This window comes from Sinohyriopsis cumingii, chromosome 9, assembly GCF_028554795.1.
Source record: "Sinohyriopsis cumingii isolate HCF-2022 chromosome 9, ASM2855479v2, whole genome shotgun sequence".
NCBI classification, from domain to species: domain Eukaryota; kingdom Metazoa; phylum Mollusca; class Bivalvia; order Unionida; family Unionidae; genus Sinohyriopsis; species Sinohyriopsis cumingii.
This window is the reverse complement of record NC_142969.1, coordinates 92251508-92539865: the sequence shown is the minus strand read 5'-3', so window position 1 is coordinate 92539865 and position 288358 is coordinate 92251508. Positions and strand designations below refer to the sequence as shown.

Here is a 288358-nt window from a genome sequence, read left to right as displayed (position 1 = left end):
TGGTGAAAAAGTAGCTTTTACATATAGAGTACTTCTGTAATTTATTTTTTTAGCGATAGTGTTTTACTATACAATTTGTTGCCTATAAATTGCGTAGGTACTCCACGTGTTCATTCATTGGTAATACTTGCGTTAGATGTCAAGAAACCAGACTTGGAATTTTAAATATTAAGGAAAATATCTTTCATTGAGTGGTCAGACATGCTTTTGACTATTTAGAGAGTCATTGTAAGATATGCCAAAGATTTTGTTTTCTCAAAAAATAACTTTTGACAATAAAAAACGAGCTCTTTGTGGAAAAATGTTCTTTCAGTTAAACCTTTTCTTTTTTACATGGACACTGTTTTTTACATGGACACTGTTCTTGCATTCACATCTTGCAAATATATATATATATATATATATATATATATATATATATATATATATATATATATATATATATATATATATATATATACTCCAGAGCTACATCTTTCTTTTCCCATTTACATCTGCGTTATTATTTTCCATATTTAATTAACTTATTAATTCGTTCAAACCTTCGTCTCTTTATATAGAAAGACAGACAGATAGACAGAGTTTAGAAAACCCAAGCAGTAATTTTATTAACACCAACATATTCAATGTGTGATGCTTACTGGACACTGTACATAGCAAATTAATCCACTAGCGATTCCTTTATCTTGTATAGTGAACTAAATAACACAGTTTTAGTCATATGAAGTAAGAGATATTTAGTAAGTAACATTAAAGTGTCCTTCACGAATAACAGACAATGTCAGAAATTAGTACGCGTTTTGTTAAGCGTTAAAAGTTCATGGTAACATGCCCTTTTCCAATAAACACGTCCATATCAATTTCCTGCGACCATTAAATCAAAGAAATGTAAATATTCGGCAAGCCTGGCAACTTTTTCTTTAACACGCAAACAAAATTACTTTTTGTACATGTTCGTTTAAATAGATGATTGATCAAAACATGTCCGTTAATTTTAATAATCTATTAACTCCTGATTATGCCAACGAGTGAAGGAGTGATTGATTAAAAATAGGAAATAAATTTTGAGATGCAGTACAAGTCTTCCAAGTTGAGACCGTTCTTGCAAATATAGTCATTAATGAATTTCCATGAAAATATAGCCATTAACGAAATTCCATAACTTGGTAGACAGACGTCCGGCCGGCCGGCCATATATGGCGTAAATAGGGGTTTCAGAGAGAGAGAGAGAGAGAGAGAGAGAGAGAGAGAGAGAGAAAGAGAGAGAGAGGCCTCGAATCGTTGTGAAAGATTCTGAAAAATGGACTGTTTAAAAAGCACTTGTCGCTACAGTGATACATTGAGAAAGAACCCCGGTGGCATTGAAAAGTCCATCCTTTATTGCACATTAACTTCGAAACAGTTTCACAGTGTAAAATATATACTTTATGCAAATGTGTTAATCGTACAATAGTACATATTTACATCTTAACACGTATCCATATATACATTAATTCCAAATAATATTGTTTTAAAATATGATGGAAAAAAAACAATAATTGAATTGCATTCGTAAGGAAAAATAGAATACAACAAGAATAATAAACTGTTAGAGAAACACAATTTGTACAGGTAAAGTGTACTTATTTCGATATGTATTTTGTAATACGTAATAAATAACTCGTTGCTACCTATGACTAAATCTTGATTAAATTGCATAATTAAACATTATCAAACAACACAAGTCCTGTCGGTTAATTATTCAGTTCTGAGTTCGCAAAAATATATTTTCAACATGTAAAATTAGTATTTGAACTTTAACTTGGAGCTGATGATTGTCCAGTTTTTTTACGTGACTTTTATTTCTTCCTTTGCTTGCATCTCCATTCACTTAATTCACATTCTTGTCCATTAGTCTTTTAAATGTAGTTCTGCTTGTAAATTACATTCTTATCAAACAGAATTGAGATATGTTGCTAGTTGCGAAAAATTTGAAAGGCATATTATATACCTACAACAGACTATTGCACTTGGCATCTGAGACGGATTTTAGTTAGTTGGCTTTATCAGTGAGTCTTCCATTCAGTCTGAGACTGATTTTTAAAGAGGGATTCATCACAGAGCCTTCTGGTCGATCTGATTTCAAATGAAGGGATTCATCACAGAACCTTTTAATCAATCAGAACCACCATTCCCGAATAGAGGTGCGTACATATGACAAATGACGAAAATGCAAGAAATGTTTAGACTGGTTATCCATTTATAGCACCAGTGTTAGGTCTCAGGATGACTGATCGTTCGAATAACACCTTGCCGCACAGAAGGATTTCAAATGTCGAGATCAGAGACACGCATTCATATTTTATGGTCTCTCATTACAATTCTCACAGCCTCCCGGTCCAGTTGAGCCAAGAACCTTCTGTGCCGGTTCCTGAGTCTCTCGTCATCAGCTCGGAAAGTGTATGACCCCTTTCTTTCCGTGCTACACAAATGGTCGGCATTATTTGTTACCCCTGAATCTTCACTTTCTCTGGACCCAACCCTTGAAAATTGTGCAGAGGTAGTCAGTAACAATAGGCTCTGCCTTCTTTCTTTTGTTGCCACAATTTTCTCCAAGTTTAGTTTTGAAAGTTCGTCTTTCAGTTCCATTATCTCCGTGTTTATTTTGACTGCGGATTTATGCTGTTTTCTATCGATGTCCGCCTTCCTCGTTGCCAGCTTAGTCTCTGCCCACATATTCTTGATCTCAGCAGACAAATTAACTTGGGAAGGCATCACTGCTGTGGCGGCCATTTCTTTGCCTTAATTGATGTTACTCGAAGTCTTGTACGTGTTCCCAGTAGCAAAAAACAATACACTCTTCAAGAACTGTTTCTTTCACTAAACACCGTGTCCTTTTCAGTAATAGTGGCACGAGCAGAGGCAGCCAATCCTATATATATATATAAATAGAAAGCAACTTACCTGTGGGAGGCACTGCCTCCTTAACGAAATTTCAGCTTGTGTTTGCTCATTTGGAAAGACGATATGAAAATTAGAATAGGTGAACCCACCTCCTACCGAAAAACGTGCGATAAGGCCTCTGATAACAGTTCGTGACGCATACAGAACAAATGTATTATAGTTACGCAGTACTCACCATTCTTTCTTTCCACCCACGAGTCAGGTAATTATATGTACTGATACCGTTAATATAGAGCAGTTTTATTTTCTCCCCGAATCACATAACCACAGCACCCACCCTACATCCACCCCGGAAAGTTCTCTCTAATATACTTTTCCCTGGTGATTGGGCTCTAAATCAGCGCCCCCCGCCCCCAAATGTGCAAAAGAAGCAATTGCTGAAGAACGACCGACCGACGGACGCACTCACGCACTAGAGACGCTGGTTCAAGCCACAAGTTGACTTAGCTTTTGGTCCGATGGCTTAAACCACACTCCCGCATGATGAAGAATTTTATCTATCTAGATTATATCATGGGAGAGGGGATCTGTAAAAATTGTTATTAGAAAGAGATGGGTATAATTGGAGAGAGACGACTTTAATTAAAAAGAATATCACCATAACAGGATTTTATATATATATATATATATATATATATATATATATATATATATATATATATATATATATATATATATGCCAAATAGAATATTGTGAAAGTTGTGTTGCTTGTATTCCTTGTATTCAATGTCACAGTCACAAATCTTCCCAGTACAGTGCTCATGTTCTGTAGTTGGATCGATATGCCCATTTCTCATTTCTAGAGTGTTTAAATTCTTAACAGACTGTTGCACATAGTCAAAACAACCTACTATTATTTAACTACATTGTGCATTTTTGCAAAAGGTTGATATTTATCTGTTCGACTAATTATATTGGTGTAATACAAATTAAAACACCGTACAAACAGTAACAATAACCGAGATGATGAGTGCAACGTTCTAATACAATGACAATTCATTGAATCGATATAATGATCATCACTTTTATGATAAAAGATAAAATTATTTGGTTAGAAGCAACCTTTTTCTCAAATGGCATCATCGAAAAGTTTAAAATAAAAACAATTTCCTCCTAAAACTGAATAAGCTCTGTTGTTGTAATGACCTTGTCGTAATTTAATAATAAGTGTTATTATCAATCAAAATAATGTTGCAGCTAAATGACTCTTGTAAAAGTTATTATACCTTAACAAAAAGCATGTTTATCAATGTGTTAATTGTTGGCATATTGTTTATATAGGCGGAGAGCCATTTGGCAGACCATAGGGCCTGAGTTCCAAGGGTAGCGACTGTCTAACCTCGCCCAGACCAGACTGGATTGCCTGCATGGGTGTGTCCTTACTAAACGTACCTGTCTCATATTTCCTCGGTATGGTGTAGCCATTTATGAAGTAAACTGATGTAACCAGGAACATCAAAACTCGTGTACATATGCAATTTCACGGTAAACCTTACACGGTATGAAGTCTCTTTGCTGACCCTTGGATTATTGACGCTATTTATACGAAGTATATGCACTAGCGAAATAAAACCTAAATAATCAATTTGCCAAATACAATCTTAGTAGAAACGATAGTAGAATTATACATGTATGTATGAAGTAGCATTTGATGTTGCTTCAGCCCAGTAGTGTCTATATTCAGCCCAGTAGTGTCTATATTCAGCCCAGTAGTGTCTATATTCAGCCCAAGTGTCTATATTCAGCCCAGTAGTGTCTATATTCAGCCCAGTAGTGTCTATATTCAGCCCAAGTGTCTATATTCAGCCCAGTAGTGTCTATATTCAGCCCAGTAGTGTCTATATTCAGCCCAAGTGTCTATATTCAGCCCAGTAGTGTCTATATTCAGCCCAGTAGTGTCTATATGGTGCCAACTAAAAATAAAGCTATACAATTGTCTATATAAAGAACTGCATATAAACTTTAGAAAGACAAACCCTTCCAAAGAAATGTAATCATTATGTCTAAAAGATAAAAGAGTAAAGTTAAATGTTAAATGAAAGTAAAATGTATAAGTAATAAAGGTAACACATGTAAAATCCTTGAAACTTATGCTTAGATTATTTTCTGTAATCGCATTCTCTCAAAAACTCCAGGATATTCTCGAGTGGGGCATAGTTATGTAGATTCCGATGAAATTGTTTCCGTCTCACAAAGTGGAAATTGACACACTCTGCAATGATTATTTACACCGTCAGTTATGGATGGTATGCATTCTCGTCGAGGGTCATCCAGTAGGTATTCATTAGTCAGGTATTTTTTTGGCAGATGCGCGATCATCGCAATACCACCTCATCTGTTCCATTTTTTCCGTACTAGGTGTATCGTTTTCCAATAGTGGGTTTGATGTTTGCTCAGTTTTCACTGCACATAATTCTCTAAGCAAAACGAACATGCTGATTTATACAATATTTGAAGTCTGAGTAAGGAATCTCCCATTCACAAAAGGGTGACAACGTAACCGACTATGTTACTATAATATGCAGCAAACAGTATATACTACCATTTCCAGATTATATAAGAAAATTATGCTTCTTTAATATATGGGGCCTTGTCGGCCTTAAGGTTCTCCGAGGCTTTCAGAGTGGAATGGAAACACAGCAAGATGATGAAATTTGGTTGTACCACCACATGGTGCGATAGCAGCTCCAGCCTTGTCACTGTCTTTCCAACGGTGTGTATACAAGACGCCGGGCTATGATTACTGACTCTGATTTTTCTGAATTTACTTTTAGAAATGAAATGATTAATTGAGGAATTTTCGAATTGGCAAAGATGAAATATAATTTTGGGAGGTATTGATAACCATGGTGCTGAATTAGGAACATCGAATTTTGCAGTATTTCCAACGGTTATGTTTGCTGTCTCTGGCTGATGACGAAGTCGTACAACAAAATATGGAATGAACTTTGGTTTGTGGGCGTATATTGTTTGGTTTTGGGCTTAAAGACTACATCAAATGCGGGATTTGATGGATTAAAAGATAATTTGGTAGTATATTAAGTAGCGCATTTATTCGTAGGATATAAATGGTGGTTCGTTGCCTTGAAAAAAGACTTTCTGAAATGGGAGATCTAAATACATCGAGAATAGTCCAAAGTCCTTCATTGTGTATCGGATGAAGCATCTTGATGCACGCGTTACAGTCTGATCCGTATACTATCGATTGGATGTACAATTTTCAGTCTAATCCTTAACTATCTACTAGATGTACAATTTACAGTCTGATCCGTACATTATTGATTGGATGTACAATTTACAGTCTGATCCTTAACTATCTACTAGATGTACAATTTACAGTCTGATCCGTACATTATTGATTGGATGTACAATTTACAGTCTGATCCTTAACTCTCTACTGGATGTACTCGTTACAGTCTGATCAGTATACTATCGATTGAATGTACAATTTACAGTCTGATTCGTACACTATCGATTGGATGTACAATTCACAGTCTGATTCGTACACTATCGATTGGATGTACAATTCACAGTCTTATTCTTAACTATCTACTGGATGTACGCGTTACAGTCTGATCCGTACACTATCGATTGGATGTACAATTTACAGTCTGATCCGTACACTATCGATTGGATGTACAATTTACAGTCTGATTCGTACACTATCGATTGGATGTACAATTCACAGTCTTATTCTTAACTATCTACTGGATGTACGCGTTACAGTCTGATCCGTACACTATCGATTGGATGTACAATTTACAGTCTGATCCGTACACTATCGATTGGATGTACAACTTACAGTCTTATCCTTAACTATCTACTGAATGTACACTAGAAAACCATAGTCAGCAAGATCTTACTCCGACCATATAAACGGAGCAAGTCTTACTGATCTGCTCCCCAATCTGTGTTTGCCACGATTTTTAATAAAATCCAGGGCTTCTTGACATTTGTCCCTGACGTGTATAATATGTGGAAGGAAACGTTCCACTATGCTGTTAATTTTGTGGCTGAATCCAGTAAATGACAATATGTGTCCTTGAGGTACACCCATTTATTGAGGGCAGCTTGCAGAAATGGTGCTACTACCTTATCTCTGAAATGTTTGTCTCTAAAAATAGGCACTTAACCTTAGATAGATGGCCCCTTAAAATAGACTGAATAGGTCAGCTATTATGCGGTAGTTCCGTATGGTATAGTACACTTTCTCCAAGTTAAAAAATGATGGAAACCATATATTCTTTCTTTATGAAAGCTCCAATAAATTCTTCAAATCTGACAAGATGTGTTATTGTGCTTCTCTGGCTTATGAATCCACACCAGAACGTCTGGTAGTAGTTTGTTGGATTCGGTCTACAATTGATCACCTGTTCCAAAAATTTGCAAATATAGCGTGTTAATAGGGTTATATTTTGAAAGGGTCAAATATTGAATGTGCTGATGTGCTTGTAGTCTCAAATGTGCTAATGTGCTAATGGCTTGGAATGTGGCAATATGTTAGCAGTCTTGATGTAATGCAAAAAAAGTATCCCAAAATCCTTGAGTTAATTAATGATATTTCCAAATTATTGATTTAGTCCAAGAAGTATTAATGAGCACTTCATAATATCAGTGAATAATTGAAAGAAATAAATATATCCGAATTAAAATCTGAATACAATAACAAGACCGATTGCACTTCTGATGTTAAGTTAGGAATTTAATAAATTTTTAAAAAAATTCAAGTAAACAACCTTGATATAAAAAGCTAGGACACTATAACAGATCTAAAGTATACATCAGTTTCTTTTCTGAAACATGAACGTTGCCAACGAATTTAGGAATTTCCATGTGAAAAACTGATGTCCTAGACTCAGATTTAAATAAACATGTTAACCTCCAATAATAATTATCTGAATATTTAATCTATAATCGTATTAAAATATTAGATATGTATTATGTTGTTTACAAAATAATTGTCACTATTTAAGTAGATCATTAACTTGATTTTGGACTAAGGTCATTTACAAAATACAGATACAAATAACATATAATCATGGAGGAAAGCCAACGAACAATACAACTTAAATATATATATAACACTATCCTTATTCTTCTGAAAAATATCCCTAAAAAGCAGATAACTATTGGCTCGTGTTCTTTCAGTAGAAACATAGTTGCATCAAATGCTTGCCTTCAAGCCTCAATAATTCCATAGTGTTATGGTGTCTGACATATTAATGAAGTGTTGGATGAACATGACTTCCGTGAGTTCTCCTTTATATCAAGGGTTTTCCATTGTTCATACTTTCTATACTCCAAACTTAATAAAAAGCTATATGCATCAGGTTCGCTCGGAATTCTATTATATTTTTGGATTAAAACATTGATTTCCACTGGTACAAGCAGTCTGTTGCTTTTTTGCTGGTCTAGACCTAACCTGTATCTTATTAGTAGTCAGGAATATCACGTGTCACTGATTATACGACCACTGGTGTCTTGTAGTTTGACGCCCGTCTCATTGGCACAATTTATTTCGTTTTTATCATTACGTTTTTCATTAGCTACATTCTAACATTGCCTTGTCGCGTTATATGATTTAGTCACAGTCAAGGTGGCAGCTAGGATGGGTTTTAGGCTCATCATAGCTGCGAACGTAGTTTTTCATTCTGGCGATGTAATGCCTGTCTCTGTACAGTATTAAATTTGTGGACGTTTCTTCTCCAATTAGCTGTGCTTGCAAAGGTTTTGTTGGCTGTGTTAAGTGGAGCTGTGGCTTCCACAATATTATCTAGCCTTAGGAAATCTCATGCCTCTTTCCTATTGTACGTGTTTGATCTCCTTCTCGAGTTTCCACTTAGGATAGTCTCTAGAATACGAGAGATTTTTCCCCTTCCAATTCGAACAAGGGAATCTTTTTGTGTAGGACGGTCCATACTAGTTCGCATCTTTATGCGTCTGGAACAGGTTCTTTGTGTACTTCCCACCTAACCGTAATGTTTATGACAGGAACTGAATAGTACAAAGAGATTTACTCTTTCTGCGTATCATATTAAAGTATTACCTTATCAGTACGTTTATAATTCATGTACGTTTCTCGGTGAATTTGTGTGATGTCAATGCTGGTACATGCACCTATTTACTTAATGCTACAGGAGTATCTGCTGAAATTACGTGAAACAAATGTAAAAACACTTTCACGTTTATCAGTGCAACACCTGCTTTAATGATGATCTCATTTATGTGCTATACACATTCTTCCTTGCTTGCAGCATTTCCTTTGATACTATACACATTCTTCCTTGCTTGCAGCATTTCCTATGATACTATACACATTCTTCCTTGCTTGCAGCATTTCCTATGATACTATACACATTCTTCCTTGCTTGCAGCATTTCCTATGATACTATACACATTTCACGATAACGAAAAATCCTCCCCGCCTCGGAATCATACAAAAATGTCTGTTTTAAGTTCGGCAAAGTTAGACAGAATTTGTTGCATCGGTTACCCAAGTAATGCATCGCCCCATGTTACCAAAGTAATTTTCAGCTGAGTCATGTTAAATCTTATTTGTGTTCAAAGCCTTCAATCTGAGGATTTATTCTAGTGGGTGCTTTGCATGTCATAACATTTATTATCTGGAGAACACATATTGGTCAGTGTATGGGTCATGACACTGTTATTATCTGGAAAACAAAATAGCGGTCAGTGTATATGTCATGACACTGTTATTATCTGGAGAACACATAGTGGTCAGTGTATGGGTCATGACACTGTTATTATCTGGAAAACACATAGTAGTTAGTGTATGTGTCATACATAACACGGTTATCTAAAGAACACATGGCAGTCAGTGTATAGGTCACATCACTGTTATTATTTGGAGAACACATAGCGGTCAGTGTATGGGTCATGACACGGCTATTATCTGGAGAACACAGCGTTCAGTGAATGGGTGATGACACGGTTATTATCTAGAGAACACATAGTGGTCAGTGTATGGTACGAATTGTATGGATTATATAATGTATGTCTTACATCTCACGTTACTTTTAATTTCACTTTGATTAAGGGAAACGTGTTTTGCTCTATTGCTAGTAAAAACTCTCTAGCCATCAGTTTTCAGAGGACAATAATACATTTGTGGACGCTAGCTAGCACACACACACACACACACACATATATATATATATATATATATATATATATATATATATATATATATATATATATATATATATATATATATATATATATGTATATATATATATATATATATATATATATATATATATATATATATATATATATATATATATATATATATATATGCTTTCGTGGGATAAATAAAGCTATATGTGTTCACGTTTAAGAGTTCTTGGGATGAACTGGATGAATGGAGAATACAAAGGGAGATAAGCTAAATCGTTAACATGGTGTATCAGTGTTAACGTTAGGTTCACTACCCTTACGATTATCAAGCTGGCCATCAGGACTGAAATAACTTTCCTTTTCAACTAATGTTGAAAGTCCGAGTTTTATTTTAATCACGCATCATTAATTAAATTATATTTTTCTTCATTATCTTGAATGATCAAAAACGACATATAGTTCCGCCCAAAGTGACACTGCTTTGACTGGTTTGTCAAGGCTGCAATATTTCGTATTTTAACAGCAGGAAACAAGTCAATTCCAAGAAATCGGCATCTTCTCAAGACAACCCATTCAAAAGTAAAGAGGACAAACACTTCAGAGTAACTCCAATCTCTTACAAGTTGATCAACAAATAAGCCTAAGTAAACTGTAGCAGAATGACAGTTTCTTGATGCAACAGGGGTTTTACCTCGAATATCTTCCCAACAACCAATAAATGGTCAAATACGAAGGCACCTCCTACTACTACAACAACAACAAAGGTATTCCCCTGCTCGAAACAAACCCCGTATGTGGTTTTGTATCTATCACGTATCTCATCTTTATTCACGCATTATTTAAATGTCTAATGTACAATTTAAAAAGGGGCCCCGAGTGGCCGAGTGGTCTAAAGGGCTCTCCGTTACGGATCACTGTCATCTCACCTCTGTCTGCATAGGTTCGAGTCAAGGATTCGGCCAATGTGGGTATGTGAGAAAGCTTGCCAGTAGCTTCTCGTGGGTCGGTGGTTCTTCCCGGGGTTTTCCCGGATTCTTCCTCCACCATTAATACTGGCCGCCATGCATAGCCTATCGTGTGCTGAAAAATGGCGTTAAACCACACAACAACAACAACAATTTAAAAAAAAACACGAATAAAGCATTTGGCGTTTTATGAAAGATATTGAACACCCATCTCCATGTGCGTATATGGTCCATCTACTATGATGTTATGTCATCTGTCAGTCTATACTTTAGATATGGTGATTAGTTTTGAATTATTACAAATGTTGAATGGTATATATGAATGGATTTAATCTTATTCACAGGGAAGTTATTTTTTCCTTACTTCGAAAATAGAACATAGGTTTTGAACCAGTAAGGGATCTAGGTTTTAGGGCACTCTCCCTTTATCCCCCGCTGAAAAAATGGCCATTTTCTCCCAATATGGCTGCATTTCTTAAAATTACAAACGTGTGTTGTCACTTTTTAAATTTTTTAAATACATATTCAGGATATTTTGTGAGTGCACTAATATTTAATATTTCAATTTGTAAAAGTAGTTCCAAGTTGAGTGTGCCATACGGAACTTGTCGGTGTGCGTTACTGAATCACAGATTGAACAACTGTATCGAACGCCAGATCCGCCACGTAAGATTAAATATGTAATAAAATGAGTGTTCCTATCAACCTTTCATAAATGCATGATGATTTTGTTATGCACACTCGAGGGTTCAATATCTAGGCAACAATGTCCATTTTGTGTTTCTGGTTACAAGTAAAAAGGCTGTTAAACAAAAGTTTCTCACAGGGTTAAATTGCAATTTTGTTTATTTTATTACCGAGTGTGTCAAGGGCAATGACGCACACACGTAAAGTCCAGACAAAAGCAAGTTACACGTTTTTCATCTCTTCATGAAATGAAGTATTTGTTTCAGTTCAATTCACGTATGTGTAGTTAACAGGAAGTTTATAATTTGTATTATCAACCGAATGATATTTCATTTACTATCGATTCTGGACTCGTTCAAAGTTGCCTCAATATTTAAAGGTATTGATACATATAATAAGTGGCGTTTCAAGCTTAAAAAACAATACAACTAGTTTCGCATTTAATGTATACTTCTTCAGGCACAAAATGTTTTGAAATAAACAGATGACGTCTTTTAATTTTAAAATAACAAATACGTCACTATGTAAAGCCATAAATTATATGCATCGTCAAAACGAAAAGTTTAATCCATCTGTTTGGTTCAGATTTTTAGATGACATATTTATGATTTGGAACCATTCACCAGAAGAACTGAAAAAATGCATTGATCTCCTAAATCATTTTTACCGAACGATTAAATTTACTTATACTGCATATAGTACGCACGTTTCATGTTTAGATGTAACTGTAATAAAAAATATAGATAAAACTATGTCTACAAATATTTATTTCAAGGAAACTAATATCCACCAATGTGCGGAATATTCTTCATGTCATCCAATGTCGTGTGAAAACGGTATACCATTTAGCCAGGCCAAAAGATACCGACGCATTATTACAGATGATTGTCGATTAAAAAATTCGTTGAATGAATTACAAACATATTTCCAAAATAGAAATTATCCTACACATATAATTGATTCTGTACTGAACAAAGCCCCTAATCGTGCTCAACATGAGACCTCAAATACAACAAAATATAAAATAGAGAAATAAATATAATTTTTTTCACAACACAATATAATCCTTCATTACCTAATATAGGCCTTATAATTAATAAATATTGGAGTCTCCTAAATTTATCAAATAAAACCAGCGTAAAATCACTTTACAAAAATAAACCAATTCTTGCTTATAGAAGACCCAATAATTTGCAAGATTTTCTAATTAGAACTTAACAGACATGCTATCAAAAAGCCAATTTTCATCATCTAAATCTAACAGACACCGGTGCTCTCAATGTGCAAACATAAGAGAAAGTAATTCTTTCAGTAGCGCTAATACAAAAGAGGTATTTTTTTACTTTATAAAACTAACTTCATATCAACAGATGTGATCTTTTGATAACCTTTAAAAACTGTAGCATGCAATATGTTGGACAAACACTTCAACACGTTTCTAAGAGACTGAATAATCACCGCTTTTATATAAAAAATTCTAGAGATCCTCAGTTTTCCTCTAATATTTCAACAGACTTTAACACCAAAATTCACGCTCTACTCGATATTTCTTTCATGTCATTAGATATTGTGGATAGTGACATGAATAAACTCATAAAAGAAACTTATTGGATTCATAAGTTAGATACTTTGTATCCTAATGGCCTTAATATCAATGCACTATATACTATTGTATTCTTTTCAAAATGATAAATTGTATATCCTTTATAACAATAAAATTATATGTATGACTGTTTGTCTGTATTTTATTTTATTATTATCTTGAGGATTCATAAGGAGTATTATCTCTTCGTGGGGATTTATTTTCTCTTCATGAGGAGGTATTTACTCTTCACGAGGAGGTATCATCTCTTCGTAAAGAGTTGCCGTCTTTTCGTGTGGAGTATCATCTCTTCGTAAAGAGTTGCCATCTCTTCGTGTGGAGTATTATCTCTTCGTGAGGAGTTATTATCTCTTCGTAAAGAGTTGCCATCTCTTCGTGTGGGGTATTATCTCTTCGTAAATAGTTGCCATCTCTTCGTGTGGAATATCATCTCTTCGTTAAGAGTTGCCATATCTTCGTGTGGAGTATTATCTCTTCGTGAGGAGTTATTATCTCTTCTTGAGGAGGTATTATATTTTAGAAGGTATCATATTTTTTCTGGAGTTAAAGGGTATTCCTTAAAATATTCGCCGGTTTCTATAAATCTACATGAAATATAACCCTTTTGCACTGTTATCAGCCCATGTTATAATATTTGTTATTATACAAGACCCACAGCTTATTTCGTTTGTTGTCCAATTGATGGAGACGTGAAACAACAACGGATTCAAAAGAAGGAAGGATGAGAGTATTTGGGACCTTTGGCAATCCCTAATTCAGATTAAGTATGCTGCTTGATTCAGGATGCGTGGATGAAAGTGGTTGGAACTTGTTAAACAGATTGGTAAGAACACATATACAAGAGAATCTTATGGAACATAGCTCTAATAGAAATTGGTAGATAAAGCAACGAAGCATCATAAATCGTAATGACATCTTTGGAAGATCTAGGTTGGACAAAATGCATGGTGTTTGTCCGATACAAATGACAATACATTGGTTTGAGGTCTACCCCATATAAAGAACATTTAGAAACCACAAAAGTTCTGCAATAAACTAAAATGGACACACAAAAAACCCATAGAAGTGTACTTGCATGAGGATAACAGATGAATATTTTTAGAACAGATATTAAAACTAAACTAAAGAGAACAGGATGATCTACGTTCAGTTGTATCATACACAACAGTCAGTAGTCACAAAAAAAGAATAAGACCTTAACATTAGGTGACATTCCACATGACGACTCATCTCAGTCCTTCTCTTTCTCTGCTTGTCAGAGGTCTGCCTCCTGCCCCAATGAAATTAGTGTGGAGTCAACACTCTATCCCAACACGAAATTAACACACATTCACATACGCACACACATACGTGTATCTGCCTTAACTATCCTGCAGTGAAAACTATTAAAAATAGCAATAAGTATAATGCGGAACCTATACAATGACTGCAATGTCCTTTTATAATGCGGCACCTATACAATGATTGCAATGTCCTTTTATAATGCGGCACCTATACAATGACTGCAATGTCCTTTTATAATGCGGCACCTATACAATGACGGCAATGTCCTTTTATAATGCGGCACCTATACAATGACTGCAATGTCCTTTTATAATGCGGCACCTATACAATGATTGCAGTGTCCTCTATTGTTTAAGTATTCATCATTCTTAATTGTAAATGACGCCATTATTCATTGTATACGATATTTATCATACTTATTATTATTCTGTGGGGAGTGGGGTAGTCAAAAAAATTATGCTCAGTGTGCTTGATGTAAGATAAATCCAGTTCACATTTCCTGCGTGGCTTTATTATATAACATACCACTGTAAAAGCTTAGGTACTATGAAGTACACTCTTCATTTGACGGTCAAAATGTGTGCTAATTATGATATATTATATTACAGACTTGCTTTCTATCTCGTCTCAGATCAGTTACTCTCAAAGGTCTCAACTATTTTTAAACAAAAGAACTCCTGGGAACAAAGACTGACGGTGGCTTTGCGGGAGTTGAGTGAAACCGAAGGCGCTCGATGGAAAGCATTATACGGACCTCCCAGTGGACCAACCGGGTGTATATAAATCTTGTGACTCGTACTTCGATTTCATTTAAGAATTCAAGACAATTTTACAACGAGGAATCAGTTTGTCCCATTTGGAATAAATATATATGTTACAGACTGCACATTCATTAACAGAAACGATGCAGACAACAGTGATTATTAAGACTGCCACCATCCTTGCAGACCGTCGTAATTCGAAAGCGGAACTGATGTTGCATGGAACAAAGTCTAAACTTGACGAAACACAGCAAAAGTTGCATGGCAAGTTTGAAAAAGAGATGCATCAGCTAAAGGGCGAACTCATACACATAAAAAAGCAAAATAGACAATACACATCCAGTAACAATTCTTCCGAGAGGAGCTCGACACAGGACAAGGTAGCAAATCTCCCAGACATCGAATCTTCCAGCCAATGTGACGCCAAACATATCATAAGAAAGACCATAGACAAGGCCTCATATGCTGAAAGAGCAGAGGAGAAACGGTTATCCAATCTGAAAAGGCGATTTGCAGCTAAAATGAATTCTGGAAACAGTCACAACCTGGCCAATCGTCTTCCATCTCGGAAAGAAGGCTGAAATTACGTAGCTGAACAAGTAGAATCTGTGTGACCTTTCCATCTTTGGAGCAGTACAAAAGTGTAACACTATGCTCAGCATTCTCTTTTTGTACGATAGCCTACCAGACATTCAAGGAAGATGCAACATTGCTCAACAGAGCTCAGTCGGAAAGTAGAACACTCCATTTCCGTGAGCATATTATCCTCTCCATTCCTTTCAAAGACTCTACAATATGCCGGATATATATGTTTTCAAGATTCTTAACTGTTAAACTATAGCAATGCTATTTGACTGAGACTATTCCCTAAGATGGAAGAGGAATACAAGCCCGGTCTTACTGGATTAGCGATGCGTAAATGTATGTAATGCAGTATGCATGGCCCAAAAAAGTTGAATTAACGGTTTCTTAGATCTATAAAGTTACAACACAGAAACCTGCATGCTAACTTGGTTATTCCCGTGTTAGGAAAATGTGATTTTTTCAGATTTATCACAGGACAAGCGCCCTTGTAACTGTAACTGGTGCATCTAATATTTTTGCTTGATATATTCTACAGTATTTTATATCATGCTTGTAGGTTTTTGTCTTTCAGTCTTAATTTATTTGTATTTTACCATTGTCACTGTATTGATGCTGCATAGATAAAAAATTGCTTTTGCTCTTAACGTTTTTAGACAGAAATATACACATTATAATAACATTGTAGTAGATAGTGCTGATGTTAGAAATCAAATAAATAATTTAAAAAATTTACTTGTGATTTTCGTTTGGTCCCTAATTCTCTCGTGTTTTCAATGTCTGTTCAAAATGATGGAGACTGTCTTGCGAACACACACACACACACACACACACACACACACACACACACAGATGCAAATGAAATATACTAACACACTTATAGGTAGATCCAATGGTTCATTTCCGCTTCGCTGTCCGATGGACAGGTTTGCAAGAACTTAGTAATGCCTTCTGCTGAAACTTGCTGTATACTTCATTAACTCGCCTCCAATGGAAGCTCAGTTCCTGGAATAGTGTCATTTCTACACACGTGAACGTTGTGATACCCAGAAAGTTAATAATCACTTCAAATTCCCCGGATGGCATAGCTCCTAATTTGAGTCGAATAAAGCTAGTTCTAATCGAGTAGACCACGTAAGAAGGTTCCAATTTCATATAATGTTACATTCTATTGAAATCTTTACCAGCTTCTGAAACCGATACAATGAACTAAAGTTAGACTGCATCTAATAGACGATGAAAAGGGTTAGTGCATTCTAAAGTGCAGAAGTGCATAAGTACAAACAATTTGTAATGTTGCTGTCCCAAAATCCCAACTATAATAATTTTCGATTGCATGGCTCTAATAGTGTTTTTTTTTTCTCCTTTTTTTCTTCATTTTAATCGTGCACTTTGTTGAACGTTATCTTTTACATCTTCAATAAATTATCTGAGAGATTCGTTTTGTGGGATAGATTTTAACAACGAATGTACAAGTAATTGGAGAACGATTTTAATAACGAATATACATTTAATTTCTCCGATACCTGTTATTGTTATATCCATTGTTAAGAGTGATTATTTTTTGAAAATATTTTTGAATATCGATTTGAAGGAACGTTTGAATGATGACCGGAGCTCAAACTCAGTGTTGGTGCAAGCAAATGTTTGAGTCAGGAAATTGAAACTGGTATGCACACGTTACAAATGTATTAATCCGCAAAATTTCACTTTTGCTTGTTAAAATATTTATATAGAATCAATGCAATGAACTACGAATCAAGCCGTATTTCAATAGTTAAATGTGGAACCCGTTTAAGAAATATAATATGAAGTACACACAGTGAAACAGATGATATTAGGAACTTTATATTCTCTCGTCAGTGGATGCTGGATGTCACGGGTTCAAGCCCGGCCGAGTCACACGAAAGACACAATAACTGTACCAGCAGCAGCCTCGCTAGACGCTCATCATTAAGAGGTTAGTGTTAGGACTGGTTTGGCCTGGGGTCAGGATGATGTGACTGTGTGGGACATCATGCTATATGTCTACGGCATGATGCCCAGAGCTAGACATCTTTATAAACTGCCACACTGAAGACATCGTAGCGATATGACTGGAAAATGGTTAAAGCAAGGTTAAAACTCCAAATCACACACACACACACACACACACACACACGCTCTCTCTCTCTCTCTCTCGTCAAAAATAGCTTTCAAAACATGAACTGCAATATTCACAAATTTGAGGATTTTCTTTTTACTTTTATACTTGAGTATATATAAAGGTTTATAAAGATTTATATATTGGTTATAAATTTCATAAATTTAGATATTGTTTATTTTTAACCATGTTCAAGAATTATCCTAATATTACTCTAATACAGACCTATAATACAGCGCTACAAAATGACTGGTAATGCAATATTTAAGAATAGTGTGGTTTTTCGGGATCAAATACCAGTATGTACCTGCAGCTGTGAGATGCTGTATGTCTTGTTGCTTGAGATATTTTGCTCTTTGTTGTATTGCATTTTTTCTCTCTTTCTTTTGTTTAAATGCCACTGAAGCATATAACCTATTTTAATGTCACAAATACTGTTTTTGTCGTTAAAAACATATAACCGGGACTGATAAAAATATGGTCTTGTGAAACATTCTTGTCTAGACTGAACAATAAGGAACTCAAATAACGTTGTACAGAGGTCTGTCTAATTTGTACAGAGGTCTGTCTAATGGTCAGGACCTGTTCAAAGTGATTTTGCATAAAGCATTTTCAGCGTATCACGATATCGAAAAACATTACTTAGAGTATATGAGACCTCGGCCGAAAACTGTTTTTTTTTTCTTCTTTCAATCTGACCGATGCTCTTCCTGTTTCTTCAGCACATCATGGAAAATGTGTTTTGCTAAATTGGGACAGAAAATTAATAATTCTAAAATAATTATTTTAATTAGTATTACAAATTTAACCTCTGCCTTAATTATCTCCGATTCTGCATGTCTCAGAACATAGAACAACTTAGTAATATATTACAAGTGCCATCGTTGTACGAGAGAGAGAGAGAGACAGAGAGAGACAGAGACAGAGAGAGAGAGTTATTGCTGTAGGGTTTAACGCCATTTTTCAGCACACGATAGGCTATACATGGCGGCCAGTATTAATGGTGGAGGAAGAACCCGGGAAAACCCGGGGAAGAACCACCGACCCACGAGAAGCTACTGGCAAGCTTTCTCACATACCCACATTGGCCGAATCCTTGACTCGAACCCACGCAGACAGAGGTGAGATGACAGTGATCCGTAACGGAGAGCCCTTTAGACCACTCGGCCACTCGGGGCCCAGAGAGAGAGAGAGAGAGAGAGAGAGAGAGAGAGAGAGAGGGAGAGAGAGTTTAAATTAATATCTGCAATCTTGTAAAGTTACCTTGGATGATTAACATAAAATGATGTATACCTTGAAATCTGCAGCAAACTTGGCTGGTAGCCCACTATGTTAGTGGGGTGTCGAAATTGTTAACAGGGCCGAAAAACTGGCTATTCATTCACTTTGCGAGCGTGAAACAGCGTATTAAATGGCGACAAGATATTTCTCTGGCTCATCGAGTGAATGGCAGGTGAAAATTATATCACAAAATCTACATTACACGAGTGTGCTACAGTGATAAAAATCAATCCATTCTGCTTTCTGAGCTTTGTGTGTGGGATATTTGCGACATTGTTAATTATTTTTTTTGAATATGCAAGATATCTTTTTTTTTTGGCCCGCTTTTACTAGTTTTAAGTTACCCAGGTCTTAGCTGTGTGTAGAGAGGTATACTATTTGTATTTTTTAGTACAAGTCTTAGCAGTGTGTAGAGAGGTATACTATTTGTATTTTTTAGTACAAGTCTTAGCAGTGTGTAGAGAGGTATACTATTTGTATTTTTTAGTACAAGTCTTAGCAGTGTGTAGAGAGGTATACTATTTGTATTTTTTAGTACAAGTCTTAGCAGTGTGTAGAGAGGTATACTATTTGTATTTTTTAGTACAAGTCTTAGCAGTGTGTAGAGAGGTATACTATTTGTATTTTTTAGTACAAGTCTTAGCTGTGTGTAGAGAGGTATACTATTTGTATTTACAAAGAACAAGACTTAGCTGCATGTAGACAGGTACACTGTTTGTATTTCTAAATACAACAAGTCTTAGCTGTGTGTAGACAGGTATACTGTCTTTCTAAATACAACAAATTTTACCTGTGTGTAGACAGGTACACTGTCTTTCTAAATACAAGTCTTAGCTGTGTGTAGACATGTATTCTATTTGTATTTCTAAGTACAAGTCGGAGTAGCGCATACATATCTTTCTTTTATTTTTGTTCTTGGGCCATGATGTATTTTTGTTTTAGAAAAAGCTAATTTTCCGTTCGTTATATTTTGGAAGAAAGAAAGAAAAAGTCATTACTGGCCAGACAAAAGCAGCTCCTGACAAAATAAGGCTATAGTTAAAAAAATGTAGTCGGCTATAAAGGTCGCAAAGCTTAGATTCTGTCAAAGCATAGAAACAGTTTTTAAAATTGAACTTGAACTTGAAAATTGTTTTCAAAATTCCAAATTTTAAATACCTTGGTCTATGCATCCTAAGTTGCATAAATAATAATTTATTTAGATAATGGCTGTCTGAACCAATCTTTTTTGTGTGCATGTTTTCCAAAAATTGTTGTATATCAATGAAATTACTGGAATTTGATGTGCAAAAGTGACCTTTCCTTAACCAGTCATAAATAACATTTGTTCTCTTTCTCAAACAATACAAAATGAACGAAGCTGAAATCAATAAACAATTTACTTTATTTTTAGGCTATTTCGTTCCTTTGTTTTGAATTCAAGTAACATTTTTCACTGGTTAAATAAATCTCTGGGAAAAATCAGTCAAAAATATATATGATTTTCTTTAAGAATACATTCATCACCACTGACTGACTCGTATATATGGAGGTCTCGTCTCTAAGTGGCTAGACCTCACTGAAACGGGCTGATACATGCTGAATAGAGAGCACGTGGGGTTTCATTTCACACTTGATCTTTATTTCGACATTTTGAACAACCTCATTCACATGAAAAGTTTGACAAATGTAGGATCGTCGATCAAGTTTAAAGGAAGCGATGGAAGACTTTACCTGCTTGAATACCTATATTAGGACCTTTTAAATCACAACTTTGACAGTTTTACACTTCGTAAAATGATTCTGCACCTGTCCTTTCGCTAGATTTATAAGATCTGAAGAGCTCACCTGGGAACTCACGCGGTATTATAAAAAACAAATTAAAATAATTCGCGCCAAGAACTGATATATGCGACAACTGATGACTTGATAATGAGAAAGGAGACGTGGGATTGTTTCGTTGAGAGCCCAAATCTTCAAATTAATTTGCATTAATGTCAAGCAAATCTAGATGCATGCTTATCAATGACGTAGAAACGGAGACGCCAGTGCGAGCGACTTCGACAGAAGATATCTTATAATCTATTATAAGAGCAAAAAATTACTGACCATGCACGGGCGTTCTGCAGCTTTTTTAAAAAAAAAATTATGTTACCTGATATAAATAATAAATTTGAGACAGCAAATGCTTTTTGCAAATTTTGGACGATACCATATTAGCTGATCTATATTTCTCTCCAACAAAATATCACAAAGATCAAGTATTCTTGGAATTTGAATTTTGAGAAAATGCTAACTTAGTGGTATTGGGAAAACGTTAATGACGTTAATGGAAAATGTCGGTCTGTGACTGTTTCCGGCACACACAAAATGGTGGTGGTAGTCAACATATCATTGACTGACTCTGTTATGCACCTACAAAATATTGGTATCAGATCATGTCCTAGAACACACATGAATGTTGGTGTCTAACTTTGTGAAGCACACATTCAATGGTAGTATCTGATTCTGTCAAACACACACAAAATATCGAAATCTGGGCGTTAAGCACAAACAAAATGGCGGTGTATGTGCGGCACACACAAAATTGTCGGTTTCCGATTATGTCCTCCAACAAACAGATTGTCGATGACTGACTATCAAGAACACATGGGGATGTATGAATCTGTGGAACACACAAAATGTCATTGTCTGACTGTCAGGTACACATTAAACGTATGTGTCCGTCTAATTATGTTAATTACGTACAAAATAGTGGCATCTGACCTTATCAAACAAACACAAAATGTCGGTATCTGACTGTTCAAGAACACAAATGTCGGCGTGACTCTGTGAAGCTCACACAGCATGTCCGTTGCTGACTGTGTCAAGCACACACATACAATGTTGGTGTTTATCTGACTGTCCGGCGCACACAAAATTGCGGTTTCTGACGGTCACTGACTAAGTGAAGTGCACACAAACTTCAGGTGAAGCACATACAAATAGTTTCGTGAATCTCATAAGCAAACATTAAATGTCGGTGTCCAACTCAGTCAAGTACACACAAAATGTCGGTGTCAGTCTGACTTTGTCAATCACGCACACAGTGACAGTGTCTGAAGCTGTCAAATCACATGCAATACGGTGGAGCTAATTATATGAGGCATACAGAAAATGCTTGTCTGACTGAATCATACAGAAAATGTTTGTCCCCGACTGCGAAGCTCTCGGAAAATGATTGTGTCTGATTGAAGCACACAGAAAACATTTGTGTCTGACTGAAGCACACTGAAAATATTTGTGTCTGACTGACTCACACAGAAAATGTTTGTGTTTGACTGCGAATCACTAAGAAATTGTTTGTGTCTGATTGAAGTACGCATAAAATATTTGTGTTTGACTGAAGCACACAGAAAATGTTAGTGTCTGACAGAAGCACACAGAAAATGTTTGTGTCTGGCTCACACAAAAGATATTTGTGTTTGACTGACTCACACAAGAAATATTTGTCTACTGCGAAGCAAACAGACAATGTTAGTGTCTTTGAAGCACACAGAAAATGATTGTGTCTGACTGAAGCACACATAAAATGTTAGTGTCTGTGAAGCACACAGTAAATGTTTGTGTCTGACTGAAGCACACAGAAAATGTTTGTGTGACTGAAGCACACAAAAAATATTTGTGTCTGACTCTCATGAAAAACGTTCTATTTTCCTAAATTGCTTTAACATGGTTATGAGTGCTTTGATTACATATTTGACATGGTTGTGGGTGTTTTGGTTACATATTTGACATGATTTTGGTTGTTTTGGTTACATATTTGCAGTAATCGAACGGATGAGTTAAAACATTATCGCAGTATTTGTCTACACTATTCATGACTCTGCGTTTGAAACATTTGCCAAAATATATTAGATGGAATCGATAGCTGCAACAATGGAGGGAGGCCTTAATTCGTCCCATCAACATTAGCACTCGTACAGAATTTGAAAATAAATAAATACATGAAAGAAATAAATTAGAACGGTTAAGGTAAATCTCTTTCATCTCCTAATAATTAGAATGTTTTGAATACTTTGTTGTTACTAAGAAGGTATTAATTGAGACGAGGCAATAAAAGCTGTTTTCCGTATTATAACATTCGCATCTGAAAAGAAATGCGACCAAAATAGTTCTCTTTCAGACACATTTTTCGTACAAAGATGAAACTTGTTGGCGACCTTTATCTTTTGAAGATCGTGATAACAAAATATTGGGCTTTCAAGGCATTATTCAAACATTTAAATTAAAAAATTAATAATGTTTAGATTTATTACGAGTTCAGGAATACGTTGACTGTTGATTACCAGTTTAATATACGATGCATTCAGTAGCGTATTAATGGAGGGGGGAGGTCTTTAGGGGCCAAAAATCCCTTGAGCCTTCATCGTCGCCCCGGGAGCCATTGACGCCACTGGATGCATCTGACTACTTTTTAAGCCGAGTGCTATTATTGATTCAGTTTTCGCATTAGAGCCATGAGACTAATTTTGGACATCGGATCCGTGCACATTTCTTGTCTATCGTGCTAGTTTCAATGTTTCTGAAAGGAAATGGTCTCGAACAAGAGGTAGTCCTACAATGTAAGACATAGCACATGTTTTTGTTTTAGTGCTGTCTTACTATCTAAATAACGGCCTTGTATAGCGTGTTCCGATGTCGTTGACATCGGAATGAGTAATCAAAGTATCAGGAACATCTCACACACTTGGCAGCCTATATCGACACTCTTCCACTAATTTATGTGTAATTTATATACTTACTGTGCTGTTTTTATCAATGCGCAATGAAAATATGATACTAGCAAACGGACGCATTTTCACGTTACGTTTACATACTTTTGAATTTGTCGCAATGCGACGGTAGTCGAGGTATGCCGAAGTAAGTTCAAGTAAGTACATGTTGGGGATATGTTTCTTGAACGAAACGAACTGTTGCTTATAGTTACAATTGGCATAATATATTTTTCTTCCTTTCGTTAAAGAATAATATTTCAACTTAACCCAATTTCGGCATTCCCGGCTTTCATCGCTTTCCAGCCAACTGAAATGTAGGCCAACGAAACTTGAAAACAGGTCCATATCTTTTGTGAGAATGTGAATTTATTAGAGAAATAACATCAAAGTCTGACTAAAACATTATGACTTTACTTTGTAGAAAAGCGTCGTTATTTTAGTTGTCAGTTGTGTGAAATATTCCTGAAAATTTGACTTTCGTAACAATGTTAGTCGACATCAAGACACGCTACACAGCGCCTTTACTTAGGCTGTAAGACCTTGACGTCCACAACATAAATATCATGCAGGACTAGGTTGCTGTTTAATAGCGGTTTGTTTCGAAAACAATTTGTATAGAAAGGACCTAATAAGAGTGGCTGTGTCAGACAAGTTACTTCTTAACAGATATGACTTTAAGGGCAGGTTGGGCTGTAATTCAATTTTCTACACTAATTTGCTTCATCCAGATGTTTACCATGTTCGATCGGTCGTCAAGGACTGTAACTCGTGCAGTCTTCTCTCGTGTGTCTCCCAACTTTCTCGTTAACTCAAGGAAATTCGAGTGGCAAAGTGCAATTAGACAGGCGCAGTGTGCAACCAATGCAGATTTTACGTATCAATTTATAATTGATTTCATTTTGAGATATATTCAAAAACGTAACACAAACGGAAGTTTTTTGCAGCGTATATACGAGTAAGTAATCAATTCTTTTGGTTATATTATTAATATATCAAGGAAAAGTAAAACCAAATTTATTTTAAAATTCGCAAAGATATAACTGTAATGGAAATATAAAATATAATCCCTTTAATATAAATTGAGGAAGCTGCTAACGTATTATGAAGCTGGCTGTTCTCAAATTGGTTAAATCTAATTCAAATATGTATTATTTTTTTTCGAAGTATCTTTACAACATTTTTTGTTTGACGTCCATGCCAAACCTATGAAATTATAAATGTGACATAAATGTGATAGAAATATGATATAACACATATCAGAAGAAATATTTTTTATTTATTGATTAACTAACCTTGAAAGAAAATTTTACTCTTTGTTTAGCTAGCGATTTAGAAACACGTTTTGTCATGACAATGCAAAAAAGTGGGTGATCGCCTGGTACAATTGTATTTTAAAACCGATTGGAATATCTACTGGGTATGACAATATAATTGTATTTTCGCAAACGTTTGTCTCTTTTAACCCACCTAGAGTTTACAATTTAATGCGAACAAACTGCAATGTAACAAACTCAACTGCACAATGACAAGAGTCCAATGTTCACATGGAAATTGTTAAAGCGCAGCTTAGAACTGTTAACATCAAATGCTTTTATTTTGTATTCTCAAAATTTTTCATTTTGAACCGCTAGAGGAAACAATACATCATTTTGTCAGCGCGAAATAAAAAATGCTTTCATATAGGTTACTACTGTGTAAAAATTGATGGCAAAATGAAGAAAATATATCACCGTGGAAAATGTTTTTGTCACTCATTTAGGCTGTTTTTCCAGTTTAGTTTTCAGTGATACTGATTTACTTGCCATTTCTTTAGCGAATCTTCTCTGTACATTCTCTAATCTGGCAGCTTGGCTCCTCTCGTCTGCAGAAGACACAGCGCGGCGTATCAGAGACGGAGATGGTCCGGGACTTCTTTTGTTAGGTGATAATCCAAAAGAGTTCTTTTGGGGACTTTCATCGTCACTGGAATTAGAATACTCACGGGACAGTCGAATCACAATTCCTGCACACTCTGTCTCCATCTTGCCTTCTAGACCATCGTATTGTTCTGATGACCTACGAGATGTGTCGTGTGTATCTGACCGTTTCAGTGTCTCTCCATGCATTATTTTGTAATGATACTCATGCGGATTCCGGCGATACTCAGTCGCTGTAGACAAAGATTCCCTTCGATCTTTCTCGTAAACTGTCCCCATTTCACCTAGACTACCCGTCGAGCAACTTTTCCTCATTTTAGCCAGATCATTGATGACATCGAGCCTTTCAACATTCAGCTTCATTACCTTATGGCTTAACTGCTTGTCCAAAGTTGACATTTGCTGCTGAAGCTTGTTTTCCCGCCATTTGATGCTGTGCTCGGCGTCCATGGCTGCCTTGCTCTTTCCACTGTCTGTAGGGAACGGCAGTAACAGAACACTTGTGCTCGCCACTTTCTTTTCTTTTTCACCCGAATCACTCGAAGTTTTCATATCTATCATGGCGACAAAAAAAGATGCACGCACAAAATAAAATCGATTACTTCTCACTTCTTAGGTAAGATAATACAGGGTATATTTTCAGGACTGAAAAAATCCTTTCGGCGTATAAAGAAATAAAGAATAAAGTTCATACCCTGTGGCTGACCTAACTCCTGAAAATTCAAAGGTAGGGTTGATATTTAAACCTGGTAACGGTGGAGAAGCAAAATCTGTTAACGGATCTAAAATACAGCAGGTAACTTGAATCATTGTGCTTGCAAAGCCCTCCTATTTATAGAAAATGTCTCTCATCTTTGTTTACTTATCAGTCATCATGAGGTCAGAGGCCAGCAACAATCGACGAGCGTCAGCAAACTGCATACCTAGATTTGCTCAATTTACAAGGGGTGTGTGCCATGTAAATGAGTTTCAACCCATTGTGTTTCATTTCAACATCTTCCTTGCTTGCTTAACCACTCTCAATGCCAGAGTTCCTAATTTAGCCTCAGCTGGTTCCAGCATGAAACTAGGCATTGAATTCATGGCATTCCAAGCAGACCAATAATAGCCGCTAGAAGTATATTAACTAATATCCATTAGTGTGATTCTAAGATTAACTCTCCATTGCTTGAGATAGATACTATAGTAAAACCGTACTCAACTGAACTCTCCTTTCCTTAAGATAGATAATACAGTAAACCCGCACGAAGCGCAACACGGATACGCCCAATAAGATCGTATGCCATGTCTACCAAGAATTTCCATCTGTTGGTCTCTTCCTTTCATCTTCATCAACACCTTGTATCACACGTAGCTCTATTATAGTTTATGTTGTTGTTGTTGTCTTACTAAAACCAATCCTCAGTTAGACACTGACAGTCTAGGTTCCAGGACTTTTTCGACTAGATAGATAAATAGATAGATAGATAGATAGATAGATAGATAGATAGATAGATAGAGCCAATGAACTTGAAACATATCAAAGAAGATTATACTAGTCCATGAGAGCGTCATCTTATGTTTTAGGTATGACACAATTACATTAACTCAGAGGCAATATATGTATATTTCTAGTAGATGGGTAGCGGGACCTTGCAGTTTTCAAAACGATCATAGTTTCACGCAATCGGACATGATTTTATATGTACCGACCACTCATTTTTGTCCCTTTCTTCTTCGTCAGTATTAATAAGCGATAATGATTGTTGACAGCCAATGTGCTTCAGCGCTCTTCAGAGTGGAAGACAAATTATGAAAACGTATATCCAAGTAATTTAGTCATTTGTGTACATAGTTATGTGACTGCATACCGAATGACTTTTTTTAAAATAAGCACTTTACAATTGTGATCACAAAAAGTTTTTTAAAATGTTTATTTGGATCTGCAGCTCGGACATAAATGCGAATATTTTGTGTAACAAAACACTCTCGATTGTACAATATGTTGGTCAGTAGCTGAGATCTGACAGTCACCTCTGATTTGTAGACGAGTTCTGACAGCGACCTCTATTGACGTTGGTCACATGATCTTGCACCTCTGCACACTGAGGGTTATTGCTCAAGCTCGGTTACAATAGAGACCTATATAACGATGCGACACTTGAACACGTCCAATTTTACCTATTAACATGATTTACCGTCTGAATCGTGATAAATGAGCAGAGGAGAGATAACAAAATTACACTTTATGGATTTGTTGTTGTGAAGAAGAATTAAATTTCAGTAACAAGCACTTGACAGATATAAAGTGCCTACGTTACAAAAGTAGAACTCATTTGAGAATGGAATACATAATTACGAGTTGCGGAAAATATGTGTTAGGGCCTGCGAGCTCATTCTTTTAAAAAGGTGAACTCTCATGAGTGTTTTTGAACTATGACAAATTTCACCGCCCATTAGACGTAATATCTCATCAAAAACAGTTATTTACAACTGACAATATGAAAAGTGTTTTCAAATGAGTTTTAGCAATTAAATAATATTACACATATTTGTGTAATTAATCAAATATTATGTAATGATATGACAAACAATATTACACAATTCCGTATCAAGAACCAAATAGTATTTAATATGACAAGCAATATTACACATATCTGAATTATTAACCTAACAGTATTTAATGATATGACAATCAATATTACACGTATCTGTATTATTAACCAAATAGTATTTAAAGGTAAGACAAACAGCATTACATACATTTTATCATTAATCAAACAGTATTTATAGATGTTACACAATATTACACATATCTGTATAATTAACCAAATGTTATTTATTGATATGACAAACAATATTACACATATTTTACTATTAACCAATTACTATTTAATGATATGACAAACACAGCTCATTTGAACAATGGTATATCAGTAGTTGTTATTTCTTTGGTAAACACTACATTGCCAACTTAACTGTATACGTTATAGTCAAAAAGAAAGAAAATTTAGTTCGTTGCAAATATTTCAAAATTATATCCAGTTGTATATGTTCATGGTGGTAACACGAGCGTCTATTCCTCTCCATTCCTAAAGATTGTGCGTTCTTAACCATGGCAACCGAAACTAGTTCCAAATTGACATCTTTAACAAACAGTATAGGTACAACAACATTATATAATCAAAAGTTTCTTTCTAACAGACATTGATAAAAATCTTTTATCAACAACCAAAGTGCGTATTTCTCGTTCTTATGCCCATCTCCACAAAATCATTCATCGACAATCTTCGTCTTTATAAAACAAATTTGGCTTAAATATAGTGTTCTCACGCATATATTGTTAAGTATCAAAATTGCTTAAAAGAAATTTGTAAATAATGAATTTGGAGATGATATCTATTAATACAGCAAGCGTTACAAGACAAGATGTTCCTTAGTTTCATTTGCCCAGTTTGTTGTTTCAACTCAATTTAGGATAGATGCTCGGACCAACTTGACCGGGTGTTATCTTGATATATTGCATGTATGATCTTTGTAACTGTTTGGTTCCTTTGATCACTTGTACTGTTGATTTCAACCTGGTAAATAAGAGAAGAATCTTCAATCGATATGTTATGAATAGACTCTTAGTCTGACACATTTAATTTATAACAGGATGCCGACACTTCTTATTCCGAGTAGCTATAACGGGTGTTGCAGAAGGACCAATAGATCAAACGTATTGACATACTTGACTTTTTTCTGACGAATGATAAACAGTAAAAATATAAATTACATTCAGATGGCACTGAGGGTGGAGATTTAATGAGAGTCTTTGCACAAGACAATATTAATTTTTCCAATTTTCTCATATCGAAACTCATTGAATTGCTTCTTCCCTCGAATAGTTGCAAAATAGATTTTCAAGGTGGATAAACCTATTTCTGGGCATTACAGCAATAAAATACGAGTGGGTCTAAACAGCATGTACTCTCTCTGTAACCTAGTTCAAATTGATGCCAGAAATTGATAGAGATTTATTGACTAATATTATTCAGTCTGAAGAAGCAGTAAATGACATAATTTCTTATTTGTTTAATACAAAATCTTACTCCTCAAGTTATAGTCTTAAATTGCGGCACTTTTGGTTCACTTTACAACAGGAGGTTCCTTCCAAAAAACGTTAATGAGCAGTAGATGCGACGAACCTGATATTTCTGTCACAACTTCTGTAACGACGATAGATTAAAACGACGTGTATTTAAAACTTATGTGTTTTAGTTCGCTGTACAACAAAGTTCTTTTTTAGTTTACGGAAGGTCAGTTACAATTAGTCAGTTACGCCTCTCAAAGTACTACCTGTGCACATGTACACACTATCATATTTTGATTATCCAATTATTAAATGACATTTTCAATTCTCTTTTTGGTGTGTTAGTAGTTGCATGTGGCTTTTGGGGGTCATAGGAGAATTAACATTCGATTTATGTAAAAAGTGTCCATAGCTTTAACATGATGTTACTATTACAGTGTCAAATGTTTTATAGGGCCAAAATTTGTGTAGGGTCACAATGGGAATTAAACATTTTTATTAGACTCGAACATATGCCTCTTCTATCCAGAAACTACTTTTTGATTATAATCTAACACACACCCTACAATCTAAACACCGCTTTTTGATTACAATCCAGTTTTTTCTCCTAAACTATAACACAAATGTTAGAGGTGTTTGTGCACACACGCAATACTTACATAAACATAGCATTACACAAGAAAATGTGTATGATGAAAAAAAGGGGTATAAAATGGACATAGACTCTGTCACAAAAATGCTATACTATGATACAATGATAGGAAGTGTTTACAGACACACTACTATCCCATCCCACACATACGAAGAGAAGGGGTAAGGAGTTTTAAGTTTTAGTTGTCAACACAGATATCCACACAACATACACAAACACATGTTTCTGGCCAATAATTAGTATCTATCTTTTCCAGAGATCACGGTGGCCCTATCAAAGACCGCTCGTTTCTTTGTTATCGCTATCTTTTAAGCCAAGACCACGAGCATAGTACTGGGATCGTTAGAATCCTCATCACACCACCACCACCCCCATTTTCCTACTTCTCATCCGGGATCGAATCTGTATATATCTTTTCTTAGGCCCTCATAAAATTGTGTGACGCTTTCAAATGCCTTCTTCCTCCTCTTCAGCTAACTCTTGTGGGGATAAACCTCTTACTCTTCCACCCCGATCCAGGAGGTGCTGCATTCCCCCTAACATTTCCAGGGCTGTGCTTAGTTTGTTCACTTTACAGTGTTCTGCCAATCATCTTTTACGCAAGATGAATGGCATGACTATCTGACTGATATTCAGTTCAAGTCACGTTCCACCGATTGGCCTATTGACTTCTTAATTGATCACGAAGGGTTGGATTGGTTCGCTCTATCGCGAACCAAGTTCCCTAATAGAAATTGTCTACCAATCCTCCCCTTCGGGGTGGACCCCGTCCTCGCCCAGAATAGACATGTGGGATTTTCCCATTTATTTATTTTAATTTAATTATTTTATCCTGTATTCTGTATCTTTTCCTCTTTTTATGGCAAAATCTGCATCGGTAGTTCTTTTGACGTTAACACTGGTTTTGAAACAAACGAGTCGTATCAATCTCCAAAGGAAAACAGACAATCGCAGCAAGATTTTCAAAAGAAATTTGAAAAAAGAGACGTGTTCACCGATAAAATCCTGAAAGAAGAGCTAGAGCCGTATACCGATTTTAAAGAACTTTGGAAGAATGTTATGTTGATATAATTTACATAACAACACACTCTCAAACACACGGACGTGTTAACACGTCTGGTCAAAGCTTACAATCAATCGTACTATCGTAGCATCTGATGTAGAATCCATGAAAGGAGAACCATTAGAACAAAAACGTTTTACTTGCTTGAATTACAAAGAGTGACCAAATATGAAGTCGACGTGTACGATATCAACAGCATTCTCAATCGATAAAGGTAATATGGATAAGCATAATTTTTGAGGAAGTTAAAGTGCATTGGAACGGATATCCACCTAGTTTTTGTAATATTTTCAAGTCATTTTTTATAAAAAGAAGAAGAATGAGAAGTATCCATTATACTGTTAAATACAGCGTCTGTCTCTTCTTCTCTCTCTAAGAAATACCAAAAAGAAAGCCAAAAAAAAAAAAAAAAAAAAAAAAAAAACAACCACTGTGTGTTTGATGTTGAGAAAGTGTTCCTAAGATCAAATTGTCCTTCTCTGCGAAATCTTTGTGGTGTTTTGTGTCACTGAATCAGCAATTGTTGATTCTGCAAAACGGAGACAAACAGTTGTGGTAAAGCGGTTGTATTGTTTATCTCCGTCCCTTTCATTCCTTGAAATATGCCCTCGACAGTAACAACAACACAACTGTACGGATCAAATGTCATAAAATTGCTCATTGTCTTAAGATGCATTTTTCGAACCGCGGAAAAATGTCCTTACTTTTTGTCTATGCTTCTTTTCTTTTCCGGGTTGACACCACGCTTTATCAAATGTTTACAACAAGTGAATTCTGCCTTGTTTGTGTCGCATTTTTCGGACATGGGACATGGTCCAGTTAAACATGCAGAAGTTTAGATCAAGGCTATGTCTGAATTATCAGTGTCTGTCAGTAAAAAGTGCCTGACGTGATTTTTTGGTACGGCTGGTTATTATCGGAAATTTTGTTTAAATTTCTTCATATTTGCTGAATCTCTGATATTTCGCTTAATAAGAAATCCAAGTTTCATTGGATTAGCAAGTGTTATAATCTTTACGCAAATTAAAGGCAATAATTAAAGTGCGTCAGTTTTTTCAGGTCAAAATGTCTGTCAATTATTTAAAATGTATGTTGGTGCAAGTGTATGGCATGGTGGAGTATTGATTCAAGGCGATGTAATGGTGCTAGACTTCCAGGGGGATATTTTTGTAAAATATTAAACAAACACCAGAGTAATTATTTTACAATAGATGAGGAATGTTTGGCTTTGATATTGGCCCGGGAACATTTTGAAGTGCATATTAATTCAGCTCCTTCTCCGAATATTGTATTCAGAGACCATAACCCCGTTACTGTCATTAACAAATTGAAAAGGAAAAATCAAAGATTGTTGAGTTGGAATTTGATGCTGCTCGAATACAAGATTGACATTATGCTCATCAGAGGAAAATATACTGTGATTGCATATGCACTCTCGCATATACACAAGTACTACATTGCTTTATTTTATGTATAATTTTTGCTGTTCATAAGACATCTTCCTGTGCAGTTTTAATTATTATAGTATCCCGTGTATATTCGATTAAGGTATAAATGGAATCTTTATCGTATAAATCTTTCCTTGTTTTTAAGGAGGGGTGTTATGTAATGTTAATTTATATCGAGTGTTTATCTTTTGTCCGTAACTGAGGGTTGAGATTTTTGCATATCTGACTTCTGTCATTGTGGTTGAGGGTTGAGAATGGAATTTATGCCTACCTGACTTTTGTCATGCTTTTAACAAAATATGAAATTCAAGAGATAGTAGAATTTTCTATTTCTTTACCTGGAAAATAATTTTGCGTCTCAGGTCAATTTGGGATGTAAGTGAAGGGGATTTGATCAACAGTTATTCATTCCTGTTTTTTTTATCAGTCCTTGGAATCATTTTTCGTTGTATTCAGAAATAATTTGAGAATAATTATTTTATCGTAGATATTTCAGTTTCGTATTCCATATCATATATCATATATATGATATTAGTTTGGATAAATGAAAAATGATGCTCACTGTCAGTGCTCATGAACGTGATAGCCATCAAACCATTATCTATAATAATAAATAACTATAAAGTCATACAAAGCATACATATACCAAACTTTAAAAAAAAATAAAGATGCTGCAACATCCATATGATTGAACAAACTTTATCATCATCGACTCTACATTTAGATATATACGGATTTCGATAAATCGCCAGGATCAAATGTCAATCATCAAGAAACAGAAAAACTATTAATTGTAATTTGGAGGGAAATTACCCGAGACTGCATCAACATTAACAAAAGATACCGTAACAGTTTTAGGAATACACATTGGAAGACTGAGCTGTTATGCATATTTACTTTATATTGTGTGTTTGACATTTGACCATGGCTGTAAGTTGTAAACAGAATGTTTACATAGCTAACTTTTGTCAATGATTGTAATTTTGTAAACAGGATATATATATAGCTAACTTTTACCCATTACAGTTTGTTGTAAGCAGATTGTTTAGGAAGCATTTCAGTTCATGTACAGTCTTGTTTATAGTTATAGTTGGAAATCCTCACATTGTATTACCCTTTCGGTCAAGTGAAATTTGTACAAATAGGGATTTAATAAACAAATAATTCAATCTTGTTTTATGTCAGTTTGTAGGTATACGAGTTTGCAGTTGTGTTGTTGACATCAGATATAATTTGAGAGGACTTATTTATCTACAATATTCTTTGGAATTATTTAAGTGATTATTGACTTTTGGATGAATACATTACTTCCTATCATTGACTCATTCAAGACATTATTTGTGGTATAGGACATGCAAGACTACTGGAGTTCAAAAGAACATTTTTTGTTTATTTTTTGGACTTGTGATAAGATATTTAGGATTATTTCTAATTTAATTCATCAAACTGTGTCTCTTTAAATTTTACATGTATTGAAGACCATTAAAATGCTTGTTATTTTGACTTACATTGTTGGTTTCATTTCTTTCTGTTACATATTTTAAGGTCTTGAGTCCAAACACCACTGCAACACAATTTCGAAATTTTAATGGATAAGAAAGTATCAATATTGATAAATCTATGTCTTTGAAAATAAACATAATTGCTAAAATACAACTATTGAAAACTTTTTTCTATGCATTAACTTATGGTATGCAATGGACACTTAGGACTTACTTATGCACAACTGAATGCATTTGACAGAGTACTGGTAGATTTTAATTTGTATGTGTATTGGGGGGGGGGGATAGAATATAACACGAAAAATACTTTGTACAGGAATTTAAAAAAAGGGGAGTAAATCTTCCAAAATTACACCCATAAAGAAGAAACAAATTAAACTGACTAAGGAATGGGGAGGGGGGGGGGATGAAGAGAAAGCATACGTGTGTAACCGTCTATATTTATTGGTCTGAGTACACTTTAAAGAATAAACCAGAAATGAATAAAAAAACCCATAAAAAATACATAACAAACTCTTTACAATCATGCACTTTTTAAAAAAAACAAGACAAATAAATACTTCGACACAAATTGGAGACTGATTTCAGTTCATCTTTACGTCATTGGAAAGTCTTTTTCCGATCCATTGACATCGGTTAAGATATCTTAAAAGTTTTTTTTCTTCTGAAGCTTATTTTATGATAGAATCAATGATGAAATTTGCAAGCTACAGTCTGGGTCTAGAATTAGTATACAATCAAATCAATTAACTATTAGTAATGAATCAGAATGTCGATACTATTACCATTATTTATTTTGTGTTTGTCTGTCTGAATGCCTGAAAATTATTAACAAGCAGAGACTTTCTATCCTGATGCGTGGAGGTATCTGGTTACAATGCTGAGGGAGGAAAACTGCTCTATAAGCATAAAGGTGTAATCAGTTTGACAAGGTGATGATAAAAGAACCCCAAGCCGCCGTCACAGATTGAGTCAACATAACCACCTTTGTCATAGTATTGTTTAGAAATGAAGCTATATTGAGATAAACTGTAATTAAATGTCTGTTTCGCTTAATTTTGACGACAAATTAAAATGGGGAGCACACTAAATGGAGGAGAACAACTTGTCTGTTTACACTGGCTGGGACTCGCAAGACAACCGGTGTTATATACAACAAACAGTTAAAGAGAACTACATTTTCCTCATATTCTTTTAGAGTATAAATTCAGGATTAAAGTTACTGGCCGTACATGTTAGACCGATCTACAACGCCTATAAAACGCTACATGAGTGTGGTCGACGCAATCCCGTGACGTTACTTTCATCACAAATACGGGCATACTCGCGTACATACGTACACATACACACATATGAGAGAGAGAGAGAGAGAGAGAGAGAAAGAGAGAGTAATAAATACAGTTGTTCGACAGTCTTCGTCACATTATTTTTAATCGGTGTACAAAATGTATAAAACTTCAAGGTGTATCATTAGGTGAATCTGACTGCTTTGTTGAACTCTGCTGGCAAAGCATCAAAAGCGTGGCTGTATACCAAGTTAATAAATCGCTGATATTAATTTTTTTTAAAACAACCAGCCAACGACATTTTATTGATCATGTACAAAAATGGTTAGCATTATTCATAATTAGATCATAAGCAGCTAAACATAGAATTTCTTACATGACTTACCAAAAAGCATTTAGTTAGTTGTATCTTGCCTTAAAGCTGGCTCTTTTTGTACAGTGCAAAGACGTCAGATTAATTTATTGCCAACCTTAAACTGTGTCTGTGCGCGTATAAGTAATTTTAACCTCGCGTGCCCTTGGGACATTTTCCGGGTTTTCTGGGGTTTTTTTTCTCGCAGATCAGACCTATACTGTGCCAAACTTGCTTACTGTAATAAATCTGTTCCTGCATTCGTAAGGAAGTTAAAATAGCTGAGAGGTTTCGAATGATTATATTAAAGAAGGAACAATTTGGGACTAAAGAAGAGTTCGGACTTAGTGGATTCGGGTAAATCTGTAAGGAGTTGCATATAAATAAATAAATAAAATCTCTCTCTCTCTCTCTCTCTCTCTCTCTCTCTCTCTCTCTCTCTCTCTCTCTCTATATATATATATATATATATATATATATATATATATATATATATATATATATATATATATATATATATATATTTGATAAAAGCATATACACCAGGCAGAACAAATGCCTTGGTGATTATCTAATATACTTAGTTTTCATTTTTCTTTATACAGAAAAGAGTGAACCTACTGAATACAATATTTAAAGTGTTCAAATAAAGGAGCCGAATAATGGCAACTGAAACAAATATGAGGACAAGAAATTAACCTGTTTGATATCTTCCAAGCAGTTCATGCACTTACAAAGAAATTAATGATACGCGTGTGTGATTTAGGTTTTTAACGTGGCTTTAACAAGTTTCCTGTCATATCGCTGCGATATCTGCAGTATGGCAGTTCATAGTGATGTCGAGCACTGGGGAATCATACCGCAGACATGTCGCATCGTGTCCCACCCAGGCCGACAAGTCCAAACACAAACCTCTTAATGCCGAGCGCCAAGCAAGGCACCTGTTAGTACCATTTTTATAAGTCTTGAGTATGACTTGGACGGGGTTCAAACCCGCGACCTCCCGCATCCAAGGAGGACACTTTAACTACTTTGGCCGCCGGAGCGGTCGGAAGAAATGGTAGACTTGGCATTGTCAAATATGAACACCATACACATCATACACATATATGCAAACACATAATCATTACAATTGGCACTAAATAAAAACATACATAAAGTGTCTTTTTGTAAAATCCATTGGATGGCAAAATATATACTTAATTAGATGTAGTCTTTGCTGCACTCACTAGAGATTAGGTCTTATTGTTGCCCAAACTTGCCCGGATACTCTGAGAAAATCCTGGTCACAACTGAGTTGTTCTTGACGACCATTACGTTGGCATTGTTAGAACTGTATCTGATGCTGTTCAACCACGAGATATGCTTGGTTCTTTAGAATAATGTTTCTTAACACAAGGGGCCGCATTGCTGTCTTGATAGAGTCTCTACAATCAACTTTAATAATTTGAAATTTAATACTCAAGTATGTTTTAGCATTTGATGGGGGTGGGGGTTGGTGCGGAAGGCAATTCTAACATCACGAACCTAATGTAGGATCAAAGTTTAGTCCAGTTTTGCTAGTGGTTAATTATTTTCCCAATAGTGTGTAAGCCACCTGTGCAATTTTCCAATTTCAATGAGTTGCATAATTTCCTTTATTATTTAAACGATATATTGGAATTTTGTGTATGTAGTGTACTTTTACATTTCTAAATGGTACCAATCAGCTGGGTGTCAGGCACACAGTATACTGTTTTTTTTTTTCGTTTTTTTTTTTCTTCTTTCTTTTTGGTTTTGAACTTTAATGGTGGTAATCAAACGATCAGATCAGGATTTTGTGGATAGATTTTTATCAAAAGAGGACATCATAAGTCAAAGGAAGAACCTCGTGTGAGAAGGCAATTTTTGAAAGTCGATGTCGGTCTTCTTTTACTTCTTCTTTGCTTTCTTTTTCTCCTCTGTCTTCTTTCTGTCATTCTGATGGTATTTTGGTTCCGACTCGACTTTCAATGTTGTAGTCAGGCATGATGTTTGCGACTGGTCTGTCTGGTTCATGGGCTTTTATTTCTTTTTACTGAATGGAATTTTGAAATTACATTGTGCCTCTAAATTTTTTTATTTATAATGTGTTGGTCTTGAGGGTAATGTTGGGATTTAAACGTTGTGTTTTAATAGTTTGAGATCTGTATATCTGTTATGTGTTTTATTTCCGCTTTGTGCGATGGGCCTGATGACTGGGCTTTTGTCACCTCATATTCTTAATTCTTGTGGGGACCTAAGGCTTAGTGGTGTTTGTTTACACATTGCCAATCTTTGTCGCCTTGTGCAACCGGATGATATGGACTTGCTTTTTGACTAGCGGTCTTACCCTACCGCTTTAGTATTGTCTGGTGGTTGATGTTTTGATTTGATTGTGGGTATATTTATTCTTGTTGTGTTATTTTCAGGCTAGATCTATTTTTGTTTTGGTTTGGTTATTTTAGTTTTTGATTGAGTTATTTAGGTTATTTCTAGTTTTTAATTGAGTTATTTGTATAATGTTATTTTTCCAGGCTAAATCTATTTTGATAAGACAAACGTCTTTGCCGAATACTCGGTTCCTTAGGACTTTTCAAGGACATCTAGTCTTTTTTATTCCCTAAATTTAAGTTTGTTAGCCTGTTTCCTGGTTATGATAGGTCTGAGCTTGTTTATCTTGTTTATTTACATGTGATTGATGTTTTTTTCGATGTTATGTTTTTATTTTCTTATATTTGTTATATTTTGTCGATTTGTTAATTTGTGTAAGGTACCATATTATATTTTTGTATTTTGTTTCGATGTTTTTGTTATATGCCTTATTTAATATGTTTGGGTATGTTGTAGGGGATCCGAGTTTCTGCTGGGTTTTGTTTAAGTTAGTTCGTTGATTATGATATTTGGGGCAAGTATTGAAAACATGGTCCAATGTTTCCATTGCTAGATAATGGGAAAAGTGCGTGTTTTGGTTTGTTTCTTTGTTGAGATGGTTTCCAAAACTGCTTTTTAGTAGTTTTTCCTGTTTTCATCCTATTAATAGCGCGAAGGTCGGTGTTTTTTTTTTTTTTTTTTGTCTTTAGTTGTTGTGATTGTTCTGTTGACCTCTTTTTGTAGCTGGAATAGGTGTCTGTCCTTGTTGGTATTTTCCAGAGTTGTTGCCATTTTTTCATTTATTTTAATTCTTATTTGACGATATACCTCTTCTACACTGTAATCAAGATGTGTTAGTGAGATGCCCACCAGGTTTAGTTTTGCTTGTTGGTCAGCTTTTTCGTTTCCTGTTAGATTAGTATGCGAGGGCATCCGTTGCAATTCAACACTTTGTTGTTTTCCTTCAATCTCTCTGATGTATATCATTGTTTCTTCTAGCATGTTACCTCTACCTTTTGTTGTGTCAGTCTCTAAGGATTTGAGTACACATAAAGAGTCTGTTATAATAGCGTACTGGTTGTATGTTTTGGTTTTTATCCATTTTAGTGCCTCATTTATTGCCCAGATTTCTGCTGTATAGATGGAACAATCATCCGGGAGTCTGTCTCTGAGTGTAATCCGGTGTTCGGGTATTATTATTGCGACTGCTGTTCTTTTTAGTTCTTGGGATTTGGATCCATCTGTATAGATTTTAAGATGTTTAGAGTATGTTTCCTCGATGGTCTTGTGTACTTCTGATAGTGTTCCTTCGGGGTTTTGTAGTTTAGATCCGAATGTTTGGGCAGTAAGGCTGATTTTGGGGTGTTATTTTTCCATGGTGTTGGATCTCATATTTTGCATTCTTCTGCTTGAATGCCTGGGAGTTCCATTTCTCTGCAGAGGGTATTTACTTTTCGGGTGCAGGTGGGCGTGGAACAAGTTTTTTGCTGTATGGGGTGTTACATCTTTTGATCCTAGGTTTAGTTGGATTGGAACTTTTGTGAATTGAGTTTCTGCTGGCGTATCTTAATATTTGTTCTTCTCGTCTCAGATGTAAGGGTATATTCCCTGTTAATATTTGGAGTTCCTCGATTGAGATATTGGGTAAAGCTCCAGTACAAAGTCTAAGCGCTTTGTATTGTATGTTGTTTAGTTTTTGGAGCAGGGTGTTGTTGGCTGATGCATACACTTGGCAGCCATAGTCAAGTTTGGCCCTAATTAATAATCTATAGAGCATGAGCATTGTTGTTTGGTCTGCGCCCCATTTTATCCCCTTAATATTTTTTAGGAGGTTGAGGTCATGTAGGCATCTTTTGATTAGTGTTGTTATGTGTTTTTCCCAGCTGAGGGTCTCATCAATTAGCATTCCCAAGAAATAAGTTTCTTTGACAAATTGTATTGGTGTATTTTATAGATAGAGTTTGGGATATGTTGTATGTCTAGTTTTTGTAGGTGAGAAAATCATTCCAACAGTTTTGGTGTCGGATATTTAAATCCCCAGTTGTCAGCCCATTTGCCGATTTCATCTAGGCTCTGTTGTATTTGGTTGATGTTGGTTTGGTTGTTTGGGTTTTCTATCTTCCAGATTCCACTGTCATCAGCAAATTGTGATAGTTCGATTAGTTGGTCAGTAATATTGTCTTGGAGATTGTTGACCATTAGGTTAAAGAGCGTGGGGTTTAATACACTTCCTTGTGGAGTACCGTTGTCCAGAGTGTATGTGTCAGAGAGAGCATCATTTACTCTGGTTTTGATTTGTCTACCTTTAAGGAATTTTGCGATCCTTTGGTGCATTTCCCCCATTATGCCATATTGGTTTAAGTTGGAGATGAAGCCTTTGGTCGAGACCAAATCGAATATGAATATTGCAATTAAGTGCCTATCTCTTTTCCGTTTGGTATTGAAAGCAAGTTTGATGTTTGCTTCTAATCTAATTAGTTGGTCAGTGGTGGAACGTCTGTTTCTAAATCCACTTTGATTTTCTGTTAGCTGATGGTTTCTTTCCAGGTGGTATTTTAGACGGTTGTTAACCATGATTTTACAGATGGGATTCGTCAAGGAGATGGGTCTGTATGATGTTGGGACATTGGGGTCTTTGTCTGGTTTCGGTATGGCTATGACTATTGCTTGCTTCCACAATGTGGATATATTTCCTGTTTTCCAGATTAGGTTGATCAAATCTAGAGTAACGATTTGCATATTTACTGGTAGGTGCTTATAAATGTCATAGCCGAGTTTGTCTTCTCCTGGGATTGTTGTCTTTTTATTAGCTAATGCTTTTTTCTATATTTCAATATTGAAAATGTCGTTGAGTGGTGACTCTTTGTTGTTTTGATCATAAATAAGTGTGGGAATTTTTTCCAGTGTTAGTCTTTGTGTCATAAATTATTGTGTGTGAGTTTTGTTACTGCTAGAGTTGGCAAAGTGTTGTGCGAGTAGTTTTGCCTTTGCTTGGTTGGTGTCAGCTCCTGCTAGCTTTTGTGTTGTTTTTGGCACTTTTCCTCTCATGGCTTTAATTTTTGTCCAGACCACTTTAGCGTTTGTGTGACGGTTGAGTGTGGAGCAGTATGCTTGCCATGAGTTAGTTTTTGTTTCTTTTATTACATATTTGGTGTTGATTTCTTTTTGTTTGTAGATCAGAAAATCCGTAGCGCTTTTTGTGTGCTTGAAGCGGTTAAGGGCTTTCTTTTTTTCATTAATAGCTATTCGACAGTTCTCGGTCCACCATAGTATACTGGTTTTGATGGGTTTCCCGCTTGTTTTGGGTATGTTGTTTTGTGCTGCTCTATATACTGTATGGATTATATTGTTGTAATATTGGTTGGTGTCGTCATTATAAAGGTCGCCTGGTTGTATTTACCTCAAGTGTTGTTGGAACCTTTCCCAGTCAGCTTTTTCTGTCTTCCATCTTGGTACATTTTGTTGTTGTTCTTTGAGATTTTGTTGGTACATTGTTATACATATTGGGAAGTGATCACATCACAATGTGCTTTGTTGGAGGACTTCCCAGGCTGTAATCGATGCAATATTTGATGTTGAAAGTGTAAGGTCTGTTGGAGCTAGTTTTACATCGTTAGGGTCAATTCTGGTAGGTGTACCTGTAAGTAGTGAAGGGGGGCACTTTACCGTCAATGGGAATTAGCATTAAAAACACCCCTGGGCAAGATTACCGTCAAGGGAAATTTAACATGGAGAAAAATCGTGGGTCAGATTACCGTCAAGGGAAATTAACATGGAGAAAAAAAAAATCGTGGGGCAGTTTAGCGTCAAAGGAAATTAAACAGGGTGGGCCTTTATAGCGTCCAAGGAAATTGAACATGGGATTTTTTTTTGTTTTTTAAAAAAAATAAAATATAAAAAAGGGGTAGGCAATGGAAAGGCTATCTCTTTTCGAGAAATATGGCTGGCCCTGAAAAGGGCCTTTGGTTTTTCTTCTTCTTCTTCTTCTTCTGCTTCTAATTTCTTCTTTTTCTCAACCAACTTCTTATTTTCTCTCCTACACTCTTTTTCTTCTTTTTTTCTCCTCCTCTTCTTTCTTCTCTTCCTCCTCTTCTTTCTTCTCTTCCTCCTCCTCTTCTTTCTTCCTCTTCTCATTTTCTTCTTCTTTTTCAATTTTTTCGTTCCATTTTGTGACGATCGTGGATAAATACCTATGTATCTATAATCAGCTGAAATTCCTATGAAATCCCACTATCTATTTATAGCTCCAACTTGTGGGTTTTTCCTTTGGAAAATCCCACTATCTTTTTATAGCCTCAGCTTGAGTGACGTTCCTGTTTATGAATTCTAGTATATATGTATAGCTACAAAATGTGGAAATCCCCAAGTCGATATTTATAGTCTCGAAATTTCCAGCGTCAGTGACGTCACTGTACTGAACACTAGGGGATAAATGGCAACAGTGTTGCAAGTGGCTGACCTGAATACGCGCTACTGTAGGTAGGTAGGTAGAGTGTATCTGATAGGGATAAAGTGAGTTTTATACGGACAAACAGAGACCAATAGACACACACACAACGTACGCGCGCAGACACACACACATACACACACACACACAAACACACAAACACACACACACACACAACGTACGCGCGCCGACATACTCACACACACACACATATACTCACACACACACACACACACACACAGAAACACACAACGTACGCGCGCAGACATACTCACACACACACATAAACACACACACTATAAAATAGATAAAATTAGTAACTACTTACAATATCAACTTCTGTGACGATCGTGGATAAATACCTATGTATCTATAATCAGCTGAAATTCCTATGAAATCCCACTATCTATTTATAGCTCCAACTTGTGGGTTTTTCCTTTGGAAAATCCCACTATCTTTTTATAGCCTCAGCTTGAGTGACGTTCCTGTTTATGAATTCTAGTATATATGTATAGCTACAAAATGTGGAAATCCCCAAGTCGATATTTATAGTCTCGAAATTTCCAGCGTCAGTGACGTCACTGTACTGAACACCAGGGATAAATATCAACAGTGTTGCAAGTGGCTGACCTGAATGCACGCTACTGCAGGTAAGTAGGTAGAGTGTATCTGATAGGGATAAAGTGAGTTTTATACGGACAAACAGAGACCAATACACACACCCACACAACGTACGGGCGCAGACATACGCACACACACACACACATACACACACACACATACAGAGGGAAGAGGAAAAAACAAACCCCAAATATACTATCAACACAGAAGGGAGATGATATAAACCCCAAATAAACTATCCACACAAACGTACGCGAACGCATACAAACCCCAAATATACTATCAACACAGAAGGGAGATGATACAAATCCCAAATAAACTATCCACACAAACGTACGCGAACGCATACAAACCCCAAATATACTATCAACACAGAGTGAAGAAGTAAAAGTTTTTTGAAAGCACCTAAGCCCTCACCTGCAATGACCAACTCTGCCAAACACCTACACCCCACCCCACCCCACCCCCACTCCCAACACTACAAAACCCATTTAACCCGTTATTTTATGGCATCAGTGTGTGATTTAGGAAACATCAAGACACAAAATAATGGAGGAATAGACTGACTATTGTTTACCGACTTGCATGCCTAAAGAGCGTGCGTGAAGGAAAACATCCTTCCATTTCAATTCTAACTAAAACATGATCCAGAGGGATAGAGATAGGTGAAAGAGCACAATTTCATAAAGTGTGAGTAGAAAACAAAACACGCCATCCTTATTATACAATGTCAAGACCAAGAGACACTTACGTGTTCTTTCTGGTCTATTCTCTTTTAGAAGGTTGTATGAAATTTCACATCAGGGCCAACGCATCGGCTCACATTGTCAATTTTTCCATTTCCATGTCTTTACTGGCACAAGTTCTTCATCATCTTCAATTTCTTCTTCTTCTGAATCCCTCTTCTCTGTTTCGTCTTGTTTTTGTTTATTCTCTTTTCTCGTAGGGCACTCTGAATTCCAGTGTCCTTTCTCCTGACAACGATATTAGGTATCTTGACTTTTGTCTCTCTTTCTTAGACGAAGCAGGTATTCTGGAGACAAATACCCATTTACCTTTGCAGATATAGCAAACTTCATTAGCACTTACACACTTTCGTATGACTCTCATCAAATCAACGACCAAAAGAGTAAGTTTTGTTGCCACTTTCGCATGTGAATTATGCTTTCGTATGACTTTTAGCAAATATTTGACCAGCAGGTCGATCTGTGCTGACTCTTCCATCTTTGATCGTTTGAGAGTGGAATGAATACTCTGACGCTAAGACACTCTCCTTATATACAGAGACCTGCTGCGTATGAAACCTAGTCAAATGTAATTTTGCAATAAGATGAAACGATTTCATTGAGAAAGTAAAAGGCAATGATGTACCGTATCGCCTCACACAAAACCTGAAGTGTTAGTTCAAATCCGTGTCAGCGATTTCGAAGACGACATAACTGGGCTTTAATCAATGCTCTCCATTTCTGCCACAAAACCACGAGTCCTGATTCACGTCAAAAGAAATTTCGTTCGGTCCATAAAAAATAGTATCACATCTGAGAAACGCAAAAACGAACTTCCAGAAAACTGAGAACGACGGCTTACACCTACAATGTAAATGTATGAGTTCAAGTAGTGCGTAAAACTTAGTCAAATTAAATTTTTATAGTCAAGACGAAACGATCTCTTTTCGAAGAAGAAAGCAGACACCAAACGACAATGGCGATCCGTGTCACACAACACTTTTCAAAATGTGTATGATCAGAGGTTTATTTAGCGATCTGCACGGTTAAATTAAATGTTGATGCATTTTGCAATAAGACGGACACAATTTCCATGGGATCGCCCATGGTACGATTGTTCGTGCATTAGTTTAATTTTTAAAAATATTTTTTTATATAAATCGCCTATAGGATAGACTCAGTAAAGCATGGCCATTCTCGTCACTGTCTGAATAGCTACTCAAGTCAATTCGAAGCGAACGCGGTAAGAAAATAAGTAGAGCCAATGAAATGGCTTACAACGGGTGATGCATTGTTTTGTTCTAGGACTGTGTGGCATAATAATCCCTATGTTCTTGCGTTGTTACCATTACAGTGCAGACACTGAAATGTGAACTTACAAGCCCTCTTTGTGTGTGTGTGTTGTACCATTTCCTCTTACCACATCAAAATACTGAGCGTCACAGTATTGGTTCGCGTTTTCAAGCTGACCATTTTTTTATATCTCACTTAAACATTTCGACATAAACACTCACACTCACATCGGTAGAATCAGAACAGACGTGTTACAGTATTGAGGGGCATGTTATCTTTTTTTTTCAAACTAATAAATTTGGGGTTTGTATGAAGTAAAGAACCGAAAGTACAGTGAAACTCAAGGATGATGACCCAATCAGTCTGTCTATTGATGCATGTATTTACTTAAGAAGAAATATGACCTCTAAAACACAAAGAGATACGGCAAGCATGATTAGATTAAACACAACGATGTTTTTCCTTCACGCCTGTGTAATTTAGAGTTTCAATCGTCTTTGAACACAAACTTGGTCTCCTTTTGTAGGGCTCGAAATAATAAAAAAAGCTGAAAAATCTTAAGCACTTTGCTATAGATAATTTCATCAACAGACTAAACAACATAAATACCGTTACAACAATAGAAAGCCTTAAATCTTCTATCAAAAAGAAATGCATGAAAAAAATTAAAGATTAACGATAACTAACCAATGAAACCGAATTTAACAAAGGCAATGACATGTGAAGAAATGCCTCTCACTTTGGAAAGGTAGGCGAATGTACTCTGTCATGCACCATCAACTTGAAAAAAATTATAAACAGAGAGAAACCTGAATTCAAAATTCAGTTTTTTTTTTTTTTCTTCAAAATTATTTCGTTTCTTTTTTCTTTTTTTTGGAACAAATCTAAGCACTAATATAGAGTGGAAAAGGGAAAATGCACATACAAGCTTTGATATTTCTGAAAAAATGAGGGGATATTCCTAACGTTCATAACCACCTATATATGCTTGGACTTGTCTGTGACTTATCCACAAAACAAGATGTACATATTTCTGGTCAAGCTGCAAGTGTGTGCTTGTTTTTGAAAATGGTCAAAACTTGGATATACAATTTTCTCGTGACACTTATAAAGTGAAGAGTCTGTGCAAGTGTCAAAAGCCAAAGTCATATAAGTTTTGTATTTTGTACGGCTTGTAAAGATTTCCACTTTAGGAAATGTGAAGTATCACAAGTTATTATCACAAACAGAAGTGGAACATAGGGGCTTGCAAGAAAGAAAATAACCCAGACAGTTGGTGTCATCAAGAGTGCTAGAGACGGTACCCGAACTTGCTTGCTTGCTTACTTGAATTAAAGTGATTTTCGCTCTAATGGAGCATGTATCACTGGTTTAATAACGCACCGCGTGATTTTTAATTACTCCTGGGGAAGGAAAGAGAGCCTCATCCCCCAGGCTTTCATGTACTCACAGACTATTTTTAAATTTAGCCACTCAGGTGTAGGACTAACTAGTCCTTAACAACCTGACTGAAAGGCTTTACACATGAGTGGGAATTGTCTCACCACACACTCATTTTTCTGTCCGAGCGTGGTAAAGGAGGAAAAAGGTGCTCAGCAAGACAGCCATGGATGTTAAGTACTCACCAAAACGCTAGCCCGTACTTATTTCAAATCAAGTCGTGTCACCAAAAAAGACGACGTGTACGACATCAAAGGCATTGTCAAACGCAGAATGCCTCATTGCTAACTGGCTAGGTCTGCATTTCTTGCTCCCGCTGCTGTTGCGTATATTTCTTCCCTCCACACCGAGTTCTGGGCCTAATTCTTTTAATTTCGTTGTACCCGAACTTACATTATCCATATTATCACCAACAAAAAAACCAAAAAAAAAAAACCCGCACAGACCTGAAAGAAACATTCACTGACTTTTTTACAGAATATTACTATTTTTAAAATTGTGATAATCGACGGAAACGAACAACTTAGAGTCACACTTTCTAACCAAGATAAAGAAATCATGTACTGATAGACTCACTTCTGTATTTTTTCTTCTAACTGACCAACATATCATAGGCAATGGAATGTTATTTCTTTTCGAGAGTATGGGGTAGCCCTGAAATTTTTTGGGAACTTGAAGCTATGGCGATCGCTTAGGTTATAAGATGGCGGCCTCCTCTGACGACAGGCTTTCTCACAGGATAAGGTCTGCTTCTTCGGAAAAGAGAAGAAGAACTCTTTGGTGTCGATACGACAATCGACAAAGCCTCTGTCAGGTTCATGCTGCTGCTGTTGCTGCTCTCTCTGCCGTTTATGAAGTCTTTACTTCTACATCCATTCTTCTTTCTCCTTCTTGAATTCCTCCTTGAAGAGCTCTTCTTTCAGGTCTTCAGTGACTTTCAACATTATGATATTGTCTATCTCTTCAGGTCTCGGTATCAGACTTGTCATGACCCTATGCAAATTCACATAGGCTTCGTTCAACTTGGCTAATCTTGAGCACATCTTCGTAGGAAGATAAGTTAACAATGGATGGGCAGACTGGAGATTTCCCCGTTTGTATTGTCAAAGCGCGGACGTGAAGGAAAACATTGCTACACGGTTTTCGAGCCGGAACGTTCAAATAGTGTTATGGGAGGGATAGAAAGAAGTCAAAGAGCATCAATTCAACATTTCTATAGCCAAACAAACCACAAAGGCATTTTTTTTCTTCAAAACACAACATTTTTTTATTCATACTAACAAACAACTCTAACATTTTTTTAACAATAATCTAACACTATAACATCAAACATTTTTTTCAAATACCAAACGTTTTTTTTAATTCACACTCTACTTTAAACAGGGCTGACAACGTTGTGAATGAAATTGTGATTTCCACTGTTGGAAGTCATCAGGCCATTGATGGACACTACGTTTCCTAGCTTGAGACAAAAGATAAGCATACTGGTCACAAAACCATCAATCTACTTTCACATCGTTTCTTGAAGAAGAACGAGGATCAAAATGAGTCACTAAATGTTCTAAGGAATAGCCCAGGCTGCGATGATGCAGAAAATACACACAGTACTGTCCGCACACCAAGGAAACTATGCCTTGTAATTTCACATTATTGAATCGGGTGGTCTGAGCATTTCTTCTCATAAAGTCGATGATATCGTCTTCCAAAGGGGGCAATCCGTACGAATCGAAAGATTTCACACATCCTTCTTGAGGAAAGTAGACGGCTACCCAGTGGGTTCCTGGGAGATGACTGTCGTCCGTGTTGATCACTTAAGCTTGATGGTCTTTAGGTTTGCGATGAGGGAGTTCATCTTTAGCACAGACGACAGGATTCCAAGAAGCAGTGTACGAACTGTGGTTCAAAAGGTAATAAAGTTCTCAGGTATCCATTTTTTGTTTTTTTTTCTTAAGTCATCAATTCGATCCTGACTTTCTGCTTGAAAATGTCTGACAAGTAACCGTTTTCTCTGCCTTGTCTCCCAACTCTGATCCAACAGAGCTTCGATGGGATGGATCTCTTGAGTTGTTAATGGAGGACAATAATGTTCACGCAGGCCTTTATACCACTGTTGTAACACGTCTTCTTCAGAGATGAGACTCCAAGCTTCGTCCAGATATTCGTCCAATTTTTCTTCTTGACTCAGCATTAGCATTTATCGTGTTGAATTTGACTGGGATGATCGTTATGACATCCATAGCAATCTTTCTTGATCAATTCCTTAATTTTTTTTCTGTCAAGACTATAGCATAACAGGAAACTATATGTGGTTCTTGTTCTGGCCATCTAGACTTCATCATGATGACTTCTTCGTCTTTGTCTTGGGGTTCTCCTTCCTCAGGATCTTCACATTCCATGTCCAAAGAATCCCTACTATATAAACATTGATAAAAGTCTTCCATGACTTCTAATAGTCTGGAATGACTTCTCTCAAACTGCTGGCTTATATCGTATTGTCCAATTCAGCATACAGGAGGACGTTCACCGTATTATCTGCGCGTAGATTTTCTGCAAACTGAAATTCCACACGCATCTGGCCGGATTTTATAGGGTGAAAATGTCACTCGTCGCTGTCTTGACTTACAATTCGTTAGAGAACCGTTTTCGAAAATGGAGTTTCACTGTAACTTTCCCTTTGGAGAAGGGAATATTTTGTCCCAGATCTCCTTTTATAGCAATGTTGACAGTGTCTAAATGCGACTTACTGACGGGTAAATAGTGAGGATGTACAAATTCACGGTGTACGTGATAGGTGTTTGCACCTTCCTGGTCATTGTTTGTGGTACTATCCACTTTGAAAGGAATGACACGCAGTAACGGCACTGAGGTGTGTCCCACCACGTTGTACTCCACCACATCGGAATACACAAAGATCAAATTAAGTCCTTGGTTCAGTTCTACCGGGTTTCCAAAAGCTCTGTAAAAATCCATATTACTTTTGATCTTGGGGCTCATATTGTTTGCGACCATTTCTGCATGTCCACCCAAAATTTCAAACAAACTACCATTGAACCTGAGGGACAATGTGTCCGTATCTTGAAATTTGATCACGAGACGATGAGCCACTTTATGGTACTCAATCTTCACACTTTTTTTGGCTCTGTTCAGTGCTTTGCCAAAGGCTAAGTTGAACCTGTCCGCAATAGTGTCCACCAAATGTTCACCACTAAAATAATAACCTGAAGGAATTTTCAAGGTGTAGATAATGAAGGCTGGATTGCTGGCTGCTCTTGTGTCCCCTAAAACCCCGATTTTGTTGATTTCTTCCTCCAATTTGGCATTCAGGATTTCCACCTCGAAAGTGTTTTGCTTTTCGGTGATGTTTTTGATTTGTGTTGGGTGAATGATTTCCACTAAAGCCACTTCCCAATGGGCTTCGTGATCTAACTGGATGGTCTGAGGTAATTTGACCGTGTAACAGCACAACGTGTTGTTGGGAAACACCTCCATGGAACTGTCACTGGGTTAGGTTAAGTAAAATTGGCTGTTATTGCTCATAATTCCAGAGTTTTGTGGCTCTCCGAGGCGATACTGGAAGTCAGAGGAGTGTCTCCGCCCAAAATGGAGTTGTTGTTGGAGTGGTGGCTGGCACTGACACTGGACACAAGGTTCCCGTGGTTCCCGTTCGAGGAGAATTTCAGGGAGGGATTGGGAAGCAGGTAATCGATGTAACTGCTCAATACAATGGTCCACAATTGTTTGTCTCCTTGTTGCAAACTCAAATTGGCGATGGCTGCCCCGATGACACAATACACCACGAAGATTTGGCAGAAAAAGACGATTTGCGTTTTAGGCACACGTTCTCCACACTACACCCACAAGGGTTGTTTTTGTAAATCTTGCAGAGAAGAATTGGGTGAAGGAGTGATCGCAGTAGCTGAATCTGTGTGAAAGGGAATGATGGTCACTTCTTTTTATAGTCGATGACGTGCGAAGCGTCGATCCAAGAATGATAACTGGTCGGATATCCTTTCCAACGTACTTTGACTTCTTTGACGTCGTTTGCCCACTTTACGGTTTCTGCCAGTTAGCACTCCACCCACCTCGAGAACACAAATAACATCTAGTCAACAGCCGACTATACCTAACAAACAACCCGTCCCGGAAAGAGTGGTGGCAAAACAAAGGTCCAATTATCTTAGACAAACGGTATGGCAAACTCAAATGTAATTATCGGAGGCACTACGTTCTTTTCTCACTCCGATACTACAGGCAATCTCAGCTGAAATAACAACCACAACAACAATAACAGCGACAGACACCATAGCGGCGGATTTGAAACTATCTGAAGAATTAGTATCAGAACCAGAAAAAGAAATTGAGGCGGTTGAGGAGGAGGAGGGGGACGCTGACCCTCGTTGAAAAGTACACCGAAATGGGGCTAGATCAAGCATTGTATGACGTCAACATAGCAGGGTAGTTTATTAGAGCCATACAATACGTTGCCTACAGATCTCTAGACACCTTTAAACTAAGACCTTCTCAATGGGAATTAGGGGTCTGAGTTCTTCCCCAATTCTGCAGACAAACCTACACTGGATACACCCTCAATCAACTGGTAGAAGCCGCTGCTTACATTACCGCCCATCATGGCTACGCATTTCCTGATATCAAGAATCATGTGACTAGGAGTGCGGGAAAGAACATGAAAGCAAAAGAGAGACGTGTTACCTTCTAACAGAAAAAACAGACTTTTTTTAGGGCTCCAAAAGATTGCTTTTTATTAAATAGGGAACCATATTTGGCTTGGTATCCCTCCTTGACTAAACTATTCTCCAAACAAACTTGACCCATTGGAACACTGCAACAAACTTAACTTTTTAAACCTAACAGTGACCAAACTGGTATATGTCGCTTAGACATAATAATTTAAATAAGATCAGTATGGCTATTTTTATGTACACTAAGTACTAATATTAGACAGATATGTTAGGAAATTTAACAGACTCGTTAGATTTGAACTAATTGCACAGGTGGTTAACACATTAATGGTACTTATTATTGTCGATTAGCAAAAAACGGGACTTGATTTGAAATAAGTACGGGCTAGCGTTTTGGTGAGTACTTAACATCCATGGCTGTCTTGCTGAGCACCTTTTTCCTCCTTTACCACGCTCGGACAGAAAAATGAGTGTGTGGTGAGACAATTCCCACTCATGTGTAAAGCCTTTCAGTCAGGTTGTTAAGGACTAGTTAGTCCTACACCTGAGTGGCTAAATTTAAAAATAGTCTGTGAGTACATGAAAGCCTGGGGGATGAGGCTCTCTTTCCTTCCCCAGGAGTAATTAAAAATCACGCGGTGCGTTATTAAACCAGTGATACATGCTCCATTAGAGCGAAAATCACTTTAATTCAAGTAAGCAAGCAAGCAAGTTCGCGTACCGTCTCTAGCACTCTTGATGACACCAACTGTCTGGGTTATTTTCTTTCTTGCAAGCCCCTATGTTCCACTTCTGTTTGTGATAATAACTTGTGATACTTCACATTTCCTAAAGTGGAAATCTTTACAAGCCGTACAAAATACAAAACTTATATGACTTTGGCTTTTGACACTTGCACAGACTCTTCACTTTATAAGTGTCACGAGAAAATTGTATATCCAAGTTTTTACCATTTTCAAAAACACGCACACACTTGCAGCTTGACCAGAAATATGTACATCTTGTTTTGTGGATAAGTCACAGACAAGTCCAAGCATATATAGGTGGTTATGAACGTTAGGAATATCCCCTCATTTTTTCAGAAATATCAAAGCTTGTATGTGCATTTTCCCTTTTCCACTCTATATTAGTGCTTAGATTTGTTCCAAAAAAAAAGAAAAAAGAAACGAAATAATTTTGAAGAAAAAAAAAAAAACAACTGAATTTTGAATTCAGGTTTCTCTCTGTTTATAATTTTTTTCAAGTTGATGGTGCATGACAGAGTACATTCGCCTACCTTTCCAAAGTGAGAGGCATTTCTTCACATGTCATTGCCTTTGTTAAATTCGGTTTCATTGGTTAGTTATCGTTAATCTTTAATTTTTTTCATGCATTTCTTTTTGATAGAAGATTTAAGGCTTTCTATTGTTGTAACGGTATTTATGTTGTTTAGTCTGTTGATGAAATTATCTATAGCAAAGTGCTTAAGATTTTTCAGCTTTTTTTATTATTTCGAGCCCTACAAAAGGAGACCAAGTTTGTGTTCAAAGACGATTGAAACTCTAAATTACACAGGCGTGAAGGAAAAACATCGTTGTGTTTAATCTAATCATGCTTGCCGTATCTCTTTGTGTTTTAGAGGTAATATTTCTTCTTAAGTAAATACATGCATCAATAGACAGACTGACTGGGTCATCATCCTTGAGTTTCACTGTACTTTCGGTTCTTTACTTCATACAAACCCCAAATTTATTAGTTTGAAAAAAAAGATAACATGCCCCTCAATACTGTAACACGTCTGTTCTGATTCTACCGATGTGAGTGTGAGTGTTTATGTCGAAATGTTTAAGTGAGATATAAAAAAAATGGTCAGCTTGAAAACGCGAACCAATACTGTGACGCTCAGTATTTTGATGTGGTAAGAGGAAATGGTACAACACACACACACAAAGAGGGCTTGTAAGTTCACATTTCAGTGTCTGCACTGTAATGGTAACAACGCAAGAACATAGGGATTATTATGCCACACAGTCCTAGAACAAAACAATGCATCACCCGTTGTAAGCCATTTCATTGGCTCTACTTATTTTCTTACCGCGTTCGCTTCGAATTGACTTGAGTAGCTATTCAGACAGTGACGAGAATGGCCATGCTTTACTGGGTCTATCCTATAGGCGATTTATATAAAAAAATATTTTTAAAAATTAAACTAATGCACGAACAATTGTACCATGGGCGATCCCATGGAAATTGTGTCCGTCTTATTGCAAAATACATCAACATTTAATTTAACCGTGCAGATCGCTAAATAAACCTCTGATCATACACATTTTGAAAAGTGTTGTGTGACACGGATCGCCATTGTCGTTTGGTGTCTGCTTTCTTCTTCGAAAAGAGATCGTTTCGTCTTGACTATAAAAATTTAATTTGACTAAGTTTTACGCACTACTTGAACTCATACATTTACATTGTAGGTGTAAGCCGTCGTTCTCAGTTTTCTGGAAGTTCGTTTTTGCGTTTCTCAGATGTGATACTATTTTTTATGGACCGAACGAAATTACTTTTGGCGTGAATCAGGACTCGTGGTTTTGTGGCAGAAATGGAGAGCATTGATTAAAGCCCAGTTATGTCGTTTTCGAAATCGCTGACACGGATTTGAACTAACACTTCAGGTTTTGTGTGAGGCGATACGGTACATCATTGCCTTTTACTTCCTCAATGAAATCGTTTCATCTTATTGCAAAATTACATTTGACTAGGTTTCATACGCAGCAGGTCTCTGTATATAAGGAGAGTGTCTTAGCGTCAGAGTATTCATTCCGCTCTCAAACGATCAAAGATGGAAGAGTCAGCACAGATCGACCTGCTGGTCAAATATTTGCTAAAAGTCATACGAAAGCATAATTCACATGCGAAAGTGGCAACAAAACTTACTCTTTTGGTCGTTGATTTGATGAGAGTCATACGAAAGTGTGTAAGTGCTAATGAAGTTTGCTATATCTGCAAAGGTAAATGGGTATTTGTCTCCAGAATACCTGCTTCGTCTAAGAAAGAGAGACAAAAGTCAAGATACCTAATATCGTTGTCAGGAGAAAGGACACTGGAATTCAGAGTGCCCTACGAGAAAAGAGAATAAACAAAAACAAGACGAAACAGAGAAGAGGGATTCAGAAGAAGAAGAAATTGAAGATGATGAAGAACTTGTGCCAGTAAAGACATGGAAATGGAAAAATTGACAATGTGAGCCGATGCGTTGGCCCTGATGTGAAATTTCATACAACCTTCTAAAAGAGAATAGACCAGAAAGAACACGTAAGTGTCTCTTGGTCTTGACATTGTATAATAAGGATGGCGTGTTTTGTTTTCTACTCACACTTTATGAAATTGTGCTCTTTCACCTATCTCTATCCCTCTGGATCATGTTTTAGTTAGAATTGAAATGGAAGGATGTTTTCCTTCACGCACGCTCTTTAGGCATGCAAGTCGGTAAACAATAGTCAGTCTATTCCTCCATTATTTTGTGTCTTGATGTTTCCTAAATCACACACTGATGCCATAAAATAACGGGTTAAATGGGTTTTGTAGTGTTGGGAGTGGGGGTGGGGTGGGGTGGGGTGTAGGTGTTTGGCAGAGTTGGTCATTGCAGGTGAGGGCTTAGGTGCTTTCAAAAAACTTTTACTTCTTCACTCTGTGTTGATAGTATATTTGGGGTTTGTATGCGTTCGCGTACGTTTGTGTGGATAGTTTATTTGGGATTTGTATCATCTCCCTTCTGTGTTGATAGTATATTTGGGGTTTGTATGCGTTCGCGTACGTTTGTGCGGATAGTTTATTTGGGGTTTATATCATCTCCCTTCTGTGTTGATAGTATATTTGGGGTTTGTTTTTTCCTCTTCCCTCTGTATGTGTGTGTGTGTGTATGTGTGTATGTGTGTGTGTGTGTGTGCGTATGTCTGCGCGCGTACGTTGTGTGGGTGTGTGTATTGGTCTCTGTTTGTCCGTATAAAACTCACTTTATCCCTATCAGATACACTCTACCTACCTACCTGCAGTAGCGTGCATTCAGGTCAGCCACTTGCAACACTGTTGATATTTATCCCTGGTGTTCAGTACAGTGACGTCACTGACGCTGGAAATTTCGAGACTATAAATATCGACTTGGGGATTTCCACATTTTGTAGCTATACATATATACTAGAATTCATAAACAGGAACGTCACTCAAGCTGAGGCTATAAAAAGATAGTGGGATTTTCCAAAGGAAAAACCCACAAGTTGGAGCTATAAATAGATAGTGGGATTTCATAGGAATTTCAGCTGATTATAGATACATAGGTATTTATCCACGATCGTCACAGAAGTTGATATTGTAAGTAGTTACTAATTTTATCTATTTTATAGTGTGTGTGTTTATGTGTGTGTGTGAGTATGTCTGCGCGCGTACGTTGTGTGTTTCTGTGTGTGTGTGTGTGTGTGTGTGAGTATATGTGTGTGTGTGTGAGTATGTCGGCGCGCGTACGTTGTGTGTGTGTGTGTGTGTTTGTGTGTTTGTGTGTGTGTGTGTATGTGTGTGTGTCTGCGCGCGTACGTTGTGTGTGTGTCTATTGGTCTCTGTTTGTCCGTATAAAACTCACTTTATCCCTATCAGATACACTCTACCTACCTACCTACAGTAGCGCGTATTCAGGTCAGCCACTTGCAACACTGTTGCCATTTATCCCCTAGTGTTCAGTACAGTGACGTCACTGACGCTGGAAATTTCGAGACTATAAATATCGACTTGGGGATTTCCACATTTTGTAGCTATACATATATACTAGAATTCATAAACAGGAACGTCACTCAAGCTGAGGCTATAAAAAGATAGTGGGATTTTCCAAAGGAAAAACCCACAAGTTGGAGCTATAAATAGATAGTGGGATTTCATAGGAATTTCAGCTGATTATAGATACATAGGTATTTATCCACGATCGTCACAAAATGGAACGAAAAAATTGAAAAAGAAGAAGAAAATGAGAAGAGGAAGAAAGAAGAGGAGGAGGAAGAGAAGAAAGAAGAGGAGGAAGAGAAGAAAGAAGAGGAGGAGAAAAAAAAGAAGAAAAAGAGTGTAGGAGAGAAAATAAGAAGTTGGTTGAGAAAAAGAAGAAATTAGAAGCAGAAGAAGAAGAAGAAGAAGAAGAAGAAAAACCAAAGGCCCTTTTCAGGGCCAGCCATATTTCTCGAAAAGAGATAGCCTTTCCATTGCCTACCCCTTTTTTATATTTTATTTTTTTTTTTAAAAAAAAAAATCCCATGTTCAATTTCCCTTGACGCTATAAAGGCCCACCCTGTTTAATTTCCTTTGACGCTAAACTGCCCCACGATTTTTTTTTCTCCATGTTAATTTCCCTTGACGGTAATCTGACCCACGATTTTTCTCCATGTTAAATTTCCCTTGACGGTAATCTTGCCCAGGGGTGTTTTTAATGCTAATTCCCATTGACGGTAAAGTGCCCCCCTTCACTACTCCTGTATTTAGAATTATAGGTTGATGTTAGCTGGCATATTTATCGATGTTGCTCCTCTTTTATCTACATGGTCCCCACCCCATTCTGTGCTATTTGTGCCTTTATCTTTAAATATATCTATATAGGTTTGAGAGGGATTAACATTGTTTACCACTGGATCATATATATTGTAGATAGATATTTTTGTTCTGACAGTGATTATTTGATATTCTTTATGGTTACCTTTTAGGCCAATGTTTGGATTTAGTTCTATCACCTCTGTTATGGTATTGTGGATGTAGATATCAAACCCTCCCCCTTTTTTCCCATTGCTCCTATGTTTAAGGAATGTTGTGCCATAATTGGTTATTTTAGTATGGTTTTACTGACATCAGTTAAGTGTGTTTCTTGCAAACAAAGGATATGTGGCTTGTTGGTGGCGGTATTTGTGGCCGCTATAAATTCACCATGATTTGGTATTAGTCCTCTGCAATTTCATTGCCATATGTTGAATTGATTTGTATAAGTTTGTTCATTATTGTTATTAGTTATATTTTTTGTTGTTAGGTATTATGTGTTGGATTTGGTAGGTGCTAATTACCCTTTAGAAATTTTGTTTCTAGCATTCTAAATAGTAGTAAGAAGAAATCCTGCTTATTAATCTGGTTTTGTTGTGTGTTTTGTTGGATTCCTTCTCGTAATTCATTGACGTATTGTGTTATTTGGGTAGGGTCAAGGTATTCCTCATTTGTAAGTTTGTCCCCTTTTCATATACTTTGTGTGTTTGCAACCCTGTTCATGGTTTGATTATTCCCTGATTGATTAGGTTTGTTTTGTAGTGTGTTGTCCTTATTTTGTTTACTGTATACCTTATTCACAATTTGTTGTTTTTGGTATTCAGTAGGAGTGTTTTTGGTGTCTTGTCATTTCTATTGCTTGTTCGGTGAATGATGGTTAAGGCTTGATTTCCTTTGGTAGGAGTTGCTCCTGATTATGCAGGTGACTGTAGGGTTTTTTGAGTTGTTTTTGTGTTGTATTGGTACGTTTGATTAGTTTTTTGGGGCATGACTGTAGGAAATTTGTTGGTCTTCCATTATTTGGACGGTTTTTATCTCTGTTATGGTGTATTGACACGCTTTAGAGTAAGAAATGGGCTTTCCTTTGCAATTGGCACATTTGAAGGTGTTAGCAGTGCATTGTTCTTTATGTTTGCCGCCACATTTGGAACATCGTGCGTGATATCGGCAGCTGGAAGTGAAGTTTCCCCATCGTTGGCAGTTATTAAAAAAACGAGGCTTGTTTATGTATTTTATTAATTTGAGCATTTTTCCAGTGGGACCCAATTTGATTGCTTTTGGTGGTGGTTCTGCGAATTCTAGCAGCACAGTTGAATTCCGAGATGATTTCGGAGTTTGTTGTCGTGGTATGTTTGATCGTATGCTATCTCTCTAGTTGTTTTCCATTGGAATGTTTCCGTTAGTTTGAGGATAGCTTTGAACGCACAGTTTGGGTTGTTCTCTTCTTTGTTTCGTGTAGTAGACGGTGGAGCGATGATGTCCTTCCTTGTGGTGTTCATTGTGATTTTTTTGTAAAGGGGTTGCATCAGCTGCTTTGTGCCTTTTGACAGAGATCGCCGTACCTGCTATGTTTGTGATTTCGAGGTATTTCTCGAGTTGTCTTGCACTATTGCACCAGATGATAATGTAGTTAGCATCAGGTCTAATGTTTTTAAATGTTTCTCCTTGTTGCTGTACAAGTGTGGATGCTAAACCTTTGCTGCTAATTTTAATGAATCTTTGGTTGGTGCTGCTGATGTACAGTGTTGGTGATGGTGGGTGGTATTGTTATTTCGCATGTCTGGTTCTTTTCTGATGTTGGTGATCCCTAGCAGATGTGTGTGTGTGTTTTGGTTTTGGATTGGGGGGTTTGTCTGTGCTTGACTTACTTGTATTATGTATGTGTCCTTTGTTGTTTTGTTTGTTAAACGATTGTGTTTTTGGAGTTTGCTGGTTGTTTTCAGATATTGTTGTTCTTTTGATGTTTTGTTTACTTTTGATTTGTTTTTACCTTTACTTTGCCAGCCTTCTTTTACATATTCTGGTTTGTTGTGATCATTAATTATTGTTGCTTCTTGTTCTTTTCGTTCTGCTTTTTGAATGTCTTTTTCTATCTCTTCCATTTCTCTTTGTCTTATGTGTTCAGATGGTCTTGCTTGTTGACTATTGTATATAGTGTATTTAGTATTTTCAGTTGTTGTTAGATTTTGTGTACTTGTGTGTGTTGTTATTGTTGAAGCTGTGGTTGTTGTGGTTTTCTTGTTCATTGTTAGGTGTGATGGTGCTGTTGTCATTCTGTTGTCTATCATCTGAGGGATGGTGACTGTCACCACCTGGTTGGTGTTTTTTTTTGGTAGGCTCCTCATTGTTGTTGTTTTCGGGTATATCTTTTCAATCTATTCAATTCTGGGTGTAGGTGGTGTTGTTAACTTGCATACTTTCTCTGGTGGTGTTATTAAGTTGCGTACTTTTTCTGTTGCAGTTTGCAACTCTTCTTCTTCTCCTTTTTTCTGTATTGGTAACTAAGGGTACTGGTGGTAGTGGTGGACTTTTCATCAGGGTCTTCAAATCTTTCATAGTTTATAGAGCTCTTTCGTCTAAAGCATTCTGGTGAAAGAATTGCAGTCGTTGCAACGGTTGACCGTACAGATGGGATTTGTCCGTTTCTGACAAATCGTTGCGATCTATCAACGATTGCAGTTCGTGTTGTACCTGGGGCATCTTGGTCACCCGAGTATTGGGAGGCAAATGAGGGGTCCATTGTTATTGCCTGCGATGGAATTCCATCCATCATGTAAGGCACTAAAGTCAGTTTTCGTCCTTCCATCAGATTCACTTTTGAGACCTTTTAAATCCAGATGTCCATTTGTATCTTCTTGGTCCTTTTTTAACTTGCCCCCCTCCCCCCCATGAGTACTCCCAGCATTGTTCCCAGTACTCATTTCAGCAAAGGTCCTAACGACATGGGCTAAATTCCTCCATGTTGTACCAACATCTTCTTCTTTTGACGGATGTGTAGTGTCTTCTTGATCATTTGGCGAAGAACGTGTCGATGCTTAGCTAGGCATTCTTTCTGATGTGGAGAGAACGTTATCGTGCCTTTCTAGACATTCAGGCAAACATGAACACACCACAACTGAAACACTTGACATCATCCCCTTTGCCCAAAATAATAAATCCGGCTCTGGATATTTCTTCGGAACGTTTGGAATCGAATTTCAAATTTGCTGTATTCAGGTAAACGCACAGGGAACGAATATTCGTCTTTCACAGACTCATTTCGATGAGAGTACATTGAAAGCGACAGGAGTTTGCTCAGGGTTGGATGACATCCGTAGGGTAGTAGACGCATGATTTCCCGTGGAGGATGACATTCACCATGAAAACCAGTAAAGAGTCCACGATAATGAGAGGTATCGCTTTTGTCAGGTTTGACACGCACATCATCACTTTCCATATCGGTGTAGTGGTAGTAGTAGTCATAAAGTTCACTTGATGTCATAGTGAATCGCTGGAGTTGTAGCGTACGGCATCCATGCAGTTACAAGGAACTGCATCGCACTCCACTTGAGAATCACCAAACTTGAATGACGTCCGTTTACAAGTATTTATCTTTCTCGCTTGGTTTTTGTATTTACAATGAACGATATGTCTTGGATGTTGTCCCTTTTATATACTGACATTATCAACGCATTCGTAAAGCAAAGTGAAGTGGTTGGGAAGTCAAACTTGTTTCTGGAATACGATTTGATACACTTTTTCCAAAGGTCGACTGACGATTTGGTGCGTCGTTAAACGTACAGTCTTGTGCGGTTCGTAGGTGCTCACTTTAAAGTTTCCATCTTGTCGAGACTGAAAAGCTTATTTCAAGACCCCAAAGTTCACCACTCAACTGGTGCGATAACTGAGAGTCAATCCTTTCACTTTACACTCGGTGTGCACTTCGCCTTGTTTGTACTGGCATTCGTAGTCGTAATTTTTGGGACCGCCACAAGGAAAACTTAGAATCTTATGGTCAGGGTGCACGTCTGTCCAGACTCCTAAACGGTCTCCTTCGATGTCATGGTAACATTGACCCAGGCGATCTATGAAGATGCAACCGTCCGTGTCAAAATAGAGGACGCGATCTCCTAAGATTTCTAAAACATCGTACAATTTTAAGCGAGCATTAGCTGTCACGTAAGCCGCAATGATATTTCCAAATTCCTTTGCTTCTACAAAGTCCAGTACTTCCTCGTACTTGACTAAGATCAAGTCCTCACAAACGACGTCCACGTGTTTCAAGTATTCAGTATCGTCGTGAATCATCTTGAAGTAGCGGAAAGGTTCTGTCAAATACTCCGTCCTGGAGAAACACGGTCGTTTTGCCATTTTACCCCACAAGCAATTTAACATCACTTCGTGAACGATCGCCTTCCTTCCTTTTTCTCCACGTGGTCTAAAGTGATGCCGTCTTGCTCCCAGTATTTCTCTTTGAATTTCTTTTGGTGTTCGGGAGTGTAGCATCAGGAAGAATAGCCGCTGACTTCTTGCTTCAGTTTCAAAAAGGCATCGACGCCGTCTGCGAAAATGTCTTCCTGGGTCTCGTCGCCCTTGCGGTATGTTTGTGTTTTGGGAAAGTGGTAAATTTCGGACACTACTAACAGTTAGTATAACAGGACCAGAGCTTTAAACAATACCACGTTGACCAACGTTCCACTCAAGGGTCTTCTTCCTGGGTGTGCTGACAAGGTAGGTCATGGTTGCACGTTTCGACACAAGTACGACGCAAGCAAACATCAGTTTTCCTTGGCAATGAGGACTTTGGATTTGATCAATCCTTCGTATTGCCGAGTATTGTAACGGTGTCGATGTGTTTCGTCAGCAATTGCGGGTGCCCTGCGAGAAAGTGACAATATTTGCACACGTAAGCATACAGTTAACTCACGTCTAAGTATTTGATTTCTTCTCCATTCTCATCGTCGACGTGGTACAGCAAACAGGTGATATTCGTCCTTCCTCATTACAAACTGTTCCTCAGGTTCAGTGGGTACACCAGCTTGTAACTTTCAACGATGCGTTTAAACTCGGGATCCGTTTCGAAACGCTGATCTTACTCGTGTTCCCACATTTCTAGCATTTGCTGTTCTAACTTCATCGGTGATGTGAAACTTGTCGTTGGATTATTGGACGGGTTGAATCTCGTCGATGAATTTGAAAAGTGACAGTTCTGCTGGGCTGCTAAACTCGATCCATGCGGGGGACTTCAGACTGCCGTGATGAATGAAACGTCTCAAGCGATCGTCTTCTTTGGCTTCACATTGTCGTTTCGGTGTGGTTAACAAAGAATTCCACATCTCGGTGATGAACCCCTCTGCTTTCTTTAGCGGTACGTCGGACTTGAAATCTTTAAACTTCACCGTATACGTATAGGCTGTGTTTCTAAATTTTCTAGAGGAACGCTTTTCCGTCTCAAGAATGTTGTAGTACTTTTCGGGGTTTACTGGTGGACTTTTTAGACTACATGGGTTTAGATTCTGGCTCACTCGTGTCATCTTCAAAATCGCTGGCATGAATTTGAGCCAAGACTTCAGCTAATATGTGAGGCGATAAATCACGTTTCTGCCACTTACTTTCTTCTTCTTCTGCACGAAATGATGTGATCGTTTCATCTTAGCTGCAAAATGTAAAATGACTACATTTCTAACGCTGTGGGTCCCTATATCCATGTCAAACCAATAACTTCCCTATATATAGGATCAGTGTCTTCCCTCCCAGTATTCATTTCACTCTCAACCAGAATGATGGAAGAGCCCACACAGATCGAACTTCTGATCAGAGCCTTACGAGGTGTCATACGAAAGTTTTCTTCAGACAAGCCGACGGACTAGTCCCCCTCCTTTCCAGATAAAAGATCTACTATATCAATACGAAGAAAGGGCATTGGGCTATATAGTGTCCAGACCGTCAGAAAAGAAAGACAGGTGTCAGAAGAGACGAAAGTCAACATACATGTTATCATTGTCAGTAGAAAGGACCTTGGTATTCAGAATGCTCTAACACAAAAAAAAAAAAAAAAAAACAGCAGCAAAAATAAGAGAGGGGATCAGAACATGAAGACGAGGTACCCTCCCAAAGGAAGAACCGAGACTTGTACAGAAAGAGAAAAATGAGAAGAAAAGAGGACGAGACGAAGGTGAAGAAGAAGAAGAGGAAAAACCTGTGAAAGTGAAGACTTATATAAAAATGGGATTGAAATAGATATAGAAGATGTCTATGACTTTGGTAAAGTGTTGTGCTTTGAATTGGATTGTAAAATGTGTACCAGAATAGATCAGACATTAAAAGTAAGTATCCCTTGCTTTTGATTTTTTAGAATATGGGTCTACATTCACGCACTCACTCACATACGTACAGCATGGTCAAAATATGGATTTGAGTTTTAATCGATTTTGGCAAAATGAATGCTATTTCTTTTCGAGAGAGGTGAGGTGCACTGAAAAGGACCGTTGAGTGTTTCTTTTTTATATAAAAAAAACTCAGGAACTGGAAGCAATTAGCTTTAACTGCCTTAAGTCTTTGCCACAGCAAAGGCCTAGTTCTGGACTTGCTCCTTTCATTGATGATTTGGTGGAAATCACTAGGGCTGGTATCTCAGGTGTAGCAACAGGGTTGAACTGTTTGGCTCGGGGAGGTCTTTTTCTCTCGGGTTGTAATACAGGAGTCAGATACATTTCTTTCAGACTCCTTAACTCTGCCAAAATGTCTAAGAGTACCGTTACCGTTTGACTTTCACTGTTCTCCTTCTCTCATAGATCTTGTTTTTTTCTCTGCTGCTGATTCTTCTTCCTGTCGTTTCCTTCTCCTTGCCTCTTCTTCTTCTTGCTGTTGCTGTTGAAGAAGAAAAGCTTGTTCTGCTAATTTCTGCTGCTGCAAATATGTCTCCAATTCTTAATTATGTCCTTGTTTAAAATCCTCGACGTGTGGTAAAGAAGGAGAAGGTGGCTAAGGTGCTGGTACCGGAACAAAGTCCTGCGAAGAAGAGAGAAAATCCACTAAATGCCAATTAAAATCGGTCTCTTCTGGAAGTAGGTGTTTGTTGACTTTGGTAACTGCTGATCTGCCATCGCTTCTCGTCTCCACGGCCAGTGCACCCCGATTCATGTCTTCTTAGTTTCCGTCATGTTTGAAAACTTTGTCGCATTGATTCATTGCGCACAGACACTACCGCATCTATATAGGGAACGTAACGTCACAGGCACCTCTCTTCGGATTGGAAGACAGACTCTGACTGAACTTTGTAGCACTTTTTGGGACTGGTGAAAAGACTCAGTCCGTTTAGATCCGCTCTTCCACTTTAACAACAGCGGTTCAGTTTATTCCCTTCACCTGTTCTCGTCACAAGATGTGGACTAACGTTGAATCATCTACCCTCGTATCGTCGATGTTGTTCCGTACGGACTTGCCCATGTATGTCAGATCATCATGGAAAAATCATCAGGATCACCGATACAAGTGTTTGGAAAAGAAGAATCTATGTGGAGAGACAAGGCTGTCTGAAGAGAGTCATCATCTACGGACCAGATGTCAGAAGAAGTTTGAGGAAGAGAAGAGGACCCATGTGATGTCCTCTATTTTAATGAATGATGCTAACATCAAACATCAAAATGCCCTTTTCAGGGCCACTCTTATACATGGAAATGATAAGTATTCTCTTTGTCACATATGTGTTGTATGCGTTATCTATGTATATGTCTATATATCTGCTGTATTTGTCTCTTCCTAGAGTAGAGCCTATTCAGGCAGCCCCTTCCTACATTGTTACCAATGTCTAGTACCGTGACGTTTCCTCACCTGTTCCATTCCTTTTTGTCCCCATACAGCAACTCCACTTTCCCTTGTCTGCATACAGTCACATTATATCCCATGTTCAATTCCCATTGTCCGTATATCGTCCCATGGTGTTTTTGACTGTGATTTTCATTGTCCGTATAAATATTGTCCGTATATCGTCAAAGAAGACTGTCCGTTTCATGTGGGGGTGTAATATTTAAAGTTTAATGGGGGCTATACATGAGCACATAAGTAATAAATGCCTCTGTCCAGTTTTGATTCTAATGCGTTATGAACATAAATCAATTATAAAAACACGAGCGAGTGCTTATTATTGTCTTGCAATCTATCTCTTTCATGGCTAAAATCATCCTGAAATCATGGGTTAATATTCGATATTTTAAAAGCATTAAGATAACTAATAAATAAAGAGAACGAATCTGAATGTTCAGTTCAGCGTGATGAATATGTTACATACCGGTGATGCACCTATTTCGCTACGCACGTGAGAGCCTTACTGTATTATATTCATCGCTTTGTTTACACCTTAATTAAAAACGGCAATAGCAAGGCCACTAACGTCAAAATAATATGTGATCAAGTAAATCATTTCTTTACTGCACATTGTTTAATAAAGTGGATATAAGATTGCAGTGCATAACTCTAGCAACTGAAAGTTCATGGCTTCCAAGATCTAATGTAAAGGATTTGAAAGACGGGAAAAGCGTTGAATTCAGATATTTTTTATTATGTTACAGACTCACAATACCACAAGGAATACTGGATTATCGAAGATTCAACCATTACGTCCTGCTGGTTAGGGCTGTTGACATGCTTTTAAATTTCTGTAAAAATTCTGAAACGGTCTGTGATGTTATCAGCCCCTACACATAGCAGACTGCATCATATCGTTAGGACCACTTTACATACACAGTTTTTTTTTAAAGATTAAAATCTCAAAGGATATTTTGATCTTAGGTGCGGTCAGTCTCATCTTCATGAAAGCCGAAGAGTACACAAGATTAACTATATATATAAGCATTTCAAACCAACCCATCAAACTTCACCTATTTCATGGGCTAGATATTCGTACCTATCAAACTTCACTCGTTTCTAGGGCTAGATGCTCGTTACCACCTATTGTATACGTTGGAATATTCAAGAATGATCCAATGAAACAATTCCCACATGAACTATATTTTTTCACGCGAAGAGGATGGATGGTTTTAGAAAATGCTTCTTCTGTGAACTGTCTAGTAGAAATTCAAAGAAAACTGATATTATTGTGGAGACAATGGAGTTAAAATGTATTAATTGTACCGAAAATAGTCCTATTGTAGAACTTTTTAAGACAAGCAAAATAATTATTATTCCTATTCAGAATAATTGGTCAGGTTGCATCCAAGCAGAATTGTCTTGTACTGATTTGTCTTGTTCTGATTTGCTTTGTACTGAATTATCTTATATTGTACTAAATTGTTTAGAACTGATCTGTCTTGTGCTGGTCTGTCTTGTACTGAATTATCTTGTAATGAATTTTTTTGTACTGAATTGTCATGTCTTGTACTAAATTGTCTTGTACTGATTTGTCTTATATTGAATTGTTTTGTAATGAATAGTCCTGTCTTGTACTAAATTGTCTTGTACTGAATTGTCTTGTACTGAATTATCTTGTAATGAATTGTTTTGCACTGAATTGTCATGTCTTGTACTAAATTGTTGTCTTATATTGAATTATTTTGTACTAAATTTTCTCGTACCGAGTTGTCTCGTACTTAATTGTCTTGTGTTGGTTTCTCTTGTACTGAATTGTCTTGTGCTGAATTATCTTATCTTGTACTGAATTGTCCTGTCTTGTACTAAATTGTCTCGTACTGATTTGTCTTATACAGAATTGATTTGTACTGTATTGCACTGTTTTGTTTTGTACTGATTTATACTGAATTGTTTCGTACAGGATTTTCTTGTACTGATTTGTCATGTACTGATTTATCTTGTGCTGGACCTTTCTTGTACTGATATTTCATACATTCGTTTGTATCCAAAACAATTGTATTGAATTAATTCTGATGGAAATTTAAACGTTTTACGTAATAGGCAACAGTCAAACTTATTACAAGTCCGACACTCATAAAGAATTTTAGTCTGTTTCTATACCCATGTTCTGCATAACTGAAATGTTCTATTCATTATTGTATTAACACTGCCTAAACAAAGCGCATGAGATCTGTGATTTTGTATTAAGATTCTAATGACAGATTTTACTGACTCCTTATTTTCGTGTTCTTGACAGCTTCGAAACATATGTGAAAATAAATTAAAACAAACTTACATGCACGGATTTTCCTTCACTACGTATTCATCCTTTCACATCAACGATGCTGATAGATACTTGTACACTAATTCACACCAAAATTTATACTTGGACAATATGCATTAATAAAACGTCTGACAATGTCTTCCATGATAATTAGGAGCCTGCTTCCATGTTATAAATACTGCTAATCGAAATGTCTAGAAATTGCATTGATGTATGCAATAGATGTGGAATAAAGTGTCTGATTCCATACAAATGTCGGTTCAAATTGTCTCATATAGATTCATTAAATATTCCTTATGGAATCCATAAGAAGTATTTATACAAATAACATCGACCAAATCGTTCTGGCTGTTGACATTTTATAGGTATATTCGAAGACAATGTATTGGTTGCCTGAATGAAATGCATCCTTAAGCATTCGAGCAATGCCACATCTCCTTGGAGTAAATGCAAACGTGGAATTTGAAAGAGAGGTTAATAACTAAAGTGTTAAATTATTTAGACAATTTTACAAGCATAAAACCACGATTAACAATAATTACAGGATCTTAACACTAGGTTAAGACCTCTGAATTTATTCTCTAGTAGGATTACAAATGCATGTCAAGCAACTATGGTTCTTTGAAAGAGACTTATAGGTAATCTTTGTGATTCTTCCTAAACTGGTTTTTAAAGAAAATATCAACCTAAATTGTCAAGTTAAATCCTTTAATAAGAATAATCATTGAAAATAACATTTAATGATATCTCAAGAATCTATTAGCGCCTACGCTGTTAATATTTAATTTTATTCCTGCAATTTTGGAACAATGAACAATTTGTTTTACATACAAATACCCGTCTCCACACCATTCATTTTAACCATCAATGGAAATGAGTCTATACAGAGCATTTTACTGATGCAAATACATCCCTGTCTCCATTCCATTCCACCATTAAAAAAATCAAAATCACTTTTTTCAAATATATAGGCCTTAGGAACATCATACGAAATTATATTTATGATATACAGAATTGGAATTCCGCATTGTCTTTAATTTAGGCGAGGTATAAATTCTTCATATACTGATACACTTATTTCCAAAGATTAACATTTTCACATGATTTTATTCGAATAGAGATATCAAAAAAGTGTTTTCAAGCAAACGATCTGTACAAGTAGTGTGACACATTACACAAGCGTTACAACATTACTGCTAGACATAAGCTTGACAGGTGTTTCAACACTTGGTTGTACATAATGTACAATTTGTAGATACTGTCTTCTAATAATTATCTATTATAAAAATATTTATTCTCCTGCCCAGCTTAAAAAACCCGAATGCTCTGTCAATTTGTTTCCTCTTCCTGTTTCAATCATTAGTTTGTGGCTTGAACACCTTATTTGTATTAAATGTTGTTGTTTTTTACATTAAAAGGTATATTGCATGAGAGGTTTTCTCGCATTGTAGTAGGGATTTATGTTGACTATAGCAGTAACATTTTAATCCAATATTTTATACATCTTCACTATATATGAGGCAAAGAGAGGGAACCTACCGTATTCCCCTAAATACGCCCATTTGCGGTATTTCAAACAGAGAGATATCTCTTCCAAAATTCAAACGGCACTTCCTTAATATATGCTGAGTGTTAAAATCCGCATATTGCAGCTCCATACCATACTATTGGTTTAATCACCGAGTCAAATATTTGTAACACATCTCTGGCATGAATTTGCCCGAACTGCTTTTGAAAATAAAATACTCGTGTCGCAGATTTCTTTCGCCTGTACAGCTAAAATTTGTTTAGCCATGGGCCATTTAAAACTGGGTGTAAAAGTAATCTCATATATTTATAATAAAGCACTACTTCTTTTCCTTTGTCATTAAAATACTATTTTTCCGTTCTCTTCACAGACCCCCCATTTCCTATAGACCACGTTGTTTGTTTTGGTGAGGGTTACCTCCATACCAATTATATCACAAAAGATTCCTTATACACACACACACACACACACACACAGACACACACATATTTGCTTCTTAACTGTGCAATCAGATCATTTATATACAAAATAAATTGGACTTAACATGCAAACCTGTCTTGTCCCAAGAATACAGTTAAAATATTCTGTCAAAGCAGTAGCAGTTTTAACATTTACTTTTTAACGATGGATACATTTTTCTTAGTAAATATATAATTTTATCTTGATGACCTATACGTATAATTGATGCTCACATTTTTCCATGATCAACTTTTTCGAGCATCTTTTTAAAATCAACAAAAAGGCAATACTATCTTCCTTTACTTTTGGTGGGTACTTTTGGACTGAGGCTTGTAAATTGAAACTTGATATCAATAGTGTATATTTCTTTCTAAAGCATGCTCGTGCTTCATCGATGAGATAATTTTCCTCTGCCCAACAGAAAATTTTTGCGCTTAAAGCATTTGTGAGAACCGTACATAGTGCATTATGTATCTACCGATCGAGGTAAATCCATAAACAGGAATTTTCTTATTTAAATAATTTCCTACCTCTACATCTAGTCACCATTAATCGGTGACGTAGATGAGTCTATAGTGAGCAACGTGCTCATGTATTACCCCATTTCCACCCCTACCCACCATTACCTAGTTTAAGAAATGAGTTTTATAGTGCACAATTTGGTTATGTAAATATACCCTCAATTCTACCTCCACTCTCCTACGAGTTTATAGTGTGCAATTTGCTTATCTAATTATACCCGTCTCCACCCCATCTCATTATTGCCCAATGACGGAAACAAGCCTATAGTAATTTGCTCATCTCCATCCTATCCCACCATTACGCAGTGATATAGATGAGCTTATAATGAGCAATTTGCTCATGTAAATATACCCCATATATCCCATCCCACTATTACCCAATGAAAGAGATGACTCTATTATATAGAATGATACACAACACATTTGAAAACAACATGATTGGTCACAATGGATATCTGATGATGATGAAATAATATGTACTAAATTTAACAGCAATCTACTAAAAACTGCAAGAGCAGCTATATTCACAAAATTCAGTCAAACACTGTATCTAGCTGTAAATCAAAAATGGCATTAACTATTTTAAAAATCACAGGAGGACAAAGATTCTTCAATATGTCCATCTTTACTTGATTGTGATATAGCAAAGTTTCAAAACTATCGATAAAATATTGCAAAACAATTTTGCAATAACAATATTCTGTTGTACTGCATTCAGCTGCACTTCAGTAACTCTAACAACACAAACAAAAATAATTGTCGATATTATTATGAATATTTAATTTACTTTTTAGTTATTAATATTTTTTTACATTAATTTTTATTATATGCTATGGGTAATGAAATATTGCATCTATATGCTTACCTTGTTCCAAAATCAGTGACTGTTTTGCTAAGCAACGTTTTGGTTAAAAATGTTTTTATATCTTTCTCAGAGTAAGAATCATTAAGTTTAATAAAGGTCATACCTGGACTACATGATATTTATCATGTGCCTATTGGTAACAAACTTCTTTTTTCTCAAGAAGAATGAACTTTTGACCCTCATCCGGGAATCTGTTTTGTGTCTTAATTACTCGTATAACTGATATTTTGATAGAGGTTTGTCAGTTGGGCTTAAATCGCTGGACACGTTAAGTTGTATTATGTTGTGTCCAGTTTGGGCTGAGTTTTATATTCTTCAAAGTATTGAATTCAAGCGATTATTTTCCCTGGAAAAGAGCTCCGACTAAATTCTTGGATAAAGACATTCGTTGGATTTTATACTGAATTCAAACCTGGAATAATATTTATCTGGTTCAACAAGAGATTCTTGACACATCATCATTTCGCTGACCATAACATACACTTCATCGCCATCAATTTTGGGTCTCTTCGGGATTTGAACTGAGTTTTATTCAGGAATTTTTATTACTATGACTTGTGTCTTTAATTATTTTATTACTTTTGGATTTAATTCGCAATAATGTAAGTTCTTTCTTCTCATTTTTCACTTTTTTCTAGGGAAATAATTATGTGTTAAATTTTACAAAGCTTATTGTCTTCACTCGTTTGTGTTACTTAATTTAAGAGCATATACTCGTAACAATATGTGCATCTTCAAAGAAAAGCATGGAAAAGCATAACGTACCATTTTACAATAAATTCGACAAAAAGTGCAACTGAACGGTTTGGTAGGAAACCAAGAGCATCAGAGGCAATAAGCCAAGATGACGAAGTAGTATTATTGTCATTCAACAGCTGCATTGCAATTTTCCACGTTTAACTATTTCGATATAATGTAACGAAAGCGAATAAAAACCATGTAGGCCATAGCTGGGGCATCTCTAGCAGGGATCAAGCAAGTTACAGAGCATAAATATGTTGTAACCGCCCCACCCCCACTTTGTAAAGGGTGTGGGTTGATATACACATATACTTGGATACATCAGTGCGTAGGTAAACCTGAGGATGCATCTGGGAATATGTCTGAAGAGCTATTTTCCCCTTTAAAAATAAACAGAGAACAACCCAAGTTTTCTGTCGGTTATCCTACTGGGGATAGATCATTACTCCCCTCTCGTTACCCGATCTTAATATTGGTATTGAAAATATACCAAAGGCTATTTAATTGGGCCAAGCATAGCAGACCAAAACAATCCTAGTTTCATAAGATTAATACACTTCCTAATGGTTAATTCATCACTTGCATTAACAGCACACAATATATAACAGTTCCGCTCTCGTCTTAATTACACATATGAATGAATAAAATTCACTACATGGCTTTACGTCATGTTCAGCGAATACATTCATTCAAGTCTTTATCATACATGAAATCACACTGCATGGCTTAACAACGTTAATTTCAGTCAATATATATTCAAGTCTTTATCAGACGTGAAACCATCTAAGATCGGTGAATTCACACGGATTCTTGTACCTCATATCAACTAAAGTAATACATGAAATCTTAGAATACCCAATTCCTATACCCAAGACGACAAATTCAAACAATTCGACAACCTTATATAAAGAAGATTATTGTACGAATTCATATGTATATAAACTAAACAGTTATACTCATATCAAAAGAATTGATTTAGGAATTTAAACAACCAAATTCATGCACATATTATCAAATAATTCAAGCAAAACATTATATTGGTATCAACGAATCTCATGAAATTGATGCAGATACCTGTTGTGCTTTCAAGCGTTCCTTGCTTCTACTGCCAAAATTGACAAATGTTTTACGAGAATTTCTTTCAAATTGACTCTCAGAGTCCCCTGTACCTTTACTCTTGCAGGAAAGCTTCGACTAATTAGATTTCCGATGAGGCGATATTTAAAACTAGGAAATTTAGTGTGATAAACACGCCTCTTATTTAGCGTAACCAGTCAGGATTAAATGTATTTACCACCTTTTAAAACTAGGTGCCAAATCTGGGGTCAATTTGACCTTCTACGTTCTCGACTAACGGTTTCTGGAATTTTTCTAGCCTGACAGTTCCACTATAAAGTCGAAGTTAGCCGTGTCCCTAAATGTCCATCTCGCGGTTAAGTAAATGAATGCTTAATTTAAAAATCTCTACCTCTACCGACCAGGCATTAGAAATCATTGCAGTATAGCTATTTAACAAGCGCCTGTCCCCATGAATCTAATTAATTGTTATCTGGCCCAAACTAATGCTCTTTTCGTAGATCAACATAAATTTGCCCCTAACACATGTCTTCGTTAGCTATCAATAAGAATGGTATTAAATATATTTACATTTATGCATTTTGAATTTCCTCAAAATGTACTTTATTAGTTCTGTAAATCCAAAAGAAATGACCCATATCATGGACAACCTGATACACACCAAAACTGTACAGTAATTTCTATTACATTCTGAACTGAAATCGCATTCGCCTTGCTGCACTGAACTGATCCAAGAAATCCAGTCCATCATAAGCAGAAAAGCAGCATTGAGTTGGATAAACAGAAAAACAAAATCCACACATCCCAGTCCAATGGAAAAAGTTTCTTCAATGCGAATTTTTTCAAAATATGACTCTAATTTTCAATCTTAAGCTGACAAAAACGAGAATTGTTTGACAAGGTTCAAAGGTCGCTGACGGTGATATGAGCATAATTATACTGTTATTGTGTATTGATGAATCTACATTAGTGTATTTATTTCAAAATGCAACATAAATTCAATTACTTTCTCATAGTGTATTCCTTTATTATTAAGTTTAGGAACGCAAATGAAATGAGTTTATAATGAAAAGGTTACTGCATTTTTATGGGAAAATATGAACTCGTTTTGTTTTTGAACTTGTTTTGTTTTCAGACTAAAACTTCACTCCCAAGGTCGTGCAGTATTACACAGAAAAAAAACCTCCATATTTTCCCATACAATGGCAGCAACCTATAATTGTTGAACTTTTGTGAGTTCTTTACCCAATAATCCTACATTCCAAACTTTATTATCAAAATCTGATAAGAGATATAGCTTCCAGAATGATTCAGAGTTCAGCCAATCAGATTCAAGATACCCACTCTATTATGCAAGCATCTGGTGCAATATCAGCCTTGTTAAAATAGTTTGATATTGCAAAAATACACCAACATTTGGCATATCAAGGGAAGAGACAACCTTATTGCAGATGCATGTTCATGTGTGTATAAGTTCTGTATTGCTTTAATTTGTATATATTTTTAGTGTTATTCATCAGACGTCTTTTGGGGTAATATTTTGTAGGTTTTATCATGTGTTTGGGTCCACTTTCAAATGGAATTTGACTTGGTCAATGTCAGTGCTCACTTTCAACATGAATTAGGCTTTTTCTGTGTCAGTTTCCATTTTTAACTGGAATTAGACTTTGCCAGCATCAGCTTTAAACTGGACTTATAATTTGTCAGTGTACACTTTCATTTGGAATAAGACTTTGTAAGTGTCATTGTCCACGTTCAATTGAAATTAGACAGTGTCAGTTTCAACTTTCAATTGGACGTAGACATTGTCAGTGTCAACTTTCAATTGTAATTAGACAGTGTCAGTGTCAACTTTCAATTGGAATTAAACATTGTTAATGAAAGCCTTATTACCATGATTATGGAATAAACAATTAAAAAAAGACAGTAAGGACCATGTATGTAGTTCATAAGTTGATTTTTAATTAGATTTTCATGAAAATAACCCAACTGAAAGTTAGTTACATATATATGAAAAAATAAATCTGTTCATTTTTTGGATAATACATAGAAAAATTAGTTTAAGTAACAAAGATCAGAAAAATATCCATGCTTTATTCATTCTTGCACTTTTGCATCATCTCTATGGATGCTCTTAAAATGAATACATCATTCCTTTACAATATTTTTGTGCATATATATATATATATATATATATATATATATATATATATATATATATATATATATATATATATATATATATATATATATATATATATATATATAGTACTTTTAGGATTCTAATGCTTTCAAGCAAGTATGATGAATCTGAAGTTTGGTAAGCATGTTTATTTCAAATTCAACTTCAACCAATCTCAACAGCCACCAGACTCTCATAAATGTCCCAAAGGCATGTGGATAAAACAGGTTATGCATGTAATGTATTAAGAATGAAAATGACACACTGAGTTGTCCAATTAACATTGGACATTTCTCATTTTAGATATTATGTTAAACAGAATTTCCTCAAAGGGAGGAATACTCAAGTGGGCAAGAAGAATTGTCATAAAGTAAAGATAAAACTGTTCTTTCTTTTAATACTGAGTATTGAAACAATCGCTGATAGTATTCAGTGATAAAAACATTTTCAAATAAGCTGCTGTAATGGGTATACTGCATGTCATATTGGCACCATTTTTAGTTAGGACTGATTAGAATTATATCATTGAAAACCTCATGTTGATATTATCGTCAATTCAGGGGGAGTAGTGACAATAAGATTTCATGAAGATTTTGTGACAGTGATATTGGACTAATGATTGACACCATTTTCATTCAGACCAACTAGGTATCATAAGAATTCTACTCGTGAAAACTCCATGTCGATTTAGCAATCCATTTGGAAGAAGCAGAGATCACTTTGCATTGTTTTCATTTAGAAGCAATGAGACAATTTGAGAATTCTTCTGATGATAACCTCATGTCAAAATGACTTTCTATTTAAGAGTAGCAATAACAAGATTGTCAAGATGGCTACCATCTTGCACTGCAGAGCTAAAAAATCTGTAAAAGACACTGGTAAGTTATTAATACTCAGATTCCTGCTCGGCCTCCATCTGTAAATCCCACTACATTACGAAGATTGTGTGCCTGAAAATATCAAAAGCTACAAATTGAATGTGAACAAAGCAAAACATGTGACCTATGAATGGGGAACAGTACTATTTCTGTTCCTGGTTTTTTATTGGTTACCTATAAATAGCACACAATGTACAGCTTAAATAGTAATAAGCTGTCCCTTGCCCATGTTGACTTGGTAACGCACTGAGCAGTACCTTATAAAATCCACCAATACAGTGCTTTTTCACCTAAGGGAAATGAGATCATTACATTCAAATAGTAGCCACTGATTTTACTGACACACATTATCAGTATTATAATTTTTACATGTCTATCATGGGACCTACCAAATGAACTAATTATGAACCGGAAGCTACTGTTTTCACAATCATATAAAAAAGGTCAAAACCTTTCTAACTTCATTTATATGTTCAACTTTATTTGAAAAACTTGGAAATTTTGTTGTGTTCAGAAAATGAAATTTCTCCATGGCCCCCGAATACTTAAACCTCTATACAGATCATGATGAAATGACACTGACCTGAAGGCAAAGTTAAAAATTGCAAGGGCAGAGTTGTGTGCCACAGTAAGCCAACTGGGCATGCAGAAACTGTGACAATGTTGGAAACCTCACTGGTTGTGTGTCCCTCATCAGCAGAATGTGAACAAAGGTTGAGTGACCAATATCAAAAGTATAAGGGACTGAACATATAATTTTTCTGATCATGGTGGGTGTGTGAAAATAAAAGTACAAAATATGTCCTTGTTGGTCAAGTGGATTTTAAGGTGGGATAAGTGATTGTGTTAAAGAGGCTTGCTCTGGGCCTGTGTCTGAAAAATTCTTTGAGCACTGGAACAGCTGGACAATGGCTGAAATTAGGACCAGGAGAAAACATTACTTTTTGAGAAATATTTTGAGAGGCAAAAAAACTCATTAGCAAATTTAATAAGAGTTTTGTTTATTTTTTGTCATTTGTAAAGTACAGCAATTTCAGTGTTGTGTCACAATAACAGTAAACAAATAAGGGCCCTTTTGGGAACATAAAAGTGGAGTCAGGGCTAGTTGAAATGTGCAATGTACAGAAGTGCAAAATGAAATTGTGCTATAATGAAATAAGATTCATTATCCTTAGAAATATCTTACTAGTATGCATGAAGTATTACAAACATGTCAGTATCATAAAGTATCACAATCATGACAGAATGCATAAATTATCACAATTATGACAGTACACATAAAGAATTTCAAACATGACAGTATGTATAAAGTGCCACAAACATGACAGTATACATAAAAAACCACAATCATGACAGTATACATAAAAAACCAAAATCATGACAGTATACATAAAGTACACAAACATAACAGTATGCATAAAGTATTACAAACATAACAATATGTCTATAGTATGACAAATATTACTGCATACATATAGTATCACAAATAACAGAGATCTTGCTAGGATTTTAAAACAAGGAGTACAGGACTCCCAGTTTGGTAAAAACAGGAGTCCCACCATCAAAAGTTGCAGTCCCTTCTTTCCTACAGAATCAACATAGACGTGAGTGCATCTATTTATTAGATGGAGAGGTTTCCATAATGTAATCACTCACTTTAATATAACTTCATTACAAAATTCCACTGACAGGATTTCAAATTTATGGTTTATTTACTTGTCTACATCCTTGTAGTAATTTTAGGCAATGGTTAAATAGTATCTGATTTGCTGTTTTGTTCCCGTATTTTCGCAAATACGTGTCAAGTCAGAAAACAGCTTAGACCATAAAGTGCATCTTGCCAATTCCACAACATAGCATTGTCCTCTACGTTTCTGACATACATAATTTGCATTTTAAAGTTTAATCTTTAATAAAATAATATCTTGGCTTTGCTTTCAATGATTTGTATATTATTCTGAAAATATCTGCCCGATGATGTATGAAAACAGACAATCTAATTAACTGGATACATCCCAGACTTAGCGAAGTCCGCTATTATTTCCCAATAGGCCTACTGGTTCACTTACAGTTTCAAACTAATTTTATGATGAAATAGTGTATAAGAGGCAGTTAATATATATCCAGATCACCGATTCTGATCTTAAAAAACATGTTTGTATGTTTTATCATCAAAGGATATCATGCAAGAAATTGATGGTCGCTACCTTACTCGAAAAAGAGTTAATGGTCAATCAGCTATCAAAACATATGCTTGTGAATGGGCAGGAGTTTGTTTCTCAACTTAATTGATATCAAAGCTAGGCCTAGCTACTGATCTATTGATGAATACATTTCGCCACAAACACTAGAACTAACTGTGATAAGGCGAGGGGCGTTTTAAAAAAAGTATGGTCAGTCAATGTACCTCTTAAATAGCTCTTGTTTGTCCATCAGAGTGATACTGAATTTTGTCAATCCAAGTAAGGATTTATTCCAAACACTAAGCTAGGCATCACACACTTTCTTACACTTAGCTACTGTCCTATCCGAACTATCAATTCTAGCAGCTTTAGCACTCTTCTGAATCTCTTACAATCTTTGTAAGTTTGCCATTTAACCCCAAAATACTTATCCAAATTTACGAATGGCATTTTGTCTAAGTCTCAATATATCTTGATTCTCGTGCACTACTTATTACGATACATTCGGAAATGAACACAATAGCGAAAGCTGAAGTTGTTTATTTGATGTACTTTTACAAATGACCACATGTACATCTCTGGGTCTTTCTGACTCTGAATTCAATTACTGTAAATATCAGTACATTTTCCCAACTGGCTGCCAGTCAAAGCCTTTGAACTGGCCGCCCAGCTATTGCATAATTGTTCTTTTTGATGTACTCTTATAATGGCAACCTGTATGTACATCAAGAGGTCTTTCAGTCACTGAATTCTGTCATTGTAAATATCAGCACAGCTAACTGATCAATATATTTTCCCACAAAGTAGGTGGCTGAAGCAGGACAGGCAAGTCTTTGAATTTTGCCGCACACCTATTACATGCATATGGAGGACTCCCGCCTGTAATTTTCTGCGTCCCAGATCAAAAACTGGCATCCAAATACACGTAATTAAGCGTTTCCGAGATCTCTGAATAATATATGTCTATCACATACAACCAAAATGACTGTATGTATAAAGTATTATAATCATGACAGTATGCAACAAGTATTAAAAATATTACAATTTAAAGATTTTTGACAGTAATAAAAGTATTCTGTATAAGATACAACAATATACTGTTGACTCATCTACCTACAGAGGTATGAACTTCTGTAGATGTTCGGTATGCCAATATGTTAATGTATTATAGCTCCAACACTCTCATTATCTAGATGGCTGCTGCTGAAAATGAAACACCTTAAATAGCTTGTCTGAAAGCATTAATGTGTTACTCTTAACAATATGTAACATCTCAGACAAAATACGTTGCTGTTACCAACATTTCATGCAAGGATCACTGCATGCTATCGACATGATTATTTAGTTCTGTTGTTGCTTACAGTATTTGCGTGAAACTATGCTAAGATGCCATCTCCAAAGTGAAGAGTCATATGATCTAGAGAAAATCAAAAATATGATAACTATTTTTCATACAAACATTATGGACTCAAATATGTTTCATGATTTGGACAACATATGCTGAGTGTTAATGATAAGTATCAATACCTGAGACCAGTATTCATACTCACATAATAAGCAGGGAGCCTTGGTAGCTCCAGACTTGTGATTCAAGAATTGCTGGTTTGACACCTGCCCAGGTCAGCCTGGGTTGGCTGTGGTGTGTCTTTAGGAGAAACTTAGCTCCAATTTCCTTGGCATGATAAGCCAATGATGTGTTAAAAGTGTCGTTATATCCAACAAAACAAAACAAAACAAACATAATAAGCATGAACTTCTGCACATAAGAATGAAATACTGCATAAAACGTATTTGTAATCTATTATTATAATAGTGCCCCAGCACTTTCAAGTTCCTCTTCTCTTTTTCATCTCATCCTCTTCTATTATATATTCAAACAAGTCTCTTATACTTTTAAATTCTGATCGACCCTGAGGTTCTTTCTTCTGCACTTTTGGTACAACTGAATGTATCTTTTCATTAAATTCCCTGAGCTGTAAAAGAAAAATTACTTTTAATATGTTATTTGAAAATAAATTACTCTTATTACATTTGCATTCTTATAAAAGTGATTGCCAGAACCTATAAATTAAAATGTTTATGTGCCTTTGCAAATTGTGCTTTTAAGATTAAAGAATGTGAAAAGGGAGATAATCTAACTGCAAAAAGTAAATAAACTAGTATCAAACATAGAACATCACTACATAGTAAATGTATAAAAAATTAAAATTATACATTAAACTTGAGGAGACATTACAACATACAAGTAAGATCTTAAAATGTTTTGAACAAAAACTTACAAAATATATTTTCTGCACTAATAAACTGGGACTTTGAAATAAATAATAATAATAATAATAATAATAATAATAATAAAAATCATAATCATCATCACCATAATAATAATAACAACAGCAATATTTTAGTACCCATGAAAGATCTCAAGGACTCAATGCATAATGTCCAATAACTCTGAAATTTCTGGAGGACACAGTTCTTTGTGACTGTGCATCCTTGTGACATGCCCTCAGTTTCCCTCCAATGTACCCTGTTTGGACTCTATTTGCAAAGGAAGTGTAGTACTAAACTAATATTAAATGAACATGAAGCCAGTGTGACTTAACTACCAAAATAATCTGGCTAATACTTTTCCAGAATGGTCATTTGGTCATCCTGTGGGCAGTATGACCTGATTGTAATTGGTGATAACATGTGGATGCAAGACTGGTGATCATTTGCATAACTGCATGAATACTGAGGATACATATTAATAAAACAGGAAAAGTTACTTACAATAAACACAATATACTGCTGCATTTTTATATGCTCATGTGTGCAGCATATTTTTCTATGAAACTAATTACAAACATCACTTTGAGAGCTCTAATTGTGGAAATGATCAACTGTAAAAGTACTTCTCTGAGATCATGACTGTAATAATATATTGTAATACTTCTCTACATCATGACTTAAATAATGTATTGTAACAGTACTTCTCTGAGATCATGACTGTAATAATATATTGTAATACTTCTCTACATCATGACTTAAATAATGTATTGTAACAGTACTTCTCTGAGATCATGACTGCAATAATATATTGTAATACTTCTCAACATCATGACTTAAATAATGTATTGTAACAGTACTTCTCTGAGATCATGACTGTAATAATATATTGTAATACTTCCCTACATCATGACTTAAATAATGTATTGTAACAGTACTTCTCTGAGATCATGACTGTAATAATATATTGTAATACTTCTCTACATCATAACTTAAATAATGTATTGTAACAGTACTTCTCTGAGATCATGACTGTAATAATATATTGTAATACTTCTCTACATCATGACTTAAATAATGTATTGTAACAGTACTTCTCTGAGATCATGACTGTAATAATATATTGTAATATTTCTCTACATCATGACTTAAATAATGTATTGTAACAGTACTTCTCTGAGATCATGACTGTAATAATATATTGTAATACTTCTCTACATCATGACTTAAATAATGTATTGTAACAGTACTTCTCTGAGATCATGACTGCAATAATATATTGTAATACTTCTCAACATCATGACTTAAATAATGTATTGTAACAGTACTTCTCTGAGATCATGACTGTAATAATATATTGTAATACTTCCCTACATCATGACTTAAATAATGTATTGTAACAGTACTTCTCTGAGATCATGACTGTAATAATATATTGTAATACTTCTCTACATCATAACTTAAATAATGTATTGTAACAGTACTTCTCTGAGATCATGACTGTAATAATATATTGTAATACTTCTCTACATCATGACTTAAATAATGTATTGTAACAGTACTTCTCTGAGATCATGACTGTAATAATATATTGTAATACTTCTCTACATCATGACTTAAATAATGTATTGTAACAGTACTTCTCTGAGATCATGACTGTAATAATATATTGTAATACTTCCCTACATCATGACTTAAATAATGTATTGTAACAGTACTTCTCTGAGATCATGACTGTTATGATGTATTGTAACAGTATTTCTTTTACATCATGACTGAAATGATATAATGTTAACAGTACTTCTCTGAGATTGTAACCGCAATATTTTATTGTAACAGTACCGGTCTTAGATGATGACTGTAATGATATATCTTAATGATACTTCTCTGAGATCATGACTGTAATATTTTATTGTGACATTACTTCACATAGCAGGTGACTGTAATGATATATTTTAACTGCACGTCTCTGAGATCATTACTGTAATATTTTATTGTTGTACAACATTATCACATTATAATATAAAGCTAGCAGCGTAGATTTCCTCAAAATCTTGAGCTGCTTATGTGCAAATTTTGAAGGAAATACATGCAACAGCAGTACTAGTGTAGTCCATTTTCTGTAAACTATAAATATATCTGTCTCACTGAGGAAAATAACTCTTTGTAAATAAAATTATTATCTTGCAAGGGGAAATAACTACATACCTCTCACCTCTTTTAAGGCTTTTTCAAATATCATGGGTATGTATGTAGATTGAGTGTGTAAGATTGAAACTACACTAAGGAATCCAATTGCTCTGACTAAAAGGTTGCATATTTATTTAACTTTAAACCTGGAATTATTAAATCCAAATTTTATATATATATATATATATATATATATATATATATATATATATATATATATATATATATATATATATATATATATATAATGAAAATGAGTTTACAAGCCATGAGAAAAGTTTGTGGTTCTCAAGAATGAGGTTGCTGACTCTCATAAAAATGGCAGGGGATTATCAAGTTCTGGGCACCAAGAGTCATGGAATTCTAATTTGTATTAGTATGGTGCTACAGCATTGCTGCATCACACAGCATCAATCTTTACAAATCCATTTGAGAAAAAATATGTCCATACTAATTTTAAAAATGTATCCATTTGGTTTTATAAAGATTCAGCAGTTGTGATTAATATTTGTGTTGATGGACTCCAATCTTTGAGCATTCTTGAAAAAAATAAAAATAAGTGTGTAACTATGAATTCATATTTTATCATGTTGATATCTATTGATTAAGTAGCTACTTGTTCTCAAATTGTTTCAATTTCATCCTGTAAAACATCTGCATATTCTAAATAGTTCTAAGCAAAGCTAAATATTTCCCATGAAACCCTAGAAAGCTGCATTTTCTAAACTGGTCAAATTAAACCCCTGACAGCAACATATTCTAAATCGGTACAGATAAACTCCCGACAGCTAATTCATTGGCATTTTGAGGGCAAGATAACAAGTTACATCTTTATAGACCTAAAGCACGATTTGCATTACTTTTGTATCTGAAGGTTCTATTTCAGACTGCTAGTAATTGTCACCCCTAAATATTTTATTTCATTCAGATTTTCTAAGCAAGTATTTTTCAATGAATATGATATATTGGTATTATGGATCAAATCCAGAGTCTGTTCACAACCTTGAGAATAATAATAATAATAATAATAATAATAATAATAATAATAATAATAAAGTTTATTGGTAACTGAGTTCTATATCTGTATTAAAGCGGTAAAACATTTAGAACCCAAATGAATCCATCACTTGACCTTGGTATATGCCAAAGCTGAGAACAGATTCACCATATTATACTTACTTGTAAATGCTTCATGAAAGGCAACAATGGTACAAGATCCAGATTCTTATCACCTTTATTAGCTGCTTAAAATGTTACTTATAACTGCCTTATTTACTACTATTAGACATTCCGCAAAAGAAGCTGTGATTAAAAATGGGTCTTTTGCTCCAGTGTAACAAAATGTGACCAAGCACTAATTTATATTTGTGCTGTGGTAAAAATCAAAATATTCCATCACAAAATCAATAATCTGCTCATAAAATGTATGATTATAATAAAGTATTTTTTATTTTTATTTTATATTTTTGTATTATATTTGGGTAGATTGCCTTATAAAATTTGCAAGATGGCCTGAGGTGGAGTTAAACTACACTTTTGTGCCTACCTTGGATCCCTTTTTTTCAGTACTTGCCGGCACAGATACTCTACCAGTGTGGTGATGTGCATAAAAACAGCTGCTACTAAAATCATAATACTATATCATATGCATAGCACATCAAGGAACATTCCTACCAAGCTGAGTCACACATGTAGAAGTGATTTTGACATCTGATATAGTATTGTATCAACACTCTTGAGCCTTTGGTGAAGTGTCTAAAGTGGATAGAATTGTGCAATGATGTCTCTTATACAAATTTCAGAACATTAACATTGCTGACATAACCGCTGTCAACAATGACAAAGCCAAGTCATTAACATCATGGTCAAAGCAACTGACATAATTGACAGAGCCAAGCCAATAACATCATTTACAAAGCCACTGACATCAGTGACAAAGCCATTGCTGCTGCAGCTACAAATAGATGATATCTATATTGCCATACATAGTAATACAGGAATGAGAGAAAGACAAAACCTACATTGTGAACCCCCATCAGCTTCCAGACAGCATAACAAAACAGACTGAATCCTGTCACAGAGTACAATGTTCCCCATGCCAAAGCTCTCACTGCTAGAGATCCCCCACTCTCTGGCAAATCTTTGGTACTCAATGGTCTCTAAAAATAATAAATAAGTCAACACACATATAACAGGATATCAGTACAAGTACCATGAGAAATACACCATACATGTAATAGCAGTTCAGAACCATGAGAAATACCCCATAAATCTAATAGTATATCAGTACCATGAGAAATACCCCATGCATGTAACAGTATATCAGTACCATGAGACATACCCCATGCATGTAAAAGTATATCAGTACCATGAGAAATACCCCATGCATGTAACAGTATATCAGTACCATGAGAAATACCCCATGCATGTAAAAGTATATCAGTACCATGAGAAATACCCCATAAATCTAATAGTATATCAGTACCATGAGAAATACCCCATAAATCTAATAGTATATCAGTACCATGAGAAATACCCCATAAATCTAATAGTATATTAGTACCATGAGAAATACCCCATGCATGTAACAGTATATCAGTACCATGAGACATACCCCATGCATGTAAAAGTATATCAGTACCATGAGAAACAAGAAACATGAAATAGCATGTTATCACCATGAGAAGCATACCATACATGTAACAGCATATTAGTACCATGAGAAATACACCATACATGTAACAGTATTTCAGTACCATGAGACATACACCGTATATGTAATAGCACTTCAGTATCATAAGAAATACACCATAAATCTAATAGTATATCAGTACCATGAGAAACACCAAACATGAAATAGTATCTTAACACTATGAGAAACACACAATACATGTAATAGTATTTCAGTACCATTTGAAATACACCATACATGTAATAGCATATCGGTACCATGAGCATCACCCCTACATTTAAAAGTGTTTCAGTACTATGAGAAACATATGTTTCTCTTTTTATAAGCATATAGTAATACATATTCATAAAGAAGTAACAAAAATCTATTTGAAAATACTAGTAAGTGATGTAATACTAGAACAATACAACAAAACACTTCTTACAGGAAATGATGTCTAGAAACCGATATTAGTGATAGTTAAATATTCACTTGATCTTTGTTTCTTAGCAATGAAATTAAACATATAAAGCCAGGGAAGCATTTACCAATAAAAACTTAACATTTATGAAATATCTGTAAGGGCTATACACAACTTACAAAAAGAGATTGGAAACCTTCATTGTCATTGGTTTATCCTTGTGAACTAGTGTACCCCAAAATTATGATCCCTTTCCTCATACAAGCACATCTAGATGCCCCTAATTCATTTGCATTGCAAGCATCTCATAACATATCTAATTTTATCTGATGTATGCATTTTTGGATGCCAACATTGTATACATTTTTGGATGCCAACATTGTATACATGCCAACATTGTATACATTTTTGGATGCCAACATTGTATGCATTTTTGGATGCCAACATTGTATACATTTTTGGATGCCAACATTGTATGCATTTTTGGATGCCAACATTGTATACATTTCTGTACAAGTGCCTCTAATGCCTGATGAAAACAACCACCCTTTGCATCATCAATTCAGGGTGCCTACTGAAGGGAATATCCCTATAGGAAAACAGGCTTTCTGGAAGCTTCCATGAAACCTAGTACCTGGTGGTAATATTACATGAACCCTAGATGCCTACTCTGAGATAATAAAAAAAACAATTCAATTTAATTTCCTCAACACAACACGAATATGACTGCCATTATCTTCACACATAATCTAGTCTGATATTGAAGGATATCATCTCAGATTCTCAAACAAAAATCACAAAAATCCTTGCACTTAGTGACAATGATGGCTGATCCTGATGCTATATACTGAGTGAAATTGACATTTATTAACTGCATGAAATCAACATGTGTTAACTGTGTGAAATTGAAATATATTAACTTTGTAAAATTAACTGAGTGAAATGGCCCCAAAAATGCGTATTTCTAGTTGTCAATCTGTCCTTGTTTTTCGTTACTGATCATAGCATTTGTTTCCCACCAGGGTATAAAAAAAAAAACAAAGAAAATTTTCCAAAATTGATTTGTGCATGTAGTTGAGCCAGTTTAGCTCAGTACTTGAAGCACTTAGCACATTATATACATGGTTTTCATAGCTGTATCAAGCTACCTATGGCAAATGGGTGGGCTATGAGCTTAGTTTGGTGTTTTAGTAGTTTTACCTAAGTCACCATGTCCAGTGTAAAGGCTATCAGCTATGTCTGGTGTTAGTAACTGTATGAAGCTGCATTTAGCCAACAGATGGGCTATGAGTTTATGTAAGGTGTTTATTGTTGTATCAGTTTATTTATGGCCAACTGAAGGGCTATAAGCTTAGGTCTGGTGTTAGTAGTTGTAACAAATTACATATGGCCAATGACTCGCTACGAGTTTAGATCTGGTGTTAGTAGTTGTATCTGGCTGCATATGGCCAATTAAAGGGCTATGAACTCAGGTCTGGTGTTAGTAGTTGTAAACAAGTTACACATGGCCAATGACTGGTTATGAGTTTAGGTCTGGTGTTAGCAACTGTATCATGTTACATTTTGCCAATAGAAGAGCTATGGGTTTAAGTCTGGTGTTAGTAGTTGTATCTGGCTACATATGGCCAATTAAAGGGCCATGAACTCAGGTCTAGTGTTAGTAGTTGTAACAAGTTACAAATGGCCAACAAAAGTACAGTGAGTTTAGGTCTGGTGCTCTTAGTCATAATCAAGTTACATATAACCAATGGAAGGGCTATCAACTTAGATCTGGTTTTAAGAGTTGTATCAAGTTACCCTATGACCAATGGAAGGGCATTGAGCTTAGATCTGGTGTTAATAGTTGCATCAAGTTACAAATGGACAACTGAAGGGCATTGAGTTTGGCTCTGGTATTAATAGCTGTACCAAGTTACATTTGGCCAATATAAGGGCTATAAGCTTAGGTCTGGTGTTAGTAACTGTATCCATTTACATATGGCCAATTGAAGGGTTAGGAGCTTAAAACTGGTTTTAATTGTTGCATCAAGTTACATATGACCAATGGAATGGCTATCAGCTTAGATATGATTTTAATAGTTGTATCAAACTGCATGTGGCCAATTGAGAGGTTGTGAGTGTAGGTCTGGTATTAGTAGTTGTATCAAGTTACATATGGCCAATTGAAGGGCTATCAGCTTAGATCTGGTGTTCATAGCTGTATCATGTTATGTATGACCACTATGAGCTTAGATCTGGTTCTAATATTTGTATCAAGTTACATACGGCTAAATGAAGGGTTTTAAGCTTAGTTTCATGTTAGTAGTTGTATCCAGTTACCTGTGACCAGTGGAATAGCTATGACCTTAGGTTTGGTGTTAGTGGTTGTATCCAGTTACCTGTGACCAGTGGAATAGTTCTGAGCTTAGATCTGATTTTAGTTGTACCAAATGACCGGTGGCCAGGTGGAATAGCTATGACCTTAGGTCTGATGTTAGTTGTACCAAGTGACCTGTGACCAGTGGAATAGGTATGACCTTAGGTTTGGTGTTAGTGGTTGTATCAAGTTAACTTTGGCGAGTGGAATAGCTATGAGCTTAGGTCTGATGTTAGTTGTACCAAATGACATGTGGCCAGTGGAATAGCTATGACCTTAGATCTGATGTTAGTTGTACCAAGTGACCTGTGGCCAGTGGAATAGCTATGACCTTAGGTTTGGTGTTAGTGGTTGTGTCAAGTTAACTAGCAAGTGGAATAGCTATGAGCTTAGTCTGGTGTTAGTAGTGCCATCGTCTTATATAATCTTGATCAACATGTGGGACATAAATGTTCTGGACAAAAATATACATTAAACTTTGAGCCCAAATATATCAGAAACTACTCATTTGATTATGTTCAAAATTTTGAACTTTACATTCTTTCAGTTCATACAATAAGTAATACTTCAAGTTTATTTTAATTAAAAAGTTTTTAAATTCTTCAGTGCAAATGAGCCTGGGTGGGGCTTAGAACCAATTACAGTCAATGGTGCAAAGATACTGTTGAATGTTGGTACAATACTTTTATGTGTAGTATATTGTATATTGTAGCAATGTACACATCTACTGAGCCGTACTAAAATTATCAAATTTTAGAATAGTCAACTGTACAAAGATTCTGTCAAATGGTGCCATGCTGTTTTCTTTGTAGTGCATGATACATTGTTGGAAGAGACATATCTACTAGCTGTACTGTAGTTGTCAGTGACATGAGGTCAAATGTTGAAGTAAAAGATGCTTCTGTAAAGCTTTCTTTAATACACTACGTCAAACAACATAGTGTTGTATTCCAAGCTGGTAACATAAATTGGTAGTGATTCCTGTCTCAACAAAGGTCATCCTTAAACAGAAACCACACTGCCTAACAACAAAATAGCTTATTTTTCCTATCTTTGTCATCCTCAACTGTATTTATAAAGTATTTTTCACTGCTGAGAGGGTACTGTTCTAAATGGGAAACCATAACTTCTTTGTTTACAATATACAAATGAAGTGAACACAAATATACTTTACCTTCACAAATAAACTTGGTTCTTTCTTCTTTACTAAGGCCAGTGTCATTCCAAAACCAGATAAAATGGCAATCCCAGTGATGCTTGCCATGAAAATTCCTCCTTAAAAAATAAAATTATTACTGCATTACATCTTTAAATATATGATGACCTCTATAAACTTTATACATGTATATTATACAGAGCTAAAATAAATTTTTTAGACACAGGACCAGGCCTGGTGACTTCACAAATATTACAAGCCCTGACTCAAACTCAACAAGCCCAACTCCAATTTCCATGTGCCCAAAATTAAAAACAAAATCATATTAAACTGACTTGTGTGATTATTTGGATCACAAAAAATTTCATGCAATGTTTTTCTCCAGGTCCCGAGGTCAGCAGTTGTCTAATTCCTCTAACAGTGTCCGTCATACTTAGCAGATCAATAGTGTTTATGGCATGGACCTCTATAACACGAAATCGACTGAATTGGTGCTGACCGTCAATAAGCCAAAGGGTTATAATATCAAATCTCTAACTGAACAATTTAATCTGATTTTACATTGAGATTTGCTAACAATTGACAATGTTACTTGAACTCGATAAAAAGCATCACTGATGCCTACTCAGGAAATGCGGTGGCTACTGAGTTCAATATCATGGCTATTGAGCAGAATTTGGATGGTTTCTGAAAGCTCACTTGTACTACGCCCATCATTTAGTTTATTTCTTTTTTTTGTCAGTGTTGGTAATTTTATTATTTCTCAATAAAACAAACTATTTAAAGTTGAACAAGAAGTTTAAAAAATATCTCACTACTAAATTGCCAACGCAAAATAAACAGAATTATGTTATTTTATTATAGATAGCAACACCATGATCACGCGTACTAACATGATTTTGTTACCTTAAATGCATATTTAAACTGCTTGACATACTTAGGACATAATGAGAAGATCATCTTCAAAAACAAGTTTAAATGTCACATTTAAGTCCTGGACTAAACTGAATAATATTTCACATGGTCCGAATCAGCTTAGAAGTTGGGCTAAATCAGCCAGAAATCTGGACCTAATTAGTCAGTAATTTGTAACAAATCAGCCTGACCCTAGTTTGAGAGTAATTACCACATTAATGAATAATGTTAGTATAATAGATATATCAATCAAGAAAGTTAACAGTAACATTTGTTTAAAAATAATTCTCGTGGTGTTCTGGTATCTGTTGGTATAAGAAATCTAACGAGTTTATATGAACACACAGACTTTCAACTATAAGTGATTTATTTTTCTATTATTGACATTATATAAACAAATAAATGCAGAATGGGAATGAAGGGTTTATTATACGAGTGGAAAACAGTCTTGAACGTAAGTGTGGAAAGAAAAAATGCATATTTATCAGATAGTTACATATAAAATCAAAGGTGCATAATAAATTGATATTGGAAACATTGAATGACAAAGCACAACATGTCTTTGATGTTATTTCATTTGGTAGATAATTTTTTACTTTTAAAAGATGGAGAAAAAAAGAGTAAAAAAACTGAGGATTGTTCCAGTACCCATGTTAACATAATTTTACAATATAAATATCAGAGTTCAACAACGATCTAAAGTAAGGATTTCAAAACAATTACTTTTTGCTACCAATATTGAAACAGTTTTGCCATATAACTATCAGAGATGAGAAGTAATGGAAAACAACGGCAATAGTTCTCATATTATTCAATACCAAGCATTGGATCGTTTAAGAGAATGAAACAAAAATGTATTCATATATGCACTGAACATATTCAGTCAAGGAAAAGGTATTCAACTATTTGACAATCTGAACCCTCTACTTACTCAAAAAGTACTTAATAGCACATTTCATAAAATTAATTACATTTATTTGAACAATGATTAATTTAAATAAGTTGCACAAGGGACTTATATAGATTTTGTCTAAAAAATGTTTGTATTAGAGTTACAAACAATGATGACTCATCCTTTTTTATGCAATCGAATCACTTCTAAATACTTCGTAAATGAACCCTTGATACCAACAATATTAATTTTTAAACAAGTGTTCCTGTTGTTTTAGTAGCTGTCAGAAGAAACAAATGATCTCAGCAAATTTGACAATGATTTTGATATCACTGCATATATCTTTTGAACTTACCAAAATTTACCAAATGATCAAAAATGAATATAAGCTTTGCTATAATGAAATTTGTACCATTACAATGCAATGACAAACATAATAAAACAGAAATAGGATACAGGTGTAGCATATAACCTAGAACCGACGGAGTGAAGCCATCAGATAATCAAGATGTATTTCAGTTATTCTAACAGATGGTTTGTAGCTATTAAAAAGGGTACTCGCTGATATAATTTCGATATTACCAGAGGTCTCGCCAGGATTTTAAAACTAGGAGTCCAGGACTCCCATTTTGGTAAAAATAGGAGTCTCACCATCAAAAGTTGCAGTCCCTTCTTTCCTACAGAATCAATACAAATGTGAGTGCATCTATTTTTAGATGGAGAGGTTTTTGTAATGTAATCACTCACTATAATATAGCTTCATTACAACAGTCCACTGACAGGATCACAAATTTATGGTTTATTTATTTGTATACATACTTGTAGTAATTTTAGGCAAATAGTATCTGATTTGCTGTTTTTCTCCCGTATTTTCGCAAATACGTGTCAGTCAGACAACAGCTTAGACCTTAAAGCACATCTCGTGAATTCCACAACATAGCATTGTCCCATATGTTTCTGACCTACATAATTTGCATTTTAAAGTTAAATCTTTAATAAAATAATAACTAGGCTTTGGTTTCAATGATTTGTATATTTTTTCTGAATATATCTGCTCGATGATTTTAGAAAACAGACAATCTAATAAACTGGTACATCCCAGACTTAGCGAAGTCCGCCATTATTTCCTGTTAGGCCTACTAGTTCACTTACCATTTCAAACTAATTTTATGACAAAATAGTGTATAAGAGGCAGTTAATATATATCCAGATCACTGATTCTGATCTTAAAACAAAAGTCTGTATGTTTTATCATCAAAGGATAACATGCAGGAAATTGATAGTTGCTACCTTACTCGGAAAAGGGTTATTGGTCAATCAGCTATCAAAACATAATGCTTATGAATGGGCAAGACTTTGTTTGTCAACGTAATTGATATAAAAACTAGGCCTAGCTGCTGATGCCTTCATGAATACATTTCTCTACAACACTAGAACTAACCAGGCTACAGCGAGGGGCATTTACGAAAAATATGGTATGGTCAGTCAATGTACCTCTTAAATAATCACAGGGCGAAGTCATTTTTGCTTTCCTAACAGAAGAAGGCAAAGTTTACATTTTTAGGTGACTTGTCACCCACTTACAAATGGCATTTTGTCTAAGTCTCAACATATCTTGATTCTGAGGTCACGTGCACTGCTTATTCCGCTACATTCGGAAATTAACACAATAACGAAAGCTAAAGTTGTTTATTTGATGTACTTTTACAAATAATAACAATAATAATAATAATAATAATGAGGACTTTGTATAGCGCCTAATCTTTAGAAGCTCTAAGTGCTTTACAACATTAGGTAACACCTTAAGATAAAAAACGTATAATGATATGATTACAAAAACAAACAACATGAAATTAGAAAACATTAAAAAACATGCTGAGAATATTTAAGGTAGGAAACATTATTAGGTCTTTAAGTTTTCTTGCAGTCAAAAAAGGTGAGTTTTGAGAGCCCTCTTGAATGTGATCACTGTGTCTTTGTTTCTAAGTTCAGTGGGCAATTCATTCCACGTTGTTGGGCCCTGGTATGCAAAAGAACGCTGTCCATATGACTTTGTTTTCATAGTGGGAATAATGAGTATACGATTGTCAGAAGAGGAGCGTAAGTATCTTGCTGGTGTGCACACATGGGTGAGGTTGGATAGGTATGTTGGACTAGAGTCCGACAGTGAAACGTAGCACAGAGAAAAAATTTTGTGTTTGATTCTGGATCGAATGGATAGCCAGTGTAGGGTACAGAGCAGTAGGGAGGTGTGCTCTGATCGTGGTACTCTAAGTATGATCCAAGCAGCTGTGTTTTGAACTTTTTGAAGTTTCTGGAGTAGATATTGAGATGAACCAGACAGAATTGAGTTGCAATAGTCCAGTCTTGAAAGTACTAATGAACACACAAGTGTTTTAGTGGCATCAACTGAAAGATATTTGTAAACTGAGCTGATGCGTCTCAGCTCAAGATATGCAGCCTTGCATATGTTCATGACATGTTGGTGCAATGTGAGAGTACCGTCCAGAGTAACACCTAGGTTTCATACTGATTGTGTGAATTAAATGTTGATGTTGCTGATATTTATTGTTTGAGGTAAAGGATGTGAATGAGAAAGTCTTTGTGTTGTGATCAGAATGGCCTCAGTTGTATCATCATTCATCTACAGCTTGTTACATGTCATCCATACTTTCACATCAGAAATGCACCTCTCTACACCTTGGATGGTAGCATCAACTTCAGTTGGGTGACTAGATTTGTATATTTGGGTGTCATCAGCGTACAATTGGTGAGACACTGGATGATGATCTATGACACTTAGGAGCGATTTAGTGTACAGCATAAAGAGAACAGGTCCAAGAACAGACCCTTGTGGAACAACCACAACATACATCAACTGGGCTGGAGTGTCTTCCATTTGCAGATACAATTTGTGTCCTGTTGACCAAGTAGGACTTGAACCACAGTAAGGCTGTATCATGAATGCCAAATACATGCTGGAGATGGTGAAGTAATATATCATGGTCTATTGTGTCAAATGTTGCAGATAAATCAAGGAGGGTGAGGACTGTAATCTTTCGGCTATCCAATGCAGAGAGAATGTCATTAACTACTTTTAGAAGAGTAGTTTCAGTGCTGTGGCAAGGGCGATATGCAGATTGTACATTGCTAAAAAGACTGTTTGAATTTAGATGAGATACAAGCTGGGATAGAACAACCTTTTCTAAGATTTTTTATATGAATGGGAGATTAGAAACTGGGCGGTAGTTCTTTAAATCGTTATGGTCTAGTGTTGGTTTCTTCAGCAGAGGCTTTACAATGGCAGTTTTGAAAAATGATGGGAATTCCCCCGATGAGAGAGAGGTATTAATAACATCAGTTAAAGAAGGCAATACTGGATCTAAGCACTCCAGCAGCAGTGATGTTGGAATTGGATCAAGTTCACATGACTTTGGTGCACTCTTCATCAGGATTGTACGTACGAAATCCATCGAGACAGGTTCAAATGCTAATGGTTGCCACTCAAATTCTCTATCCCAACTGTGTGGTGATGATGAGGCAATTGAAATTGTGGTGTCAAGCTTATCTCTAATGGTTTGTACTTTGTCACGGAAGAAGTTTGCAAACATGTCCGGAAGGTTGACTGGAGAGATAGTAGTTGGAAGTGGTGTACATTTGATCCTTGACATTAGCTTGTTAGTAATCTCGAAGAGCTCTTTGCAGCTGGAACTTTCCATGATCTTAGTAGTGTAGTGGGCTGATTTCACTGCATGGACTATATCTGTGACATTCTTCTTAGTGGCTTCATAGATTTGCTTATGAATAGTGAGTCTGGTGGAAAGCCAAAGCCTCTCAACTTTACAGCGGTCTCTTTTAGCAGTGCGAAGCTGGTCCCTAACACTGCTATACCATGAAGAACACTTTTAAATTGATACTCTGCACTTGGTAGCTGGTGCATGTTTGTCAAGTAATGAATGCAGGCAGTTATCAAGTTGTTCTGCAGTGGAGGTAAGCAAGTTGTTAGGTTAGCTTTGATGTCGTGCATTAGTTTGGTTTTATTTATCATACGGAGGTTTCTCTTAGTAGCAGATAAAGGTGGAGGGTTAGGGACTGATACTTCAAGATGGCATATAATGCAGAGGTGATATGATGCAAGGTCATGGGATACCAGGGAGGACTGTAGAATGTTATCATCAGGTCTATGAAGAATCCAGTCTAAAATGTGACCATGTTTATAGGTGGGTTGGTTAACTGACTGTTTGCGGTTGAAAACATTAATGAAATCTAAGAGTTTTGATGTATTTGGGTTTCCGGGATAGTCAAAGTGAAAGTTGAAATCTCCAAGAATAATCAGGTTGCCATCTATCGAATTTCCATAGTCCAGGAGATTCAGAAACTGCTCCAAAAAGAGAGAGTCAGTCAGCTTGTTTTTTCTACTAGGAGGAGGGCGGTATAGGCAGAAAAAATGGACTGACCTTTGCTCCAGTGTGAGTGTGGTTTGGATTAGTTCAAACGATGTGTGGTCGAAATTGAATGTTGTGGTGTGGTTAAGACGTTTTGTCATGGAGTTAATAGTGATGACAGTAATTCCACCTCCGCAAGAATTACAGGGGAACGACTTGATGGAGTAACCAGTGGGTGTTAGATCTGCACACTTGGGCTCATTGCCTGATGTTTTTAGCCATGTTTCTGTCAGGATAAAGATGTAAATATTCTGGTCGTTGACAAAATTAACTATTTCTGTGCACTTTTCCGGTGGTCCTACTGATTTGGCATTGAATAATGCAAAACGCATAGGTATCTCCTGGATAGGTGACAGAAAGGTTGACGAATTAATAGGGATTTGAATTAGGTTATCTAAATTAACGGTCAAATTTTTTACAAATTGTTTTGCCGTAATAAGGGAGATAACTGGAATTCTTCCTGTTGTACGCCAGCTTTGAAACATTTCTTTTTTCGCTTCTGTTTACATTTAGGTAATGATGAATGTAGTCCCAGTTCGTTTAGTCTAGAGCACAATGTGGTGCAAAAAGCCAAAGAGTGATCATTTAAAGCAATTAATGAGGGTCCATCGTAGCATAAACGTGTTGACTGGCGAGTATCACGTGATGGCGGTTTGTTCAAAAACAGTCGAGCAAGACAGCTGAAAATAAGTGTAATTGTTCTCATTTCCAAAACAAGGAGATGAAGAAACACAGAAGAATTTAATAGCCAATACATAATGAACACAATAACGTAGATGAAAACAGGTAACAAGCACAAATTTCATGAAAACGGTAAAAAAAATGGAACAGCTGCTTCAAGCCGGTTAAGCGATAGCAGCCATCTTGTTTTCTTTGACATGTACATCTCTGGGTCTTTCTGCCTCTGAATTCGATCACTGTAAATATCAGTACATATTCGCACCTGGTCGCCAGTCAAAGCCTTTGAACTTGCCGCCCAGCTATTGCAGCATGTTCTTTTTTATGTACTCTTATAAAATGGCAACATGTATCAAGGGGTCTTTTAGTCACTGAATTCATTCACTGTAAATCTCAGCACAGCTAACTGATCAATACATTTTCCCACAAAGCAGGTGGCTGAAGCAGGACTGGCAGGTCTTTGAATTTTGCCGCACACCTATTACATGCATACTGAGGACTCCCGCCTCAGTGATTTTCTGTGTCCTAGATCAAAAATTGGCATCCAAATAAACGTAATTAAGTATTTCCGAGATCTCTGATTACTATAAAAATAAGAGACAAATATTAAACTCCATAGAAAATAATGGCATTTATTAAAAATAAGTAGTTAAATAAACAATTACAATGAATGGTCTGCTTTTGATGGATGGAGCCAAACTTATGAGGGAAAGTAGAAAACTATAAAATAATGTTATATGATGCAATAATCGGGCCTGCATGAATTTCTTACCGTCCTGCATCATTTTCGGTTGGCCAATGAGAGTGCAGTTCTTTAATATTAAGCAGGTGCCATCAGGACCATATCGATCGGTACCATGGGAAAATGATTTGGCATTCCTTAAAGGTATGATATTATGTCAAACTTTTGATAGGAACACACAGTCGAATGCCGAAGATAAATATTGGCACCAAATTTATTAAGCTACACAAAGCGAAGCTTGAAATATCAGCGTTTATTCTTAAATGGGTTGCGCAAGAAAGGAGAGAAGTGTCCTCCCTGTAGTTATTATCACAGGTGCTTGACGCGAGCTTGATGTTGAGAAAAAAAAAAAAATCTAAAGGAAAAAATCATACAGAGTGACAAAAATACATTAGATTACCCCTATGACCCGTTCTGACATAGGACCCTCTCTATCATGATATATAAGAGAGAAGGTACGGAACTTCCAAATGCTTCATTTCACCTATGACTGAGCTCATGTGATAATAAGTATAATCTTTTAAGCCAATCATATTTTGGCATTGATGTGTATGCCGCATAGTTTTACACTATTTTGAAAATAGAGTCACATGTATACGATGCCTGTGCTTTGAAGAAGACAATGTCTAATTCTTGCATGGAACAGGATTCCTAAAGTTGAATCGAGTTAATGGTAAGTAAAAACTTACTTTTGCATCTACCACTGTTCTGTGATTCAAGAAGGGATGCATCGTAGAGTCGTAAACATGGTACATGTAGCTCTTGTCACCGGTTTTCACATGTGCACGCACTTGTCTCCGAGTAAAAATTCGCGAAAATCGCACGTTTCTGAGCCTGTAATTTCAGTTTGGTACAATGGGTCATGGGGGTAGTCTCAGGTATTTTTTGTTACTCTGTATGATTTTGTTCTTTAGATTATTGTGTTTTTTCCTCAACATCGAGCTCGCGTAGAGCACCTGTGGTTATTATATAGTACATGCGTGACAGGTCAATTTTAAGCAACGATACGAGCCCCTGTGATCCCTTTCACACTAAACAAGGCATAAAATATTTGAAGCATCACGGCATATTTTCATTCCAGACAAATTCCTTATATTAATAAAATAAATAATTCTACATTGAAACCTTTTAATCTCTCTATTCCTTTGCTTTCTGTAAAAGACAATTTTCGTTCATCTGCTACTATTTGGTCATCTCGTCTCATGGGCGCAGCCATCTTTGTTGACAAGGTCAAGGGCGTTATAATGTTACTCAAGAATGAACCTTTATATTGGAAATAATGTCTGGGAATAATTAATTTCCTGACATAATATTATCATATATTTGTTATACAAGAATATTGCTTTATGTTTGCAAATATTGCTGGGGGAGGGGGACCTGTTTGTTACTGAGCATGCGCATTAATTATGAAGAACTCTCCATCCGCTCTGTACTTAACATTTACACCATCAACAAATAACAACATTTTTACAACCGACTTTGACAAGGTTTATATCAAAAACGAATGTCATAAGATGCTTAAAGTTAAGTTTACTCTAGGAGAATGACCTTCGAAGTTGGTTTTCTTTGTTTGATGGAGCTAGGTGTGGATTCCATGATTTAGTAATGAAAGATCGATTTTATGTCCCGGCTGTGTGTACTGAATCATCAACCAAGATACAGACTAAAATGCCGAAAAATGTACGAAAGTGGGAAGTTTTTCCAGGCAAAAATAAATTTTGCTGCAATGGCAGGATCATGATGGCCCGCCAAACGGGGATATTTTACTTCACATGTACTCTCATCTTTGTGACAAGTGGCCTTTTCTTTGGATTTGAGTAAGTGATACTATTTGAGATGGTTATTTGTTATATGGTCATTATGGCCTGCCATTTTGAATCATGATACATACAGTGTTGCCTGTAATACAGTATTGTCTAGTCCTACATGTAAGACCTCGACGCTGATATTTATGTTTTGGGCGTCTGGGTCTTACTGCCTAATTAATGGCGCAGTGTAGCATGTTTTGATGTTGACTAACATCATAATGCAAGTCAAATTTTCAGCAATAACTCACACAGCTGGCAACCAATAATGACGCTTTTCTACAAAGTAAAGTCATAATGTTTTAGTCAGACTTTACTTACTCTGATGTCTTTTTTCTAATAAATTCACATCCTCACAAATGAAATGGACCTGTTTACAAGTTACTTTGGTCTACATTTGAGTTGGCTGGAAAGCGAACAAAGCTCTGAATGGCAAAATTGGGTTAAGTGGAAATTTTATTCTTTAACGAAACAAATACAAATATATAATGCCTACTGCAATGGTCAACGTTTCATTTCATTCAAGAAGCATATCCCCCACATGAACATACTTCGGCATACCTCGACTACTGTTGCATTTCAACAAATTCAAATGTATGTCAACGGAACATGAAAATGCGTCCATTTGCTAGTGTCAGATTTAGATTCCACCAGATAACAACAGCACAGTAAGTGTATTATTTACATATCAATTTGTGGAAGAGTATCGAAATGGGCTGCCAAGTATGTAAGATATTCCTGAAATTTTGACATTGGAACACGCTATACAAGGCTTTTATTTGGGTTGTAACACATAGCATTAAAACATAAATTACATTGTAGGACTACAGTATTGTCATGATAGTGTTGCATTCATAATTCAACTGACAAGTATTCCATATTGATTAAATAAATGTCTTTTGCATCATCGCATAACTCCATTGTAGAATGTGCTAATTCTGAAATATTAGAATAAAACATTTTTCATCTTTTATATGACTTTTAAATCTTAACTAAATATTCTAATCATTTTCAGATACATTAATAAAGTAGAAAAACATGTTTATTATCATATTCTGTGTATAGACACATTCAGCACATGACAGTAAATGAGGAGAGTGCATCTTATTTTACCCCCCACAGGGGTGATCAGATTTAGGGTCCTCCATCTTTAGAATCTAAACATTTCTTATCATAATCGTTAAATGTGTATTTCTAGGTATTTTAAAAACTAGCTTATAGTTTTTAACCTATCCATCCCCACTGGCAGTTTTATTACAGTTTAGTTTCAAGTGTTATTTTATGGCATTAAATTCCTGGAATTAGATATTAAAAAGCTAAACTAAACATTTTGTTTGAGAAAATGTTATTTTTCCACAAGAACTTTCCATTGAATGATTTTTCAGTGATCATAGTTGCATCGTTAGCCATGGTTGAGTTTGGAAACTAAGAGATTTTTGCACATGTTCCTTAAACTACACTATTGTATCTTGACGCAAAGACTTTAAAAATGACTCCTGACATTTTTGGTGGGACTGAAATCACTTTGTTCATGACATGAATAGCTACTGATAGAGCACAACAATTAATACAGTGTACACAATTTCATGCAGTTGAAAATTGTACTCTCTCCTAAACATTAAAGTGTTCTCCATCACGGATCACTGCCATCTCACCTCTGTCTGCGTGGGTGCGAGTCTCGGGCTCGGCCAATGTTGATATGTGAGAAAGCTTGCTGGTAGGTTCTCATGGGTTGGTGGTTCTTTCCGGGGTATTCCCGGGTTCTTCATCCACCATTCATACTGGCTGCCATGTATATCTTGTGCTGAAAAAATGTTGTTAAATCCTACAACAACAACTCTCCTAAACGAAGTTATTTTCAAATTTAAAAGTGAAATTACCAAAAAGACCTTTAGTAACATTGCTTTTGTATCTTTTTTTATTTTAATATATGATGCCAGGTTATTTTTGTGGAATAAACTTTGGAAAGAATTATGACAAAAATGTTACCACCATATAGTTTTGTAATGATTGACCTGAATGTATACTTGGATTAAATGACAACACAAGACAATGTGATGAAAGATGGAAGTTTATAAAATGAATTAATAAAAATATGTATATAATCTACATATACATTGTGATTCTTTAATGCTCTAAACATACAACTCATTCAATTACTTTTACACAAACATTCACAAATGGGGAAACAAAAATGTGATTCATATATTTAAAAATGAAGGTAAGATTCATAGAATCTCATGTTATGAAAGTAAGATTCAAATAATCTCATGTAATGAAAGTGAGATTCAAATAATCTCATGAAATGAAAGTAACTCAATTGTACCAAACATATGACTCAAGACTCATTGCTACAGCTTGTATGATTTACAACCTCGTATGACTCATAAATACTTGTAAAAACTTGAAACGAAACATTTTGACCTGGTTAACATGTCCATTGTAAAACCACACACTTCTCCTGAATTCTTGGGTTGGCCCACACTTGTATTGGCCACACACACCCTTCATGGATCCACCATGTGCGCAAGTTTACAAATCAGCAGTTCTGTCCGTGTATGGCCTTGATGGTCACACCTGCTTCTGTCCCCATACAGACAGCCTGATATACCCACACACACATAAACACAAAAAGCTACAATAAAACCAAACTGGTCATAATAACAGGTACAGAATTTTTTATCTGGGATGTAGAAAATCACTGAAGCGAGAGTCCTCCATATGCATGTAATAGGTGTGCAACAAAATTCAAAGACTTGCCAGTCCCGCTTCAGCCACCTGCTTTGTGGGAAGATGTGTTGATCAATTACCTGTGCTGATATTTACAATGAATGAATGTAGTGACTGAAAGACTCCTTGATGTACATGTTGCCATTATAAGAGTACATCAAAAGAACATGATGCAATAGCTCGGCTTTGACTGGCAGCTGGGTGGGAAAATATACTGATATTTACAAGGATTGAATTCAGACGCAGAAAGACCCAGAGATGTACATGTGCTCATTTATAAGAGTACATCAAATAAACAACTTTAGCTTATATTATTGTGTTCATTTCTGAATTCTAGTGGAATAAACAGTGCACGTGACCTCAGAATCAAGACATGTTGAGACTTAGACAAAATGCCATTTGTAAATTTGGATAAGTATTTTGGGGTTAAATGGCAAACTTACAAAGATTGTAATGAGATTCAGAAGAGTGCTACAGCTGCTAAAATATATAGTTCAGATGGGACAGTAGCTAAGTGTAAGAGAGTTTGTGACGCCTAGCTCAGTATTTGGAATAAATCTTTACTTGGATTGACAAAATTCAGTCTCGCTTTGATGGATGAACAAGAGCTATGTCTGTTATAAAGAATGCAGGAATTAAACTCAATGGCAACCAATAGTTCTTCTAATTTTCATAGTTTTTTGGGAGGGCTAGGGGTCACACTACCAGGCGAAGTGGGCGACTAAGTCACCTAAAAAATGTAAACTTTGCCTTCTTCTGTTAGGGAAGCGAAAACGACTTCGCCCTGTGGTTTTTTAAGAGGTACATTGACTGGCCATACATTTTTTTAGATCCCCCTCGCCGTAGCCTGCTTAGTTCTAGTGTTGTAGTGAAATGTATTCATCAAGACATCATTGGCTGAGCCTAGCTTTGATATCAGTTACATTGACAAACAAACTCATGCCCATTCACAAGAATGTGTTTTGATAGGTGATTGACCATTAACCCTTTTCAGAGTAAGGTAGCAACTGTTAATTTCTGCATGCTATCCTTTGATGATGAAAACATACAAACTTGTGTTTCGAAACTTTAACAACAGTGTGTAATTAGCAATTTGTGTTTAAGATCAGAATCGGTGATCTGGATACATATATTAACTGCCTCTTGTACACGATTTTGTCATAAAATTAGTTTGAAACTGTAAGTGAATCAATAGGCCAAACGGGAAATAATGGCAGACATCACTAAGTCTGGCATGTACCAGTTTATTAGATTGTCTGTTTTTGTAAATCATCGTGCAGATATATTCAGAAAAATATACAGTTCTTTGTAAGCAAAGCCTAGGTATTATTTTATTAAAGATTTAACTTCAAGATGCAAATTATGTAGGTCAGAAATATATGGGACAATGCTGTGTTGTGGAATTTGCGAGATGCATTGTAGGGTCTAAGTTGTGTTTTGACTTGACACATATTTGCAAAAATACAGAAAAAAGCAACAACAAAGCAGATACTATTTAACCATTACCTAAATTTATTGCAAGTATAAATAAACCATAAATTTGCAATCCTGTCGATGGACTGTTGTATAATGAAGCTATATTAAAGTGAGTGATTATATTATAGAAACCTTTCCTTCTACAAGTAGATGCACTCACGTCTGTGTGGATTCTGTAGGAAAGAAGGGTTTAGTTCATATACCGACTATAAAGGAGACATATCCATAATTTTATGCATTTTAGTGTGCTATGTATGAATAGTTACGGTAATATTTTATCTGCAATAAAGAAATGCGGACGAACAATATAATATGAAGACACTTGTGCATTTGCCCTATGTACATTGTACAGGGGTTATTTCAAATATGTTTAGGAATCTTGAACTCATTATGCCCCGATCCTGTCTAGTCATGATCTGGTTTCTGCATTCATTGGCCAATCCCGCCTGTAGTCATGGATTGTTTACTGCATTCAGTGGTCGATCCTGTCTCCAGGCTTGGTGAAAGTGTGTTAGTTACGTCTCTGATTGGTTAGAAATGGGTTTTTCCAAGAACTAAACAACTATTAAATCAATCAGAAATGATTTTACTTTCATTTGTGGAAATTTTAATTGTTCAGAAGCCAAGGGATACTGTTTGAGAGCAGTTTCACTACACATATTCTGTTCATGAAAAATCGTAAATGATGGCGGACGTAAGAGTGATTTTTGGTGAGAGCAAAAATGAGGAGTTTCTTGGGTTTGATCTAGAAACTATTGAGCAAGCTGACAAAAGATATGTTTGGCAGTTGGATATTTTGCGAGATTTAGCTACGGACATAGAAAATTCTGAGATTGAATTGTCAGAAGATGAGGATGCTGACAGCGATGATGATATAGAGTTCTTGCGGATTTATGTTGCATATAATTTTATAAATAGAGTTTAAATAAGTTGTGAAAGCCTTGGACAAATAGGAAAATAAATACATCCAAGCTAGACAAATTCATTTGGAATAAATGGTGAAATTTCGTGGATTTTAATTGGATATAAGAGGAGAAAATAAGGTAAGAGTGAATGCATGTGCACGATATTTTCAAAAATTTTCAGATGGGTAAAAACTCTGGGGCACAAGCAGCTAGACAGAGCTTAGTGCTTCCGTGGCATAGCAGCAGAGATACTGATAACAGTGCTGGGGCCGAATGAGAGGTGCCATGTTGTGAATTTTTTAGAAAGCATAAATAAATAAAAAAAATTAAAAAAATTGATTAAGGGCAGTTGATTAAGCATTTTTACCAACTTGAAATCACAGTAATATAATCTGGTTACTCAGTTAGAATTTGTTACAATGTAGTTTCTGTTTGTCTCTTTTAGAGTCATATGGCCAAAATAACTCAGAAAATTGCTTGAAAATAAAGTATTGCTTAAATCCAAAGTTAAATGCAACTATGATTACTGGGAAATAGAGGGCTTAATTTCAGTAAGAGGATATATCTTGCGTTTCTTGCTTCGTGTCCACTCTCCCTGTTGAGCTCTCACTTCTCCCTCTTCTATCCAAAAGGAGAAGTCACTTCTCCATAAAATTCAAGTATAGCTTGTAACTTTGGATGGTGGGACTCCTGTTTTTACCAAAATGGGAGTCCTGGACTCCTACTTTTAAAATCCTAGTGAGACCTTTGCTATATCTGCTAAATTAAACTCTTAATAGCAATTGTAACAGTTTAAAAGTTTAATGTTTCAGATCCATGCTGTGGTAAAGATGACATTTCATGCTATGACATTAAAAACTGAATATGTTCCACATATCAAATAAAATAAAAATGTAACACTTACCCTTATGGCTGTAGAACAGAAAAAGAGAACACACACTCCTTGACAAGATCCAAAAGACCAGTGTGTCAGTTAGAAAAGAAACTTGCCTTAATATTACTATTAGTTAGGGTATAATAGATGTGCATACCGTGCTTTTTTTGTCTCTCGTCACAAGCGATCTATGATGAGATACATGCTAGTTCAGTTGCTTAACTAGAAAAACAACTATCCACCCTAGGTAACGTTGTATGCATGTATGATGAAAATGATCAAAACGTTCTAAGGCGAAACCAAGTTATTTCTTGCCTTATTCTGTGACAAGTTTTTAAAATTATAGTTATAAAAATAACACCTGCCAATGTCGGTTTTATAGTGTTGGAGAGTTTCTCCCATCAGTTTGTTTAGTGTGTTTACTCACTGAGCGAAGAAAACAAAATAGGCGATGGGTGCCATAAAACCCACTACAGGTGCAATAAATTACATGATGGACTTACACTAGATTAAGTGGATTTTGGGGTGGGGTGGGTTGAATCCAGCAGACTCAGTGGACTTCCACTACTCATGGTGGGTACTTCATCGCCAGCCTCTCTGTCCGCTTCCACCAGACTGGTTGGGCAATCCATAAAACATGATGTGTGTACTGTGGTACTGTGATAGGAATTATATTGCTATATTTGTAATTCCTGCTGAAAATTCAGATATGATGCATGAAAACAGAGTGAGAATTTTTTTAAGCCCAAACTGAAGCAAATTATAACTTTGTAGATGGAACTCGGTTAATTGCTCATGTAAGTTATTATCAGGGTTCTCAATAGATTACAAAACTTGAGTCAGATGACCCTTGACCCCAAAATCTCAAGAGTCAAAACTGAAGTTAATTCATTTGAACATTCATGAGCCCATAGCTGTGATTTCTTGTTAGTGGTGGAAGCAAATGATATTTAAGATTTCTTGTCTCGTGCTCAATAATAAAAAACACTTTTACTGTATTTTCTAAGAAACACACATTCAGAGAGAGAGAGATGTAAGTATCTTAAAAAAGACAATCCAAATGTTTTTTTTGTCTCATGTGATATCTTGTTTTACATGAGGATGGCTAAAGTTTATATATATCTTACAAAACTGTATGGGCAATGAGGGATATTTAGGTTTTAGGTAAGGGACTTGTTCATTATCTATGGATGTCCTGACCTGGACTTCCAAGTGTGGCATATTAATGGAACAGCTGTCTGTTTATCTATGATGTTTATTGCGGATGGAAAGCTGTTCATAAAGATTTGTTTTTTTTATAACTGCATTGCTTTGTTTTCAATCTTTTGCTAGAGAACTTGTACTCAGCACTATATAGCCAGTATCATGCTGATATGCCATTAAACCCTGCAGTACTTATACATATAGCGTAGAATTGATAGCATAATAAGTGTTCGTATATTTCATTGCACAGATATATATTGGCCATAATTGCTGTTGATCAGTTAGGATCATGAAAAATGCGTTGTTTCATGGAACTTCATTTATCAAGTGAAAACAAAAAACTCCAGACCAGGATATCATAAAACTGTAAGATTGAGTTCCGCTTTAATCCAACCAGAACTGGGAGTAAAATAAATAATGTAATTCAGTATTGGTCAAAGCAAAATCTCTCACCCCAGTCCTCTGTTGTTGTATGATCCCCGGGCCTGATCAGTGCCAAGTAACAGGAGCTGAGAAAATGTTGTATGTTGACATATTTTAGAATTTTTTTTCTCTTTCAGTTGTCCCTACCTAGCAGTATATGTGACACCAGCCATACCAGCAGTAGGTGGAGCTCTGTTTTTATTTGTTATGGCAACACTTTTTCGCACAAGCTTCAGTGACCCTGGGGTGATTCCCAGAGCATCACCAGATGAAGCTGCAGATATAGAGAGGCTAATAGGTAAGCTTCAAGAGGATTTGTTTTTAAAGCCTTGAATTGCAGTAGATAATGGCAAAGTCAATTTCAAAATGTTTTAAAATTCACATTTTATTTGCAGTAATAACGCCTTGTTTACCTTCTGGTGTGTCAGATCCTCCTGGCCAAGCTCATATCACCCCCACTACCATTATATAGCATGTTTTAGAAATCTAGGACAGAGGGAACACATAATTAGTCTGACTAACATGGCATCAGCTCAACGGGGATACTCTTTTTCCTTGGATGCTTGTAATGCTGGTATGTGTTCAGTTTGCTCTTGGAAAATTGGAGTCATTTATGTGTTTACATTTTTCAGCAAATTATTTAAATTTTCCGTTTTAATTGAGTGATAATACATTTGGTCCTTGTGTTATTTGATTGTGATTTTGGCTGTCTTGCTGATTTAAGGGGCTGAAATTGAGGAGGGACAAGAAGTGAAATCAGCAATATCTCTTTGTATTATTGGATGGAGGCTCATCTATCAGATTATCATCACCTGATTGGTTTTTGACTGGGCATCACCGGTCTTCAAGTTGCAGTAACCTGTCATCAGAGTCCCATCATCAGTATGGGGGCATGGATCAGTCCCCCCACCCCATTCTATCAATCAGTCCTACTAGGGATAGAGGATTGGTGTATACTTGCCAATCAGGGAAGGGATCAACATCCCCCACTATGCTCCCATTAAATCCCAACTATGCTCCATTCTATGGAGGTGAATCTTCCTTCCCATTAGAGGCATCATGGATGTCTGCCTTGGCTTCAGAGCAGTTCAGATGTGGCTGGATGTGGATCTAAGCACAAAGGGAGGAGGGGCTGGTCATCTCCCATAAAATTGAGGAAGTACAAGAAGCACACCTTTCCCCCTAAAAGTCTGTAAGGGGAGTTTAAATGTTGTTAAAACTTAAAAGACAAGGAGCCTGTTAGAAATGAATTCATATTTTAAGAATGTACATGTGATCTCAAATATAAATGTGGTTCATGTTTAATGATAGATGTATATCTTTATTGCTGTATAAAATTATTTTCAGATGAATGCATGGAATATTTTAACAAGAAATATGAATAAAGAGTACATTACATATAGTTCTATTATGGTTACCTTTCCTTCTTAAAGTGCTGAATTTTGACTTTGGAAATTTGTCTCTTTTTACAAACCTGTTATGAGGGGACCACCTTTTTGTTGGCAGTAGGGGTTGTCTCTCAAGACAGGTTTTATTCTCTCATTATATGTCCTCTATTTCTCAATATGTGTAGTTGCATTTAATATTGGTTTTAAGCTATACATTATTTTAAAGTAGAAAATTGTCTGTGTTGTATATATATCATCATAACATTTTGTACTTGGATGAATATCATATTCATATGTTTAAATGTGTATGTTTGGATTGGGAGATATATGCAATGTATCTTGGCCTCAGTTTCCTTTTCGAAATCCTACTTGAAGCTGTTCCCCTTTGCAGTCGTATCGTTATATATATTGATTTCATATTAAGGTCATTTATCAAGTCTGTGTATTAAGATGGACGGACCTGAAGAACAACAGTACTCACTTGTATATTAATCAGTTTTATTCCTACTTTCAGAGTTGCCAAATGCAGCCTCACCTGGAACCTATCGCCCTCCACCTAGAACCAAGGAGGTGGTAATCAAGGGCCAGGTTGTCAAGCTGAAATACTGCTTTACCTGTAAAATTTTTCGACCTCCTAGAGCCTCACATTGCAGCTTGTGTGACAATTGCGTTGGTAAGTACAATTTTGAACTTTCTATCCTCTAGAGTCTTACATTACTGCTTGTGTGACTTAATCAATTGCCCCTTTCCAATGTCTGCTGCAATCTGTAATCCATGATGCATATACTGTATGAAGATTCCTTATGGCTGTAGGCTGGTTCATTCTGAGATGTGTGCTCAACCTTTGACCTTGTGATCAAGTTTCTTAGGAATACTTTGACCATCAGCTCAACTTACAGGCCCTAGTTGTCGTCTTATCAAACTTACTAAACTGGCCTCTGGTCAAGATAAGTATACTGGTATTTGTGGTCCCATACCCTGCTTTATTTTATTTTCACCTAGTATCATGAAATACAATTTTGAAAGTGTAGCCCCTAGGTTGTCAGCATGATCTCTCTGATTTATCATACTGGGGAATGTGTAGTGGCAACTGTGACATAGTTAGATTTGTATTGGCCCTTAGAAACATTGCAGGTTAACAGTTTGAACACCATAGGACATGCATTCATGGTTTGCTGTCTTGCCTGCTTTACCATAGGCAAGCATTGCCTTTTCAACTCTTTCCAGCTCCACCATTCCTTTGACCCCCCCCCCTTCCTGCAAGATTAAAGTCATTAAAAACTTTTGGTTAAGTTTTCTTTTTTTAAAGTTTTTATATACCACCATAATGCAGCATTTATTTTATTACGATGTCCATCAGTTGGTTTGTTACCAGTTACGTTGCTGCACAATAACTTGAGTTGACCTCCATCTACAGTTACCAGACTTGGATGATCTGCAGATGGGTGAGGGAAGAACCCTATTGATTTCAGAGTCAAAAGCTGAGAGATCAGGTTCATTGTGACTTGAAACAGAAAGATGGTTTCCACACAATAACTTGGTTCTCCACAATCACTATTGGAAAACTTAGTGGATGGCATGCACTTGGGATAAAGAAGAACCCTACTGATTTCAGGTTATGGTCACAGTGACTAAAATAAGAAAGATGGTTCCTGCACAGTGACTTATGTTCTCCAGCATATATGGTTACCAGATACAGTAAAGATTGGTTTATTATGTTCTTGGATAAAATGTTTTTCTGTTAGAAGGTTTGACTTAAATTTCCTCAGCCAAAATCTTAATACAGTATGAACTTGAATGGTTTTGGTGTAATGTTCCTTTACTACAGTGTATAATTTGGTTATAGCATTTGCTTTGTGTCATTTGCCAGAGAAAATTAGTTCAGTTATTGTGTTATAATGGCAGTTGTTTAAATAACATGGCATAGCAACAAATGTGCCAGGTAACAAATGTGTGTTAATCAAATGTCATTTGTAATAAGTTAATAACACAAGCCTAATAAAGATGCCAGAAAACGCCTCATTTATAATCAGTTCTTTAGAACCAATGGGTTGCTGGTTCAATGCAATTAAATCATGAAAAGAAATGTTTCTATTTTTACATACCTTTTTGTTTACTATTTGAGTTTAGCTTGAAGTTAGTCTCTCGTGTGTTATTTTGAATCATGACTTAGGTAAAAATGCCAGTAAAATTTCTCTGCAAAAGAACTGATGTCAGTTTAGACACAAAGCTACAAATAAAAGATGAGGAGTAGAAGTCAGAATACTGATATGCTCTAATCCATTGATACCTCATGAGCCATGAAAAAACACCAACATAAAAGAAAGGAATTGAATGTGCTGTCCACAGTCAAGATGATTCATTATGTATGGCATGGTATTTCCATGGGTTGTAATTGCAGACTGTAATAAAGTAAATAATTACTAATACAAAGCAACAGATCTTATGTTGCTAAATGCTTATGTTGTTCGTACTGCTTTGGAGAAGCCAGACTCTGATTTGAGTCATTGGTTGTTTTACCAGAAACTTAAAATTAGCATTATATGTTTTGCTTACTACAGTTGTTTAATTAATCTTTCCATCTATTATGATCTGGACCGCTCCGTTGGCCTAGTGGTTAGAGTGCTTGCCTTGGAAGCAGTAGGTTGTGGGTTCGAATCCTGGCCGAGTCATACCAAAGACTTACAAAAATGGTAATAACAGCTGCCTCACTAGACGTTCAGCATTACGATGTTGGTGTTAGGACTGGTCGGCCTGGTGTCAGGATAATGTGACTGGGTGGGACATCATACTACATGTCTGCAGCATGATGCCCCAGTGCTAGACATCACTATAAACTGCCACACTGCAGACATCACAGCAATATGACTGAAAAATTCTTAAAGCTACGTTAAAAAATTCTAATCACACACACACGCACACACACATATTATGACCTGGAGTTCATATTACTGATCACTCTCTGACATTTTTGTTTAGGATACAGTTAATGAGGTCAAGAGTGGGGCCAAAAAGTGTTCTAATGCATGTCACATGTAGTGCATCAGTGTAAAAACCTTCGTTTCTGGTTTTCTATTTTTTGTTGAATTCTTATTTAATGAATTTCCCATGAAACAGAGGATACAGCTTTCAAAACAGCAGATTTTAAGGAAAGAATGGAAAATAAATTTTCCTTACATGTATTCATGACTTTAAATATGTGTTCAGTATTCACGGAAGAAATTACTATTACATGAAGGGGCCCTGAGTGGCCGAGTGGTCTAAAGTGCTCTCCGTTACGGATCACTGCCATCTCAACAATGTCTGCGTGGGTTTGAGTCTCGGATTCGACCAATGTGGGTATGTGAGAAAGCTTGCCAGTAGCTTCTCGTGGGTCAGTGGTTCTTCCCGGGGTTTTCCCGGGTTCTTCCTCCACCATTAATACTGGCCGCCATACGTAGCCTATCGTGTGCTGAAAAATGGCGTTAAACCCCACAACAACAACAACTATTACATGAAACTTAGAAACACTGTTTTGCATATGCAAAGTATGTGAATGTTGCATGATTTCACAATATTGTTGTCATTTATTTCTCTTCTGTTTTGAGATGTGCTCAGTACTGTCTATACATGCAGTGTGAAACAGGTACATGTATGTCCTTGGGAGTGGCATTTTCATTGCAGCATCATGTCATCTGATTGCAACACACTTAACTCCCATTTCCTCTGCATTATATAGCCAGTAATGTGCAGGACTTGTCCAAATGTTTCATCAGTTTGTCACAAATATCTAGTCACATGCTCTGTTTTGTATAGATGTATGCTCTTTAATCCAAAGAAAAATAACCAACAGAAATAATGCACAACATATTTATTTCTTCAAGGGGCTTAATTGTTTAGTTTATGATTATTAAGGTGTATTGTATTTTTATACAATATTTCTTGCTCTGATATTGCAGACCCATTACTTTCACAATTCTTCTCTTGGAGAGCACTCAGCATTTCTATATCAGAAAGTCGTTTTCCATATTGGGCTGTTGTGTTTTATGTACATGTATTAACTCATTAACCCCTGGAGGTTTTTGTTGTTTTTGCCTGAAATGTGAGCAGGAAACGCATTTTGGGGGCTATTTCTGACTTCATCCTAATACATCAACTTCCAAGAGATTTCTCATTAACATAACACCTGGCTATTTCATTCACACATGAACAGAAGGGTGAAAGTTGGAGCCCTTTTTTTTTTTTTTGCTTAACGGACCCATCATTTTTGTATCGAGACCACTTTTTATTCCAACTGCCCATCTTACCCTACATTTTGCAAAGGTTCACCTGTCTGTGTAAAGTTCAGACCAGTCTGCTTTAGATCTGAATCTGACCACTAGTGAATTTTGGGTGGAAAACAGTTGGGTCCAAAAATTAGGTTTTTCCCCTGCATTTTGTAGTGCAACTAGAACGTCCAGATTATTTGGTATCATTGTAGAGTTACATCTGTCTACCTTTCTATAATACCACCCACTTTAGTGTATCGTACATGACCTTGATGCTACGTATCTTGGCAGTAGGCTACTACCTCCTGATGCATAAACACATCGCCAGGGGTTAATGAGGACAGCTCTCATATTGTAGCAACCCCAGTCTAACACGGACAAGATAACAGTTTACCTGGAAATCTAATGAAACTGTTGACCAAGTGTAGAATTTTCATTGCAGCATCAATACATGTGATCTGATTGCAACACATTTTATATATTTTAAAAGTTAATAAAATTATATTGGACATGTTTCCTTTATATATTTGATGTTATATTAATGGAATTGTTACTTTATAATCACTGAAAGTAACAGATTTGGAAATAAGCGCTGATCATGCTGCGGTCGCGTAATACCTATCTTCTTTGTTACAAAATGCGGGTTATAAAACCTTCCTGAATATTCATGAAATTTTCAATCCAATCAGAGGAGATGTAAACAACTTGGTCATTTGTTATAGAACGTTCCTATGGTATTCATACACATAGAAATAATCCCTCAAACTTTATGCAGATTTGACCAAAAGTTTGGCAATTTAAATAAATGCACCGTACATCATCAAAATCACCATATTCCAAACTTTATATTGCTGCCAAATTTATATATTGGAAACATTTATAAACCAACCGCAACAAGCATTGAATTTTTAAAACATTTGAATCCCCCAGTGTTGATATTGTCTGCCATATTTGAATTTTCTAGATAACGATGTTATCCTTTCCACAATTGATGTTCCTAAACTTAATTTATTATTAATTTCGTACAAATTGGTGTGTCAGAAGAACATGCTAAAATGATTTTTAAACAAATAATTTTTATCATATTAACGCTTGTTGTACGGTTAGACAGTATAGTCGCAAAATGAACACGCAAAGCGTAGGTTTTTGTCCACTATAAATAGGCTCAAGTTGTTGATGCTGTAAATATCTGAACTGACAAACGGTCATCAGTTTTAAAATATTTTCAACCTTATATTCATTATGTTATTGCATTTGTTTAAATTTTGTAATGTGACGTTGTCTGATGAAATAATGATTAAAAAATCGCATCACTATCAGACAAATGCAAAGTTTTGGTATGACAATTTTTTATATATATACTTTGACTAGCGTAGCAAAGTAACTACACACGCACTTAAAGTGGGTTCTTAAATTCCCAGTGCATTGATAACATTTGATAGGATCAGTAATGTTTTCAAAATACAAAAGAGAAAAAGAAAAAGTCTGAAAGTGATAAATTATTTTGCAGATATATGATATTGAAACGTTAGTTCTGAGTGAAAGATGGCAGCATTTCCTGGTCCATTTTGCAAGGAGCTAAATATAACATCACAGGATTTAGAAGATGAAACCAACTTGAATCCTATTCATGAAATTAGGTCTTGCAACATAGTTTCAATGACAATTATGAATAAGCATTGCATTTTTTTGTTTTCAAAGTTGTTTTACATATGAACTATTGTTAATGTGATATATTTGTATTAAGTTAAATATCATAAAAGTTGTGAAGTGTTTATATGCTTTACATTTATAAATGAAAATATTGAAGTTGGACAAGAGATTTAATGAGAGCAATGAATTCAGCAGGAAAAATGCAATCAGAATATCAAATTTCATCATATTATCTCCAAAAAAAAGAAAGTTATAAAAAATATTTATGGAAAGAACATTTTATTTTGATTTCATGATTGCCACATAATCTGAATACATTTATACAAGACACAAATTTTAGAAATTTGTAAGTATTTTGGAACTTAAAAGTTGCATAACTTGTTTTTGTAGTGGAGATATTTATAAAAAAAAAACTGTTTTGGAACGCTGCTAAACAGATCTATATGAAGAAATCAAGTCTTTGCAATTATTTCAATATCAGAAAAATGAGTTGCTACATATTCCAATGATTTCATTCTCATTTACTTTTATAAAAAAAATTGGCCTTTCCTAGAGGAGTGTCAGCAACTGTAACTGTAGGGATTATCTACATGTGCTGGCTAGTGTCATGTATATACATGTACTATGTTGCCACAGGCTTTATGAGATCCAAAATTGTCATGAGACTTGCCTGATTAATTCCTGAATATGTCATTTCCATTGAAAAATGCACTGGTTTTAATTTCCAGCCAGTGCCACTATGGGATATGCTGGTTTGAATTTTCCAAATTTTGCCAATATGTGATATGCTGGTTTAAATTTCCAAATTGTGCCAAGATGTGATATGCTGGTTTGAATGTCTAACTTGTACCAATATGGCATATGATGGTTTGAATTACCAACCTTTGCCAGTACAGTGTTTGGGATATGCTGTTTAAATTTCCAGTATGTGCTAATATGGGATATGCTGCAAAAAAAAACTTTCTTTAGACTCACTCATTCAATCTAATGGTAATTTTGAAATCATTTGGCTTAAAAAAAATGATTCAGTCTCAAGTGGCAGTCACATTTTTTCCCTGGACATTTTTTTAAACAAGTTTTTCCTCTCTTTATGACATTCTTTGCGAAAATAGCTTGGTAAATTGAATCTATATTAGAAAAAAATCATCACATTTGGCAACTACTTTTAAAGTGATTAGGAAGTAAATTATATATATATATATATATATATATATATATATATATATATATATATATATATATATATATATATATATATATATGTATATATAGACAGCTCCTTATTAGCACAGTTGTTTTGCTTCACACACGGTATTGCATGTGGAGGTTGATTGTCTGTATAATCGTTGAAAAATAAACAACTGTTACTGTCAATTAATCAGTTCATATGGGAAACTGACACTTATGCTGGTAAAGTGCTTTTCATTAATGTACTTGCATTGCCTCACTGGATTGAAGTGAAGGAATGACTGGCTTAGGAGTATGTGGGTTGAGTAAACACAATATAACAGGGTCTTTTAAAACATTACTAATTGATCATACCAGATTTGTTTTGTTTAAAGTGTTTTGATACATTCATAATTCTGTTGCTTAGTTACCTGTGGCAGAACAGATAAGTCAGCTTAGGATAAATCTGATTTTGTCAAATTAGGTCATGAGTTTTGATGTTAAATGAAGTGGTGATTTCAATGAGAATGGTGAAATTTTCATTGTGGCGTATGTATTTGACATTTTGCTGATGAGGACCCAAAGTTTGGATCATTATATGAGTGGTTTTAATCCATTTTTCTTTGTCTGTGAACTTTTGTGTGATTTTTTTAGTCAGGGAACATTATTTTGACTTGATCTGAAAAATTGATCTGCTGCAGTAAATGGAAGATTATGTATGGCCATAATGCTGGCAAACATTGACTCAGCATGTATATTTTATCCATGTTTGATGCACAGTCTTTGAACATGGATTTCAGTGATGGTGCATTTGTTGTTGCATTTACTATTCCTTAATTTGCTGCATGAGATGTTTTTGACATACTTTCCATTAGAACAGATTTTAAAATCAGATTTATGAGAAGGAGAGAAAGCATGTTCATGTTCTTTGAACTTGATTCTAACCATTGAAATTATTATTTCCATCATCATTGAATTTTGTGTGATATTTTGGTTGCTTAGATAGTGATGTTGCAGCATTGGGAGATAAGGTCTGCTTAGCCATTTCAGCAGACTTTAAAACTTTAGGCCAGACTAACCCAGTTTGAGCTCATTAGTAATCTAACCATAATTAACTGATCTCCTTAATCCTTTGTCTGATCACACATAGTATAATTCATGCTGCTTGAATTAGCAACTAAATCGCCTTGCCCTGTTTAAGCCTGTTCACAGTCACCCGATCCCAGGCATTATTTCTGTAAATATATTTCAAAACATGCAAGGTGTGAAAAAAATGGGGGATACAAATTCAATAATAATTTTGCTTTCACTGGAGATATCAGTGATTTATTGGATGGATGGGAGACACCCCTCATCTGGATCTTGCTTCTTAGAGGTAAGCAAGTCGCAGAATCAGAGAGAGGAGGAAATTATGGTTGATGACCCAAAAGGAGGCTGGAGAGAGGAGTAAAAGGAATATGTAGACTCTAACCTGTCACAAATGAATTTGGAAGGACAAGCATCCAAGTTGTGCAGGCATGTGGGGCAATTTGAGTTTGATTGTACACTTGACTTCATTCAAATGTCATTGCTCAGTTTCATTTTGTTTAAATAATTGATTAAATTGTTATTCTTATGTCACTTGTTTTGGCTAAATAAACAGTAAAACACAAGAAAGAGTGAAACCAACAAGCTTTTTTAAAAAATACAATAATTTCTTTCCCTGGAAAAATTCTGTAAAAATGAAAAAAAATAGGAACTTACGGTTTTATAAAATCAAATCCAAAGTAATCAGAGAATAAAATTTTAGTAGTCCTAATAACAAAATGTTCTACTGATTTAACGTTTGAATCCTGATGAATAATCCAAGATGGAAGACGATGACGTAGTCTACAATCTGTAGTGTTGAAGTCTACAGTGTCTTGTAGAAATAAGAATTATCACTTCGGTTTCTGATAGCTGAATAAATTTTTATAAAAACAGTGTCCTTGCTCCACAGTATTACATGAGCACATATTTTCCAGAAAAATAACAGAATTAATCATTTTGAATCCAAGTAATTTGAAATAACTCCAAACAGCACAAAATAAAACGAACAGTTTAACGGCCCAACTTCTACTGATTAATTCTCCAAAACATGGATAATATGGGCTTTCTAAAACATAAACAATGGGCACGTGATCGTCGTCTGGTAGTTTATAGAAGCAGGTACTTCTTACAGGTCACGTTTACCCAGTGTGGCCCTGACAAAAACCAATCATTTTAACTCTAAGAAATAAAAATAAAAATTGTTTATATCTTAGAGACAAGGTCCCATCATGACCTTGGAAACAACTAATCATTTTAAAATAAAATAGAACGTGTTTACAAAGGTTGCTACAAAGTTTGAGATGAGGTCAGGATTTAGATCAACACCTGGTATTTATATGCTAACAGTCAAGTTCGAACTATATTCCATTAAAAAATATCATCTCTAGTGAATAAATTTACATTACAGTATCATGTAATGAAAAATAAATTTATGAAAACTGACACAATTAAATTGAAATAAATATATATTAAATCAGATATAATTAAATCAAATATACATGACAGTTATACATGTATTCCACATTCACGGTTGCTTGTGCTGTTCTATTCTATATCCCAGCTTGGGTATCTGGTATTCCATCCATTAATTTCATATTTTTTTCTCATTATTTACTCAATTTGGGCAATCATCCACTCGATACCTATAACCAAATTACCAACACATAACAATGACATAATTCATGCTTCAAATCAAAAACAAAGCATCAATCAAATTTCTTAATTTTGTAATTTGGTTTGGTGACAGATTGTTACTTATTAGACTCTTTGGTAAAATTGGCAGCAATTGGAAAAATAGCCCATGTTGTTTATATCAAGCAGTGTTTATTTTTATGACTTGTATGCTACTTGTTTACAGTAGCCTGATGTCATACAAAACCAAGGGGGGGGGGATCAGGTTGATGTGGTCATGCACTCAAAAATTATATTAAACACAACACAACAATAGCAGCAAACCATGTGGATGCATTACAGTTATTTTCCCTATATATTCTTCACATTTAGGGGCCCCGAGTGGCCGAGTGGTCTAAAGCGCTGTCCGTCACAGATCACTGCCATCTCACCCCTGTCTGTGTGGGTTCGAGTCTCGGATTTGGCCAATGTAGGTATGTGAGAAAGTTTACCGGTAGGTTCTCGTGGGTTGGTGGTTCTTTCAGGGGTTTTCCTGGGTTCTTCCTCCACCATTAATACTGGCCGCCATGTATAGCATATCGTGTGCTGAAAGATGGCTTTAAACTCTGCAGCAACAACAACAACTTCACATTTATTTTAATTACTAAACTTCACTGCTGTCAAAAACCAAATAAGTCCTATGTTAAACAAAATGTTTTCTTAAACAAACATACAGTTTTTGTTTTAGATTATATTAGTTTTTGGCAAGGCTGAGCCGTAAACAAAGCAGTGTGCCATGGGACAGATATTTACTGTGGTACAGTGCATGGAAGCCAAAATGCACACAGACTGTCACACCATAATCCACAGAATGAACACTTTTCTTTTAATAAGTACTATGAATGTCTACATCCAAGCCAGTGATCACCACCAAATAAAGAAAAGAAGAAATACATAGGAATTGTATTTGTGGGTATTGACCTAGAATTAACAAGTGTGATTGGAAATAGGCCAGCTTATTTATGGTCAATTATAGTTGCACTTAAATTTGCATGCCACATATATTTCAACTTGACTTACTAAATCTTAGTGAATTTTGTCTTCTTCTGATAAACTAGGAGTGTGACAGCAGTAGTTTTGGACCAGATGCTTTTAAGACATCAAAATTACATTTATTATATCTGCCTTAATTGTTGGATTTTTTTTCTGAAGTATTTAAAATACTTGTTTATAATACCAGATAATTTGTGTGAAACTGTGTTAGATTAAAAATACATTGATACATTTAATTTTAATGTAATTTTTATAAAAATTTCATCCAAAAAACTTCCATGTTTGAGATATCGAAGTTGATGATATTTAAGATAAGTGGTATGGTAGCTTGGGACTCGTAACATTTAAAACGAAGGGGTAACGAAGCACCATAGCTTAGGTCAGTTATATTTAAGGAAAATTGTAACATGACTGTTCAAATGGGTGTACATACTAAAGAAACAATGACAAGAGATATGTTCCAGATTTATTGTGTCGGGTACTCAGCCAGTGTTAGGATAGATAACATTACACTCACATTGCCCATTATGTGACATGACCAGCAGCATTTTTTGGGTAGCAAACAATGCATAGCATTTCAGTGTCAGTAACTGTACAGGTGGCCCTTTGATAGTACAGCTCCATGGAGAAGTAATAAATTAAAAGATATTTAAATAAGTATGCCATTTTAATATGATAATAATACAGCATGCAACCTATTCTGTACATGATAGACCAGCTGTGGGTACTTATAGGTTACAGCAAGTAAAATATGAATGAGTTTTTCGGATGAAATATTGCGCGACATTGGGAATGCAGTATATCTTTCCGACAAAACAAGTTCATATTTTCCAATACAAATGCAGTAATTTTTTTATTACCTGTATATGCTCATTTTTTAAATTCTACCTAAGGCTTAATTATGTTAATAAAAATACACTACATGAAACAAAGTAACTGAATGTATGCCGTATTCCGAACTAAATGCAGAAACGCAGATTCATCATTACACAACAACAACAGTGTTAATGTGCACATAACTCTGCCCAGATAAATTGGAACTTGGTCGCATGCTAAACATAACTTTCACAAGAAAATGGCGTTTTGTCTACTTAAAATTGAAATATGGAGTCATATTGTGAATGAATGCTCATTGCAACAACTTTTCCATTTGATCTGGAATGAATAGATTTTGTAATTATTTGATGTTTTTACGAAATTTCGTGATTATGGGCTGGATTTATGTGCCAATTCAACATGAAGTACATCGGATTTCAGTGGCTACATTGCATCATACTGTTGACATCTGCATGTGTTTTTCTGTTCTGCCATTGAATATTTGAAATCATGTGGGAAAAATATAAAGAATTTCAATTGCAGTGATCATAAAGACGTTATGGAATATAATGTTTATTTCATTTTGAGTGCAGTATCATGTAATTGCACTTGGAATATAGTTGAAGTTACAGTACAATTTCGAAATGCGTAATCAAGCTTGAGAATCCATGACATGGCTCATGTAATTCGGATTTACAGAACTAAGAAAGTACATTTTGAGAAAATTGAGGATGTAAAATTTAGTTTACTTTTTGCCATTCTTATTACCAGGTAAAGAAGACGGCTTATGCTTTGTCACTTGGATGTTATTTGTAAGGACCCCGTCTGGCATCTATAGCTTGCCTAAATCTGAAACATTGTATCAGAAAAATTAATGTGGAATGTGCCAAAGTAGCTGGTATGTGGCAGTCCATGAAACATCTGCTTTAGTTCATTCAGTTGTTTTACATCATCCACAGAAAAATAAATCAAAAGTGCTGGCATCTGCGTCCATTGTTTGTTTACAATAGAAAGTAGTTCTTTTATTCATGTGAGTTCAATATCAATTGCATGAGAGTTCAGTATCGTAAAATACTGAACGAATCTGACAATGCAGAGTTAATGGAGAAAAAAATTAGCATATAAAAATGTTAAATCCTTATCATCAACTAAATGTGAAATTTTGATTCCCAAAATTTCTAACAAGGATGGACATTCTTTACAGTGGGACTTATTGAGATCATTGTACAAATTAAATTCAAATGTTTTTTTCAGAAATTCTGGGTTTATTTGTAAGAGCATCATTTAACATTATGCACTAGAATGGGTCATTAGGATGTGATAATGTCAGCATTTTGCCACAATGCAGTATGCAGTGAATCCACATCTTCAACGTTAACAATAAAAATAAATGTAGTACAATAAAAATAAATGTAGTTTGTGTTTGACTTTTTTTAATTTTTGCCATTTTCCAACATTGAAATTAATAGTAAGGAATAAATACATTTAATCACTTTGACATGCATTTCTTTTCATATTTTTCATTTGGTGACATTTTCAAGTGGCTATGTAGGCAAACTAAGTAGTATGCAGTCTTCATCTCCTGCAACAGATACTGTAGTTTAAATGAACAACAGGCACAATATAAACTAGAAACTATTTTCATGTATCTTGATCAATGCCCCATTCCGACTTTAAACGGAAGAAAAATTAAAAAGTGGGTGGGGATGGCAGGCAGTGAAAAGTGACGAAAAATGGGGCTGTGAAAAGTTTGTAGAAAATGTCACTTCATATTGATACAATTTAAATGATCAAATGTAGTCTTGAGTATTTCAAAATTTAAAAAACGTTAAATGACCATGTACTCTCTTTTCTAAGTACTTCTAACATGACTCGTATTCTATATATTTGCTTTTCAGTACTGATCTTGACAGTTTCCATGTCCAGAATAAATTGTATGTTGATCGAAAGTACTGTATCTTTCTTGACAAACATATATATCTTATGAGGTTGTCTGTCACAGTTAGGAGAGGCAGAACAGTAAGAGAGCAATGTGCTATGGGTGACAAAGCTCACATCTGAGTTGGCAAAAATGCCAGATTACTTATTGTGCACTGTATAAAAAATGCACACAAACGATATCACAATAATCCTAATATTCTAAAGTATAGATGCTTTTGTTTAAAGCCAGTGCCAAGAATGCCAAGGATAACTAGTAAAATATTAAAATAAACTACAGACAAACAGTCTTTCATATAATTATAGTGTTATAAAGGATATACAATATATCAATTTAAATTATACAATTTTATATAGTGCATTAGCATTAAGTCCATTAGGATACAGAGTATCTAACTTATGAATCCAATAAGTTTCTTTTATGAGTCTATTCATGTCACCATGCACAATATCTATTGGCATGAAAGAAAAATCAAGTAGAGAGTGATTATTGGTGTTAAAGTGTGTTGAAACATTAGAGGAAAACTGAGGATCTCTATAATTTTTTATATGAAAGTGATGATTATTCATTCTTTTAGAAACTTGTTGTAGTGTTTGTCCAACATATTGCATGCTACATTTTTTACAGGTTATTAAATAAGTCACATCAGTTGATAAGCAGTTAGTGTTATCGCGTAGAGAAAATACCTCTTTTGTATTAGCACTACTGAAAGAAGTACTTTCTCTTATGTTTGCACATTGAGAACACCAGTGTCTGTTACATTTAGATGATGAAAAGTGTATCTTTTATTTTCTGTCTGTTTAGTTCTGATTAAAAAATCTTGCAAATTCTTGGGTCTTCTATAAGCGAGAACTGGTTTAATTTTGAAAAGTGATTTGACGCTAGTTTTATTGGATAAATTTAGGAGACTATAATATTTATTAATTATATGACCTATATTAGGTAATGAAGGATTATATTGTATTGTGAAAGGAATTACATCTCTCTCTATTTTACATTCTGCTGTGTTTAAAGCCTCTTGTTGAGTAAGATTAAAGGCTTTGTTCAGTGCAGAATCAATTATGTATGTAGGATAATTTCTATTTTGGAAATAAGTTTGTAATTTATTCAAAGAATTTTGTAATTGACAATCATCTGAAATAATGCGTCGGTATCTTTTGGCCTGGCTATATGATATACCGTTTTTACATGACATGGAATGACATGAAGAATATTCTACATATTGGTGGATATTAGTTCCTTTGATATGAATATTTGTAGAGATAGTGTTATCAATATTTTTTATTACATTTACATCTAAAAATGAAACATGCGTACTTGATGCAGTATAAGTAAATTGTCAGATGAAAAAGATTCAGGCGATCAATAAATTTTTTCAGTTCTTCATTTGAATGGTTCCAGATCATAAATATGTCATCTAAAAATCTAAACCAAACAGATGGATTAAACTTTTCGCCTTGAAGAAAATCTTTTTCTAATTTACCCATGAAAAGGGAAGCGTATGAAGGAGCCATGGGACTACCCATTGCTGTACCCATTATTTGTATGTAATTCATATTATTGAATTGGAAATAATTGTTTTGCAAGATAAGTTTTATTATTTTACATATATCTTCACTAGATAGTGTGCTATTTTTAAGATTGTTATCAATAAAATATTTACATGCTTCAATACCATCTGCATACAGAATGTTGGTATATAGTGGTGTTACATCTAATGATACAAGGATTGAGTTATCATATAGCTGTGGAGTAGACTTCAACTTTTTAATGAAATCAGTGGTATCTTTAATATATAAAGGAAGTGATTTCATTAAAGGTTGTAAAACACTATCAATAAATTTGGATAGGTTTTCAGTATATGAATTATAACCTGATATAATTGGTCATCATGGATAATTTAAAGGTAAATGATGGTCAGGATTTTATTGAGTTTTGGGTAATATGTAGAATTATGGTGTACGTATGTTAAGAGGGAAAGTATCAAATTCCTCAGTTACGGAATTATTATTTTAGCAATCTCATTAATGCATGTTGAAATATTTGATTTAATTTCTATTGACGGGTTTTTGTCAGTATGTTTGTAGTATTTTTCATCATTTAATTGACGTTCAACTTCTTTAACATAATCATCTTGATTCATCATAATAATAGTGTTTGATTTATCAGCCTTTTTAATAACTATACTGTTGTCATTCATTAGATTATATAAAGACTTAATTTCATCCTTAGAAATATTACTATGATATTGCTTTTTATGATTATCAGTTAATATTTCTTTTGTGATCGCGTCAATATAAAAATCTAAATATGAATCACGTCCACTAGCTGGTGTAAAAGATGACTTAATTGTGTTAAAATAACCCATTTTTCAGAATGAAAAGAAATTGATTTACTTTCTGAATTCTTGTATGCTTTATCATAAAAAAATTCTTTTAATTTTAAGCGTCTTGAGAAATTAAAAATTTCTTCAGCTAATTTAATTTTATTGTGACATTTTGGTTTGGGACAAAATTTTAGCCCTTTGCCTAACAGTATATAGTCATTATCAGTTAATATTCTACGTGAGAGGTTTAAAACTGTTTCTTTACCTCTCTTAATTTGTTTTCTTCGCTTTGTTTCTTTTTTCCACTGTCTTCTACTTTTGAAACTGGAACCTCCTATTATTTTGTCTTGTGATGTCGTCTCTATAAGACCTTGTAAAATCTTTACCAGGTTTGTCAGTGTCTTTCTCATGGTCACTGTTTCTGATTCCCCCCGTTTTACGGCTTCTGCTTATGTCTTAGCAATATCATAGTAATATTTCAACCTTCAATACTTATCAACCCAACATCTGTTGCTTCTTTAAAATTCGTTTACATAAATTATTTAGCATAAAACTGTAAAACTCCTGAAAATTTTAAGCCAGTGTATCCTTTTCTGATACGAGTGTAGAAAGGACTCGGCTGTGGAATCTATCAACTCTTTACATTGGAGATACAGTAAAACCTGTCTTGAGAGACCTCTGCTATGAGAGACCACCTGTTTTGAGAGACCAAGATCTCCATGCACAGATTTACTGATTATATAGTCTTATTATCTGTTATGAGAGACCACTTGTCTTGAGAGACCAATAGTTTTTGGCAGAAGAGGTGGTCTTTCAAGACAGGTTCCACTGTATTATTTTTGAATTGTTAGTGAAAACAATTAAGTGCATAAAATATGTTTTGTCACAATTTTCAACAATAACTTCATAAAACAATAAATGGTTGGTAGTCTGGGAAAAGCTTTAAATATCATTCTAACATAATACATATTACATTACTTTCAGGAATCTTTTGCATTGTTCTTTATCTTTCAGCATGATTAACTTTATTGGCTGATTGCATATTTCTCCATAGCAATAAAGTCTCATGAAGAAATCAAAATAAAAAATGTGATTTTGAGTTTTTATTCTTTACCCTTGTGGGTGTGTGTGACTTATTCTTCCATTCTTAATTTCATTTGGTTTGTTTTTTCCTTCATCGTGAAGTAAACAAGGTTTCAATTGTCGTCAGAATCTAAATCTCATTCCTATTGTCATTGAGATTGATTGCAATAATTTGATTGCCTATGGTAAGCATCCAGTGAAACTGACCATGTGTAGTACTTGCAGACCTCTTGATTGTACTTTCCCATTGACCTCAGTTTTATTGGTTGATCCATATTTTCTGTACCGTTACTCTTCTTGAACGAAATGAATGAAAAATAATTTTCGTCCACCTTTTACTCAAAAAAGTACATGTACCAAACACATTAAAACAATTATGCCCATTCAAACAATTATTTCATCAATTTACATCTATAGCAATGGATAGTTTGATTATTCTGCATTGACATCACATTTAGCAGTTAAAAAAGAGCATAAATCTAGGAAGGTAAGGCAGTCATTCATTTTGGGCAAGGTAGTCATTAAATTTGGGCAAGGCAGCCATTCATTTTGGGCAAGGCAGTCATTCATTTTGGGCAGTGAAGTCATTAAATTTGGGCTTGTTGGTCATTTAATTTGGGCAAGGCAATCATTAAATTGGGGCAAGGTTGTCATTCAGTTTGGGTTATGCCACTCTGCTATTAGCTAAATTTTTTGCTTGTTCAGTATTAATACATGTACTTTTTATTAGCCCCGGCCAAGTCATACCAAAGACTTACAAAAATGGTACTAACAGCTGCCTTGCTAGGCACTCAGCATTAAGAAGTTAGTGTTAGGACTGGTCAGCCTGGTGTCAGGATAATGTGACTGGGTGGGACATCATGCTAAATGTCTGCGGCATGATGCCCCAGTGCTAGACATCATTATAAACTGCCACACTGCAGACATAATAGCGATGTGACAGAAAAATTGTTAAAGCTATGTTAAAAATCCTAATCACACACACACACACACTTTTTATTAGATGCATAAGCACAATTGTTTCTCTTTTATAACTTTTTTTTTAAACTAATGGAAGCCAACAAAATTGTAAAAGCATCAGTTATTTTTTTTATATAAATCCTGCAAAGTCAGTAGTTTTCTATTATGACACAATTTTGTCTTCTGTTTTTCACAAACATGCAAACAGGCAGATACATGTATTTGGTTGCACATGTATTACTGTTGATGAGTTTATATTAATTAGTTCTAGTGTGTGTATTGCAATATCTGAATATAAATCTGTCCATAGTCTCTCTCTCACATTTACATGGAATGTCTACTTTTTAAGAGAACAAACCTTTAACTGAAATCAGGCTGATTCATTTCTGTTAGTATTTTTATCCAGCTGATATGGCACTGAAAGACAGCTCAAACTACGTTTATTGATTATGCACAATCTGGTCTGGAACACAGCATGATGTACTTCATGTCATGACATTACATACCTGTTGTGTCTGTACATTTGTCTGTGAGCGTTTCCTCTCTCACTACTGTAAATGTCTTGTGTTATTTGGTATGTACCATCACCAGACTTTCTTGGATAGCTTGCTCTTGGGCAAAGAAGAAGCCAATTAGCTGAGAGAAGAAAAATCGATTCTGCACAAAAATGTAGTTCTTGATCATGTACCTTCATCAAAGTTTGGATGACTTGCACACTGGTTAAAAAAGTTATTGATTTTAGGGTTTATGCAATATGGCATTAATAATATAAGAACTTCAGCATTTAAAAAAACGTATTTTGCTTGATAACTTCAGTTCTAAACCTCATAACCTTTACCAAAGTCTTTAGAGGATTTGAACTTGGAGTTCGAAAGAAATCTGTCGATTCTGTCATAGGTCAAAGTCATGGTACCAGTAAGTCTGACAAGAAAATAAATGTTTTTGTACAGTAACTTTACATCAAGACTGCATACCTTAACCACACATCCAGGTTACTGAGACACATTGGTCAATAATAATATCAAGAGAACCATATACTAGTTCTACAGAAAGGACAGATCAGCATGCAACAGCTGTATAATGTACCAGTCTAGGGCATTTTGTTAAAAAAGAAATATGAGGGAGAATGATGGTAAGTTGTGCCATGGATAGATTATGCACAGCAAGCAACAAAACATTCAGCTAATTTAAGTACTGGTAAATTCGTGTGGGAATTTATCAGTGTATTGGGCAGGAGGCTGGTTGGACATTTCATTGAACGGTACAAGATGCGTATAATATGCAATTTATAATGGAAGGAGAGGAGAAAGCAAGTTTCAGTTTCGCAGATCATGAGAAACATTGTCAGGTCTCTCCATTAAACAATTCTTTGCTTTTGCTATCATTGCATGTCATATTTCTTTTCTGTCTTTAATCTTTTGCAAAATTTCTATGTACAAAATTAGATTAATTAAAAATTGTATGTTTAAAAAAATATTAATTACTTGGTACATAATGATTTTTGTTGCTGTAATCCAGATGTTTCAATACTCTTTTCTTATTACGTTTTACTCTCAACCTTAATGAGAATCCAATTAGTCATACTGTAATTGCATATGATTAGATGGCTTGCCAATATTTTTAACCATGTCACAAGTCATTTTCTAGAAAATTGTGTAGGAGGAAAGATTCCAAGTCTTGCATAAGACCATTGATCGATTTATACCAGAATGTTCAGTCTTCCATCAGCTCTTGTTGGGAATATGAGATCTAATGTATTGGGAGGCATTTTGGCAGAAAACTAATTGATTTGCAAAGGCTAGGCAACAAGTACACTTGTACCTACCAGTACTAAATGTACACTGCACAAATCCATATCTGCCATTGCTTAATGTTTCATCAGATCAGGGTCATTGCAGTTTGTTAGGAATAATCAGTAGTACAGTCAACATAAACCCTATTCTGCAAGTGTATTATGCCACTTATACTGTGGTATATTCGGTAGTTTCAGTTGTTGGCTGGGTTCGGAGTCTAGTTTCAGATGATACTTATTGTTTTTACAAAGTGGACCATATATATCTCATGACAAACCTATGCTTGATGCTAATCCCACCTATATTTTTTCAGCAATTTCGCAAATATTTACTAATTATATGTTTTGCTTGATAACAAGCCCACCCCAACCAAAACCTTTTGACAAATATATTGTGTCATTGAAGAAATACACAGTGTGTCATCATACACTGCAGATCCTTATTGGATAAATAAGATAATATGAATTCCTTATTTCAGACTACATAGTCCATACATCTGAATTACAGTATAAAATAAAAGGATTTTTAACATGAAAGATCACATGTATTTTATGTACAAAATATACAGACGCATCTACCACTACAGACTGCTGTGTTAAGAATAAAATTAAGTAAGACAATTTAAAGAGTAATTCGTTTCGTATGCTAGAATTTAAAGAAATGTCTTAGTTCCTCAGAGGTTTCAAGATACAATTCTTACTATTGTCAGCATTGAAAACATATTTTCTCATTACATGTACTTCTTCAATAAACTACATTCAATTCTAGATGTATTTTTAAAATAAAACCAATTAGGCATCTGACAGGCTCATAACCCAGAACAAAAATAAAAGAAAAAATTCAAGCTACCGCTTATTCAATATACATGTAATTCACACATTCTTGATGTTTAAGGATTATTTAGCCAAGTACTAAATTTTGAGCACGCTAAGTGACAAGTACATGTAGCAACAGGTAGGTTGTGCGGGTAATGGTCGTTTATTGCTTGATTAGTATAATGAAATCTTGTTAATAAAATCCCATAACATTGATGAACAAATTCCATTTAATCAGAAATATATGGACCATTTTTTATGGCTATATATGCCTCTTGAATTATTGATATGAAAATGTCACTAAATATTGATCAAGAAGTGAGCAGACTTGTGACATTTAGCCACAAAACACAAATCAGAAATTAAAACCCTAACAGTAGTAGCTAAATTGTAGAGAAATGGAAACAGTATAGAAATTTGAGGCGCCTGAAAAAGTGGTCACTATGGACAGGTTTGATATATATATTTCATTTCTTCATTTACTGATCCACTGGCCTAGTGGTTAGAGCATCTGCCTTGGCTGTGGGAGGTCGTGGGTTCAATCCCTGGCCGAGTCATACCAAAGACTTACAAAAATGGTACAAACAGCTGCCTCGCTTGGTGCTCAGCATTAAGAGGTTATTGTTAGGACTGGTCTGCTTGGTGTCAGGATAATGTGGCTGGGTGGGACATCATGCAACATGTCTGCGACATGATGTCCCAGTGCTAGACATCACTATAAACTGTCACACTGCAGATACCATATTGATATGACTGAATTTTTTTTAAAGCTACGTTAAAAATTCAAATCACACAACACACACTTCTTCATCTAGATCTTGTTGTTATTTGCTTTACACGTTTTTAGGCACTCATCAAATCCCTCCCCAGGCTACATTTATAAGACATGTATTTGAAACAGGAATTATCTGTACACTCACCTTGAAAATCTCTCTTCATACATGATTTGTACTAACAGCCTCGGGGCCCCGAGTGGCCGAGTGGTCTAAAGCGCTCTTCATTACGGATCACTGCCATCTCACCTCTGTCTGCGGCGGTTCGAGTCTAAGATTCAGCCAATGTGGGTATGTGAGAAAGCTTGCCAGTAGCTTCTCGTGGGTCGGTGGTTCTTTCCGGGGTTTTCTCTGGTTCTTCCTCCACCATTAATACTGGCCGCCATGTATAGCCTATCATGTGCTGCAAAATGGCGTTAAACCCCACAACAACAACAACAACAACAACAACAACAACTAACAGCCTCTATAAACAGGATAGACCCCCCCCTTTTTTTATAGAACATTTTGAAAAAGAAAAAAAAATAGGAAAAAAAACACCAGGCAAATGCAACAAGAAACCAGCGATGTGAAAATCAACCAGGACCGTTCCCGAGCTCTCCCTCCCAATAATGACAGCCAACCATTCAACTGCAAGGGACATTTATGGACCCACAGATTGAGGCCAAACTATCAGGGTTCCTTGAACCCATAAAAGCCTGGGGGAGGTGGCACCATTCCCTTTCCCAGGAACAACTAACAGGCTGCGGTGCAGTCAGAAAAAAAGTGGCACATGCACAATTGTGCGCATGCCACTATAATTAAACTCAACAACAACAACAATCTGTGCACTCCCCTCATCAGGCATTGTAGATGGAGCTGAGGTCGTAATGAAGAATATCTCTTAATTAACGAAAATGTGACCTTGAGCTTCATTCCTGTTTTTCCTTGGTTGCATTATGGATCCCAAACTGTCATTGTCATAAATTCACCTTCATGCATATTGCCAACTCGATGTAGATGGAGTTCAGGTTACAAAGATTAAATAGTGATGCAGTAACAAATGTAGAGTAGACAGGAGTTTAAGCTACATGGGTTTCACAGTGATATACAAATGTAGATGAAGTTCAGGTTACATTGATTACGTACTAACACAGATGTCAATGACAGTTCATGTTACAATGCATCAAGAAATGTACTTGGAATTTATGTTGCAAGGATTACATCTAACACATGGACAGATGTAAATTCAGTTCAGGTTACAAAGTTACAGAAAACTGCAGATAGAGTTCAGATTGCAAGGGTTACATATCAATGCATGGACAGATGTAAATTAAATTAGGTTACTAAGATTACATAATGACACACAGAAAGCTGCAGATAGATTTCAGGATACACTAATTATATATACATGTATATCAATGTGTGGACAGATGTAGATATAGTTCAGGTTACAGTGATTACAAAGAAATGCCTGGACAGATGTAGATAGAGTTCAGGTTACAGTGATTACAAAGAAATGCCTGGACAGATGTAGATAGAGTTCAGGTTACAGTGATTACAAAGAAATGCCTGGACAGATGTAGATAGAGTTCAGGTTACAGTGATTACAAAGAAATGCCTGGACAGATGTAGATAGAGTTCAGGTTACAGTGATTACAAAGAAATGTCTGGACAGATGTAGATATAGTTCAGGTTACAGTGATTACAAAGAAATGCCTGGACAGATGTAGATAGAGTTCAGGTTACAGTGATTACAAAGAAATGCCTGGACAGATGTAGATTGAGTTCAGGTTACAGTGATTACAAAGAAATACCAGGACAGATGTAGATTGAGTTCAGGTTACAGTGATTACAAAGAAATGCCTGGACAGATGTAGATTGAGTTCAGGTTACAGTGATTACAAAGAAATGCCTGGACAGATGTAGATTGAGTTCAAGGTACATGTACAAAGATTGCATAGTTGGACACAAAAAGTTGTAGAGTTTTGGATACAAGGATAACGTTGTGGCACACAAAATGTTGCAGATTTCAGGACACAAGGATTACGTATCAATGCATGGACAGATGTAGATTGAGTTCAGGTAGCAAGGATTAAATATCAGTACATGGACAGATGTAGATTGAATTCAGGTTACAATGATTACATAATGACAAACAGAAGGTTGCCAGTGGATTTCAGGTTGCATTTAGGACTGTAACAAAACAATGCAATAACATATGTAGATTGAGGTAGGTTACTATGATTACATCACATAGTATGGACAGATGTAGATAGAGATCAGGTTTCAAAGATTAGGTGGTGGCACACAGAAAGTTACAGATAGAGTTCAGATTACAAGGATTACATAACAATGCGGGGGCCCTGAGTGGCCAAGTGGTCTAAAGTGCTCTCCATTACAGATCACTGCCATCTCACCTCTGGCTGCATGGGTTCAATTTGAGGATTCGGCCAATGTGGGTATGTGAGAAAGCTTGATTGTAGCTTCTCGTGGGTCGGTGGTTCTTTCCGGGGTTTTCCCAGGTTCTTCCTCCACCATTAATACTAGCTGCCATGCATAGCCTATCATGTGCTGAAAAATGGTGTTAAACCCAACAACAACATTACAATACATGGACAGATATAAATTGAACTCGAGTAACAAGGATTACATCTCAGTGTATGGACAGATGTTGATTGAGTTCAGGTTACAAGGATTAAATATAAATGCATGGAGAGATGTATATAGAGTTAAGGTGCAAGGATTACATAGCAATGCATGGACAGATATAGATGAGTTCATGTTAGAAGGATTACATAATTGCATATGGAAAGTTGCATATAGAGTTCAGGTTGCAATGATTAAATAGCAATGCATGCATGGAGATATGAAAACAGAGTTCAGGTAGAAGGATTACATATCAGTGCTTGGACTGATGTAGAATGAGTTTTTCAGGTTAGAAAGAGTACATAGCAATGCTTGGACAGATGTAGATTGAGTTTGTGTTTGAAGGATTACTTATTGACACATGGATGGACATGACTTATTGTATCTAGTAAAGTTTGGATTATTTTCTGTCTCTTTTTCCTCCAGGATTTTTCTGTTGATCACAGAATTATTTCATTTTATGTTTAATTGTACATTTCTGAGGTTTTTATTGCATATATTTCCTTGAATAATTGACATAACCTAAAAAATTATATTTATAAGGAGTTTTAATACAAATATGTGCATCTATGTAATAGTTCTTATCTTTTTCAGTTTTCTAACTCCTGTCATTATAATTAGGTTATCTTTGGTTGACAAGATCTGTTGCTACAGTTCTTAGACACTTACAAAGTCCATAAAAGAATACAAGATAAGCACAGTGCTACATACATCTTCCTGTTAGCATCTTTAAAATATGCAATATCTTGACAAAAAGAAAATGAATAGTTCTGTTGGAAAGATGATCCAGAAATTAAGTTGTTGATTAAATGAACAGACAATGATTACATGCAGATAAATGTTCAAATTTCCAGTTTGTTCTTTTTATGGATATTAATCTTCATAGGGAAATTTGAATTGCTTTGGTGATTTTAAGGATTGCATCTGCCAGTTTAGTTCATGAAATCTGTGTTGCATTTGTAATATATGAGTATTCCTTGTATTCAGTAATTGATAACTTTGCAAAAGTTTTGGCTTTTGAAGCTCCAACATCGGCCAAACCCAGGAGACAGCAAATCTGAATTAGCTATTGGAACTCCATCATCTGCCAAGACCAGGAGAGCTTATCAATTGATCAATGCACAGCTTACCCAGTTAAGGGTTATCCTTGAATGTTATAAATGCATTAGAACTCTAGACATTTAATTTAGTCATAAAATAAATGTAGGATATTTTCATTTCTCCTCTGCCTTTGTTAAGTTTAAGATGCCCCCCACCCCCAAAGTTGTAATTTTTTGCTGTCATTAATGTCTTAAATAGCAGGGCTGTTCAGGGTTTCATTTTAAACCTTATTCTTGGACTTAAGTGCACTGTCCAAAACTTTAAAGGTAAAATAAGGAATTGTTTGTCTTGCCGAGAACAAGGCAAGACGTGGCTTTGAAGATGTTGCCCAGCAGTGGCATCATGATTAACTAGGTGCAGAAGTACAAGCCCATAATTGCTTGTTTAAAACTGCCTATTTCATAATTATTAGAAATTTAATATATATCTGCTGTGAAGTACATATGTTGGATATTGCACAAGTAAATGAGGACAGTTCATGTAGATACATCCCTTAGGCATAATATTGACAATTTGAGGCTGTAGATACAAAAACAATCTTTCTCAAATATGTATTGCATGGAAAATAGTGAATATTGACAGGTACAATTGTTAGAATATTTATTTCATGGAAAAAAGTGAATACGTACAAATATAACAGTTCAAATATTTATTTCATGAAAAAAGTGAATATTGAGAGGTACAAGTGTTTGAAAGCATTGGCCAAAAAATATTATGACATTAGCAATTTCCTTTTTATGAGTTTTCTGTGATTCACTCACTACTGCTCCTAAACTATTGGATGATTACCATGAAACTTAACATGTACATTCATCCTATGGTATAGTTTGTTCTAAAGGAAAAATCAGACATCCAGTATGACTGTCACTGTTGCCATCTTGAAAATCTTGTCATTATTTCTTTAGAATGGATGGTCATATTAGCATGGGATTTTAGCTAAAAGACTTTCATTATATCTAGTTAGTATTAATGAAATTGGTGCTGCTTGGGTGTCTTGTTATGACTGTTCTTGAATGAACAGTCATATCAAAATTGAATTTTCACATAAAGACACCTTATTATGTCTAGTTGGTCATAAATGAAAACGTTAACAATCTAATCTCCAATACGACTGTTTCAATGACTATCTTGAAAATCATATTTTCACTATCTGTCCAGCATATCAACATTGTGATTTTTTTTACCAAAAGACTACTTGAGATGTCTAGTTGGTCATAAACAGAAATGGTGTGTTGTTGTTGTGGGGTTTAATGCAATTTTTCAGCACACGATAGGCTGTACATGGTGGCCAGTATTAATGGTGGAGGGAAATACCCAGGAAAACCCCAGAAAGAACCACTAACCCACGAGAAGCAACTGGCAAGCTTTCTCACATAATCACATTGGCTGAATCCGAGGCTCAAACTTATGCAGACAGAGGTGAGATGGCAGTTATCCGTAACGGAGAGCGCTTTAGACCACTCGGTCACTCGGGGCCCCAGAAACGGTATGAATCTGATAACCAGTATGGCCACCATGGCAGCAGTCCATAAACTCTTGCTGTTAGGCTTGTAGATGTAAATTAGAACTTATTCTGTGGATGTCAGGCTTATAGATTAATATAATTCAGAACTTTTCTGTGGATGTTTGGTTTGTAGATTTATGTAATTCAGAACTTTTCTGTGGATGTCGGGCTTGTAGATTTATGTACTGCAATAGTGTTTTGCTGTGTTTTCATGAATGTTATGTTTGAAGATCTAGAAATTTATGTTAGAAATCATGTTTATTAATAAATGTAATAATCAACCTTTCTTTCTTTCTTTTGCAGAGAGGTTTGACCATCACTGTCCCTGGGTGGGGAACTGTGTGGGAAAGAGGAATTACCGTTATTTTTATCTGTTTATACTGTCATTGTCCATTTTGTGTATCTACATATTTGCCTGTGTTTTAACTCATCTTATATTACGTAAGTAGAACTTTTTATTTCTTAGTAAAGATATCTCCCTTAGTGTTGTCCCTAATGTTAGTTGGGGATGATGCTGGTTTCCTGTCAAGGCATTTGGGTGGTTAAAGCCTCATCAGAGGGTACCCTTTCATAAGGGAGTTCTTTTGTATATACAGTGGAACCTCGTTAATCCGGACTCCCTTTATCCGGAAACCTTGCTATCTGGACATAATTCAACGGGAATGGAAGTCCTAAACGTTAATTTGCTCCGTTAATCCGCGTTCCGGATCCGGAAATCAAAATCGGGGACCAAAGTGTAAAATTACATTAAAACTTGTCTCGATAATCCGGAAATAATCTGTCCAAAAATAAGAAAATTCGAAAAATCATATGTGAAAATACAATCAGAAGAATAATACATAAAACACAGTAGTGAAGCCCTTGAGAATCTATGGCCGCTATCAGTAACTAAGTAGCGTGATCATATTGTAACCAGCGATTGTATAAACAATGTCTGTTTTAGCTAGTCGCTGACGGGGGTGTTAATAATTAAATAAACACACTGGGATCAAATCGTCCACGCTTTTTGACATAACATATGGTAAATAAATTAAAAGTGTCATTAAGCCTCTTTGTTGTTTACCAATTGTATGTAACAATCACAGTTTATTGTTTGCTGTGCAAATACAGTTGACATTTTTAAGCTGTGGACAGTATAGGGCTTCATTTTCAAATAAAATGGGGACGTCAATCATTAGCAGCTGTAAAATACGACTTATAAAAATGACTGCATTTTATTAGTTTACCATTACGCATTTAACTGGGAGATAAGAGTTTGTATTCGTTGTACTTTTTACATATATTATGGCGACACCATCAAGCAAGCGCAGACGAGTAGAGATACCGGCCAGCTTAAAAAAGAAGATTTGCCAGCACAAAGAAGATCACCCAAAAGCTACAATTCAAGATATACGCCAGCATATTATAGCTTACTATTCCTTAGACATTGGCAAATCGACAGGTGTGGACATTATAAAAAACAAGGACAAATGGTTGTCCGTACCTGCCGACTCAGCAGACCTAACCTGCGCTCGCCATGCCAAATATCAACAAATCGATGATGCCGTATTCATGTGGTTCTCAGACATGTCAGCCCACCACGCCGCCATCAATATCCAGTACATTACATTTAAAGCTAGCATATACATGTACATATATACGGTGTGATGATATCGTAAAATAAAAAATGTGCATGATCCAATTATCCGGAAAACTCGTTAATCCGGACATATTCGCTGGGAACAAATGTGTCTGGATTAACGAGGCTCCACTGTATTCAACTGGAGTATTAAAGATGATATTAGCATATCAAACTAAAAAGGTTAATGATGCATTGATTTTAAAATGCATATTAAACTGTATCATATTTTATGTATTATAAGTTACATAGATTTAAGATGGGGCAGGTCCCAATGAAGACATGATGCAGCTGAGAGGTCAGTTAACAGCATCCTCCTAAAACAAGCATGGGACATCACTGTCTTGTTTATATGCATTATTATGGGACATCACTATCTTGTTTAAATGCATTATTATGGTTTAAGTCAATACTATATTATTTGAAGAATCAAAACTAAAATTGTTCAGTACAGATTTATTAAGTTGTCTATTATATGAGTGATTAATGTGAGTGTATTATAGGAGTGATTGATGTGAGTGTATTATAGGAGTGATTAATGTGAGTGTATTATAGGAGTGATTAATGTGAGTATTATATGAGTGATTAATGTGAATATTATATGAGTGATTAATGTGAGTATTATATGAGTGATTAATGTGAGTATTATATGAGTGATTAATGTATTATAGGAGTGATTAATGTGAGTGTATTATAGGAGTGATTAATGTGAGTGTATTATAGGAGTGATTAATGTGAGTGTATTATAGGAGTGATTAATGTGAGTGTATTATAGGAGTGATTAATATGAGTAAATGTGAGTAATATGAGTATTTATAGGTTACTGCATTTGTATCTGCTTTACTTCATTCAGAAACATTTAAACAGCCACAATGTAAAGCACCTACTACGCGAGTGTACATGACTTGTTTACAAATCAAAAGTGCTGGCGTCTGCGTCCATTGTTAGTTTACAATAGAATAGTTCCTTTATGTACGTGAATGCAATATGAAGGTGTGCAAATTGTAAAATACTGGATGATTCTGACAATGTAAAGTTACCAGAGAAAAAAATGAGCATATAATAATATATGTGTATTATATGAATATGAGTGTATGAGCATGTAGTATGATTGTATAGTATGAGTATTATGAGTGTATAGTATGAGTATATATGTTAGTGTATTATATAAGTATATTTTATGAGTGTATTATATGAATATAATATGAGTTTATGTACATATAGTATGATTCTATATTACAAGTATTAAATGAAAGATAACACGTATATATATATTAGTGTATTATATGAGTGTATTATTTGAGTATAATATGAGTATGAGTGTAGTATGATTGTGTAGTATGAGTATTATATGAATATATATATAAGTGTATATTAATTTACCTTTTGGAAGGTTAACTGATATTTAGCCAAATTGTTCCTAATGAAAATAAAGTATTAGGTCTACTGGTCGTATACCAAAGATCATTTTGGATGGTCTGTTGCCTGTAGTCTGTTCTCTGTCCATCTGTTGTCACAAGCTTGTTTGTTAACACTATTCCTACTAAGCTACTTGGATGATTGACATAATGCTTTGAACTCACATTCGTTCAGACTGCATTTTCTTGTTCTATTGGTCATGAAGCAAAATAGTTTATGGGATGTTCTCTCATTCAAATTTATCTCTCTTTGTAAACTACTTGGAAGATGGCCTTCAAACACACATTCATTCAATGGTCTAAATGAAAATGGTGCTGCTCTGATGTCCAGTATGGCCACCATAGCATCCATTTTGAAAATCTTGTTATTGCTACCCCGGAATGGATGGTCACATCATCGGGGGAGGAGGGGTTTCACTAAAAGACTCTTATGATGTCTAGTTGATTCTAAATGAAATGATGCCAATCTGATAACCAATACGACCACCATGACAGCCATGTTGCTTTCTTCTCCTGTATAGAAAGTAGTGTTGACATGAGGTTTTCACTAGAACACTTGTAATGTTTAGTTGGTCATAAACCAAAATGGTGCCACTTGGATGCTTAATATGACCACCACAGTGGCCATCTTGAAAATCTTGTTATTGCTAGACTTCCTGAACAGATGGTCGTTTAAGTGTGGTGTTTTGATTAAATGGGATAAGGTCTGATTGGTCCTAAACAAAAATGGTGTTTTTTTTTTAGACATCCAATATGGCCACCACAGTGGCCATCTTGAAAATGTTTCTACTACTACTCCTGATTTAATTTTTATATCACCATGGGGTTTTCACTGAATGACCTTTCTTGGTGTCTAGTTGGTTTTAAATGACAATGTTTGCTTATCTGACTTCCAATATGACTGCCACAATGGTCCTCTTGAAATTCTTCTTATAGCTGCATATCCTAGAAGGCTAATCATATTGCTATTGTGTTTTCATCAAAAGACTTCTTATCAGATCTTGTTGGTCCTAAGTGGAAAGTGACTGTTTTATCTGTTTTCTCTCATGTATATTAGCATGTTGATACATGAATGTGATTTTTCTGCCAAAGGCATTGTGTCTAAGCTTTTGATAATCAGGTACACGGGTAGGGGTAATTGGTGCGGTGGGTGTGGTAGAATCATTAAAACATTGCTGCAGGTGTGACATTGTTCTGTGGAACGCTTGTTTTTAATCCTTTCTGTTTCATGGCATACATTACTAGAACCTGGAGGAATACATATATACAAGTTTAAGTGGTTGTGTTGAATCATATTTATCTCAGACTTGTTATAATGGCTAACTGAATCTGTGAATATTAAATTGGATTGGACAAGCCTAAAAGTGAGTCATGTATTGGGCTTGATTGCCAGGCAGAATTCTGGGGCATATTGGAATTTGATCCAGAATCAATACTACTGTTAGACGGTGAATCAACAAAGTTTGCAGAGTGCTTTAATTCTGGTGTAAATTGTTTTTGTTACCTTTATTTTCCAAGAAGTTGTTTGGTACTAACTTTATGAATAGTTGGTTATGGGCCATGCTTTCAGACTTGTTGAGGTTCTCTTATATATTGATCAGTCAGAAGTATTGATTACGATGTAAACTTGACCTTTCATTTTGTGGAAATCAGCCAGTTGTCTGTTGCAACATTAATTATTTAGATCTTTCTGATACACTGTTTGAAAAACTTTTTTTCTTAATACAAGACAAATGAGTGAAGAAAAGGAAAATTTGTTCTTTGTAAATCAGAACATTTTTTGGAGGTTGGATTTAAATTTTATATTAAGTATATTCCCTTTTAAGTTGAATCCAACTACAAATTGCATTATCTGTCATCACATAATGTGGCTGCTGATATGGGTCCATGCAGATTATTAAGAGTAATTAGTAGAACAAACATCGTCGACCATGATGTGCTGGCACATTACATGACAGCAGATCAGGGTCGATGCTGTTTGCATTATGCCTTGACATATGCATTTGTATATGGTACTTCATCAAATGGAATAATAATAAGTGTTCATGGAAAGTAAAACTTCTAATACAGGTCCAACTGTGGCACAAGAACTGATAACAGCATAATCTTGTAAAAAGCATGCATCCAGTTGTAAATAAATCCAAATCTGCTAGTACATAATGTCCTCTACATTCAGTAAACCTGTATACAGCTACCATCTCACTTAAAAGTCCAACATTGAGATGGCTATTTACATGTAATACTGTTTGGGCTGAATGTTTGTTACATTTCTTGTTCAGTATAACATATTACCTAGACATGTGTATACATGTTGTTGGAGTGGGCTTAAGCACATGATAGGCTATACATACGGGCCAGTGTAAGCTGTAGAGAAAGAACCCAGGAAAACTCTGGTAAGAACCCTGACCAACAGGAAGCTACAAACAAGCTTTCTCACATACCTACATGGTCTGAACCCTAGACGCTGAAACCCACATGGACAGAAGTGAGATGACATTGATTGGTGAAGGCTAGAGCATTAGACCACTCTGCTATCATAGGCCCCTCACTTGTATACATCCTGTATTCTGAATTTGTAGGGGCTTTGTCATTAATGTTTATGATGAGATGTTTTAAATTTGACAATGCATTAGATTCAGAATCATGCAAAAGAGGAACAATCAAAGTTCAGTTATAGATTTAGATAGCTGTGCCCAAAATTTGTTGTTAGGATTTTAGTCTTTTGAATTTCTCTTTTTGTTTTGATAGGAACTTTGTGTTTTCCTTGCAGTAAACTCTGCTTTTTATATAAATGTTCAAAGCTGGATGAGATCAGTTTTCATGTGTCCAAAGATTTATATAAGAAATAATATTCCGTGATTGCTGTAAACTATGAATATGAAAGAAGTGATTCGTCTGAAATAGCTTGGTGGGCAAATTAAGACCACCTTGCACACAAACTCCATCTGAAGTAGTCTGGTTGGATAATTAAGACCATACCCACCCCAACCTCACCAACTGAAGTAGCCTGATGGGCTAATTAAGACTAATTTCCACCCCGAACCTCACCAACTGAAGTAGCCTGATGGGCAAATTAAGACTAATTTCCACCCTGATCTCACCAACTGAAGTAGCCTGATGGGCTAATTAAGACTAATTTCCACCCCGAACCTCACCAACTGAAGTAGCCTGATGGGCTGATTAAGACTAATTTCCACCCCGAACCTCACCAACTGAAGTAGCCTGATGGGCTGATTAAGACTAATTTCCACCCCGACCTCACCAGATAAGAAACATATATCCATGGTTTTGACATGATGAAAATATTTACAGAAACTCTGATACTCATAAAAAATGATTCACAGTACATATAATTTCTTTTCAAAACCACGTCTTTGAAGTAAAAATCTGTGTTTCTTCGACCCATTTAAGAGGTCTTTTTCCCTTGTCCTTAAAGTGGCTGCCAAAAGCAAGCTTGACTTTTATTGTTCATTATTAAAAGGATGGTGTACACTTTACGCATATCTGTATCATTGTGTTTAATCATCCAAAATGTCATTTGTCTGCCCGACTTTTATTCCCAGCACTGATATACTAAAAATCAATACGTGACTGATTTAGTGCATTTGTGGGGAATTGCACATTAAAAATTTCACTGACTGCTATATTGTCGTCAGTTATCGCCATGCCACTGTTACTTGTCATTCTATATTTTTTTAATAGTGGAGACCATGGTAGCTTAGTTGGTTGAGTGTCAGACTCATAATCCAAGGGTAGTGGGTTAGATACATGCCCAGACCATCTTGGGTTATCAGTTAGTAAAGTGTCAGACTAATAATCCAAAGGTAGTGGGTTAGAAACCTGCCCAGGCCATCTTGGGTTATCTGTCTTGGGAGGCACTTAACTCCCATTTCTTGAGTTTGATATAGCCAATGATATAATAAAGGTGCTGTTAAAGTTGTCAAAAACAAACTCTTTGAGGTTGTGTATGTATGCATGTGTCAGGCTGTGTGTATTTTTGTGTCTGACTAAGTATGCATGCATGTTTCAGGCAGTGCATACTTGTATTGTGTCAGACTGAGTATGCATGCATGTGTCAGGCAGTGTGTACTTGTATGTGTCAGACCGAGTATGCATGCATGTGTCAGGCAGTGTGTACTTGTATGTCAGACTGGGTATGCATGCATAAGACTGTTTGTACTTGCATGTGTCAGATTAAGTATGCATGCATGTGTCCCGGGTTCTTCCTCCACCATTAATACTGGCCGCCATGTATAGCCTATTGCATGCTTAAAAATGGCATTAAACACAACAACAACAACAACAACTATGCATGCATGTGTCAGGCTGAGTACTTGTGTATGTCATACTCTGTATACTTGTATGTTTCAGTCTGTGTGTGAATCTATTTGCTAGGATCTGTCTGTATCTTTGTATGTGTCAGCCTGTGTATGCTTGTATGTGTCAGACTGCTTTTATGTGTCATACTCTGTATACTTGTATGCTTCAGACTGTGTACTTGTATGTGTCAGGTTGTGTAAGCTTGTTCATGTATGTGTCAGGCTGTGTGTGTATACATGTGTCAGACTGAACAGGAATGCATTTTGTAAGGCTTGTATATGTCAGACTGCTTGTATGTGTCAGGCTGTGTATGCTTGTGTGTCATACTTTTATACTATCTTGGGTAGTCCAACATGTGTTCTTCTGTTTAAGCTATCTGAGCAAATTGTTGTGATCATGACTTTTGTAATGCACCCATTGCTAATAGCTCATGTTTGCTTTGTTTAACGGTTTCAAACAATACACAGGACTTGCTTAACAACTATATAAAGCAGTGCAAAATTAGAAAACAATGGTCCAATTTTAAATTTACGGGGATACCAAGAAAATTGATATGCCTTGTTTTTAATGATATTGCAGTTGGAACAAAACAATATTATTTTGGGAACCGATTCAGAAATGAGTTAGGTTAAATTGAATCTATCATACTTTTCTTGCAAACTGATGCTGGAGATCCCTAAATTGAATTGCAGTTATGATGCCTGCAATCTGACATATTATTTGAATGGTTCCAAATTTTACTGTGTCATGTTGGACAGTTTGAAAGGTATGTGAGGGTGACCGATACTAGGTCATTGTTGGACAGGTTAAGTGACATGTAAGGATGGCCTATATTGGGTCATGTCAGACAGGATGATTGGCATGCAGTGGTGGCCGATACTAGGTCATATCAGACTGGTTGGGAGGCATGTAAGGGTGTCTATACTTGGTCATATCAGACAGGTTAATTGACATCCAGTGGTGGTTGATACTAGGTCATGTTGAGCAGGTAAGAGACATGTACAGGTGGACGATTTTGGATTATGTGGACAGGTTAAGAGAACATGTATGAATGGCCAATACTGGATTATGTTGGATAGGATAAGAGACAGGTGGCTGATACTGGGTCATGTCCGACAGGTTGAGAAGCATGTGAGGGTGGCACACATTGGATCATATCGGAAAGGTTGAGAGGCATGTCAGAGTGACCCATGGTTTGCATGGGACAGGTTGAGAGGTTGGCCCACTAGCTTAAGCCGAATGTTTTCTAAATTAAAATCCTGCTTCATTAAAAGAATTTGATACATTGTTCTATTCCTGTTCATCAATGTAAAGAGGCATATAGTGTTACCCATCTCATTTTCTTTTGTGTATCCATATCTCTATTATCCACTTAAGTTTGACATTTAGGTCATTGTGAATGGGCATTCATCTTACATTAACACATGTCTAGTTACTGATTTCCTAGTTTCAGTAAATTTAATATGCATTATTGATTGTTAAAGTTTGGATTGGAAATGGTTTGTATATAACTGTTTCTATTTCATTTCAGGTTCCCAGAAAGATAATTTCCTCCATGCCATGAGAGATTCACCAGCAAGATATCCTTTTTGGCCATTTCACTGCCTTGCATTGTCAGTGATTTTCTTTGAGCAGTTTTATAATCTACTGTACATACACAAAATCACAGAAGTAAATGTTTTGTTCTGAGTCAGCATCAAGTATAAGTTTGATATGGCATGGAGATACTGCATGACTGTCATGCAGAAACTGGGTATAATATGGCATAGGGATTATGTATCGCCATAATGGCAACACTGGATTTTGTGTGTGGCATAGGGATACTGTATGGTCATAATGCCAAGTCTGGGTTTTGTGTGTGGCATAGGGGTACTGTTTGGCCATAATGCAACGACCAGGTTTGGTATGGCATACAAATACTTAATGGCATGATGCCAAGACCAGATTTGATATGGCATAGGGATACTGCATGATCATGCTGAGACTGGGTTTGGTATGGCATAGGGATACTAAATGACCATAATGCCAAAACCAGGTTCACTATGGCATAGGGATACTGCATGATTATGCTGTGACTGGGTTTTGTGTGGCATAGGGATACTGCATGACCATCATACTAAGACCAGGTTTGGTATGACATAGGGAGACTGCATGGCATTATGCCAAGACCAGGTTTTGTATGGCATAGGGATACTACATAACATCATGCCAAAACCAGGTTTGATATGGTGTAGGGATACTGCATGGTCATCATGCAGGAATTCATGTACCATATCAAAGGAGTTCTTTTGTCTGACTCTGAAAAAAAACATGAGAAAAGTTGTTTATTTGTTACATAGCCCATTTATTCAAAGCCAACTGGAATTTATGAAAGTTGCAATAGGTCGAATAATATTGAGTGCAGATGTCTGTGAAAACACCTAAATAGTTTTAGTCTGATTGTGTGATATGATTTAGTACTTGTATCAAACACCAGAACAGCTATGTTGTGCTTTTTGAGCATAAAGTTTTAACATGCAAACCAAGCACCAGAACAACCATGTTATGTCAAGTGGGTATGTAATAAAGATTAAACACCCATATCAAACACCAGACAAAACCATGTTAGGTCAAGTGGGTATGTAATAAAGATTAAACACCCATATCAGACACCAGACAAAGCCATGTTAGGTCAAGTGGGTAAATAATAAAGATTAACCCTTTACCTCATAGAGCATAGTGACAAAGTGCAGTTCGCTATACATAGAACACAGGTTACCTAGTCGACCGCATACGCATAGCTTGCCTGTGAACTATTAAGCAATGTAGTGTATGTTACGTTTAACAGCAATTTTAACCATTTTACATTTTTGGTACACATCTATTACATGTGGAACAATTTAAGAGTAAAGTCCGATTGTTATAGCTGTGTAATTATTTATCACGGAAGAATTTGTTATGTGCTTTAAAATCTGGAGAGAATTCGTTCACCGTCATGTCAGTGAGGCCGTGTGACCAACCGTAGAGCTGCCATTTCTCATACTCGAAATTTACAAGTTTTTCATATGTGTCTACATCACTAAGTCATCTAAATTTGATAATTTATAAAAACTAATTGCAGCCTATATCAATATCAGAGCCTTTACCTAGGTTATTGAATATTTCATAGTTGTGATTATAATCATGAAAACTTCGTAAGTACTGAACGAAATCCGCGACCGCCATTTTGGAGAGTGGAGATTACGACCCAGTTACTTTAAATAGCAGATATCGACCAGTACATAAACAGTGACCACGTGATCTGACGTAATTGTCATTCACAGAAATGAATGTAGTATCTAATAAGGGGTTTTCCCCGAAGGTGGCGCTACGAAAACCGGCTTAAAATGGCCGTTGTTTACAGCAGACGTAAAAAGGCGCTTCTATGGGACTTTTGTAGAAGCGTCAAAGTCGCTTCGATGCGACTTTTGTAGAGGCGTCCAAAGACGGTTGTATGAGGTAAAGGGTTAAACACCCATATCAAACACCAGAGCAAGCAGCTTAGATCAGATAGGTATGTAATAAACTCCCATATAGAACACCATACAAAGCCATCTTAGGTCAAATAGGTATGTAATAAACACCCATATTGAATACTAGACAAAGCCATCTTAGATCAAATAAGTATGTAATAAACACCCATATAGAACACAAGACAAAGCCATCTTAGATCAAATAGGTATGTAATAAACACCCATATAGAACACAAAGACAAAGCCATCTTAGATAAATAGGTATGTAATAAATACCCATATAAAACACCAGACAAATCCATGTTAGATCAAATGGGTATGTAAAAAAGAATAAACACCAATATTGAACACCAGACAAATCCATATTAGATCAAATGGGTACGTAAAAAAGAATAAACACCCATATTGAACACCAGACAAAACCATATTAAATCAAATGGGTATGTAATCAAGAATAAACACCCATATTGAACACCAGACAAAACCATGTTAGATCAAATGGGTATGTAATAAAGTATGAGTAGATGGGACTTAGACCTTTCATTTAGGGGAGATGATATAAACTTAGGTGGACAATGTTTTGTGCCTTTAACCAGTTGGTATCCTTTACAACCATGCTCATTCCCACCCACAATGGACAAATGATAAACCCTCTAGTTTGCTTATTATGTAGAGTAATATGTATTCTTTAATTGTCATTTGTTACATAATGAAACTTGTGAAGGACTAACCAGGACAAAAAAATACTTAAAGCATACACAGGAATGGTTGCTAAATTAAATATATCAAAAATCTGATTATGTAACTAGAGTTTTAAAAATATTTTTAATATGAAATCTTATGAAAGATGCTAATAAATCATTTTGGTAGTCATCATCAACCTAAGTTAAGTTACACTACTTGGTAAAGTCTTATGTGGTTTGACTTCCATTTCTCAGATTCCTGGGTAAGGTCTTATGTGGTTTGACTTCCATTTCTCAGATTCCTGGGTAAGGTCTTATTGGTTTGACTTCCATTTCTTAGATTCTTGAGTAAGGTCTTCGGTGGTTTGACTTCCTTTTCTTTGAAACCTAATCTGCTAATATTCCCAGAGTCATGTGTTTGCATATCCAGGTCATTGTATATACTGATCCATTTTGATCTTTTTCTTGAAAAACAGCAACAGAATCCCTACTAAACTGCCAGTAGTCTTGTAGTCTTGTTTAACTGTACGTCTGTGTTTTGTCATTAACTCACTAATGTCAAGAGATTTTTCTCATTTTTACTTAAGATTCAAGTAGATGAGAAAGTTTTCTTGTGACAGCTCTCTCCCATTTTAACATACCTTGTTTTAGTGCAGTTCTGGATATAATGCAGTTCTGCTTTGGACCCAGTGACCAAATTCATACCAATGTATAAAAATAAGGGTTGAAAGAAAACATATCTGCAGCATGATGCCCCAGTGCTAGACATCACTATAACCTGCCACACTGCAGACATCGTAGCAATATGACTGAGAAATTGTAAACACTATGTTAAAAATCCAAATCACACACACACTTACCTTTTGAAAACAACTTTATTTGACAATTTTCGACAGTGCCTTCTATATACCACAATTCCATATATTAAGATATTCTCTTGCCTAGATATGTAAGAGAAGTTATTTTGAATTGTCTAACAGGCCCATGCAAGGGCAGACGGGTGAAAATGAATTTCGCTTGCTTGTCCCCATTTACCCAAAATCACAAAGTTAATATTGCCCATTTTTTGTGTGAAAAGAAATATGTTTTGTTCTGTGTGTAAATTGTTCAGGTCTGTCTTAGATTTGAAGAGAAGTCTAAATTGAAGACAAAAGCTCCAGTCCTGCAATGCCTGAAATTTGGTCTCAGAATTGTGTTTTTTTATTTCAGTGTATTTTTTAAGGTGTGTAAAGTGTCTGTGTTACATGACAACAGTGTAAAGCTACATCCTTCTTCATTTCTGTAATACCACCTGCTTTAAACAGTTTTGAACAGTTTTGGCATCACAGGCCATGGAAAAAAAAGGTACTACTTCATGATGTAAAATTGCATCTTTCAGCCCTAATGAGTTAAGTTTAGCAGCTGAGCTGCCCAGTGATGAGTGGTTGGTTGATTTATGCTTGAGGTGAAGCTTTGTTGTTGTTGTTGTTGTAGGGTTTAACGCCATTTTTCAGCACATGATAGGCTATACATGGCGGCCAGTATTAATGGTGGAGGAAGAAACCGGGAAAACCCCGGAAAGAACCAGCGACCATAGAGAAGATGAAGCTTTGTAAGATGGCCTTTAGCAGGCTAGGAGAAAAAACTACATCACAGATATATCATTCAGTGCATGCCAACTCATTGTTAAGCTTCAAATTGACTATAGTTTATTATGACAAGATAATTTCTCAAAAGTTTCAAAAACTCACTTGCATCTGTGATAGCTGTTGTTGACTTCACTGTAATCAGTTGTTGTTTGAATGTAAAACCATATGATGTAATCATTAAATTAGTTTGATTAACTGTTGAAATTGAAATTCGACTGAGTAAATTTAAAAGCTGGCAATCTTAATTATTCAGTTTGATACTTTCATTGTCAGTTGTAATGTTTTAAAGTTATTGATCAGTTATAAAGTTATAGTTTGCTTAACTACAGGATTGATTAATTGTAAGCCATTCCTATACGATAATTTTGTTACCAAGTTACCACTGAATGTTCCTCACAGGATGTGAGTATATGCGGTAATAGAGTCCTTATTGAAATCCCCACAATTTATGTTTAGATATGGTACTTGAACAGCTGTGTATAATCAAGCCTTGAACACTGAGATGGCAAAGAATAGTGCAAATTAGATGAATTATTTGACATTTGTATTGCTGTTAATTGGGTGACAGTTTGCTTTATTTAGATAAAATTTTGGTTTATGCAGATTTTGAGTCTGCTAAATGGAGTATGAATCTCCTCAAGTTATATATGTATCATCCTTAAGGAAGAGTATATCACATTATGATGTCTGCCCATAAATCTGTCTATTCCTGGTTTCTTTTCTGCACTGTACTTCGGGTTTTCTACCATCTCATCTACCATTATAAAACTTTGCAGATAGTTTGCATTTGGGTTAAGGAAGAAGTCTATAAATTTTGGGGTCAATGATCACGGTCACTGTGACTGAAAAAACAATGTCTTCTGCACAGTAATATTAGTACTGCCTCACAGACATAGCCTAAACCTTGTATATAGCTTGCTGTTAGGGTATGGAAGAAGCTTATTATATTTGGGTATTAAAAAAGGTCAAAACTCAAGGTTACGTTGAAGGACTAAAAGGGATTTCAGTACAATAACTTTTTTGGATCACAAACCTGGACTAAATGTTTTTTTGGGATGGCTTTCACTTGGAGTACGGCTAAAGGTCTGTTGATTTTGAGTTCAAAATGTTAAAGGTTAGGGTCATTTTGGCTGTGCACAATAATGTCAATTCTTTGACCTTGTAACGTCACCAGAGTTAGTGAATGACTTATACTTTGTGCAAGAAAGTGGGATTGAGGATTACAGAGTAAAAGATAATGTTCATAGCCATTCCTAGAAATTGGTTTTTGCACAGTAATGTTTGTATTAGTTCAAGTTCCCTGACCAAACTTTATGAATGTTTTATACCTAGGCAAGAGAGATATCTGTAGATTTGGGCCTGAAGGTCAGAAATTATGTTCAGGATAAGCTTGATAAGGAAATCGTATCTGCACAATTCATTTAGTTCAGGACTAAAAGCCTTGACCAAAGATTATTAAGACCCATTGGTCAGTGTACTTCTGAATCAACCACGTTCTTCTAGTTCTACATTATAGTCTATTAAAGAAATGGTAGTTGCAAAATGTACTTTTAACGGTATCTTGTTTATTTTACACTAAAAGTTTCAGTTTATAGAATTAGTAGATTTCATCATCTTGCATATCAAAATATCATATTGTAAATAAGATGTATATATTTATATACAGTTTGCTAATATGTGTGTCAAGATTCCAACATTACCAGATTTTCTAGAATTATTATGACTGTTTTGTGAAAATTTCATGTTCCAATATATATTGACAGAAATCTGGATAATCAGATTTTATCAGATAAAAAGTTTGAAGAAAAGATTTTTATATGAAAACAGCTGGAGAGAAAAGTAATTTAACACCAGTATGATAGACTTGTAAGTAGAATATAGCATCTTAATATAGAAAAAAATCCAAAACAAACAATGTAGACTGTTCTCCTGACATGCTGAAAAAATGTCTGTCATTAAGTGACATGATGAAAAAATGACTGCCATTAAGTGACATGATGAAAAAATGACTGCCATTAAGTGACATGCCTCTGATTACTGAGCATGCCTCAATTTTAAAATAAATATTTTTTTAGGGCTTTACACAAACAACTTTAAAATCTGAGTATTTTATGTGTCACTAACTTCATATTATTTACCAGATCACTCTGGACAAATACTGTAGTGCAGCGAAGGTGGCAAATAATCAGTGTTCATAATGGCCACCATCCCATAATGACACTCTGCACTGAGCACATGTGTATTTAGCATTGACAACTCATATATTTTTAATTGCTGTGCAGATTACACTTTATTACATGTATGTGACAGTATGTACATACCATACATAGGTGTTAGTTTCCTTTCAAGGTTACACTGTGTGTAAGATTACTGGGGTATCTTAATTAGTTTCTACAGGATGCATTTTACCTATTAGAGATATTTTCCTCCTTAACACACACACCATTGTGGAGGCAGTAATATGCTTTTTCTCAGTCTGGTCTATCATTGGTCTGGCGGGATTTCACACCTACTTGGCCTCTTCTGAGCAGACAACAAATGAGGATGTGAGTTCCAAAGCTGGCTCTTTTGTTTATTTTTGTGCTTTAAGGTCATGATTTGGGGTTAGTTTCCCAACAATGATTCATGTTGTCATCATACTGCTTTGTGTTGTCATTGTTGTGTTTTATGGCCAGAATTGGGGTTGTCCAACATTGATTTATGTTGTCATGACACTGCTTTGTTTTGTAATTCTGTTATAAAATTTAGAGTTCAAGGCATGATTTGCTTGGTCTTTTGGGTATAATTTACTATCTTCTATTTCAAGACTGCGCACACACTTATTTTCTTCCTGTATATCTCTCTTTCTCTTCAGTTCTACTGGTTGAAAATTAGACATGCTTATTTAGTGGACTAGCATTTGTTATCGCCACTTTTTCTAAATTTCTTGCAGGAATGCCATAAAACTTTGAATACAGTTTCATCCTGAGATTTAAGTTGGTCCTGAATGAAAATGTGAAAATTATGGCTCCCACCTTCTGAATGGGTGGTCAGTTACATAATGTGTTTCAATAAAATAAACTGACCTTACATGTGGCACTATCCCATTGATTCCGTTTAATGTATTGTTACCAATCTCTATACCATCAGTATTCTCAGTACTTTGATTATAACATGTAGATGTTCTAAATGAAAATCTGATATTTGGCATGGCTACTTTGGTTGTGATCTTGGAAATCTTTTCGCTAATGAGTTCAAATGGATGGTCAAATTGACATAGAGTTTTCACCAAAATACTTCGTATGACATAAAGATGATCCATTTATGAACCATAAATGGTGCCAGTTTGATATCTGTCATGGCCACCAGTTTACACCAGGTCTGTTGAAATAGATTTGGTCTGGATTCGGATTTTGATATTAGAGTCAGTGTAGTTGATCAGAGAACCAGACTAAATTTACATAGTATACCTTAGACGATTTAATCTACCCATGTAAAACTCTTGCATGATCCAACTTCTGCATTTACATTTTAAAGAAATAGATTTGGTCTGGATTTTGATTTTGATATTAGAGTTGGTGTAGTTGATCAGAGAACCAGACTAAATTTATAGGGCATACCTTAGACGATAGACGATTTAATCTACCCATGTAAAACTCTTGCATGATCCAGCTTCTGCATTTACATTATAAATGTCACCAGCTAATAAAAATACATTGAAGGTGAAGCCAGACTGTTGACAAAAATGTTTAAAAACTAATGATCTGATACTTGGCCAATTTTGGAAAAAAACCCGGAAGGGTGACATATATTTACTGTATTTCATGTCGTATGAATTTGATATCATGTTGTATGAATTTGATATCATGTTGTATGAATTTGATATCATGTTGTATGAATTTGAATTTGAGGTCTAGCACCATGTCATTGACCTTTTGGTGGGTGGGTTTGGAATGCAGTTTATTCTTGAACATACTATTGCCATTATGATTGATGCATCTAACTACACTTTTAAACTTTTTTATATAAAAAATCCAAATCCACAGTTTTATTACATCGTATTTTATTACTTATAACTACTATTTCATGACACTTTCTGGAAAAATTTGTCTAACTTGCACCAAAAAAATGACTGCCTTATTTGTGATCTTAGGTTAAGGTCTGAAATGGATATGTAGTTTGGTTCTGATAAAAAATAATGCATAAATGACATTCATTATGGCCATTACCATTTCATTTATCATGAAAACCTGGTTTCATACTGGTCATCATATCAGTATGGACTTGTCTTTAGAAAGATTTGTAGTTGTCACTAGACACAGTATGGATTATCACTAGACACAATATGGATTTTCACTATATGCAATATGTATTTTCACTTGATGCAATATGGATTGTCACTAGACACAGTATGGAGTTGTCACTAAAGACTATGGATTGTCACTTGACACAGTATGGATGTCACTAGACAGTATGGAGTTGTCACTAAATGCAATGGATTGTCACTTGACACATGGATTGTTACTAGACACAATATGGATTTTCACTATATGCAATATGTATTTTCACTTGATGCAATATGGATTGTCACTAGACACAGTATGGAGTTGTCACTAAACACTATGGATTGTCACTTGACACAGTATGGATTGTTACTAGACACAGTATGGAGTTGTCACTAAATGCTATGGATTGTCACAAGACGTGGATTGTCACTAGACACAATATGGATTGTCACTAGAAACAATATGGATTTTCACTATACACAACATGGATTTTCACTTGATGTAATATGGATTGTCACTAGACACAGTATGGAGTTGTCACTAAACACTGTGGATTGTCACTTGACACAATATAGATTGTCACTAGATACAGTATGGTGTTATCACAAAGTGCTATGGATTGTTACTAGACACAATATGGATTGTCACTAGATACAGTATGGAGTTATCACTAAGTGCTATGGATTGTCACTAGACACAAATGGATTGTTCTAGACACAATATGTAGTTGGTCCTGCATTTAATTGATCCTGTTCTAAACTCCAGAATGGCTGCCTTTTGCCATCTTGAACACATTAATGGTTGTATTGACATGGATTTTTACAACAAAATCCCATCAAACTATAATATGTCACCAGTCATACTGCTATTTGTGTTGAAGTGTGCACTATGAGAGCATTACATGAGGACTCTGCAAATTAGTTGAAGTCATGCATATAAAGATGTACCCTTTGCACAGTATACCACACATAGAGATCTCATAGCGCTTGTTGTGACATGTGCCTTTTTTCAGGTAGGTAACAGTTTACACGTCTGTGTACATCATTCTGACATGAATGGTTATTAAACTAGATTTGGTTGGCTCATTGTGCGCCGTAACAAGCATTCTGTCATATTGTGAACCTTACATCAAGGAAGTTAATGCTTTTTTAAAATTTGGGCTACCTAGAAGACCTCAAATAGCAGAGTTCCAACATGATTCATCAACAGATGACAAATGCTGGCTGATGATTGCTACAATTTTTAAAGTTTTGAAGTATCTCAGATTATTGGAACTGGTAAAGTGTTATTTAAAATGCCGATGACTGATTTTGAAACCAAAAATGATTTTGAATATGAGTCTGATGTACATGCTGGTTGGACAAAAACAGACGGTATGCCAGTCAACTTCCTATTCAGCAGAATTTTGACATTGATTAAATGTAGAAACGGCAGAATACCAAGCCTAACTAAAATGCAGGCAATTTAAAAGTAGAGTGCAATTTTCATTTCTTTTCACAAACAATTACGCCCTGAGGGTTCTTATGCTGCAAAGCTATATAGTCTTCACCATAGTTCTCACCATAGAGCAAGTTTTACACAGGTAAGGAACAAGTTACACTTAAAAACAATGAACTGATTAATGCTTATGCAACTAGAGGTATCGTTTAAGGATTTTTATTTCAATATCGCTCAAACAGTGGAGCATGAATAAAGAGAGATGAATATGGGGTAGACTTCACCCTTAGATAAAATCCAGGCAGCATCGCTGTGTTACACTGAATGAAAATGGTTCTGGCTTGACCTCCAACATGGCAGTCACAGGGCAGAAATGGGCTTCACATTAATACCTGCAGATTATTTTCAGCCAGTGGAGCATTAGTCCCTTGAAGGGACTGTTCTTTTTCTTAACCAGTTGTAGTCTGATATTAAAGATTTTAATCTGTATGACATTTTGATTTTTTACATTACTTTGACCCAAATTTGACATCATGATTAATTTGGAATCCATGTACATGTCTGTCCTTACATCTACACAGCAGATTAAACTTGATTTTAAAGTTTTTAAACCTTTTCTAAACCAAAGTAGGGCTTGCTAAGATACTAAGCTTCTAGTAATTCATTTTGCAGATTATCTCAATTTAATCACCATATGCTGCATAAAGTTTAGACTGCAAAGCATTGAGGATTTCAGTTTGGGGAAAAGAGATTCTGCATTCAAAGTCATTGAAAATGTGATGTCTGAACAGGCACTTGTGACTATATTTTCCATTCATTTGGTAATCTCTTCTGTTGCATTTGTACAAAAGCAGGTGGGGTGGTTGTTTTTTCACATTGAAGAATAGGTTCAGTTAACTATTATCAATTTTATTCATTATTTAGGTTGTACAGTACTGTATTTTATTTTCCTTAACTGCTTTTACTGTGATAGTTGCCATCATTTGCTTTTTTTCTGTGTGGTCCATTGTGGGCCTAGCAGGTTTCCATAGCTACCTCCTAGCTTCAGAACAGACTACAAATGAAGATGTAAGTATGGTGTTTTTTTTGTGTGTGTGGTCCATTGTGGGCCTGCAGCCTTTGATAGCTATCTCCTTGTTTCAGAACTAAAAATGAAGACAAAATATGGCTTAATAAATTTACAGTCAGCCTCATTTAATACACACACACACACACACATCTATATATAAATTATCTAAAATCCATGATGTTGACCTTTTGCTGATTAATAATTGTCTGTTCAGCTTGTGTTATTCCATATTGCAAATTGAATACAACAAATATTGTGCTTCATATCTTTCATATGTTCACAAACACAATACATAATGTTGTCTTTCATCTTTTGCCATATTGTAGAAAGACATATAATGGCACTTTACATACTAGTTTTATAAGTTTAGACCAGCTACAGACAACTTTGACCCTGATCTGGCATCACATAATGCGGTGGAAGAACAGGGTCTTTTTTTTTGTTCTGCTGATTACTCCTAGCAGCATAGACCTAGATCTGCCAGAGCATTATGTGATGGCAGATCTGGGTCTTTGCAGACTGTAGTTGAATACAACTTATAAGCTAGTATACAGTGTACCCATGCCCATCCTGTCGTATCTTTTGAAAATTTTGTTCTGCTTGAAAACTTTTGAAGGGCTTCGTGGATTGAAACAAGGGTTGATGTGTTTTACACTAACAAAACTGAAGTCGCATATGATTTTACCATTCCTGACAACAGAGTTATAGCCCACGTTTTACATACCCATTTGCCTTTCAGTGTCATAATGCAGTGGGGACAACTTGATTTGTTTCTCTATGTTGAGAGAAGCTAATTGACAGGATTAGGCAAAAACCATTCGCTATAAAAAATTAAATTTGAGAGGCATGTTTGTGTGCATATGTAGATGACCTGATTAGATTTCCAGGTCATGCTGTAGAAGCAGGTTTTCAGTCTTCCACATACTTGTTTTTGTACTGGAACATTTTACAACAACTTTGTAGGACAATAAAGAAAAATTGCATTGTCGGATAAATATAATTTAGTAGGCATATTTGTATACATTTCTAGAATTTGACAGAATTTTCATTTGCATTATAGGAATTCTCCAAATTTTAATGAAGATTTTTAAAGTTCATGGAATAAATGATTTGGGCTGCAGTGGAGGCATACTTGTTTGACAAAATCTAGCTATTACAGGGAGTCAGCAGCAGTACTCGAGGGTGGTGGTGGACCACACATTTGTAATTCCATTCATATACATTCACTGAATTCATGGCATTAATTTGTATTCCAGATAAAAGGTTCATTTTCTTCCAAGAGAAACCAAGAAAACATCAATCCTTATAGTCGTGGGTCGATATTTAAAAATTGCCTTCTAATACTTTGTGGTCCAACTCAACCAAGGTAGGTGTATTTCTGTATACATTCAATATATTAATTAGATTGTAGGATATGTTGACATATTTGTAATATCGCAAATGGTTAGGTATACTCTTGTATAATTTCATCATAACCTTCCTCTGAATGTGATTTGTCAGTGAAAATTGCTCTTATGCTAAACCTTTCTTTTTCATGGTAATATTAGTTGTTGTTGTTGTTGTGGGGTTTAACGCCATTTTTCAGCACACGATGGGCTATACATAGCAGCCAGTATTAATGGTGGAGGAAGAACCCAGGAAAACCCCGGGAAGAACCACCGACCCACGAGAAGATACTGGCAAGCTTTCTCACATACCCCCATTAGCCGAATCCTAGACTTGAACCCATGCAGACAGAGGTGAGATGGCAGTGATCTGTAATGGAAAACGCTTTAAACCACTCGACCATGTGAGGCCCTTGATAATCTTAGTAAAGATGGCTTGCAAAATGGACATTAACTGACCTTCCTTTGAATGAGTTTTCAGAAGCTGTAATTTAAAGAATTTAAATGTTTGTGAATTCAAGAAGTTAACTTATTAATGTTGTATTAATGTTAAGAGCAGCATGTACTCAAATAAGCAAAAAATTCATTGTTGCCAACATCATGATTAACATTAAGTTAGTCAGAGATACACGTTTTCTCTGTCAGGTACAATAGGTCAGATGAATTGGCATTGGTGTAAATTTAAATTCATGTATGATTTAGATCTAAGCTTAGAAAAATCTTACAGGAATAATTAGTATTTATAAAATTTTCTTTATTTAATGATGTAGTTGGTTTTCTTTCTTACCCAGCATGCTTGACCGCAGAGGTTATGTAGTCCCAGACACATCGCAGATTCACCCCACCAGTGACTTTGGTCCAATCAAGGAGGGTAATGGACTGAAACATGAGTATTATGGGTCTACAACAGTTACCCAGCAAAAGGTAGATTGTGTGTTGTTATTAGGATTTTTAATGTAGCTTTAAAAAAAATTCATTCATATCGCTACAGTGTCTGCAGTGTGGCAGTTGATAGTGATGTCTAGCACTTGGGCATCATGTCGCAAACATGTTGCATCATGTTCCACCCAGTCACATTATCCTGACACCAGGACGAGCAGTCCTAACACTAACCTCTTAATCTGAGTGCCTAGCAAGGTAGCTGTTAGTACCATTTTTTAAGTCTTTGGTATGACTTGGTCGGGGGTTTCGAACCAGCGACCTGCCGCATCCAAGGTGGATGCTCTAACCACTGGGCCACCGGAACAGTCGCAAAGGTAGATACCTAGATATTGTGTTTTTGTAAAACATTTTTTATTCAGGCTTAATCTTCCTTGATTGTTTGGTTGCTATTCTTTATATTTACATCTACTCTCAGTTGGCACCATTATAGCCTTGTGCTGACATGCCATTTAAACCTACCACTACTATTGCTACAACTACACACTTGTTGGTTATATTTGTCAGACATGATAATTAATTTACAGATAATGATGGTTAGTTTTTAGTGGCATTCTTCAATACTTTGGCTATATCATGTTGAGGAAATTTGCCAGAGGATTTGAGTAACTGACTTGGGTTTACCTGGGTGGGTATTAAACCTGCAACCCTTGTCTGGTACTCCACTGACTAAGTGCAACTTCTTCAGTGAGTTTATACATTTGCTTAAAGATTTTTATAATGTCACCACTTGAAGAGAAATTGCCGACTTGAGGCAGGTTTATCAGGTTTATGTATCCTTCCTTCATGAGATGCTTGGATCAGGAAGGGCAATTCTTTCCTTGAGGTGAGCATATCAGTCAATTGTACATATCCTTCAGACATGATGCGTCTCTGCTGACAGACTTGGCCTCAAGTGGTGATTTTCTGATGAAGAAAAATAAAGCAGTGAACATGCCCGTATTGCTCAGGTCTTTAAAAAGGCAGCTCACCTTTCCATATCACAAGTGCTGACTGCCGCTGAATCTTGATATGACATGATGCATGTTTACAGTCCATGTCACTCAAGCTGTATCATACCCTGACATTATGGATGATCCCATCTGGCTAACCATTACTCTCTCTGGTCAAAATTGAGGAAATTTAGAGGCAGGCAGCTCAGGAACTGCCTCTCAAACTTGCCACACAGTTTTTTAAGTTCAGTCTGATGCTGTCAGATCAGAAAGACAATAGACTGGTCAGGGACATGGGATCTTTTCCATCACAAATTCAGTTCAGATCTCAGCTTAATGTCTTGAGGCAAGAACCTAACCAGATTAGGAGACAGCCTTCAGAGGAGGCAGGAAATCATGTTATATTTAATAAGGAGAAGGGGGCATCATTGGCATGGAGAGCCCACTGTTATTTCCAAAGATATGCAATATATAGTTCAAATAATTAGCATTCCCTCCACTTATCACCTATTCTTCTTATGTTAATTAACATTAATGTTACTGCTGAATGTATAAGAAGGAGAATGCAACTTGTTATGTAATTGATCTTTTTCTGAGAATACTTACCCAGTCACGTTATTGAAAACCCTCTTACCCACAACACCATGTGAGCATCCTGATTGGTAGATCACTCGGGCTAAAATATAGCATCAACACCTGGTGGTGGAAAGGGGCGTCAGTAGGTTAGGTTTATTGCCCTTTGTCTTTGTGAGATCAAAAAGACTAATTTTCACATCTTTAGCAGTGCTGGATTGGAGGGGGAGCAGGCTATGACTGAAATATTAATATGATTGGATAATTGCTTTTGTTTGTTAACTCATCCCCATGTGCCACATTTACATGTCATGAGGTAGTAACCTTGTTTCATCATCATCATTCATGATATATCAAAGTGGGTAGTATTTATAGAAAAGTTGTTTTACAGTGACACCAAATATTGCAAACTTTCTACTCAAATTAAAAGATAAAGCCCAAAAATTGTAATGTTTGAAACCAGATTTTTTTGTAAGGCTGAGAATTACCGATTTTGGGACTGGAGTTTGTATGCTGATTTTAGACTGTTTATTTTTCATTAGATCTAAGACAAATTGGTCAAAACTGCACACAGATAGATGATTGTTGCAAAAAATTGGGATAAGTTTGAAATTTATTAGAGTAAATTTGACAAAAAATGAAGTCCAATAAATAAAACATAAGGTGTATATTTTCATACTTATGCACATGCACAGGTGAAACGGCCAGTCCTAGTCATATTTAATACGCCTGAGCACCTGGTAAAATGAAAATCTATAGGAAACATATGTTTGGATGCAATCAGATATAACCCACAAAATGATTTTCTACCCATGTTTCAAGTGAAATGAAAAGAATATCAAAGTGAAAATGAGTTAATGATACGAATGCTTCTCACATTTCAACACAATCTTTCTTTGTTATGTTGTCTGATTTTGAGCAGCATAATTTTAGACCCTCCATTGTCCCTGGGACCCTGGGCATGAGAGCTAAACACACCTGTTGCACATTTTTGGTAAAAAAATAATTGACAAGTAGAAAAGGAACAAAGTTTTGGCCTGTTGGTAGGACAGATGAATAAAAATATAGAATGCTAGATTGGGGGATTTTTTTCCACATGTCCCACTATAACTCCAGTTCAGTCTATAACTTCACATTTTCTCATTACAGCAGACAAACAATGTGGGCACTAACACAGCTGGTGACCAAAATATATTGCATTCAAGTATGAGTGGTGGACCAGTCACAAAACGTGACATGATCAGCTACCAAAGTCCCGATGGTTCCATAAATAACAGGCTACCCCCTGCCAATGGTAAGTGAGAGAGAGAGTAATTTCTATGATATTTAATAACAAAATGCATCCGGTTCGAAGATGCCATCTTGCTGCTTGGCATTGGCATGATAGTTTCTAATGTGTGAAAGAGATACTTCACATTTTATTTCCTGGATATCTTGCATCATGGTCAATTTCAATGATAGCTTTATCTCCTTCCCACTTGTAACACACCAGTGTCAAAATCTGGATTGCAGTTTTAGTGGCTCAGAATTCTGCTACCAGAAATCGTTAGCAAATCTGAAATAAAAATGCCAGATAATTTTGGATTGAAAGAGACACATCCATACACTGCTTGATCTTTATCACTAGACAGAAATGTCGCTATTTTAACAGTGAAATAATTAGTTATAGTGATTCAGATATAATGTTGGGAAAAAAAATTGTATTGACATTATAATGCTACATTTGTGTGGGTTATATATGTGATTACATATGTAATTCAGAGTTTAAATTCTGTTGTTTTTTTTTATCTCTCAGTTCACGTATAGATATATAATCCTCTGCCCCAAACTGTAAATGCCTTAATTATTTATGAAACCAAAGAAGTCTGTATTAAGAGATTTACGAGATTTTATTAAATATCACGGATCTAATAATTGGCAATTATAAAATAAAAATATAATTGAGCGTTCTGATTATAGGAGCTGAGGTTTTTGTATCAATTTTTTTCCAAAGATTAGCCCACCTGTTTGTTTCTCTTGCAATTTCATCTTGATGATTATCCTTGATGAAGAAATTAAAGTTGCTCAACAGGTGACAGTATCCCAGGTAGAGACAAGAAACTGCTCTGTTGTCATGCTTACATCACCAACTTTGCATTCCTCCTAAATGTAATTTTCTATTTCACCAATATCTATACTATCGGCCCCATCAAGCTCATCAGACCCTCACTATCCTTATCACCCAGCAACTCCCATAATAAATTTTCCTCATAACCACGAATCTCTCAGCAATTTTGTTTTCTTCTTGTTTTGTTGATTATGCATCAGTCATGTGTATGCGTGATAATTATTGGACTGTATTGTGTGATATTCACTGTAACATTTTAGCATCTGCTTAATGACTGGGGAAGATTCAGCATCCATTTATATCATTGTAAGAAACTGTATTTTTATGGCCACTACAGACAGGATACCGTGATTCAGGTAATGTCAGCCATATATTTATGGCTTCAGCACTACCTGGATTAATAAGAAAATAACTTTTTAATGATGACCATAGTACTGATATATTGATATTAATAACTGATGATTATCCTTGAGTCAGCTTGTTTGTGCATCTCATAATCCATGACTTATTTACTTTAAGGTCCCTGGCCACCTATATTGTACAAACCTGTGATATTTTTACCGTCATAAAAATTTTTTTTTTATGTATGCACACCATAAAAATATTTCACCAGACTTACATTTCTGCTTATTTAAATGATAAAAATATTCTGCAATCTATATAAATAATCGGTTGTTTCTGCATGCCAAAACCGGATATGATGTAAATTTATCCCTTCTATTCATCCTAGCCGTTAAACTGTTTGATTTCCCCATGTAAATGAGTGTGATATATTTTATGATTGTGTTTTTGTACAGCAAATATGGTGCACTGTGATGCATATGGATGTAACCAAAAGTTTGATGACAGTTTGTCCCAATTCAAAATACTATTCGGCCCAACTTAAAAGTTTGGACAAGTTCTTTTTCTTCAGACAAGAAGTAGATACCATGTAATATTTTATAATATATGTAGGACAAATTTTTTGACAATTTTTATTTTTTGTAAAATAGAATAGGTTTTAGAAACAAAAGTTGAACAAATTTAAACAAACTAAACTATCTTGATATTCTTTAAAGGAAATCATACTTTGTAATGTACAGATATATGAGAGAAAACACAAACTGACATATCTTGCTCATTCTAATTAAAATATTTATAATCATTTATTTTTTATGCTAAATAAATATATGCATCTGCACAACAGCATTCTCAATTTATGTCTTCTGGTCAAATTATTAATATTGATTTATAAAGCATTGATACTTAACAGATAATATCATACAGAATATGTGTACATTTTTCTAAGAGTACCATACACATGAGATATAACAAATATATTTTAATTTAGGTTTCAGGTTGTAACACTGCTGCATATAATACACACTCGATTAAACATGAGAGAGAGTGAAAGAGAAAGAGAGAAAATAATGCTGAGTATTTTGTCCGTGTTTTGTTGCTGCAATACGAAGCTCTCTTATCAATTAATTTATTGTTTGTTTTTAATTTTCAAGTTGATGTCTTAGTGTATGCGTGCATAAACTGAAAGCTTGTCATTACCAGTCAATCTCGTCAATGATATTTCATCCATTATTCCATACAAATAAGAAAGGAAATAATTTTGTTTTGAATTTGTGACCCCCCCCCGCACTTTGCAAAAATATAGATAAACAAACACTTTTTTGCAAATAAAATGAAAGCAACTAACCTTGCATTGTTATCATTTATTCCTTCGTTTATTATCATGCAAAATGTATTAAAGAAAAAAATATATCCATAAACTCCGTATATGTAGCAGATGCCAGCTGGCATATGAATCCTTACTGTACTGTGCATCGCTTGTGTCGGATAACAAAATCGCAAAGAGATGAGAATATCACCCGATTCCGTGAAGGCACCTGCCATTCACACATAGTGAGTTATAAGGTTCAAAATGACTATTTAATCCAGGTTAACTATACTATACTATATTTTAATATACATTCACTGTGAGTGCAAATTATAATCTTTTCACTAGCATCTGTTAAAAATGTATTAGTAAGCAAGTTATTGCTGTGTATACTATTTACCCTGCAGACATCAATTATGATTACATATGGAAAACAAATAGAAGCCCAGGTGATGTATAAACACAACTGGCAGAGAGCAATAAACTCCTTGCTTAAACTTACCGACAGGATATCAAATACAAAGGTTATTTTATTACAAAGCAAGCCAGCCCTGGAAACTGACTTTGGATTCTTTTACATGTGCAGATTTTTTTATGAAGTCGGCCAATATAAAAAAGCCAACTTTGGTTCCTTTGGATTCTTTTAAGTGTGCCAATTTCTTTTTGTTTTTTTACCAAGATTGATTCCTTTTTACCTGTGTTAACAGGAATTTTGAAACTAAATTGAAACAATGGAACAGTTATGAAAGCAACACAGTCTAGTGCATCGTGCATGCACATCAGTATAAGGCTGAACAGTAAATTAGTTCTCAATAGTTTCATCTAAATGTTACCTTTTTGTATGAATATAAAATAATAACGAAGAAAAAAATTGGTGTATGGCCGGTGATGTTTAATATCTCCTTTGTATCATAAGTAAACAATGTGTCTTGCAAAGGAACAGGCTCAGTCTTATCAACATTGTAAGAGGTATCCACCATTGTAGAAAGAAAAAACTAATATGTCCATAAGAGTTTGTGACAGAATAGCAATTGGCTATGTAGTTTGCGACATAATATCAGTGGGCTGTGTAGTTTGTGACATCATAGCAATGGGCTATGTAGTTTGTGACAGCATATCAATGGGCTCTGTAGTTTGTGACAGAATAGCAATGGGGTATGTAAGTTTGTGACAGAATAGCAATGGGCTTTGTAGTTTGTGACAGCAAAGCCATGGACTCCATTGTTTATGACAGCATAGCAATGGGTTATGTAGTTTGTGACATCATAGCAATGGGCTGTGTAGTTTGTGACAGCATAGGAATGGGCTCTGTAGTTTGTGATAGAATAGTAATTGGCTATGTAGTTTGTGAAATAATAGCAATGGGCTATGTAGTTTGGGACAGCATAGCAATTTGCTATGTAGTTTGTGAAAGCATAGCAATGGGCTCTGTAGTTTGTGACAGCATAGCAATGGGCTCTGTAGTTTGTGACAGAATAGCAATGGGCAGTGTAGTTTGTGACATATTATCAATGGGCTCTGTCAGATTAATAATTTTCTATAGTAGCGTGAATCATATTTACTAATTTATAACACACCATCTTGCTCTGAACAAATCTTAAACATGACAAATATCACAATAGCGTGACAAATTTCATCAACAATAAAAGTCATACAGGTCTTGCATGTGTTCAGAATTTATTATTTCAGTAATGGATGTCACTGTTTAGAACTTAATTCCACATACTTTAAATGACAATTATTCCTTTTATTTCGATCCTCATTAAAATTCATATTCCTTTGGAAAGTCACTATTTACATGCCCGAAAAATTACTTATGGCAAAATCAAAGTTAAAGTATGTTGACATTTTCGGATGAGATCATCCTATAGGTGTAACCCAGTACAATCAGGACATAGTGATGTACTGTCATGCATTTATTCCGTTTTAAAATCATTTTAAATGATTGAGTGTTAATTATAATTGTATTTTTGTAATTGAGACATTGATCACATTTGCTCATATATATATATACAGAATTAGTTATGACCCTTACCTGATACCTTTGCTCTGCAGGTGGAAAAAATGTTATGTGGGACATGACATTAAACCAACTCAATTTTAGAAATGGTAAGTTGACTTTGTAGAACAATTCTGCCTTGTTCACCATATAGCTTACAGAGTATTCATCACTAAGCCCTCTTCAAGAAGACAGGCTTTGACTGTTGCTAACAAATTTAAAGTGATTTACTTAGTGTTTTTGAGGCATGCAGCTGTAAATATAAAATTACACTTTGTATGAAATGGACAACATGAAACTCTAATGCATACAGGTAGTACACCTTTCATTAGATCACCTTGTGACTTCCACTGTACTTTAAATTCTAGAACAGGGCTGAGTGATTAACAATTTAGGTGACTGTGCTAAGCAATGATTATTTTGTTTAGCTTAGTGTGCTTAGTTTTTTGTACTTGTGTTTTTAGTTTAAAATGGTACAGATGAAGCTACATGGGAAATAAAGAACAAGGCAGAATGACTGGTCAGTCCTCATGTAGAAATAATAAATGTATCTTTTTAGTTTGCAGAGTTTAAATGCATTTTATCAGTTTGAAGAACAAGGCAATATTACTGTTTCATGTACACTTAATGAGTGCATATCAGTAATTGAGTTTTTGTTGGTCTCACATTCCATTCTTTTCACTTTTGTTTTTTTATCTTTACACAATATTTATTTTTAATATGCAGTAGAATCTTGATTATCCATAATTTTTCATTCATTGAAATTAAATCCGTTTCCCACCAACATATTCTAATATGTGGTTTATCAAGATATAAAATTCATTTATCTGAACTCTCAGTTATTTGACATGTTCTGGAAGTTGTTGGATAATCATGTTTCTACTATTGATATGTTTATGATTTTTGTTTTCATTTTGTATCTGTATCATTGTCATTTAAAACTGCATTCATCTAACTGTATTTGACAGCAGAACCCATTCATTAATCCACATTTCACTAGCACTATGCAGATCACTGGATTTTAAAAATTTACACAAGCATACTACCTCATAAAGACTGGATTGTATCCAGGTGTACACTGAAATAAAATATCTTTACTTGAACTTTGGTCTTTTTTTTTTTTAAATATTTCAGATATCAATAACAAATCATTCTTCCTTTCTGGTGTACTTCAGCTGATAGGCTACTTATTATGTATCTGCTATTTATTAACTGTCTTTTTGGTTGATCATATATCTTATTATTTCAAGCATCAGTTGCCAATCTTTTCTGACCATCCTATATATATATGTACTGTATTATTTCAAGCATTAATTGCCAATCTTTTCTGACCATCCTGTATATGTACTGTATTATTTCAAGCATTAATTGCCAATCTTTTCTGACCATCCTATATATGTACTGTATTATTTCAAGCCTTAATTGCAAATCTTTTCTGATCATCATGTGTATGTACTTTATTATTTCAAGCATTAATTGCAAATCTTTTCTGACCATCATGTGTATGTACTGTGTTATTTCAAGCATTAATTGCAGATCTTGTCTGACCAATCTGTATAATGTACTTTATTATTTTCCCCTGCTTATTATGTTGCAGCCATATTTATAACTACCCGATCATTTTTTATAAGGTGTTATCAAAATGTTTATTATTTCCTCTTACCTGTGAAATTGAAGGGGACATGACTGTTTAGGTGCCAATTCTGTTTGTCACTTCTAGCAGCATTTGCTTTTCGGCAAGGTAATACAAAAACTGTGCCACCAAATCAAGTCAGTTTGTCTATTAGCGTCTTTGCTTGCTAAGAGATCCACTTTGTTCCACATCAACCCTTGGCCTGTTTAGCTAGCTACAGTGGTGCTCAGAACAAGTGTCCTTTTGCAGATAAATAGAATATCTGACCATAAGAACTCATTACCTGACCTGTTAGATATTAATTAAGGTGATTTCCATGATGCCCACAGGCATTGACTCAGAATTAAAAGTAGCTTAAAATGTTTTATTTGGACAAACATATTTGTGATATGTTGTGTATGGAATGGATTATGATTATTCCTATCAATTTAAAAAAAAATGAAAGGGAACTAATGCACAAGATATGGAATCATTATCTCAAGCCACATTAGTGAAAAATTATGTATAAAAAAATAAACAATGCTCACTGCCTTGAGACAAACTCTTGAATTGTGAACATTATGAGTTATACTGAGTATTTAAACATTGTGAAGTATCATTCATAATTTCACTGGACTTACAGGAAAGTTATAAAAAAAATGTCTCATTTGTCAGATGTTTGTTGTGATGAGCACTGTATTTCTATATGGATTAATTGTATCATACAATTTGACAGGTTCTGATTTTCAGAAGGAGCACATATCATTAAAAACATCTACTTCAAACAAATATTTAAAAAAAAAATGCTTTCTTAATTATGTGCACACTTACACACAGAAACACTTACATTCAAAATTACATTCTCTCTCTCACTCTGTATCAGATTGTTTTATCTGATTATTTTTATTTGAAATCAGATTTTTTTTTCTTCATGAGATTTTGAAAATACAGGAATAGATTTAGAGTTCCACTTCCTCTGCAGAATATATACTTTGTTTATAACATTATATTTAAATGTAATTAAAATGCATGATTAAGACAGTCACTACAACTAACTTAAAACATATTTGAAATAGCTACATTTATATAAATGAAATGCAGTCATATTTCAGATTTAGGGTAGCTGCTTTTTGTTTAACGGTTTGTAAACAAATAAAGTTTCAAGGACACCTTGAAATAATTTATTATGTCCCAAAAGTCTTTTCTAATTTACAATACATAAATAATAAATAAATATTATGAATGTCTGCATTTAACTGATCACCAAGCTGTTATTTTATAAAATGAATTTTTTTATTATATTTTGAAGGTCTGTGGTGTTATTTTTGTATAGAACTTCTGCTATCTGTGGCAGAGTTTACTAAGTTCAACATCATAATAATGTGGTTACTTTGTAACAAGCTTAACTGATCTAATCAAATATGTCTTCATTAAAATGCCTGGATTTCATTCTTAAGAAACTAATTAAAAATACTGTTGATAGAAGTTTAATAAACTCAACCAAGATTCTGCTGATGCAAGGCAGGCCATAGTTTCTAAGTAAATGCTTATTGGTATGTTTCCCCACACCAGCAATATTACCTCTATGAACTATTTAAGATCAGCACTGGCCTTGAAGCACCACTGACCTTGAAAAAAAATAATGATACTGCTTATTCAAACCGGCAATATTTCCTCTATGCACTCTTTAAGACCAGCACTGACCTTGAAACACTACTGACCTTGAAACAATAATGATACTGCTTATTCAAACCAGCAATATTACCTCTATGCACTCTTTAAGATCAGCACTAACCTTGAAGCACTACTGACCTTGGAACACTAATGATATGCTTATTCAAACCAGCAAAAAATGAAAAAATTGGTGACCAAAGCCAAAATTATGTATGCTTTATATTACATGTATTGAGCCCTTTGTAGATTTTATCAACACATAGATATGTCCTTTATACGTACCCCATTACACATTATATGTCATCCATTGGTATTAACAAAAATTCTAATTGTAAGAAAAACAGTTTTATATTTGTTACTATGAAGAACATTAAGGCATTAGATGCCACCAAATGAACTTATGACCTGCAAATAGAATTCACCTATTTATTTGATAGAGTTACCTATATTTCATTATAGCCTGCATTTATTTTGCCAAGCTTTAAAAATAAACTTCAGTTTTGTGCTAATCATTAAAATTATGAATTCACATGTGAACCTGCATCCATTCTGCTATTGTGTTGGCATATTTGATACATCTGTCAAACATGTGATTTAAATATTCATAAATATAATTATATTTGTAATATTCTTGTGACAAATTCAACTATTTTACAAAGAATGAAAGAATTCTTTAAAAATAATTTTTGGATTCATTTTGTCATGAAAAATGAAGACATAGTTTTAATATTAAATTCTGAACAAGATTAATCAGGAATTTTCATACATTTCTTACTGATGGAAACTACTAAAGAACCCATACAGCTAAAAAGTACCATGATATGTACCATCGGATATACCACAGTGTACTAGTAATGCCTCTAGTGTTTGTTGTTATTATTTTATTCCTATACCAGTAAATCAGATAAAATATACTTTGCCATGGCATATAATATTACCCTTGTTTTGCTGTGCATTCTTTACAGCCTGATTAGGTTTTGTACTTAGGTCAGTTTTCAGGCACAGTGGTTCAGTGAAAACAATTCTAATTCTTTAAGGAGACATTATCTAACTTTATCCATGTATTACCCAACAAATATAGACACATATCAACTTATACGTAGTGGTCTAGACCCAGATCTGGTGATGTATCATGGGGTGGCAAATCTAGGTCTGTGCTAGGTTAAAAAATTGCATGCATGTTGTACATAACCAAATATGGCATCCTGTTACAAGCAGCAGACAACATGGATTTATAATTATTACTGTCCACAAGAAAAAGGTTACATTTGTGAGGGAAGAATTTGGGGTGCAGGGATGTTTTGTCTTTAGGGTCAAAATTAGGTCACAAGCCTTGTATAAATATGTGGTTTCATACCACTCAGGAAAATTCTTAATTTTTGTTGGGTAACAGGTGGTTGCCTTGAAAACATCTAGACTTTTAAAGAGTTGGTTTATGTTTGAAAGGTTTTTGAATTTGTTGTGAGAAAAAAATAACTAAATTTTGCCCAAAACTCCTTTAATTTTTCAAATAGACTATAACAATTGGAGGATCAAACGACACATGAGAGGAGTTGTTACTAGATGGAGCTTTGTCCCATTGCAGTAGTGGTATGCTAATTATGATCTTTTTGTTTCTCATTTGTACCAATTAATGCAGTGATAAACAAGGTAATATATGAAGAAAATTCAGTTTCCATCAGATAAAACTACTCCATGAAAACTTCTGAAAGTCCAAACTCCTTGAAAAATACTTGAATTTCAAAATCGTGCAAAATTTCCAATTTCAATGATTTACTTCTGGTATTTTCTCTCTCCAGTTAATCAAATATTTAGTGAAAATGATGTACCCAAGTTCGTCACCTAAGAACAGATCAGTCATCAGGACTCAAAATTTATTTTCTTAATTGTTATGTGCAAATGTTTTTTTTTGATGGTTTGTTTTACAAAGATTTTGTATTTTAAAAAAGACTTTTGTTTGTGGAGACATTTGTCCACACTTGAAAGCAAAAAATAAAATTAAATTGGTACTTCTTATTGATGCTGAATTTTGTATTATTTTGTACATGTATGAATTTTTGCAAGAATGAAAGCATGTTGAGTCAGATATGAGTAAATTGCCGGCCTTGCCCACCACCCCTCACACATCCAGGTGCTGTCTTTATATATGTACTGTACTTTTTTTGTGTATGGTGCTCCAAGCATTAGCCAGTTTTGTTAGTTTTATGGACATCAGACACAGCATCCATCAGAATAACTGTCTCTAATTATTTCCTTTAAGTTAATGGGAAGTTCATTTTTTGTAATAAAGTTTCATTTAACAGATGACTTTCAAGATCACATCCCATTCATGAATTTAAAAATAATAATAATATTAATAATAATAATAATAATAATAATAATAATAATAATAATAATAATAATGAGGAATTTTTATAGTGTCTAATCTTTAGAAGCTCTAATCGCGTTACGACATTGGACAACACATAATATGATTACAAAAAACAAACACCAAAACAAGAAGATGAAGAATGCATTCCAAAAGAACAGCCAATGCATGATGAACAAAGTAACATAGAGGAGGATGGACAACAAGCACATATATCATGAAAAATGGCACAAAAAATGGAACAGCTGCTTCAAGCTGGTTAGCGATAGCAGTCATCTAATTGATATCTACATCTGAAGAACATCTATGAGAAGGATACAAAAGTGCTTGAATAGATAGAAGCATGAACATATTACCTGTTTCCTGTTGAAATAGGATATACACACCCATATGAAATTATACAATGAGTGTTTCATATAAAAATAGTTACGGCTTTTGTATGTATTGTAAGTAATGAATTGATAATTGGCTTATTTTTCTTACAGTTTTACCTCAGTTTTTTTTAATAGAGAAACCTTCTAACAAGACAATTCTTAATTTCATGATTATGGAGATTAATTAGAATGATTTTTTAAATGGGGATCATTTGCAGGGACTTCCATTAGATTTAAAATTGGAGGGTGAGTTAACAAATGTGTTGGTGGTGGGGTTGAGTTTGGAGATTTCCCCCAAGGGGGATACAGGTGGTAAATCATCCAGCTAATGGCTGATAACGAAAGCCCCGAGTAAATAACTATTGCAATTACAGGCTTTCCTTTTTTATATGGAATTTGTCTTCATTAATTTATTTAGAGCAGTCTGGTTCTGTAGAAGTTGTCTCCTATTTAGTACAGGATGAATTTGTAAAATTGTCTCTTATTAATTTAGTACAGTATGAATATGTAGAATTTGTCCCTTATTAATATAGTACAGGATGAATGTGTAGAACTTGTGTCCTATTAATTTAGTACAGGATGAATGTGTAGAACTTGTGTCCTATTAATTTAGTACAGTATAAATGTGTAGAACTTTTGTCCTATTAATTTAGTACTGCATGAATGTGTAGAATTTGTTTTTTGAATTAATTTAGTACAGTATGAATGTGTAGAACTTTTGTCCTATTAATTTAGTACAGGATGAATGCGTATAATTTGTCTCTTATTAATTTAATACAGCATGTATGTGTAGAACTTCTATCCTATTAATTTAGTACAGCATGAATGTATAGAACTTGTCTCCTATTAATTTATTACAGATTTGTTGTGTAGAATTTGTCTTTTCTATTAAGTTTTTACCTCATTGTTGTGTAGAATTTGTCAATTCTATTAATTTATTACATCATTGTTGTGCAGAATTTGTCATTTCTGTTAATTTATTACATCATTGTTGTGTAGAATTTGTCATTTCTATTAATTTATTACATCATTGTTGTGTAGAATTTTTCATTTCTGTTAATTTATTACATCATTGTTGTGTAGAATGTCATTTCTATTTATTACATCATTGTTGTGTAGAATTTGTCATTTCTGTTAATTTATTACATCATTGTTGTGTAGAATTTGTCTCTATTAATTTAGTACAGTCTGGTTGTTTATATTTGTTTCGCTATTAAGCTTGATGTAACCATTTTGGTTATTGCACCATCTCTTTTGACCATACAAGATCATATGAGCATACCATTAACTAAACCTTTTAATAAATTGTAATTGAAAGGAGTACATTATTGTAGTTAAAAATTTTAATCACCTGCCAAATGAACAAACACTTGAAGTGTTTTAGTTCACAATGCATCACCAAACATTTATCCAAAACTTTCAGTTCATTTTTGATTTGTCTCCCCTTTAAACTTATAGTAATAAAGTCGAGTTTGTTCACCAATAACATCAATGACCACTTGTGTGGGCAGATCTGGGTCTGTGCAGTTTTTTTAGGAGTAATCATTAAAATAAATAGCATAGACCATGATCTGCAGGTACAGTATGCTCAGGCATATCATTGGACTCGGCGTATAATTAAGTACATCAATCCATTTATTTCATACAAGAACAAAAAGTAAAATACAACAGTCACTTAGAAAGTTAAAAAATGTGCAGTTTCTATAGCTAAGACTAGGTTTTATGTCATTGTAGGAGTTTCTATAGCTAAGACTAGGTTTTATGTCATTGTAGGAGTTCCTGTAGCTAAGACTAGGTTTTATGTCATTGTAGTTCCTATAGCTAAGACTAGGTTTTATGTCATTGATGGAGTTAATATAGCTAAGACTAGGTTTTATGTCATTGTAGGAGTTCCTATAGCTAAGACTAGGTTTTATGTCATTGTAGGAGATGGAAGATCTAATGCATCCAATTAATTCCACCTCCAATACCACCAGCTGTTGGCAGCCTTAAGGTGGGTACTAAATCTAGTACCTTCTTTTCAAACATATGCATACACAAAGAGGCCTCAGATTTTTTGGGACAGATTGATCCAGATTGCTGGATTTATAAAGTCAGGGTACAACGCCCCCTTAAATATTTTGCTTCCTACACATATAACTCCTACTCACTATTAAAGCATATCTTTAAGAGAAGAACCCTATCCTTTTATTAATAGATGTTTCACAATTTTGAAAGTTCTGGACTAGTGACTTGCGATTAATCTTAGGCCTGTTTATGTGCTTACTGGCAAATACACAGCACCATGCACAGTATAACAATCTTTTCAGCAGTTAAAATGCCTACAAACCTGTGCAGTAAATATCTTCCGTTTTTTTTATTGGCCTGAAATAATCTGTTTAACTTTGACTGCTGCTTCATTTCTTTGTTACACTGTGTGGATAAACTTACCATTTCCTTGAATAGCATCACCTCCTTCGCAGTTTAAAATCAAATTCAACTGCTGGTATTTGAGCTATGGTTCACCCCCCAGTTCTTGTATTTTGATTCCTTTCTCCAATTCAGGTCCTTTATCCATACCTTTTACTGTGCTTTATACAGATTTGCATGCCTTTGATTCGGGTTCGTAATATTGTAAAGTGTTTTTTTATATTTGTAATGGAGAATTTTAGTGTTATAGCTATTTAAGATTCAGATCTCAAAAAATAATGTTAACATGATAGTGCTGGGCATTAACTTTTTTAATGATTAAAAAAATCACCAAACTCTCTTGAAAACAATGGTCTAGTCAGTCCTTGACCTAAGCTCTAAAAAGGGCCATGTGTTTCCATGGTAAAATTGGTAATCCTAACTTGGGGATGGAACACAGACTCAAACATGAGTTTTATTTCATTTTATAACAGTCTTAAAACTACATGACATAAAATAAATCTCAGAATTTTAAACTGCATCACATCTAGATAGAATGATTGTTTGATCTGTATTAGTCAGTATGGTGGTGTGTATTTATACAAAATACTTCATTTAAATATGTTTTTATTATGATAGAATATGGTAGGAAAATTCAGGAATGTCAGAGTTTAATTATGAAGACTTCAGGGTTGATTGTTTAGTGATAAATTTAGAAACTTCAGCTAAAATTTAATTATATTGATAACAGTTCAGCTTTACAGTCATGAACCACTCAGTGGCCATAATAATAATAACGGGCCTCATGTGGCTGAGTGGTCTAAAGTGCTCACCAGTTTGTTGATCATTGCCATCTCACCTCTGCCAGTATGGGTTTGAGTTTCAGCTTCAGCCAGTGTGGGTATGTGAGAAAGCTTACCAGTAGCTTCTCATGGGTCAGTGGTTCTTTCCGGGGTTTTGCCAGGTTCTTCCTCCACCATTATACTGGCCACCATGTATAGCCTATCCTGTGCTGAAAAATGGTGTTAAACCCTTCAAGAACAACAATAACTGACATCTTAGAAACATAGCATTGAGAAAAATGCCGTCAGCTTTAAAATACAAGGAGTAATCTATCAGCAGTTTTGAGAAACACTCATTGACTTCAGAGTCATACTTATTATTATTATTATTATTATTATTATTAATTCCTGATTTCCTATTTTTCTTCAACTGTAATTATGTTAATAAGGTTTGTGAGAAACGTTTGATCTTGTATGATCATTTAAAATATCGGCATACAATTTAGCCGTTTATGCAAAAATAATTTTTATACTAAAACAGACAATATATCAATATCCTAAAGTAATAACTACCATGAAAATTTATTATTATTTAGACTGCATAAAAAATTTCAGAACTGTTTGACCTATCTTGAAATTATTATTGGAAAACATTTTTTTCTATGCAGTTTTAAAAAGATATGGTATAACTGCAGAATGTCTGATTCCCAGGGAAATAATCAATGAAAAAGTTATGTTTTCTTTGCACAATGCTTTGTATGTAATTTGTTTTAATACAGTAAGAACTTTCCTATGAACTGTTTGCGCACTCGGAACCTCTGATGTGACCCTCGGAAACCCATATGCTTTTCTTTCCTGGCTGTCCATCTACATCTATGTTGTCCTAAGTTGCTAAAGGTGATAAAAGCTTAAGGTGTCAATGAATGTCCATATCAAACAATGTATCTGGCAATGAAAAACATTAAGGGTTTGTATTAGTCGGCCATTGCAATATAAAGTCTTTGATTGCTGCTAGTGTAATAAAAGTTGCACCAGTGGCAAAGGAGATTTAATTTATTCTGAGGCTGAATTGATGATAAGAGAGACTAATTTATGGATATTCAGAATTTGTAATTTAAATAGGGATTTATTAATTTGTAAAGAAAAGTAGCTATTAAAAATGGATATTTATTATAATAAATGCTGACATGTAGAGTGAACACTAAAGTTAGAGATCAAGCTCCAGTATAGAGAATTCATGTTGCAGCTTATTTCAGGTTAGGCAAATATTCAAAACATGTTACTCCGATGCAATAATGTTAGTGTCCAAGGATAAATGACAAATTTAAGGTGTCAAAACAGTCAAAGCAAATAAAATTATCTTATTGTTTAGCACTTCTGTTGCACTATATATTACAGTTTTCCTTTGAGCTTTCAAATGTTGTGTGTCCCCCTGCCATAGGGATGAAACACTGTTGAACATGATGAAGAAGGTTACATTGTCGATTTGTAAAGCAAAATCATGAATTCAAGCAGTTCAGAAGACCATCTATGATCATTAATGTGCAAACATGAAATATATATAGACAGGAATCATACCTTGCTTGGGATTGGATAACGGTAGGTATTCGTGAACAAATTAGTAGGAATTATACATAAATGTTGACAACACCCATCCACCTGCTTTAGCACAGCAAGCTCCATGACAAATAAACTTATGTTACTGAAAATTTACAAGGCTATACTGCTTGCCAGGTAAAATTTACAAGGCTAGACTGCTTGCCAGGTAAAATTTACAAGGCTAGACTGCTTGTCAAGTACCGGTACAATAAATAAGGTCAAAATTTATTCTCTGCTAAAATAAATTTGGCCAAAATTTGTGTAATTTCATGAAACTTGGGCAAAAATGAAACAGTTGCTGCAAATTTTATCATTCAGAATGTTTATTGTCTGGTCTTTCCATGCATGATAAGTGACCAAATAATAACCCTAGATAAGATATAATTATAATAAGCCTTTCTCTTTCCCAGTGGCATCCAGTCTCTGGAGCTTGTATATCAATTGAAAAATAAAAAGACATTGTGAACATTAACATGAGATTTACAGTTACTGTTGGCTAATAATTTAAATAAAGATTTCATTGAACTTCACTCTGTCTAATTTTACGTGTACAGCAATATGAATGATTGTTCATGCAGCGCTCCTGAACTGACATTGTTGTGAACAAGAAATAGAGCACATTTTATCCAATTTTACATGTATAACAGTATGAAGGGACCTGTCATGCAGTAGACCTTGACTGACAGCATCTGAGCAAGGATGGGTTGCACTCTTTTTACTTATGCATTTACTGAGTATTGACAAATTTTGGACTTGAGGTCATGTGGTGTAGGATGCTGAAGCTTGTGAGAGCAGTCAACACTACATGAACGAGGGTCCAATATTTTTATATTATAGGAGTAACACAATTAAAAAAGAATATATTTATGTTTTATTGAACATTTTGCATCTAATACAGACTGGTCCGCATGCCAAATATGGCTTTTTTAACAAATTCGTTCCTGCTGGCGGCCATCCATTTTCAGTATTTTTTTAAATGTTCAGGTTTTGTTTTTCTCCTTGCCATTTTAAATCTTTGAATGTAAGCCGATTTTCTTTATTTCATTGTTTGATTGATATTTTTATTTGGATGAAGACTAAAGTATATCTACTGAATCTTCTTGTTGTTGTGGTGTTTATGGTGTTTAACGCCATTTTTCAGCACACTATAGGCTTTACATGGTGGCCAGTATTAATGGTGGAGGAAGAACCCTGGAAAGAACCACCGACCCACGAGAAGCTACTGTCAAGCTTTCTCACATATCCACATTGTCCGAATCCGAGACTCAAACCCATGCAGCCACTCGGACACTTGGGGCCCCCACTGAATCTTGAAAACTGGTGTCTGGTAGAAAGGGTTATAGTCGGTTGGTGTCTGCTGGCCATCAGCTTTATGACATTTCTCATTTGCTGCAAATAGTGATTTTAAATAGCGACAAACAATTATGTCTCTTGGGAAAGAAATATTTCCTTTTCCTGGACCAATCGATGAAATTGTAAACATTTGCAAAGCCCTGAAAATTGATATTTAGGGAATTAAATAGACAGTATCAGGAATGTTACTGTGAATAAAAGCTGTCATGACTGAAGGTTGTTTTTTTTTTTTTTTGTGTAACAACACTTTTAACAAGTTATTGGTTATATCATGCCAAGGAAAGGGGTGTTAAATGCATTTTCTAAGTGCTCACTCTACCCAATCTGACCCTTACTAGTATCAAACTCATTGACTACAAGTCCAATGCTTACCAACTGAGCCACTATGCTTGCCACTTGTGAATACAAATTCAAAAGCAATATGAAAAAATCTAGACCCAGGTCTGCTGGTGTATATAATACAGTGATAAATTCATTGTAGACCCAGATTTACTGCTGTAAATAATACAGTGATAAATTCATTGTAGACCCAGATTTACTGCTGTATATAATACAGTGATAAATTCATTGTAGACCCAGATTTACTGCTGTAAATAATACAGTAATGAATTTAGCATAGACCTAGACCTGCTGCTGTGTATAATTCAGTGATGAATATAGTGTAGACCCAGACCTGCTTTTGTGTATAATACAATGGTAGATTAGCATCTGCATTGTTTCCTTTCAATCTGAAGTACAATGAGTAAGATGGGCTCTGATGAAATATCTGATCTGGAATTCATACAAGAGGCTGTTTTGATGAAATATCTGATCTGGAATTCATACAAGAGGCTGTTTTGATGAAATATCTGATCTGGAATTCATACAAGAGGCTCTTTTGATGGAATATCTGATCTGGAATTCATACAAGAGGCTGTTTTGATGAAATATCTTATCTGGAATTCATACAAGAGGCTCTTTTGATGAAATATCTGATCTGGAATTCATGCAATTTACGAAATTAAGGTTTAACCTGAGATTCTTGTTTTAGTATTCAAAAAAAGGTCTTGACTTTTGGGTCAGAGTGAAAACTTAGCCTCGGGCTGATGATCTCTAGTCCAGGGTTGCAGTTTGTATATCGTTTGTTAAATTTGGTAGAGAATATGTACAGTTTATGCATTAAGTTAGAGCCATTTGAAAATAGATAGGTACTCCAGCAGATCTTGGTATATGCATACTTTGATCTGCCTGACTGTGCATTATATAACAAATAAGGGTCCATGTTGTTTGCAGTTGAATTCAACGTGGGAGTATGTATGGTAAATATAAGACTTGTAGACACACAGATCAATCAAAAGTAGAAAATTGACTGATGATGAAACATTATTGCCAATCTCTACTTGAAATACACTATTTTCTTAAAATCTTGATTATTGTCCTGCTTTCCAGAATCCAATTTGTAGTCATTCCACTCTGCAGACATGGAATGATTTTGAAAATTACTGCTAAGAACAAAGAAGAGTTAAACACTATGAATTTTTTTCTTAGTAATCCTACCCAAGCATATACAATTAATACATTTGATTCAGCTTGAATCAGATTTTGAATGACTTTATGAAAATCATTCTCAAATGAATTTAATAGATGTTTTATGTTTGTGTGTTTTGCTTGTCATTTTATGTGTTGTACATGGACACAAATGTTGGTATATATATACTTCCTTATATGTTGAGGCAGACTACAAACGGAACAGATCCAGATCTTCCATCACATAGTGTGCCAACAAATCTGGGTCTTATGCAGTTTGTTAGGAGTTTTAACAGATAACCCATACCCTTATCTGTCTGCACATTATACAACAGAAGATTAGGATCTGTGATATTTGCAGTTGGACTTGACTTGTAAGTACAAGTACAGTAACTGCCCAGGTAAAATTGGTTACCTAGCATTTTCAATTAGGGAAGCTGTTTGTCAGGGGAAAACATTTTCAGTTAGGGAAGCTGTTTGTCAGGGGAAAAGCTGTGGGAAGTTCTTTGTCAAGGGAAAGACATGAAGCTATAGGGAAGCTCTTTGTCAGGGAAAAAGCTATAGGGAAGCTCTTTGTTGGGGGAAAAGCAATAGGGAAGCTATTTGTCAGGGAAAAGCTATAGGGAAGCTCTTGGTCAGGGGAAAAGCTATAGGGAAGTTCTTTGTCGGGGAAAAGCTGAATTTAGGTACTGAAATCTGTGAGAAAAGAAACTGGAGCAGTATGTACATGATTATACAACAGACGTTCGTTAAAAAAAGAAGGAAAAAAGAAAGAAGAATATAAACTCTACAAAGTAGTAGCTGTATTTCTGTATATTAAAGGATTGTTCAAAACCTGGAACTTAAAGGTTCAGTTATTCATGTAAAACTTACATTAAAAGGTTAAGTGGCTGCTGTATTTAAATGTTCTCCATTGTTCAAGTGGTTGCTGTATTTAAATGTTCTCCGTTGTTGAAGTGGTTGCTGTATATCATGATCACTGTTGACAAGTTGTTGCAGCATTTAATGTTCACTGTTGTTTATAACATGTCTCCTGTTAGTTCTTGTTATCAATATTCTACAGTCGATTTTTATTACTACATTCCAGATATATTATCCTTAGTTCCTTTGGATGGTTCCACTTTTGATGACAGCTGGAAATGTAAAGAAGACCATGAATTGAAACCACCTCCAGAATCTATGTGGGGAACAAGGATTATTCAAGCTTGACCACTTGACCATGACAGATGAGGTCACCAGTCACCAAAACTGTCAATATTTTTTTTGTTATAAAGGAATTAAAACTTGCCATGCTGTATCAGAGACATACAATCATGTTTTCATTGTTATTCTGTAATAGTTTTGTGGTTCTTATTAAAAAGTAAATGGTTTAAATGAAAAATATTGGAAAGAATCAAGAGCTGATTGAAAATTTATACTATGTTAATTGTGACCAGAAGATTTTTCTGATATTTAAATGTACTTTTTAAGATTTGAAGAAAAATATGTTAAGTATAATAACGTTGTCTTTTACTTTCAAGTGCAACAAGCACTTAATTCAGTGTAAATACATCGTTTACAACAGGTTTGAGAGAATACAAATATTTCTTGCCAGTGCCCTATTTTGTCCATGTCATTTTTGAGAGCTTTTGCTTGTCCTCAGTTACAAGCAACTAAATATTTTACTGGCTACAGAAGCAACGGATGCATGATTTTATAATTAATACTGTAGTTGAAAGATTGAAGGTCACTGATTGGTTGAAAATTACAAGAGAAAATGAATATAATGTTTCAGAAGTAGCCTTTAATATGGATAAACTGTGTATGAACTTAGCATTGAACCTAAAGCTGTTTTCATTTTATCATTGTTGCCGCATAGGTACTATGTAGGTATTGATATATAAGAAAAAATTAGCAGATCTTATCAGCTCTGATTTTATAATGTTAGATATAAAAAAAAAAGCCATGCAGCATGTCATTTTCACTGTTTTAAAAGTTTTCCTCTTGGATAGATAATTCCTAAGATGTAAGCATGATTTGCCAGGCTTATGAAATAGTAATTTTTGTTGCCAAAAATTAACTTTATAAGTCAATGGGAATTGAATTGATTGTTCTCTATAACAGAATGCCACTTTACAGATTTGATAACAATGACAAGTTCAGAATACAAGCAGAATCCACCTCATGTAGAGAGCATGAAGTGTTTAAAGTCTTTAGATCGGCTGATTTTAAAATTGATTGATGTAAATCATCTTGGTTCAACTGTTTGGAGAAATGAAGCTTACTTCTTAACATTTTTGCCAGAATGCAATCCACTGAGTGTTAGTTCCTTGAAAAAGGCCTAAGGTTTCATGTTTAAAAGAAAAAATGTTTACAAAATTGTCAGTTTTATGACTGAATACATTAGTTGGATCTTTGAGTGATATGTATGTTAATCTTGCGTATGAAGTCTTAAATTACATCGTTTTTGCTTTCCCATTGCATTTGTGCTTGGGATTAGAGACACCAAAGTCCTCATTTTCTTACAATCCGACTGGCACTGATAAAGGTTTATGTTCTGATGGCTATTGTTTTTGGTCCACTTATTTTTTAAAAATCTGTAAGATAAATGATGCATTTCATAGTAGTGTAGTTATTGATAGAGATGATATGTTTCAAATGATGTTTTTCACTTTCTTAAATGTGAAATCCATTGTCAGATTTGGAATGGAAAAGCAAACATAACATGCCCTCGTGTTGGTTTTGGCAGATCTTCATTATGTGCGTGATTTCACTTTTATTAGATTGACCAGTTATTTATCACTATGGAAGTATATATGATTCTTTGTGTCATATGATAACCATACATTGTGTTGCCTACATGTGTGCTCATTTATTCATGTATTCTCATTCAAAAGAATTTAATATTTGTCTACACTGAGGTATCCATGCATTATGTGTAATGCTTTTTTTGGTCAGTAACTGACCTCATTTTAATTCCCTGCTTCTGTACAAGATTGATACTATTGTTATATAAGTGTACTGCATCTTAACAAAGGCAGGAAGTGTTAGTATGACAGAAGTGTACTACAGAAGTTCCCAACAGAGTTAGCGTAACCCTTTGTCCTTCCCAAAAAGTTGTGCAAATGTACTACTACTCAGCAGAGTTTGTATGAGCTTTTGTCCTTCAAACAAAGGTGTGCAAGTATCGTACTAATCAACAGAGTTATTATGACCTTTTGTCCTTGATCAGGAGTTATACAAGTGTATTCTCAACAGTTAGTATGTCACTTTATCCTCTTTTACTTCTCAACAGTGTTAGTATGTCTGCAAAAGTTACACAAGTGTACTGCGTTTCAACAGAGCTAGTATGACCCTTTGCCCATAAGTAGAAGCTAATCATGACAAAACTTTATCTGAAGGCACAATTTAAAAAAGCAACAACAAATTTATGAAAGTCCATTTTAGATCTACAGGTCATAGACCAGAAAGGCGTTATGGGATGGTCTCTTGTCCATAGTCTGACATCCATTGTCCATCTATCATTAACCTCCTAAACTACTTGGAGGATTGCCTTGAAACTTTACACGCAGATTCATCCCAAGGTCAGGTTTGTCCCAAAAGAAATGGTGCTTCCTGGGCATCCATTATGGCAGCCACATTAGTCATCTTCAAATCTTGCTATTACTACTTTTCCTGAATGGATGGTCATATCAGCATGAGGTTTTCACTAAATGACTTCTGATGACATCAAGTTGGTTGTAAGAAAACTGGTACAGATCTGATGTCCAATATGGCCACCATAATCTTGTTATTGCTATGCCTACATGGATGGTCATATCAGCATGAGGTTTACAGTGCAAGATTTATTATGATGTCTAGTTTGTCTTACAGGGAAATGGTGCTTTACTCCACATGAATGGACGGTCATATCAAGGTAGGGTTTTCAGTTAAATCCTACTTATAATGGCTGGTTGGTGGTAAATAAAAATGGTGCCAGTTGTAAATCCAGTATGGCTGCCACAATGACTGATAAAATTCATGTTGTCATTCCTTCCCCTGAATGGATAATCATTATGATATGGGATTTTCACCAAAAAACTAATAGCGATGTCTGCTTTGTCCTCTGTTAAAATGCTGACATCCAATTTGTCCCACAGCAGCTTATTTGAAAATTTTGTTATCACTGAAGAATATCAGTGATGGTTTCAACACTTGTCAGTTTAAAAGGAAATAGTGGTTTTATTATGGTTTCCTAGAAGTTCTTTCTTCTCTCTTCACACAGTAGAACCCCAGTCTCTTAGAGGATTTGTTGTTAAAAAGTAAGTTTGTACTGTTATTTGATACAATAAGGAGACATCTTTGGTTTTAACATGACAAGTTTGTTTACTTTTGCAGAAGTATACCCCCTGATTTGGTATATATGTGAAAGATATCATCTCATTCAGATAGAGTTAAGATTAGTTAAATACTGGGGGTGGGGTGCTTATACTATGACTCTTAATAGATACCATTGTATGTAAATATTTTTAAAATTCAAAATATTAATAAAACACCATCCAGACTTTTTGTCTTCACTTCTAGTCATATTAAGTTAATGAATGCAGGTGTAGATGTGACAAGATTCATCAGCTTGTTCCATAATTGAAGTTCAGTTTTACATGATAGGCAGGTGGGATTTTTTTTATTATTGAGATACCAGTTATTGGTTTTTCTTTTTAATTGAGAGTTTGAAGTCAGAATTATGAAATATCATCATTCAGGAAATTTCATTAGTTGAATTCACCAACCCAAATGCATGTTAAAATGATAGAACTGTTTTACCGCTGAAATTAATGGCTTATTATGTGAATGTCATAAGATGAAACATATTATGTTGTTATGTTGTACAGCTGTCTGTAACCAAATTTGTTTTTGCAGTTATTCGAGTTCTCTACCATCAACAGTTACCAAACATTTTAAATGATTTGAATATGTGGTTCAAAGGTTAAGGTTACTGACTTAAACAAGGAAAATGGTTTCTGTACCACAGCTTGAGCCTCATTTAGCCATCATTAGTTTTGGTGCTGTTAAACACTGAAAAATACCACCATCTACAGTTTCCAAACATGGTGGATAATTTGCATTTGAGGTAAGGAAGAACTTTACTTATTTCAGAGTCAAAAGGTCAAGTTCAAAGCGAGTAAAAGAATACAAACGATTTCTGCGCAATAACTAAAGTTGTTCACTGTCTACAGTTAACAAACTTTGTGGATGGCTAGCAGTTGGGGTTGGGATACCACTATAGATTTTGGGTTGAAAAGGTAAAATGTCAAGATCAAACTGAAAGAGGAAATTTGTTTCTGCATGATAACTTGTGTCCTGTGTCATCTTTAGTTACCCATGTTTGTGGATGCTTTCCATTTGGAGTTACGAAGAACTCTTTCAGGTTTTGGAGTATATAAAGAGACAAGGTGATTCAAAAATAAAAATAGTTTCTATAAAGAAATATTATTTCTAAATGATGTATCTCAGCCAGACTTTATGAATGAATTGTGCTTGGTACAGGAATAAGCCTATCAGGTTTATTCAAAAGGTCTTTGATTAAGGTCCCTGACTGGAAGTAGGAAAATTGTTACGCTAAATAACTTTTAGTTTAGTATCACAGACGTGAAGCAGACTTTGTGAACGGTTTACACATAGCATATGGGAGAAGCATTTTCATTTTGGGATCAAAGGTTAAGGTAATTTAAACCAACAGAAGAAAAATGTTTTCAACACAAATATTTTTGTTATTTACATAGAAGACTATTCAACATGGGGTGGGCATATTAATTTGTACCTTGAAATTAACATTTTGTTCACCATAATGAAAGGACCATAAAAAATGACTCTGCCCCAGAGTTTGACAAGTTTATGACCACCTTCCATATTATCATGGCATTTGAAATGTACAGATTAATAGCATCGGTGCAGATCTTGTTACATGCTGCATGCTGATGATAAAATTGCATTGGGCATCATTTTTTGTACCTAGCATAAAGTTGAAAACTTTTTATGTCAGAAGCAACAAAATTTTACAAAGTTTGTTCAGTTGTTCACAGTGAAAATTGAATGATTGTGTTTTAATGTTTTATATGTGATCTTTCATTTTTTAAACTTTATTGAATTAGCTCTTTTAAATGAGTTTATGAATTTAATATAACACTTATCAAAGTATATTTTTTACATCTTATATATGTTATTTATATGAATAATCAAAATATGGCACCAAAATAATCAAACAGAAAAGAAATTTGAAACTTTTTCCATGGAGGAATATAACCTATGCCAAAATAATATCACCTATCACCTAGGATTCGTTCTCCAGCTTCTTGACCCAATCATAGAAGCACTTGTCAACCAAAGCGAATATAGAAAGGTAAAAGGTAAGGAATCACAGTACACATGAACTTTGTTGCAAAGCCAGCAGAATTGAATACTTGAATACATGCAACGACCCAATTTATTTTTGCTTAGACATGCTGGGTATATCATCTGATTATAATTTTAGATTGACACATTTATCAAACTTGGAGGGAAGCACCTATCCAGGGATTGACAATGTTTGCTTCTTGACTTTTTGCATCATTGTTACTTTGAAAGCATAGTGTACTACTTAGCAGAAAGGCACCCGGGTGGAAGAGGCAAAAGTGCTTTCTCTCATACTCCCTAAATAACACACACAGCAAGCTTCTGGGAACCCCTGTATATACCCGACATGTGGTGACAGTATTTTGACTGATTGCAAACTATAGCCGTCATCATTCATAGTCATGGCTAAATCTTTTTCTTCTTCACAACTGTAATATTAAATTCAAAATTATTTAAAAAATCAAGATGGTGAATCTTGGATTTTTATCAGTAAGGCAGATTAAGGTATATGCTACCATACCCTAGTGATCGGTACTTTAGTGCAAATGTAAAGCAGAATCTCTTATATATATATATAAAAAAAACCTGCTACAACATGCAAGACAAATTTCACTGGTATTGCCAAAAATAAAAATCATAGATTTTGAGAGATGAGATAAACAGAACGTTATATACAGAAATTAGAAAGGGACATTTATTACCCACTTGCAGCAATAAATGGGCCATATTTTTGATTTTATGATCATGTACTCTGGAATATTGATCAGGTGAAAATGGGGGCATTTTGCCTTACTAATGGTCATAAAAATTTGGCCTAATGCACAGATCATTTCGGAAGTATTATTGGGAAGAAAAAAAATTCATGATAATTTGGTGTTTTTGTTGTTTTTTATAAGCAACAATCAGGATTTCATGAATCGCTAACTGTGATGCCCTTTTATGGTTTCCATCCCCCATTGTCGTTACTTCTTTGGTCAGAGAATCTGTCTTGTTGAACAAGTTTTTACCTCTACACCTAGAATTGGATCATTGTTTATTAATGCTAGTGGTTCACCTGTACTGGCATAGTCCATATAGGGTTATACCCCTTATGCTAAGAATTGCATCATTGTATATTACTGCTAGTGGTTCATCTGTACTGGCATAGTCCATATAGGGTTATACCCATTATGATAAGAATTGCATCATTGTATATTACGGCTAGTGGTTCACCTGTACTGGCATAGTCCATATAGGGTTATACCCCTTATACTAAGAATTGGATCATTGTTTATTACTGCTAGTGGTTCATCTGTGCTGGCATAGTCCATATAGGGTTATACCCCTTATACTAAGAATTGCATCATTGTATATTACTGCTAGTGGTTCACCTGTACTGGCATAGTCCATATAGGGTTATACCCTTTATACTAAGAATTGGATCATTGTATATTACTGCTAGTGGTTCATCTGTACTGGCATAGTCCATATAGGGTAATACCCCTTATGATAAGAATTGCATCATTGTATATTACTGCTAGTGGTTCATCTGTACTGGCATAGTCCATATAGGGTAATACCCCTTATGATAAGAATTGCATCATTGTATATTACTGCTAGTGGTTCATCTGTACTGGCATAGTACATATAGGGTTATACCCCTTATGATAAGAATTGCATCATTGTATATTACTGCTAGTGATTGGCTACTAATTTTTGTGGGTGCTTGTTTCCAAAATGGAATAATTTTGTTCACTTGGTCTTTGAATTCAGTGTTTGTGAAAAATATTAAATTCACAATACACAAGAAATATGTATGCATTCATGCCAGTTATTTAAATACAAAAATCAGAGTCAGCCGTGTATGTTCTTTATTTCAAAGTATAGCATATCCCCAAAAGGGTTAGATTGTAGTATGTTATAAATGTGACTGTTTGTGCTATGCAGTATGCATGACAAAAAGTATATCGTAGAAGTAAAATCTAGCATAATTAGTTTTATCTGTCATGCATATTATCTCATAATTATTATATTGTAAACACTTTTTAAGCAATAATTTAAATAATTGCTTAGTTGTGTACAGGTGTTGTTTCTTTTTAGAATGATAAGAAAGAAGGAGGAGGATATGGGTTTGACTTTGGTGAGTTTCTCAGTTGCGTTAACAGACAAAACATTCTGCTGTTTTCATTACAAATTTGTGTACATTGTATTAATATTATTGTTTCACTAGGGGTGTATAGCACTGTAACTAAGATGTACATTTATTATGATATAATTTGTATGTCGAAAAATATTGTGGTAGTCAACTCAGCGAATCAGTAATTGCATGTGCTTGCTGATACCTGACATATATTTATCAGTTTGAAAAATGCATTAGATATTGCATCTTGCTGTGACAGGAAATTTGTAGAGCTCCACATTTTACATTTTAAATTTGTACTTAAAGTGATATGGTACGATGGTTGGTAAAAGATTAATTGGAATATTATATAGATTGTCTGTGTTTTTTTAATACATCCATCATTCCAATATGTTGCATAATGCTGTTTTAATGCCAAGTTCATGTTTTTTTTATATGTACAGTAATTTTAAATTTTCAGTGGAATTATTTCGGTACATCAGCGTCTGTATTTGCTGTTGATCAAACATAAATTATAGCCACTGTAGACAGAATGTATACAGTTTAAAGGCCCATCAGCTGAGCACTGACTCTTTGGTGTTCGTTAAAGTTCTGAATATTTGAAGATAAATTTTTAAGAAAATGAATTATAGTTTGTGCAGATAAACCCATTTAGATATATTTAAACAGGTAGTCCCATAAGATAAAAGATGTTAAATTATTTTTAAAAGGTATACAAAATGAGACAGAATATAAAATTATTAAAATATAGATTTAAAATTTACATAAACGTCAGTCATCTAAAAGATCTAAGAATTTCCTTAGTAGTACAGCGTCATAAATCTTTGTAACTGAAAATACATATAAAAATAACTTTTGTCTTTTGGAGTCACTGGAAGTTTTTACAGATGACTAAATACACTGTCACTGGGCACTAGCACAGTATACACACTATCAGTAGGCACTAGTACAGTATACACGGTGGGTACTGGCACAATATACAATGTTCATGGCTCTGGCACATTATACAGTCAGTAACTGGCACAGTATACACACTGTCTGTGGGTACTGGCACAGTATACACAGTCCGTGGGTACTGGCATAGTATACACAGTAACTGGCACAGTATACACTCTGGTTGAGATACTTGTGCATGCATTAGGTATGAGGTTTTTGTGCAGAGGGCACAACAATTTAAAATCTCTGCTAGTATTTTTTTCTTCCATTCCTCTCAAAACCCAGTTATATAAATATTGATAAATGTTGTATTTTTTCCCAATTTATTTAAAAGTTTTCCATGTGATGTATGTTTGTATTTAACAAATTGTACCTTCTGGCTGTGTAGACTAAATCTGCTTCTCTGAACACCATATTCTGACCCCATATTAACAGTTCCATTGCTTTGAGCCATGGTCAGTAGGCTAATTGAATACATGTTGTATATGTAGTAGGGATCATTGTAAAAGTAGATAGGGCTTTATGAAACATGCAATCATGGAAACAGGTTGACACAATAATCAAGAGTAATAAAATGCTCTTTTGTTTTGGTGCATATATATCTGTGATGGAAGCACATTGAGAGGGGATTATAAAAGTGAAGAAAAATGTTTCAAAATTATAATTTTTTGCCTGTTTGCCTTTTGACTCAACATACATTTTGACACTGCATATATTTTATAAGTAGGGTGTTGTGTCCTCAGTACAAATCATTTTCAGGTTAACAACTGTAAACAGTATTGTGTATAAATTTGTGTGACATTAAACTTTGCTGTTTGAGGAAGATGTGCATTATAGATTGACAGGAATACTTTTGAACAAGTAAGATGGAGAGGACAAAACAATAAAAGCTAGGTAATGTATGAAAGAATTTTAAATAAGCTAGGAAATGTATGAAATAATTTTAAATAAGCTAGGTAATGTATGAAAGAATTTTTAATTTCTTGTGTAGTTATATACACCAGTCTGCCACTTAAATGTTACCACAATTAGTGGATTTTATTAGTCCAACAATTATGGCACTACAAATTGGGAGGGAGACCCTAGTAAGAGGTGCAATATGGGTATGTGAGGAAACTTGCCAATGTCTTCTGATGGGTTAGTGGTGGTTCTCTAGGTTTTCCCTGGCTCTTCCTCCACCAGATACTGTCTTGTATAGCATAAAGATGGCATTAAACCTTAAACAGCTAAAATATTGGCATACTAAATGAATATCGAGAAAAAAGTGGGAATTAAAAAAAATATAGACAGGTTATTTTAAGACCTCAATATGTCAGAAGATCAGAAATTGTAATCATTACCAGGTACAGATGCCCACTGACTTGTGCAATTTTGGCTTATGTTAATTTCATGTTATGATTTCATATGATTTAAAAAAATTAAAAAAATATTTAGTTAAGATTATGAAAAGAATCAAATTATTTGTCTAAAACAGTTTTTTAAAGGTGAAATAGTGGGCCAAAATGAAAGGTATTAAAATGAATTGAAGTACATATTTTTCAATGAAAATTAAAGTTTTTCAGTTACATAACTAATCTTGGGAACGTAAATACTTTGTAAGTAGGGGGTTAACTGCAATTTATTTGCTTATTGACAGTGCACATCCAACAGTGAATAATGTGAAATTAAATCTCTTGTACAAGACTGTTGGATAAGGGTCGACACTGCACTGTATTCAATCTATTCTGAATGATTCCGTATATTGACTTGGATATTTTACAAGATGGCATGGTTTTAATATTTGCAGAAAACATGCAATGTTAATTCTACAAATCATTTTGAACAGAAGATCCATACTGGTAATTGATGAATGGTATACCTCGTATAGCTCAAGTTGCATATGTGACACTTTTTAATAGAATATGGTTTATATAAGAAATTGTGCCCTATCTTTTAAGGCTGTTGTAATTTTCACCATTGTCTTTTGTTTTGTATACCTTTTACAGACATTTTGTCTTCATCTTTGGTCTTTCGTCCTGTGTTGCTGGATGTTTGCATTTTTATTTGGAAGGCTTTGTCCGTATCAATACCTTTTTATTTGTTTGTTTCCATTCTTTGTTTTTACATTTTTAAATCTAATTGGCACCATACTGCCAGCATTATACTGACTTGCCATGAAACCCTATACATTTGTACATTCTGTACTAATGATTCTAAGTTGATAATGTAAAACTGGATCTGCTGTTGCATTATGGAATGGCCTATCAGGGTCTGTGTTGTTTACAGTTATCACATGGATAATTATTAAACAATAGAACCAATACGCTCAAACTGCCAGATGCAGAATTCTTCCGAAAGATTTTTTAATGTGTACTGTAGTAGTGAATAAACATACCAGAGTGGTTTGTTACCACAAAACTGTTGATAATAATATTAAGACCCATTTTGCTTACTTATGTCTACATGTTTTTAAAGTTTTAAATGATAGTTTAGATATTGAAAGTTGTTCTTTAAGTATCATCACATTAGTCATGCAGTGTCCAGAAACCTGTAAAATTTCTACAGTACCAATTAAAGCGTAATGGAGTTGAAACAAGAGGAAGCTTGAGTGGTGTCTACTGCAACCTATTGACTTGGGGAAAACATGGAGATTGCTTTATATTGAATCTGAAAATCAATTTATAATTGACAATCTAGTACATGTCACAAATGGAAGGTGTATTTGAAATCAACAAGAAGTTAGAATAAACTAGAAATGTGTCCATTCAACATATTTGCACCAGCCAGTATGATGCCATGGAATAGCAAGGTTCTGAGTCAGACAGGGGCCATAAAGTCAGTCAGTTTTGCCAGAAAACGGTAAAAAAAAAACCTTATATCATGAAGTTTTCAGATGCATTTGAGCAAAAATATAAGGGTAGTTACAAGTCATATAGGGTCCATTACTCCATAGTGTTGCCAGAAATTGGTGAAAATTGAATTTAACCAATGTCTTTTGAATGTAAAGCTTCATTTCCAATTTTATTTCCATCCAAATAGTTTAGTAATTGTGTGGAAATAAAATATGGGGAAGAATGTGTTGAGATAAGGACATCCAACTGCATTAATCTTTTTTTTAGAAAACCAATGTTCTATATTACGGTATGGAGTTGTATTAAATCCATAATTTAAAAGATATATGAGGAAATTTGAGCCTGTAAATATTTACCCACACCATTGTTTTCAGTGGACATATTTGAAACATATTTGTACAGTTGTTGATGTCAGTGAAGCACCCTCAATTGATTATATGTATATTTTGTTTTATTACTGTATGTAAATGTGATCACAAGATGTGCAAATGATTGAATAAATTGCTTTACATTGTGCAAGCTTTGTTGGTGTTTTATATTTCATCTTTCATAAAAAAAATCCTTGCTCTTATCAGTGGCTTTACTCGACTTTATTGGATATATTACTCTCACCAAGATTGAAGTTTTTATGATCAAAACATCATACAGGATAATGTGTTATCCATCTGTCCCCTCCCCCCCATTGGCACAAGTTTGTTTTTATTATTGCTATTCCTCCTAAACTACTTGGAATGTTGACATGAAACTTTGCATGCACATTTATCCTATGGTCTGTTGGTTGTAAATGAAAATGATGCCACTTGGACATCGAATATGGCTACTACAGAGGTTGTCTTGAAACGGTTAACCAAGTCATCCACACTGTTTGTGCCATGCCTGTTCCATTGGCTGTCATTTCACTAGATAGTAGATAGGGGCAGTGAGAATCTCATTACAGAAGGTGATACTGGCATGGGTGTTTCACTAGAAGACTTGTGGTGTCAATTTGGTCCTAAATAAAAATGATGCAAAGCAGCTCTCAATATGGCCACCATGGTGGTCATTTTGAATTATTAATATCTCTACTCTTCCCATATGAATGGCTATATCAACATGGGATATTCACTTCTTATAGTACCTAGTTGGTCATAAATGTAAATGGTGTTAATCATACATCCATTATGGGTGCCACAGTGGCGGTTAGGAAAGTTTTGCCATCACTAACATGAATGGATGGTTATACTGACATGGAATTTTCATTGAAAGCTTCTATCAATGTTGCTTGATCCTAAATGAAAATGGCGTCAATCTAATACATCCACCAGAACAACTAACTGGAAAATCGGGTTATTGCTGATGGATATCTGAGATGGTTTCAACACCTGGCAGTCACAACTAACAAGGAAGAAATGGGCTTATCTTGAATTCCTGGAAATTCATTTCAGCCAGTACGGCATTATCCCCTTGGAGAGACTAGTTTGTAATGTATCTTGAGAAAAACTCTGCCTTTCCAAGAAGAGAAAACAAAAGAAAATAAACCACCAAAACAGAACATTAATTCCTAACTTAGATGGACGATCAGCTTTATTTTCTGACATCATTACCGTTTAATATATAATAGTATAGGCTTCATGTTCTCAAAACATTTTGAGTAAGAAACTTTAGCTCAATGTCTGAAAACTGAGAATCTATAACTTAAATTAGAAGTAAGATAGATGTCACCGAACTTGACGATTTTTCTAAACTAGATTCTCTACCAGACTGCCAAATTTTGATGATGTAATTGCACCCTGGGTACTGTATCTCATTTCGGGGTTTCAGCATGAACTTTAGTTTCTTAATCAAAATGTTTCAAGAATATGGCGCTTAATATGCAACACACACAATCTAAGCTCACTGGAGATATGTATACTTGATAAAATAAGTTTTAAATGCGCAAATTATATACATTAGTAGATGCAAATTCTTCAGAACTTGGACAAGATCTAACAATTACAGACAAAACAAGAATTAAGCAGAAAAGATTTAACATTAAGAATTATGGTCAAAAGAAAAATTAAGCAGAGAAGATTTACCATTAAACAATTACAGACAAAACAAGAATTAAGCGGAAAAGATTTAACTTTAAGAATTAAGGACAAAATAATAAATGGCAAATATTTAACATTATTGAGTGGTAAACGGATGTGTGATACAAAGTACATATATATACATTTATGTTCCATTGGTAAATATAAAATGTTATCACAGTAAAAGTTTAAAAAGATGTACATACAACATCATTCTTAAAGAAAACAAGGCCCAAGTAGGCCTGATTTAACTTGCCTGTTAGTAAATACATGTGAATGCAAATTCATGCATGTACTAAAATTATTGACTGTATGAACAACCTGGTGCACACAACTGCTATATTGCCTGTTAATGTTGATGATATATAACTAATTTCTTGGCATAAAAGGGTAAGTCAATCATACACCTAGCATTGTCCCCTGGATCTCTTCCAGTCACTGAGACCTTGGTACTAATGCATGACTTAGAAACTATTTATAGCCCCAGGCTCAAAATATATACAGTTGCTAAGTATTACAAGGGGAGTTAATCTGTGCAGTTAGTATGGAGTTCTTGGGTTTTTAACTTAATTCATGTTTGATGGCACAGCATCATTTGTCCAGTGTTGAAGGAGCCTATGCCAGGATGCTTTGTGCCAAAGTTTGTTGATTTCTATTAGCAGTTTTCTAGATAAAGTTTTGTAAATGTTGTTCTACTTTTACTAATGGCAGCCATATCTGATGATAGAACAGCATCAACTGTACAAATCTGAAATGCATTAAAGCAAGTATAGTTTCTGTTAAATCTGATCTTAGTCTGTAAGTGGTGATGTACAAGTTAAAATTTTCTTATTTTAGTAACAGTAGCCATATTTGATGGCAGATTTCATTTAAATGCCTTTCTGGCCAGAATGTTTTCTGTAAAATTTGGTCAAATTATGTTAAGCATCCTTTAATTTTTGAAAAAGTGCTTGAGGAATTTCCTTTCTTCACAATAGTGGCCATATTGGAATTAGCATTGTTTGTAAAATATTGAAATCGTTACTAATAAGATGCTTTCTTTCAAATTGGCCAATTTCTGCGAAGCAGATTTTGAAAATAAGTCACGTAAAGTTTTGTCTATATTTAGTAATGGAGGTCATATTTAATAATGGATGAGCGTTGTCTGTAAAAATATGAAAGTTCATTATACCAGCAAACTGGCTGTCTAATTTGGTCAAATTCTCTTGAGTGGTTTTTGAGAGGTAGTTATTTAAATATTTTTCTACTTTTAGCAATTTAAAAGATCATCATCCCTGGATGTTTTCTGTTGAAACATTGTCAAAGCCTGTTAAGTATTTTTTTGAGAAGTCAACTAAGTCTTCTAGTAACAAAAACCCTATTTGAAGTAGAGTGAGGTCATTTGACAAATTTTAAAGATGTTCATGCTTTCCATCAAATTTGGTCAAATTCTGCTGAGAATGTGATCAGGTCATCTGCACTTAAATGTACATGAATACAAATATGTCCCCCAAACCTGTCTGCCTTAATGTGCTATCAAGGTTTTTGTCCAAAATGTTAAAGGTGTTTAAAACTATGTAAGATACATTCAAAAGGTATACAAATTATTTTAATGACTTGAAACTCTAATTAGGTCATCATATTATCTTGATTTAGTGGGTCAAATGTTATGGCTGAGAGTTAGAATAGTTTTGTGCTTTATATGTTAAAACAGAAGTGGGACTGTATGGATGTGTGCATGGACAGCAGTAGAACAATACACCCTTCTGGGATAGTAATTTTATGTAAGGCTGTCAAAACTTGCTGATCCACTACCAGAGGTTTATTTTATTCTTAGCTTGGGGTAGAAACTCTGGTGTATTTACCCATGCATAAGGTATATATAAGCAACCTGAATACATCTGTATCTGTATTTACCCATGTATAAAGGTGTATATAAGCAAATTGAAGACATCTGTATCTGTATTTACCCATGTATAAGGGTGTATATAAGCAGACTGAAGACATCAGGATCTGTATTTACCCAAGCATAAGGTGCATCTAAGCAGCCTGAATACATGTGTCTGTATTTACCCATGTATAAGGTGTATCTAAGCAGCCTGAATACATTTGGATCTGTATTTACCCATGTATAAGGGTGTATATAAGCAGACTGAAGACATCAGGATCTGTATTTACCCATGCGTAAGGTGTATCTAAGCAGCCTGAATACATGTGTCTGTATTTACCCATGTATAAGGTGTATCTAAGCAGCCTGAATACATCTTGATCTGTATTTACCCATGTATAAGGTGTATCTAAGCAAACTGAATACATCTGTATCTGTATTTACCCATGTATAAGGGTGTATATAAGCAAATTGAAGACATCAGGATCTGTATTTACCCATGCATAAGGTGTATCTAAGTAGCCTGAATACATCTGTATCTGTATTTACCCATGCATAAGATGGATCAAAGTACACTGAATGTAGACCCATATCCAGCATATCTTTCTTAAACCAGACAAGGATCTAACTTATTTCCTCTGAATTTGAAGTTTTGGAATAAATGAAGTAAGTTACTACTAACAGAACATATTTTTAAAGTAAAATATATTTATTTAAAAATACTTATGTGATCATAATATATTAGGAATATACATCCACTCACTGCCTTGGATAGCCAGCAGTTACAAGCTGGTTGTTAGCAACAGAATTCTTAATAGTTGTCTCCCCCTCGAACACTAGGATTAGTGCTATATCTCATCAATACCCAAGTTACTACTGAAGCACATGTATATGTCCTGTTACATTAAAAATGTAAGTATGGGATGGCTGGGAAGGTGTGCGTGTATTATGGTCATGTATATTTTATTGAAGAAACACATTTCTATAAATATATAAAGGGCAATAAGTAAGAAGTAGAGGGAATTACATCCCCTTACCCCAGAGAAGGCCCAATCTTAGATTTCCTAATGTACATGATGCAGTTTAAAATCCTGCAAATGATTCTGGTTAGAATATGTATCTTAATATGCCCATATAGCTTTTACAAAAAAAAATATCTTCCCCCCCCATCCACAATCCATTGATAGTCGAGTAACCATTAGGATTAAGCTGCTGAACAAACCAGCTCAGAAGTCATTGTGTTGCTGCTATAGGTCCCATGAGACCAAACTGAGAGAAAGTCATCTGGCCTCATACCATGGCATGGATAATGTTGGTTAGAGAATAGTTATGCTCAAATGCTATGCTAGTGATACTGAGTTTACCTTGTGAACTGATATGCAGAGGAAAATGCATTGGTCTTAGGTTGGTTTGTATATGCAGAGCAAGTACATGATGGTGGAGTCTAGGCTGAGATAATGTCCTTTCCTTCTTGCATTGGCAGAGATATACAAGATCTTCCTCATCTCATAAGTTTATGGTACTACTTCAAAGACCATGCAAACACCCATGAGGCAAAAGGTCCAACAAGGAAAGAGGTTGCCAATACATAATGAATTGGAGACCGTTCTTGCAATAAACTCTGGAGCCTTCAAAAACTGAATAAATAAGATCCCAACAAAACTGCTGATATTTTGGATCAGCTCACAGAGTGCATCTCAGTGATTCTCCTTGCTGTTTCTAAAACAACTAGGAAGCAATGCTTGTATGAGAAGCAAGTCAGTAAGACTACATTCATTACTCAGTCATGGTGGAACCCATAATAAATTCCTTTTTTAAGGCAGAGCAATTTTTTGGTCAGGATTAAAATGTTTGCCAGAAGATAAGAGAGGTCTTTCTTTTTACACATATCCTCTCTTTCATGACAAAACATGTCTGAAATAAAGGAACAGTAGCCTTTTCTCACAATGGGGATTAACTTCCTGTCTTTAAAGAGGCAAAGGTGAAAGTCAGCTATCTCTATTATTTGGGCTTTTAATGGAGTGATTTGTTTCTACTCAAACCACTGGAAGAAAGCTCTCTGCTTCATTTCATAAGTTTTTCAAAGTGTCATGTCCTCCTGCCCAAATGGTTCTGTCCACCACTTGTTCTGAAAACTGTTTGCTTTTGAAGGCTGTCTTGATATTAGCCAAGCATGCAGGTTCAACAAGTCCAGGTTTGGATGAAACACTTACAGCTGTGGTTGCTTAAGCAGGTAGAGAAAGACCAAGATTTTGTGTGACTTTCTGCTGTCAATATCACTAGAGAGTTTATCCATGATTTTCCCACTTGAGGGAAGGAATCTGGACCAAACAGCAAACTGATTTCTTCACTTTCTGTAAGACTCTGGAGATCTGAGAGGTTGAAGGGAAAGCTGCTCAGAGGTTGAAGGGAATGCTGCTCAGAGGTTGAAGGGAATGCTGCTCAGACTTTCGGATCTGGGACTGGAGAGACAAAGGTTAGTAGTGTGCATTCCACCTTCTTGCAAATAGATCCATGAATGGTTGACTACAGCAGGCTCACATTCATCTGAATATGAAGGGGTGAAGAGACCATTTGGTTTGAATTACCTGACTGCATTGGGAAAAGACTGCAATGAACCTGAATCTATCTGGGATGTGGCAGACTTGGATGGATGTAGATTTGCTGACTATGATACCACTCAAGAAAAAGAAAAAAACCCAAACAAATGGCATAGATCTGGAGATATGGTTCACCCATGCCTTCTAATGTAATTTACCACATTAGAGTTCTCATATTGATTGAACATGCTCTTTCAAAATAGCTTCCAATGCCAACGGGAAAAGAAAATTATTTGCAATGTTGTCAGAAGAGGACAGCCCAATATGATAACACCTACTTTGCATTCAGCAGACCCAGTAGGTGAAGACATTCATGGGCCCAGAACTGATTCTTTGAGAGACTACATGACACTATCAGGATGATTTCAATAGATGTTTTGAATTCCATTTCAAAGTGGGTAAAATGTTAACCTGGTACAATAATGGATCTGTCCTTGTTGACAATGAACCCATGGACATGCAAAAGTGAAACTAGGGATTTGTGTCTTGAATAAAAATATAATCCAACTGGTGATTTTCAGCAATGTCATCCAGATACTTGGAAATCACAGGGAGGTGTCTCTATGGTGCAACATAAATCTATCCATAATTCTTGTGAAGACCCATGAACTGATCTTTAGATCAAAAGGTAGTGCCCTGAACTGGTAATCTGTATCCTAGAACGCGAAATCTCTCCCCTCCCCAAATGGCACTGAGAACCAGTCTCAGTGTCTCATTCTAAACAATAGTTCCCTAATGAAAAACTTTAGAGAGCTGAGATATATGGCTGGCTAAACTTGCCATTAGCCTTTGGAATTAAGAACAGACTGGACTAAAATCTGGTGAGTTCACCTTGGAACAATTCCTACAACTGTATGGAGAGTGTTGAATCTTGCAGCAATACATCCATTTGTTCAAGTTTCTTGGGCCATCTGTGATGGTGGCTAACATTTAAAATATAGATCCATCACAAAGGGTCTTACTCACTACAATATGCTTGGCTGGGCTTTAAACAGAACTTGTGTTGGAAAACCAAATGAAAAAAGGCACTAACTAGTCATAACTCTAAACAATGAATTTAAATGCTAGTAATCCAAATTATTCAAGTTATCATCAAAGTAAAGGTATATGGTTAATATCACTGAAAATCCAATGCTGTGGAGAATCCAATGCTGTGGAAAATAAAGTTAGAAGGACCTGCAATCAGGGGCCATAACTCCTGTAAAATATGCTGTGGAATGCTGGAAATCAACTCATCAATTGACAGATGCAAACCAAATTTGAAACCCATCTATGCTTGGTATAGCAAAGCTACTGAAACCAATCTGATAGGACAGGCAATCTGGGGCATAACTCCTGTAAATCATATCATGGGACACTAGAAATTAAATTAATTCAAGGTTAATAAAACAATGTGTGCAGAAACCAGTCACAAATATGTGTTATCAGGGGGGATAACTCATACAAAGGATGCTATGGAACACTAGAAATTAAATAATAATGGTCTCCTCAATATAGAGCTGCAGGATTTAAACAAACCAATCCTTGATAAAGTAATGCTGCATGAAACAGTCAGGAAGATGGCAATCAAGGGGTATTACTCCAGTAAACAATGCTGTGGAATGCTGGAAACTGAACTCATTCAAGCTGTCATCAATAATGAAACCACATGCCAAATCTGGTTGAAATCCAACATGATGCTGTATGAACCAAAGACTGGATAACAGGCAATCAGAGGTATTAACTCCTGCAAGTGACATAGTTGTATGCTGGAAATTAAACATATTCAAGTTGGTCTTATTAATGACTGAAACATTCAAACATATATTGTACCCTGGGAAGGCACTTATGTGCTAGGATACTCTGGTTACTCAAAGAGCTGATACAAAGAATATACAAAATTCTGAGTACTCCACATTAAAAGTGCCTTCCCTCAAGTACATTTTACTGGAATAGACCCAATATAAAGCTGCATGCCCAAATTCTTTTTTTTTTTAAAGTTAAAGTCAAAAGTGAGGGCAATCAGAGGGAATAATGTCTGTAAATGAAGTCTTGGAATGCTGGAAAATGAACTACTTAATGGTTAAAGTACAGCTCTGGAAACAAAAGTTAAGCCACCAGGGGTCCTAACTGCCTTAAATGATGGCATTAGAGAGTGAAGATCAAAGGACTCATCAATATAAACCTGCCCATACAATTTTGTAAAAATTCTTTAATTCCAGTTGAAGTTATCTTGCAGGACCCAATATATAATGGATGGTCAGATAGGCAGCTGGATGTATCTATGGAAAAAGTGAGTGCTATAGGGGTCTGTCAACTTTGTCAAGTAGCGTTCTAATTACATGTAATCTGAACAGTTGTTTCATTGAAATGGGAAGTATTGGATAAAATCTTTGAAATGCAACAACCCTCTAGTCAATTCTTAAGTGAAAGTAGGAATTGACTCCCACTCCAAAGTAACTTCTTGGCAAACATACATTTAGGAATAGAGCTGGTCATGATTCAGAACAGTATATTTATGTGTTGCTCTATAACATGTAACTAGCACAAAATCAACCATATATCGAGCGTTATTTGCTGTGTGAGTCAGCAACTGACAGTTTATACCATGATAGACTCAGAAAAAACAATGTTAAGCTCTGAATTATGAGCTCTACATTTAAAATAACTTTAATGTGAAAATGTTAAATTACTAGCATTTATCCACCACTGTCTTCAAAAATATGATTTATTATTTCTAGTCAAAAGAAGAAAAACAAAAGGAAAGAAAACACAAAAATGAAAATAAATACTACATGCATGTAGAAGCTAGATGATGACTGGTGCTGATCATAATTTTTTTTTTACTTAAGTAAAGCACCAATAATTTTCTTAATTATTGAAATTCACTGCAAATTGTGGAAACTTCCAGCATTTTACATATTTCTAACAAATAATTCTGATTACAAGTATCTAACTTATCCTGAGTAATATCCATAAAATATAATAATCATGATGGTAGCAAGACAAATGCAACATCTATAGAAACTCTATATTTGTATGTACACTGTAGATCATTTTGAAAACTGATGCCAAACATTGCAACACTATTACCTTGGTGCAACCCCCCACCCCCCAAAAAAATTCATCCTGAGGTAATTTATGCTGGATTACATTTATTGAAACTACAATGTAAAATTTAAAGACTTCTAAGCCAATACAAGTTATGATGTGATAATAGACCTCATTTTCAACAAGAATGCATAATATATACAACTGCACAATAAGTTTTGAACTCAATCACAAGATTTCAACTTTTCCAATTTAAATACTGATTATCTCACATACTCAATAAATTATCTTTTACAATCAGGTTATGATTACATCACTCAGTGAGCTTTGTAATAGTTCAATAAAATCATTTATTTGTAACAGTTACAAAGAAGAAAAGCATTTTATTTGCAGTAAAAGTAATTTGTAAAATAATGTCATAGGTTTTATACGTACTTATAGGTTACTGCATTTGTACAGGAAAATATGAACGAGTTTTGGGATGGAATACTGCATGACCTTGGGAGTGTGGTATATCCTTCGGACAAAACGAATTCATATTTCCCATACAAATGCAGTAACCTTTTTATTATATGCTCATTTTTTTATTCTACCTAAGGTTTAATTATATAAACAAAATACACTACAAGAAACAAGATAAATGAATGAATGCTGTTGTTGTTGTGGGGTTTAACGCCATTTTTCAGCACACGATAGGCTATACATGGCGGCCAGTATTAATGGTGGAGGAAGAACCCGGAAAGAACCACCGACCCAACAGAAGCTACTGGCAAACTTCTCACATGCCCACACTGGCTAAATCTTAGACTCAAACCGCCGCAGACAGAATGAATGAATGCCGTATTCCAAACTAAATACACAAGCGCAGATTTGTCATTACACAATAACATCATTAATGTGCACATAACTCCACCCAGATAAATTTGAACTTAGTCGCGCACTCGACATAACTTTCGAAAGAAAATGGCGTGTCTAGTTAAAATTGAAATTTGCAGTCATATTGTGAATGAATGCGCATTGCAACAACTTTTCCATTTGATCTGGAATGAATGTATTTTGGTATTTTGTTTCTATTCGACGAAAGTTTGTGATTTTGGACTGGATTCATATGTGCAAATTATACATGAACTACAGGGGATTGAAGCGGCGCAGGAGAAGCGTGTTTACATCTGCAAATGTGTTTCTGTTTCTGTCAATGAATGTTTGGAATCATAATGTGGGAAAAATATGAAGTCTTTCAATTGCAATTATCAAAAAGACGCTATGGAATTTAATGCTTATTTCATTTTGAGTGCAGTAAGGAGGATGCAATTGCACTTATCATCAAAATTACAGCACAATTTCGAAATGTGTAATCCAGATTGAAAACCTATGACTTGGCTCATGTAATTCGGATTTGCAGAATTAAGAAAATACATTTTGAGGAAATTCAGGATGTAAAACTGTAAGCATATTTTATTTTGCCATTCTTATCACCAGCTAAAGAAGAAAGTATATGACTTGTCACTTGTATGTTATTTGTAAGGGAATTATCTTGCGTCTGTTATATACTGTAGCTAGCATAAATCCGTAACATTGTATCAACGCAGAATGTGCCAAAACAGCTGGTATGTGGCAGTCCATGAAACATCTGTTTTAGTTCATTCAGAAACAAATTTAAACAACCACATCGTAAAGAGCCTTTTACGCGAGTGTACATGATTTGTGTACAAATCAAAAGTGCTGGTGTCTATGTCCACTGTTTGTTTACAATAGAAAGTAGTTCCTTTATGCACGTGAATGCTATATGTGTATTGTCGCGCGAGTTCAGTATCAGGTCATACTGAACGATTCTGACAATGTAAAGTTAACGGGGAAAAAAATAAGCATATAATAATGTCACTTATTGCATAGTTCATCATCTTTTTCTGCTCAACAGATTCAATTTAGTGCACTATTTTTAAAAAAATCATCAAATACATGTATTTGCTGTTCTTTCCCAAAGTTATATTCCACTCAAGATTACTATATCCTGTTCACTTTATTCCATCCTATAAATTAAATCATCACTCTTGAAGTTTTTTTTTACTGATCATAGTTTGTATTGTACACCACAACAAAACACTAATTTCGCTACAAAGGGGCAGATTACATACGACTGTGAAATAGAGGAATGTTATCCACCTTGTGTAACAAGGCGGATGAACAGCTGTTCACACTTCAAACTATATCTGGATTATAAAGATGCTAAGCTGGCCACGATCAACAGATTACAATTTCGCATCAGATGCAGCTTTAATTAACAGGCAAATTTTAAAACGATAATATTTATACCAATACCTGCCACACTGTTACAAAGGCAACTCTATTTGAAATTCTTGACTGCCTGCATACCATTCACTTCATTCAAAATGTTCTATATAAGTCACAATAGGAAGAACATTATGTCAGACAATCTGATGTCATCATAGAAAAAAAATGAAGTCACATAAAGACTTTTGTAATATATCATACCGTTGCATATATGTACTCCAAATATTGTATCTCTATTAATATTTATACTTTGTTAATGGTGATTGCAGGTTTAATACCCGCCTTGGCTATCTGGATTAATATTGATACTTTTCTGTGAAGAAAATACTGCACTCCATTCCTGAAAGATACATCATTTCAAAACAAATAAAATTTTAATGTGTCACAATTTTGCTGAGAAAGGACATATTCTCATGTAGCAGTTCAATAGCATATTATCCATCCCCACCCACCCCACTCTCCAGTTAAGTGACTCTAATTTCCAACTGTTTCTTTAATTCAGTAGTTAAAATGTACACATTCTGCATATTTACATTTACATGACATTCACATTCCTCACTACTGTTATAATGTAACAAGATATATACATATTACAATCTAGAAACAAAATATTTACATAAATTCCTAGCATTTATCAGAGTATTAAACTACAGGCTAATTTCAGCAGCATACAGCATAAATAAAATCTATATTTACATTATAATTTTGTTCTATATTATTTCATGCTTTCTTAATTTTATTTTTATTAAAAACATCAACAAAGATAAATATAATTTATTAAAGGTGATAAACTTTGGAACAAATGAAACTCACCCATCATTCTGGTCTGTCTTAAGGACCAATGGTACTTTCCAATCATTTTGGTCTGCACTCAGAAGTAATAGTAGTTCAGTTTGTATTGCATTTGACTCATAATCCAAGTGTTGCAGGTTTAATTCCCACCTTGGCCATCTGGATTTGGCAGCCTCAGTGTGTTGTTAGGAAAGGCACATAGCTCCAATTTTCTCAGGATTATGTAGCAAATTACATCTTCAAAGTGCCATTAAAACCAGCAAAATCGAAAACAAAAACATCGTATAGTCAGTCCTAATGACCAATGGAACTTACCCATCACTCTGATATCTTGCTTGATGGTGCAAGTTTACATTAGTTTGCTTTTCATATGCAAAAATGTCTAAAACTGAAACCAACCAATAGGTCTATACCAATTATGTCTTTTAGGGATTAAGTTAAGTGTAATAGTTCCACTTATTACCATTTCAAACACCAGTGTAGCCATTATTTCATTTTTGTTAATAAGCCATGAAATAAATAGAGATTTGCAAAATCACTCTTTAATTCCCATGGTATTTCTCAATAGTATTTTCATAATTTGTTGACTGAAACATTGTGAAAAATGAGAGGAATACAATAGAATATTTTCAGAAACTTTTTCAGCAAGAAAATGATGTGATATTTTCTCACATCTACCACTGTAGCACCAGACGTGATAAACTAACCAGTTCTTATTACAATCACTTAAATGCCTTGATTGAGCTGTTAGTGCGACATTTTAAGTACCTCTTTTCATCTATAATGATCACAATATATGGATTTGTCTGGGGGACACTTGCAGTCTGTGGAGGGAAATATACCCTTGGACTTGATCAAGGTGCAACAATGACTTGTATTAGTTACTGTGTATAAGTAAAGCTTCTTTTGGTAACCATTAAAAGTACATAAACAAAAACATTTAAATTACATCTTAAGTTTTTGTGATTAATTTTGACTTACTAATAACACTAAAGTAAATTAAAAGCACAAGTTCCTGTACATATTATAAGTATATTTGACTACAAATTAAACTGTATAGTTCAATGCATATATACATGTATAGCTTGATCAGAGTGATCTGGCATTCTGAAAATGCATTAGAATATTCATCAGGGCCTGCTACACTTGAAAAATATGTACATGCCTACAACTGACAAGATGATTGTTCATATCTGGCTAAAATGTGCATACACAATATCATACTGATGTGCCAAGTGCTTTACTATGGCAACACAATGTTAAATTTCACAGTGGTCAACTAATATAAGTGCTTTTATATAAACACTGATGCTAGAATCAGTCGATTTCTGCTTCCTTCCTGTGTCAAGAAAGGCCGTGTCTGCAGTCCTTTCTCACACCATTTATCCTTCATAAAACTTGATCTCGAGATATATCACAGATAAATAAAACTTTATTCCATATGAACAGCTCTTTCAAGTCACTGCCTTTTTTCCGGACACTGTTGATACGAACTTTAAACAGGATTTTCCATGGTGATCACAAGATAGTGCAAGTCCGTGACTGAAACAAGAAAACAACCATGCTGTTTAGGACATGAACTGTAACAATATGTTTATAAAAAGGTTTGATGCTCCATAAAATGAACAAAAGCAATTAACAATGTATATGGTCCCTGTAGTTTAAAATTTTTGTGTTTCTATGACTCTAATATGGCATTGCTGAAAATAATTTTGATACAATTATCTAACCACTGTTATTTCCGATGTGTTTATGGAAATAAGCAAATTCAAATATTCAAATAAACAGATGTCATTACTTCCATATTTTATATGGACTTCACAAATCCTAACAACACAGCAAAAAAAAAAATAATTGCTACTCTTGTTGTTGTTGTTGTACGGTTTAACGCCATTTTTCAGCACACAATAGGCTATACATGGCGGCCAGTATTAATGGTGGAGGAAGAACTCGGGAAAACCCCGGAAAGAACCACCAACCCACGAGAAGCTACTGGCAAGCTTTCTCACATACCCATATTGGCTGAATCCGAGACTCGAACCTACGCAGACAGAGGTGAGATGGCAGTGATCCATAACGGAGATCACTTTAGACCACTCGGCCACTCGGGGCCCCCATAGTTGCTACTGTACCTACTGACAAACTCACTTAATGTGAAAACTTAATATTAGAACACATTCAGCACATTTAAGTTCCTGTGCAAGTATATTTGCTGTCAGTGTTGAATAGCATTGCCTTTAGCCAGAGTTTTAAAAACAGCTGCAGCAAAAATCCTTTAAAACATTTTTATTGCATATTTTACAATAAGTATTAAATCTACATTTTAAACTGGTATGTCATACAAAACTGGTATCTGATTTGTATAAAACCAATGGCATAAATGAATAGGGTAGAAAAAAACATAATCATTGTATATCTTTTACAATAAGCTAAATCTTAATTCAATTGAAAGGAATGTGGCTTTAAAATAGGAAGCTGAATACTATCATTCCACAGACACTATGGATATCACTTCCAGAGACAGTACTTATAAACAAATACCAAATCTCTCCATGTAACTTAAATGTAAATGTTTAGTCTGGTCATTGGTGAGAACTTAATTCCAATTGTGATGACAAAATATTGTTCAAAGGGACAGATGTGGGTTGACAAGACGAAAATAGTTTCAGAAACCCATGAAAAAATGGTTTCTTCTCTGCTTTTATTTTTAATTGCTGAGAATTGTAACCATTCCAGATATTCTTGAGAAATTCCAACATAACAAGTTTCACAACAAAGATATCTGCAGTTTTGTAGTCTTGGAAATAACCTTTGACCTCGAACCTGATCTCAGAAACAGATAGATGATCAATGAACTCATCTCACATAATATAAACATATACCTATATGCTAAGAATGGTTCGATCTATATACACAATTTTTGTAGAAAAAAATAATTTATTGAGCTGGCATCATTCAAGGTATTTTCAGATATAGCCACAAATTAAACTGGATATAAAGTCATCCATACTTGCTGGTGTTATCATGTTCACATGCCATTATATTCAAAAGCCTGATTTGCAACTATAAAATAAGTGTTATAGTGCTGACACTCAACTCATTTACTGAAAATCAATTACTTATCTGTCTGGTCAAATTTCATTTGGATTTGCTTAAGTCATGGCATTGATAAGCTCAATGAAGTAAAAAAATCCAGTGACCTTTGACATGACCCCAATGTCAAGTAGGTCTGTTTTCAAACTTGTTTAAAACTACTGAGACAAGCTGATGGTTAGATTAACATTTTCCCTCAAGACAAATTACATGTTGCTAAAGGTGTTTTAGTCAAAACCAAGTTTCAATGACACCATTCATTCAAAAACAGCACTGATAACAAGTTTTATGGCTTCAGGTTTGGAGGTCTGATTAGTATCATTTTTATTCATAGCCAGCTACATATTGTTACAGTGTTTCAGTAAACATCCAATGACAATTCATTCAGAATATAAGTAGTCTTAATATGACTTTCAAGATGGCCATTAAAACATTTTCATTTAGAAGCAAGTTGATCTCCTGATGAGACTGAGTGCTAAGTGCTAAGCTGCATGACTTTCTCCCAAGTAGTTTAGAAGTGGAGATGACAAATGACTGCTAATGGATACAGTATCAGCACATAAGATCTTTCTGTCTTTGACCAGTAGAAGTAACAGTCTGTCACTGTGACATTACATTTATGGCTATTGCTTGTCATTATATCTTCCCAAAGGCAGTCTCTCTCTCTCCCTCTCTCCCCCCCCCCATGACACCATATATTCTTACATTATCATGTCAATCAACATGTCTGATATGATAAACATCAAATGCATCTTTTGAAAATGTGGGAAACAAGTCACGAGTATTGGAAAGGTGCTTACCACTAAATTAATGTATTGTAGTAACAAGTGGTATGTATATGAAAGGGCTTACTCTAAAGTTAAACAATGACTGGACTATGGGAATAGGTGATAAGAATTTGAAATGGGCTTACTTCTGAATTAATCAAAGACTGTAAAATAGGAAACAAATTAAAAGGGGCTTACCCTTAAATTAAAGAATGACTGTATGCTCAAAACAGGTGGTAAGAATTTGAAAGGGGCTTACTCCTAAATTTAAAAAAATGACTGTATGATAGGAATAGGATGTAGGGCTTACTTCTGAATTTATCAAAGACTACATCTAGTAAAAGGTCTGCAATTTAATGAGCATTTACCTTTGAGTGATATAAGATTATATTTGTTTTTACAAGATAGTCATGACAGCAGTGATCAACTGATATTTAAATAAATACTCATTTATCAAGAAAAGAAATCTACTTTTTTCTTTGGTGGTTCTACTGGCTTGTCTTTTTTCTCTTCCTCCTCCTTCTTCTCCTCAACCTTTTCTTCCTCCTTTTCATCTTTCTCTTCCTTTTCCTCTTTTTCTTCATCAGCTTTCTTTATCTTGTCTTTCTTTTTATCCTTTTTCTTGTCTTTCTTCTTATCCTTGCCCTTGAAATATAATCAGACTGAAATAAGTATAACCTACCACTTTTTCACTTAGAAACAACAAGAAAGGATGATCACTAAAGGTTGAATCCTAATTGCAAATAGATGGATGGATACTTGTATGTATATGCTGGAAAAGGCCTACAGTAAAAGTCATACAGGTCAAGTATGCACATTTACTCATCTTAAAATTTAAAAAAAAACTGTCCTTTTAATATATAATACTAAATTTGTTTAACCAAAGTGATGTGATGTGATTTGGATTTTTAACGTAGCTTTAACAATTTTTCAGTCATATCGCTATGATGTCTGCAATGTGACAGTTTATAGTCATGCCGCAGACATGTAGGTGATGTCCCACCCAGTCACATTATCCTGACACCAGGCCGACCAGCCCTAACACTAACTCTTAATGATGAACGCCAAGCGAGGCAGCTGTTAGTACCATTTTTGTAGGTCTTTGGTATGACTCGGCCGGGGATCGAACCCACGATCTACCGCATCCGAGGTGGATGCTCTAACCACTAGGCCACAGGAGTGGTCTTTAACCAAAGTCTAAGTTAAGATGTAGAGCATTCAATAATCAAGATTAAATAGACTATAAATTAAATTTAGCCAAAGTCTTTTTAATCCTGATTATTGAATACTCTGCATCTTAACTGTCATCAAGAAACTTCCATACAAAAATTATTGATCACTACGGACTTTTACAACATTGGCCAGGTACTAAACTGGGTAAAGAAAAGAGCACAAAGAGTCTAATTGTGACAGTATAGAGTAGTATAAATTTGCCTATCTACAACAAGTGACATTTAGTCCAGACTGTACTTGACCAAATCTTAAGGTTGATCTTGTCCGTAAATGTCTGCATACTGTAACATTGATTTTGCCCTATATACTTCTGTGAGTGTGTAAATAATGATTTATCAGGATCTAAATAAAGTGAATAACTGCCATTGAAATGTATGTAGAATCAAATTCCAAATAAATGACACCTATTACTAAAATAGTCTGTGCTGAATGCCAATATGACCTGTAATACTTTTACTATAAATTATCACTTTCAACAGAAATGACCCCGACCCACAGAATGAGTCACACATTTTTATACCTTTTTTATGATGGAGAATGTCACTATTTAAAACTGTTGTAAAATTTCAAAACATCTTTTTCACTATTGCCTTGATAAAACTACTCAGTCGGTAGAGGCACAAAATGGATAAAATTCATGCAGGTCATGGCATCTACCTTAGAAACTTTAAAATTAAAAAAAATGAATCCCTGTTGTTTTGTTCAAAATATATATTAGGAAATATTTCAGAACTGATTTGGACAATTTTTTTATGGTTACTCACCACTCATGAAACATAATGTTTCCACTTCAACTCTGAAATATTTCCTTGTATGTAAACAAAAATATAGATATTTTCTATGTATCTTTGTAGCATGCAAAAAAAATAATAATGAAAATTGTACTTAGGTTCAAGTCTCATATCACAGTTGTGTGATTTTAGTAATTGTAAACAGAAATGATATTGTTGTGTCTTTGAATTTATATTACAGATGATTGTTGTTGCTGTAGGGTTTAATGCCATTTTTTCAGCACATGATAGGCTATACATGGCGGCCAGTATTAATGGTGGAGGAAGAACCCGGGAAAACCTCAGAAAGAACCACCGACCCACGAGAAGCTACTGGCAAGCTTTCTCACATACCCACAATGGCTGAATCCGAGACTTGAACCCACGCAGACAGAGGTGAGATGGCAGTGATCCGTAACGGACAGCACTTTAGACCACTCGGCCACTATATTACAGATGAAGCTGCCAGTTCCAATAACGTAAATTCTGAAGTTTGAGTGACAAGAGGTAGTGTAAAAGGAAGACACTACAGCATAAACTAGGACAGTATCTTAACCTGCACAGCTTGCAAATAACTTTGATAGAATACAGGCAAATGACTACAGTATAAACTAGGACAGTATCTTAACCTGCACAGCTTGCAAATAACTTTGATAGAATACAGGCAAATGACTACAGTATAAACTAGGACAGTATCTTAACCTGCACAGCTTGCAAATAACTTTGATAGAATACAGGCAAATGACTACAGTATAAACTAGGACAGTATCTTAACTTGCACAGCTTGCAAATAACTTTGACAGAATACAGGCAAATGACTACAGCATAAACTAGGACAGTATCTTAACTTGCACAGCTTGCATATAACTTTGATAGAATACAGGCAAATGACTACTGCATAAACTAGGACAGTATCTTAACCTGCACAGCTTGCAAATAACTTTGACAGAATACAGGCAAATGACTACAGTATAAACTAGGACCGTATCTTAACCTGCACAGCTTGATATAACTTTGACAGAATACAGGCAAATGACTACAGTATAAACTAGGACAGTATCTTAACCTGCACAGCTTGCATATAACTTTGATAGAATACAGGCAAATGACTACAGTATAAACTAGGACAGTATCTTAACCTGCACAGCTTGCATATAACTTTGACAGAATACAGGCAAATGACTACAGTATAAACTAGGACAGTATCTTAACCTGCACAGCTTGCATATAACTTTGATAGAATACAGGCAAATGACTACAGCATAAACTAGGACAGTATCTTAACCTGCACAGCTTGCATATAACTTTGATAGAATACAGGCAAATGACTACAGTATAAACTAGGACAGTATCTTAACCTGCACAGCTTGCAAATAACTTTGACAGAATACAGGCAAATGACTACAGTATAAACTAGGACCGTATCTTAACCTGCACAGCTTGATATAACTTTGATAGAATACAGGCAAATGACTACAGTATAAACTAGGACAGTATCTTAACCTGCACAGCTTGCATATAACTTTGATAGAATACAGGCAAATGACTACAGTATAAACTAGGACAGTATCTTAACCTGCACAGCTTGCATATAACTTTGACAGAATACAGGCAAATGACTACAGTATAAACTAGGACAGTATCTTAACCTGCACAGCTTGCATATAACTTTGATAGAATACAGGCAAATGACTACAGCATAAACTAGGACAGTATCTTAACCTGCACAGCTTGCATATAACTTTGATAGAATACAGGCAAATGACTACAGTATAAACTAGGTCAGTATCTTAACCTGCACAGCTTGCATATAACTTTGACAGAATACAGGCAAATGACTACAGTATAAACTAGGACAGTATCTTAACCTGCACAGCTTGCATATAACTTTGATAGAATACAGGCAAATGACTACAGTATAAACTAGGACAGTATCTTAACCTGCACAGCTTGCATATAACTTTGACAGAATACAGGCAAATGACTACAGTATAAACTAGGACAGTATCTTAACCTGCACAGCTTGCATATAACTTTGATAGAATACAGGCAAATGACTACAGCATAAACTAGGACAGTATCTTAACCTGCACAGCTTGCATATAACTTTGATAGAATACAGGCAAATGACTACAGTATAAACTAGGACAGTATCTTAACCTGCACAGCTTGCAAATAACTTTGATAGAATACAGGCAAATGACTACTGCATAAACTAGGACAGTATCTTAACCTGCACAGCTTGCAAATAACTTTGACCGAATACAGGCAAATGACTACAGTATAAACTAGGACAGTATCTTAACCTGCACAGCTTGCATATAACTTTGATAGAATACAGGCAAATGACTACAGTATAAACTAGGACAGTATCTTAACCTGCACAGCTTGCATATAACTTTGATAGAATACAGGCAAATGACTACTGCATAAACTAGGACAGTATCTTAACCTGCACAGCTTGCAAATAACTTTGATAGAATACAGGCAAATGACTACAGTATAAACTAGGACAGTATCTTAACCTGCACAGCTTGCAAATAACTTTGATAGAATACAGGCAAATGACTACAGTATAAACTAGGACAGTATCTTAACCTGCACAGCTTGCAAATAACTTTGATAGAATACAGGCAAATGACTACAGTATAAACTAGGACAGTATCTTAACCTGCACAGCTTGCAAATAACTTTGACAGAATACAGGCAAATGACTACAGTATAAACTAGGACAGTATCTTAACCTGCACAGCTTGCAAATAACTTTGACAGAATACAGGCAAATGACTACTGCATAAACTAGGACAGTATCTTAACTTGCACAGCTTGCAAATAACTTTGACAGAATACAGGCAAATGACTACTGCATAAACTAGGACAGTATCTTAACCTGCACAGCTTGCATATAACTTTGATAGAATACAGGCAAATGACTACAGTATAAACTAGGACAGTATCTTAACCTGCACAGCTTGCATATAACTTTGATAGAATACAGGCAAATGACTACAGTATAAACTAGGACAGTATCTTAACCTGCACAGCTTGCAAATAACTTTGATAGAATACAGGCAAATGACTACAGTATAAACTAGGACAGTATCTTAACTTGCACAGCTTGCAAATAACTTTGATAGAATACAGGCAAATGACTACAGTATAAACTAGGACAGTATCTTAACCTGCACAGCTTGCAAATAACTTTGATAGAATACAGGCAAATGACTACAGTATAAACTAGGACAGTATCTTAACTTGCACAGCTTGCAAATAACTTTGATAGAATACAGGCAAATGACTACAGTATAAACTAAGACAGTATCTTAACCTGCACAGCTTGCAAATAACTTTGATAGAATACAGGCAAATGACTACAGTATAAACTAGGACATTATCTGGACCTTCATAACTTAATCAGCCTCTGACTGAGTGCAGACATAAGACAGTATAAACCAGGATTGTATCTGGACTTACACAGCTTACATCTCCCTCTGACTGAGTGCAGACATAAGACTACTGTATAATCAAGGGCAGTATCTGGACCTACACAGCTTACATCTCCCTCTGACTGAGTGCAGACATAAGACTACTGTATAATCAAGGGCAGTATCTGGACCTACACAGCTTACATCTCCCTCTGACTGAGTGCAGACATAAGACTACTGTATAAACAAGGGCAGTATCTGGACCTACACAGCTTACATCTCCCTCTGACTGAGTGCAGACATAAGACTATCGTATAAACAAGGGCAGTATCTGGACCTACACAGCTTACATCTCCCTCTGACTGAGTGCAGGCTTAAGACTACTGTATAAACAAGGGCAGTATCTGGACCTACACAGCTTACATCTCCCTCTGTCTGAGTGCAGGCTTAAGACTACTGTATAAACAAGGGCAGTATCTGGACCTACACAGCTTACATCTCCCTCTGACTGAGTGCAGACATAAGACTACTGTATAAACAAGGACAGTATCTGGACCTACACAGTTTACATCTACCTCCGATTGTGTACAGGCATAAGACTACTGTATAAACAAGGAGCCAATTTAAGGTAGAACTGTGTACTATCTACCTCTGCATCTTCTTCCTCTTCTCCTTCACCACCCTTCTCTTCCTTATTGCCTTTTTTCTGGTCTTTCTTTTTATCCTTCTTACCTTTTCCTTTCTTACCTTTCTTCTCTGCAAGCAAATAAACATTAATTGAATGTTTCCATCTTTAAATTAAATATGTTATCAAGGGAACTTTTCTGTATTTGTCTTTATTGTTTTAATATGTTTTATTCACTATTTGAATGCTATTTTGGGGTTTCAACTTTACGAATGTCTGCAACAGCTTAATCAATTTTGATGGAGAAAATCGTCATGCAATTTTACCTTAAATCAAGAGTTGTCAGAAAACAGTTGTATTTGAGTTTAAACTTGATTCATTCCAACAACAAATTAATCAATATGGATGATGAAAAAAGTTAGCATTTAATTTTACCACAGAACAAGAACTGCTGGAAAAGAGCAGAACCAACTTATACACTAATGCTAGCCATTAACATTGGGTTGAGATCAACTTGATACAGTTTCAAAGGAAATTATAGCTTGCTCAGAAATACACACTAACAGTATCAGAAATTTTCATGGGGACCAACTGTTGTGGCTTTGCTTTTGTCACGAACCGTGCATTAAAAAACACAATAAAAATGAGCTACATAAAAGATGATCCTCACCACCCATTGTCTTACTGTGTTTCATTCCTAGATATTATCAAAGCTACTAGTATCTGACTAATCAATATCAATGTTGTAATCTGGTAATGAAATATTAGCTTGTACATGTGTTTGTTTTATTTTAACCATTTGAAACAAGAATTATAATGCATTTTATATTGTTTCAAAGCACACATATCTCTAAGGTACCTGACAGATGTGTTTCCAATCACTGCCTTAAATTGATGCATAAGATAAGGATAGAGAGAAGAGAAAATATTACAGCATAAGGTATTCTACACTAGTAATACTGAAAATGAAAGAAAGAATAATAAAAAACTGGTATTCTAGATGAAAATTAAAAATGTAACACTAATTCAAAGCAATTCTTATTTGAGTACAGCTGTGATTGAAACTTTTGACTCCTGAAAGCACATTTCATTTCACTGATGCATTTTTAATCCAAAAGAACACAAGCCAGTAAAATTCTAGAACAATTGCTTGAAGCATTATTATTAATGAAACAATATACACTAATTACAGCAGCATATTAAAGCATACACTACACTGATTTTACGAGAAAGCCAGTGAATCAACATCATGTCAATCAATTTCACAGTCCACACAAGTGCTTATCAGGGAAATAATCCCCAAATTGCAGAATTAATATAGTTTAGTTTTTTCAAAACTACTGATAATTGGGTCTGATCTTTTGCTCATTGTTGCATAAGCTGAAATGATCAATTCAGAATGAATTGGCTTGGATTAAAGAGGTTGCAAGCTTCATTAATACAGTGGCCCAATCAACAAAGTAAAATCTTCTTCCTTGGTAGCCTTGTTTAGCACACCAAATATGGCAGTATTATTTTAATTATAAAACCATATTCTTAATTTATTGTCAAGTCTAGTGATTGAAGTTGGTTTGTTCACAAGGCAGGCACAAACAAAGGAGTGATTCCACTGTCTTTCAATTTAGTTAGCATCTTCAAACACTGTGGATATTGGCTTCCTTTTAGATGAAAACACAGAGTAAACAACTGATCTTGACAGGCGTTTTTGTTTGTGCTAAATAAGGTGGTAGTATTGTTTTAGTGTTGTTAGCTGTGCTGGCTTCCACTGCTTTTATTCACTCAAATGAAACCACAGCGTAAGTATTGAATGTGTTAGGTCTTTGATTTTTCTTATACATGTGGTGGCATTGTTTTAAACATTTAAGTGACTGCCATTTGCATCAGCATAGATTTTGTTCTCTTCCTTTCCTCATTTCGGGTATTTATATTAAATCATGAAATGAAATACCTTCTACTATACAAACCATGAAATTATGTACCCACAAAAATGTCTTCTTTTAACAAAACCATGAAAATTAAGCCTCAATGAAAATAATATATATATATATATATATATATATATATATATATATATATATATATATATATATATATATATATATATATATATAAAAAATATTATTATACACGTTAGAGAATCTTTATTTTGTAATCTACAGAGATTTGAACCCAGGTCCGGGGGTAAATGGCACCCATTGCCTTGCCTGCAAACACAAGCCCATATTCCCTACGACTAAGCTCACATCACCAAAAATGATGCTACTTAATTGGTGGTATATGCAGTTGTGTGTAGCAGACACGCTTGCATAATGACCTAGTAATTAATTCTCATGCATCTACACAGTCATTCCGGATTCCTATGAAAGAAATCAACGATTAACATAGGAATAATTATAGAGAATTATAAGCATACACCAGACAGAATGGAAAGTGCTATCCCTGGTTTATATAGTAGGATGCTTGATAATAGCTGGCAGAATTAATATTAAATACAAATATTACTATCATTCAGGTTAGAGAATTTTTAACATGCCCTGGGTATGATGGAGAAATGGACAGACAGAAAGACAGGCAAGTTGAGGCTGACATCATATCCCCAAGTTATGATGGAGAAAGGGGTATACAAACAGGTGAGGTTTACTCTATATGCCCAAGGTATGATGAACAAATGGATGGACAAACAGACACACAGACAGACAGGCAGGTGAAGTTAAATGGACAGACAGACAGGCAGATAGGCAGGTGACGTTAACACTATATAATTATGTTATCATAAAAAACTATTTGTGTCTTTTAGAAAACAAACAAAAACTTCTCAGTAACAAGAATGGAATTTAAACATCTGACATGAAAAATTTTAATATGATATTTTCACAAGAAATTGTAAAACAAGTAAGTAACAAGTGGGTATGATGGATAGTGGACATATGTCAGCTAGTAACACAGACTGAAAGTGCTAATAAAGAAAAACCTGTAGCAGTCAGCTGTACATTGGCTATTGACGCTGCTGTTATATCTCTTTTTTCCAACATCATATATGTCAGTTCACTTTCTCCGCATAAAAAGTACAAATCATTTATACATCCAGCATTGTTTCCTGGATCTCGTCCTGATCCCGGAGAGTAGACCCTGATTCATACCATAGAAATAGTTCATAGACCCTGATTCATACCATTAAAATGTTTCATAGACCCTGATTCATACCAGAGAAATGGTTCATAGACCCTGATTCATACCATTGAAATGTTTCATAGACCCTGATTCATACTATAGAAATGGTTCATAGACCCTGATTCATACCAATGAAATAGTTCATAGCCCAATCCTTACAGTAGACACTGATTCATACCATAGAAATGGTTCATAGCCCAATCCTTACAGTAGACCCTGATTTATACCATAGAAATGGTTCATAGACCCTGATTCATACCAATGAAATGGTTCACAGACTCTGATTCATACCACAGAAATGGTTCATAGCCCAATCCTTATAGTAGACCCTGATTCATACCATATAAATGTTTCATAGCCCAATCCTTGAAGTACATGCACTTGTATGCATTAAAAGGGAACTTAATCAGTGCAGACATTTCTGGGCCTATCCATTATCCCCCTCCTCCCAGCTCCCCCCTGAAGTAATAATTTGGAAACCGCTTAGATCTCCACCCATAAATATTGTAGTAGCTCAATGGTTAAGGTGTTGCACTAAGAGCTAAGAGATGGTGGGTTCAGTTTACTGTCTGCTCAGCCAAGATCCTCATGAATATGTGAATCTTGCTCTTAATCTTGAACCCATCTCAAATCTTGATGTTACAAGCATTCTCCAAAATTAATACTGAAATATGACCTCTAATGTGCTACAAGGCACAGCCAATCAGATGCAAGATCACCTCAATAATATCCATGTATGCAGCTCAAAATCTAACTTTTCTGAGTCTTCAAGATGCAAGCTTCAAAAACACAGCCAATCAGATGCATGATCACCTCATTAATGTATGGATGTCACACTTAATAGAATCCATTAGCAGCCTTGATGATATAAGCTTAGCTATGCATATGATCAACATCTGAACAGAAATGTGGTCCCTTGAGCGTTCATAAGCTCAGCAAATCAGATCAAACATCATCTCATTCATCTGCATGGATATCACTCACAATAAAAATCTTGATAATATAAGATTATACATCATATCTGCATAAAACGTGCTGAGACATCTGGCCTTGATATTGCTCAAAAGATCAACCAATCACAGGCACGGGTGTGTCATTTTACAGTTTTAACGTAGCTTTAACAATTTTAGTCGTGCCACCATGATGTTTGTGATGTGGCAGTTTATAGTGATGTCTAGCACTGGGGCATCAGGCCGTAGACATGTAGCATCATGTCCTACGCAGTCACATTATCCAGACGCTAGGCCGACCACTCCTAACACTAACCTCTTAATGCAGAGTGCCAAGTAAGGCAGCTGCTAGTAACATTTTTTTTAAATCTTTGGTATGACTTGGCTGGTATGAACCCGCAACCTCCACATATGAGGTGAACACTCTAACCATTTAGGCCACTGCTATTTCACAAATGGATGTGACATTAAAATAAATACTTTTTTGTAGTTCTTACAAGCAATAAACTTTGAACTGTTGTCTATATGGATCAATCTTAATGCAGGCTTTAACATCACACTAGTCCCCATAAACTGTGAGAGATGTGCAAAAGGATTGACACTCAACTTTCTGAAAAGATTTCACAGGAATTCAAAACTATATCTTAATTTTAGTTAATGAGTGTTGAAACCATCTCTGATATTCTTCTGTAATAAGATTTTCAAGTTAGCCACCATGAAGGATGCAAGAATGCCATCACTTCCATTTAGGACGAACTAGATATGATTAGACAACTTTTGGTGAAAACATCATACCAATATGAACATTAATGCTGAAGGAGCAGTGACAAGAAGATTTTCAAAAAGGAATTTGTCTCAATCATACTTGATATAAGATTGGCACCATTTGCATTTAGGGCCAACAAGACATCTTAAGAAGTCTTTCGTGAAAACTTTAAGATGATATGACCATGCATTATGGAGGATTTGTAATATCCAAATTTTCAAGATTATAGCTATGGTGGCCACACTGGATATCAGATTGGCATACTTTTCATTCATGACCAGGGGCCCCGAGTGGTCTAAAGCACTCTCTGTTACAGATCACTGCCATCTCACCTCTGTATGCGTGGGTTCGAGTCTCGGATTCAGCCAATATGGGTATGTGAGAAAGCTTGCCAGTAGCTTCTTGTGGGTCAGTGGTTCTTTCTGGGGTTTTCCCAGGTTCTTCCTCCACCATTAATACTGGCCGCCATTTATAGCCTATCGTGTGCTGAAAAATGGCGTTAACCCTACAACAACATTCATGACCAACTATACACCATAATAAGTCTTCCATGCTGAAATGACTTTCCCTTTTAGTGGAATAATGACATGATTGGTAAAATGACTGCCATAGTGGCTATACTGTGACTAGACATCATAAGAAGTCTTCTAATGAAAACCTGATGTGAATATGACTTTCCACTCAACAGGATTAGTGACAACAAGAATTTCACAATGGCTAGTTTGGTGGCCACATTGGGAATCAGTCTGTCAACATTTTCATTTAGGACCGACCAGACATAATAAGTCTTTCAGTGAAAGCCCAATGCTAATATGAGCATCCCTTCAGAGGAAGTAATGATAAGATTTTCAAGATGACCATTATTGTGACCACTGGATGTCCAAGGGGCACCATTTTCATTTAGGATCAACTAGACCATAGGAAGAATGTGCGTGTAAAATGTCAAGCTTCTGCTAATGAATGGACAGGTAACAGACAGCAGACGGTTAATATGCATGTCTTATGATGATCAGCATGTATGTACTAAGTTTGCATCAACCCACTAAAAACTGCAAGAGTTGATGCATTGACAAAAAAAAATTCTATCAGGCATTGCATCCAACTTTAAGTTAAAATGATCAATAATTCTTACAAAATCATGTCAGCAAACAGATTTGTCCATATGTGCATCTATAGTTGACGACCGTACTACGTAACAAATTTCACAGCAATCCATAAAAAAAAACGCAAGACATATTGCATCCAAAAAATTGCCATACAGACCATTTAGCTGCAGGACATCAAGGGCAATAACTTGATTTTTGTTGTTGTGGGGTTTAATGGCATTTTTCAGCACATGATAGGCTATACATGGCGGCCAGTATTAATGGTGGAGGAAGAACCAAGGAAAGAACAACCGACCCACGAGAAGCTACTAGCAAGCTTTCTCACATACCCACATTGGCCAAATCTGAGACTCAAACCCATGCAGACAGAGGTGAGATGGCAGTGATCCATAAAGGCAAGCGCTTTAGACCACTAGGCCACTCGGGGCCCCGGCAATAACTTGAAAAAAATTTCAAGAGCAAAGTGATGTTGTTGATATGTGTATCTTCAAATGATGTAACAGGTATAAAGCTTAAGAGCAATCCATCAAAACCTGTGAGATTATTGTTAGCAAAATCCTGTCATATGGTATCTCAGGCTCTAAGTCAAAAAGGGCAACAACTTTAACCCAAATTGTAGGAACAAAGAGATTTAACTAAATGGTCATCTTCAGGTAATGTCCATACTAATAATTACCAGCTCTCATGATAATCTAACAAACACTGGTAGAGTACTAACATTGTTAAATAGATTATATTATACACAGCTACAAGACAAAAACTTGAAACTTGCAGAAGAAAAGGGATCTACCTTGATATGCATATCTTTAGGAGACAATCATAATATTTAGCAAATTTCAGGGCAATCCACCCAAAACTACTGGACCAGTTGGATTGATAAGATTGTGTGCTGGAAGGAAGGGCTGACAGACAGATGTATAGATCATGAGTATCACTCTATACCCAGACCTCTATGAGAATGGTATAAAAAAGTTTTAGTTTGAAGGTTCACAACTTTGCAAACTGACCTGTAGTTTTATGGTGCTGAAAAATGTTGATGCATAAATTTGTAAGAAGATGAGGTTAGGATTAAACCCTAACTATTATTTGTGCAATAAATGGTCATATCACAACTATACCTTCTGCTTCTTTTTCTTTATCTTTATCCTCATTTTCCTCCTCTCCTTTCTTCTTTTTCTTGTTATTCTGTTTCTCTTTACCTTTTTTGCCTTTCTTATCTTTCTTGCTATCCTTCTCACCATCTTCATCTTCATTTTCAAGTTTCTTTTCAATCACAGGTTCTTTCACTGCCTCTGTAGTTTCTGCATTCATTGCCTCTGTTGTTTGTTCATCTTTCTGAGCTTCTGTTTTTGAGACCATTTCCTTTACCTCCTCCTCTTCTTCATCTTCCTCCTCCTCCTCCTCCTCATCATCATCATCTGACAAACCAGTTTTACTTTTGGATCCAAAAATTCTGGCCTTTACTTTTTTCTTCTCTAAAACATAAAAAAAGATGTATGTACTGTTCTGGTGCTGAAGGATAATAATATCTATCATTCAAATTGTACAAAGGATTCAGAGACTAGATCACCATCTCTGGCAGTGTGATAATTTCTATATTGCACACATATTCCTAATTTGGATTAGTTTACAGAAGTAAAGTTGTATTGTTATGATCCACATTTATGTACAATATAAATAGCAAGGGGTAATATTGTATCAGTATCTATACCAGTAAGGAACATTCCCAAAATATTATTCACACCAAAAGGATAAGCATACACTACATTTAGTTCTGTACATATACACCCACTATATGCTCAATACCGTGCTTTCATTCACAACACCGTGGCTATTTCTGCATCAAAGAAAAATATGCCTGAAATGTATATTGGTCCAGTAATTTACAGAAAATCACACAATTTGTTTGTTGGAAATTTCATCACACAAACAAACTGTAATCCATTTGGAAAACCTCAGCTACTTGTACAGTCTAATTGAGAAAGTTGCAAATGATAATAGTTTGATGCATTCACAACATATCAGTCAATTCTTGTTTCATAAATAATCAAGGTAGTCTGAATGAGAAGAAAAAAATGGCAAGTATTAGTGTACAATCAATGTATGATCCATAGGACTGACTTCAAAGTTGTGAATAAGAATGCTTATTGAACAACATATATATTATCAGAAACATTGGTAAGATGGTTATTGGTAGTACTAATATTAGTTCCCTACATCCTTCCTTGACTAAGTCAAGGTTATGATGTAGTAGCTAGGTGATAGTATGCTTTATCACATTCTCATATACCATGTCTAGGTCCTAATGTAATAGCTAGGTAATAGTATGCTTTATCACATTCTCATATACCATGTCAGGGTTATGATGTAGTAGCTAGGTGATAGTATGCTTTATCACATTCTCATATACCATGTCTAGGTCCTAATGTAATAGCTAGGTAATAGTATGCTTTATCACATTCTCATATACCATGTCAGGGTTATGATGTAGTAGCTAGGTAATAGTATGCTTTATCACATTCTCATATACCATGTCAAGGTTATGATGTAGTAACTAGGTGATAGTATGCTTTATCACATTCTCATATACCATGTCAAAGTTATGATGTAGTAGCTAGGTGATAGTATGCTTTATCACATTCTTGTATACCATGTCAAGGTTATGATTAATAGCTAGGTGACAGTATGCTTTATTACATTCTCATATACCATGTCAAGGTTATAATGTAACAGGTGATAGAATGCTTTATCACATTCTCATATACCATGTCTAGGTTATAATGTAATAGCTAGGTAACAGCATGCTTTATCACATTCTCATATACCATGTCAGGGTTATGATGTAGTAGCTAGGTGATAGTATGCTTTATCACATTCTCATATACCATGTCAAGGTCCTAATGTAATAGCTAGGTAATAGTATGCTTTATCACATTCTCATATACCATGTCAGGGTTATGATGTAGTAGCTAGGTGATAGTATGCTTTATCACATTCTCATATACCATGTCTAGGTCCTAATGTAATAGCTAGGTAATAGTATGCTTTATCACATTCTCATATACCATGTCAGGGTTATGATGTAGTAGCTAGGTAATACAGGTAGTATGCTTTATCACATTCTCATATACCATGTCAGGGTTATGATGTAGTAGCTAAGTGATAGTATGCTTTATCACATTCTCATATACCATGTCTAGGTTATGATGTAATAGCTAGGTGATAGTATGCTTTATCACATTCTTACATACCACATGTATTTAGCTCACATCTGAATCTGAATTTGTCTCTTCATTGCCAGTAAGTGTATATACAGATAATAGGTGGCAATTTCAACAGCATCTTTTCATAACAAGTAAGAGTATATACATGTATAGGTTGGGCATTTAAAGTGTCTTTTCACAGCCAGTAAGTGTATATACCGACCTGCTAACCCTAAAAAGACCTTTTCAGTAAGGCAGTCAATATTTGTTGCATAAGCTAGATCAGTTTTCAGTAAAGTGTAACAAAATATCATTTACTGCTATTGTCAAGCTGGAAAATATGCATTTAAAAGTCCACAACTCTGACATAATAAGGGCAAACAATGTGTATAGGCCTAAAAAGTTTACTTGAACCTTAATTACCCCCAGTACAGTTTCAAAAAACTGCAGTTCCAAACCTTACGGATATCAATGGCTTCTTGCTATCTACCAGCTTGACATAATCCTTTAAAAAAAAAGGTCTAATTTCACATGAGCCATGATGACTGCAGTCATCTTTCCCATGACGTGACACACTCAAATCAATGCATAAGAGGTTTATTGTCCCTTTTGCTCCAAAAATGTATCACTTGATAGATGACATTTAAAACAAACAATAAGCAATAGCTTGATCAATTAGATGCTTTGCATCATAAAATATGTACATCTGAAGCATCTGAAGTATTCCTGTAAAGTTGGCCTGGTTCCCTGACCATCTCCACTGGATCTAATATGAAACCTAGATGTGACACATACATGGACAAGCCAATACCCAGATTTTACTAAAAACAATTTTATTTCCAAAATATGTGCTTTTATTCTGGAAATCCATATTTTTAGGGTCATTCCCATAAGACTTATGGCGAAATTGTAAGTGTTGGTAGGTCTATATATATATATATATATATATATATATATATATATATATATATATATATATATATATATATATATATATATATATTTAAAGGGTGGGGATTTCAATAGTGTCTTTTCACAGCCAGCAAGTGCATATGCAGGAGGTGAACGGTGGGAATTTCAACAGTGTCCATGCTAACAGTATCACATAATTCCCATGTGAGGATACAAAACATGTTACATGCATGCATACACTAATATTATCACACAATTCCCATGTGAGGATACAAAACATGTTACATGCATGCATACACTAACAGTATCACACAATTCCCATGTGAGATACAAAGCATGTTACATGCATGCATTCACAAAAAGTATCACATAATTCCCATGTGAGGATACAAAACATGTTACATGCATGCATACACTAACAGTATCACATAATTCCCATGTAAGGATACAAAACATGTTACATGCATGCATACACTAACAGTATCACACAATTCCCATGTGAAGATACAAAACATGTTACCAGCATGCATACACTAACATTATCACACAATTCCCATGTAAGGATACAAAACATGTTACAAGCATGCATACACTAACATTATCACACAATTCCCATGTAAGGATACAAAACATGTTACATGCTTGCATATACTAACAGTATCATACAATTCCCATGTAAAGATACAAAGCATGTTACAAGCATGCATACACTAACAGTATCACACAATTCCCATGTGAGGATACAAAACATGTTACAAGCATGCATACACTAACATTATCACACAATTCCCATGTGAGGATATAAAACATGTTACATGCATGCATACACTAACAGTATCACACAATTCCCATGTGAGGATACAAAACATGTTACAAGCATGCATACACTAACATTATCACACAATTCCCATGTGAGGATATAAAACATGTTACATGCATGCATACACTAACAGTATCACACAATTCCCATGTGAGGATACAAAACATGTTACATGCATGCATACACTAACAGTATCACACAATTCCCATGTGAGGATACAAAACATGTTACATGCATTATCCTTGGTAACTTAAAAAGCCATTCTTGTTTACAAAAGCATAAATAGGGTCACATCTGCTCATATGACTTAGCTGTTGCATGCTAATTCAACAAACTATTCATTATGCTCAGCCAATGTGAATTTTGTAAAGATTCCTAGACCCCATACAGACAACTCTAAATGAAGTTTTCAATATTCAGGTACCAAGATATCAAAATAAATTCCACATAATGTCACAATGGTAAGCTCTATAGTTTTTAAGAGGAAACAAATTTAATTTGTACAAAAAGACTGAAACTTTTTAAAAACATAATATAACTTCCTGTCATTACAATATTAAAAATACTGAATGCTTTTTAGTTATTTTATGACAATACATATTGCCATAATTTGACATCTCATAATATCATATGACCACAACTGCTTAATGAGGCATAGGGCTCATTATCAACTGACTGAAAACTGATTAATGAGGCACAGGGCACATTTATTTTCAATTGTAAACTGATTAATGAGGCACATGGCACATTTGTTTTCAAATGTAAACTGATTAATGAGGCACATGGCACATTTGCTTTCAAATGTAAACTGATTAATGAGGCACATGGCACATTTGTTTTCAATTGTAAACTGATTAATGAGGCACATGGAACATTTGCTTTCAACTGAAAACTGATTAATGAGGCACAGGGCACATTTGCTTTCAACTGTAAACTGATTAAAGAGGCACATGGCACATTTGTTTTCAATTGTAAACTGATTAATGAGGCAAATGGAACATTTGCTTTCAATTGAAAACTGATTAATGAGGCACAGGGCACATTTGTTTTCAATTGTAATCTGATTAATGAGGCACAGGGCTCATTTGTTTTCAATTGTAAACAGATTAATGAGGCACAAGGCACATTTGTTTTCAATTGTAAACTGATTAATGAGGCACAAGGTACATTTTCAACTACAAACTGATGAATGAGGCATAGGGCATGTCTTCAACCATAAACTGATTAATGTGGCACAAGCACAAGGCATGTTCATTTTCGACTGTAAATTGATTAATGCAGCAAATGGCACATTTTCAACCATAAACTGATTAATGAGGCACAGGGCATGTTTTCAACTGTAAACAAATTTTCCTTCTGCATATTAGATACATCAGGAACAAGTGTGAAAACCCTCTGGATTTAATAAGAGTCTCATGAAGAGAAGATCATTGTCAGTATAACTATCAAAATTCATATAAATTATTGAAATTTATAGAAATTGCTGAAATTCAAATAAATTACTGAAAGTCATATAAATCTGCATGCAACTTATTCAAATTTATGGAATAAACGTGTTAACTTTAATCTGCTTAACAGCACTCGTATGAAGAAAGTTAAGAAAGAGGTTATTTTACATTTTGACAAAAAGCCCATAAAATTTATATACCTTTGTATAATGAGAAAGACTGAAATAGTTTTTCAAAATCCAGTTACGTCTGGTTGGTGTCCTAACATCTACTTTCAACATAATCCAATGATGGACTGTATATTTAATACAATCATTGCCAAGGTCACCCAGTTCATGTGATTACCCATTGAAAATTGCCAGCAGTTAGTATAATTTTACGTATTTAGCAGGTCCGAGTGTAAAATTTGAGATAAAGATTAAAAGTAGGGGTAGCATTGGTGTCAAAGGTTACTATAGATGAACTAACAAATAATAAAACAAAGATTTATCACAACACATCGTCATTAACTTTACATATCAAAAGTGGAACAAGGGAAGATAACTTTACATATCAAAAGGGGAACAGGGGAATATAACTTTACATCTCAAAAGGGGAATGGGGAAGATAACTTTGAATATCAAAATGGGAACTGGGACGATAACTTTACATATCACAAGGGGAACAGGGAAAGATAACGTTACATATCAAAAGGGGAACAAGGGATGATAACTTTACATATCAAAAGGGGAATGGGGAAGATAACTTTGCATATCAAAATGGGAACTGGGACAATAACTTTATATATCAAAAGGGGAATGTGGGATAATAAATTTAAATATAAAAAAGAAAGCCAGGGAAAGATAAACTTTAAAATCTTGCTCTTAACCTTACTGGAGTCACATTTTCATTAAGTCTCTCACATGTTGGCATGATGTGATGCTAGACTGGTTTCATACATTCTATGCAAGTAAAGATATTGATATGGAGCTGACTGTAGGATAACCAGTCTAATAAGCCAGAAAGATTGCATGTTTAACAGACATGCCCTTGACTGCTTTATTCTCCAGGTATCTGTCCTATAAGTTTTACAGTTTCTTTATGTTCTCACTATACATATGTTGGGTCCATATAATATTACCCACCCCATCTCACGTCATATGATACTAATTTGCATTCAATAAGTGTTTAAGGACCGAGTTCATTGCTTTAAACCAAATCTGACATAAGGCTTTTCATTAAAATGATCCAGATCATTTCCACTCATTGAAGGATTCAAATCAAATTTAATATGAGGTTTTATATTTAGAAGACACAGGTTAAGTTTGATACCATTTTCCATCACCCCTATCTGACCTCCAGCTTATAACTTTGAAGTTTTTTTGGTTGCATTACAATTTGTTTCAGCTCAATATCTGTATAAGGTTTCATGGATCAAAGTCAATTTTGTTATTAAACATAGGGCTGCATGGTTTTCAAATCTGGTATGAGACTTTACATTAAAAAGACATAGTTCAAGCTTGATGTGGAATGAAAAAGCAATGCTAGTCACAAGACTCTGATTTATGAAAAAAGGCACATCTACACTTAATAGACAAGCTATCAATTAAATGACATCCATTTATGTATTAAGCTTACAGAGTTATGTTGGAAGCAAGTAACATCCCAAATGAAGCTACAAAGTTAACTGCCAAGGGCTATAACTCTATTCAAAATGTAGTTGATTCAACAAAACCCATAGAGGCATGTCTAGGTCTATGAAACAGTGCAATAATAAAACTGCATGAGAGTATGTTGGATGCTTCCTGAGCTATGCTGGTTACAAGGATCTGCTGTAATGGAAATTTAATGTATTGATGGGAAAAGGGCAATAACTTCATTATCAATGGATCTGAAAAGACTAAGTCTTTTTAAAAAGATACACCTAAATGTAATAGAGAATTCACCTACCAAATGATATCCAATTATGTGTATAGCCAAACAAAAAAATATGCTTTCAGCCAGCTGACTATCCCTGTTTCTCATTGCAGACCTAGCAACTTTTTTCTCCCCATTAAAAAAAATTCATATTAAATACATATAATGTTTCAAAAAGAGACCTGCAAACCCTAATTTTTAAATACCAATCAACAGGAAAAACATTTTTTTATTAACCTATGTGCTTTGGAACTATATTAGCTACAAACAACGTCCCTTATCAAGATGCTTAACAACCACATCTAGGTCTGTGAGACAACATACACACCCAACTGCTTCAGCATATGTTGAATGGTTCCTAAGTTAAACTATTTACATGGCTTTGCTGTAGTGGTGGTATAGTATTGATGGAAAAAGAGCATTAATTACATCATAGTTAGACCTTAAAAGGCAAATATCTACATGCGATAGGCAATTCACCCACCAGATGGCACCCATTATTTGCAAGGTTTGCAGTGTTATGGTTAAAAGAAGTGTAAATGGATATAACAGACAAACTAATGAACTGAAGGAAAGAAAGATGGCTGGAAAGAAAAGGCAATTACTATAAGGATGTCATAACTTGATGGTCTGTACTAATTAATGAACAGAAACAAAGTTGGATCACCAAATTCACGTCCAAGTTGAGCAAGGGCAATAACTCTGTTAATCATTCAATTACTGTCAAACAAAAGTTGTGAATCAAACTTGGTTTAGAAATCACAAATGCAAGAAATTGTGGACCAAACTTTATCTATATCTATACAGTCTTTATTCAGTTACTAACCCTAAGCAGGACATGCCTATATATTTACAGTCTTAAAAATGGAAGGACATTTGTAGTGATGGATATCTAGTAATTCCTACACAATAACAGATGTAAAGACATACAGAAAAGGGTGATGTAGTATGTCTCTTTTTTCTTTCAAAGTGTAGAAGCATGGTGAAGACTGACTAACCTTTTATTTTCTTTTGTTTCTTCACTTCTTCCTCCTTGACTTCATGCTCTTTCTCTTCTTTCTCTTTCTCCTTCTCCTCCTCTGACTCTTCAGAATCAAACTTGGTGACACTAGATTGCATCTGTCCAGCAGCAGGTACTGGGGCCTGAGGTAGTAACTGCAAAATACACAACCAGGCCCCTCTGTCATAATGTTACACTTTTCTCTATGTCTTACTCAAGAAAATATTGTTCAATCAAAAACCTGCATTTTCTGACTTCGAATAAGACTTCTAAGCTTATGGCAACACAAAAGATTCCTTTTTCTTGAGCTCACCTTTTATCTGGCAAGAAAGTAAAATGGTTAAACAATGAGCCAAATCTAAACAAATATAATATTAACCATAATCTAGGGAATGGATAGATGTATCAGTGCTACGCAGAGCTTCCAACATGGCAGGTTTGACAATAAAAGATTCCACCAAGGCAGGTTTAGCAACAGAATATTCCAAGTCTCCACCAATGCAGGCTAAGTAATAGACTACTCAGAGATTCCACCAAGGTAGAACTGGCAAGAGAATACTCAGAGATTTCACCACTTGACCATAGAACACTCAGAGATTCCACCAAGGCAGGCTTGGCAATAGAATACTCAGAGATTTCACCAAGGCAGCTTTGGCAATATAATACTCAGAGATTCCACCAAGGCAGGCTTGGCAATATAATATTCAGATTCCATCAAGGCAGATTTGGCAATAAAATACTCAGAGATTCCACCAAGGCAGGTTTGGCACTAGAATACTTAGAGATTCCACCAGGGCAGGCATGTCAACAGAATACTCAGATTCCATCAAGGAAGGTTTGGCAATAGAATGCTCAGAGATTCCACCAAGGCAGGTTTGGTAATAGAATACTCAGTGATTCTACCAAGGCAGGCTTGGCAATATAATACTCAGATTCCATCAAGGCAGGTTTGGCAACATAATACTCAAGAGATTACATCAAGCCTGGCTAGGCAATATAATACTCAGATTCCATCAAGGCAGGCTTGGCAATAGAATACTCAGATTCCACCAAAACAGGTTTGTCAATAAAATACTCAAAATGCCAAGTTAAGTTTCATGGCAGAAGGGACAGGATTCATAATGATGCATGTAGAACCATGTAGAGCTTTCTACTACATTTTTTTTCTGATATAACAGCATACAAAGTGCAAATGTTTGAATGAACATTCTAGACACTTACATCGCTTTTCAATTTTCATAAAGCATATCATACATTCTTTAATCTTTAAGTCATAAGAACTGTGTTTTAGGAAACAAATGACATGCCCCCATCACAAGCTGTAGATTTATCATAGTGCATAAAAGGGAAGAACTGATGATATTTTCTAAATAGGGTGTAAAAGATGGTCAACTGAGTAAATTAATAAAATGTTCGTTTAAAAAGAGGAAACAACAAAAAGCCCCAAAGATACCAGTGTCCTACTTTCTGACCCAACAGTCCTACAATGGGACATAATCAAGGGAGATAAGAATGTGGAGTAAGAAGGTATTTATAGAAGGATAAGTGATTATGAACCAAAACTTTAACAAAAATGTAACTAAGAAGTATCTTACTTCTTGACTCCATGGCCCCTGTGAGCAAACTGGTTTAGGATGAATGGGAGAATATCATAATGTTCAAATTCTAATAAAAAAGTGGAATGGTAAAATGTTACTTAAAATAATACTAAAGTATTACGGCTGTAAAAGCTTCAACCAACTTCTTGATCTGAATTTCTGAAACACATGTACCCCACTGCCAACACCCAAAAATGTAAGTGCAACAAATAAAAAAATGCAGGCAGAAGAATTTATAATTGTTATAACTGTAGCAAAATCTAACTGGGTCATGTGCATATAAAGACACCCACCTCACTTGTCTACCTACAGGTGTTTTTGTTCAATTGTACTAGGAGATTTCTTTGGTAGAAAATATGCAAATGAAACAAGTTCAATAATGTGTTAAGAATGAAAATCTAACCAGGCCATCTACGTAGGAATACAAAAGTCAAATCAAATTTATTTTGGTCTACATCAAAGAGTTTCAAAGTTGGCTAAACAAATTCCAAACAGCCTTATCATGTGTAAAAAAATTATACAATAACTGTAATGGTCCAAAAGTCTAACAAGGTCATCTACATATTAATATAAATATTCCTGCCAAATAACAAGGTCATCTACATATTAATATAAATATTCCTGCCAAATACCAATGTCTAGCTCAAGTCAATTTTCGCTCAAACATGCTAAGAAAGTTCTTGTCAGTAAATTCTATGTTCCAAGCTTTTAAAGTATTTACAACATTCAGAAATAAACATAATGACCTGAAAATCCAATAAATCAGAAGATAATGTCTTTGATTCAGGAACAAGTATTACTATAAATTTGGTATACCATAAAACATAAACAGTACTAAAAAGTTCTTAATCTGACAACTTTAACTTGTCATACCAAAACTGATCGCATGTAAAATCTTGTGGCACCAAAAGTCATGTTTGTAATATTAAATTTTCTATCTATTAAGGTTCAATATGATTAAAGAATTATTAAGAGTATATTCGTAGAATAGATTCTTTCTCTCTCTGTACCCTGCTGTGTTTAGTGTCCTCCATTTCATCACCACTCCCTCCACTTTCTTCCTCCTCCTCCTCATCACTCACCTCCTTCTTCTCCTAAAACACAGGCCAAAAACAGAATTTGAAATGCGAACTATGAACTACCTGAAGCCTGCATTAATGTTGAGCTGTTGCGATATAGACTTTTTTCGTGAATAAAAACCTTATACATTTAGCTTGTCAGTATAATGAAATATTTGTTAAACATGTTCCTCCATGCAGGGTAAAATACAAAATATACACTGTTACGTATTTCATTATGCAGATTGTTGGGATGAATTACCCTGTGCAATTTAATTGACTATTCAAATATCATAAATGCAATGTGTAACAATGAAAGACTGAACTTTTAAAATTTTTAAATCCTTATGGATAAACTTAGAAATGTTTGAAGATGTGTATTCACAATGAATACATGGAAGATATTTTTTTTCCTACATTAATGCTTGATATATTGCATTAAGTGATATAAAATACATGATATTGTAAGTAACAAAGCCACATCTTAAAACACTGTTTTGTTTGTACCACACAATGAAATATATTGGGCATTTTTACACAGGATTGCAAAATGTTTTTTTTTATTATCATATACCAAACATTGTTCCTCAACTAACACTTGGAAGATTAAACTCTCTTTTTAGTACATAACTCCCCATCACCATTTTCCTCAATCCACCTCACTTTCAACCCTCTTTATAGGCTGATCATATGAATATCAATCACTTACAAGTGGTAAGATTGGCATAACCTAATGTGTGGCACTAAATTAGATTTGTGATATTTTGTACACTGTTTGACCCTATCTAACCATAATCAGTGTCCATTACAGCAATGCATCACAGCAAGCTTGTCACTGCTGTCAAGGTAGTAAGGGGAAATAACTTCAAAGAGATCTTTTTCTAAGTCCTTGGTATGACTCAACCAGGATTCAAACACACAACCTCCAGAATCGAGGTGGATGCTCTAACTACTTAGGCCACCAGAGCAGACTATGGGAAATGTATTTTTATATGGATATATGAATGAATAAAATATGAAATTATTTTGCCAAGTCAATAATAAAACATTTTACTAGTTTATAGATTTGGAAGTTATAACAATGTGAATACATACAACTTAACAAATATATGAATACAAATTATCATTCTATATAAAATTTCAATTTACCACAATTCTATCAGTATTACAGTTCTAAACTTTCTTACCGATGGCTCTGGCTGCTTCCTTGGCAAAGGTTTGGGAACAACTGTTGTTGATGATTTCTCATTTTGAATCTCTGACTGAAAATATTATAAATTATTTATAACTAATAAAACCTTATATTATTATCAATCTTACTTTGATCCATGTCCAGAGAGCACAAGGAAGTTAATATAAATTCTACAGAAATTAATTAAAGTCTACACTGAAAGCAACATTGAGAGAAGTAAAACAAAAACTTCACAATAAATAATACTGCTTCCCACAGCAACCACTTCTTACTGTTTTAATGACTTGTTAAGAATTTTCTATGTCATCAGCTAACAATGAAATCAGATGATTATCTTCACAAACAATCAGGTAGCCCCTGAATAAACAAGAAGCCCAAATTAAATTAATATAGCTCACCCAGCCAAGGGTTAAAAAAAAGACAGCCCAAAAGTGGAGGACTTAAACCTGAATCTGTTTCCTATGTACTGGCATCCTATTTCCATCATGACTTCATGCATACATGCACTCACCTTAATTATATCCTCTTCTACAGGGTGAGCTTCTGCTGGTTTGGCCTCCTGTCTCTCTATCCTTTCAACTGATATATACAAAAATCATATGATCAGGCCTTGTAAAAAGGCATAACAAAGAAGTTTACTATGATACATACATTCTGGCACTCAGACCAGTCACTAGTTTTAAAAAATATGAAAATTTGCTTATCATGTCTAAATGAATTGCATAATTTCAATTATATCCAAAAATATTCGCACATGGTATAAGTACATCAACAAGGGGCTCTGAAAACATGGGTGGGACTAATTCCAAGTCTAAGGAGTGTCATCGCCAGTTACAAGAAGGTCAGAGTCTGTATGTTGAATCCAGGATCAAAGTATCAAAAGGCAGAGCAAGCAAGTCACATAACAATCTGTCTTAGCTTAATAATTAATCCTATATTTAAACAAAATCCAACAAGTGGTTTAGGAAATAATGAAAAAAATTCCAAAACTTTTCTATGACTGGCTTTAACCAACCACAAGATGAAAGGTGTGTGTGTGTGTGTTACAGAATTAATTACCTTAGCTTTCTAATAATTCATCCCAAGTAAGAACAAAGTCCATCAAGGGGTTAGGGAAATAGAAGCAATGAAATGATCCTTAACCAACAAGTAGCAGAATAAAGTGTCTTTCCTTCATATATTATGATTGATTCCAAGCAAGAACAAAACCCATCAAGAAACTTAGAAAATAAATGCAAATGATAAAACCTGAGCAAAGACATTAACATAATTTTCTATTACTGTGACTTTGAAGATTTAAAGGGCAAGTAAGTGCAACACAGAATGAATTTTCTCAGCTTCATAATTCATTCATGCCATGTATGAGATTCATAGAGGATCTCAAATGTGTAATGATTTAATACAGAATTTATGAAACAAGTTGAATAATGTCCAGCTGTTGAGAAAGCTGGACATTATTTTACGTTGTATCTTTCATCTGTTGTGCAAAAAAATAGTCCCAAACAAAGTTGAAATAGTAAAAGTAGATTATATATTTGTTCTCACTATAAAATCAAAGAATAAGTGTCCATCCAAATAAACAGAACATTTTACAAAATAAAAAATCATTTTTCAACACAAAATGTGCAAGGCATGTGATGTCACATTGTTTGATATGGTGCACAGTACTGCTTTTCAAATGGTCTACACAACACAGTGCCAGTGTTTACCTTGAAATTCTACATCACAACTAAATATTACAGTGTTGCAATATTTTTCTGAAAAGAAGATTACTGGAAGCAGAAACAAACATATTTACTGTAATGTATTTGTGACCAGATATTTGCAGTATTTGATTTGAAACATTAGACTGTACAGAAGATGTAAAGAAATATCTTTTTGAGTCAGACTTGCATTGCATATTTACCACATAAATATGCTGTGTTGGATACAGTTCTGCCAGTTGGGGAGACCAGTTTATGTATACATTTTTCTGTGAACAAAGGTGAGTTTATTTACTTCTGTAAGTTCACATTTAAACCACACTTGTATATAAGGTGGATTCCATGCTACATATATAACGCCCCTCCACCCCCAACCTTGCTATCAACTGAGCAATAACCATTGTTTTGCTTGTTGTTATTTTTCTTGTCTTGGAAACTTCAGCCATTTTTCATGTTATGGTATGTTTTACTTGACATAACAAACTTCTGTGCGGGTAAATTGGCCATACTGAAACAGACAAGACCATTTTCCCCCATTTCCCTTTCATGAGTTGAATTGAAAAATGGCAGCCAAAAATATTCATTGAAACCAAAATATACCAGAAGGTGTGGTTAAAAAGTTTTCCCACAACTGCAGCCAGTCAGTAAAGAGGATACTGCACAATAATCTCATGGTCTTATTTAGACCACTCAAAATCACATAAAGTGATATCTTAACATGTGGTAATATAAAAAATATAAAACTGCACATACTATAGAAAGCTATACCAACTACATGATAATATCAATTACTATTTACTAATAAATAGATTTCACTACTTAATAGTCTATGAATCACGCTGCATAGTAAAGATTTTGTAAATCATGTTCTCTTAGAATACGTACCCAGTCACATTACTGTTCTTAGTTATAAAACATGTTTGTGTCATTAGGACCATGGAACAATCCAATCTGAACCAGAGGTCATTCATATCCATAAAAGGGGCAAGTAACACACTCGTGAAGCAAGGGCTATTGAAACAAAGATCCTGGCTAAAGGGTTAAACTTATCTAATATAAAAAGTGATATTTTAATGTGTGGTAATATAAAAAGTATGAAACTGCACATACTATAGGAAAACTATATTTTATATTAACACATTAAAATATCACGGTAAAGCCCCATGAAAGATTCCATTTTGGAAACAAGAGTGATCTAAGCCTATTCAGGTTAAAGTTGGCCATATTCTGATATATCCTTGTCATGGTCTATATTACCTGTACAATATTGCCTAGACGTTGTTGGAAATCATGGATTAGTAACCCTTGACAGTAAATGGGGCTAACCTTTTCTGCTCATAAAGTCAGAGCAAAAATAGTCAACAAAGATTGGGGCACTGAAAGGGAAGATGTTATCCCTATACAAGTCCCTGAAAACATGCTGCTTTCCATTGTAAACTTTCAAAATGGAGGGACTTACATAAATTAAGGTCCAAAGTTCTTTATAAGCAAGGCTCTCTTGACAAGAACCAAGCATGAAGGAGATGCTTGTTCAAGTAGGGATGAAAACTGAACTTATTTGAGCAGGTTGAGCATCACCAGAGTCTGCCTGAGAATATTGCTTGATCAAGGAGACTGTTTATCCAGGGCTTGTCACAAATGAAGGGAGATGAAGTTGGTACAGCATCAGACTTGTAATCCAAGGGTAATGGGTTTTATACCCACATAGGTCAGCCCAAATTGGCAGCCATAGTGTATCTTGGGAAAGGTGCTTAACTCCTATTGGATGATACCAATATTATGTTACAAGTTCTGATAAAACCAACAAACAAACAAAATAGAGCCGAAGGGATCAAAATTTAAAGAGTTGAAGTGAAGGTACGGCATCAAAACCCATCCCAACCAACTTACAGTCAAAGGATTAATGGCCCAAGCCACTGGATCTGGAACTGGAGAGTCAAAGGTGGGAAGTTTGTGGTCCCACCACTTCACAAAGATATCTCTCATTAGATGCCAACAAAGAGTGCAAATCCTAAGAAATACTGACAAATGAAGGAACAAATCAGTCTGAAGAGTCTGGACCCTTCTTGACAATGAATAGGCCAGAACAGTGAGTCTGCCAGGAATGTGTCTTATCTGGACCATAATCTTGTGTTAGAAGCACCAGCAAAGAAACTCCTAGGTTTGCATGCAGAGGTCCGGTGATTAGGTTCCAACCTAATCCACAAAGCTTATCATTCCAGAATATGAAAAATATTAATTATAACCTTCATATTTAAATGAACTGCCTTCTCCTCAAGCAGTTGTTGCAGACTATTATGTAATTGGGAAACAGGTGATCCCTCAACTGTAAGAGTTATCATCTTTACAAAGTGTAATCTCTGATTATGGCTTCCCCAAAGGAATTCATACCAAAAAGTCACTGTCTTTAATTTTTATCTCAGTTGAGATCATAGCATGATGATCTATACGACTGGTGAAGGAGTGCTACTGCAATAAATGTACCATTGGTAGAGGGTGCATCAGTAGGCAGCCAAGAAGAAGAAAATTTCTGCAGCACTGACCAATTCCAGACATTGCAAAATCTCTTTCATGGAAAGCCGCTTCTTGTTGAAGACTGACCCAGAGAGCTCAATAACCTGTGCAATCTGCATGGGATAGAGACAAACAAGGTTCATATAGATAAAAAAAACTCCATACCCAGATAGACAAATTGCAGGTAGGGGATAAGATCTGATTTCTCCCAGTTCACAAGAAAAGCACAGGTACTTGAAACGTAAGATGAAGTTATTTATGTCCTTTAATAAATATGAACTTGCATGTGTTTTTGAAGGCAGTCATCTAGAAAAGCTGCAGTCATCATCAATGAAGACCTATTATGACCTGAAAGCAGAGAGCGCAATTTGTAAAGTACTCCTTGGAAGGAAAAAGAAAGGAACTGGTGCAAAGCCAGATGGAAGTATAGATTTGACATTCTATTAGTAAGACTAAATGACCATAATGTTTGCATCTGAAATATTGCCAGATTTACATATTTGATGAACCAGTTGAGATCTGATATTGCCCTGTGTTTTATTATTGGATTTCAGCACAAGAAGAAAACCCCAAATAAAACCTTGGTGAGTTCAATTTGCAAACTCTCTCTCTACCAAATGCATGGAGAGCACAGAACTCCTTCAATCAAAGTTTTGACTTCCCAGAAGAGGCCAGACGAGGAACACAAAAGTAGAGGGAGTTGGTGAAAATGAACTTAAGCCCCTCTGAAACAACTTGGATCACACATTTGTTTTGTGGAAAATGGCTGATTTACAATTACCAAAGATTGAAGTTCAAGCCTGGCATCTACTGGCAGATTTTCAGTGGGCAGTTGTAGTAAAAAGACATTGGGAATTGCTGGGTTGGGTTGGGAAGAGAAAACTTAGTTTATGCTGTATTATATTGACTGTGAGTGTAATGAGTTTGTTGCCATTTAAAATTGGGTTCTGGCTGAGTCTGCTGCTGTTGATCAGATCTTTCCATCAATCCCTCTGCTTACAATCATCTTCTGTTGTGGCATATTGAACGAGGGGGTATAGTGAGTTGGAAGGACAATTTATGCCTTGCCTGCTCTGTACATCCTTTATATGGTTATATGTATTTATCTTGTGTGCTTGACCTTTGTCCATGTGTGAGGATAGAGTTTGGTGCAAACCTAATTTTAGCAATATTTGTAAATTATAAGCAGATTACTTTACTTCCATTTGAGAAATTTAGAAGGTTCTGAACTTGTTTACAGTTTGGTGTAATTTTCCTTTAAAGATAATTGAGCATTTTAAAAAATGCTACTGCAACATAGGTCAAGTGGGGATGTATGTTATAAAGGTTAGAATATTTTACTGGCAAGATACAATATGAGATGATTCATTTATTTATTCAATAGAATTACAAAGTGCTCATTGATATTTTTTTAAAACCTCCAATAACTTGGGATTATTGTGAATTCATTCAAAGACATTCTGGATTACATCACCATGATATATCAAGGCTTTTGGCACATCAGCTCATTCAAGACTATTAGTGCATCAGCACATCCAACATTGGAGCTCAGTCAGAACATTGTATACTTTGTGACTGTGATAGAAGTTTTAGGATTACTTAGGATCTAATTAACAATACATTAAGTTCATCTTAAATATGTTGTTTAAAGCAGATATTAATTGGCATCTTACGGTTTTTATTATTGTTAGTTAATGTGGCCATTGGTAGTGCCAATATTGATGAGGACAATTTATAGTTTTAATTACCGTAAGTTCTTTGGTCATGCTAGTGCCAACACGAATGTGGATGGATGTTCACTAATGACAATTACTGGGTATATTTTTCAATTTTTCCCAATCTAAAAAGAATGCACAGCAGTCAAGATTTTGGGGACACAGGGTAAAATATAGCAGGAAACCCACAAGTGCAACAATTGTCCATTATCTAAAGAGAATAAGTGATAACAAGATTCTCAAATTATAATTCATGTACTAAAAATCCTAACGGTCTGATTAGGACCAAGGTTTAGGACTAACTAGAAATTATAAATCATGTACTAACAATCCAACAGGTCTAATCAGGACCATGACTTCAGACCAACTAGAAATTGTAAATCATGAACTAAAAATCCTTTGTCAGTTTGACTATCCATTCATAAGATATAGTCCTGACAAAATTGTCAAGATAGTCACCATAACAGCCATACTGGATGCCAGATTAGCGTCATTCACATGTGGCCCAATTTAACATCACAAGAAGACTTTTTGTGAAAACCCATTGTCACTATGACAATCTGTTTTACAGTCACCATAAAAGATTTTCAAGGCAGCCACCATGCCTGCCATTACTGTAAACCAGATTGGCATAATTTATATTAGGTCCAGCCAAACATGATAAAAAATATTTTGGTAAAAACCCTACTTAACTACGGCCACCAATTTTGTAGAAGATATAAGTCTTTTAGTGAAAATGCCATGTCAGTATGAATATCATTTCAAGAGGAGTACCATTAACAAGATTTTCAATATGACCACGAATCATACTAAATGTTTGAGGGGCACCAATTTCATTTAATGCTAGCTAGACACAATAAGCAGTCTTTACGTGAAAATGTTATGCCATGCAAGATGGCAGCCATACTTGCTGTTAGATCTTAACCATTTTCATTTAGGACCAACAAGACATAATATTAGATTCCACCATTTGGTGAAAATTCCTTATCAATATACAGACATCTGTTTAAAGGTAGCAGCAAAAAGATTTTCAAGATGACTGGGAAAATGGCCCTATTAGACGACTGAGGGATTTTCGCACAGGCCCCATTAGACTTTGAGGTGAATGTGTATGCAAGTATTATGATAATTCTCATAGTAGTTTTGACAGAGTAATGATACAAAACATGCACATGAATGATGGATACCAGATGACATATGATGGTCATTGCACATTTGGCCAGTGCATAAGTTCTTCTGGTCAATGACTAGTAGGTGAGTTTATGACCAGCAAGCTTAATGGCTAAGTTTTGATTAAATTTATATAAATAAATATAAACAAATACAGGTGGAGATACAGAACTCTAACCTTTTATAACATCTTCAATTATGGAAGAATCTGACTGTCTGGCCTGACGAGGTTTTGGTACTGGTACAGTATGATGGAGAGGTGGATTATCTTTCTGAACTACTCCAATGAGGGCCGGAAGTGTCTGATTTAAGTCATTCTTGAACTGAAAGAGAAAAGAAAGAAATTAGTATATTAAGAAATTTATAATATATACCCAACTACAAAAGAAACTGAAGGGTGATACACCCTGCCCATGAAACTAACAATCCCACTGCCTCCACTGTATGAATCTCTGTCCCTTTCAGTGCATACCTTTGCCTCCTTGAATGGCAAATTTAGCAGCTTTATAAAAATTGTCCAATTTTTGCATGCCTCACGAATTAAATTATTTGTCATAATTGTTTTTTTCAAACCTGAATCATTTAACTGTATATCACATTCTACTTACATTAAATGCCAAGTGGCAGGTGGCAGGTGGATAGCCTTACCTGAGTATAACCTTAAAATCAAAATGTGTTACCTCAAGTGGTCTAGGCACTGTTCTCTTTAATGTTCACTAATCCCAAAAATGATTTAGCTTGTGAATGTCAAAGTCTAAGTATTACAGGCATAAACTGATTATTTTATTTAAATTCTAAAATATCTCACAATGGTTCTTTGTGGGATATACACCTATAGTACAATTATGACAAGTGAAAATGCAGACTTTCACTGCCTGGAAATTTCCAAAACAAAGTTGCAAAGCACAGCCTTTCAATAATCCCCTTCCTGGCAAACAACAGCTCTACCAAAAACAATTGTATTGTTAGTTCATTTAATTTCCTTATGAAACTGATTCTATCACTGTTTATTACAGCCTGACATATTAACCAATACATGACAACAGGTCTACTGTAACATAATGTACTGGCATATCAAGGTCTATAACTGTTCATACACAGGTCTACTGTAGCATAATATACTGGTAGATCAAGGTCTATAATTGTTCATACACAGGTCTACTGTAACATAATGTACTGGCATATCAAGGTCTATAACTGTTCATACACAGATCTACTGTAGCATAATATACTGGCATATCAAGGTCTATAACTGTTCATACACAGGTCTACTGTAATATAATGTACTGGCATATCAAGCTCTATAACTGTTCATACACTGATTTACTATAACATGATGTACTGGTAGATCACAGTCTATTATTGTTGAGGTACAGATTTACTATAACATGATGTACTGGTAGATCATGGTCTATAACTGTTGAGGTACAGATTTACTATAACATGATGTACTGGTAGATCATGGTCTATAACAGTTGAAGTACAGATTTACTATAACATGATGTACTGGTAGATCACTGTCTATAACTGCTGAGGTACAGATTTACTATAACATGATGTACTGGTAGATCATGGTCTATAATAGTTGAGGTACAGATTTACTATAACACGATGTACTGGTAGATCATGGTCTATAACTTTTGAGGTACAGATTTACTATAACACGATGTACTGGTAGATCATGGTCTATAATAGTTGAGGTACAGATTTACTATAACACGATGTACTGGTAGATCATGGTCTATAACTGTTGAGGTACAGATTTACTATAACACGATGTACTGGTAGATCATGGTCTATAATAGTTGAGGTACAGATTTACTATAACACGATGTACTGGTAGATCATGGTCTATAATAGTTGAGGTACAGATTTACTATAACACGATGTACTGGTAGATCATGGTCTATAACTGTTGAGGTACAGATTTACTATAACATGATGTACTGGTAGATCATGGTCTATAATAGTTGAGGTACAGATTTACTATAACACGATGTACTGGTAGATCATGGTCTATAATTGTTGAGGTACAGATTTACTATAACACGATGTACTGGTAGATCACTGTCTATAATTGTTGAGGTACAGATTTACTATAACACGATGTACTGGTAGATCATGGTCTATAATTGTTGAGGTACAGATTTACTATAACACGATGTACTGGTAGATCACTGTCTATAATTGTTGAGGTACAGATTTACTATAACACGATGTACTGGTAGATCATGGTCTATAACTGTTGAGGTACAGATTTACTATAACACGATGTACTGGTAGATCATGGTCTATAACTGTTGAGGTACAGATTTACTATAACACGATGTACTGGTAGATCATGGTCTATAACTGTTGAGGTACAGATTTACTATAACACGATGTACCGGTAGATCAAGTTCCATACCTGTTTAGACCCAGGTCTACTGTAGCATAATGTAAATGTAGATCAAGACCTATAACTGTGCAGTTACATTTCTACTGTAGATCAAGGTCTATGTAGTCTCATTTCAACCCAGACCTTCATATGGCTCACTCATATCTTTGCCATGTGAGGGTCTCATATAAAATAAAGTTTTCCTTCAGATGCCAGAACAAAGCATTAAAAAAACTGGGAAAAGTGACTTGAGCAATGAGATGATGTAATACATCAATGTGATTATGAGATTACATCATGTTTCAAACAGAAAGACTCACTGGCAGAGCAAGAAAAGCTTCTTGCATCTGCATCTGTTTTATAAACTGACATTTAAAGCCAAAATAAAGTGTTTTCAACTCAAACCATAAAACCATGTGAGCTAAAACACTGCAGAAAGAAAATAATCTGTACATGATAAAGATTTATATTTCACAATATCTGCATGGAGACTTACTGGTAATAATAATCTAATTAACCTAAACATTTTTGTGAGGAGGAAAAACAAAATTATTATAAACTACATATTAAAATTTTAATAAAAAAACTAAAACGCATAATATGGATACAAAGAAAGAAGCTGAACATGAGATAATCTAAAGTTGTCTTGATAATAAAGTCACATTTTAGTTTATAAAAACATTTTCTGTATGCAAAAAAAATGCATGATTAATGGATTCAGTAAAATAATGGGGAATTCCTTAAATTTTGGGTACAGCTATTTCACTTCAAAAGATTGCTTTGATCTGTAGGCTGCATGCATATTTTACTCACCGATTCATTAAGTTTTCTCCTCTTTTGCCTGGCTGTTACGCTGTTGTTCATATCTATAGACCCATTAGCTTGAATTGTGTCTCCTAGAGTACCATCAACATTAATTTCATTTGTCTCATCATCTGAACTCTCTACCTCACCATTTGATGTTGGTTTTAAGAAAGCTAACACAATCATATGGCAACCACCACAGGCAACCTGTTGGAGAAAAAAAGAATTTGCCAATTTCGAAACTGAAATAACATTTCAGAAAACTATTTCTATCTTGTACTATTTAATCAGAAGAAAAGAAAATGTTGTCCTGAAATGGAGTGGATTTGGTTGATATATAAATATTTTTATTACAGCAGTAATAAATTCTTGCAAGCAATGATGTCTGCTCAGTTCCAGGCCAGAATCATACTTCCTAGTGGTTGGATACTTATCTAGACTTCTTCCTAATCCATATCTGGCCAATTCACAAAAAAAACTCTGATGAATCATCCAATACAATATAGTACTAATCTAGCTATCAAACCATACTCTGACACAGCAACCTATAACACATATAGTGATTTAAAAGCATGACTAGTATGCTCTATCTTTTACAAATCACTGTGCTAATTGTTATCATCAAAACTTTTAATACACCGAAGCTTAGTATATCAGATTCAGGTCATGTGTCAAGAGTGATATATTAAACATAACATGACTGAAATAAGTTCACATATAAACTAATCTATCCCTAGATTACTGATAAAAGTTTACATACAAACTTACCTATCCCTTGATAACTAAAATAAGTTTACATACAAGCTATGCTGTCCAGATAACTGAAAAAAGTTTACATACAAGCTAACCTATCCCTAGAAAACTTAAATAAGTTTACATACAAAACTATTCTGCCCTTAGATAACTGAAATAAGTTAACACACAAACTTACTTATCCCTAAATAACTGGAATTAAATTCACATAAAAACTTACCTATCCCTAGATAACTGAAATAAATTTACATACAAGCTAACCTGCCCCCAGATAACTGAAATAAGTGCACATACAAGTTTACCAATCCCTAGACAACTGAAATATGTTCACACATAAGCTTATCTATCCCTAGATAACTGAAATAAATTTACATAAAAACTTACCTATCCCTAGATAACTGAAATATGTTTACATATAAAACCTACCTATCCCAAGATAACTGAAATATGTTTACATATAAAACTTACCTATCCCAAGATAACTGAAATAAGTTTACATAAAAAACTTACCTATCCATAGATAACTGAAATTAGTTTACAAACAAGCTTACTTATACCCAGATTTATCAAGTTTTGAATAAGATTGGAAATAATAAAATCTGGTACACCAAAACAAATGTCCTTCCATCTTCTGGCAAAACAAAAGCACAATACCGTATATACTCATTTAAAGGTCTAGTCCAAATTCAAAAGAAAAAAAAACCAACCCTGATCTGAAGTCAGATCATGTGCTAGCAGATCAGAGTAAATTTTATAGTTTCTATTATTACTCCTAATAAACTGCATAGACCTATATCTTGCCATGCATTATGAGATGGAAGATCTGGGTCTGTGCATTTTGCAGCTGAACTCAAGTTATAAGAGGATATATTGTAGGTTGTTGAATAAATATAAGACAAGAAATTACCTTATCCACAATAAAATTTTTAAATCTTCCAACTTTCTGAGGTAAATATTGATTAGAAAAACTCTCCAGTTTCAGCCCCAATTTTCCATGGCGACCATCACCAAATGTATATACCTGACCCTTTTCTGAAAGAAAGAAAATGATAATTGTGATGCAAGTTTAGCTATATGTTCTTAACTAAGAATTTGTATTAATTAATGTATATATATATATATATATATATATATATATATATATATATATATATATATATATCTATATATATATCTATCTATATATATATATATATATATATATATATATATATATATATATATATATATATACACATACATACATACATATATATATATGGTACTCAGTTATAGGGTTCATACAATTCAGGAGAACTAAAATTCAATGACTTTTATATGGACAGTTTTCAGTTCTCAAGGACTAAAATACTACAAGTGTCAAGTGTTCTACTTACGGTAACTAATTAAAAGAAACAAAAACAATAAATGTATAAAGATCTATTATGAAATATGAATGGAAAATGATAATAAAGTCATTGTAAAATGGTCCTAAAATCAACCACTGCTCTTTAGCTGCTCTACTTTCTCCTCCTAATGCAACTCTAGTGTTTTCACTTGCTCTTTTGTTTCCTTCCTTTTCTTCAGAGTCCACTGGACTGAGACATTAGAGAGATTGTCCCATTCTTTTCTGCTTCATCTGCCAGCCTGTCTGCTGCCTGGAAAAGGCTGATGACATCTATAACATTTCAGCCATCAGCACATTGCTACTTTGCTTGAATGTTGCCACCAAAAACTGCACTAATATTGTAAGTCACTGAATTTGTGGAATCAGCTAAGTTGAAACAAACTTTTATAATGTGAATCAATGTGATGACAAAGAATTAAATGATGTGTGCTTTGACCCAATGAATGCTGATATCAAAATAGCATGGTCATTTGTTTTCATTAGTTCCATGTGTTTTGTTCCTTTTGCATTGCGAATTTTGAGCAGCAAGGTCCATTCCTGCAATATTGATGTTTTTCTTGCACACTACACAAAGTGCTCTTTGTTACAAAGATTCTTAGACTTAAGTGTTTCTTTGTGCAGCCAACTACTGCTGTACACTTTCCAGGCATTTTACATTAAAAAGACTCCGTTTTTACTGTACTATATTTGTTTGGCAAAATCATACGATGAAGTTAATGTGTGCACATGCATTAATTCCATCAGAAGAATGGGACATTATGTACAATGTTTGATTACTTCCCATGGATTCTGATAGTGGCGTTAGGGCAAGCAGATGATCTCAAAGTCAAATTGTAATTCCAACCCTCACACAATGCAAAATAAATCAGTCGACAGCAATATTTTCCATCTTAGTTTATTTTTAAGCAATATCTCTAATATTCAAGGATTTTAAATGACCTAGTTAAAAAATAAATGACTTTCAAAGCCTTCGATTGTGGTGTTCATTTTATAATGACTTTCAATGACCCTTAATGGCTGTGCAAACACTGAATGTATACACATAAATAAAGGCACATACATCATCAGTCTATTCTCTAAAATATTTACTCTCCAAATAGAAACATTATTTATCTGATTTTCAACACTTTTAACCATCAACAATATTCCAAGTGTCTGTCTTCAAACACATCCTTACACTGAAGCTTGGATTAAATGTCATGACTTCTAGACCTTTCTTTTCATTTGCCATAAATGTATTTTTCTTTTGATTTCTTTTCACAACTGGAAAAATATACCTGACACCAATGCTGTATGGTTTTCACCACAAAAAATCTTTGCTACTTGGAACTTCAGCTTGAGTAGTCTGGGTGTGGAACATTGCATACAGTGGTTTCCATGACCCAATTGTCCATTTGAACCATCGCCAAATGTATATATGCTTCCTGATTCTGAAAACAAGTCACGGATATTTTAGAAACTTTTTTCACGACTGTATCAGTATGTTACAATGAATGTGAAAGAAATTGGCTTTAATACATTTTAATGCCAATAATCAATAATCATTCTTAACTCTTAGAAAGCTGTAGCATAATGGAGCCAAACAAATATAGGCAAATCTCTTTTGTCAACAAGCTTCAACCTGAAATATAGACTTATTCAGAATAAAAATGCAATAAAAGAAAAGGGAAAAAATGACAGAGGCAAAGTGTATATAAATGCCACATAATCAAACTCAAAATACACTAAAAATGTTCTCTATTCACTTTAAATATTGCCTTTCTGAGAGATCTTACTGACATGCTAACTGTTTTCTCTGACAAATCAATCCTAGCACCATCATGTCAATTATACATGATATTTTTGGCCACAATTTATGGTGTCTCTTGAATATATTTATGTCATCAATGCATGACAATCTTTAGCCTGGTGATAGTGTATCACCATACAGACTCCTAATTCTGAACAACAGTAGAATGAAATATAAACTAATTTAAAATAAACTGTCCAAAAAACCCAAACATTTTCTTGTCATTCTAAACCTCTGAATGAGTAAAAAAACAGGGTTCTTTACATCATATACAGAAACTATCTTGTTGTACCTAACTATATCTACCTAATTAACTGCTCATTTCCAAGAGAAAACAAATTTTACTCTATCACTCACACATTTGCAATTATTAATCCCAAATATGTTACTTTATTTTATATATATATATATATATATATATATATATATATATATATATATATATATATATATATATATAGATATATATATATATATATATATATATATATATATATATATATATATATATATATATATATATATATACATACAGCATGACACCGCTATAACACAGTAATTGGGAGCCATAGAACCTGACCATGCTATAGACCGAACAGTGTTACAAGCAACCAGGTCAGTTAGCTGAAGAAAATGATGCAAGCATCCCCCCCAAAAAAATGCAGGGGTGGGTAGGTAATAAATGCAGGTGGTAAAATACGTGCTTTATCGGCACAGTTGCCATCTTAAATCAATGCATATTAAATGAGAAATACACTTGTAGTGAAAACAGAGAAGGCATATATAACAGTTTACTTTTTTGCCATCTTAAATCGATGCATATTAAATGAGAAATACACCTGTAGTGAAAACAGAGAAAGCATATATAATAGTTTATTTTGAGAACCACAAATTGGCACAGATACGTGAATATTGTTTATATATACATGTCTAATGTATAGCATGAATAGAGTATCAATACCATGTATTCACCCACGAATCTCATCATATACATTGAATCCACAATACAAGTGATTCCATCGAAAATATGCACACACAGAGATTTAAAACATTCAGTAATTTTGTAACAGGTCATATTGGTCTGAATACAGTGGAAAAACATAGCACAAACATGTAACGAATGATGAAGCACATTAATTTTCAGTATGTCCCAAGTCGGTAAAAGTTAGTTTGCATTTTAAGCTGCCATTTGTAGCGATCGTAAACAAAAACTTTTTCCTTGCAAAAAGGAAACTTTCACAGCACAGTTATCATGTTCCAGTCATGTTGGAAAATGCAAAAATCCATCAGATTCCATTACTTTTATTTAAGTTTTTGGTACTGACTTCCTTTGAAGAAAAGTTCTTTGTTTTTATTGAAGACTGTAGTCAGCTTTCTTTGATGAAGGGTGCATGCGTTATTGAAGTCACAGCTAAAGGACAGCTTTGGAGAACCCCAAAAATTCCCATTTCTTATTGAGGCAGCAACATCAAATAATTGCATTGCATGACTGAGACTGATTTTTTTTCCATTTGCTGAGTATATTTTCATAACAATAGGTGCTTCAAAGGTAATCTGTTTCCTTTGAAATTTTAGCAAACCATTTTATCTCCAGTGGGTACTTTTTTAAAAAGGAATTGACCATTGTTTGGACTATTCTAGTTACTGTTCCTCTCTGCCTATTGAATACACCAATAAGTAAGATGTCATTTTATTATTTTTTATTATTACATTTGTTGTAGCAGCATGATGCTGCCTTCCACACATGCTTCAGAAATTTAACAAAGGGTCAATGGATGATTGAGATGCATGTGTTCTGATCTGATGACAGGGATTATTATAGAAAATGTGAGTGTTCTGAAAGATTTAATTCAGAATGAAAAGAAGAGCAATTTTACTTACCATCCACATACAAATGTCAGTCTTTGTAAATATATTAATTACTAGCGAGCGCCGAAAATCACAATGAAAGATAAATTACGAGATAATGCCTCATCTGGTTGATCTCCATTACCAGAAATGTCAATCACAAAAAAGTGAATATATATCTCACAACATATAGTACTCATGCTAGATGTCAAGATAAGCAGATTATGCTATAACAATGCACTGTTTAGATGGCTTGTCAATATGGACAAAGAAGTTGTTTATGTAACAACAGATAAATTTCAGTGCATTTTATATCCAGTTTGCGGCTTCCTTTCATGGGGCTTCTGAATTTCCCCACTCCAAACCAATGGTTGTATTTCCAGGTTTAAACAGCCAATGATGTTGCCAATTTAATAAAATTGCCTCTGATGGTATATTTCGCCGCCAATAAGGAAAAATAATCCAAGTTTGCGACATCGGCGAAGCCTTATGCGATCCCAGAAAAAACTTTTTATATGAAATATTTCGTACTTTTAAGAAGAAAAAACTACTTTTTCATGTACAAGAAAAATACATATAAAATTTCAGGAGCCACGCCATGATCGTCTTGTATTATTCATATGAGATCTCTGCCCCAAAATGATAATCAACTTTTTATGGTTATTTTTGCACCTTTAAGAAAGATTTGTTTTTCGTGTACAAGAAAAATACATGTCTATGAAATTTCGGGAGCCACACCACGACCGTGTTATATCTGAATTGTTGTTATAACGGAGTATGCTATATGGGGTCACACTGTACACACACACACACACACACACATATATATAAATATTCAACTTGAGTATTGTTTGCATATGTACACTTACCCTTTACTTATAAATTTATGCTGAAATAAATAAATGCACCACAACCCTCATTAAATAAAGGTGATTACCTTTGACTTTGACATATCTTAAAAGGGGATTTGATCAAGAAAACACAATTCATGTTCTTTAACTGTCCAATTTCACACACAAGATGTCCAAGCACAGATGAGTTAAAATTAAAATGAATCATGACTTTTCTGTGACATTCTAACTTAGCCCTTTGCAATTCTAGTCAAGAATGGACAACATTAACAAGTGACAGCTGTCAAGTACATGTACCTAAAAGGAAACAAGACATTTTAGCGATTGGTGGTCTTAAGCAGAGAAACCCTCCTCTCTTATAGTCATAGGCAGGGTGCATCTCTTTGGGCAGTATATGATAATAAATGAGTCTTTAAATCATTTTAGTGCATCTGCCCAATGCGTAATGAAAAATTAATGAAAAATAGAAAGAAATGGAAAATACTTTGTTTTCATTTGTTTTGAGAATATAGCATATCCTACCATTGAGTTATGACATGATATAAGTAATGCATTTTTTTAAAAATGAACTCCCTTATATGATTGTACAATTTTCAGATATTTATGTACGAAGATAATTTTTGTTACATATATCATAATACATCATAGCTGATGATGCCCAGCTCTGCTGATTCTATATAACCTGGCACACTTTCAGGTAGAAAAGTATTGATTTTCTCATTTACATTTAATGGAACATCACCACAGAAAAGGTTATGTCATGTGGAGGCGATGGTACTGAAGTGCCTTTCATACAGATGCATCATGACAACTGATCTGGCTTGGTCTGGATCGGAAAAGATCACAAACGAAAATGCAAAACCGGGTTAAACTGTGACACTACTGCAATCAATTCCATGTGTGCTTGAACTGTGAGGAAATTAACAGTAATTTATCATATTTACCTGTGAGTACCACTGTGTGTATGAGGAAATTAACATTAATTTATCATATTTACCTGTGAGTACCACTGTGTGTATGAGGAAATTAACAGTAATTTATCATATTTACCTGTGAGTACCACTGTGTGTATGAGGAAATTAACAGTAATTTATCATATTTACCTGTGAGTACCACTGTGTGTAAGAGGAAATTAACAATAATTTATTGTATTTACCTGTAAGTACCACTGTATGTGATCCCCCACAGGCCACAGATTTAACTTTCTCTGGTAAACTGACCTTCTGTGGGATTTCTGTATCATCAGGGTCATCCCCCAAGCCCAACTTGCCTTGTTCACTCTCACCAAATGTGTACAGGTCACCACTCTCTGAAATTACAGATACAGCTTACACCAAGATGACCAAATGTCTATAGGTCAACACTATTTGAAATTACAGACATAGCTTACAGTAAGATGACCAAATGTGTATAGGTCAACACTATCTGAAATTACAGATACAGCTTACAGTAAGATGACCAAATGTCTATAGGTCAACACTATGTGAAATTACAGATACAGCTTACAGTAAGATGACCAAATGTCTATAGGTCAACACTATTTGAAATTACAGATACAGCTTACAGTAAGATGACCAAATGTGTATAAATCAACACTATTTGAAATTACAGATACAGCTTACAGTAAGATGACCAAATGTGTATAGGTCAACACTATTTGAAATTACAGATACAGCTTACAGTAAGATGACCAAATGTGTATAGGTCAACACTATTTGAAATTACAGATACAGCTTACAGTAAGATGACCAAATGTCTATAGGTCAACACTATTTGAAATTACAGACATAGCTTACAGTAAGATGACCAAATGTGTATAAATCAACACTATTTGAAATTACAGACACAGCTTACAGTAAGATCATAAAGCCCTATTCAGTGGCAGTTACAATGTATGTTCTGATACTGAGAAAATAATTCCATACAGATATAGTTTGGCATCATTTATAATACAATATAATTTTGCAGCACACCAGCGAGTGGTCGGTGTCACAGTCAGCGCTGTGGAAGTTACGGGTAAGAAGCACACCCTTCATGACTGACCATCTTGTAACGATCAATTCCAAGTCGTGCCAGTATTATAACTGGTAAACTGCTGCTTCCTGTGTTGTGTTGACGCTGTGGAGCGAAGCTGGAGTGTCCTCTCCAGGGCGCAAGCCTGGGCAGGGTGATATGGAGAATCAACTGTTGCTCATGAAGCTGATCCCCCCTCTCCAGCCTGCTGATGGATATTGTTACTACACACACACACACAAACTCACATTATTACAATCACACCAACATCAAAAACATATGTCAAATTACTGTCTTTAAAATCCATTAGATAGTGGAACACAGTCTGAACTAGCTACAGTCTTTGTTGTTCTCAGGTCTTTCAGTAGAGGGTTTGAAGGCAATGCAATTGTTAGTGTTCATCTTTGCACTCATTAGAGATGAGAAAAAACTGTTGTTCAAACTTCCTTAAGATCTTGTATAATTTTTCTCAGTAACAAATGTCATCTCTCTGTATCAACACTGATGTGAGGGAGTGCCAAACACAAATTTATATCAACACTGCTGTAAAGGAGTGTCAAACACAAATTTGTATCAACACTGCTGTGAGGGAGTGCCAAACACACATTTGGATCAACACTGCTTTGAGGGAGTGCCAAACACAAATTTATATCAACACTGCTATGAGGGAGTGTCAAACACAAATTTGTATAAACACTGCTGTGAGGGAGTGTCAAACACAAATTTGTATCAACACTGCTATGAGGGAGTGTCAAACACAAATTTGTATCAACACTGCTGTGAGAGAGTGTCAAACACAAATTTGTATCAACACTGCTGTGAGGGAGTGTCAAACACAAATTTGTATCAACACTGCTGTGAGGGAGTGTCAAACACAAATTGGCTACACAAGATAGAACAGTTTTCCGGACAGCTACCAATGCTGCTGGTGTTTGCAGTATTATGCAGTCAATAAAATACTCACCTTGCTACTGCAAATCACAAAGTCCAACTCTATTAACCAGAGGTTCTAAAGATTTTTTTTGTGATTTGGTCAAAGCTCATCAGTCCCTGAATCACATCTTTATGACATTTTGCCTTTCAAAATGATCACACTTCCACATTATTACATCTACCAAAATAATCATGTTTTGCTTCTTATAGACAGAGTAAGATCAGACTTGAAAGAAATGTTGCCACTGAAAAAGAGCTCACAAATAATATATAACAAAGATGGCTTACACATTCTAATTCAAGGAAACAAAGAATAATAACTTTTGTTTCTTTCAGACACATCTCTCCGATTTACCTAACTTCAAATGAATTGGCTTGTTATACTTCACACACTTTACCAATGCAGATTAACCCAGTACAGTCTTGCAGAAAAGTGAGGAAACAACTTGCAACATAAAATTAATCCTAGCCATTGTCTGTCAGTTAAGTAAACTGTGCAGTGGTGGTTGTGTATGTCTAACTGCCTTTAACATTAAGCTGTCTCAAGGACAATTAGCTGTATCAACTGCCCCATTCTTTTCCTAGAGCATTAAGAATGACTATTTACTGTTTATACAAGCTACAGGTGTTTGGGAGTCAGTATAACATGACACGGCTTATTTTGACACGTATACATATCAATCATAATACTATAGCTTTTCTTTTTTTTTGACCTGTTACAAAAGCTAGGTGGTAACAGCAACAGGTGATACAGGTTTTTTGGGAGTCAGTGTGACACGACATGGTGTATTTTGACATGTATACATATCAATGGTAATACTCTTCATGCTTTTACCTGTTACAAAAGCTGAGTGGTAATAGCCACAGGAGATACAGGTGATTCTTTCTTCAAATTTAAGTTCTCTTGGATCAGAACACTCTGTTATCCCTTCCAGTCCCAACTGACCCTCACTTCCCCCTCCCCAAACATACACAGCACCCTCCTCTGAAAGATACAGAAATATAATGCAGCAAAAACCACGAAAGAAGCAGGATTTTTAATAAGTTATGGAATGGAAAGCAGATTTCGGAAAAGCTATAAGGACTACTCGATTCAAAACTGCATGGATCACTGAAATGTAGCCAGCATATGAAAGGTAGAGAGATGGTTAATTACACCACTTGCTAGCTTTACAAAAATCTGTAAAAGAGATAAAATCACAGAAAATAATTATAGTTCAAGTGGCAAACCTCTTATCTAAAAGAATTTATTATAATGTCTTTTCTATCTCTTCTTTGTGTTTCTGTTTATTATCTTCCCTTTTCTGGTCTTTTTTTTTGTTTTCTTTATTTTTATAGATTTTTTTATTGTCTTTTTAGAGTATGTGTCCATATTTTCCAGTTTCTATCCACCTGTGTCTCCATCACTGACATGTACTGATACACTGTCAGATCACTTTATCACTACAGCACACACTGTTGTCCACCATCTCTCTCTCTCTCTCTCACACACACACACACACACACACACACACACACACACACACAGAAGTTACCTGTGAGAGCCATGGAGTGATCTGCCCCTGCAGCAAGAGCTTTATACTTCTGTTCTATTAGACTGTCAATACATTTAGGAGTATTACTTCCTGGTGAATCCTCTACTCCCAGCTGTCCTTCACCATTTGCACCAAAAGAGTATATCTTCCCTGACTCTAAAAAAAAAATGAAATAAGAAAAACTATAACATCCATCCATCCATTGTATATATATTAAACTATCACAAGACCAAACCCAAATGCTTCATAAAAAATACAACAGACAATACCTTTGCCTATAACACTGAACCTACAACTTCAAGGTTCATCTCAACTATCCTATGATCTAAATTGTAAAGTATTTAAATCTGTTCAAGATATTTTTGAAGAAACCAAATGATTGTCCTGTTTTTCCTCATATGTATCAAGCATACTCGTTGTCCTCTCACTCACTGCCTCTCGCTCTCCTTGCTTCACCAATTATGCAGCAGTAGGGTTGTATCTATGTTATCTTATATTCAGCAGAAGTCATGAAGCTATGTCCTTTGCAAGCAGCAGAATGACCTGATAAGGTAACCTGTTGTACTGCACTGACAGGTCCTACCACGTCTAGCTGAGTCTTTTTGGGATGAAAGATCTTTGAGGTGAAAGCTCAAGAAATCCCAGAACATGCTTATTGTCAGTTAGGGAATAGTTTCACTTAAATGTGGCACCATGGGGGACAGAATTGTCTACGGCTCTTGCCTTTACCAATCATTACCATCTCACCTCTATCCACATGGGTTCAAGCCTTAGGTTCTGCCAATGTGGGTATGTGAGAAAGATTGCCAGTAGCTTCCCATGGGTCACCAGTTTCTACTTGAGTCTTCCCCATAGTTTTCTTCCACCAGTTATACTGCCTGCCATGTACAGTCAATCATGTACTGAAAAAAGGCATCAAACCCAAAACAACAACAATGACACTTGGATGCAATGCTTGTTGCTACTGCCCTAATTTCATGACAAGAAATGCATAGCAAGTTCATTTGATCTTGGGATAATTCTCTAAATGCGGAGTAGATAATCCATTTTATCCTGGACAAGAATGCCTATGCTGATATGTTGTCATCCTTTACCTCTTTGAGAGGTAAGAATAGATTGGGTCACCTTTGATGCACTGGCTCTGTTCTTTTCAGATACAACATCAGAGCTCTCACTGGGTCCTGTCACTGACCTTGAGATGAAGGGTCCAGGATATAAAGAGGTTTCACCAGAAATAAATGATTTACCATCATGTATGACAATGACACATTTCTGCTGGAACTGTAAGTATTTCAGGTCAACCAACAAGGCATGTATTTTGCTATTCTGCATGCCATCTCTAGAGTGGGTAAGAAACTGGTCTCATATGAGATGTGAACCAATGTAGCTCTCAAGTGAGGCTCAAATGGCATCTTATTCAGCCTGATTAGAACCCATGATAGATTTCACTTTGGGCACTGAGCAATGCCTTTGTACATGTGAAAAATAACTTTGACAGAAGTTACAGTAAGTCTTTGTTTTGTCCAATATACTCTCACACATGATTGTGCAGTGTGTAAGAGATCATGGAATGGTAGCAATGTATCGTGATTGGAGCAAACTGCTTGTCATCAAAGTATCAAAATATGAAGTTGGCTATATTATATAGGTCTCAGTGGTGACAATGTTCATGATCACACCATTGTGAGAAATTTCTCCATTTCCTCTTGCATGCTTTCAAAGTGGATGGCCTTCTCGCTTGAGCAATTTTCTCCACCACTTGCTGAGAGAACTGTTTGATCTTGAGGGTTTGTTTAATATGATCCAGATGCACAGGTTCAACAATTCTGGATTAGAATGAAATTCCTGCAATTATGGTTACTTGAGCAGATAAGGAAATATCTCTATTTTCCTTGGGATTTCCACTAATAGATTTATTTATTAGGTCATTTATCCTGACTTTTCTCACTGAGTGTAACAAGCAAGATGAAGCAGCACTGGATTTTCTTGCTTTCTGCATCACCTTCTGAATCATAGGTGTTGGAGGGTAAACTTATGCATCCAAGCCAAATATATCCACCAGTGGTTGATCCCAGTGGACACATACACAACTGCAAACCAAGGGTGAGGCAACCATTCCGTTTTTATTAGGTAATTATTCCAGGGCAATGAGTCTGCTAATAAATTTAGTTGGCCTGAGATGATGAGCTCTACTATCTCTGAAGACACTATTTCAGAAAATCACAAACAAGAAAGCAAATATCTGGAGACTTGGTACCCTCTTGCCTCCTGAGATAATTCACCACAGTGGTGTTGTTGGAAAGAGTAAGATTCCATGTAGTTTCTCCTACCAGCAATGAAATACTTTTGGTACAGCTTTCATCCCAAGAATAATGATATGCAATAGACCATCTTGATTGGACTATACTCCATTGGTCTCCTGGAATGAAGGAAGGTGATGTGCACCCAGCCCTCTGTGCTCACATCCATACAAACCATAATCTCTGGAGGGTGTACCTGCAACAGAGCACTAGACATGAGCCAAATGAGGTTCTCTCATCTTCTGCGGTAGAACCTCATATACATGGAGAAGTCAGGTATTGTTTGTTTCAAGGGGAAAAGTTTCAGCCTCAAATGGGATAACATAATCATTTGTAACATAAAAAAGAGGCCTAGGGCAATGAGGTCTGCTGATGCATTGAACAAACTCAGTACGTGAAGGACTTCTTGGGCTGAAAGACTATCTTGTCCAAGAAGTGAAGCCACCACTGACCTGATTTTAAATGCACATTTCTAGAGATACTTACTCTGTAGACATTTGCTTTTAAACTCATACACAAATGGATAAAATGCAGAGTTGGTATAATCATGGATTTTTCCTTGTTGATAAAGAAGCCAAGGCTGAGAAGGAAAATAAAAAGAGATATCATGTCATAATCTAAAATATAACTCACCTGGCACTTTTGACAAATGTCATCCAGGTAGATGGATAATGCCACTGAGGAGGTGGCCCTGATATGGGTCATTATTCTATCCATAAGCTGGGTGAATAACCAGGGACTGTTGATGAGCCTGAAAGGGCAGTGCCCTGAACTGGTAAACAGTCTCTCTGAGAGCAAACCACAGGAACTTCCAGGAAGCTATGTGAACTGGGACATGTTGATACACATCTTACAGGTCTACACCAATAACAAGGTCCCCCCTCTGAATGTCATGTAAAACCCACCTTGGTATTTCCATTTTGAACCTTGGGACATTAATAAACTGCCTGAAGGCATTAAGGTCAATGACTGGCTGAAGACTGCCTATGGCCTTTGAGACCAGGAACAGCCTCAAAAGATAGATTCATAGTGAATTTACAATGGTAACGATTCATACTGCCCTTTTCTGGAGAAGGTTGTTGATTTTTTGCTGTGGAGCATCTGCCCTGAAACAAATCTACGGGGACCTCTGCAGCTGAAGGGATCCCAGATAATGGAGAAGGTGCACTGAATATGACACTAAAGCCCTCTGAAACCTCTGGTCAGGTCAATTGATCATCATGGCAAATACTTTCACATTTGACAGCAAAGAACCAGATCTCCCCCTCCAACAGGATATCCAACAAGGCAGCAAGAAAATGGTGTGATTTCTTGCCAGAGTGAGGCTGGAAAACTTGCGTGAAAATGATTTTCATCTCTCTGTGCCTGTTCACATTCATTCTTGATGGTCTGCCATATGTATACAATCACTATTGCTTCCTGTCTGCTGTATCCTAGGGGCATCCGTTATATCCCTTTCTTTACTTCCTTGACAATCCATTTCCAGTACCTGATGTTGTGTATGAAAGAAATGTTTCTCTTTGTGGCTTGCTTACATATTTCCTCATCCTGGTCATTGAAGAGTAGGTTAGTAGAGGTTGGCTGCAATATTCGCTTAGTCTGGCTTTTTGGTGATCTTTCAGAAAGGTGGAAGTGGAGAACACTGCATCTCTTTCCCCAGCTGCAGGCTTGTCACTGGCATTATGGCATCGGCCAGGGTGTGCTGAGCAAAATAGATCCACCAGGACATGCGAGATTTGAGGTGACAGATGATAAACTATTTTTTTCTTTGATGGAGACTGCCTTTAGGTCAAACAGAGAACCCACTGTCTGTACTTGTCTGCTGAAGCCACCCAAATGGTCAGCAACTTGATCAGACCATGACTGCAGTTTGAATGCCAATTCACCCTTCTTGATTGCAAGTCAACCAAAGCTGCAACTTTAGATCAGGCTGTTGATGGGGAATGAGAAGAACAAAACTCTGGTGGCAACAAGTGAAAGTCTTCCTTGACTGAAGCTTGGAAGGCAGCATCTTTTCTTGTTGCAATGAGGTCTAGTAATGAAGATGGGGCGTGTGAACATACTTTGTCATCTCACTGTGAATGTGGAAATGCCTTTGCCTCCTGTGCAATCTGAGATGTAGCCTATGAAGGCTTTATAAAGACATGGACCATGACGCTTACACAATGTCCAGATTTGGATACAGTCACTTTCAAATTGGATACAGTCACTTTCAAACCATCATTAAATAAGTGCTTCCTTTGAGTTGCAAATGGGTGCCTATGTGTGTGAATATCACAAAGCTATACTTCTACAAATGACAAAAAACTTTATTCCCAAAAGAAAGGAGCAAGAAAAGAAGATGGAAAATTATAGCTGGAGTATGCTTCCCTTTGAAGAGAAAACTCCTCCACCTTTTTTAAGGTAGAATAACTTTTTGTAGCTGGATTGCAAGGCTTCTCATCAAGATACAGCATTCTACTCTGCATGAACATGAGTAGTAACTTAAGTATTCAAGGGAATCTGCAGCCAATCCCTGTACCATGGTGAGATCACTCTTTTTAACTGCCACATATATGTGAAGGTAACTAGCTTTCTCAGCTAAAGGTTTAGCCTCAGAGAGATGAATCCACAAGGTAGTAGTAGTTCTCCTAAAGATGAAGAAAGGTATGAAACTTTGCATCTGATGCTGTAGGAAAATTTGGACACATAAATAAATTAAACAAATCGTAAATGAAAAAATTCTTTGCTTTTTCACATTGCTTTTGAAAAGTCTCCTTTTTGTTTATGAGTTTGGCATTGACTACAGTATTCATCTAATTAGTCACAAGACTGCAATACATTCAGTTCTTTATTTCTAATGCCCCTGCTGAAAAAAGAGTAAAATGTTTGTAGCAACAAAATCACTGATCTCCTATCAGAAATGGGGGCGCCGAGTGGCCGAGTGGTCTAAAGCACTCTCCGTTACGGATCACTGCCATCTCACCTGTCTGCGTGGGTTCGAGCCTAGGATTCGACCAATGTGGGTATGTGAGAAAGCTTGCCAGTAGCTTCTCGTGGGTCGGTGGTTCTTCCCGGTGTTTTCCCGGGTTCTTCCTCCACCATTAATACTGGCCGCCATACATAGCCTATCGTGTGCTGAAAAATGGTGTTAAACCCCACAACAACAACAACCTATCAGAAATTCTGATGCAGCTGTGATGTCTCAACCCTCTATGTGACATAATGCAATAGATAATTATATTTTCAGATATTTTTTACATAATTTGCTCAAGTATGTTAGAATGGTGACTTATGCTGCACATTTGAGGACAATAATGAGATAAGCACCGCAAATTAGTGGACAATAATGGGGATAAACACTGCACATCTGAGGACAATAATCAGAATAAGTATTGGAATTTTGAGGACAATAATGGGGATAAGCATTGCATATCTGAGGACATTCCTAAATAATGGGAATAAGCTTTGCACATTTGAGGACAATAATAGCAATAAACATTGCACATCTGAGGACAATAATGGGAAAAACACTGCACGTTTGAGGACAATAATGAAAATAAACATTGAACATTTGATGACAATCATGGGGATAGGCATTGCATATATGAGGATAATAATGAGGATAAGCACTGCACATTTATGGGCAACAGCGGATATCAACATTGCACAATTGTGGACAATAGTAGGTATCAACATTGCACATTTGAGGAAAGCAATGGTGGTTTGTATGTTGTAACTATCCATTTTACTGGCTCAGTTGAAGTTTCACTTTTAAGACTGAATCTGCAACAGCAAAATGGTCAATAACATCTTTAAATATCCAAATATAATACTATTACCCACTACAGTGTCCAATAGGTTCCATTTATCTGCAAATATCTTAGTGGTGTTAACTTTCCCTCTAAATCCGTGTCCAACAGGCATGATTTATCTGTAAATATTTAAGTAGTGTTAAATCTGTATCCAATAGGTATATTTTATCTACAAACATTGAGTAGTTTTGACTCTCCAAAATCTGTTGTGTCCAAAAGGTGTGCTTTATCTGCAAAATGCCTGAGAAGGTTTGACTATTACCTATATCTTTGTCCAATATGTGCAATTTATCTGCAAATAATCTAAGCAATGTTAACTATGTAGTGTAAATAATCAAACATCCCCAGTTCCATGTTTAAGTTAGCAATGCAAATGTCATTGAACATACCTGTAGATACAATGGTATGACTTCTACCACAAGCAACTTGCTTTACCTTCTCATGCTTCAGAGCTGAAATATTGTACAACTATAATTATAAAACATCTGAGTGTATCACACTGCACATGGTTAGTCAAATGATGAAATAGGAGACAGTAAATTCAGACCAAGCTGTTTAAACTTTGGATTAAAGCAAAACAAATAGTCACATGCTTCAAAGTCTACAAGAAAATGCAACAAATATTTAAGAATCCCAAAAGTAAATTTTGCAACTGTAAAACTACCTTAAATCTCCTCATCTTTATTCTGTAAGTACACAGTTAATAAAGTAATTATATACTCTTTCAAGTCATATCCAACTGTAAACAGCATAGACCCAGACTGGCTGTTTCACCAAGTGCTGGCAGATTTGGGTCTTTGCAGTTTGTCAGGAGTATCAGTAGAAAAAACAACACAGAACTAGACTGGCTATTCCATCATGAGCTGGCAGATCTGGGTCTTTGCAGTTTGTCAGGAGTATCAGTAGAAAAACCAACACAGAACTAGACTGGCTGTTTCACCAAGTGCTGGTAGATCTGGGTCTTTGCAGCTTGTCAGAAGTATCAGTAGAAAAAACAACACAGAACTAGACTGGCTGTTCCATCATGAGCTGGCAGATCTGGGTCTATGCAGTTTGTCAGGAGTATCAGTAAAAAAAACAACACAGAACTAGACTGGCTGTTCCATCATGAGCTGGCAGATCTGGGTCTTTGCAGTTTGTCAGGAGTATCAGTAGAAAAACCAACACAGAACTAGACTGGCTGTTCCATCATAAGCTGGCAGATCTGGGTCTATGCAGTTTGTCAGGAGTATCAGTAGAAAAAACAACACAGAACTAGACTGGCTGTTTCACCAAGTGCTGGCAGATCTGGGTCTATGCAGTTTGTCAGGAGTATCAGTAGAAAAAACAACACAGAACTAGATTGGCTGTTCCATCATGAGCTGGCAGATCTGAGTCTTTGCAGTTTGTCAGGAGTATCAGTAGAAAAACCAACACAGAACTAGATTGGCTGTTCCACTATGAGCTGGCAGATCTGGGTCTATGCAGTTTGTCAGGAGTATCAGTAGAAAAAACAACACAGAACTAGATTGGATGTTCCATCATGAGCTGGCAAATCTGGGTCTATGCAGTTTGTCAGGAGTATCAGTAGAAAAAACAACACAGAACTAGACTGGCTGTTTCACCAAGTGCTGGCAGATCTGGGTCTATGCAGTTTGTCAGGAGTATCAGTAGAAAAAACAACACAGAACTAGATTGGCTGTTCCATCATGAGCTGGCAGATCTGGGTCTTTGCAGTTTGTCAGGAGTATCAGTAGAAAAACCAACATAGAACTAGATTGGCTGTTCCATCATGAGCTGGCAGATCTGGGTCTATGCAGTTTGTCAGGAGTATCAGTAGAAAAAACAACACAGAACTAGACTGGCTGTTTCACCAAGTGCTGGCAGATCTGGGTCTGTGTCTTCTGCAGATCGAACAAACTTATATACAAATATACATGTTAGTTTTATGCTTCACATTTATTCATTTACATAACTTGACATTAATTCATATATATATATATATAACTTGACATTTATTCATTTATATAACTTGACCTTTATTCATTTACATAATTTGACATTTATTCATTTACATAACTTGACCTTTATTCATTTACAGAACTTGACATTCATTGATTGATATAACTTAACATTAATTCATATATACATATATATATATATATATATATATATATATATATATATATATATATATATATATATATATATATATATATATATAACTTAACATTAGTTCATTTACATAACTGGACATTTATTCATTTATATAACCTGACATTTATTCATTGATATAACTTGACATTTACTCATTTACATAACTTGACATTTATTCATTTATATAACTTGACATTTATTCATTTATATAACTTGACATTTATTCATTTACATAACTTGACATTTATTCATTGATATAACTTGACATTTATTCATTTACATAACTTGACATTTATTCATTTATATAACTTGACATTTATTCACTGATATAACTTGACATTTATTCATTTATATAACTTGACATTTACTCATTTATATAACTTGACCTATACTCATTTATATAACTTGACATTTACTCATTTATATAACTTGACCTATACTCATTTACATAACTTGACATTTACTCATTTATATAACTTGACATTTATTCATTTATATAACTTGACATTTATTCATTGATATAACTTGACATTTATTCATTGATATAACTTGACATTTATTCATTGATATAACTTGACATTTATTCATTTACATAACTTGACCTTTATTCATTTACATAACATGACATTCATTCATTGATATAACTTGACATTTATTCATTTACATAACTTGACATTTATTCATTTACATAACTTGACCTTTATTCATTTACATAACATGACATTCATTCATTGATATAACTTGACATTTATTCATTTACATAACTTGACATTTATTCATTTACATAACTTGACCTTTATTCATTTACATAACTTGACATTTATTCATTTACATAACTTGACCTTTATTCATTTACATAACATGACATTCATTCATTGATATAACTTGACATTAATTCATATATATATATATATATATATATATATATATATATATATATATATATATATATATATAACTTGACATTAGTTCATTTACATAAATTGACATTTATTCATTTATATAACCTGACATTTATTCATTTACATAACTTGACATTTATTCATTGATATAACTTGACATTTATTCATTTACATAACTTGACATTTATTCATTTACATAACTTGACATTTATTCATTGTTATAACTTGACATTTATTCATTTACATAACTTGACATTTATTCATTTACATAACTTGACATTTATTTATTTACATAACTTGACATTTATTCATTGATATAACTTGACATTTATTCATTGATATAACTTGACATTTATTCATTTATATAACCTGACATTTATTCATTTACATAACTTGACATTTATTCATTGATATAACTTGACATTTATTCATTTACATAACTTGACATTTATTCATTGATATAACCTGACATTTATTCATTTACATAACTTGACATTTATTCATTGATATAACTTGACATTTATTCATTTACATAACTTGACATTTATTCATTTACATAACTTGACATTTATTCATTGTTATAACTTGACATTTATTCATTTACATAACTTGACATTTATTCATTTACATAACTTGACATTTATTTATTTATATAACTTGACATTTATTCATTGATATAACTTGACATTAATTCATATATATATATATATATATATATATATATATATAACTTGACATTTATTCATTGATATAATTTAACATTTATTTATGGACATAACCTGACATTTAATCTTTTACATAAGGATGATATATATGAAACAATCCCTCTGACAGTCTTTTTTGATTTGCTCTTTGTTTCAAGCTTCTGAATCATCTTATCACAGCAAACAACAACATAATGTGGTTACATCTGCTAATGACCTGACACTCTCTGGTAACAGGATGTAGACATTACATGTCCTGCTAATGACCTGACACCCTCTTTTAAAAGGATGTAGACATTATATGTCCTGCTAATGACCTGACACCCTCTTGTAACAGGAGGTAGACATTACATGTCCTGCCAATGACCTGACAACCTCTTGCAAGATGTAGACATTACATGTCCTGCTAATGACACTGGTCAACAGTGAAATCATTACTGACTTGAAAAGGCCCTAATCTGTAGTATTTTGGTGTGCCGAACACGAATATAACCATGAAAAATTTGTATTGGCTCTCGTTTTGAAGATATTCATATACCTCATTTTCTATGTTTCACTGTGTAAATTTCTCCAGTAGGACTGCAGCAACATCCGGAATAATGATGTAACATTGCATAATACCATCATGCTCACATCATCCACAGTTGATTGCATCATTTTCTGATGCAATGCAATACTAATGCCATGCGGCTGCTGAAGTAAGTTGACGTCAGCAGTGTACTATACATGTGTAGGCATATTATACTAATGCCAGGCGGCTGCTGAAGCTGACGTAAGCAGTGTACTATATAAAGCCCAATCAGATAGGTTCAGCATTTAAAATATTTTAGACGTTGTGCGAGACAGTTCAAGCTACTGTTACATAAAACTTATTATTTTATCCATTTACGTACAATAAAGAACAGTAATGCCTTGAAAGTGTGTTAATACCGCGGACAATTTTTGCTATATTTGTGGGGAAGTGACATTTGCCAACCAGAAGAAAAGTATCAATTCTCAAGTGAAGAAGGCATATCATCTTTACTTCGGATGCAAGGTTGGTGACCAAGACAAGCCTTGGGCTCCGCATATATGCTGTGCTACATGTACAACACAGCTTTCACAGTGGTTGAATTGCAAAAGGTCATCAATGCCGTTTGCAGTCCCAATGGTGTGGAGAGAGCCAAGCAACCACCTAAATGACTGTTACTTCTGCTTGGTTCCTCCTCTTTCTGGCGGAATAACGAAGCGAAAGAAGTCGAGAATAGTCTACCCAAACATTCCGTCTGCATTGAGACCAGTTCCACATGGTGAGGGACTTCCTATTCCAGAACCTCCAGCAGAATATTCTCTTGATTCATCTGACGAAGACAAAGGTGAGTCGACCTGTTCTTCTCCTGGTCCATCAGCATGCAGTGATCCAGATTTTCACTGTGGTGCATCATCAACCCCACACAGAATAACACAGGAAGAACTAAATGACCTGATTCGTGATTTGGACTTATCAAAGAACAAGGCAGAATTGCTAGGATCAAGACTCCAACAATGGAATCTTCTAGAAGAAGATGTCACAATTACTGCATATCGAAAGCGCCACCAGCAATTGGAGCCTTTCTTCAGAAAGGAAAGTAATCTGATATTCTGTTCCGATATTGAGGGCCTCATGAATGCTTTAAAAATCACTCATGACCCACAAGAATGGAGACTATTTGTGGACTCTTCGAAACTGAGTCTCAAGGCTGTGCTTTTGCACAATGGAAACATTCTTCCATCTATTCCAGTAGCGTATGCTGTCCACATGAAAGAGACATACGATAACTTAAGGCAGCTACTGAATTCCATTGAGTATAACAAGTACAGCTGGCACCTCTGTGGTGATTTGAAGGTAGTTGCCCTTTTAATGGGACTGCAGCAAGGATATACAAAATACATGTGTTTCTTATGCGAGTGGGATAGCCGAGCAAGGGAAATGCACTACATGAGGAAGGAATGGACTCACAGGCAGAATGTAGCCATTGGAGAGAAGAATATCCAACACCCAGCTCTGGTTGAGGCTCAGAAAATCTTGCTACCACCCCTTCACATCAAACTAGGTTTGATGAAGAACTTCGTGAAAGCCATTGACCGGACTTTGCCAGCATTCCGATACCTGCATGAAAAATTCCCTCGACTCAGCGAAGCATAGATTAAAGAGGGAGATTTTGTGGGTCCTCAGATTCGAGAGCTTTTCAAAGATGACCGGTTCAACAACTTGCTGGAAGGTGACGCGAAACAAGCATGGAATGCTTTTCGCCTAGTTTCTACAAACTTCCTCGGAAATGTTAGGGCAGAAAACTATAAGGAACTAGTAGAAGACATGTTGATGAAGTATAAGAAACTTGGCTGCAATATGTCTCTAAAGATTCACTTCCTTCATTCCCATTTGGATTTCTTTCCTAGCAACTGTGGTATTGTTAGTGATGAACACGGCGAACGTTTTCATCAAGATATCGCAACAATGGAACAAAGATACCAGGGAAAAAGGTCCACTACAATGCTGGCTGACTACTGCTGGATACTCCTCAGAGATGCTCCCGAACAGCTGTACAAGAGACAGGCGAAGAAATCTAAGATGTAGTCAATGACTTGATTTTTTATAGGTAGGCTATTACAGTTGACCTTTTACTATTGGAATGCATTTCGTTATGTAAACATTAATTTCTTGCAGATTACAAAAAAACTAGAGCCAATTTTGCAATTTGACTGTCATATTCGTGTTCAGCACATAAAAATTGATAAGAATTGACTAATTTTATTTCAGTAACATGACTTTTGTAAAAATTTGTTGTCCAGTGTGACCTGACACCCTCTTTTAAGAGGACACAGACATTTCATGCCCTGCCAATGACCTGACAACCTCTTGCAAAAGGATGTGGACAACATGAGGTCATCTTTCAGTAAATGAAAGGACTCGAAAGTTGATCAAAATTAGCAGTAGAAAAATCAAGAAAATGTACTGTGTACATTTTATACTTTATTAAAAACCTCATTAATAATATTTTTTGAACAAAATGAAGTGTAAAAGCTTATTGGTGAAATTCTTTCCATATATTTATCATTCCAAAATATTCTCATGTATCTTTATATTTACATGTGAAAATACTTGATTTCATGTCAAATTGTGTGACAACTGATTATATGTGCCTACATAAGTTATACTGCAGCAAAAAAAAATAATATTTTGTTAACAATAAATGAAAACTGCATAACCTTTTAGACATGGAAATTATTGTTTGCTGAAGATATCTGACTTGTCCACCTTCACTATCTGACTTGTCCACCTTCACTTTTCTATGAGGTTGTGTCTCCTACATTACTTGTCAATAATGGTGTGCTACTTGCTCACCTGACTTGTTTTGTGGTTAGATACGGTAAAATAATTTACCAAAAAAATGTCAAAAATTAAATATAGTACAACAGATTAGGTTATCATACACCTGACTTATTTTGTGGTTAGATAAGGTAAAATAGTTTACAAAATGTCAAAAATTAAATATAGTACAACAGATTAGGTTGTCCTACACCTGGGATATTTTGTGGTTAGATAAGGTAAAATAATTTACAAAATGTCAAAAATTAAATATAGTAAAACAGATTAGGTTATCCTACAACAACTGTTTTCTTAGATCAATGATTTTTTTTGTGATGAGCCTATTGATGAAAACATGAATAAGAAGAGGGTGTCAGGGTGGAGAGATAAAGAGTGAGATTAATATTCTAAGCCAGTGTTTCTCAAACCTATAACATTTGGTTACCCTTTTTGGGACACTTGTCTTATTAGTGTATCCCTTCTCCAAGTGCTGTAGTGTTCTCATTTTAGTGCAAATTTTAGTAATTTATTTTCTGCCACCTACCACATGAAAACCTTGCATACCACCGGTGCTACGAGTACCACACTTTGAGAAACACTGTTCTAAATTCTGACTCAATAGCAGGACTGTTAAATTCTAAAAGACCTTTTTTTTGCCTGTGTAAAAAAAATATTTTTCAGCTTTGCCACTCATACCATGTTTTGTGCCACACAATGAGCTATACCTGGTACTATCATAAGAAAAGAAACTATCCTCAATATACTCAAGGACAACATTTTTATTGTGTTTAATATTTTACTAGATATATATGCTATCTACTGTTAGGTACATAATATGTTCTATGTCTGTTTTTTAAAATAACTACACCTCTTCTACATTTTTGGTTGTCTGTTTGCATAAATAAAAGGCTCAAATTAATTGTTTAAATTATTACAAATAAAATAAAGTGATGCAAGTCAATGCAGAAATGCCACAGGGAACTTAAACTTCTAACAAGGAAACTTAACTTAGCTTAATTAACATATCCAACCATAAAATATTATGAATATTATAATCTGTAAAACTAGCTGCAGTTAATGTTTACTCAAAATCTGTCTAAATTAATTTCAAAGCATACATATTTTTAGAATCCACATAAATTCTGCACACTACTGTGATGATAGAATGGTTCACATCACCTCAGGACTACATACCTTTTTGGGAGAAAAAACTCAATTACATAACTGAAATGAGTTTTATTCTACTGATAAATATGGGGACAATAATCTAATTTAAGGAGATTTTTAGGACTGAGTCTCTTGCTACTTTAAATGAACCAACTGATTACTATCTGGTTTCTTACAGGCACCAATTTTGCAAACATAATAGGGATATTTCATCTTTGAAAATTACACTTGCCTGGAACAAAGTCTTGCCATCAGACACTTGTTTGACAGAATTATTGACTAGTTATTGGTGTCTGGCTATCCTATTTTTTTAACTCTGACAACTCCATATGGAGACAAATATCCAAGCAAAATTTCATCTGTCAACTTCATATGGAAACAAATAAAAATTTCATCCATCAACTCCATATGAAAATAAATATTCAAGCAAAGTTTTATCTGTCACATACATATGGCAACAAATATCCAAGCAAAATTTCATCTGTTTTATGTTATGTAGTTTCTATTTTTCGTAGTGACAAGCTTCATGGGATGGACAGATGGTTATGACCAAATCAAGATCCCCCTCCCCCAGCATATAAATGTTAAGGTCAGTTATTTTAACTTTATAGTTCTCTATGACAACCATCTAAAAGATATTAAAACTGAAGAGAAATGGCAAATAATGTTTGCCAGATTTTGTGGGGCAATTGTCTATTTTTCTTTTTTGTCAAAAGAAGGGCAGCTTGTACTTACATTTGATACAACAGGGTCTGTCTGCTGTAGAGCTGGTTCCCAGTCCAAGCTGGCCCCAATCATTCCTTCCAAATGTAAATATCCTACCACTCTCTGAAAAATTTAGACTAAATGTAAAAAAACAAAAATACTAGAGTAACAGTGATGGCTCACCAATACAGATACCTACCCTTTTGCTACATATTCCAACCCACTACCCATATTCCATATCACATATATGGCACATCTTCTTGCTATAATTGCATTTTAAAATTTTTTGAAACTGTATTTGTAACTGAAATTTTTGTAAAGCTGACCATTGATCTCCTCCCAAAGGCCCAAGTATTGGGATCCACAAATTATTCCCCTCTTTTAGATCACAACTCCATGGGCAAAATAACTGTGAATTCTCAAGATTTTCACCCAGCAGAAGATGTTACAGATGGATGGATCGATGAACTGACAGACAGTGGGTATTACAATGTCCCTGGTGCTATTTTTTTAAAGCAAGTTTGCACTGACAAACATGAAATTAAGTATCTTCATCATAGCATGTTTGGTGGGATGTGATTTGGATTTTTAACACAGCTTTAACAATTTTTCAGTCATACTTCTATGATGTCTGCAATGTGGCAGTTTATAGTGATGTCTAGCACTGGGGCATCATGCCGCAGATATGTAGCATTATGTCCTACCCATTCACATTATCCTGACACCAGGCCAACCAGTCCTAACACTAACCTCTTAATGCTGAGCGCCAAGCGAGGCAGCTGTTAGTACCATTTTTGTAAGTCTTCGTTATGACTCGGTAGAGGATCAAACCCACCGGAGCGGTTTGCATGTTTGATGGGAACCATACAAGTGTATTGTGATTTAGGACAGCACTAATTATATTGATGCATGTTACAAGCATCTCATTGTCAACACCAGCTATTAGCGTGTTACAGGCCACATTGTACAAATGTGCATTACAAGCAACACTCTATCAAATCTGGGTATTACTGTGTTATGGGTCAGGTCACACTATACTGATGTATGTTACATGCAAAACTGGGCCTTACTTATTATATAAGAGATTACATTATACAAATGTATGTTACAAGCAAGATATCTCAAAAGTGGGTCTACCTGTGTTGATGGAGAGGTCAAATTATACAGATGTTACAAGCAACCATCAAATCTGGGCATTACTGTGTTATATGAGAAATCATATTATACAGCTGTTACAAGTAACATTGTCAAATCTGGTATTACTACTATAGGTCAAGTCACACTATACTGAAATATGTTACATGTAACAATATCAAATCTAGTATTGACTATGTTATAGGAGAGATCGCATTATGTAAGTGTATGTTACATGCAACATGCTGTCAAATGTGGGTATTACTGTGTTTTAGGGGAGTTCACAATATACAGATGTGTGTTACAAGCAGCACACTGTCAAAACCATGTTTGACTGTGTTACAGGTGAGGTAACATTATACTGATGTATGTTACAAGCAACACCTTGTGTCAAAACGTAATTTCTGTAAACAAAACTGCAAAGAAATCCCATCACAAACTCTTTTTAAAACTCACAACACAAACAAAAGTAAAAATAAATGAAAGACATAAGCATAGCTCATTTAATGAGATCCATGACCAGGTCAGTGTTAAAAGATGGGACAAAGTATTTGGGAGAGGGGAAGGGGGGATTCAGTAGTGTGTCAGTGTTACAAGATGTGTCAAAGAATATTGGGGGGAGTTTGGATGGAGTGGGGATGTATAGTGTCAGTACTACAATAGCAGAAAAGGTGTATTAGGGGGTTGGAAGGATCAAGTGGGTATGTATAATGTCAGTGTTACAAAAGGAACCAAGCTATTATATTAGGGAGGTAGATGCTATATAGTGACAGTGTTAAAACAAAGGGCCAATCTATACTGGAGATGAGGGCTCAATAATGTCAGTCTTAAGAGACTGACCAAGGTATACTGCAGAGGGGGATATTATATGATGTCAATATTACAAGAAGGACCAAGGTATTTGGGGAAGGGAGGAGGCTCTACAGTTTCAGTGTTACAAGAGGGGCCAAGCTATATTTGGGAGGAAGCTGCTCTATAGTGTCAGTGTAACAAGATGGGCTAATCTCTATAGAGGAGGCAGTTGCTCTATAATGGCATTGTAACAAAAGGGGACAAGCTATATGGGGGAGGTGGGCTCAGTAGTGCCAAGGTATACTGAGGATGGGAGGTTACTCTATAATGTCAAAGTTACATCAAGGGTCAAGGTATTTTAGGAGAGAGGAAGGGGGCTGTATATATCTTGACCAGGTTTATAGAGTTGAATAAGAGGGAGAGCAATCATCTAACGTCTTATCAAATAGAGAATTTCTGTTTAGTATAATAGATAAAAAAGCTGACGATGTGATTCATTTATATTACAGTTGAAATTATATAAGTGTAGATTTAACAATGAATTACCAAATATGACTCATTTTAAGAAAAAACTGAAATTACACATTCTGCCAGAAAAGATTATACTAATTATATATATAACATTTTTTATAAAAAGATGCTTTCAACTGAATATTAATTTATCTCTATTTACCATTCTATCCATAGTAAGATATGTTATACCTTTGGAGGTATTAATAGGTCGAGTAAACATGTCTATAGACAGTGATGCTTCCCTCACTCTCCTCAAAATCTTCGGGAACATTTATACTAGTCATGCATTAAGATGGAAACCTTGATCCACTATTTATCAACATTTCACGCATATATTGACCCAGTGAGTCAAGGCCCCCAATCTTACTGCACTCTGTTAATTAAAAATATATGTGCATACTGTTTTTGACATCACTTATCAACTTCATTTTTCAATTCATTTAAGTTGAAAGAGAGCAAAGTTCTTTTACCAGTGACTAGAACTGTGTGTTCATCTCCACAGGCAACTTGCGTAACTCTGTCGTTTCTGACCCAGAATTTATTAGGAAGATTGTCTGCAAATTTACTTTTTCCAAACGTAAATACAGCACCAGTTTCTGAAGAAAAATTTTTCAAAAAGAAATCAAACCATGTGATAATATAATTTACATAATACACAGAGACACCAAATACCAGTAAGATTCTTAAGAGACACCAAATACAGGTAAGACTAACAAATGAAAATTATTTGTATTATCTCCAAACTTTTCAGATAATGCTTATCATGTTATCTTGCTCACCTGTATATGTCTACCCATTCACCTGTCCATTGGTCTGTCCATTCACCTACCCATCTGTATATCTGTTTGTCCATCTACCTACCCATATGTATATGTGTCTGTCCATCCACTTACCCATCTGTATATATGTCTGTCCATCTACCAACCAAGCATTATATCTGTCTGTCCATCCAAAAGTTCATTTGTACATCTGTCTATCCATCTACCCGTCCATCTGTATATCTGTCTGTCCATCCACTGGTCCATTTGTTAATACTATTGTTTTTCTCTTATACCAATGAAGACCATAATGGCTATCATGAAGTCATGTTATCGCTTTTTCTTCTAGATGGCAAGATCTATTGACATTCTCTCACCAGGTGTCTTTTTATGATTTTTTTTGGTCCTAAATGGAAATGGCTCAAATATGAATATTGTAAATGGTCATTTAACCAAAAATAGGCTAAGACTTTAGCAATGACCTTGTGATATTTGTATTCATCTGTGACAAAGCATGACAAAGTTCTTTGGTTATAAATTAATATAATTCACATTAATCAGAATCATGTTACCTAAACTTATCAACATTAAACTGAGTTTATATATCTTTCATCAAAAAGGAAAAATGCAATATATTCTTAATTTATGGGACAATTTGAACTAATTTTTGCATATATAATGTAAATAAAATATTTATACCTAAACAAAAAAATATATGCATCTGCTTTTTATTTCACTGAAACACCCATTATATAAAATTTATATAAATGATTTAGCAAACAATAAAAACAACAACATGAGTGAAAACTTCTACCAGCAGGAAAAAGAAAACTTGCTGAAGAGTTGCAGTATTATTCTGCCTGACCAGGAAGGTTTTTTGGTCAATGTATTAAATGGTTAATAGGTTAATATACTGCTGAACAATCATGACAAGGAACAAAAAAAGTATTTAAAAAGAGGCATGTAATTATAAACTGTCGCACTGACAAATGTCTTGCTTTGATTTAAAAAATGAATGATTAACATAGTAAATTAGTAGTACATGTATGTATCAATGATTCCAAACCGTTGTTGGTTTCAACCTAAGAGATTTACTGTTGGTTGTTAATGCAACTTTAGATGCAAGGGACAAGCATGACCTTTTGTCCTCTTTAACTTTTAAATACATACCTTGGATAATGTTGTCAGAGAACTTGTCTAGTTGGTACAACATATTGTGGATCAAACACTGATGCCGTGTTTAAGAATTCAGTTTTTGACAAATCAATGTAGTGACACAAATTGTGAATGATAAAACTGGAAATGTCTTAAGTGATAGCTCTTTGGGATGAAATCTGTGCAACTAGCATAACCACAATCGCTGGTTGCCGATATGAAACATTCAGTATATCTTTAATGGAACCTGTCTCATGAGTCACATTGTTGCACACTAATGGTGGACTGTAACAAATTTAAAAGGTTTGTCATTCCACCTGAGTATTTGATTTTGGTTTTGAACATATTACCTAAAGCAACCAGTTTGTTAAGTGTACTGGTGCCAAACTCCCTTTTCACTTAAAAATTATTTCAAACAGAACTATCTTCCTGTGGCTGCCATGTTGGTAATGATGCTAAGCCTAATGGAAGACAGTGATCTGCTCAAATTTAGTTCCAGACAGTTCAGTGTAGATGAAGAAAACAACCAGTATACTGGCATTTCTGTACTAATACTGCAATATACTGTATAGGGCATTTTATATTGAAAATTTACCAGTATATCATTACACCCTTAGCAGTGACTGACAATAAGTTCCAAACATACCTGTAATAGAAATCTCATGAGTTATAGCATCAACAATTAACACTGTACTTCATTAAAAATGGCAGCATGCCTCAAAATAATCCTTGACATGCTGACTGACATGCTGACTGACATGCTGATTGACATCCTTGACATGCTGACTGACATGCTGATTGACATCCTTGACATGCTGACTGACATGCTGATTGACATCCTTGACATGCTGATTGTTTAAAGCTGGCAAGCAAGCAAATGGCTCAAGACTAGGTTTGACATGCTGACTGACATGCTGACTGACATGCGAATGGCTCATGACTAGGTTTGGATCGAAAATTCAGTGAATTCCAGATGTGTACAAATATTATGATTAAAATGTAACTGATCAGTTGAAACATAAATATTTATTCCTTATTTGTCAAAACTTGCCAGAAAATGCAAGTGATCTTGACATTGACTAAAAGAAGTGAATGACATACATTAGCTGAAAAACTGGCCAGTTATGTCAAGAGGAATGCAGTACATATAACACTAAAGGTAATACTATATGTTACAGTGGTGAGATCAGAGTATAAAACTTGCATAAAATAGAGCATTATGAATGGAACAAGACCCCTGCAACCTCCAGGATATAAAGCATGTAACAGTAGAATGCAGAACATATAAAAACTAAATAAAGCTGATTTATGTACCATGATATTACAAACAACACGACCCCTTTCACCCCTTATCAATCTTTTTGACTTGCTTGTGGGAAAGTGTCTTGGAAACCTAAGCTTGCCTGACCCTAATTTGAACTTGTCCCCAGACTTGGGCAAGTGGATTTGTAAATTCCTGAACCAACATGCCAATATGATTCATTCAGGTGTAGTAGTGGTAAGATTTTCAAAATGGCCACTTTTAGTTCCCTTTATTTTGGTGCAAGATTGATGGGTATTAATTTCAGTTATAGAGTATACAGCTTGGCCTTGTTTCAGATGTGCACCTGCTAGCTCCACTTAGTCATTTTCTCTTCCTGGATTTCAAAGGTAAATTGTAAAAACAAGAGCAGATAACTTTTTAACTTTTTATATATATTTCATTCATTACACTTTCAGAACATGGTAGTCTAGTGTGACAAAATTTGTTCTTCCTATATTAATAACTGTTAAAGATAGTATACTTTAGACTAATTCAGGCTGATTTTTTGAGCACATGGAAGCAGCCATTTTGGTTAGCTGTGTGTTTTTAGAGCATGTATGATTTTTACAAATACAATATCCAAAGAAATTTCAGGCACAGTATATTAAAGTAACATAGAGGTATGCCAACATTCTCTCCACTGCACAACTTGCAAATACAAACAACTTCACCTTACAATGGTTACTTTCTCAGAAGTACATGATACTGCAGAGTGCCTAAATTTCACTTAGAACCAACTAACACCAAACGAAGCCTTCTAGTTAAAATTCATGTCAATATAACTTTCCATTCAAGAGTACCAGTAGTAGCGATTACAAGATTGTCAAAATGGATGTCATTGTGACCACATTTGATATCAGACTGGTACCATTCACATTTTTGTCCAAAAAGAATTCATAAGAATTCTTCAGTAACAATCCCATGACCATCTTGTCAAAAGGAGTAGTGATTTGCAAAATGGCCACTGTGGTCACCATATTGGATGTCTGAATAATACAACATTCATCTGCACTAACCAGACCATGGGATGGTTTGGTTTGGTTTGGTGCTTTATGGTACAGCAACACAAGTAATCATTGGATGAATATGTGTCAAGTTTCATGCCAATTCTCCAAGTAGCTCAGAAGGAATGGCAATAATAAACTCGTGCCTAATAGATGGATGGCAGCTGAAGAACATATATGATCAACAGAGCAAAGAAAATTTGGTGACCACTACTTCATCTAGAAGATACAGTGAAGTAGCAGATCTGAATATTATGCTTTGTGAACATTATGTCATCCAATGATACATTCTGACTTGCACCTTCTGGTTCAAATCTTAAAGACTGTTGGAAGGAAAAAGTAAGTTTTCACCTGTAAAATGAAAGAGCCATTCACCATCTTATCTACAGCCTAACAATGTGTGAGCTGATCAAATTCTTTAAAGTACTGTGCATATGTGTGAACTATCCTTATCCTAAGTCTTGCACTCAATGGTTTACTCCTACTCTTGAACACTTCAAATAGAAGATCAATCATACTGTCTAAGTTTCCATGATTTAGTATAAAAGATACAAAACACTGATAAACATAAGCATGCAACCACAGAGGTTACTGTCTTTATGTACATAAGTATCCTATATACAAATATCAAAAGCAATGGCATCTTCAGTTAGTTCTGGAACCAGGTTATCAAGATTTAAGTCAAAGAAATAACACAAATTTGTTTTATAGTACATTAACATTTCAATTCATTTGAGCTTGAATTGTATCATTACTTTTCACTGGAGAAAAGTCACTTTGAGTGGTCTGAACTGAAGCAAAACTGGTATAACCCTTCATATGTATTGGTGTTGGATAGGAAAATTCTAACTGAGGCCCAATTTTAAGTAAGAAACATGGCTGAAGAATGTGTTAAAATGGATATAATGACATAATTATGGTCCAAGCTGGTACTGGTAATCTTATATAAGTCAGTCAGGACAATGGCTCTCTGGGACCCGAAATTCCAGGTAACATATGCATAAAATTCTCAATGGACACACCATTTCTCCCTGTGATGCATCTCGGTGACAAACCTTATTTCCCCACTGGATAATCCCCTTTTTCACAGTTTGGTCAGCCCTGGCCAATCTGCTGAATAGCTATAGACTTGACTTAAGTAAACAGATATGAAGCCAGTGTCACTAATTAGCAGTTAACATTGCTATTATCTAATGAAAAGGACTGTCCCTCAGAATGTCATTTGGAAATGCTTTAAAGAAACCATACTCTATTGAGTGTGTGCGTGTGTGTGTGTGATTTGGATTTTTGACATAGCTTTAACAATTTTTCAGTCATATCGCTATGATGTCTGCACTGTGGCAGTTTATAGTGATGTCTAGCACTGGGGTATCATGCTGCATGTAGCATCATGTCCCACCCAGTCACATTATCCTGACACCAGGCTGACCAGTCCTAACACTAACCTCTTAATGCTGAGTGCCAAGTGAGGCAGCTGTCAATACCATTTTTGTAAGTCTTTGGTATGAGTCGGCTGGAGATTGAACCCACAACCTCAGGCATCCAAGGCTGAAGCTCAAACCACTAGGCCAGCAGAGCAGTTGAGTGTGTGCATAATCAACTGCAAACTGATTGGTTAATAAATATTGACCTATCTTGTTTCAGTGGTACTTAAATAAAATTGGTGACACAAATATAAATCACAAATGTAATCAGAGCTTTTGAAAAGTCTGATTAAAAAAATATTATCATATAATCAATATGCCATAATAATAACTGCTATTTAAGTATGTGTGATTGCTACAGGGCACAAAATATCAGTATAGATTTTTTAAAAGAGTGCAGAAAAGCATCTTGACTTATAAAAATGAGCTGCGGCCAAAATCTCTTTACATTTTTCAGAAAATAGGCTTGTGATGTAAATAAGCCAATAAAAAAAGAAGAAAAACCACAGAAATGAAAGTTCAATTGACTGGTTATATCTGAGTATCAGTACCTAAAGTTTGTCTGAATTATTGTTGACAACAGTTCAAACCTTCAGTATCAAGTTACATGTATTTAGGTTCAGTACATGTTCCAAAATTATAGCCATTTTTCCATGGAACATATTTATTTTGAATCAGTTGGTTTTGTTTTTGCACATATACTGCATGGTTTATTTTCTAATTTCTTCTTTAATGATGGTAATTCACATACACACATGCACCCCCCCCACCATGCACACACACACACACATATATAAATACATATATATATATATATATATATATATATATATATATATATATATATATATATATATATATATACACACACACACACACCATAATGCCAGGTGTCTCACAATTTTGTGGGGTTGGAGATACTATTTTACTTGCAGAGAAAACTAAACAGAATTTTAAGTGACCATTCTTGGGACTGAAACTAACTGCTGACAATTTTATTGTTTTGATTTTTATTTGATTTTTAGTATTTTTGTAGGGATAAAAAAATATTATTAAATTTACATGTATACTGTTTAAACTTAACAATCTATTTACTGAAACTTATTTTTTTTGAGGAATTAAATTCTGCTATTATTAAATCATGGGTATGTGCTTTTCATTTTCCTTTCTATCTTTTGAAAGCGAGGGATTCCCAAGTTTATACCAGGGAGTCACATATATAGGCTGGGGATTCAGGAGTTACACGAGTGAAGAGACCTGGAATCCTCATCCCGAAATTGTTTTGACATTACTGAGAATGCTAAAGTAAATGGAATGGTACAATATTAAAGTTACTGAATGGAAATCTAGTGCAAAATAAAACGTTGTCATGCCATTTGTTGAAAATTTGCCTCCATAACCCTTTTCCAGCATTAAACAACCCACTCTGGTTATTATACTTCTGTATGATTTTTATACTGAATATTTATATAAAAAAGGACAGTAACCTCACATCATCATTAAAATCAAACCAGCATTTGTGAAATGCATCCCAATAAACGTTTTGAAAGTTTCCTCTCCAGTGATCTTTGAAACTGGGCAGGAATTTCAATTAGACAGTTTTACTAAATTGAATGAACGTGTATATGCACTATACAGGCAGAATAAATGCTACTTTCTAAAGAAACAAATAATGTTATAGGCCAAGTAAACATGTTAAGATAAGGCGTTTGATCCCGCGTCGAAAACTAGCACCGGCTTGCCACGAATAAAGATTTTATAAGAAATAATGTATTTTCTTTTAGCGTAGACCCAAGATATGATTAAAAATTATAGCTCATCTGGGATGTAAGTTATCGCGATAGCTACATATGCATAAACTATCACTGATATTTATTAAACTCGCAGTAATCGCATACCAGGAATGTCAGAATCGTCTTCTGTCGCCATATTTGTTGCCTAAACAACATTCGAGCTGTGTTGTGTACTTCCGGTATCATAAAGTATGGAGAAAAGCGCGAAACCGGTTCCATATATACTGTGAAGAATCAATCTTTGGCACGGAAGAAGAAGATATACCTACGAGGCGATCTAAGATACAGACTTGAATTACTCTCACCTCTGCCCGTCTAGCAAAAGATGAAGCAAAAACTTTAAGAAAGAAATGAAGTCACGCAAAGAAACATAGATAAATATACTTAGAAAGAAGAGCTTACTGCGAGAAACGAGTCCAAAACTTTAAGATTCAAGCATGTTCGTAGTTAGAAGGAATACTATGGCCTTCTATGGAAATGTAATATTATGGGACACTATATGCGTCTATAATGCAATTTAAGACGATAATATTATAGCCATCTGTGAGAATTTATAATTAGTGAACACTATGGCCATATATGTAAATTTAACATTAGTATGACACGATCGCAATCTATGGGATTTTAACGGTAAGGTACCCTATATGGGAATTTATTATGAGGATTTACCAAAGGTCCCTCAATAAGGAATAATATGGAAATGTAAACAGGTTGGGTATAAAAGTGACAAATAAGCACTGTAATAAACCCAAAGGGATAAATGGGGAGGAGGGGCAAAACCCTTCCTTTGTAAGAAATAAAACAAAAACAAATCCTACCCGCACCATATTTACTGTCCATCCTCCGCATTGTAATTACTATCCAAACATTATCAGTACAATCCAGCACCTTTTTCTTGAATACTATATAAACACACACCCGTACACTCTGATAAAGTGTGGAGTGTTTATACACATACTTTCATACAAACATAATATTATGTACAAGGGTATAAGTATTTACAGAAACTGTTATACACTTCTACACATCACGCACTCAGAGTGATAGTACCATGACTACGACTACCAATGATCATGTATTCGAAGTGATAGTACCATGACTACGACTACCAATGATAGTAGTAAATGGGGCCACTTTAGCGACAATGGGAATTAGCGTGTAAGAAAAGGCGATAAAATCTCACACAATAGTCTGTCTCTTACACTACCAAAGTACTATGTGGAAAAACGCTAGTATATATTTATAGTCACCACTGCCAGGACATTCCTTTGGAAAAACCTAGTATATATTTATGCTACAACTTGTGGGAAATTCCTATGGAAAAACCCACTATATATTTCTAATCTCATCTTGTAGGAAAATCTTATGAACTAACCTATTATCTATGTATAGCTACAAAAGATTGAAATTTCTATGAAATCTCACTATCTATTTATAGCTACAACCTGTGGAAATTCCTATGAAAAATCGACTATCTGTTTATAGTCACAACTTGTGTGACGATCCTGTCTGAAAACCCTGGTATCTTTTTATAGCTACAGCTTGTGGAAATTCTTAAGGAAAACCCCAAGACTATATTTATCGTCTCAAAATTTCCACATTCAAAGACGTCACTGTACTGGACATTAGGGGAATAATGGCATTAGTGTTGCAAGTGGCTGACCTGAATACGCGCTACAGTAGGTAGGTAGGTAGGTGAAATGAATTTGAAATTTATAAAGGGATTTCTCTAGGGACAAACAAAGACAAATACATAAACACAACCAAACGTACGCGCGCACACATACACACAAACATATACACACTTCAATTGTTAGGTCTTCGCCTAGAATGTATGAGAAGTAGATGAAATCTCACAAAATTTATATCCCTTACACCACATAAAATACTATCCATTACACCCATTATACAATCCATTATATCATGTTAACTATCCAAACGCGCTGTGTTAGCTTAAAATGTAAGAGAAGGCGATAAAATCTAACAAATTAGACTATCTCTTACACTGCCAAAAATACTATGTGTAAAAATGCCAGTATCTATTTAAAGTCACCACTGATGAAATTCCTATGAAAACCACTATCTTTTTATAACGACAACCTGAGGAAATTCCTATGGAAAACCCACATCTATTCATAGTCACGACTTCTGTGACCCTGTTTGAAAATCCTAGTATCCATTTAGAGTTACAGCTTGAGGAAATTCCTATGGAAAACCCCAAGTCTACAATTATAGCCTCAAAATTTTAACATTCAGTGACATCACTGTGCTGAGCGTTTCAAATGTAGTCATTTGACTTTTTGCAGTCAAGATGAAACAATTGCATTATTTCGTGGAGAAAGGAGAAATAAGTAAGAGGCAGAAACGTGATTTATCGCCTCGCACAATACCTGAAGTCTTGGCTCAGATTCATACCAGCGCTTTTGTAGATGACGTGAGTGAGGCCGAATCCAGCCACATATAGTCTACACCCAACCAAAGCACAATAGTAAACCCCCAAAAGTATTACCATGTTCTAGAGACGGAAAAGCTTTCCTCAGGAAAATTTTGAACTACGGCTTACACGTACACAGTGAAGTTTAAAGATTTCAAGTACGAATTACCGTTGGCGAAAGCAGAGGTGTTCATCACTAAGGTGTGGATTTCTTTGTTAACCACACTGAAACGGCCACGTGAAGCCAAAGAAAACGATCGATTGAGACTTTCCATTCATCAGGACAGTTTGAAGTCCCCCGTTTGGATCGGGTTTAGCAGCCTGTCAGAATTGATGCCTTCCAAAGTCATCTACAATATTCAACACGTGCAATAATCCAACGACAAGTTTCACATCACCGATGGAAAAGTGATCCTGTTCATGACCCACGTGTCTCTTCCCCAGGACGCAAAAAGGTGTTATTGGTAGACGAACTTCGCAGTACCATAGAGTCTCGTTCGAATTAACAACCCTCAAGACAAGAAGTGTTTAGCCAATGCCATCGTGGTGGCACGAACGTATGCCGACAATAACGATACGGCATAATAGAAAATAGCCTGGAAAACTATTCAACAAAAGGACCGAGCCAAACAACGAAGAGAAGCAGAACTCCTGTTACAGCAAGCGGGGCTATCCAAAGACACCACCTGTGGCATTCCTGAAATGCAAAAATTGCAAGATGTCCTGGTTCCACGCTACACATTGAAAGTGCATCCTCAAGAAGTGCGTGGACCTTCGTTGTTTAGAGGCAAAGATTTCAAATACGGAAAATACATTCACGTCTATTATCACGATGAACATTTCGATACCATTACCAGTATCATTGGATTCCTGGGATACAGATATTACTGTGAGAAATGTGACTATTGCTATAACAATCGAGAGCAACACAAGCATTGTCGATCTAAATGCTCAGAATGTTTGGCTTCTAAACCCTGTCTTGACGAAGGACAAGAACGAGTGCATTGCCATGTTTGTCAGCGCACTTTTGTCAGTCGAACCTGTTACCAACAAACATCTGAAGACGCAAGGTTCACAGAAGAAACGTGTTTTCATCTCTGAGATTGTGCCCTACTTATGGACAAGGCATACGTACCAATAATTCTAAGTTACACGTTTGTCGAGAAAAGAAACGATGTCACATTTGTCGTCAAGTCGTGGACTTGGAACACGAATGCTACGTTAAAAAATAGCATTCCAAACATGAAAAGAAAGATGACCAGAAGAAGAAAGGCTATTTTCGATATCGAATGAATGCAAAATAGTGTCATTCACATGCCTAATTTCTGCGTGGCTCTCCGAGCGTGCGTGAAGTGCATCCAAGAGACTATGTTTAGTCATTGCCCTCACTGCAGCAAGATTCCTGGAGGACGTGAAAAAATCTTTCGGGGATCGAACACTTTGGCCGATTTTGCACAACGGATCGATGAGACGTGGAGCCAAGAGGACATCAAACGTTATGGAGATTGTCATCGCCATGCCAATGTAATGGCTCACAATTTCTCGGGAAAAGTTGTACAGTTTCTTTTGAGATGTTATACGGAACAAAGTACCGAATGTCCTAAAGTGACTTTGAACGGAGATAATAACATTTCCATGCAAGTGGGCCGAGTGCAGTTTAAAGATTCGATGACTTACTTGGGAATGCCTTTGAGCCAATTTCCTAAAACGTTTGGAATGACAGAAATGACAAAAGGCTAGTTTCTACACTTTTTCAATACCAAAGCCAATCAACATGCCGTTCTACCCATTTGCCTGAGGCTCATTACTACGACCCCGACAAAAGAAGCACCGAACAAGAGAAGCTTTCTACGCTTGGTACCAAACTCACGCCACAGACCCCTTCGACTTTCAGGAAGAAATGTTAAAGTATTGTCTTTCCGACGTGGACAATTTACGGCGTTGCGGTGGAAAATTTCGATAATTATTGATAGAACACGGAGGCATCGATCCTTTGAAAGAAGCCTGCACCACCGCCAAGGCATGTTCCTTAGCATACCGCCAGCGATTCATGCCCCAAACAACCCTGGCTATCATAAGCCCTCAAACGAGAAACTTTGTGAAACGTCGATACTGACTCAAAGCCCTACGCTGGCTACATTACTTGTGCAACAAGGAAGACATATTGATCCAGCACGCTCGCAACGGAGGAGGCAAAAGACAATCGGACCGTATTTGGTGGATTGCTGGGACTTAGAAAACCCTCAGATCGTGTACGAGTTTAACGGGTGTTTATTTCACGGATGTCTTTTCTGCTACCCTCAACGTGACACTAAAAATCAATTTCTGCAACGTTCCATGGAAGATTGGTACGAGGCCACTTGGCAGCAATGCTTGAAGTTAGAACAGCAAGGATCCAAGAGGTGGAAATGTGGGAACACGAGTACGATCACCGCTTGAAACCAGATCGCGAGTTTAAACGTATCGTAACATGTTACAAGCTGGTGGATCTACTGAACCCGAGATACAGTTTGTACGGAGGACGGAAGAATGCCACATTTTTGCTGTACCACGCCGCCGACGAAAAAGGAGAAGAAATCACATACTTGGACGTGTGTTCGCTGTATCCTTACGTGAGCAAATATTGTCATTCCCGCAGGACGCCCGCAATTGCTGACGGAACATATCGACCTGGACAACATTCGACAATACGAAGGAATGATTAAATGCAAAGTCTTGCCTCCCACGGACTTGTACCATCCCGTTTTAACTCATTATTGCTAAGGAAAACAGATGTTTCCTTTGTGCTGTACTTGTGCCAACACGTGCAACCAAGACCAGCCTTGTTAGCACACCCAGGAAGCACGCGTCTTGACGGGTACATGGGTCAGCGTGGAATTGTTTAAAGCTCTAGATCTAGGATACCAATTGTTAGAAGTGTACGAAATTTACCACTTTCCCAAGACAAAAAAATACCACAAGAGCGACGAGACTCAGAAAGGCATTTTCGCAGACTACGTGGATGCCTTTTTGAAACTGAAAGAAGAATCCGCGGATATCCTTACTGGTACCACACTCTCGAAGACCAAAAGAAATTCAAAGAGAAATACTGGAAGCAGGATGACATCACTTTAGACCACGTGGAGAAGAACGAAGGAAGGCGATCGTTTGACAAAGTGATGTTCAATTGCTTGTGGGGTAAAATGACTAAACGATCGTGTTTCGCCAAGACGGAGTATTTGACAGAACCTTCCCGTTACTTCCAGATGATTCACGACAAAACCAAATACATGAAACACGTGGACGTCGTTCGTGAGGACTTGATCTTAGTAAATTACGAAAAAGAACTAGACTTTGTAGAAGCCGACGAATTTGGAAATGTCATCTTTGCAGATTACGTGACAGCCCATGCTCACTTAAAATTGTAAGAAGTTTTAGAACTGTTAGGAGATCGCATCCTGCACTTTGACAAAGACATTTGCATCTACATCGATCGCCTGGGTCACTGTTACCATACAATTGAAGCAGACCGTTTAGGAGCCTGGACGGACGAGCATCCCGACGACAAGATTCTAATTTTTGTTGGCGGCGGTCCTAAACGTTACGGCTACAAATAACTGAGACCCGCAAAGAGATGTGCACACCAAGTGTAAAGTGAAATGATTGACTCTCAATTATCGAAATAGTCGACTGGTGAACTTTGGCGTACTGAAAGAAGCCTTGCAGTCTGGACAGGATGGAAACTTTAAAGTGACCACCTACGAACCGCACAAGATTGTATGTTTAGCTACACACCAAATCGTCAGTCGACCTTTGGAAAAAGTGAAAAGTGTATCAAATCGTGTACCAGAAGCAAGTACTGCTTCCCAACCACTGTAATTTACCGAACGGACACGCCGATATTGGTCAGCAAATGTTGGGAAAACGTCCAAGACCGATACTATATTGTAACTACCAAAGTCAATCTAGAAAAATGAACACTTTTAAACAGACTTCATTCACGCTTGGGGATTCTCAAGTGGAGTGCGATGCTGTGACTTGCGATTACAAGGAAGCCGTACGCAGTGACCTTACGGATTCAGTACCACATCATGGAAGTTGCTATGACTACTACTATTACCATACCTACCATGGAAAGTGATGCTGTGCGTGTCAAACCTGACGGATGCGAAAGCGATGCCACTCGTTACAGAACACCTTATCATTTTACTGGTTTTAATTGTCCATGCAGCTACCACCCTACAGATGTCATCCATCCATAAGGAAACTACTGCGGATTTCATCGTACCCTCATCGAAACGAACCTGTGAAAGACGAATATTCGTTCCCCGTGCGTTTGCCTAAATACTGCAACTTTGAAAATCGATCCCAAACCTTCCAAGAAAAGTGGACTAAATATCTGGGAGGACCTACCCCCGAAGAATTAGCCTGGGCCGGATTCATCTACTTGGGCGAGGGGGAATAAAGTCAAGTGCTTCAGTTGCGGTGTATCACTTTACAAGTGGGAGCAGAAAGATTCGACTTACCTGGAACATACTCAATGGTCTCTGCATTGTCACTACCTACATTTAGTGGGTCCTGTGTTTAGCACAAAGATGGGTTTCACTAATAATCTAGTATAATCTCCATACTTCTAGTATGTCTGTGTTTCTCTTACGACTTGGTAGGTGTATGCATGCTGAAAGCTGTCTTAGCAGTGGTACCGATGGCATGCTTATACTATGGGAGGGCGTAGTGTCTTTCTAACTGGGATATTTTTCACTAACTATATTCTACAAATGCTTTATTTTTCTTTGCTCAGAAATCTGCCCCAATTTATCCTCTTCCATTTCTAAGACAACTCCTATATTAACCAATTTATCAGTATATTCCAGAAACATTTCGGAAAATGCGTATAAAATTTATCTGTGCATCGTTAACGGACCTATCTAAGGAGCCAAAGCACATTTGTGATAGTCCAGTTTGTTGGAAGGTAAATTCCATTTTAGAAACGGCAATAAAATCATTCCCAAAAGCCTGGCAGTCTGTTGCTTGTCATGGGGGTTAGATGCGAGGACGGGATTTCAGGGACACATAATGTAGCGAATTGGGATATATATATATATATATATATATATATATATATATATATATATATATATATATATATATATATATATATATATATATATTCTATGCGCAGTTTTGGGGCAACTTTCGTTTTAACTACAATTGAAACGAAACTACTGAATTAAATGAATCTATCGTCGGTATCTCAAAGAGAAATGACGTTTCGTATGGAAATAATATCTTTACAGAATATTTGTCCAAGGAACAACTGTAGTTATTCAAATGCTTCGAATGTAACAGAACAAAATGAATAGTGGAAATACAAAAACAATTTTTTGAAATACCAGACATGACAAGACTGTGTCAAAGAAACCAGATTAATCTGGTATTTCAATGGAGGAAGAAAAAACAATTCCCTATACGAGGTATATGTGCACATCATTGAACTCTATTATGTATATATCATTTGTATTGCTGCTTTAGTTTAATTAACCATTTAAAATTAAAACCTGATTATTAACATGGGGACCCTAAAACCATTATCATCTACGCATTTGGAATCGGGTCACAATTATTACTTCCAGTTCAGTACCCGTAGTTCTAGTCTATTTTTAGAACATGTTTTCCTCTTATTTATGCATGTTTGGTAATGATTTAAAGGTAATTGCTTATTCTTGAGAATATGAGGTCAGGGTGTTGTTGTCTGTGTGTATTTCGGCGACAGTGCACAGTGAGTAATAAGGCCTTGGTGATGATCCGGAAGTGAAATGTGTGTTCTCTTTACATGCTGCTCTGTTGACAGTCCAGCATCTCAAAAAAGGGCAGGTCAACCTTTGACAAGAACTTCACCGTGAAGTAATCTTTGAAGGTATTGTAGATTAACATATGCTCTATATTGATTGTCACACAGTGGAAAGGTCAGTACTGAGAAACAAATGTAAAGAACATATAGTAAAATTAATTGTGTTCTATGTCCATTTCATTCCGAAAGGAGGTTTCCATTGTTAAAGACGCCACTGCTTGCCAGTCATTTCCAGTTCCTGGAAAATTCTGTTTTCAGGGAATGTGTGTATGCACAACTACACATGTATATACATAAAAGGAAAATACTACATCCTCTGCTTCTGATATTTACAAGCAAAGGAAAAATATGACAACAATAGTTTTTCCTTTCGCGTGGATTTAAAAGGTATTGTAATTTCTACGTTCTTGTGTGAAAAGGGATATAACTCTAAACTCTCGACATTATGGTAACATACAGGATTATCCGGCAGTTACCGAATAGCATGAACTAAGCTGCTCTCTTGTCTGAGGAAAATAAACTTGCCTATAGTGTACACAATGTGGCACCGTGTCAGTATGAAAAGTCCGTTAAGCATGAAAGGCCCAGCGGAAGCCAGTATTAGGGCCACTCTTGTCAGTCAGGTCAGAAATTATTAATCAATAAATTGACTAAGTTCTGTACATTTTTAATAACAATAACGGTTTCCGTTATTGAAAACGGTAGGTGTTACAAACAAACGGGGAGATTTATTCACACTTTGGTGTTTCCTCGCCATGATTAAGTATTATGCATAATTGTATTTGGACAAGGTCATGTTCAAAATCAAATTAATTATCTACCTGATCCGTAACTTTTGGTTTAGTAAAGGAATAATACATAGCTAATATTTTCTCAATTAGTTCAATTTTACAAAACTTGCTGGTTTTCAATCTTTTCTATTACTTTGTTTAAAACAAAGAATCGTAATAACACATACATGTTTTGATTTTGTAAATAACGGTTTTCAACTGGTAACACTTTATCATAATCAGTACATCATCGTATCGTTGTATTAGAACGATAAAATATTATATGATAATGCAAAACCATTGAATGAGAGAAATAATACTTTGAAGAAATTTTTCACATAACATTCTGAAATTTGCCACTGATGATTCTATGTAAAGGTACTGCAACCAGCGCAAATTCAGACTTTGGCAAGATCAAATTTTCTACTTTAGAAAATTAAATGATATATTAGGGTCTGGAAGCTGTTTAAATAAAATTCAGTAATCACTTATTAATGAAACTGTCTTGAACTATTGATTTACTACTGCAAGTAAACAAAGTCCGAAATAGTTGCACACCTGCCAACGACCAGGTAGATGTATTCATATCGGCCAGACGAAAGGTAGAAAACGTAAGAGTCTTGTATCATATTCGTCACGTTTTTACATTGTAAATAAATCGTTAGTTGTAAAACGTAAGAGTCCTGTATTTTGCTATGTTACTGTTATGTACATCTATATTATGTGTTTCATTTGCGTTCATGACTGTAGATTGTAATGATCATTTACAAAGAAAATATTACATAACTATTTTTAATCCATTAGTGTGGTTTCAGTCTGAGATTATGAACTATAAATAGGGTGTTTATTTGGGTTAGGGTTCTACATAACGCATATTTTACAGCTTGGGGTGTCTTTCGATTGGATGATTAAGTTAGGTGGGTTGCGTTGCAAAATTAGTCACGTGACATTGAGAACGCGTTGTAATAGATTAATATAAGGGTGAAGTAATGAACAATTATTCAATCCAATTTTTATTACTCTTTTCATTTTGTATTCAGTCTTCAGAAGTATTTAATGTTGTGCTTAGATATAAATGTGAGCGAAATCATTTGTTAAAATTATTTATTGCACGAGTAGTAGATTAAATTCCTAGGAATGAATCCTGTACACTGATTAGATTTTGCATTCATCATGAAAAACAACACGTTTACCACTATGAATTTTTGTGCATATAGAAATGGTTGGTGGTCATGTCTATGCATATAATGTTCGCAAATGTGCCACAGATAATCCGCCGGTAAAAGAAATCCAGGAAATGTTGTCACACACACACCAAGTGTCGTCAGAAATGCAAAAGAATCGTCACGTCCTGCTGAATTAGTTCTTTTCAGCGTAGTTAGTAGCCCACGTAGTCTTGAACGATCGCATTCACTTCTTTACAAGTTTCTGTTGTAAAACTGATAACAGAAGTCGTGGCACGGCAAGCTTTATAATGTGTTCGCTGTTTACAATGTCTGACCATTATAACATTTTCAGACGAACTGGTCTTCTGATATAACATTCAGATGCCAATGGATGAAAAATCCATGTTTTGAAACAATGTAAGTTTTCTTTGTGTTCCACTTGAATCTGTACAAACTCTCTGTAAATGCGTTCTCGCAGCTCAGCATGTAATCTACGTATTCTCTGTTTAAACCTATTCACGAGAATCATTCTGTAGCGACCAAGTGAATGCAGCGACACACGGATACCATATGGAATGTTCAAATTAAGCTGATATCTATGCACCCATTCCTGAAGTTTGTCTAGAAATATTCT

General features: G+C 35.2%; 3 protein-coding genes across 6 annotated transcripts; 1 reads left to right on the top strand and 2 right to left on the bottom strand.

Moving 5' to 3' along the window:
• Positions 1-74775: 74775 nt before the first annotated feature.
• Positions 74776-98049, bottom strand: LOC149792245 (transmembrane protein 242-like). Its single transcript, XM_089970778.1, has 4 exons — positions 97938-98049; positions 89159-89259; positions 84558-84695; positions 74776-80051 (listed from the first exon to the last, which is right to left on the bottom strand). The coding sequence occupies exons 1-4, from the start codon at positions 98026-98028 to the stop codon at positions 79905-79907; spliced, it is 477 nt and encodes a 158-aa protein (XP_089826904.1). The 5' UTR covers positions 98029-98049; the 3' UTR covers positions 74776-79904.
• Positions 98050-98226: 177 nt separating this feature from the next.
• Positions 98227-190077, top strand: LOC149792244 (palmitoyltransferase ZDHHC14-like). Of its 3 annotated transcripts, XM_089970777.1 has the most exons (11): positions 98227-98629; positions 106366-106526; positions 108131-108289; positions 134457-134594; positions 143041-143089; positions 153979-154081; positions 155339-155448; positions 156259-156391; positions 159061-159205; positions 171620-171686; positions 178409-190077. In XM_089970777.1, exons 1-10 carry the CDS (start codon positions 98418-98420, stop codon positions 171646-171648), a joined length of 1239 nt encoding a protein of 412 aa, XP_089826903.1. In that variant the 5' UTR covers positions 98227-98417; the 3' UTR covers positions 171649-171686; positions 178409-190077. The 3 variants fall into 3 exon arrangements, with proteins under 3 accessions (XP_089826903.1, XP_089826901.1, XP_089826902.1); XM_089970775.1 differs by lacking the exon at positions 171620-171686; XM_089970776.1 differs by lacking the exons at positions 153979-154081; positions 171620-171686 and adding an exon at positions 149755-149857.
• Positions 190078-191103: 1026 nt separating this feature from the next.
• LOC149792243 (X-linked retinitis pigmentosa GTPase regulator-like) lies at positions 191104-277695 on the bottom strand. Of its 2 annotated transcripts, none has more exons than XM_089970773.1 (19): positions 277630-277695; positions 270558-270683; positions 267679-267771; positions 259096-259158; positions 252613-252768; positions 251913-252062; positions 249288-249440; positions 244921-245073; positions 243164-243288; positions 241513-241710; positions 238501-238645; positions 231732-231799; positions 231216-231290; positions 229981-230064; positions 227371-227527; positions 219212-219568; positions 212125-212231; positions 206519-206692; positions 191104-203729 (listed from the first exon to the last, which is right to left on the bottom strand). In XM_089970773.1, exons 1-19 carry the CDS (start codon positions 277658-277660, stop codon positions 203706-203708), a joined length of 2439 nt encoding a protein of 812 aa, XP_089826899.1. In that variant the 5' UTR covers positions 277661-277695; the 3' UTR covers positions 191104-203705. The 2 variants fall into 2 exon arrangements, with proteins under 2 accessions (XP_089826899.1, XP_089826900.1); XM_089970774.1 differs by having other exon boundaries at positions 238501-238639.
• Positions 277696-288358: the final 10663 nt, after the last annotated feature.

Coding starts and splice junctions, on each gene's coding strand:
- LOC149792245 (XM_089970778.1), bottom strand. CDS start 98,028: ATGGCTGCGCCCATGAGACGAGATGACCAAATAGTAGCAGATGAACGA. Junction 84,696..89,158: donor AACCAAGTTTATTTGTGAAG/GTAAAGTATATT, acceptor TATTATTTTTAG/AGACCATTGAGTACCAAAGA. Junction 80,052..84,557: donor AGCTGATGGGGGTTCACAAT/GTAGGTTTTGTC, acceptor TTTCTTTTACAG/CTCAGGGAATTTAATGAAAA.
- LOC149792244 (XM_089970775.1), top strand. CDS start 98,418: ATGAAAGATCGATTTTATGTCCCGGCTGTGTGTACTGAATCATCAACC. Junction 106,527..108,130: donor AGATATAGAGAGGCTAATAG/GTAAGCTTCAAG, acceptor TCCTACTTTCAG/AGTTGCCAAATGCAGCCTCA. Junction 108,290..134,456: donor CTTGTGTGACAATTGCGTTG/GTAAGTACAATT, acceptor TTTCTTTTGCAG/AGAGGTTTGACCATCACTGT.
- LOC149792243 (XM_089970773.1), bottom strand. CDS start 277,660: ATGGCGACAGAAGACGATTCTGACATTCCTG. Junction 245,074..249,287: donor ACATACAGTGGTACTTACAG/GTAAATACAATA, acceptor ACTTGTTTTCAG/AATCAGGAAGCATATATACA. Junction 219,569..227,370: donor GAAACAAAAGAAAATAAAAG/GTTAGTCAGTCT, acceptor TTTATGTTTTAG/AGAAGAAAAAAGTAAAGGCC.